Source organism: Lygodium microphyllum, chromosome 7 (genome assembly GCF_053477565.2).
Source record: "Lygodium microphyllum isolate KBCC chromosome 7, Lygodium_microphyllum_v1.1.10, whole genome shotgun sequence".
In the NCBI taxonomy this organism is placed as follows: Eukaryota; Viridiplantae; Streptophyta; class Polypodiopsida; order Schizaeales; family Lygodiaceae; genus Lygodium; species Lygodium microphyllum.
In genome coordinates this window covers 155,906,784-156,195,141 of record NC_141141.1, presented here as the reverse complement: position 1 = coordinate 156,195,141, position 288,358 = coordinate 155,906,784, and the positions used below count along the sequence as shown (strand labels likewise).

Here is a 288,358-nt window from a genome sequence, read left to right as displayed (position 1 = left end):
ATCACGGTGTATAGCACACGATCATGGCCACAAACCAGGAAATTGAGAAGTTTCAACGGCTTTCTGACAACAATTCCCCCTTTTTGCGGAAAGGGTACGCTCTATGATTGCAATGGGGCACGTTGGAGAAAACTGATCATAACTTCCTATGGGTAGCCCCAATTGAGGTGTGAGACGTGTCAAAACGAAGCTCATGAAGCGTACTTTCAGCCCATATAGGTGACACTTGACTGTCATTAATGCAGGGTAAAAACTATTCTGAAATAGTGTGCTGTCTGCAAGTTGTTTGCAGTGCAGACTAGGGCAAATTTAGCTACTACTCAATCAAAATTGCACCCTTGAAGTAGGGAAAGAACTGCACTGGTGAAATATTGATTAGGGTAAGAATTTTCCAAGACCATTCCATTCCCCGGGATCAAATGGATAACCTACATAATAAGCATCAAGAGCACAAGGATCATCCATACAAGCATGGGCCACTATACTACCACCGGGATCAAAAGGATAATTGTGATCCAATGATCCGTTGCATCATAGAAGTAATTCATGGTGTCATCTTCAAGCACTGATGGTGGCAAAGATCCTTATCGACCCATACAGTAGCATGCATTGACTTGTTCGTAAACTCATTGGGAACCACTAGACCAAGTCGGATTGGAGCAGATGAGGCTGCAATCACTACAACATTCACTGCATCAATCCCTAGGCATTTCATGTCCATGAGTTCCACATGCACGGCTACTACTGGGCATTCAAAGTTAAGGGCCTTGGGCTGATGGGGCACCTGCTCATGAGCCTGCAGCAGTGAGATGCTCTCATCATGGCATCGTTCTTGAGAAGTATCATGTGGCTCATAAGGGTGCGCATGTTGCTTATAGCAATGATCAAGTGGCTGATGATATCGGGCACTCCGTTGGCTGATAATGATGTTGCTCCCCATGTACATAGTCATATACATTTGCATGATGTTGTCAATGTACATAGTGCTGTCTAGATGGTTGTCCATGTATGTGACCACAATGTAGCTCATAAGAACATACATAGTCATCAAATGCATGCTGCTCAAAATATTCACAATCATCATATGCATGTTGACCATAAGTAGGCACATGGGCTTACCTTTGCACATCCAACCCATGCCAATGGTCATGGTACTCATAATGTTCGTGAGAATGCCCATACATGCCTTGCTGACCAAAATGTCCCTGGGTGGCATGTTGCCCATGCATTACATGTGGGCCAAATTGATTATTAGGGCATTGCTGCCCAAAATTTCCATGCTGCCCATGTAGTACATGTGAACCAAACTGAACATTGGGGACTTGCCGCCCAAAACTTCCATGTGCATGCTGCCCATTACCATGTGCATACTGCCCATGTGCACCCTGCATACTATGCAGCCCAAAATTTGCATTTTTCCCTTCCATATAGCTTCCACTACGAGGAAGCTGTTGTCCCAAGGATGGGCTGGAAGGGTTCGTCACGGGCCCAAAATTTGCATTTTTCCCTTGCATATAGCTTCCACTACAGGGGAGCTGTTGTCCCAAGGATGGGATGGAAAGGTTCATCATACGCGAGGGAAGGATGGGCTCATCATGTCACATAGAGGGCTCACCCAACTCATAGGTACTATAGGGAAAATCATGGGTGTTACAAAAACCTTGCTGGCCATGTCCCATCTCCAAGGGGGGAGGGCAGTTGGTCTCATAGGAAGGACCATGCTCCTTCGGCTAAGCTGAGGAGGGTGAGAGGGTGGAGATGAGGGTGCCCATGCGCTCTACAAGCAAGTCCATCTTAGCCATCATCTCGCTATGACACTGATCTTGGCGCTCCCTATGGTGGTGTTCCAGCTCTTGATGCTGCTCAGCATGATGGGTCTCATGTTGGCACAGTGTGTCATTAAGTATAGCAAAACGGCCCATCTGGGAGGCACCTTCTTCAAGCATGTCTTCACGATCCTCTTGGGCGGAGCTAGGAGCGTTCATAGATGCATAGGAATCTCTGACCTCACGTTGGAAGTCTCCCTTCGTAGCTCTTAATTCAACTACAAGTAAGGCATCATAATAATTAGACATCTTCAAAATCACTGTGCGTGACAGCCATGGCAAGTCCTCTTGCTACCACCATTTTTGCAACATTGATGCCATGTCTAGGCATCCACTGGCTAAAATTGTTTCCATCTGACTTTTGCATACCATGCCCTTCCATCCGCCTAAAATCATTGTGATGATCTGCATTAACACTGGGGCCTTGTACCCTTCTAAATACATCATCAAGTTCAGGACCAGGAACCCCAATCCCTTCCATTCTCCTCAGAGTATCATCTTCGGGCTGTGGCATACCAAGTCCGTCCATTCTCCTAAGAGTCTTGTCACTAGCAGGTTGTAGTATTCCATGACCATGTATCCTCCTAAGAGCATTGACATTTTTAGGGTGAAGCACATCAAGGCCTTCTCTTCTCCGCAAATTGTTGTCATCCTCAAGGTGAAGCATAGTAGCACCATCAATCATCCTTAAAGTGAGATCCCCTTTAAGGTGCAATATACCAGGGCCTTGGGGGTGCAGAATGCTAGCACCTTCAGGGTGCAATAAACCAGGGCCTTCCATTCTCTGTAAAATATGATTTCCCTACGGGCGTGGAAAAACTGGACCATCCATCCTTCTAGGCATGTTCTATCCATCAATATGCAACAATCCAAGTCTATCAATATGCCTCTCAACCCCGATGGGCCTGGGGATGCCCATGGGCCTATTTGCACCTGGCAGCCACCACTGCTCTCCATCATACATCCTTAGTTCTATGGGCTCATGTTGTATTAGCATGGATGATTTTCCCAGGATAGAGATGCAATCTACAACCCTGCAATGCCTAAAAAAATGGATACCCTTATACCTCAAGAAGTTTTTTGATCTGCAATCCTATGATGCCTAAACAAATAGATACCCTTACTAGAACAATGAAGACCCTTCAACAATTCATTTGATCACCATTAATCCCAGAACAGATCCCCTCATGGTATTCAAATGAAGAGACACGAATTCTGATGGGAACCTTCAATTTTATGTGTTTCGATGAACAAGGAGTGCTAGGGGGAGATAATGTCTTCTTTATTTGGATTGCTGCCCAAGCAAGTTCATTCTTGCATGAGACAATTCAAGGGAAAACATAGCCCACAACATTGCAGTTAGGGCTGCAAAAGAGGGCATGCATCTTAAGCCAAAGGTGCTAGTAACACCAGGCTCCTGGCACTGCAGTGATGGAGCTCCCCAACAAATTCCCTCAAGGTGTGATGTCTTGGAGCCAATAGATCAATGACATGCCTCTTGTACTCGATGAGCAACCTGTAGAAATTTCCCCTTAATCTTTCTTGGGAATCATCTTTCCCTGCTTGATGACCTATCAAGGAAAGGTACATTCAAGTTGGGAATGCAGTTGCAGTCCTTGTGGGTAGAGCTTTATGCTTACAAGTGTGTCGAGGGTTATGGTGCAAGAGGCAGTCAAATGTGATGATAACCTAGTTGTCCAAGTTGTCGGTTCTTCTCGCAGGTATGGACACCATGTCAAGAATGGGGTTGCACAAAAACACCTATTTCCTCAAGCTTCTATGGCATCATTTCATGCATCAAAGCACAATGGTCGAGAGTACTACTGGCTAACACAGAAGGATGTGCTGCGCTTCCTGCTGGGACACATCAATGTCTTCTCACCCCTGCCCATGATGAGCATCCAAGAACTGAACCTCATAAACAAGGAGGTCTTGATGGTGGGAGTGGAGGAGGAAGCAATTCTTGTGCTTGACAAAATCAATGTTGCCTATATGCGCACAGCTGCAGTTGCAGTGGTTGAGAAGATGGACAACAAGAGCGAAGCAGTGAAGTTGGTGGGAGAGATTTCTTTCGAAGCAAGTAAGTATTTTGAGTTTTTAACGAGCAGGCAAGTAGTTTAATTCATTTTAGTACTTGAGTTGTGATTTTTGTTGCATTTAGAGTAGGATAGGACCAATAAATCAAGGCAAATTAGTTTAGGGTTGTTGCTGTAAATAGGTCCATAACAAGGCAAAAACAAGGGAAAAAAGGGGTTGGAATCCATTGACAAGGCAAGAGCATGAATGGGGCAACACTCAACCACTAGATCGGGGGTTTAAGACCCAAGGGAAGGGGGGTGAAGGCTCATTTGCATTTGTTGCACACACACAGAGAGAGAGAGAGAGAGAGAGAGAGAGAGAGAGAGAGAGAGAGAGAGAGAGAGAGAGAGAGAGAGAGAGAGAGAGAGAGAGAGAGAGAGAGAGAGAGAGAGAGAGAGAGAGAGAGAGAGAGAGAGAGAGAGAGAGAGAGAGAGAGAGAGAGAGAGAGAGAGAGAGAAGCAATAGCAATGGCTTTAGCAACACTATCTGTTGGTGAGTTTCTAATGTACACCAAGGCAAAACACATTCTCTTAGTGAAACAATCTATGCCAAGCTTTGCAAGAAGCAGTCAGATGTGATGTGTTTCCTCCTCTGCGTTCGCTATTGGGAGTATCGGTAGTTGCCTGGTATTGTACGCATCACTCGAATTGCTACTGCTGGAAAAGTGACCAAGTTTTGCAAGATCGTGAGCCTTCCATTAGCTATTCAATCCATTCTTCCATGTGTCAAGGATTTAGCATCTGATTCATTGCAACATGTACAATCTACACTTGCTTCAATAATAATGGGTATGGATCCCATCTTGAAAAAGGAGGGCATACACCGGTGATGGTGGCTGAAGTGCCCTTATAAGGTCCACAATAATCCATTGATCACCAATAATCCATTGTAGTGATCAGGTGATGGGAGATAGTAGCAATCGACGAAGGCAGGGTGATAGGGCTGCAATCAATGGGGGTAGAGCCCCGTGGGCTTCTTGGCTACCAGTTGTTGAGAGACCGCAAGATATTTGTTGATCTTCTCAAGCAGAAAGAGTTACACATTGAGAAGTTGGAGGATGGCCGTTGTTAAGATAAAGTTGTGGATAAGGATAAAAGTTGGATAAGATAAGGACAAGTCAATATGTGGACAAAAGGATCTCATAAATATCCACTTTGTAAATATCTCAGATATTTAGAGATAAGGCTCAACTACCTCATTTAATGTACCTTGTATATATACAACCACTAGCAATGAAATGCTTAACTACAGTTCACTAATTTTTCTATGTTGTCTCTATCTCTATCTCTTATTGTGCACATTATCCTCTTATCTTCAAGTTCCTGGATTTCACTACATGGTATCAGAGCACCATGTCCTATCCTTCTAGCTTATCATATTCTCCTCAAATACACAAACTACTCGTCCTTCTTTACTCTCATTCTTCCAATGGCTCTTGTTAATGCCACCACCTCCTACAACCGACACATCAAGATCGACAAACTCAATGGCAGCAACTATCAAGTGTGGAAGCTAAGGATGGAACTTTACCTATCTCAAGCAAATCTATGGAATATTATCAATGGCAAGGAAAATTGCCCTGAACAAGAAGGCGCAAACAATGAAGATTGGATGCAAATAGATGCATTTGCAAGAATGGAAATACTTGTCCATTGTGGAGATCGCCAAGTACAACTAGTAAGAACAATACCCATTGCAAAAGGTATTTGGGAATTCTTCAACAATACATATGAACACACAGATATTGTTTACCAAATGACCATGTTTAGAAAACTACCTACTGCCACTATGCATGAAGATCAATATGCCACTAAGTTCTTAGAACAATGGCAATCTTTGCTAGATGACGGAAATATTACATACTCATTGTTGCTCAGTGTGGCTTATCAAGGGGTACAATGCCTCTAGTAAGGTATAACTGTGCTCTTTGACTTACTTTTCATGATAGTCAATTTTTATGCTTTTTTATAGTTAGTCGCATGCTTGTGGGTTCGAGTCTTGACTGTCCCAATCATCCACTAGGCTATGCCAGGTGTTATTGACTTTATATTTCATATGATGTTCATTTGAAGTTCAAGCACCTGTCCTGAGAATCAAGAAGTTGTCTCTTTTCACATTCTACATGATCATGAATGAGAAATCTTTCAGGGAAACACTAGAATATGGTCATTGCTGATGTTTGGTTCTATCTATTTGTGTTGGTCTCTTGAATATTAATGATGTCTACTTCAAGTTATTCAATAAAAAAATGGTCGTGATAACAATAAACTATCTAATAATTTTCAAGAGAGTGGTGTCAATTAGATGATTATAATATGTATTTCATGTATGTATATCATTCTTGAATATTAAATGCTTAATATGGTTGTAAATAGATTCATGAAGTCATTTGTAGCAATAGCATTGTTTTTAGGCATATTGATGTGTTCTGTGTTCCTATTGTAGTCTAGAGAGGCCATAACACAATACATTAGTCAAGTACTTAGTTTTGCCATCCTACATACTCAAAGGAACATTTTCAACATGAGTAATGGGCTGACATGTATCATCCTTTTCTCCACATAGCCCGAGAGGCTCTAGACTACACATCTCTCTAAACCACTCTCCATGAGATGTCATGTGGTTAGAGGCACTTGAATCTATATACCATACATGATTCTTTGATGAACCATTAGTAGTAGTCATAGTATTCATATAACTATTGCATAACAAATAACTATTTAGTTCTGTTATCATTATTTTTGCTATTGGATACATAATTACCTTTATGTTTTTTTTTCATTTCTAAAATCTGCCTTCTTTTTTAAGTAAATTTTTGAAATATGGCCTTTTTGACCACATTGCCAATATTCTCTACTATTATGAGAATTCTATTGCTTGTTAGAATCTACAACTTGCCCTCTTTGACTCCCCCTTCCTTAGGACTATCCTCCTCTATTTTGGTGTGTATCATAACCTTGATCATGACCACCACCTTGGCCTTTACCATGACCTTTACCTCTGCTAGTAGAGTAAAACACCTATTCAGACGTATTTTTGCTTTGAGAAGAAGAGGAATCTAAGCTAAGATTCTTCTCCTCAAGTATCACTAGGGAAAACAACTCTACAAATTTAGGGATATCATTCCTTGTATTCATCTCCAAGTCCATCTAAGCATGCACGCACATCATTATCATCATCAACTACCACATTGATAGATCTAAGAGCTTCTATAATACTCTTGATCTTCAAGCCATAATCATTAATGGATAGGTTCCCACTTTTCACTTGGTTTAGCTTTGACTTGAACTTCACCTTTTTGACCTTTGTGTTCATGTCAAACAACCTTGCCAAATTCTTCCATGCAATAGCAAGAATTTCAGATTCCTAGAAATTGCCCATTATGCTATCTGTGATACTAATAGACAACCAATACGTGACTTTACTATGTGTCTACTCCCAATCTTTCTTAGCCTTTACCTGTTCTACAGCAGTAGCATTTTGTGCAAGAACTTCAAGTGCTATTGCCATATCTCCTTCAATGTAATTCCAAACACCTTTTTCCTTCAAGAAATTTTTTGTCTTGAACTTCCATGCATGATAATTATTCTTATCAAGCTTCTTGCTAACAATCTTGTTAAAGTTATAACACATTTTGACAAAATAAAAACCATGTAAAAAGCTGCAATCTACAAGCAAGTTGCTATTAGGTGCACCAAACTTAAACACATAACCTTTTTCTACTGACTATAAATTAATAATTTCAACTTGCAATTTTTATGTAGATGCATTCTATGTCTACAACCCAGCAAACACATGAAACCATACAGATTCAAAATGTATAACCTATGCATACATAGACGATCGACATAGTTGAAATTGTAATACAACCAAAAACTGTTATCGGGACCACTTATAGGTCCAAAATGGAGGTTGAAATGACCTCATATGCCAAAAATCATAGCGGAAGCCCTTAAGGGTATATTTGTAGAACAAACACAGTTCTTCTTGCTCACCTAGTTTCACTGCAATTGTAAAAGAGCTATTTCCAAGAAACACATAAAATGAATAAGAAAATATGACTAAAGCTATGATCAAGGCAATCGTAGATGTAACTTAAATTTCATGGAAAGAAGGATATGTAACAAACAACAAGGCACACACCCCTTGCAATGGTGGTATAAGATACTCACCCCTTATAATGGTAGGAGATCTAAGAAAAGAATTCTCAAGTTGGAGATTTGATTAATGGTAAAAAGATTATGGGCATGTTCTTCCCACAACTTTATATATCCCCCTCTAGCACTAAGTCCTTGATGCTTTATTACAAGCCTACTCGACCTAAAGAAGCTTTGTTCTCAAATCTTGCAATGAAATTTACAAAGGATTTACAAAGAGCTTGTGAGGAAGTAGATTCTTGCAAATAAAGAAATCCATGGGTCGATGAAGAGCCCATATGAAACATAATGTTGAAGAAAGGGAAATAGCTATAACTATGAAACTATCCAAATAACAATAGGTAGAAAAATAGCCATAACTTAGTGTAGACATGTCAAAATCTATGAGATGATATGGCATAAGAAAATAGACACCAAGTAGAGATTGTCCATCCATAAAAGTCCATGTTTGACCAAGTTAAGCCAATTAATTTCACTACAAAAATTTAATACAACAAGCTTTCTTGTTCATGAATTCATTGTTCTTCATGCAAAAGCCACAAAAAAGAGTCAAGATAGGAGTATGGATGCCAAGTAGACTCTTTAAAAGGTAAAATCAACCATTTGATAAGACATTCTAGCCATGTTTGGTTTCTCAAAACTCTCTCTCTTATCAATGACTTTTTCCTCTCATTAATGGTAAGTGTAACATGCTGCTGAGATTTCCTTGGCGGTACATTCTTAGTAGCTCATCAAGAGATGTCCTAGGAAGCACCGTCTGGGACTTTTTGATAAAATCCTTGAAGTTTGCTACCAGGCTCACTTGAATCTACCCCGCAGTGGAAGTTCTAGCCGCTCCCACGAGGATCGACTTGAGTTTTTCTGGTCAAATCTATTACTAGTAGCTAATTAGTATTAACGGATTCTAAAGTGATGCCAATCAGGCTTTCTGGTTTCTAATGGTCCATCAAGTGTGATTTTTATTCCTTCTTAGGGAAGCTCTCAGCTTATCGAGACCACCCAACCATAGGTCTAGATCCGTCAGGGCATCCTCCCACTTCCCTTGAGAGAGTAGTTTTAGTTACCTAATTACCTACCACTTTAGGTTCATGTTGAGAGTGGAAAAAGACTGAATTTTTGACTGATTTTTGTTATTTTTGAGGTCTAAATGATTGATTTTTTATGGATTTAGAGTGATGTATGGTTGATAATGGAAGTGTTTGAGAGTGTTTTGGATGATATTGATTATGTTTTGGAAGTTCATGATGATTTTTAGTGGAGATATGAAGCTCTGTGATGTTTTGATAGGTTCTGTTGAGGTTCTGATTGGTTCTGTATACCTTCTCTATAGCTTTTGTTTTGTTCTAATTTTATTCTGTATGAAGCATGGATTGATGATTTATGAAGATTGAGATCTTTTGAAAGATTATTGAATAGTTTTTGATAGTTTGGAATGGTTTTAGTGTGAGTTATGAGGTTTTGAAAACCTTCTGTAACCCTTTGTAAACCTTCTATAGAGCATCTGTCTCTGCTCTGTAATTGTTCTGTAACTGCTCTGATATTGTACTGTACTATTCTGTAAATCTTCTGTAAGTGTTCTGTAGAAAGTATGTGTGACTTTGGGAAAGTTTTCTAACTTTTGGAAAGGATGAATCTAAGTTCAAAAGAGCTAAAACAAATGGAAGAAGTAGCTGTTGAAGACTGAAGAGAAGATTGAAGTGACAGTGACAGTAGTGAGCTATGAAGAGACACTGTAGTGGCTCCGGTGCCTCTTCACATCAGACATACCTCTTGGGAGGTGCATCCACGACCTGAGAAGGATTATTGAGAGTTATTATGATTGTATTGTAGTGAGGAGATGTGTAATCCCCTTTTCCTTGGTGTTCCTCTTGGGGCTCCAGTTCAACATATAAAAATAGCTTCTTTGAATTATCTCGTGATACAAATTCGTTCCACGCCCTTAATTCACGATAAAAAACAGAGTAAAACAATTCCTTCTTAATAGTTCCTTTCAGAAAAATGACCTTTTACAAATATTTTCTTAATCGAAGGTATTATTCTCTCCAAGATCCGTTCCCCAACTAGTATTGGAACTTCCAGTCACAGTCTGGAAATCGAAGGGTAGTTGGCAGTTCATAAAAGCCTAAGGAGTTTGTGACCAGAGCCCCCTAATGTCCTTACCCTCTCTTGTCAACTAGAGTTTCCTACGACAAGACCTTTCACATCATGATTGGTCTATACTCACTAATGCAAAACAAAATGTAAAGCCCCTTGGAGTAGGTTTTATTCATGATGTCCTTGGGGAGGTCTAGTGCTATTAAGAACACTACCTCAGTCAGCATTCTGTGCTCACTAGAATACTGCCTCAATTAGTGATATGTACTCAGTCATCCATCTTTTAGCTTGGTGATTTTAGAAAAGATTAACACCTAGCTTGCAATCACAAAGATCTTCATTTTGAATGCATTATACATAAACTTCTAATAGGTTTATTTCCAAGACAAATATTTTCTTTCCAAAAAATAATAACATCCAGACAATTTAGCATGTGGCAATACCTTCCAATAGTATCACTGGATTTCCCCCTTCCCCCTAGGGACTAGTTTGGATTGAATCCAAACAAGAATTTCATACTTGAGAATAAATCCCTTGGATTTTTGTGGGGGTCCTTGCCCGTGATAAAAGAAAATCTTGGTTAGTTTAATTACGAACAATATCCTTTAGTAATTTCATCTCAAGGTCTCTTATATATCAAGGATTAGCGTCTGTGTGATTACTCATAAGAGATTTCATTTTATCAACACAAAAATAAAAAATATTAAATCTTTTAGGGACATAATACCTTCCTTGTACTCACTTAGGTTCATCTTGTATAGACCCAAGTTACCCCTTGGAATTCACGGTTAAGAATTCCTCAAAGATGCATAGGAATCAAATAAAATCTTATTGTACGCATGCAGTTTTTGTTGCTTGTTCACAAGATAAAGGCCTACTAGTTGTTTTTATTTAAGAAAAATAGTATATGAGGATCCATGACAGGTGCTCAGTTGATGGTATTTGCAGCTTCGTTTGTAATCCCCATACTTGCCATTCTATATGTAGTAATTGTGTCCGCAGTGTTATTGGCAGCTCTTGCCTCCACGACCTTCGTAATTTTCTTCTTTGGGACCATGCTCTTTAATTGTGAGATCGCAAAAAGGGGAATTCAGTGAAGGAGCATGGGGGTAATTAGATTGACATAATTTTGATTGACTGAAGGGGGGGGGGAGGGAGGCGATCACCAAGAATTTAGAGAAATCGAGAAGAGTCTTGATTCCACAGGGGAATAGGATAGAAGGGATGGAAGAATTGAATTCGAGAGCTCGCAGATTATCCTCATCTTTGTGACAAGAAATTCCCGTGCTCACACTTTTCTTGCCCCACTCCCTCTTTCTCTATACTCATGAGAAGGGCCTCTTCTCTGTTGCTCCGATTGCCCTCAATGGCTCCCCATGCCTCATATTGATAGCTAAATTGGAGAAGAAGTGTTATGGCTAAGAAGAAGAGCTCTTTATGGAGGGGATCTTGGAAAAATAAGTAATTTAAAGTCTTCAAGATGCAATGTGATGCTGGCAATTTAATCTTTGAGGTCCAGAGAGGTTGCCAGAGATGGCATGACTGATTCACCTGGCTCTTGGATGATCTTGCTTCAACCCAAGCCTCTTGTCAAACTTAGAAGAGGGGGAGATTGCTACAGTTAATTACTGAATCTCTTGAGCTGAATTCATGTTGAGAGTGACTGAGAGGGAGAGAGTGAGAGGTGTGTTGAGCGAGGGACTGAGGGAAGGTGAAGCTCTTCGTCGTCTTCTTGCTTTTCTCATCGTCTCTACTAGCTCTTCGACTCGTTGGTGTGCTTGGTGGTGGATGCGAAGGAGCGACGGCATCGGATCGTGTTGATCGTGGTCGTGGAACTATCTTCGAGCCTTTGAAAGGTAAGTTAGGCGAGTTCACTACAACTCGAGCTAGTCTTGTGTTCTTGCTTCCTTGGGTTAGAGAGGAGAATGCTTGGTTAGTTAGAGCGGAGCGTGAGAGACAAGGTGAGAGATTGTTGCCAATGTGAGTTGCAGCTTCTGAAAGAATAGAAGTCCGTCCAAAGTCCCGACTATTGGTGCGTTTGCCTCAACATTAGTGGACAAAGAATTCCTATGGTGGACTATTGTCCCGCAAAAGCATTGATTGTCCTACTACTTGGGAGACTTTCCAAAAGAAAATTTTGTAGAATTTTCTTCCACCCCAATTCCACAAAAAAGCAATCAAATAGTGGGATCTTTTGCAATAGAGGGATTGTGAGCCTATTTTACAATATACCGAGCGTTTTTGGAATGCTTATTGCAACTTCGAATGCTCAAAGATGTACCTGAGGCAACCCATAAACGCAAGTTTATATTTGGCTTACTTGGACATTTTTATGTGGAGGTGAACATGTTCAAGGCAACGACTCTCGAAGATGCAATTCCCTTGGCCCATGATACTGAAGATAAAATTCGAGGACGAGAGAAGCGACCACAACAATTCCCAACTAATGGTAACTTTGGTTCAAAACAATTCAATTCAAATTTTCGAAGATTCAATCAAAATCGTTTCCTTCCAACTTCATTCCATAAATCTTGGACACGACCCCCTGCTTTATCATCAAACACAAATCCAAATCCTAAGCCATCTTTCTAGCCAAATCCCAACATTCCTAAACTTTCTGCTATTACCAATAATGTATCTAAGGCCAAACCCATAGTCTGTTACAAATGTCATCAACTTGGACATCTAGCGGCAAATTGTCAATCCAAAAAGCCAACTGTCCACATCAACTATTTGGAAGTGACTGAAGATGAAGACCATGAAGAAATGCCAGATTTCATGGAAGATGATGACGATATCGGTACTACTTCAGATACTTTACCAGGTATGCCAAATCCCCATTCTTTATTAACGATGAAATGTCTTGTGCATGATAGAGAAAAGACTATTTTACATGATGATGGGAGCACACATGACTTTATTTATGTAAAATTTGTTAAATAATTGAAATTACATACTTTTTCACTCATTATCGCATCAAGACCGCATTCTTAGGCACTAGATACAATGGAACACAAGAAGTGCATGACTTAGAAATAAAAATTGGTGATTATACTGAACGTAGAAATTTCTTAGTTGTGCCTTTGCAATCTAGTGACATTATCTTAGGAATGCCTTGGCGTCATCAGTATAATCCCGATATAGATTATTCCACGCATTCAATGAAGATTCATTCTAATGGGAAACAAACCACATTGCATGGTATGCATACTTTCGATAATTTTCCATTGCTTAGTTATACACAGGCTAAATGTACATTACGAAAAGGTAGCAAATCCTACTTAATATGGGTGAATGAAATTGAAGTTAAAGAAAATTAGATGCATCCTAAGCACACACAATTTCTTTCACAATTTCAAGATTGTTTTGCTGTTGACTTACCACCTAGCTTACCACCTATACGTCTCGAAGATCACAAAATAGACCTAATTCTTGGATCACAACCACCATGTAAAGCACCTTATAGACATAACCAAATTCAATAGAAAGAAATTCCAGTCTAAGTTGAAGAATTGTTAACTTGAGGACTCATTAGGCCCAGTAGTTCTCCATTTGGTGGACGTGTCCTATTAGTGAAGAAGAAAAACAATACCTATAGGATGTGCATTGATTACCGTGCCCTAAATAAGATCACTGTTAAGAATAGATATCCGATCCCTAGGATAGACGATCTTATGGACAAACTACAAGGGTCTGCAATATTTAGCAAGATAGATCTTAAATCTGGATACCATCAAGTACGATTGGATACATCTGATATTTTCAAAACTGCATTTAGAACACAATTTGGATACTATGAATTCCTTGTTATGCCTTTTGGTTTAACTAATGCACCGGCCACATTCAGTCGTATGATGAATCACATATTTTTGAAGCATCAGCATTGTGTCATTGTTTTCTTTGATGACATATTGGTTTTTATTAAGAATAAGAACGCGCATTATGAACATTTATCCTTGGTTTTCAAATTATTGAAAGAGAATCAATTATATGCTAATCCTGAAAAGAGTGATTTTTTCCAAACACAAATTGTATACCTAGGACATATTGTTTCATATGAAGGCATTAAAGTTGACCCTAAAAAGATAGAGGCAATTTTGAATTGACCGATACCTAAAAATGTGCATGAATTACGTTCTCTCTTAGGTCTTGCTAGTTTTTACAGAAAATTTGTGAGAAAATTTTCATTGCTTGCATTACCTTTGATAAAATTATTAAAGAAAGGTATTGTGTATCATTGGTCCGACAATCAACAAAAGTCCTTTGATTTACTAAAATATGCTTTAACTCATGCTCCTATATTGCAATTACCTGACTTTAATAGACCATTTTTCCTAGTAGTCATGGATGCTAGTGGATTTGGAATAGGAGCAGTCCTTATGCAAGATTCCCATTCGATAGCCTACTCTAGCTGCAAACTTAAACCCTTTGAATTTAAGTATTCTACCTATGATAAGGAATTGCTAGCTATAGTACAATCTTTACGTCAATGGAAACACTATTTAATGGGATCTGAATTCATGATCAAAACTGACCAACAAAGTATTAAACATCTCCTTAGTCAACCACAAATATCTGACCGACACATTAAATGGGCTGCTTTTATTCAAAGATTTGATCCACTTATACAATATCAACCCGAAAAAGAAGATGTTGTTGCCGATGCTTTAAGTAGAAGACCGACTATTCATAATATCTCTGTGATATCTTTTGATTCTCGTCTCGCTATGAAAGATATCTATGACCAAGACCCTAGTTTTCAAGCTGATTGGAATAAATTAATTGCAAATAAGAGGATTCCAATTGATTCATTGTCTTATGCTGATCGATTTATGTTCTATGAAAAAAGATTATGTGTAACTGTTCCATTTCGATCATTTGTCTTGCACGAAATTCATTGTCCCTCATATCAAGGCTATATCAAGGCCATAGAGGAATTATTTCTACTTTGCATACATTGATTGAAGATTTTTATTGGCCCTAAATGGAATCTGGATGGAATCTGATGTATCTAACTTTGTATCTGAATGTTTGATTTACCAAAGAGTTAAATGACACCATGGTAAACAATATGGTTTATTAATGCCTTTACCAATTCCAGAACGACCATGGGAACAAATTTCAATGGATTTTATCACTGGTTTCCCTAACACTAAAGCTAATCATGATATGATTTGGACTATTGTCGATAGGTTTAGCAAACAAGCATATTTTATTCCATACAAAAAAACGTTAACTGCATCTCAAGCTGCTCAATTGTTTTTGAAAACTGTTTTCACTAATCATGGTTTGCCAAAAGTTATTATTTCTGACCGTGACTCTAGATTCTGCAATAATTTTTGGATTACTTTGTTTGCTAATTTAGAAACAAAGATTGATTTTTCATCTGCATTTTATCCTGAAACAAATGGGTAAACAGAAGCTACTAACATGACAATTTTAGATCTTTTGCGTGCATACACAAGTTCAAAACCACAAACATGGGATACACATTTACATTTACTTCACTTTGCATACAATAACACACCACATACAGCTACACACAAAGCACCATTTGAAATTATTTATGGATATAGATTGCCTACACCTGTTACATCATTGTCAAACAAAGTTCAAGCTGCTAATGATATTGCTAGCATGCATGCTACTGTTTTTGATGAAGATAAAGATATGATTGCGAAAGCCCAGCAATCATATACAAAACAAGCTAATTAGAAAAGAAAAGGTATGAGTTTCAAAGTTGATGATTATGTTTGGTTATGCATTGAAAAGAGAAGATTACAAAGTGTTGACAAACACCCTATTGTAAAGTTAGCTCCTAGATTTTATGGACCTTTCAAGATCATTCACAAAATCAATGACAATGCATTTAAACTAGAATTACCACAACACTGGAAAATCCACAATACTTTTCATATCATTTTGTTACAACCTTTTAGAGGCCAATTACCTACACACCATGTCTATGAAAACCCTCCTTTGTTAGAAGAAGAAACTAAAATGCTTGAACCTAAAACTATTCTAGATACTGACTTTATGACCACTAGAACTGGCCGTAGATATTCTAGATATTTGGTTAAGTTTAAAAATCATCATGTTGAAGAGGCCCAATGGATGCATGCTCGAGACCTAAGTGCTTACCCCTCACTGTTGGCTCCACATTGAGCTAATAGCAATTGAGGACGATTGCTATCCCACCCCATGGGTATGACGCCAAGAGGCATATTCCACGGTGGATTCCGTGAGGTTTTGCGGTGAATTCTGTAAAATTATATTTCTTGCCGGGGCTCATACACAAGGTGGATTCCTTGTGTGAAAAGTCGATGGAGATGCTTGTCCTTTTCGGGCATTTCGTTAATTTAATGTGCAAGTGGATGATTCCTAGCGGGTGATTCCACAAAATACATATTTAAATTAATGGACATTTATGAGTTTAGAGTGCGTACTCATAATAAATTAAGGTTATGATTGAGTTCTAACCAATTTATTTATTTTGTAGCTGAAGACTGCTAGGTATTCACTTTTGTTGGTTTAATTTTATTATTTTTCTAACAATTGTGAATGCTTCAATTGATGTGTAGAGCAGGCAGTGGTGGCATTGGAAAGCACTGGGCGATAGCGTGTATTCAAGTTATTTAGAGGAAATTATCATTTTTGATGGGCACGCATATTAGATATGGCACCAATATTTATTTTGATGCGCTTATTTATTGAAGCACTTGACATTTATTTATTATTTTGTATGCGCATGGACACGATTTAAATATTTATTATTGGACATTGTATTTGGGCACAGCCCGACTCTTTGGGCACCCAATCGCTTTATTCTTTATTTGGACAAAAGCAAATACAAAAGCTAAAGCGTGCTAATTGTAAATTTGGGCTATTTTTGAGCTTGGAGATGAATAATGTATTAAATACATGCTTTGTGGAGTGCTCACACAAGGCATAGGGGGAGATTGTACCCAATTAGTCTTTTTACTTCATGTCGTGCAAGTCTTCTCTCTTGTTTTTCGTGCAAAAGTAGAGTTCTTTTGTTCTTGGGGACCTTCCGGCGCTTGCTACATATGCATACAGCATCCGATATGTGCACCATGTAATGTGTTTGAACTTTCTATTCCCCCCCCTAGTCTTGTAGTCTCTTTTGTTTAATCTTCCACAGAGAAGCTGGAAAGCCTAAAGCAATGAGCCAAATTAAGTTATGCTCTTTCTACTAAGGTGGATCGTATTCAATAATGTATTGATTATTTGCTTTACTGATCTTGTATCGTCTCCCCCTTTTGGATTAAATACCAACAACAGAAGTTTTCCCTATGTATGCCTCCTAACAATGGCATAACCTATGGTCCATTGATTTATTGAATCAGTGTTTGATCGTGCTATTGATGATCTAGTTTGCCATGAGACACAATTATTGTTTATTAGGTTATAAACCTTAATAAGAAAACGACGGTTCCTTATTAAAATTTTAATTATAAATTATTAGGGTAAAACAGTGCTTTATCGAAACCCGGACTACGATTCCCAGACTGGGTCTCTAAATGCAAATTCATTAATTAAAAATTAATAGTGATGTGGAGCGTTTTTTTGCCAGTGTGTGCTTTTTTGTGACGATTGGTTCATTTTTATTAAAAATTAAGGTGTCTCTTAAGCGCACGTAGCGCGTGTAAAGTGAACGACTGGTTGATTATTATTATTATTAATTGTGTGTTTAGCGCGAATGCACGTGGAAAAGGTGGGTGAATATAGTTCATTTTAGCAATTAATTGTGGTTAAGGGGGTAATGAAAATGAATAAAGCTCACAAAATAAATACCTGGTAGGGGTGTGTATGCAATAAACTGAAGGCGCACGGAGTAATCCCTCAAATGCAATGAATCCAGTTAAACAAAAACAAACACCACTGATGACTGAAAAAAATAAAGCACCTTAGTGTTTTTGTTGATTTTGATTTTATTTTTATTTTTATTTTGTATTTTATTTGTTTATTTTTTTTTAAATTTATATTTTAGGTGTGTTTGTTTTGTGTATATTGTTTGGTTTGGTTTTATCATTTTGTTATTTTTATTATTTTTAATTATTTTTTAATAATTAAATCACGATATATGACACATGAATATGTTATGAAGTGTGAGAGTGGGATTTTCAACCATCTAGCAAGTGTCCACAATGTATATTAATTCATCCATGATTTTCAACTGATTTTTAGGATTTAAAATGAATTTTTATAAAATAAAGTATTAAAATTAGGGTTTTTTGGCTTTAAATAATATTTTTACCTTTTATAAAATATTTTTAATTGAGAAATGAGTGAAAAAAGGGGCAAGGGGATTTGTGGAATTTTTTGGAATTTTTTTGAATTTATTTCTGTATTTTTACTAGTTTTTAATGAATTTTACTCATTTTTCATGTAGTTTTGAATGAATTTTCAGATTTTTAATTTTTTTGTAATTTTTTTGGTTTTAATTTTCACTTTAAAAATATTCCAAATAATTTCAATAATATTGGTAAAATTTCAAAAATTCCTCTACAATTTTTTCTGCTTTTAAATGAATTTTTGACATTTGTAATGTGTTTTATGTTTAATTTAATGTATTTTTATATATTTTGCGGATTGGAAAATAAAATGCGGTACCCGGACTGTGTGTGAACAGCGAAGGATGATTGCGTGTGAATGGCGGATTGCAATACTCTACTGCACGGACAAGTCAGAAGCGCATTCTCGCGTGTGAACGCCCGCTAGCACATCCGTACTCAGGGGAAAAACAACGAAAGAGAAAAGGCAGGAACGGGGGCTAACTGAGTAGATTAAGTGAATTAAGTTAGCATAGTCTGAGAAAGTCAATTGAGTTAATGTAGTTGAGTAAATCAATTAGGTTAGTTAGGTTAGTCTGGTTAATTAGGTCTGGTTAGTCTAGTTAGTTTGGGTAGTCAGGTTAAAGCTAGTTAACTAGGTTAAGTCTGGTTAGTCTAGGTAGTCTGGTTAGTCAGGTTAACTAGGTTAATCTGGTAGGGTTTGGTTAACTAGGTTAAGTAAGTCTAACTAGGTTAACTAGGTTAGAGTGGGGACTAACCAGGGTTAGTTGAGGGGGGGTTAGTTAGGACTAACCAGGGTTAGTTGAGGGGGGGTTAGTTAGGACTAACCAGGGCTAGTTGAGGGGGGGTTAGTTAGGACTAACCAGGGTTAGTTGATTAGGGAACTAATTAGTGTTAGGTTAATTATTAACTAGTGTGAGGTTAGTTGCTAACTAATGTGAGGTTAGAAACTAACTAATGTTAGGTTAGTGGGGACTAAGGTTAGGAACTAACCAGAAGCAGGTGGTGGTGGTGGAGGAGGAGGAAGAGGAGGAGGTGGTGGTGGAGGAGGAGGAGAAAGAGCTGGAGGAGTAGGAGGAGGTGGAGGTGGAGGTGGAGGAAGTGGTGGCAGAGGCAGGTGGTGGAGGTGATGCCGGCGGCGAACGGCGGATTGCGGGTGACAGGCAGCAATCCTTGGGCGACAGGCAGCGATGGGGCAGTTGGAGCACTGGAGTGGACGGCAGCGTTGATCAGAGTGGGGGTGGCGTCGTCAACAGGGTGGCAACGATCAGGGGCTGGGGGCATCCGAAGCGGCGACCTGGGGGGCTGGCGGGAGGGCGTCGAGCGGCAGCCTGGGGGAAGAGAAGAAGGAGGAGGAGGAGAAGAAGAAGAAGAAAGAAGAGGAAGGGGAAGAAGAGAGGGAGGAGGAGAAGAAGAAGCAGGAGGGGAGAAGAAGGGGAGGGAGAGGAGACGCGCATGAAACAACAGCAGGTAAGTTGGTTCTTTTTTTTTTCTTCTTCTTCTTCTTTCTTTCGTTTTTTTGTTTTCTTGTTGTTTTCTTTTTTGTTGTCTTTTTCTTTTTGTTTCTTTGTTCTTTTTTCATTTTAATGTTTTTTTTTCTCTTTTTTCTTCTCTTTTTCTTCCTGTGTTGTTGTTTTTTTTGTTTTTTTTCTTTGGTTTTTTAATCTTTGGTTTTTTTCTTTTTTCTTTCTTTTTCTTTTTTTTTCGCTTGTTTTATTAGGATTGTTATTATTATTTTATGTGTAAGTATGATTTATTATGTTTAAATTAAATTTTTGTTTAATTTCAATTTTAATTGTGTAGGAAGTGGTGGCAGAGGCAGGTGGTGGAGGTGATGCCGGCGGCGAACGGCGGATTGCGGGTGACAGGCAGCAATCCTTGGGCGACAGGCGGCGATGGGGCAGTTGGAGCACTGGAGTGGACGGCAGCGTCGATCAGAGTGGGGGCGGCGTCGTCAACAGGGTGGCAACGATCAGGGGCTGGGGGCATCCGAAGCGGCGACCTGGGGGGTTGGCGGGAGGGCGTCGAGCGGCAGCCTGGGGGAAGAGAAGAAGGAGGAGGAGGAGAAGAAGAAGAAGAAAGAAGAGGAAGGGGAAGAAGAGAGGGAGGAGGAGAAGAAGAAGCAGGAGGGGAGAAGAAGGGGAGGGAGAGGAGACGCGCATGAAACAACAGCAGGTAAGTTGGTTCTTTTTTTTTTCTTCTTCTTCTTCTTTCTTTCGTTTTTTTGTTTTCTTGTTGTTTTCTTTTTTGTTGTCTTTTTCTTTTTGTTTCTTTGTTTTTTTTTCATTTTAATGTTTTTTTTCTCTTTTTTCTTCTCTTTTTCTTCCTGTGTTGTCGTTTTTTTTGTTTTTTTTCTTTGGTTTTTTAATCTTTGGTTTTTTCCTTTTTTCTTTCTTTTTCTTTTTCTTTTTCGCTTGTTTTATTAGGATTGTTATTATTTTTTTATGTGTAAGTATGATTTATTATGTTTAAATTAATTTTTTGTTTAATTTCAATTTTAATTGTGTATATATGTGGTTGTTTGTTGTTTTTTTTCCTTTTTTTTTGTTTTAATACAAAGAAATTGAATAAGAATGTGCAAAAGAACGCACCCCTGTCCCATGCGTATGTGCGGGGCAGGAGTAAAAAAAAATTTGCAGTGACGGGATCAAACGGGGCAGGGACAACGATGTGCAAACCATAGACGCCACGAGGCGTCCCAAGGTGCGTAAAACCAAAAACAGGTGCGTTCACATGCGATACGAGAAACACGATCACATGGGAAAAAGGAAGAAAAATTAATAAAATCCAAACCGTTAGTTGGATCAAAAATCTGTAAAAAGGAAAAATGTGCCGAGAGACGAGAGGAAAATGATGGAAACATGCAACACCAGGTCCGGGGCAAAATCAGGGTATTCACATGGCAAAAACACAAAAAACAAACCCAAAAGCACATTCGTGTATTAATATCAGAAAATCCGTGCATCGAAATGAAGTGCGAAAAGAAGGAAAAGTGTGCAGAACAATGTGTCCAACAACCGTATCATAACAAAATACAGTTCCGATTGAGATAGGATGTGTTCACATGGGAAAACCCCAAAAAATGGGCCTGAAAATGGACTCGAAAATTAATACAGGAAAAACCGTGCGCCGGAATAGAGGATAGGAAAAGGGAAAAATGTCCGGAAGAAAGGAATTCACAGGGTTGGCCCATCAAAACTCAGTTGGAAAGGAACTAGGAGGGGTTCACGTGGAAAAAATACGAAAACACATCCGAAAACACTCGAAAAAATTAATAACTAAAAATCTGGCAGTCGGAAGAGGGGGGAGGAAAAAGGAAAAAGTGGGGTTCACATGGAAAAATGTGAACAATAAGCACAAAAAAGGCTCGAAAACACGCAAAAATTAATAACGGATAAACCGTGCATCGGAATGACATAGAGTAAAAAGGAAAAATATCAGGGGAAATGGGTAGGACATGTCTGGCACATCAGATCAGAGTTCCAAAGTAATAAAGATGCATTCACATGGAAAACCGTCCAATTTATGGGAATTGCTTCAAAAATTAATAACTTGAGAATTGTTTATCAAAACAGGGGTTGGTAAAAAGAAAAAATAGGCAGTTCAAAGGGACGAACAGGTTGTAAGGTTGGATTGGGATTCTGGTGAATGTAGGGTGCGTTCGTATGAAAAAGTCACAAAACAAAGGATAAAGAAAAACGATCAAAAAATAGCTCCAAGGACAGGGAAAAATAGAACGGAGGAGTGGGGAAGGGACCCCATCAGGGTAAAATGAAGTCACGGCATAGATGCATGATTAAAACAGGGTATATGCCTGGGGGTATGCAACATAGACGCGTAGGGACATGCCCCCACACTTAAAACCTTAGCAGGAAGGGTACACCGAACAAGAAGGAGCTAGTACCACACATTAGACCAACCAGGAACGTCCCTACACTTAAGACATAACCATCACTGAAAAACAGAAGGTGTAGGGTTAGAAAAACTTGGCCCATATTGCCGAGGAGTAATGTCGACGATCGAGGTTGCGTCTTGTGTCGAGGTAACAAGGTGTCATCACAGCACTTGTCCAACGGCCTTTGTGGTAGGGACCACACAACAACGTCACTTGGTTGGGCTAGGCCTGCCTACTCGTAGTCGATCGCACCCGTGTACTCCAACCAAGTTCGATCGCAGTCCTTATGTTTGACTGCCTTCTCCACTCTAAGTGTACTCTACTTGTGCGGTCTGGGGTCTACTTGTATTTGTTTAATTATATGTCCCCTAATGTCGTAATCTAGGGTATCGATTTCCCTTTCGCTCTCATCATTGAAAGAACAACAGTCCTCATATTCGTCGTTGGAGCTGTCTTTGTCCGGTCACTCCTGATTCTCCTGGTTCTGACAATTCCCTTCTTGTTGGTTGAGGAGTAAGGTCCAATTGTACTTCAAGTTCAAATCGTGTACCTTGGACCATCGCCATTTAGGCTTATCCAGGAGATCTTGGAGCAACTTAAGGTTTTCGTTGGAATTGCTAGCTAACTTGTTGGTTAAGTACCCTAGGATCTCTTGGAGCTCACATCTGTTGCTTGGGACTTAGAATGCAACATGAGTGGGTCGTCCACGTAGACTCCCGGTCATCATGTAGACTGGCACTAAAGGTGTGTCCTTGAACTTATCAGTTGCCTTGATGGCTTGTTCATATGCCTCAGTATCTGAGAACGATAGGTCGATGGTAGCAAGAACGTGCATCCAGTCTCGCTCGTCCTCAAGGCACGGGATATACTTGGTAAGAGCCCCATAGGATCCCCCAGTCTATCCGTCACCCTTCAGCATGGTGGAGATGGCATCGAGGTCAATTTGGTGTCCATCTCTACTCTCATAGCTTCTGCTCGATTGCCTAAGAAGATAAGACCGTTGCCCTAGTCCTCTACGACTCTCGTGTTGCACATCCAAGATCGGCCTAACAGGATGTCATAGTCCCACTCCCTTCATGACTATGAAGTCAACAGAGAATTGGATCCTTGTGATCTTTATTGGCCAATTTTTCAACACTCCGAATGGCTTCACCTTCGTTCCATTTATCAGTGTGATGTTAAACCTAGCAGTCTCGACCGGTGGATTACCCTTAGTTTGGAGTCCACATGGCTTAGTACACTCACTCCTGTCCCTATGTCCACAATCCCCTTTTTGGTGACATCTCCCAATGCTAGGATTGGTAGGACTGCATGCATTTTCGTGCCTTCCCAAAAGGTGTTGACATGTAGGGATTTAGGTATGGAGTGCAGCGTTAGGCTCGGTATTTGAGTTTCTGCATCATGTTCAAGCAAGTCTGTGGCAATTGGCTCATTTGGTTCTTCAACCCACTGCTTTAGCTCTGGCCATAGTGTTGGGTGCTACCTAAGCAAGTTGCCTAAGCTCAGAGTTACCAGGGTGGTCACCAATGTATTGAGGAGGTTGCTAGTTACTTGCCTATCTTCTAGGTCTGTTGTTCTTGGCCAATGGCCTTGATTATTTTGCTAGCTTGAAGCATTTAGACTTTATCCACGTGACCTAGCTTGTGGTTCCATTGCCTCCCTTGGTTGTGGGAGAGAGATTGGGGTGCCTATGCTTGAGAGATCATCGATCTCGTCCTCCAGTATGGGCTTAGCATCCTTTAGGTGCTTCTAGGCCTCTCCCACCCATTCTTTCACCTTCTTGATGGCTTTGAGTTGGCGCTTTGGATTGAGGTACTCCCCGACCTTAGCACTTTCCTTCTCAGCCGTCCCCATGGAGCCGACATTTCTTCCTTAGTGTCAATGACTTTCCTTCCAACCGGCAGTGTTGTGGCACTTTCGGTTTTGAGGGTGACCTTAGCATCCAGTCTTTTCTTCCTTCGTCTCTGGCTCTTCTTTCCAACTAAGGTTGCATCAAGTTGCTAGCAATGATATGTTGGGCTACTTCGTCTACGCACGGGTCATGACCTGTAATGGAATAGGTGTTGCCTCCCCATCGAGCGTCTTGACACCAAACAACCCCAATGGAACCGATGGCTCATTCGTCGAACTAGAGGATGGCCTTCATCTAGGTCAATCGACAAAGAGATTAGTGATTCCACACTCAACACATCTTAAATCAGCCTTATCTCTATTTGCTTGCTCCCTCTCAGGGCAACGCGAAGAAATATCCTGGGTGACCACAAGTCCAGCACACAATTGGCTCTATGGCTTGACCTCCTAGGCCTCTGCCTCTACCTCTTCCCAATGCCATCACTGGTACTGGTCGATAGTCCATGAGGATAGCATTGCCTTCCTCATCGTATGACACATATGGGTTTACATATGGCTCATCGTTGCTAGGCTCGTCCACATATAGTGGAGTGGGGTATCACTCGGTGGATGGGTCACGTAGGGTCCAGGTGGTCTAGGGATTCCTGTAGGATTGATTTCCATCCTAGGGATGGTAGGTTTAGCGTCATTTGGTGCTGGAAGAGCCAATGAGGCTCCCCTTCCAAAGAAGTTCAGTGGCCTGTTTGCAAGGTGGGGTTGACCATAAAGCTGTGGGTATGGGAGCCTCCAAGGTGATCAACAATGCATGGTGTCATTGCAGGTGAACCTACTACAATTAGCACAAGGTCATGACCTAGGGTCCTGACACTCAACTAGCAAGTGGTTTCCACCACAATGCACACATTGGAATCTCTCTCTTTTTGCTTGACATTCATAAGCCGCACTAACAGGTTATCGGAGTATCCCAGTTCAAAAAATCTCTTAATGAAGAGATTTTTCAAGCCATTGATATCGGCACACTCTGCAGCATCTAGACTTGTGTACTAGGTCTACGACCCTTGTCGCCTAAGCACAGTCCAAAGGCTTGGGAGCATTGAGTAGGATTAATGAGGCCATTGGCCTTGCAAACCTTCTCAAACTACTCCACAAAGCTATATGGGTTGTCATTTTCTTGGTATTTATCCAGCTGCTTTGCTACCACATGGATTTTCGATTGGCTCCTAGAGCCTTGGCTGACTCCCAACCCTGTCAGTAGTGATGTTGCCAATGCTGCGGCACTTTGTTCTACTGCCGTGTTATCTAACAGCCGCTTTGTCAGGAGCTCACTCAGCATGAGATCTCCTTGGTTGACTCCCAACCCTGTCATAGTGATGTTGCCAATGCTACGACACTTTGTTCTGCTGCCGTGTTATCCAACAACTGCTTTGTCAGGAGCTCACTCAGCATGAGATCTCCTTGGTTGACTCCCAACCCTGTCATAGTGATGTTGCCAATGCTACGGCACTTTGTTCTGCTGCCGTGTTTTTAACAACTGCTTTGTCAGGAGCTCACTCAACATGAGATCTCCTTCTAGCGCTCTCTCACTCTCTGACCAATTCCTACCCGCTAAGGCTAGCACTCTCTGGATCTCTTGCATTTCTAAGATCTGGCATAAGTTCCTAGTTTGTTGATCCTGGTTGTGTGTTACTAGGCCTTACAGATCTATGCGGGTCAGTTTTCTTTCCTCCTTTAGGTCTACCATGATGTCCTCGACTGGTCTACGATGGCGTTCTAGTTGGGTTTGAGTGTCATATTTGTACACTAACTATTGGATAACCTCAAGAAAGTCTCCTAGGTTAAGCTCCTCATCACTTCTACGGCTTGAGCTACCTTCTTCCATTTCTAAGACTTTCTATTCTACCAAATTTTTGATCAAGTTGATAAGTCTGGGTAGATCCACTTATGCGATATTGTTTGTCCTTGTTGCATACAGATTTTTGGCCATGTTCTTCGCTTGGTCCTATCTTTGGGGATTCGATATCCCTTCTATGTCTTTGGGTCTTCTCTTACTGATGGGTTCCTTCAAGTTCTTAAGTCTAGTTCTTAAGTCTAGGTGTGTTCCTTATTACTTACAATCAGTCCTCAACTTACCCTCACTCTGTGCGTGGGTGCGTATGTGTGCTCTTTTTTGTGCACTGTGCAAAATCAGTATTTTAGCTTTCCTTAATTGAGCTTCGAGTGATAGAAATCAGAATGGGTGAAAAAACAAAGTGAGTGTAGCTCTAGTGCTCTTGTCTATGGGTTGGCTTGATAGGGTTGTGTGTTTGGTTCCTAATTGTTCCCGCCAACTTCTAGGTTTTTTTGCTGCGCTATCTCGTTTGGCTCGGTCGGGTAGAGTTGGGGTCTTGCAATCAGCCCACAACACCAAACACCCTTTCAGAACGTTTGACCACAATCCCTAGGTTTGTAACTGTGTGTGAGGCCATCGATGGGTTCTTCCAGCATGGGTCATGCTTCTCATTAGCCGAGATTCATCAAATTTCTAGGCTTTCCTTCCCAGGCTACGTCCATATTACTAGTGTCCAATTTTCAAAATTGGACGTCTAATTTACCAGTGTTCGATTCTAGAGATCGGACAAGTTTGGGTTCGATTGTCACAATCGGACAGGTGTGTGTCCAATCGGACATCTGGAGTTGGTCTGATTCTGGCGGTCCAATTTTCGTGTGTCCAATTCTAGGAGTCCGATCCTAGGAATTGAACATCCGATGAGATAGTGTTTGATTTTAGAGCATCTGATTCTGAATGGTCCAATTGGGGTATGTCCGATCGGACAAGGTTGTTCGTCTGATTCTATGGTCCGATCGTCGTGATCGGACGAGTTGAGCGTCTGATCGGACAGGTAGTGTGTTTGATTGGAGTTGGCCTGATCAGTTGATCGGACAACGGTCCGATTTTGAGTGGTTCGATTATGGGTTTCCGATTTTCAAAATTGGGCAGGGTGTTCAATCAAACGAGGTGGGTTTTTTCGAGTGTCCGATTCTGGGAATCAGACATTGTGGGAGGCATTCGATTCCGTCGGCTGAAATGTGTATCGATCACTTATTTGCCAAAAATCTAGATATAGATGTTGCTAGTAGCTACCGGAACTTCCAGGAATCAAGGAGAAGTGTAGACCAAGGGCATTCCATACCTATATTTCACTGAAAGTCTCGAGATGCTCCGATCAATTTGATGTAGACCTGGACTTGCAAGCTCTCTCTCTCTCTCTCTATCTATCTCTCTCTCTCTCTCTCTCTCTCTCTCTCAAAGCCAGAACTGTAAATGATGTTTTCTCTGGTCACCCAGGACCTTAAGCCCTCACTGCCTTGCAACTTAGCCTTTCCAATCACTCAACCTTCGACTTTGAGACATCTGGGCACTCTCTTGTTTTCATTTTCCCTTGTAATTGCCATGTTCAGGACTATTTTACAGCAGTGAAATGCAAGCTTCTGTCTCTGATTTCCTCTAATTTCTCCTACCTATCCTACTCTAAATGCAACAAAAATCAAAATCAAGGTACTGAATGGATTTCTCCTACTCAACCAATCATAAAAAAAACCAAAACTTGTTGCATGGATTAAAACCCAAAACCTTCTATCTATCTCAAGCTCCAGTTCGAGGATGAAACCCTTACTTTGATGCTCGATTTGAAGTGCGCAAGTGCTCAAGTATGAATCCATGGTCCCAACAATAGAACCAAAATGTAGAGCCGAATCACCAAGTCCCATGGACCGCTTATTGTTCAAGTGTTTCAAGCGAGCACTAATGGCTACCTCTCACATAGCCGACACGCCATCCCTCTCTACGAGTGTAGTGAGCTTACTTTGATGCCTGATAGAGTTGCTTCCTCTTTTAAGCACTCTGATAGCTCCACGGTTCTTGATGAAAGCTCAAGCATCCTCAAACCTCCATCTCCAAGCTCCATCCTCCATAGCCGTGCACAAGATGTGTGAAGAGAAGAGAAGAAGAAGAGGAGAGATGGAGGAGGGATTCACCTCCAAGATCCCTCACCCTCACTCACTCACTCGCACTCCCTCACTCACTCACTCATAAGCGGGAAGAGAAGAGAAGAAGAAGAAAAGAGATAGAGTCCACTTTGCCACACACCAAAGAATGAGCTCTCATTCATCTTTTGAACTTTATATACAAAGCCATAAATCCCATTTGGGCAGTCATCCCCTTTTTACATGGCCAGCCATAGTCTAGGCCCCTTTTTCAATTGTTCTCCCATCTTCCTAGCTTCCTTCCTACCACCCATCTACATTTACAATTTGCACAGGTTAGAGCCCGGCGCTCTTAAAATAAATCACAGTGCGCCTTGCAGTCTTTTACAAAAGTATTGACTTGCAGTCTTTTACAAAAGTATTGACTTGCAGTCTTTTACAAAAGTATTCAATAAATCACAGTGCACCTTGCAGTCTTTTACAAAAGTATTGACTTGTGCTTTTTCTTGAGTGCCTCTCCTTGATTTAGGAATTTTTCACACTTCTTGTGTTTTCTGATTTTTCTTGATGTGCCTTTGTTCTCCATTCCACTTTTGCCTTGGCTTTGTCTTCTGCTTTAGATTTTCTGGATTTTTCACCTTGTTTGTTTGAGGGTTAACTGTGTGTGTGTGTGTGTGTGTGCACGCACGCACGCGCGTGTAACTCTCCCTCCCTTTCCCACTTCCTCTCTCTAGTAAACACTTAAAATTGTTGCAACTTAAGAAAATAATATACTATACTCTCTTTTTCTTTACAAACCATAAAGAAGTTAAACAATTGTATTGAAGAATGAGAAGCAACATAGAATAGGGTTTTGGAGCTTACCTCTTAGCTCAAGGATAACATCAGAAGAAGGATAAAAGAAAAAGGTATAGAAGAAGGAGCTAGTAGTTACCCCGTGACAAAAAAATGTATAGCAAAATGAATAGAGAAAGGTAAGTTTCATTTTAGTTTATCTTAGTAGGATTAGAATAAGGGACAATATATTTTATATCATTGTATAGGCCGGTATTATTTTTTAAGTGACATCAATATATAGAAGGCATGTCAAATAAGTTTGAGGAGTATTTGAACCTAGATAATGAGGTTTATACTGGCATGCATATCTAGGTTTATACTGAGGTGTCACTTTTTTTTTTCTTTGTATCAAAATTTTACATTGGTATTCCCCTCATCCTTTGTAGTGTGACAATATTTACAAAAAATAATACCAATGTAGAAAAAGCTCAAATCATGCAATGAATATAATTTTGAACTTAGTCGAGTCTTTTAAACCATACTATTAGTACTCAAAATAAGGAGATCCACAATATTCTTGAAAGAGAGGGAAAAATCTAATTGAAAGAAGCCTTAATATCAAACTAGAAGAAAACATAGCCAAGTCTCATATTGATGTAATGCTCATGGCCAAAGGAAAGCATGGCTAAAATAAAAGATATAAGAAACAAAGATTAACGTAGGAACAATAGCTCTTGAAGAGGCATGCTCTTGCATGTGTGCACAATAACATGCCAGGTATCATGGAAACTCACCTCCATGAATGGTAGACATGGATATTCGCCTCTTAAATTTTATGTTGGACCTAAAAATACATTCCTATTGTTTGTGACACATTACTATTTTAGGAAATGGTCAAATATTGTTTACACTTTGATCAAAAGGCTTTTTTATTAAAAAAATTTTAAATCAAAAGCCTGCCCTTATAGACTTGCCAAACCGCATGTTTATTCATTCTTACAAGCACTTTGTATTTGAGCTTCTAAGTTGGATTAGTAATAACTTTGCAAAGCAAAAATTTGAAATTTTATTTAGATTTAATTTATTGTTATATAAATTAAAAGTAGTGAATTTAGATATTTAGACTTGTTAGAATTGTCAAATTTTAGATTATTTAGAATAATTAAATATTTCAATAATCTAATAATTAATATTAATATTAGAAAAAATATTTAATATTTTAATAGTTAAATAATTATTTAAATAGCAAATGAAATTAATATTGAGATATAATTAAATACTTAAGTTTATAAATTTATTAAATAATAAATAATAAATAATAAATAATAAATAAATATGTTTAATAATGAAATAAAATTATTTAATTTATCAATTAAAATAAGTAAATATATAAAAAGTATATTTAAAATCAAATATCAATAGATATTAAAATTTGTATATTAATTTGATATATAGAGAAAATATATTTCAATAATTTTGAAGGTTGATCATTCTATTTATTCACTTCTCCAAAGTTGGTCATATTTCACCACAAGTTCTCAAGGGATAATATAGAGTTCGAATTGTTTGCACAACAAAGATAATATCAAAGTATCTTGGAGGATTTCTTGTAAGATGGATGCATAGAAGATCATGTTTTTGCAAAAGCAAGAAGTAATATTAGTCTTTGCATGAGGGCTTAGGATGCATGCACTAAAAGAAGCTACCATTTAGCATGCAACTCCTATGGTTCAATGTATGGTATCAAGGAACCAAAATGTTGTTCGAGTATTAAAGAAAGATAGCTTCTTAGATATTGGGAACACCAATGTAGCAAATGGCACAAGCAGAATATGAAGCTAGGCCATCTTCAAAAGGGGCCATAGTTAGAGGAGTGACACATTTGGATCTTTTAATAACGCTTGCTATGCTTTCATTATTTAGTCATATTTGAAGAAGAATTAGTGGTTATGGGTATCCAACTCTTCCCTTATCTTTGTTTTTCTTGTCACCATAGAGCATGTTTAATTGTGACATAAGTTTTTTTCGCATGGTTTCCTCATTTCTCTCTTTAAATTCTCCATTCCTTTTATTAATTTTGGATGTCTATAATGCTTGTTTTTTGTTGGCTTTGTCAATACTCTTTATGAATTTTCATTGATGTAAATCTTCTAAACTATTATCTTTCCAAATGTCCATTGATGTAACTCTTCTAAGCTATTAGCTTTCTATACTCCATTGTATCTTGTATGGTTGATCTTGAGTTCATTAAATTGATAGATTAACTTACCCCTTTGCAAAGCAAGGATTAGTCTATAATGTTATATCAAAGCATTTTAAAAAGATGAATTATCAGGAAAGCTGTTGTAAATACACAGTTGAAGTTTGTCATCTTGAATAAGATAAAGCATCACAAAATGGTGATGTGTTAATCTATCAAGGCACTTATTGTGAACCTTTTGAACTCATCCACTACTATTTCAAAGGCTTGATGGTCACAATTTTTTCACACTTTTAAGTCATAATACTTATCAATTGTATCTTAAAGCTTCCACATTGACATATGTCATCATACTTCACCATTGTTTACATGGTCTACAATTCATATGAATACACTTCCAACTACTATACTTGAGTGTGTTAAATTCTTTAATCTTTGGGATTATTATCCAATGCTTGCATTTATGACAACTTTGTGTTTTTATACGACCATCCTTGGACCTTCTCTCCTCTTGTTCAATATTCACATTTCCACCATGCAAACTAATGTCTAACAAAACCTTTCCTAGTGCATGTATGAAAAATAGTTTAGTGGCTTATCACACTAGTAGACCAAAGTAGAATTAAGCCTTTGGGCAGTCTCCCATACGTTAAGACAACCCTCGCAGGAAGAGATTATTGGCTGACATATCTGGTAGTAAAACCAAATTCCTACGGAACCTCATACCCGTTGCTGCTAGGAAGACCTTGCCTTTTTGAAGCAAGAGCAAGGATAGATTGGTTCAAAGGAACCCTAACCCTAGGTAGAGGACCCAACAAGGTGGTATTGAAGTTGTATGGATCGCACAAAGGCGATGGATCCACTTCCATCAAAGTCTTAATAAACTCTTCCAACAAAGTAACAGATGGTACATTAGGAGACGAAGAGGCCGGCAAATCTATCCTACTTGCAGAAAGCATAGATGAGGACGAAGTTCCAAAAGCCTCAAATTCGGGCTTGAAATGTTTTAAAAATTACTCGTTGAGTTATCACATAAGTGACCGCATGTAATATCAAATCTTGCATTAAATCAATTCTGCAATCCAACACGAGAAGATGTCTCAATGAACCCAGCCAACAAAAAAGCAAATACGCCTCATAAATAATATTACGACGACTTGATCATAATATTTTCCGCATTATATTTGATTTAGCATTCCCGATTCCATTTAATGCATCAAAGATCGCATTGATTTTGCAACGGCAAGACAAATCACAAAAGTCTTAATCGGTAGACAAAGAATGCACAAGAACAAGCATGATATTGAGTAAGTTAAGTATCAAAGAGTATGGCACGACTTTATAAACTAGATAAATCATGAGGTAACTTGGCCGAAAACTACCATATGAAGTCGTTTTGATGAAAAAAAGATGTTTTTGAAAAAATAGACAAAAAATCATGACTTTTTTATGCTTGGAGGGAGAGAAAGCATTTTAAAATCATCCCCATGCCACCATCCAACAGGTAGGCAATCAAAAAGCATTTTTTATCAAGCTTACTTAGCTCTTGACAAGTAGCCAAAAGAATGAGTGACTGCATGCTTCTCCCTCATGGCTATAAATACAACCGTTCTCCTTCACAAAGAAAGTAAGAAGGAAGACCTCCTGATGATGGAAAAATTTCTCTACATCTCTTTTCCATTCTAGCTTGAGCCTTGAAGAAGGAAAATACCCCTCTTCTACCTCATTTCCATTTTCTCTACCCCATGTTATGACATTCTTCCATACAACCATATCACCAAGCAAAACGCTGGCAAAATTTTTTTAGACAACCATCAACTCTCCCTGAGCTACCACGTTAATTTTGCGTGACATCCATAGCTCCATGAGGTCGCAAAAATTCAAGAAGCCCATTTGAAGCAAAAGAAGTAAGAAACACGGTCGATGGAGAAAATGACACGGTAGGAATTGGCGAAACCCCTATTACTACAAACCTGATAGAGGTAACATCTCGTCAGTTTGAAAAAAAATAATTTTTTATAAGCTTATCCCTATATTTGGCTTTAAAAGATTATAAATAAATTTTAAAGAAGATGCATATGAACTGTCGCTTAGGAAAATGACTTAAGTAATATAATAATAAAGTATTTAGTGAAAAGACTATTTCACTTGAAAAAGGATTATATGCCTATCATGAAAAAAAATATTGTAATTATGGTTTATTTCGTGATATTTATTGTTATTTTGTTAAAGATGAGTGTGATTATAATAACTAAAAAAATGTAGACGGTGTTAGGGAAGGGAATATTTTATGATTTTTCCTTGAAAGTGACTATCTCTATTTTATTTTGCTAATGATAAGTAGATGCATATGAGTCTTATGATAACTTATAGAAAATCATTTCGATAATATCATGAAATAATCAATGTATTAAATCAATAGAAAATTGTATAGGAAAATATATACTAGACGTGCATAAATTAGGTGCATATTACTATAATTCGATGTCTGAAAGATGAAAGAAAAATTATACTTATGATTTTTACATTGCTTAGAATAAAGTTTTCAAAAAAACAATTAGCATTGCATTTATAACATAGCTAAATGAAAATTGATCTTCCTAGATAATGTTGAAAGTTCGACAAATGGTTGGACATTGTCAATTAAACCATAGAATACGAGGAGAATAAAATAAAAATTATTTTCTTGCTGAAAACACACACAATGTTAATATTAATGGTTATATTAGCAAGAGCATCAATATCATGAGTCGACCCACATATGAATCAACGAGAAAACCTTACCTAAAATATCGAGGATGTTGAAGCAAAAGCAATTATGAAATACTCGACAACCCTGAAACTATTAGTATTAGGAAATTAAATAAATATCGAAATTCTGTAAGACTTATTGGACATTGATAAGAATTTTTCGATACAAATTTTAATGTCTAAACAGACTTGGAAAAGCATTTGAAATCCTGCCAAGTGTAGGTTAGTACAGGGCAGTGCATGAATTGCCTGCCATAGGTATAAATGCCCATATTATCTTTTAGGGAAAAAATACAAAGTTTTCATAAGGATAAAATAGACTTCATGTTTGCGAAATAACTTGCGGATCCGGAAAAAAGAGTTGCAAGTAGGAAGCGAAACCCTAAGAATAAGGTGGGACCTTAAAAGAGAAACCCTAGAATTGGGTGGGGCTACTTCCTATGCTAAAAACACTTGCTCCTGTTTTTTTTAAAAAAAATGTATTGAAGGTTGCACAAGAATGATTAATTGTGCTTGTAGCAGTAAGATCTGATTGTAAATATATAATCAGGATAATAAGAGGAAAGATCGTGCTATGCCTCCCCCACGGCTAGATGCGGAACCCTACTCCAAGGGGGATTGTTCTGTACCGCCACGAGGAGCTTTGGACCGGCCCCGATGGTGAGAGGTCGCTCAGTGAGGAATCCATTAGGCAGGAGGAGGCGAGACTGCCAGGGGGCTCTGGCCATAAATCTCTCGATCGCTCCTAGGAACTGCCTAACCCTCACACGAATCAAGATGGGATCCTAGAGTCCTCGGTACTAGTGAAGGGACAGAAAGCTTGGAGGGTTTGCTTTCTTCTATACAGACAGAAGGGATTTTCCGATGAATGGAGGTTTTATCTTCTACATAGGCAGAATGGGAAAAACATTGTAAATAACTTTTGCAAAATAATAAATAAATATGTTTTGCCAAAAGATTGTTTTTCTCTGTCTTTGTGTTGTGTCGTAAAATCACGCAAAGGAACCTATGATAATGGGTTAATTAACGAAGCTGCTTTTATGTGTCATAACTTAATGTGATAGGTAATTAGAAAACTAAAGAAAAACGTTTGTGGGAAGTGGGTGGACGAGATCCCTGACGGATCTGTCCTACGGATGGGTGGTCCCGGTAAGCTGGGAGCTTCTTTCAAGAGATTGAATGAAACATTAATGAGGAGAAATTAGGTAGAGCTGAGCATTGACTTACCTAGGGTCAGGTCTTAAAACCTTGATCAATAATTGTCTTAGGGGAAAGGTGTAGCGGCTGTGCCAGAACTCCGTTAAGGTTCCCTGAATCCTAACTAGTTACTGGAAAAAGCGTTGCACTCCATGAACCAAGGGTAACTACGATCACTCCAATCGGACAAGAAGCCCTTGTGGGACACCTCCAATGGAGCTAGCTGATGCATAAAGACCTCAGTTGTCAAATTAGGACCATGAGCTTGCAGGTTGATCCTCGTGGGGACGGCTGGTACCTTCCGTTACGGGGTGGACTCTGGGAAACCTAGACGATAGACCCTGTGCATTCTCGCGAGTGCCGAGTGAAGCCATCTAGGATAGTTCCCCGATGGACCACTAAAACGTGCTACTAGGGAATTGTTAGGTAGGCATGTGACAAGAAGGTTCTTGTCATATGGAATTTTTGGATGCATCTTTGGAAGATGAGTCTTTGAGCCAAGAAGTGACTCATCCGCAAACCAAACCTTAAACCACAATCATACCCTTTTAGCTTCCTAAGGAGCAAGCAAAGCCTCCATTGAAAGAGAAAGTTGGTTCCAGTAAATCATCAAAAGAGGAGACGAATCCCTTGAAGGAGTTGGATCTCTACCCAGAAGCAGTCCGTGGGATATTCATATGCAAAGTGGAAGGAGAAAAGCCATTAACATTCATGGATGCAGAAGGTACTGAACGTCATTTGAAGGAGAACTCAAACATGTTTGCATGGTCATACAAAGATCTGAAGAGGATTGATCCCACAGTATGCCAACATCACATCGACCTAGAGCTTGACAAACCTGTGAGGCAAAGACAAAGGCCCATAAATCCAAATTACTCTGCCCTAGTGAAAGTCGAATTATTGAAGCTCCTTGAAGTTGAGTTTATCTATCCAGTGGCTAATAGTGAATGGGTTCTACCCATTGTGGTGGTATCCAAGAAGAATGGAAAGTTGCAAATATGTGTGAACTTTCAAAAGGATGAATTCCAAGACAAAGAAGGATCATTTCCCTATCCCTTTCATAGACCATCTGTTAGACACAGTGGTAGGCCATGAGCTCTATTCTCTCTTGGATGGATTCAATGGATACAATCAAGTCTAGATCGTAGAAGAAGATCAATCCAAAACGACCTCCACAAGCGAATGGGAAACTTATGCTTATAGAGTGATGTCGTTTGGGCTCTGTAACGCCCCAGCTACATTCCAATGAATGATGATGGTTGCATTCCCAAACCATCTGTATGATTTCATTGAGGTGTATGATAACTTTTGATTTTGGTGTCCAAATTAGATTATTTTAGTCTTGAAACCTCATTATAATAAAGTCTCCAATCCTCCTAAGTACTTTTTTTTTTCATAAGATTGATCCTATAATTAAATTTTAGTAAATTTTCCAAATAATTCAGACACCTGTATATGCCATGTTTACACTTGTAAGTACTAAAATTGGTCTTAGTTGTACCAAATCTGGATAACCCTGAAATATACCTATAAGGTACCTATAAGACTTGTAATACCACTCCAAGAGTGGAGAAACACCTGTTAGTACCTATGTAGAACCTAAATTTTCAAAATTTTTTCAATATTCATCAATATTTGACTAAAAACCACTTGAATACATGTGTAATTCAGCATTGAATGACCTATAGCACATGTGAATGATTGAATTTCAATCCAAATCACTGCTCAAATGTCTTGTTACTTTTTTGTATACCTATACCCTATTAATGAATGGTGCAATAAGCTAGAATACCCTTTAATAAATGTGTAATTGCCCTGTTTTAATGCTAATGGAGCCCAAAGGTCTTCAAATATTTTCCACTCTATCCCAAGTGGTCTTCTGTGGTCCACCACCGATGGTAAGTGATAAAATGGTAGACAAGGTACCTAAAGGGGCTCTGAAACTCTAGAAGGTGTGTAAAGTTCCTCTTCCAGGCTAGGTTGTGCACCCTTATGAAGTCCTAAATAGCAAGGGAGAGTCATCTCTCTTTTTTCTTGCTATCTCATGACTAAAATAAAGTATTGGGCATTCAATGACATGCAGGAATTTGAAAGCTTAATTAAATTAAATAGGATGAGAAAGATTACCTGAATGACTAAACTCACCTTTTACAATTTCTTGGGTATTTTCAATATAAATGATCATAAGAGATCAAAATTCAGAGATTAGACAATCACATGGATGAAAATGATTCACTAAAATTTCAGATTGCAATGTACTAACATGCATGCCTCAATCATGAAGAATAACGATAATGAAAATCAAGCTGAGGGGTTGAATTATCATTCATATAATGATAGAAATTCAATCACAATGAGTGGGCATTAAATTTTAGCAGAAGTTGAATGAAAGTTTCAATCAAGCAAAGAGGATATACCCTATTCAATCTCTCCTTTAGCAGTACGCTATGCTTCAACAATTGGAATTGGAGAGATTAGAAAAGTGTTGATGAAATACCTTGTTCAATGCTTGATGTTGATGGAGCATGCTAAGATTGATCAAATGTCTTCATAATATTTGATGACAAATCCATGTAAGACTTCCATTGTTGTTGAATCCACTTGAAGTCTTCAAGTAGCTTTAAGAATACCAATCTTGAACCAATGTACCATAAATTAGTTGAGGCATGATAAAATTCCCATAAATTTGAATCATTGCCTTTGATTATAGTTGGGATTAATCCAAGCTTCAATAGAACACTTCAATCCTTGATTAGAAGCAAGAATCCATGAGATTTTAGATATCCATGTCTGTCCAAACATTCAAGGAGAAGAAAATGTTATGAATCATGGTATATTGCTTCAATGTTGGATAAATCTTCATGAAGTGGACTTGTCATTGCTTTTTGGAGTATAATACTTCATAATCCCCATGATTAGATCACAAATGGATCAAAGTTTTGAAGAATTTTATGGTTGTCTAGATTTTTCCAAATAAGAGAGAATCTTGCTTCCCCAATGCATGTTGAAGGTTTAGAGTAGTGTTCAAGAAGAATTGAATGAAAAACCTATGAAAAATTCAAGAATCAAGTAAGATTTCACTTGCTGTCCACAAACTCCATATCTAGGGATTGATAGAAGCTTCAAGAGAGAAAAATGGTTCAATGTTTGAAGAATGAGATAGGAGAATGCTGCTTGTAGCTTGGCGAAGTGAAAGCCCCATGAAATCTTGAAGAAATTTGCAAAGATTCATTGCTGGCATGAATACTCAAGCAAGGAGAAGAGAGAGAATCCATATTTTACCTTCAATCATTGGATGAAATGCCATGAGCTTATAGAAGAACCTTCAAATAATGCCTTGAACAATGCTTGAAGCATTAATGGTGAGATTGGAGCTGGAGTAGAAGGCTTGGATGCAGCTTGAGATTTGCATCGATAATCATGCTAATCTGTCTAACTCCACATGGCTTGTTGCTCTAAATGCTAGACAATATGGTGCTTGACTTGCTCATAGGAATGGAAGGAATGAAGTTGTACACTTAGAAGGAGATCAGGGCATGGAAAGAGATAAGACCAAGAAATTAGCCATGGAAGCTTGGGACAAGGTGAAAGAAGAGAAAGAAACCCTAAAATAACAAAAACTAACCTTGATTAGGCTTAACCTTCATTAACCTTGATTAGACCAAGAAACTCTCAAATAGGCCTCTTCTTGACCCCAAATTGCTAAAATAACCAAGAACCTGCCATTTCTTCTTCAGACCTTCTCTAAGAACTCTAGAACTAGTAAGTGCACAAAACCTTGATTAGTCATAGTTTGAATTGTACTTAGTCTTGTAACCAAATTGTGGACTCTAATTACCATGTATGGTGCCAATAACCAGATTTGAGCTAAAAAATGACATTGCCAATGGACCAAAAATCATGCTTTGATACCAATGTAAAAGAGCTAGTTCAAAGAAACACATAAAATGAATTTAAAAATATGACTAAAGCCATGATCAAGGAAACCATAGTTGTAACTTAAATTTCATAGAATGAAAGATATGTAACAAATAGCAAGGCACACATCCCTTATAATGATGGGAGGTTCAAGAGAGGAGTCCTCAAGTTGGAGATTTTACTAATGGTAAAAAGATTATGGCAATGTTATTCCCACAAATTTATATACCCCCCTCTAGCACTAAGTCCTTGATGCTTTATTACAACAATTAGAGATTGTAGCCCTACTATCCTTAGGAGCCTCCTGTAACTATAATCTAAGGCAAATCAAGCAAGGTGGAAGAGCTTGTTACTCGTTGCTTGCTTGCTTACTTTCATGCTCCTATACCTTCACCTCAACATTCAATCAAGCTCTGCATAGCTGTGGGATGGCTTTGATACCATGAAAATAGAAACGAGGGAAAAGAGGTAAAGAGACCAAGAGCACACACACAAAAGTAGTGGAGACTTGAGAGATAGGACTAAAAACTTCTTCTTCTTTTTTCTTCTTTCACAAAAAGAACCAAGTCTACAACATGATAAAATACTATATGAAAGTACTACAACGTATGTACTTGTGGTCACTAAGTGTGAACTTGCCAAGGAAAGAAGAGGTGGTACAATGAATGTGCCATAACTAAGGATGGACTATGTGGATGTAGTCCATTGTAGAATCATTGGTGTATCCTCATATCAGTCACCCACCTAACATGCTAGTGAATGATACCCTACCATGTCACCAAGGCATGTATTGGATGCCAACTCATGTTGTAGAGCTCGACATATCAACACCTTTTTCTAATGAAGATCCCAGTGATTTGTGCTAGACCATTATCCATCTCTCCATCATGTCTACTAAACCTTTATAAACTTTTGAGCATAAAACTGATCGATTTTGATGACACCAAGCTAGCTTGCATTATCTACACTATAAGAAGCATGAGTAATAAATTGTTGTAATATTCTTCTAAGTCAAAATATTACAAATGTTGTGCATGATATAGAATGAGCATTTTGTACACAATGTAGTTATGAGCCTTCTTTATATGATTCTTGGGTTTCTATTGTGGATTCAAATGTATGGTACTTTAATAGTGGTATCACTAAGCATATTACTTCTCTACATACTTTGTTCAATTCTCTTGAGCTTGCCTCTAAGGGTAGTACTATGAAATGCACCAATAATTCCTCTTATCATGTGAAAGGAGTTGGAAATATTGTGCTAACTAATGCTATTGGTAGTACTTTCATACTTATGGATGCTTTGTGCATACTAGAGATTTAAAAAAAATTGTTATTAATTTTTGTACTTACCAATATTGGCTTGATTGTGAAGTTTGTTAATGACAAATGTACATTCATGATATTTCTTATGGCAATATCATTATTGCATCTAGCTTACTATGTTGTGGGCTATATAAACTCAATAACTATGGGAAATGTAGATGTGTGTGTGTGTGCGCGCGCGTGTGCACGCACGCACATGTGCGCGTACATGTGTGTGTGCATGCGTGCATACGTGTGTGTTACATAGCATACGATGTTGTAGATTTGCAAGCAATTTCAAATGCTATAGTTTGCCATGCGTATTTTGGTTATCTGAATTTTGCTAGTTTGCTACATTTCTACAAATCTAATATGATGTCTTCATTGCCTATTTTTGAGGCACTTGAAAAACACATTTGTGAAGGCTACATATCAGGTGAAATGCAATGTGCTTCATTTCTAAAAGATGGTTTAGTGAGAGTTATTCACAAACTTCAACTTGTACACAATGATGTTTGTGGTCCAATGTAAACCACATCTTTTCTTAACTATTTGTATTTCGTGACTTTCATTGATAAGTACTGCAAGCATGCATGGATATATGATTTAAAAGTACATCTGAAGTGTTTTAATGCTTCAAGCGATTTGTTAGCATGGCTGAAATTTTGTTAGAATATACATTGGGCACCCTATGTTGTTGTGATGGGGGGGGGGGGGGATTATATATCTAAGAAATTTAATGCATATCTTGCTAAATCTAGGATAAAACATCAATGGACAATGCCATATACACCACAACAAAATTGTGTAATTGAGAGAAAAAATAGATCACTCATGGAGATGGCATAATGCATAATTATAAGTCAAGATTTGCCACAGTTTTTGGCTTGAAGCTATTTTATGTACAGCCTATGTACTTAACAAGTGTCCCAGTAAGGTTTTATAGTCTATCACTCTATATGAAGCTTGGCATGGTAAAAAAAACCATATGTGGCTCACTTGCATGTTTTGGGTTGCTTAGCTTATACTTTGGTTCCAATGCAACAATGCAAAAAGTTGGATGACAAGGTTGTAAAATGAATTTTTGGTGGGTATATTAATGAAAGCAAAGGTTATTATAAGTTATACCATCAAGAAACTAAGAGTATCTTGGTTGCTTGTGATGTTGTCTTTGTGGAAGATGTTGTTCATCCTTTACTTTCATGTCTAGAAGAGACAAAATAAACGCTCACAGGATATCTATGACACACTTTGTTACCTCTTTTGAATAATGCGTAGTCACATGCAATGCCAAATGAGGCTATTTTAAAGCCTATTCAGGTTTCTCATGATAATGCAAATCAGCCTATTTGTGATGCCAATGTGAATGATGCACCTCTTGATGAGAGAATAGAGATTGAGTGATCTAGGGAAAATAGAGTTGGATAGACTTCAGAACAAGTTATGTGTTGTGAGCATTCTAAAAATGTGTCCTTGAAAGCATCTTGAAGCTCATGTGCAGTTGGGAAGAAATTTGGATTACTCATGCAAATAGTTCATGACTCAACTGATGAAAAACTTTAATGAAGATAGACTACGTATTGAAAGAATGTGAAAATGCAATCTAATTATTCAAGGATGTGAAAAGGCATGTTTATTTCTTGAATGCATGGATTTACATGGATAGATTTGGTTATGAATTAGTCAAGATGGTCCATGAGGCTTAAATAAACTAGCAATATGGAAAAAAATAATTTATATTTGGATGCTTAATTAATGCAAAAGTATTGTCTTTTTGAGTGCTTTCTAGTATAGAAATACTATATGCACATATGCACATGTAAACCTTAAAATAGATTTATTAGGTGGGAGTTGAAAATTAATAGACCAAAAGCATGGAGTTCAAGCAAAGAAAGCAAGAAGCCTACAAAGATGCTTCTCAATGTATTTTGAGCACAAAAAGATAATCCAAATCCCTAAATACAAGCATGGGGGAGATTATGTGTCATGCAATCTCTCTTTTTTCTCTTCATGCAATTTATGAGTTCTCTAATTTTATTGTGATTTAGTCTATTGTATCACAAAGACTATAGGCATCAAGCCTACTTTTATCTATTCAATGAAGAGCACCCTATGACATTACAATATAAACCACGAACTAGCCAAGTAGAGGTTGCAAGTATGCTTGATGGCCACAAGAACTACAAAAAAACTCACATATTCACCAAGAAACCATAATCTCACAACACACAAGAGAGAAGGCACACAAAAGATACATCAATGAATTCATCCTCACTCTCTCTCTTCCATAGATGAAAGAAACAAGAAAGCACAAGAGAACAAGAGTTGTGCCAAAGTGGAAGAGAAGATAAAGGAAGTGAGAGGTTGCAACCAACTCAATAGTCCACCTCCTCAAATCCCATGACAAAAACCATCTCCTTTTCCTTTCTTGCATTATGAAATTGAATTTGCATACATTTGCCTAGGGTCTAAAGATCATTCTATTTTGGAATAGAACAAAAGTGTTTGGCACGTTCACTTTTCTTAGGACTATTTTTATATGCTAAGGCTAAATTGCTTCATATATGATTTTTGAGCAAAAGTTACAAGTATAAAGATGCCATTTTATAAGAGATGTTTCCAAGATGAGCACATTTTTGTGCCTTTATTTGCACAAAATTCCCAATCATCATAGAGCCACACAAAACCATGAACAATAATCAAAACCACCCACTAAGTGGTGAACTTTGGCAAACAAGTGGTTTTTAGCTAGAGAGAGGGAGAGATAAATTGGAGGCCATGGATGTACTCACACTAGCTAGATGCCCTCCAAATCCACCTTTTCCTACCACCAAATCTATCATCTTTGTGAACTACTAGGAAACGACAATCCTACTACATGCTACCTTCTTCTTTTCGTTGGGAAAAACAACATTGTATCAAGTTTTAAGATTTAATAAAGGCTTAACTAATTTTTATAACATAAAACTTTTTTTCTCAATGATTTGGCGCCACAATCTGTTCCAACATAATTTGACCGAAGTTACAAAAGTTCTTCAAGAGTGAAAACAACATGATCTAATTGTGTTGAACGAGGATGATCACATCAATTGCATCCTATGCGTCATCTTTGAAACACAACAAACCAAGAAGGACCATAAAATCAATTGTAAGTCTTTCCAATTTTCTAAATCTGATAGTAAAAAGGATAGAAAAACTATTTTATCTTGGTTGAGCTAGTTCAATGACAACTATAAGAAGCTTTTCTAGAAAAATAGAAAATCAAGCACGCTACCAACAATTTAATTGATAAGGCATCATTTTGGTGGAACATTCTTTGTCACAGTACAACCAACCAAAAACGTGGAATGAATTTCAAGAAAATGTCAAAGAATACTTTCTTCCACCTTAGTTTCATCTTTATGTAAAGAAAAATTAAGCTAATGTATCTTAGCAAGAATGTGAAAGCAAGCTATCTACATTGAAATATGTTGGCAACCTCTTCTTCTTTTATGCATGCTTGAGGAAGATCATGAGAGCACTCTACAATGTAAATATGAAGATACCCTTTAAGCTAGTATCTAAGTTAAGATAAATTCTCTCAAACATATTTTTTTTCAAGATGCTATTTCTTATGCCCATGATGCAAAATAAGAATGCCAAACCATCACTCAAATTCTTCTTGGTCAACAATTCAACAAATCCTAGCCCTACAACAATAACTGCAACTTGAAGAAAACTTTCAATTCTTATTGCACTGATTTGTTTCCACCCACTCAAGCTCCAAACTTTCAACCAAAAAGTGGAGTTGAGCAAAAACTTGGAGACAATTAAGTAAAACATCAAACTGTAAACCTTAATGCCTAAGGAAAAAAATTTAAGCCTACTTGCTATCATTGTGGACAACCTAGGTACCTTCAAGTGAATTACCATGTAAAGCTTCCATCCAATAACAATAATAACGCCATGGCTCAATTATATAACACTTGACTAGACTACAAATTCATTGCAACAACAACTACCGATTGATGAGAAATCAATTAAGCGCATCTCTTTACATGCTTTACTTAAGATGAAAGATTTTGAAATCATTATTTTGCATGATGATGGTACTTCCCATGACTTTATTTTCAAAACATGGTCAAGAGGCTAGATTTAGAGAGCAATTCTTCATTGTACAATGTAAAGTCTACATTTCAAGACATTACATATAATTGCAAATAGGAAATTAGAGGGTTAGAAATTTCTATCGGCATATACAAAAAAATATCCTAGTTGAACCTTTTCAATCATATGATATATTATCTTGGGTATGCCTTTTAGACATCAATACAATCTAGACCTTGAACTTGAATTGTTTCCACTCATTAGGCACACACAAGCTAAACGAGCCCTTAGAAAATAACAAAAAGCATACACGGTTTTTGTGACTGAAATTGAACCTCCTAAATCTTTTAAAATTAACCAATTCACAGAAAAAGTCTTTAGATTCATAAACATAGGTTGTTGATGACTATCCACCTAAATTACCACCATACTATGGACACACACACACACACCCCTAGGGTAACTCTACCTAAATCACCATCTTATTATAAAGACCTAAATCATACATACATACATACACACATACACACATACGCACATACATACATACAGGGTAACTCTATTGCACAAAGCTCCATATAAGCACAATCCTTTTGAATTAAAAAGAAATTCAAACACAAGTGATCAAACTACTTGATTAAGTTTTGACCTGTCCAAGTTCATCACCATTTATTACACTTATTCTCTTAGTTGAAAACAAAACTAAGACTTATAGGATGTGCATTGATTATTATAAGGCACTAAAAAAAGTGATTGTAAAAAATTGATACCATATTCCAATGTAACATATCCAAAAATCCATGAAAAAATATACTTAATACCACCTTATTTATCATCTATTTTTACAAAAAGTGATTAACTTAAGTTATTTAATGATTATTTGAATAAAAATTAAAATTTTACTAACTAATTATTTTTTCTAAATTAAAATATATTATTTTAAAATTTTTAGATTTATTTTAGAATTTTTCTAGACCTAAAAATAATTTTAAATTTATTTTATTAATTAAAAAGTATCAGAGAGAGAACCAAGGAGAGAGAAAGAGGAGAGAGAAGACTACAGAGGAGAGAGAAAGACTGTAGGAAGAGAGAGAATAAGAGTGACGAGGAGAGAGAAAGACTAGATTTAGAGAGAGAAAGACAAGAAAGAAGGGGAAGCCATAGAAGCTGTGAGTAAGAAGGGAGAGAAAGTCTGTAATTGTATTAATGTGTCAAAAAGATGTGAAAAATTACATCTTCTCTCCTTTTATACCAATGTTAGTGTGACATGGCATAATATCAACATTATTAACACTTATTTGCTATTCCCAGCTTCTTACAATCCATCCCTTCCCAAAAGTTTTTGTCCTAAAAAACAAACCTAGAAACAACTAGAGAGGAGATGGATAGAACATAGTACTACTCTGTTTTACAGCTTTACAAATGGGAAATGAATGAAGAATGACCATTACAAGAGCTGAATTTGAAGAACGGAAGTAAGGCCCAACTATATACATGATTTGAAGTACTTCAGAAGCGAATGGAGCCATAAAGTCTTCAACAAATAGTCCCAGAACAAAGTAGACAGCTTGCTGAATAAACCGTCCCTGCTGGACCAAATCTGCCATAACTTTTGATAGAAGTGTCAAAATGAGATGTACCATATATCAAAACGAAGCTCTTGAAGAGTACTTTAAGCCCATATAGATAGCTTAATTCTGAAAATTAGGTACGATAAAAACTGTTCTAAAACAACGTGCTATCCTGAACCAGTCTGCATCAATACTAGCTCCATAAGCAATAGGCTTCAGCCCCACCAATGTCTCCCTCAAGTATGGATACTACAATATAGAATCAGATCTCCAAGAAGCCTCTTCAGAAGGTAAAACTCTCCATTTGATCAAATATTCCACAATAGAACGTGATCGAAGCTTCTGTTTGCGCTGACCTATAACAGCCTCTGGGATGTACTAAACAAGACCATCTTCATCAATAGGTGGCAGCTCATCAACTATATCCACTGGATCACCATAATAGGGCTTGAGCTTACTAACATGGAAGACATTATGAATCTTTGTAGAAGAGGGAAGCTCTAGTTTGTATGCCAAATCTCCAATCCTCTTAAGGATCCTGTAAGGGCCATAAAACCTGTGGGCAAGCTTATTACTGGATCCATCTTTCAACGTAGAGTACTTGGATTTGGGCACTTTCAATGAAACCAACTCTCCTTCTTGGAACTCTAAAGGCCTCCTCTTCTCATCAGCATACATATTCATTTGATCTTGAGCCTTCCTTAGATTCACCTTGCATTGCTGAAGAAGGGTCTGCATTCTTTCCAACTCCTCCTTCCCATGAGGATTGATCTTTTCATTAAAGATGACTGTGGGTAAGGGCACCTTGTAACCATACAAAGCCTCAAAGGGTGAAACTCCTATGCTCGCATGAGTGGAATTGTTGTAAGCAAACTCAGCCAGGTGTAATCAAGAATCCCATGAGGTTTGGACATCATAGCAAAAATGGCGAAGATAAGTCTCCAACCATTTATTAACTCTCTTTGTCTGTCCATCAGTTTGAGGATGATAAGCCGTAGATGGAGCCAACTTAGTGCCCATAGATGTAAATACCGATTGCCAGAAGTTACTCATAAACTTTGAGTCCCTATCATGGACAATCACCTACGGTAATCCATATAATCTAAAAATATGCTCCATAAACTGGTTGGCCTCTTGAGAAGCAGTAAACTGAATTTTTGTTGGGATAAAATGAGCTGCTTTGGTGAGTCTGTCAACCACCACATAAATACTATTCCACCCCTTCTTAGTAGTAGGTAAGCCAGTGATAAAGTCCATAGTAATATGAGTCCATTTACCCGTAGGAATAGGCAATGGCTGTAACAAACCTCCTGGCTTATGGGTGCTATCCTTATTTTGCTGGCAAGGCATACGCTTCATAACGAAGTCCTTGACATCTTTCCACAGTCCTTTCCAATAAAAGCTCTTGCTGATCCTGTCATAAGTCTTGAAAACTCCCAACTGTCCAGCTAAAGGCGAAGAATGTAACTCCTCCATAATTTTCCGCTTGAAAGAAGAAGTAGAGGGAATAACAATCTTGCCCTTCCACCAAATAAGACCATTTTTAAGCTGGTAATGCGAGTTTTCTTCCATAAGACCTTGCTGTAATTTCTGAAAGATTTGGCTGAATTCCTCATCTAAAAGATAGGCCTCCTATAGTTCTTCAATCCAATCATTATGTAGTTCTGTCATGGCTGACACTTTGCAGGCCCACATACGAGAAAGAGAATCAGCCACTATGTTATCTTTGCCCCTTGTATGAGTGATGTCAAAGTCATAATTTTGTAATGTAGCTACCCATTGTTGTTGCTTTGGAGTGAGATTTGACTGAGTAAGGAAATACTTGAGTACCCGGTGATCACTATGTACTCTGAATCAGCTGCCATATAAGTAATGGTGCCATTTCTTGATTGCATGCAGGATAGCCAACATTTCCTGGTCATAAACATTCATGGCCATCTCCTTATCTGTAAGCTTACGGCTCTCAAATGCAATTACTCCATGCTCCTGAAGCAAAACAGCCCCAATGCCACGGCCACTAGCATCACACTGTATAAACTCTTTGGAGAAATCCGGGCATACTAGGATAGGAGCAGAAGTAAGTAGTTCCTTTAACTGGTTGAAGCTGTTATCTGCAAGAGCATCCCAAAAGAAAGCCTCTTTCTTCTACCTGTCAGTCAAAGGAGCTGCAATTGCCGCATAATGCTTTATAAATCGGCGATAGAATGAAGATAGACCAAGAAATCCTCTAAGAGAAGTAGTAGTAGTAGGCGTTGGCCAATCTCTTATGCATTGCACCTTCTTGGGATTAGCCTGTATTCCTTTTTCACTAACTATATGCCCCAAGTATTCCACTTCAGTCTGCATGAAAGAGCACTTCTTCTCCTTAGCAAAAAGCCTATGATGTCTCAACACATCAAAAACCTTCCTCATATGTGACAAATGATCCTGTAAAGTCTTGCTATAGATCAAGATGTCATCAAAGAACACCAATACAAACTGAAAGAGGAAAGGTTGCAAGATCTTATTCATCAGGCTTTGAAAGGTAGCTGGAGCGTTTGTAAGCCCAAATGGCATCACCAAGAAATGATAGAGCCCACGATCAGTCCTAAAAGCAGTCTTGACTTCATCACCCTCTCTCATGCGAATCTGATGATACCCTGATCTCAAATCAATCTTCGTGAAAAATCGAGCCCCCTTAAGCTCATCAAGCAAATCATCAATCCTGGGTATAGGATACATATTCTTCACTGTTATCTTATTGAGATCCCTGTAGTCGATGCACATTCTGAAAGATCCATCTTTCTTTTTGACTAACAGGACTAGAGATGCATAAGGTGAAGAACTTGGTTTAATGAATCCCATTTCAAGAAGCTCTTTGATTTGCTTGGCTACTTCCTCTCATTCACATTTTGATAATCTGTAAGGTGGCTTATTGATTGTCTTTGAGTTGGGCTCCAAATCAATGGGGTGATCCACCGCTCTCTTAGGAGGCAATGAAGTAGGTACTTCAAACAAATCTCTATACTCCTCAAGAAGAGCTGTCAAGGCTGGATGGTTTGCTGAATTATTGGGCTGATCCTGTGTTTCTTTGTTCAAATACAAAACAAATATCTGTGAGCGCTTCTTGTACTCTCTCTTGAGTTGTTGAATGGTGATAAGCTAAAAATTAGATCTACTAGGAATTCCCTGTAAATGGATGAGCTGTCCATTGGAGATAAACTCCATATATAACTGTGAGAAATCCATAGTGATCCTGCCTAATGTCATCAACCAATCACAACCAAGTACAATATCTATGGACCCCATTTCCAAAGTGATCAGGTTTACTTTGACTTCAAAATTTTTAGCCAACTGCAAAGAAACCTGTGGGCAAATCTGTGTGCTGATTTCTTCTTCACCATTAGCCACTTGTACTCTAATGGGCTGCTGTAAGTCTGTGGGAACACAATTTAACTTGTCCATAATGGACTTATTGACAAAACTGTGAGTACTGCCACTATCTATCAGGATGAACACTGGCTTTCCACATATACTTCCCTTCATACGAAGTGTATTAGGGCTCTTAGATCCCGTCCAAGCATCCATAGAGATAGAACAATTAGTGGCAGCAAGCAACTCATCACAAGATCCACCAGGATCAAATGGAACATCTCCACCTGGATCAAAAGGAAAAGAGTCGACTGGATCATAAAAGTACTCCTGTCCACCGTCATCCTCAAAATCTTCATTTTCAGCATTGATTGCCACTGCATTAGCTTCATCTATGTCATCTTCAAAGTCCTCAAAAATTAGCGTACTCTGAATCTTTGGCTTGACATTTTTGTATACACACTTTGAAGCATGATTAGGAGTATACTTTTCTCCACACTTAAAGCATAAGCCCTTATCCTTCCTTGTAAAGATCCATGGGAATAGATTTGGGATTTGTATTAGCTGAAGTGGACTTAGGCTTGTTGTCACCTTGCTTAAATTCAACCTTTGGACTATTTGCTGTCCTGAAATTACTTTGAGATTTAGAAGCATTGAATGGAGGATAAGTTGGTACCCGTAAGCTCCCACTAGGCATATGATTGCTGCCATAAATGTTACCAACTTGTCCCTGCTTTAAAACAGTCCTTGGTTGTCCATAACTTGGCTGAAATGAAGACTCTTTCCTATACTTTCTTCCATAGCGCTCCGCAAGCTCAATAGCCTTGAAAAGTGAAGTAGGATTTTGCGCAATAACATCAGCTGACAAAGATGGCTCTAAACCATACATAAACTTGTGAAGCTTGGCCTCATCACTGATGCTTTCCACATACATGGTCAAGTTGAGGAATTGGTTTGTATACTCTCTTACACTTAGGCCCCTTTGTTCCAAACCATACCATCTCCGTGCTAGCTTCTCTTTTTCAAGAGGCGAAACAAAGACTTCAGCCATAAGTGCCTTGAAAGCTTCCCAATTCTCAATAAGTACATTCTCTTTCTTGATATACCTTCACCAAGTATGGGCAAATCCTTCTAGATGCAAGGAAGCAAAGTGAATCTTCATATCATCAGTTTTAGGGTATATATCAAAGTAGGACTCCATCTTAGAGGTCCATTCCTCTAATTCTGATGGTAAAGATGACTGGCCATTAAATTTGGCTAAAACAATTTTGTCCTTGAATTCTCTTTCATGAAAGGGTTGCTGTCTCAAAATTGGCTGATCAGGATTTCCAAGTATAGAACCTCCAAATTGAGACTGAAATCTTCCAACAGGTGGCTGAGAATTACCATGTAATCTTCCTGTTGGTAAAGTATCCCTGGAATTTTGAGTATGCAGTCCAAAAGCTTGAGTATTGGCCCCATTCAAACTGCCCAAATAGTCATCATGCCTTTGTGAAGCTTCTCCTACTTCATACTGACTATTTGGAATGCCTCTTCTTCCAATGATCCCATTTCCATGACCATTTTGGTTGGATGGCTGAAGTGGGACTGAAAGGCCACTGTTTGAACAAGCCCTCTCATTGGCTTCTCTTGATCCCATTTGCAACTGCATTAATTGAGAAAATTATGCCATAAGTTGAGCATTAGATTCTACTAATTTATCAATGGAAGCCTTGGTTTGAGTAGTTGAATCCACCAACTTATCAATGGAAGACTTCGTTTGATCATTAGATAAAACCATCTGCTCCATTCTTGACAAAATGGCCTCATGTCGTTCCCTATGTCTTTGTTCATGGGCACACAAAGTATCATTGAGTAAACTGACTTCTCCTTGTTGTTGAAGCTCTTCAGGGTTCTCTTGAAGTGTGCTATCCATCATGGAATCTCTGATTTGCTGAGCATAATCCTCCTGGACCTTATTTTTGCCTTTATGTCCTGCCATATTAGTGCAGTCCTGCAGTACCCCCTGTCAGTAAAATGGCTATAACTTTGGCTAGAAAGCTCCGATTTCAGAACTTTTTTGTGCGAATCGAAGCTAACAATGCCCTCTTCGAGATGAGCTATAGCACGCTATAACAGGTTTAGGACAGAAAATTCTGTAGCTGGATTTCAGAGTCTGAACTGTCCAGTCTTGCACCTTGTCTAGACCTGTAAGTGCCCTGTTTTGACCCTGTAATGCAAGATAGTAAACCCAAATGGCTACCAAACCCTGCAAAGGGGTATATAGGACCTGTGGGTACCCTGTAGTACCTGCACCTGTGCTTCAACAATGAATGGTATACTTGTAACCACCTGTAAATACCCTGTAAGTGACCTGTAAATTCCCTGTTTTACCCTGTTTTGGTCCTGTAGGTACTTGAGTCCTTGGAAAGTCTTCAATCTTCAATCCTCCACTCGCTGTACCTGTGTGAGGGATAAAACGGCATGACAGGCTCCCTACACGGGCTCCGAATCACCGGGAGGTGGGCAAAGTTCCCCCCGGGTCGGTTGGTTGCACCCCTTCGGGATCTTCCATAGTGAGGGAGGGTCACCTCTCTTTTGTCCCACTATCTCCCCCGGCATCCACCTTTTTCCTCGGTGGGAATATCAACATGGTAGAAGCTAGTGTGCTAAGCAATCAGCATGATATGCAATTCAGAAATATTCATTCAGACTTTCATGAGATGCAATTGATTGAGATAAGAAAATTTTGGATAGGAGAAGGGTCTTACCGCTGTAATTCAGTGACTCACTGATTGCTAGTACTTACCCTTTTACAATATTTCAATTTGGGCAAAAGAAATTCAGCCAATCAATTGGATTAGAGTAAACAAAGGCATCAATCAATGTATTCAGTCAATAGGATTCAAGTGTTATGCTGAAATTTCAGATTGAAGCCTCTAATTCACTGATTGGAACTAATATGCATTAAGCAAGCATTGCATTCATGAATAGATGGATTCAAGCAAAGGTTGGCTGAGAATTTGATGAATAATGTTCAATTCTTTAATCTCTCAATCAAATGGATTAAGCTCAGTAATTGGATTAATGAGAGAGATTAAGAATTGAAGAGAAGTACCTTTGACATGGCTGAAGATGACTTGATCAATTCTCAAATGCTTGATAGAGCCCCCGATTGTTCAATGTTGGTAAAATAATCCATAAGGCTTGCTTATCCGATGCTTGAGAGCAATCTTGAAGCCTCAAATGCTTGAAATTGAAGCATTAAACCTGTTTTCCCCAAATTTTTGCTCCATAGAAGCTCTTGATCTTCAATCTTAAACCATTCCGTGCTTAATCCTTGCAATTTGTTGAAGAATCCTTGCTGAGATGATTCCACGGGCCAAAAGGATGAAGAATCTTCAAGAAATTGTTAAGAAATGAAAGCTTGGGCTGAAGCTTTCATGGCTGCCCATGGACTGTTCATGTAGGGTTTCAAGAGAGTGAAAAGCTGAGAAATATAGCTCTATTTTTGGAGTAAACACACCAGGACCTTGAAGGAATCACTGCCAAGGATGAATTAGAAGCACATAGCTGAAGATTAGCTGAGAAATGATGGAGAATAGGGCTGGAAAAATCAGTGCAAATTTCGGGCTGCTGTCCAGGCCACGTGGCAGCTTCTACAGGGCATGAAATGGTGCTCTACTTGTTACATTTGATGTCTAGAGTGCCATTATGCAGGCCATTGTTGATGGAGAGCAAGGATCAGTGAGAAAAGAAGAGATCTCAGCCAGCAAACTCCATGAAAGCTTGGGCAGAGCTTGAAGAAAGAGGAAAGGAAGACCTCTTTTGAAAAGTAACTGTAGTTTAGTCTCTAACTAAGCCCGGTTAACCATCCTTTACCCTAGTTACCTCTATTTTTGCATGAAATTTGATGACATCCAGCCATTTAAGCCTTTACCCGCCATATCTGACCTTGGATATCTCCAGATGTAGTCTTTTGCTAACTGTAGGTGTCCTGCAGCACTCCACTAGTCACTGTCTTGTACCATTTTTGTCTGAAATTGATTTTGAAATAGGAAAATGGGACTGAAAATGGAAGAAAATAATGGATCAAAGACTGAAGCTCTGATACCACTTGTCAGAGAGAGAACCAGGGAGAGAGAAAGAGGAGAAAGAAGACTGCAAAGGAGAGAGAAAGACTGCAGGAAGAGAGAGAATAAGAGTGACGAGGAGAGAGAAATACTAGATTTAGAGAGAGAAAGATAAGAAAGAAGGGGAAGCCATAGAAGCTGTGAGCAAGAAGGGAGAGAAAGTCTGTAATTATAGTAATGTGTCAAAAAGATGTGAAAAATTACATATTCTCTCATTTTATACCAATGTCAGTGTGACATGGCATAATATCAACATTATTAACACTTATTTGCTATTCCCAGCTTCTTACAAAAAGTCTAAAAATTATTTTCACTTTTTATGAGTTATATATAAATGATTAAGATATATATATATATATATATATATATATATATATATATATATATATATATATATATATTTTCATAATCATATTTTTCTAAAAACAATATCAATATTATCTTGGATTTTTTATTAAAAATTTTTGCATCGAAAACTACCTCTAATATTTTATGTATGGATATAGATATATACACATACACATATATACAAAGAGAAGATGAAAAAATAATTTAGTTATTTAATCAAAAAATTTAAAGATACCAACCTTAGGGAAAGAAGGTAATATGGAAGAGAAGGTGGCCGCCTGGCAACGCCCCCACTCGGTTATGTTCCCCCTCACCCCCACTCTCTTTCTTCCATTTTTCTAATAAAATAAGGAAAGAAAAAAACCCCATCCCCTTGAACTCATAATAAATAAAAGAATATGTAAAAGTTTTTGTAATACATATTTTTTTTTCTTATATAAAAGAAAAGAAATCCCTTTTGTAATAAAAGGCAATAGTTCCCTCTTGTTTAAACATTATAAGAAGACAAAAACCCATGCCTCCCCCTAAGAAACTATATAAAGGAGCATCCATATTCTCATTTTCAATGCACAATGATGATTCTTATGAGCGAGTGAGGAAGCGATAATCACGAGTTAAAGATGAGAAAGCTTTGCACAAAGGAGCTCGAGATTGTTCATGCATCGTTCTCCTACCCTGAAAACCCTCTTTGTCTTTTCCTTCTCATTTATGATGGCCCCTCATTGATGCATCAACATTGTTGGATCCTCAAGCGGCTATGATACCGAAATTTCGATTGTTAATGTGATTGAGGTATAATTATTTTATTATTTTTATTAGCAAATAACCAAAATAATATTCAAATTTCTAAGAAAATTATATCAAAATTAAAAAGTACTCTTACTTTGCATTGAGAAACTAGATTTTTATTAACTTTGATTGTAGAAACTTCTTAAATTTAACAAAATAATACTTATCATATTTTCTTGATATTTTAATATATCCAAAATAATAATAAAATTTTAGAAAAAAATGTGATAAATTCGTAATTAAAAAATAAAGTTAAATATTAAAATTAATTAAAATATGGTTTTAAGTTTTTAATTAAGAAAATCAAGTAAAAATTCTTAAAATTTATTTTGAATTCATTAAAAAATATTATTTAATATAAAAATAATTATTAATTTAGATTATTTTTCTCAAATTTTGAAAAAGTGAACTCCTAAAAAATACATGTTTTCTCGAAAAAGGTTGTTTTTGTTATATTAATTAATTGTTTGTATAAATTATGAGAAAATCTTAAATTGTTAAAAATCGTGTTTTCTTAGCAAATAAAAGTTAATTTAGATCTCCATATTTAAAATAAGATGCATTTTCATGCACAAAAATTAAAATACATTCATGAGAATGTATTCACATGTATTGAAAATACTTGGTTTATTTTCATAAACAAAAAATAGAAAACAAGGTGCATTGATATGCATATAAACTAGAATATGCTAAATAGAGTATGTTCACATGCAGTAAAATACTAATTTACTTTTGTAAGTGAAAAAACTAGAAATAAGGTGTGTTTATATGCATGAAAGTTAAGATACATACAAATGCATGAGATGAACTTTTTGATTGTGAAATCATGGAATTTTTTATTTTTTATTCGTTAAATTTTTATTGAAAAGATTGATTGGTAGAATTTTGTTAAAGCAATTGATTCTGAATACCTTTAAATATGATAAAATTATGCTAATTACGTCCATGGCTTGAGCAATCGAATAGGAATGAGGCATGTTGCCATCCCCAAGGCCACCTCAATTACTCTTCACCCAAAGTATTATACATTACCTATGTGGCTGACCACTGATAGGTATGTCTTGGTCCTCCATATAGGAAAGTTCACCTTTATGGCATGTGAGAACTAGCGGGTGTAAGAAGCTGGGAATAGCAAATAAGTGTTAATAATGTTGATATTATGCCATATCACACTGACATTGGTATAAAAGGAGATAAGATGTAAATTTTCATATCTTTTTGACACATTAATACAATTATAGACTTTCTCTCCCTTCTTGCTCACAGCTTCTATGGCTTCCCCTTCTTTCTTGTCTTTCTCTCTCTAAATCTAGTCTTTCTCTCTCCTCGTCACTCTTATTCTCTCTCTTCCTGCAATCTTTCTCTCTCCTCTGTAGTCTTCTCTCTCCTCTTTCTCTCTCCCTGGTTATCTCTCTGACAAGTGGTATCAGAGCTTGAGTCTTTGATCCATTATTTTCTTCCATTTTCAGTCCCATTTTCCTATTTCAAAACCAATTTCAGACAAAAATGGTACAAGACAGTGACTAGTGGAGTGCTGCAGGACACCTACACTTAGCAAGAGACAACATCTGGAGATATCCAAGGTCAGATATGGCAGGTAAAGGCTTAAATGGCTGGACGTCATCAAATTTCATGCAAAAATGGAGGTAACTAGGGTAAAGGATGGTTAACCGGGTTTAGTTAGAGACTAAACTACAGTTACTTTTCAAAAGAGAGCTTCTCTTCTCTCTCCTTCAAGCTTTTCGCTGAAGCTTTCATGGTGGCTGTCAAGAAAGTCTCAAATATCTCTCTCTGTCAAAGCATGGGGCAAAGAATCTATGTTGCATGAGCTTCAAGAGGAGTACCACAGTTGAGGTGTGTTGCAGATTTCAGCCAGACTACAGCCCGAAAATTGCGCTGGATTTCCTGCTCTCTCTTCCCTGCTTAGCTTGCTCCACATCCTCAGCCATTGACCACAACTCTTGAAGGCTTCATCAAGCACTTGTTGGCAATAATCTTCAGCCTTTGAAGCATTCTGATCAGTCATCCTCTTGCTCAAACCCTAATACATAGCAGGGCAGCCATAGCCACAGACATGGAAGCTCAAATTTCTTAAAATTTTGGACCTTCCCGACCTCCAAAGCTTCTCTAAAGCTAAGTACAAGCTGGATAGACTCCAAGATTGAAGACATTGAAGAGATTTCAGCCCGTGCATGACATTGGAGCTCAAATGGAAGGATTATTTTAGGGCTTTTCATCAAGGAGCTTGAATCTTTGAGGTTCAAGTGTTCAAGCAAGGCTGGAGCATTGATTCTTCAAGGATTTCATCATATTGAAGTTTGTATGGACTGATTTTATGGAGATTTCAAGCTTTATGATGGATTTATGATGGATTATGAAGAACTTTTGCATCAACGGGGTTGAAGCTGACATCCATCATATTCTTCAAGCTTAATGGAGGTATTTCCCTTTTACTAATCTCTGAAATCTCTCAATAATCCTATTGCTAATGGCTTTTCCACTTGTTGATGGAAGGTTATTGATCAATTAATCCGCTGGATTGATCAATAGATTAGAGATTAGTGTTAAATTTTCCTCAATTTTAGCCTATTTTATTGAATTCCATTTTGATTCAAACCATTACTCATCATAGGTATCATTTGATCAGCTTGATGCATAACCTTGATTTGTTTTGTTGAATTTCTCTCACCCAAGCTGAAATACTCACCAAAGCAGCTCATTTTATCCCAACAAAAATTCAGTTTACTGCTTCTCAAGTGGCCAACCAGTTTATGGAGCATATTTTTAGGCTACATGGATTACCGCAGGTGATTGTCCATGACAGGGACTCAAAGTTTATGAGTAACTTCTGGCAAGCGGTATTTACATCTATGGGCACTAAGTTGGCTCCATCTACGGCTTATCATCCCCAAACTGATGGACAGACAGAAAGAGTTAATAAGTGGTTGGAGACTTATCTTCGCCATTTTTGTTATGATGTCCAAACCTCATGGGATTCTTGGTTACACCTGGCTGAGTTTGCTTACAACAATTCCACTCATGCGAGCATAGGAGCTTCACCCTTTGAGGCTTTGTATGGTTAGAAGGTGCCCTTACCCACAGTTATCTTTAATGAAAAGATCAATCCTCATGGGAAGGAGGAGTTGGAAAGAATGTAGACCCTTCTTCAGCAATGCAAGGTGAATCTAAGGAAGGCTCAAGATCAAATGAAGATGTATGCTGATGAGAAGAGGAGGCCTTTAGAGTTCCAAGAAGGAGAGTTGGTTTTGTTGAAAGTGCCCAAATCCAAGTACTCTACGTTGAAAGATGGATCCAGTAATAAGCTTGCCCACAGGTTTTATGGCCCTTACAGGATCCTTAAGAGGATTGGAGATTTGGCATGCAAACTTTCCTCTTCTACAAAGATTCATAACGTCTTCCATGTTAGTCAGCTCAAGCCCTATTATGGTGATCCAGTGGATATAGTTGATGAGCTGCCACCTATTGATGAAGATGGTCTTGTTCAGTACATCCCAGAGGCTGTTATAGGTCAGCGCGAAAAGAAGCTTCGATCATGTTCTATTGTGGATTATTTGATCAAATGGAAAGGTTTACCATCTGAAGAGGCTTCTTAGAGACCTGATTCTATATTGGATGAGTATCCATAGTTGAGGGAGACATTGGTGGGGCTGAAGCCTATTGCTTATGGAGCTAGTATTGATGCAGACTGGTTCATGACAGCACGCTGTTTTAGAACAGTTTTTATCGTACCTAATTTTCAGAATTAAGCTATCTACATGGGCTTAAAGTACTCTTCAAGAGCTTCGTTTTGATATATGGTACATCTCATTTGGACACTTCTATCAAAAGTTATGGCAGATTTGGTCCAGCAGGGACTGTTTATTCAGCAAGCTACCTACTTTGTTCTGGGACTATTTGTTGAAGATTTTATGGCTCCATTTGCTTCTGAAGTACTTCAAATCATGTATATAGTTGGGCCTTACTTCCATTCTTTAAATTTAACTTTTGTAATGGTCATTTTTCATTCATTTCCCATTTGTAAAGCTGTAAAACAGAGTAGTACTCTGTTCTATCCATCTCCTCTCTAGTTGTTTCTAGGTTTGTTTTTGAGGACAAAAACTTTTGGGAAGGGATGGATTGTAAGAAGCTGGGAATAGCAAATAAGTGTTAATAATGTTGATATTATGCCATGTCACACTGACATTGGTATAAAAGGAGAGAAGATGTAATTTTTCATATCTTTTTGACACATTAATACAATTACAGACTTTCTCTCCCTTCTTGCTCACAGCTTCTATGGCTTCCCCTTCTTTCTTGTCTTTCTCTCTCTAAATCTAGTCTTTCTCTCTCCTCGTCACTCTTATTCTCTCTCTTCCTGCAGTCTTTCTCTCTCCTCTTTCTCTCTCCCTGGTTCTCTCTCTGACAGCGGGACTCTAGTTTGAGTTTGTAATCTATGTCCTGGACCCAAGATAGGGTTGGAAACCTATACTAGCTTGATGTGGTTTGGTGTTGGAAGGCTCGGGAAGAATAGGGAAAGGGTGGTAACTTGATTTTGGATTGATTCACTTCTCAAGTGATTATATATATGAGAATAAAAATCAAGAGTAATTGTTTCAAATTCATTGCTTAGTATTTGTAAATTAAGGGTGTGTCAAGGAACCAAGTGCAAACATTAATCAAGGAAGCTATTTTTATGTGTTATAACATCGTGGTAGCATGGCTTGTTTAGAACAATAAAATGCGTATTGATGAGAACTTGGTTGATGATTTCCCAACAAAATCTTCCTATGCTTGGGCCTATTGAGTTTCATGCGGGCAGGAAGATGAACCAAGCCTTATGGGTATATCATAGGATTATCCATGTCGTATACGACCCAATCGTGTTATATTTTCACATAGATTACATTTTTTCGGTTATCATGTTTAGGGATTTCTTGATCTACCGATTGAGTATCTAGCCCTAAATATCCATAGTGAGCCACGTAGATTTGAGACTATCTCTATTCAGCAGCAGTACCATGGTTGATTTGCATATGATATGACTTTTGAGTCAAACAAAGCATTGCATATAATTAAAGAAGTAATACATTTGGTTTTCTTTTATTTTCATTGAGTTACTTTATTTATAATTGTGTTAAATTAATCTACTTTGTCACATATAGATTCAAAGCAAACCTTTACACGACTTCTTGGTCTTTCATACAATGTATCAATCAACTATGCACTCATTGTATTATGATTTGCAAAAAGACTTCATGAAGATATTGGAAAAGCTGTATTATCCTCCTGGATACTATCAAGAAAGGTGATGGACTCAACATGGAGACTATTGTTTTATTAATGCCGAAATATTAGCCTATCTTGAAACAAATCTTAAAAGAGTTCAATGGATAGAAGAACTCGAGCTTATCAAGATATTTCAGTCTAAAGAGCCACATGTAAAAATTGTTACAATGGTGAATAATAAAAGCATCCATCAAGATTGATATATTTATGACCGAATTACAAATGTCTTACTTCCTCATAGAATGACTATATTGTTAAGGGATTTCTCAAACAACCAATCCATTATTGACTCTTTTCAATCTATGGAAAACCATATGTATACAAATAAATACATGTGACCAAATTTCATGTCTAAAAGTGTTTTTCAATGTATCAAAAAGCTACATGCTATATATATGGATGCAATAAAACTTGAGCTTTTGATGGTGTGAAAAATCTTGTCATGAATAATCTTGTCCAAGATTATCATATATATTTTAGGTATCTTGCCATCAATTTCCTTGAATCAATGAGGATTTTCCATTTCTGTTAAAGCAAGTTAAACTGTTGAGTTTAACAATGAAAGCATAAAGATAGAAACAAATGCCAAGATGTGGATCAAATAGACGGAATACTATTTTTTTTGTAGCCAAAGCAAGCATAGCCAATTAGGCTATGATCTCCTGATTACATCTCACTAGAGAGGCCCAACTATGATGAAAATAGTGGTCATGATAAGGCTAATACTGAGACATCCCAAAATAGGGAATAAATCAAGATAGCTATCCAAGGGAGATACATGTCTCTACCCTATCAAATCCATAGGATGGACGAGTTTTTCAGCCTAAGGCAACATGGCATAACAATGGAGGAGCATTACTCCCATTTTGTTTCCCTTCTAAAGTATGCCTCTACCCTATCAAATCCATAGGATGGACGAGTTTTTCAGCCTAAGGAAACATGGCATAACAATGGAGGAGCATTACTCCCATTTTGTTTCCCTTCTAAAGTATGCCCCCAAGATGACTATGACACAACAAGTAACACATTTTTGTTAAGGTTTGAACCCACTCCTAAATGAGTAATTAAAGGCCATGAAAACTTTTGACCTTGAAGATGTGTTGCTACAAGCTCAAACCTTGATGGAATCTCTCCTAAGAAAGGAACTTTTGAGCTACCCCTTTCTATGTGAACCATAGATTTCTCTATTTGAAGAGAGCCAGGGTCCATCTTTAGATGGGAAATCAGAAATTGGGTCACCTCAAACTTGTCAATAATGCCCTCAATTGCCAAATCAACAACAACAACAACTCTTATCCACCAAATCTCAATCCAAGAGCCCAACCTTGTTGCTTTAAATACAAACAGTTAGGCCATTTTAGGGCTCAATGTCCCATTCATACAAATAATGCCAACCCTCATTACAACCCTCTAGCAAGAGGAAACTTCAACAATTGGCAAGAACATAGAGCACGACAAGGGACAGGTGGCCATGTATGTTTTCTTGTTGAACAAGAAGAGGAAGAGGATCCTGCTCTCTATGAATAATTAAACAAAGGAATTATCCATGCGGCCATCAATAATCAAGAGGTCAAATGCCAATTAACCATCCTACAAGTGCCTACAGAGCACTAAGGTAAACCTTTCCAAATTCTTATTGATTGTGGTGCTCCCCTTCTATTTATGTCTCCCAAGTGCATTAAGAACTATAATTGGAGCCTGAACCTGCTAGAAAACAACTAGAAAACATGAAATAAGTGTACTCAAATCAAGTCATCAAAAGCATTGATTTAGACTTAGGAAATCAATATACTAAGACTTTAGGTTTCTATCCTTGGGAATTTGCGATTGTCTCTTAGGTATAAAGTAGCTAGGTCCTAATCAAGCAAGTATCCACTATGGGTACATGATAATTACTTTTAAAAAAATTAATGAAACTTTGGTTCAAGCTCAAGAAAAAGCGGAGAAGCCTAGACTACAGCTAGCAAAACCAAGTTGGTTAATAAAGGGTCCAAAGAAGGGGCTACCCATTTATTTAATCAAATTAAATAGGAAAAATGCACCTACAGATCCTATAGAACCTTCATGGCTTAGGGGGAATGTTGATATGTTTCCTGAATATTTAATTGAACTACTTATTAGTTGAGATGTAGATCACGAAATTAAATTAACCCTAGGGCCAAATCAATAGAAAAGAGGCCGTACAAAATGTCCATCCTCGAGGCCATCAAATTAAATAAGCAACTCACAACTTCTAGAACAATGATTTATCTGACAAACCAATTCACCATGGAGTGCTCATGTACTTTTCCAAAAGAAAAAGGATAGAACTTTAAGACTTTGCATCAATTATCGTGGGCTAAATCAAGTAATTATTAAAATAAATATATGATTCCATGGATTGATGAGTAACTTGATAGACTTCAAGGAGCAAAGATGTTCTCTAAAATTGACCTGAGGTCAAGCTACTATCAAATTCAAATTAAGGATGAGGATATTCCAAAAACTACTTTTAACATGAGATATGGCCATTATGAATTTATTATAATGTCATTTGGGTTGATTAATGCACTAGCTACTTTCAACAAATCAGTCTAGGACATTTTCAGACCATACGTCAATGAATTCATCCTAGCATTCTTTGATAGTGTTATGGTCTATATTCCAAAGAAGAGAAGGATCATCCTAACCACATGAGAATCATCCGTGATACCTTGAGAGAAAATGAGCTATATGCAAAGTGGAGCAAATGTACCTTCCTCAAAAAAAAGATTGAATAATTAAGATTCATTATTTTAGCCGAAGGAATCTCAATCGATCATCTTGCAAAAGTGAAGGGCATTCAAGAGTGGCCACCTCCCTTTACTGTTCAAGAAATCCAAGGATTCCTAGGATTCACAAGATGTTATCACATTTTCATCAAGGATTATGCCCTTATTGCCAGTCCCTTGATTAAACATCTTAAGAAGTAGATAAAGATAGTATGGACATCTATAGAGTAGAAGAGCTTTGATAAGCTGAAGGAATGCCTTACTACTACTCCAATATTAAAGCCTCGTGACTTCTTTCAAGGGTTTGAAGTTGTCATTAATGATAGCATTATTCACTGGGATGCGTGCTTTCCCAAAAAGACCAATCCATAGTCTATTCTTCTTGAAAGCTCAAACCCTATGAGAAGACTACACTACGCATGATCTAGAGCTTTGCTAGTCATCCATGCCCTTGAATTGTGGTTCCATTATCAACTTGATCAAAACCTAGATTTCCTAGAAGTAGAGAGGATTATCTACTTAGGAAATAAAACATCAAAGGAGACGGCCAAATTCAAGGATTACATCCTGTAAGATGGGTTACTCTATTATCAATAGAGACTTTATATACCAAAAGGCAAGGGATTGAAGAAGAAAATTCTGTGGGAAGCTCATGACACCCCAATAGTTGGATATCTAAGGTATGTCAAAATTTTGAATGCAATCAAGAAGAGCTATTATTGGCCTCTTGGAATGAAAGCAAATGTTCTTGGATAAGGGTCAAGGGGCTAAGAAAATCAAACTTTTTGGTGAACTACATTCATTGAGGACCTTCACCATGGAACAAATAATTATTAACCAAAATTGAAAGAAATATAAATTAAACAAGAGAAAGAGAAACAAAAAAAGTATGTACGATACAAGATTCGGTACAATCTTTCCCCATGTATAGGCAAGCACCTTTACCATGCATGTATTTATAATATTAGATCAAGCTTTTCTACCTAAAATATATTGAAAGCATCTTTTTTGTGTTTCTTATTTTTCCTCACTTTTTGCACAACAACTTGCTTTTGTGCAAATATATCAAAACACACTCTATTCTAATAGCTTTATAAAATTTGTATTTTATATTTTCTAATAAATACATAAAAAATAAATCTATTGTACATGTGTGCATGCAAAGTCCTTGCACTATTAGACACATACAAAATATAATGCTTCCGATAATATTTATTCTACATTATATAGAGCTCATAAATTTCACACACAAAATTTTGCACTCCAAAAATGATAATGTCACTTCATCTAATTTTTTGCACACCACAACACAACACACATTAGTATCCTTCCATGTATTTGCGAATCATAATGCAACTAGTATCACATGTGCATGTCCATGCGATAAGTCATAGATCATGCAAAAAATAAACAAAATTCATAGCAAATTTTGATAAAAATAGTGATAAATATAATTTCATAAATTTGATAAAATACCATGATAAACATAATTCCATAACACTTCTTAGGTCTCATGTGATAAGTCATAAATCCTGCAGCAAATAAAAAAAATCCACAATAAATTTTGATAAAATACTATGATAAACATAATTCCATAATAGTATCCTCTTGCGATTTCTCAGATAAAATGAGAATACATCATTGTGGATTTTATAGTTGACTTGTCTACTATTCTAGGAGGTTATAATGCTTACTCTAATGATATAGATGTGCTTACCAAGGTAGCTCATGCTATTCCAATAGAATCAACCCATAAGCTTTTGACATAACAAGAATCATCATTAAGAAGATATTTCGTCTTCATGGGCTCCCAAAAAAGTTCATTAGTGACTATGATACTTTGTTTACCTCCAAATTCTAAATCAATCTCTTTTAACCCATCAGAATTTAATTATATTTCAGTATAGTATATCACCAACAAATTGATGGAAAAACTTAAAGAGTAAATCAACACTTGGAGGGTATTTGGATAGGATGATCCCCTTTGAAGCGCTATATAGGCAATAGTTCTTATCTTCTCTTAACTTCTCCAATCCAACTATTCAAGTGGAATACTCTAAGAGAATGTTAGATGCCATGTAACAACGGGTCAAGGCAATCTGACAAGATGTAAAAGCAACACAAGATGGACAAAAGACCTATACTGATCCAAAGAGAATTGATCAAACCCTTAAGGAAGGTGTTATAGTTTTTCTAAGGGTTTAAGAAAAGCTCCTTATCACACTTGGAAAATTCAAAAGGATAAGTCCTAGATATATGGGCCTTACAAGATCATAAAATTCCTTGGAAGTCATGCATATAAACTCATCTTATCTCCTCATCTTGAGATCCACAATGTATTCCATATCAGCCTACTCAGCAACACAAGGAATCCTTGAGTGTCAAGAATCGCGTGGTGGGGGGACTTGCTCGAGATGATCGCCGAATATACACAGAATGCACAAGGAGAAGCTCACTCAAGATATAAGAAGAGAGATGGAGGCCAAAACGTTTTCTTGCTGATTTCTTCTTCTTCTTTCACACACTTTACAATGTACACAAAGTACATTGTAGATACAACATAAAGGAAAGTGGCCTCCTAAGTCAAACAATGCATAACCGACTACACTAGTCGATTGGCGCTATAACTATGCCAGCTGTAAATAGGTGTAACAACTTGAATATAATAAGTAATGAGTCAGCGGCCATGTGAGAGTCATAATGACCACCGACGTGCTAAGTGTAGACGTGTGGACCCATCTAACCAGGCGGTCCATCATCAATGTCCGCATGTGTTGAGCTTGTCATCTCAACACTCCCCCTCAAGCTCAACTGTATCTCTGCAACTCCAAGTAAGCTTCAAAACTTTTGAAGCTTCTTTGTACCCACTGCCTTCGTGAAGATGTCAGCTATCTGATCTTGTGTGCTAACATACACCAAGTCAATCTCACCTGCTAGTACCTTCTCTCTCACAAAGTGGTAGTGTACCTCAATATATTTTGTCCTGGTATGGAACACAGGGTTCCTAGCCAACTGTATACTGCTCATGTTGTCACAATAAATGACAACTGGACCTTCCACCTGCACATCCAAATCAGCCATTAACTTTTGTAGCCATACTACCTCACATGCTGCAACAGCAGCACCTCTATACTCAGCCTCTGTACTCGACAAGGCAACTGCAGATTGCTTTTTGCTGTTCCAAGCAACTGCTGCACTACCAAGAGAGAACATGTATCCAAGCAACTGCTCCACTATCAAGAGACTGCTCCAAGCAATTGTTGCACTACCAAGAGAGAACATGTATCCGCTGGTAGATCTTCTATCAGACATACTACCAACCCAATCTGCATCTGTGTATCCAAACACCTGTACATTTGTACCTGCCTCATAGAAAAGTCCATAATGTAATGTGGACTTCACATATCTCAATATGCGTCTGACTGCATCCAAATGTGGCTTTCTAGGTACTTGCATAAACTGACTCACAAGACCAACAACATAGCTCAAGTATGGCCTTGTAATGGTCATGTAGATCAAACTCCCCACTATCCTCCTGAACATAGTAGGATCTTCTATCTCATCCCCAACATCAGCACTCAACTTTACGTTCTGCTCCAATGGGACTGAAAGTGGTTTGCATGCTGTGATACCATACTTGGACAACATATCCAAGCCATACTGTCTTTGGGACAGCCATATACCATCATCACATCTGATCACCTCAATGCCAAGGAAGTACCTTAGCTCACCTAAATCCTTCATCTCAAACTTCTTCTTCAAAAAATCCTTGACTTCAGCAATCCCACTATCACTATCACCTGTAATAATCAAGTCATCCACATAGATGACTATGATGACCAAACCTGCATCTCCCTTTCTCACATAAAGTGAGTGATCAACATCAGAAATATAGAAGCCAATATTGACAAGATACTCTCTGATCTTGTCAGACCATGCTCTAGGTGCTTGCTTGAGTCCATAGAGCGCCTTCTTCAACCTGCACACATACGTGGGATGCTCTAAATCTTCATAACCTGCTGGCTAATCCATATACACTTCTTCTTGCAAATCACCATGCAAGAAGGCATTCTTCACATCCATTTGTTGCAACCTCCAACCTTTGGTTGCTGCCAAAGCAATCACACATCTGACAGTTGCCATCCTAGCAACTGGACTGAAGGTTTCATCATAATCTATGCCATATGTCTGGGCATAGCCTTTTGCAACCAGCCTGGCTTTGTACCTACTAATAGAACCATCTGCATTGTGCTTAATCTTATAAACCCACTTACATCCAATGGCTTTCTTGCCCTTCGGCAATGATACTAGATCCCAAGTCTTATTGGCCTCTAATGCAGCCATCTCCTCATCCATTGTTGCATCCCAATGAGCATGACCAACAGCCTCCTCAAAACTTGTGGGCTCAACATCCTCAACTACTTTCACCATATAAGCATAATGGTGAGCTGCATAACCTTCAAAACCAAATCTTTTAACAGGGTATCTCACCCTGCTAGACTTGCGTACCACTGGATCACTCAATGGAGTCTTTGCATTAACGCGTGCGCTCTGCACACCTGGAGTCCTCACTGAAGGAATGCCAAGCTCATCATCCAAGCTCTCTGAGCCACTGGAGTCTCCATCAAGAACTGCATCAATGCCTTCTGACACTTTATTCTTTCCTTTGTCTTTACCTGTAGTGCTACTAGATGCACCTAAAGATGTAGAGGTACTCCTTAGTCTGGGAGACTAAGGACTACCAGATGATGTCTCTGGTCCACTAAGAGTCCGTGATTCTTGCTTTTCAGCCTGCACATGAGTGTCATGATCATCATCATCATCCAATGCATCACCACTAGATGCATACCAACAGCTCATTTCATCAAAGATGACATCCCTGCTCACTCTGAACTTACATGTGACAGGGTTATAACAGTGATACCCTTTCTGCTCTAAAGAGTATCCAATAAAGACACACTTTTCAGCCTTTGGATCCAGTTTCTTCCGCAACTCATCTGGCACATGAACATACGTAATGCAGCCAAACACTTTCAAGTGTGAGACATCAGGCTTCTTACCTGTAAAACATTCTTCGGGGGTCATACCATGAACTGCAGCTGTGGGAGTTCTATTCATAATATAAACAGCAGTATGAACAGCCTCAGACAAAAAATGCTTAGGCATATTCTTTTCAGCCATCAGCGTGTGCAACTTCTGCAATATGCTTGTTTTTCCTTTCTGCAACCCCATTTTGCTGTGGGGTATATCTGCATGTGAACTGTCTCTTTATCCCATGAGACCTCAGAAAATCACTGAACTCATTTGAGAGGTACTCTCCCCCTCCATCTGACCTCAAGCACTTTACTTTCAAGCCTGTTTCTCTTTCAACTACAGCCTTGAAAGTTCTAAAGTACTCAAACGTTTCACTCTTTTCCTTCATAAAATATACCCACAGCTTTCTAGAACAATCATCAATGAATGTGACAAAGTATGAACTGCCTCCAAGGGATACATTTTGTGCAGGCCCCCAAATGTCTGTATGCACAACATCAAGGATATTTCTGCTTACATCTCTCTCATGTGAAAAGGGTTGTCTTGCATGCTTACCAAACTGACATGCTTCGCATACCTTATGAAATTGTACAACTCTAAATGTAGGCAAACCTGTAACCAACCCTTTGGACTGCATTAATTTCAGCCTTTGTACATTTGCATGTCCAATGCGTTTGTACCAAATTTCAATATCTGCAACAACATCTTTTCCTTTAGCATACATAGCAGCATTCATAGTAGGAATTCCAGCATCCAGAGTAAACATACGTCCAACTCTACTTCCCTTTGCAACTAACCTGCACTTGTCATTGAAGTCTTCTACAAAGCAGCCCTTTGCATTAAATCTCACTTGCAGCCCTTGCTCTACCATTTGACCGACTGACACCAAGTTCTTTGTAATAGATGGCACATGTAATACATCTGAAAGACTCTTTGTCTTACCATCATGCAAGGACAAGGAAACTTTTGCAATATGTGAAATTGGGTGGCATGAATCATCACCCGTCTGCACATAACCTGCATTTTGCAAATCCTGCATCTCTCCAAACCATTCTGCATTGCTAGTCATATGATTGGATTCACCTGAATCAACATACCAAACATCATCATGTGTTCCCTTTCCTGTAACAGCATTCAACATATGCTGCATAACAAACATACGTTCATTTTTGTCTTCATTCTGTCGTGAAGACGATGCATAGTTTCCTTGCTGCAACTTACCACTGCGGATATCATCTTTCTTAGCATAACATTGGGCTGCAATATGACCTGTTTTGCCACAGTAGTGACACACAATACTAGAATTGTTAGAGCCTCTGTTTTGCCATCCACCTCTTTCTCTAAAGCTCCCCCTGCCTCTAAAGTTACCATGACCTCCTAAAACCTGCATATCACCAAATTGTTGATTCAATCTGTTTTGCTGGTTGTCACTACCACGTCCTGTACCACGGTCTCTTGAAGAGAACCTGCCACGTCCCCTTCCTGAACTGGAGTAGAAAGCTTGGACCTGTTCACCACTTCTTTCAGATGTTTCACTCTGCATCTTGATCTCTTCAGTGATCATAAGGGAGACCAACTCATTGAAATCTCGAAATGGCTTTCTGACATATACGGAAGTTACAAAAGACTTCCAAGACTTTTCATTGTTAAGTCCACCCAAGGTAGATGACACCAAATCATCATCATCGGGCATTGCATCAATCGCTGCCAAGGCATCTGCAATGCTTCTTACCTTCAGTGCATACTCATTGATAGACATCTTCCCTTTCTTCAATGTATTCAACTCTTGCTTGAGTTGAATCTTTCGTGCCTTTGTATTTACAGAAAACATACTTTCAAGTATGGTCCAAGCTACATATGAATTCTCTGCATTTCTAATGTGTCCCAGTATATTATTGTCAATTACTGCAGACAACCAATACGTGACCTTTTTATCTTTTGCATTCCATTCATTCCGTGCCTTTGTCTCTTTTGCAGTTGGAGGATCACTCATCTTCGGCTCCTTTTCTTCACCTGAAACAAACTCGTAGAGGCCTTTTTCAATAAGGAAATTCGTGACACGGAACTTCCATGAAGAGTAGTTGTTCTTGTCGAGCTTCTCAATGATGGGGCTTCCACTGTTCTCTGCCATTATCACAAAATTAATACCAAAGAGCAAGCAAATCTTCTGCAAGCTTCGACCTGCAGTGAACAGCAATACACGAGACAACCTTTTTCACTGTCTGCTCAACAATACATGCAATCCGCAACCAGTTTGCAGATAAACCTTGTGTTTACTTGCTGGTAAACACATTTGAACTTACAGATCTGAAATCTGTAACCTGTGCACCCACTTTCGATAAATACATTCGAAGTCACAGTGTACCCTGAAAATGCTGTCTGTAACCTTGCAGCTCTAAAACGGGGCCTGAAACGGCCTCAAATGCCCAAAATAACAGTGGGAAAGCCCTTATGAACTGAATTTGCGAAATATACAGCGCTCTTCGCGCACAGTAAATCTCACTGCAATCTGAGAATTTTGCTCGACCCTGCTTCCGGTGCCTCCACAGGCACTATCCAAGAGAAAGAGTGGAAGAATGGGAGAGCTTCTTACCCGTGGCTTGCTTGCTTGAACCTTGCTTCTTCTCCTTTGCTTCAGCCTCTCTTAGTGGCGCGGCTCTGATACCATGTCAACAATCGCGTGGTGGGGGGACTTGCTCCAAATGATGCGCCGAACACACACAGAATGCACAAGGAGAAGCTCACTCAAGAGACAAGAATAGAGATGGAGGCCAAAACGTTTTCTTGCTGATTTCTTGTTCTTCTTTCACACACTTTACAATGTACACAAAGTATAGATAAGATACAACATAAAGGAAAGTGGCCTCCTAAGTCAAACAATGCATAACTGACTACACTAGTCGACTGGCGCTATAACTATGCCAGCTCTGTAAATAGGTGTAACAACCTGAATATAATAAGTAATGAGTTAGTGGCCATGTGAGAGTCATAATGACCACCGACGTGCTGTGTAGACGTGTGGACCCATCTAACCAGGCAGTCCATCATCAATGTCCGCATGTGTTGAGCTTGTCATCTCAATATTGAGGACCAACTCAATAGGATATTGGAAATTAGAGAGAAGCCCTTGAGAAATCATATTTAACAAAATATCTAATTCAATAGAAGGACTTCCTAAAGGAAGATACAACCTGGATTGAGAAATCTATCCTTCAAAAATAACACCCCGAGTTTCTCTTGAGACGAGAACATCTCAATTTCTCTAAGGGGAAGAGAAAGTAACATACATAAATTTTCACCAAAAAAATACTTAATACAATTCTATTCGCCATCCATTTTTTCCAAAAAGTGATTAAATTAGGTAAATTCATAGTTTTTTGGATAAAAATAATTTTTTCATGAATTAGCTAGGATTTTTAAAAAATATTTCTTGATTAAAATAAATTATATTAGATGTTTAAATATTTATTTTGAATTTTTTACAAACTTAAAATTAATTTATTAAATTATTTTATTACTTAAAAGTCTTTTTTAATGTTAGTTATTTTTAAATTTAAATAAATTATTAAGAAGTAAACTGATTTATGGATACTTTTTTGAATGTTTTTCGTAATCATATTTCTTTAAAATAATCCTAATATTATCTAATATTTTTATAAATATTTGTAAAATTTTTAATATTTTTTAAATGTTGAAAACCACCCTTGAACTTAAAAAAATAACATACATACAATATGCACACGTACACACACTCACTCACATAAAAGAGAAGAAGAAAAAGAAAAACTTTAATTAGTTAATTAATCAAAAGAACTAAGGTTATTAATCTTAGGGAAAGAATGTGATAGGGGAGAGAAGGGGGCTACCTAGTAGTGCCCCCTCTTCCCCCCCAGGGAGATCTTTTTTGGTCATCCCTAAAATTTCATTGTCTTCTAGATTTCCCAATTCCAAAGAATAAGTAAAAAGTTTGAAATAAACTAATTAAAATTTTTCTTTTGTTATAAAAACAAAAATAGTTCACTTTTACTTAAATCTTATAAAAAGATGAAAACCCCCTTTCCCCTAAAAGACTAGACAAAGAAGAGCCCCTCTTCTAATTTTCACACACAACAATGATGAGTCAACTTGTGAGTGAGCCACAAAGCGATAATCATGGGTAAAAGGTGAGGAATTAATTGTGTATTTTGAATGAGCTAGATACTATTGGTGTGCTATTCCCCCTACCCCAAAAACCTTCTTTTTCTTATCCTTCTCATCTGTGATGGCTCCTAGCCAAAGTATCGATGTTGAGGGATCCTCAAGCAACCATCATGCCAAAATTATGGCCATTAATGCAAGTCAGGTGTAAAGTATTTATTCTTTATTATTAATAAAATAATATCTAAATTCTTAAAAAATTATATTAAAATTAAAAGCACTCTTGTTTTGCATTTAGAAATTAAAATTTTATTAAATTTAGCCATAATATTTTTTTAAAAATAATAAATAATAATTATCATATTTTCTTGGTATTTTTATATATCTTAAAAATTTTAATAAAATAATTTTCAAAAATTTATTAAATTACATATTAGAATTAATAAAAAGATATTATTCTTGTAAAGTTTTAATACAAAAATGTCTTGAAATCATTGTAAATTCATAATTAAATCTGATTTGACATTAAAAATAATTATTAATTTATAGTTTAACTCTTAAAAAATATAATGTTTTCTTAGAAAATATTATTTTTTCTATATTATTTAATTCTTTATATAAATTAGGATAAAAAGTCAAAATGTTGAACATTGTGTTTTCTTTGCAAAAAAAAGTTGAGCTAGATATCGAGATTTAAAATAAGGTGTGTTTGCATGCATAGAAACTAAAAATATATCCATTGGAGTGTGTTCACATGCATTGAAAATACTTGTTTTATTTTCATGAATATAAGAATAGCTTGAAGCATATGAAATCGTGCTGAAGTAGAGCTCTTATGTTGATGAAGAATCAAGAAGTTGATGAAAAAAATGACCATGTAAATGGAACACACTATTGTAAGCTATCTAAAACAGGCTGTATACAAAATTGGCCATATCTTGAGCTAGAAATACCTGATTTCCATATGCTATATATAGAAATGTAGGGGACAACATGTAGTTGTAAGAAGTTGGAAATAGTTAAAATGTTGATAATATGCCATGTCACACTGACATTGGTATATAAGGAGATAAGTTGTAATTTTTCATATCTTTTTGACATATCAATACAATTACAATCTTTCTCTCCCTTCTTGCTCCAAGCTTCCATGGCTTCTTCATCTTTCCTGTCTTTCTCTCTCCAATTCTAGTCTTTCTCTCTCCTCGTCACTCTATTTCTCTCTCTTCCTGCAGTCTTTCTCTCTCCTCTGTAGTCTTTCTCTCTCCTCTTTCTCTCTCCCTAGTTCTCTCTCTGACAAGTGGTATCAGAGCCTTGGTTCTTGGTCCCAGTTAGTCCCTCATTTTCACCTAGTTACAACTTTCTAGTTACATGGAATTTTGAGCCACAGGTACACAAGTACGGGAGCAGTAGGGGAGTTTCCAAAGCATCTCTGGACCACAAGGACTGCATGCAGAAGCATTAATGGCAGCTTTCTTGGACTCCACACAAGCTATGTCAGGAGGTTTGATCAAATTTGAAGGCATGGAGACAAAATGGCAGCTCGTTTTCCAACTTTGAGGTGAAATTCTAGGGTTCTTTTTGGGAAAAATCTACACAGGAGTTAAGGGAAAGTTAAACCACTGTTACTTTTCAAAGAGAAGTCTTCTTCTACCTCCTTCAAGCTTTCTTGAGAGCTCCCATGGAGGACCTCTTGCTCCTACCTTTCTCCCAGGACTCCCATGACTCTTAAGGCATACACGACTTGATTCGTTATGCTTAGAGCTCCACCTTGAGCACCATTTAACATTGTCTCAGAACTTGGCGGTGAGAAGCATCGTTAGGTAGATTCAATGGTCTGATCATCTGTAGATAACAACTTCGTAAAATTGCTACGTGGTTCTGATACGTTTGTAAGGCAACCGAAGCTTTTATGCTTGCGCTGAAGGTTCAGAAAAAAAAATTGAAGCTAGAAGATACAGAAACTTCAAGAAACAGTGGGGAAAGGGGAAGCCGGGAAGGCAAGGGTGCAAAATATGGTGGGATGGGAGAAAGCCAGGAAAAGGCACGGCTATTGGCAAATCTTTGGATAGAGGGCCTTGCAAGACCGGCAACCGGCTGAATAGAAATCCACCAGCACGACATTGTCCCCTGTGTTCTTGAGCGCATCATAGAACTCTTGAGAAGAGTTTATGTCATGCGTGTTTGGCTGATCTCAGAGAACACTGAAAGCTTGGAAGCAGGAAAAGGCGCGGCTCAATGGCTTGATTGAATGCTGCTTTCAGGCAGGAAAAGCCATTCCAGAACCAGCACAACGAACAGAGAGGGAGAATTCCGAAAGGGAGAGACGCAGAAACAACACACTTCACCTCTCTTGATTGCCACCTCCCTGCCATCCTGAAGCATTCCTCCAAGTATGCCGGTGCTGTTGAAGGGGCTTCCAATTCCTTTTCTCAACTTGAGTATAGAAGTGATCCAACAGAGAACATTTGGCCTCTCGTACTTGACAATGTACAACCACCTTTGGGATCGAATTCCGAAGTGTTTCACACACCATGCCAATATACGCTGAGACATTGGAGCCGATCCTTCGAGGATGAGCCTCCGTATAGCGGTCAGTTGTTGAGGCAGATGGATTCCCACCTTTGTCCAACTCATGAGGAAGACGTCTAAAGAACTCCACAGTTAGATAGCTTGCCTCCATATCAACCAGTCGTAGAGCTGTTTTACGACCATCGTCACGAAACTTCTCAAGAGCCTCAATTGTTGCAGCTGAAAGCTCAGCTTGGAGGGTAGGAAACCTTTTGAGCTCATGAGTCTCCCTGAGAGACTTCCTTACAAGCTCTCATAAGACAAAATGGACTGCATCAACAGTTGCTTCAGCAGGACAGCAGGACCCCTGAAGTATGTGAGAGCACCCTCAATCAGTCTCCTATAACCTTGCTCTGGGGCTATCAAATGCGGCTGATAACCATCTGCTTCAGACACGATTTTGCGGACACTCTGCAATGATAAGTGCCTGTCAAATGGCAATTTCTTCAAAGCTGCAGGGAGCTGATTGTAGCAGCAGCAGCAGTCAAGCAGGTCTGGAAGATGAAGATGGCATTGCTGACGCTAGAATTTAACAGCCAATTGTGTACATCCCAAAACACCTCCACAGGTTTGCCATCAACGAATACAGTTGGTTGCCTCGGAATTTCCACCCCAGGTTCTTCTCATGAACAACCTCCTGCCTGTCCACCCTGATGCAGAGATAATGATATTTGACTGGCCAGTGGTTATGTTTGATGGAAACAAGTCAAATCTTCAGCACCTGAGAGCTATGTCTGCAAAAATTTTACATCTTACCATGTGTATTGATAGTTTACAAAGGAGGATCAGTGCTTCTATATCACGCGTGCTTCATTGGCTGGGCTGAGCATATGTTTGAGGTTGAAACGCCTGGAGGATTGGTCTTAGCTAACAGCTTCCCCAACTTGCCTTCTACTTCCCTTTTATCTTTGTGAACTTTTCAAGGCAAGTGTATGCTCTGTTTGCTTCTTAAGCACAGCCCTTAAGAGTCTTCTGTGTCTCTACCAATTCACACTCCAATGATCTAATCCTCTATAATGATGCATCTAAAAGAACATCTCTTGGAGATTTGGAGTGGAATGTTGCTGCTACAAGTGCATCCATTAAATACTTGATGGATACCAGACACAATACCCATGAAGAATAGCTGGGAAGCCCGGATGGCTTCTACCCTTGACCAGCAATTGCACTCACATGTGAAACATAACCAAGTGCTGCTGCAGACGCCTCTTGTTCATTTGAATCGTTATAAAGATCAGGCTTCATGATGTTTAGTGGAGCTACAACATAAATAGAGGACCTCAGAATTTTGGATGTGTGGAAGAGGTTTGAATGCCCAGCAGGGAACCTCTTAAATGCTATATTACAACAAACTGCTATGCTAACATAGAAAGCAAAGAGTTTTGCAGAATGAGCATCCACATTAACTGCCTCCAGGTGATCCATGGCTACTACTCATGATACCATCAATGGCACTTATGTTCATAATTTGAACAGTTCAGGCAACTCTGCATACTCCAGAACATACGAGCTGAATTATCTTGTTTAGATTGGGAAGTGTATGACGAGGTCCAACACTTTCTGCTCCCAAATAGTTCAGCACTTGTTCCAAAATTTTGTTCAACAAAAACACTGCATATGCTGATCTTTTCTTTTTAAGCACACCAGGCTCCTGAGGCTTGGAGGAATTACAGTTAGCCTTTAGACCTATCACTTGAACTGGACATGATTGCAGGCTGTACTTGTATGCAGCATCCTCTTACTTTTGTGCCATTCAAAAGTGAAGTGGTCTCAGCAGCCCCTTTGGTGGAGGAATAGATTCAGCGAAGCTTTGCATCACTCTGATCATCAAGTGTACAATGGGATGGATCTGATTGTCTCTTGGCTCACTGGAGATCCAAATTCATACATTGCATTAGCATCATCTATGAACCATTTCTTGAAGGCTCAGCAATGATCTATTTGAAGAATCTGGTGCCACTTGACTCCTCGTCATCAACCTATTGCCTATGGAAGACCGATGGAGCATTCTCAAGGGTATGATGCTTTGGGGATGCAATCTTGTAATGCCATATTCATGGAATGCTCTCTCCTACTCATTTGAGTGTATAGGTATTGGGTATTGACTCAAGTTGGATAAGAAGTACTCAAAACACTTGGAACAGGGCTAAAACAGGGTGCAGTCCAAACAGGGACAGATTTGAAAAAGTTGCTACAGAAATTAGTAGCATCATTCTAACGACAAAGGAACAATTGGAAGTGATACTAGTTATCATAAGCTTCGAGTGGAGCCATCAAACGTCTCATTTGGACACATATTTCTTGAACTAGAGCCTATTTGGTACCGGCAGTTCACTAGCAGTTTACTGTGGACAGTTCTGGAAATTCTTAAACAGAGAGGGGTATTGCTACTCCTAAATTCAAACCAGGATTTCTAATTGATACTAGACATCCTAACCTTCGAGTCAAGCTATCATACACCTTATTTGGATTTCTATTTTTCAAGGAACAGCATATCTCTTCAACTTGACTGCAATGGCAGTAGCTAAGAACAATAGCTCCAGCTCTAGTGAACAACGTTGGCTTCAAATACAGGCTAATATGGACAAACTTGGACAAGGTTGGCTTCAAACACAGGCTAAAATGGACAAACTTGTACAAGATCAGCTTCAAACAAAAGCTAATATTGACAAACTTGTAGTTTCGATTCAACAGTGTATTGCTCCTATGGGAAAAACAGCAGGAGCTGAATCAAATGTTCATGCTTATGGACAGCATTTATATGCTGATGGTACACACTATGATCCACATGCATCTTATGAATATGAACAGCAACAATATGCAAATGAATATGAGCAGTATGCAAGTACATCTGGACAGCATGTTAATGCTTATAAATATGATGTACCATATCATAGTGCAGAGTATTATCCCATTGAACCTTGGCAGCAGAATGGTTATTATGGTCAGCATGCTTATGCTTATGAGCATCCATCTCTTCAGCAAAATAGTTCTTATGGATGTAACAGAAATGGTTATGCTTATCAGTACACTTCTAGCTTTGATCAACAGCAAGCAAGTGATTATGACCAATACAGTGGGATCAATGATCAAAGGCAACATGCTTATGAATGTGAGCAGCAAACTGCAGTGGAAACAACTGCATATGCTCAACCTAACTGCCCCTCTGATGTGCAGCAGGACTATTATCACCATATGCAGTATGGACAGCATGAGCAATATGGTTATGAGTATGGACAGCCATCTGTTGTACATGATGAGCATGGACAGCCATCTGTTGTACATGATGAGCATGGACAGCCATCTGTTATGCATGAGCAGCAAGATGACTATGAGCAGCATGTCAAGAATATCATAGAGCTGACTAATGGTGATGAACAGGTGTGTAAATTGCTATCTAAAGCTAAACGTGTTAGACACCTTACTAGTGATACAATACGGGAATTGCATGCTGCGGGCTTATGCTATCGTTGTGCTAAGCCACTATCTTGTAACCACCAAGCCACATGTAGTGCAAGGTCTGCCAAAATAATCTTGCTATTCGAATATTATGATGTAAATGATGAAGAACATCTTGTTGAAGATGATGAAGAACATCTTGTTGAAGACCATTATGGTATGAGTCCACAACAAGAAGTTCAACAACAAGAAGTTCAGTTCAAGAAGGAAGATTATGGACAGCATGTGGACTTGGAAGATTATCATGCAATGGAGACTTTATTAGTGAGTACTATCATGATGATCGTGTTTCCAGCAGTATTTGATTTCGATCTTATGAAAGTTGATCCTATGCATGGCAAAGATACAACTTTTCCTTTTGATCCGGGAGGCTACAGGCTGATTTTGACCTCCTGTATAGATTAGTACTACTATTGAGTATTAGGTAATCTTTTCCTTTATCCCTTGTAATGCTGTACAGAGTAGTACTCTGTTCTATCCATTTCCTCTTTAGCTTGTTTCTAGGTTTGTTTTTGAGGACAAAAACCTTTTTGGGAAGGGATGGATTGTAAGAAGTTGGAAATAGTTAAAATGTTGATAATATGCCATGTCACACTGACATTGGTATATAAGGAGATAAGTTGTAATTTTTCATATCTTTTTGACATATCAATACAATTACAATCTTTCTCTCCCTTCTTGCTCCAAGCTTCCATGGCTTCTTCATCTTTCCTGTCTTTCTCTCTCCAATTCTAGTCTTTCTCTCTCCTCGTCACTCTATTTCTCTCTCTTCCTGCAGTCTTTCTCTCTCCTCTGTAGTCTTTCTCTCTCCTCTTTCTCTCTCCCTAGTTCTCTCTCTGACAGTAGTATCCAGCCATGCCTTCAAAATCAAATTTTGATGAAGATAAGGCAATTAACTTTCTGACAAGAAATTATTATAGCAAGCTGTTTACTGTTCTGTTCATGAACTATCCTCTTGTAAAAGCCATGGAAATTGCTCCAAGTATGATGCTTGTTGCCAAGAAGATTCTTCGATAGGCAAACCTTTCCATTTGATAAGGTATTCCACAAGAATTCGATTCCTTAGAACCTTTTCCCTCTTACCAATAATCTTTTCGGGCTCATAGATTATCAAACCATCATCATCCAAGGGGGGGAGTTCTTCAAGAACTTGGATTTGAGGACCAACATACTTTTTAAGCTGAGACACATGAAAAACATTATGAAATCTTGTGCTTGAAGGTAAATCAATATGATAAGCAAGATCCCCAACTCGTTTGAGAATGTGGTAAGGACCATAAAATCTATGAGCAAGTTTATTGTGCTCTCTTTTGAGAGAAGCATATCGTGACTTGGGAACCTTCAAGAATACCCAATCATCTTCCTCAAACTCCACATGTCTTATTTTCGCATTCGCATAGGCTTTCATGGTCTCTTGAGCTTTTCGAATGTTGTCCTTGCATTGCTTCATAAGAGCCTCCATCTTTTCTAACTCCTCACGAGCTTGTGGATTCACATCTTCATGGAATAAGGTGGAGGGTACTTGCACTTTGTAACCATACAGAGCTTCAAAAGGAGACATTCCAATACTCATATGATAAGTATTGTTATAGCAAAACTCCGCAAGGTGAAGCCAATGGTTCCAAGCATTTTGTGTGTCATGGAAAAAGTGCCGCAAGTATACCTCTAACCATTTGTTAACTCTTTCTGTTTGCCCATCGGTTTGCAGATGGTATGCTGTACTAGGAGTCAATAGAGTCCCCAATGAAGAGAATAAACTCCTCCAAAAGCTGCCCATAAGCTTAGTGTCTCAATCGGACATAATCTTCATTGGCATTCCATGAGGCTTGAAGATAGATTCCATAAATTGTTCAGCCACTTGCTTTGCTATAAATTGAGCTTTGGTAGGGATGAAATGGGCTGATTTAGTCAACCGGCCTACCACCACATAAATGCTATTCCACCCATGCTTTGTTGTAGGTAATCCCACAATAAAATCCATGGTAATATTAGTCCACTTACCATGAGGAATAGGAAGTGGCTGAAGCAAGCCGCCAGGTAGAAGAGAAGAGTCCTTGTTTTGTTGGCATGGAAGACATTGCATAAAAAAATCCTTAACATTCATCCAAATACCATTCCAATAGAAGCTCTTATTGATATTATCAAAGGTTTTGAATAGCCCATGGAGTCTCTCTAAAGGCGAAGAGTGCATCTCATGCAAAATACGCCGGTCTTTGAAAGAAGATTGTGGTGTCAAGTAGACTCTACCATGATACCATAGAAGACCGTTATGCCATTTGAAGTTGGAATACTCTTCTCCTTTGCCTTGCTGAAATTCCTTCATCATCTTTGATGCTTGCTCATCAAGCAAATACTCTTCTTGAATATCATTGATCCAATCCTTATGCACAATTGAAATTGTAGAGATGGAGCATGCCCACATTCTTAATAAAGCATCCGCTACAATGTTGTCTTTTCTTGCCATATAGGATATTTCAAAATCATAGCTTTGAAGAGTAGCTAGCCACCTCCGTTGTTTAGGAGACAAATTTTGTTGGGAAAGGAAATATTTCAGCACGTGCTGGTCACTTTTAACCTTGAAATGGTTGCCATATATATAATGATGCCACTTTTTAATAGCATGCAAAATTGGCAACATCTCTTGTTCATAAACATGTAGTTGACGCTCCTTATTATCAAGCTTACGACTCTTATATGCTATAACTCCATGGTCTTCATAGAGAACAGCCCCAACTTCTCTTCCACTAGCATCCGTGCATATAGTAAATTCCTTAGAGAAATCCGGGCAAACAAGAATAGGTGCTGAAATTAAGAGAGATTTCAGCTCGTTAAAACTCTTGTCGGCTATGAAGTCCCAAAAGAAAGACTCTTTCGTCAACCTATCAGTTAGAGGAGCCGCCACATGAGCATAATTTTTTATGAATCTTCTATAAAATGATGATAATCCAAGGAAACCCTACAAAGAGGTAGAAGAAGTCAGTGTAGGCCATTCTTTGACACACTTCACTTTGTTAAGATCCACTCTTATCCCTTTTTCTCCCACAATGTGACCTAGATATTCCACTCCTTCTTCCATGAAAGAATACTTTGACACTTTGGCAAAGAGTGTGTGTCTTCTTAATTCCTCCTTGGACTTGCTATAAATGAGAATGTCATAAAAAATTACTAGGACTGTTTTGTATAAGAGAGGCTGCAATATTTTGTTCATGAGAGCTTGAAAAGTGGTGGGGGCATTTGAGAGCCCAAATGGCATGACCAAGAAGTGGTATAACCCTCTTTTGGTCCTAAAGGTTGTTTTATACTCATCTCCTTCCTTCATTCAAATTTGGTGATAGCCCGAACAAAGATCAATCTTGGTGAAGACCTTTGCATCCTTAAGTTCATCCAAGAGATCGTCAATACATGGAATTGGGTATCTATTCTTCACCGTGGACTTGTTCAACTCTCTATAATCAATGCACATGCGGAAAGATCCATCCTTCTTCTTTACCAAGAGCATGGGAGAGGCAAATAGAGATTGACTTGGCTGAATTATTAGACCCATTTGCAGCAACTCTTTGACTTGTCGCTCCACCTCTTTCCTTTCAAACTTTGACAAGTGATAGGGAGGTTTGTTGATGGGCTTGGTATTAGGCAACAAGTTGATAGGATGGTCAATCTCTCGCTTTGGAGGCAAAGATGATGGTGGCTAAAATAAATCTTTGTACTCCTCTAACAGCTCTTCCAACCTTGGATCCTTTTTCTTTGAAGAAGAAGATGGCTGATTTGGTGGCTGGTCTTCATCTACTTTTGCAAGCAAAAGAGTGAAGATACATGATCATGCATTGATTTCTTTTTTAAATTTCTTCATGGATATGAGTTCCAACTGTTTTTGACCAATGCCCTTAAATTCTATATGCTGTCCATTCCATTTGAACTCCATTTGCATGTTCTCTAAGTCCAATGAAACTTTTCCAATGGACTTTAACCAATCGCAGCCAATGACAATATTAATAGGTCCCATTTCCAAAGTAATCAAGTCCACTTGTATGGTACATGAAGGAGATAGAGTAATAGGAGTTTGTAGGCACACTTCATTGCTTGACTCATAAGCTCCATTTGCAACTTGGATCTTCAATGGCACTTGCATTTGTTGAGGCAACAATTTCAGCCCATGTAAAGATTTGGTATTTATGAAGCTATGGGTGCTACCCGTGTCTATCAAGAGATGAACCACTTTGCCTTTGATCAGCCCTTCAAGTTGAAGGGTATTGTCTCCCTTACATCTGGTCCATGTATCATGGGAAATGGCACATAAAGAACCACTCGGATCAAAAGGAAAGCTGTCCACAATGTTATAAAACTCATCATTGGTTCCATCATCCTCATCATGCATGTCTTCAACCAAAGGGTTTGCATCCACTTGAAACACATTTGCCTCTTGATTCTCTCCACACTTAAAGCATAAACCTTTGGCCCGCATGTCCCAAATTTGATAATTAGAAAGGACCTTACTATAAGTGCTGTTTTGAGATCCCTTTTGTGTATTTTCAGCCCCTATAAAATTCTGTTTTGCTTTAGTCATATTTTTGAAAATTTGCCCCTGTTTTTGTGCATAATTTCCACCCTATTTTGAGGTATAAGCAGTAGGAAAGGTTGGTACTTTGTTGTTATAACTGTTGGGACCATTATATCCCTTGTTTTCTTGCCTAAAAGTGTCATTTGGCTGGTTGAAATAAGCTCCAAACTTAGAGGACTGATTTGATGAAGAATATCCTGCACCTTTAGGCTGAAAACACATTAAATCTTTCCTATATTTTTGTTCATACCTTTCAGCATATTGAATAGCATCCCTTGTTTTCGAAGAAAGGGCCGGATCTAAACCAAAGATATATTTCTTTAATTTTGCCATATCATCAATTCCATCAATGTACATAGAGAGGTTGAGGAACATATTGGAGTAGTCACGCATGGACATGCCTCTTTGTTGAAGATGATACCATCTTCATTGCAACTTTTTCTTTTCCATTGGAGAAACAAACACTCAAACATTGCCTTTTTAAAATCTTCCCATGAAGCAAAAGTATGACCAACTCTTTGCATGTATCTCCACCATGTATGAGTGTACCCTTCAAGATGGAGTGCCGCAAAGTAGATCTTAGCTTCATCATGGCGAGGGAAAAGAGTGAAGTACATCTCTAGTTTGTTTACCCATTCTTCTAACTCCGTTGAAGATGCATTATTCCCCTTGAAGTTGGAAATGGTGATTTTCTCTTTGTATTCCCTCTCATTATATGTTGAGTGAAAATTGTTTGAATGCTGTCCAAAAGATGGTTGTCTCCAAGATTCTCTATGCATTGAATCCCTTCCAAAGGAATTTGGCCTAGAAGCATTACCGCCTTGATTTTGTTGATTAAATCCAAATGAATGATTATGTCCACTAGTGGGCTGACCATAGATTGTGTTCTCTTTGTTAGTGATGTCTTGAAATGACCTTATTTCTTCAAATCTTCCATGGAACTCTTCATTCTCCATTTCTCTTAAGTCTTTATCCCCTACATAAGTTGCCTCATGTCTTGGTTTAAAATGTGGACGGGCATAATACTTTGATGGCTGACCATAGGTATTCTTCAATGTAGAAGGCTGACCATTGGTTTAAAATGTGGACGGGCATAATACTTTGATGGCTGACCATAGGTATTCTTCAATGTAGAAGGCTCTCCTCTCTCAAAAGTGGACATGATTCATTGATTAATCTCTCTCCCTTTGACATTAGATGGCTGGGCTGAAGTATTTTCACCATGAGTAGTGGGTCTATTTGGGGAAGAGGGTGTATTTTGAACCTTGATGGCTGATAATACCTCATCAAATCCATTTTTCATAGTCTTTGCTACTATATTTTCAAACCCATATTGCATGAACTTGACCAATTGTTGAATACTCTCATTCATTGCATTGGTTGTCTTTTCCATATTTCCCATTGACTTAGGAAGTTGTTCAAATCCATCATGCATTCCAATGCTCATCATATGTAACTCATTTGAAAGTGTAGGATCACCAAAAGGTTCATGGAATGCTTGGTTCTCATCATTTCCAAGTTGTACACTATGGGCATTACCAACACTTACACCATCATAATTTTGGTCTTGATTTCAGGCTTCATTAGTGTTATTTTGTTCATTGGAATACTCTCTAATGTCTTCTTGAATTGTCTCCATCACTTGGTCTTTCCTTTTGCCTTTGGCCATTGGAAATGGTTACAGTAATAATGGACTGTCAAATACAAAATCCCTTATATCACTCAAAGTATTGATTCAATCCCAATGCTTATGTCAGAGAGAGAACTAGGGAGAGAGAAAGAGGAGAGAGAAGACTGCAGAAGAGAGAGAAAGACTGCAGGAAGAGAGAGAAGAAGAGTGACGAGGAGAGAGAAAGACTAGATTTAGAGAGAGAAAGTCAGGAAAGAAGGGGAAGCCATAGAAGCTATGAGCAAGAAGGGAGAGAAAGACTGTAATTGTATTAATGTGTCAAAAAGATGTGTAAAATTACATATCCTCTCCTTTTATGCCAATGTAAGTGTGACATGGCATAATATCAATATTATTTACACTAATTCCTTATTCTCAGCTTCTTACAATCCATCCCCACTCAAAATGAAGTTTTTGTCCTCAAAAACAAATATCGGACTTATTGGTATAGCCAAGTAATGGGCTGCAGAGTACTACTCTGTACAACATTACAAGTGGTAAAAGAAAAGATTACCTAATATTCAATAGAAGTACTAATCTATACAGAGGGTCAAAATCAACCTGTAGCCACCTGGATCAAAAGGGAAAGTGGTATCGTTGCCATGCATTGGATCAACTTTCATAAGATCAAAGTCAAGTACAACTGGAAGCATGATCATCGTGATGGTATTCACTAACTTTTCCATAAGCCTCTCAGGCATCACCATGCTCTGTATAACTGAAGCATATGAGGCTGAAGTCACCATTGCATGATGATCATCCAAATCCACATGCTGTCCATATTCTGCTTTCTTGAACTGAGCTTCTTGTTGTGGACTCATACCAAAATGGTCTTCAACAAGATCTTCTCCATCCTTTGCATCATAATATTCAAATACCAAGAATATTTTGGCAGTCTTTGCCCTGCATGTGGCTTGGTGCTTACAAGATAGTGGCTTAACACATCGATAGCATAAGCCCGCAGCATGCAGTTCCTGTATCGTATCACTAGTAAGGTGTCTAACGCGTTTAGCCTTAGATAGCAATTTACACACCTGCTCATCACCATTGGTTAGCTCTATAATAGTTTTGACATGCTGCTCATAGACATCTTGCTGCTCATGTACAATAGATGGCTGTCCATGCTCATCATGTACAACAGATGGCTGTCCATACTCATGACCATAATGCTCATGCTGTCCATACTGCATATGGTGATAATAGCCCTGCTGCGCATCAGAGGGACAGTTTGGTTGAGCATATGCATTTGCTTCCACTGATGTTTGCTGCTCACATACATAAGCATGCTACCTTTGATCATTGATCCCACAGCATTGGTCATAATCACTTGCTTGCTGTTGATCAAAGCTAGAAGGGTACTGATAAGCATAACCATTTTTGTCACATCCATAAGAACTGGGCTGGTCAACCAAGAGAGCTTCACAAGTATAATCATAACTATTTTGCTGAAGAGGTGGATGCTTATAAGCATAAGCATGTTGACCATAATAGCCATTCTGATGCCAAGGCTCAATGGAATGATACTCATTAGCATATACATGTTGGCCATAAGCATAAGCATTTGATTCAAGTGTACCATCAGCATATACATGTTGGCCATAAGCAGAAGCATTTGATTTAAGTGTACCATCAGCATATACATGTTGGCCATAAGCAGAAGCATTTGATTCAGCTCTTGCTGTTTTTTCCATAACCGCATTCATAAGAGCAATACACTGATCAGTTAAAACTCCAAGTTTGTCAATTTTAGCCTGTGTTTGAAGCCAACCTTGTTCACTAGAGCTGGAGCTATTGATCTCAGCTACCATTGTAGTCAAGTTGAAGAGATATGTTGTTCCTGTCCTTGCCTTAAAATTCTGGTTTCATTCATCTGACATGCATACTCCCAAAATACAGAGTCCTCAAATCAGGACCAACATATATATTCAACTATACCCTGCCTTGAGATTCAACACATGCAGACCAAAAGAAAAGTCACCGAGTCCATACAATCCTTGCAATCCTGTTTGCTTGCCTTCTTCAGCCCTACCTTGAAAAATATAAGTCCAAATAAGGTGTATGATAGCTTGACTCGAAAATTAAGATGTCTAGTATCAAGTAGAAATCCTGGTTTGAATTTAGGAGTAGCAATACCCCTCTCTGTTTAAGAATTTCCAGAACTGTCCACAGTGAAGTGCTAGTGAACTGCCGGTACTAAATAGGCTCTAGCTTGAGAAATATGTGTCCAAATGAGACGTTTGATGGCTCCACTCGAAGCTTGTGATGTCTAGTATCAATTCCAGTTGTTTCTTTGTCGTTAAAATGATGCTACTAATTTTTGTAGCAACTTTCCCAAATCTGTCCCTGTTTGGACTGCACCCTGTTTAGCACTGTAATGACCCTATTTTGCCTCGTAATCATTACCTTTCATCTAGGGAAAGTTGTAAGGCACTTAAGATCAGTAAGAACACTGATTAGACATGCACAAACCCTGCAATTACATCCTTGATACATCCAAGAATTGCTCTACAAATAGCCCAACTGATCCTTACTACATACTCTCAACCACTTGATCAAGCAAAACCCATAAGCATTGAGAACTCCAATAGTTGCTTCAAAATGGAGCTAACCAAGAAACAAACTCCAATATGGCTTGAGTTGGTTTCAAGCTTCAAAGTACCCAATGAATTGAATCATACCAAGTAGATTCAAAGGTAAGAAGATACCCAATTACTCGAGCTTGCTTGATGAACTCCTCAAAGCCAATCTTGTAATAAAACGCTTGAACCAAAATAGTAGTATATCCCAGCATCATACTCTACTCAATAATGCTCCAATGGTTCTCCATGAACCATAGCTTATTGAAGAAGAACCAAATGCTTATCCCCTATGCTGAAACATTGCTGAATCTTCTTGAGTAGAAGTAAGATGAAGTTAGATGAAGGCACTAATGTTGACACACTCCTAGAGATTCCAAAATCACCAAAGAAACTTTGAACTTCAGAGAACCAAGTTGATCCTTAATGATCTAGAGAACAATCCTTTTCTGTTGCGCTAGTCCATCTTTGTCAAGTACCGCCTCCTCTTGCACAACCAATCTACCCCAGTATACCTTTTATTTGTCAGTGTATCTTGATGCTTGGGTAGCCAAACACAAGAACTTGACAATGAGGGCTTTAGAGAGGATGCAAGTGTTCTGGACACAGACTTCAAAATTATCAGAACCACATAGTAATTTTACGAAGTTGTTATTTGCAGATGATCAAACCATTGAATCTTCTCCCTCTGCATCTTTGGGAGCTCAGTTTGCAGATACTAACAAAGTTGGTCATCCATTGGGACTGGTAGAGTCTTCAAGATTATCATCATAGCCTTCTTCACACGCAGCAACCTTGGTGAACCAGTTTAGTAGTGCTATTGTGTATACAGGACATCACTATGTTGAGATTCCACATGATGTCATGATGTGGAGGAACAAGATGATGGCTCTGGTGTTGAGGCTGATGAAATAACTCTAGACAATGTGACTTATTCAATGTATATAGATTCCAAAGCCACAGTCTACTAAGAAGACTGTTCCAACACTTCAAAAATGTGTAACAGCTCCACGCAGCACTATGCGTAGTGCAACTATATCATCACCCAGAACGACATCAAAGAACACTTTGGTAGGCATACTAGGTCAATGAAAATCAGGAACAACAAGCCCTGCAAGCTCTGCAAGAGTTGCAGCGCATGATCCTTATGCACAGTGGCGCATAAGGTGGACACCTCTGTCTCTCTGTGAAGTGGAGCGTTTTACACTCTACCTGTTTTGTTCAAGCTTGTTGTCATCACAGTGTTGGATATTTGCTGAATCAGAAATTCAAAAGCTGGTGGACCTGTATGAGGACCTTATCAAGTGCTGCCTTGGAGATGCCATGAGTGAGGTCCGCTCCACAGCAAGAATGTGTTATCGTGTTTTTACCAAGTGCTGGCCTGAGTTGAAGAGAAGCTTCTTGTTCCCTACAGTCTCACTTGCATCATGGAAAGATCATCATTCTGTTGTCCCGACCGTGTCTTCTTTGCCACAAATTCCTCCTACTATCATATCTGAAGGACAATCTTTTTTACAGTCTTTAGCTCACATTCATGGTAGCATGCATTGCGACTAAGAAAACCCAGAAAGTAGCAGGGTCCATGATGAAATTATGTAATACACAAACACCGAGCCGATCTCCATGGGAAACATAGAGAAGTTGCTCGACCAGATCATGGAGCTCAAATTCACATCCAAAACCCTGCAGAGACAGGCCCGCAAGGCAAAAAAGACAAGAAAAGCGAGAAGCTCAAGGTGAAGAAGGCCATTGAGAAGGGCAACGTGGATGGTGCTCGCATTTATGCAGAGAATGCCATCCGCAAGCGCACATAGCAGCTCAACTACCTGTGCCTTGCATCGCGCCTTGATGCCGTGGTCTCGCGCCTCGATACACAGGCCAAGATGAACACCATCACCAAATCCATGGCATCCATTGTCAAATCGCTCGATACGGCCCTGGCGAGCCACAATCTGCAGAAAATGTCAGAAACCATGGACAATTTCGAGAAGCAGTTTGTCAATATGGAGGTGCAGGCCGAGTTTGTTGAGACCGCCATGGCTGGAAGCACATCCCTGTCCACCCCTGAGGATGAGGTCAATTCATTGATGCAGCAGGTTGCTGATGACTACGGTCTCGAGATTTCTGTTGGCCTTCCACAGCCGTCCACTAGTGCACCTGTTCCTGTGAAGGAGACTCCAGAGGAAGACGATCTGAGCAGGCGGTTAGCAGAGCTTAGCCGTCTTCACAAGGATGCTGGTGCTTCCTTATGACTTCAAACGCCTGTCATTTCTAGCCGTCTTCACAAGGATGCTGGTGCTTCCTTATGACTTCAACGGCCTGTCGTTTCCTTCCCTCTCTCTGCACACGGAGAGGATTTCCTTTGCTTAAAGAGAGGGAGCGGTAATAATGCAGGTTACAACGTCATCAAGTTCGAGAGCTCCATGGCTGCTCCCTTCAGCAAGATGAAGATCAGTTAGCAAGGAAGATAAAGCTGTGAATACTGCTATATGTGGTGCTTGATCTGAAGCTTAGCAAGCAGGGAACTGTCCCATGCTATCCATTATAGCAGAGAGATGAAGCTTGTGACAAGAAATGAAGTAGAGATCTTGGTTGCACCATGAAAGCTTGAAGAGAAGCTTGAAAGTTGAAGAAGAAGAGGACTCACTTTTGGAGAGTAACCCCATTTAAACCTCTGTCAAGTTCTCTAGTGACCTCCTTTACCCAAAACCCCTAAAATTTTACCTCAAAGTTGAAAAACGAGCTGCCATTTTGTCTCCATGCCTTCAAATTTGATCAAACCTCTTGGCATAGCTTGTGTGGAGTCTAAGAAAGCTGCCATGTCTAGTACTTCTTGACTGCTATGGTTCTTCAATGCTGTACCTGTGCACAGTAAGGTTTCCTGAAACTGACAAGAAACTAAATGTAAAGAAGGAGAGAGAAAGGAAGGATCTGAAAACTAAGCTCTGATACCACTTGTCAAAGAGAGAACTAGGGAGAGAGAAAGAGGAGAGAGAATACTGCAGAAGAGAGAGAAAGACTGCAGGAAGAGAGAGAAGAAGAGTGATGAGGAGAGAGAAAGACTAGATTTAGAGAGAGAAAGACAGGAAAGAAGGGGAAGCCATAGAAGCTGTGAGCAAGAAGGGAGAGAAAGACTATAATTGTATTAATGTGTCAAAAAGATGTGTAAATTTACATATCCTCTCCTTTTATACCAATGTCAGTGTGACATGGCATAATATCAATATTATTTACACTAATTCCTTATTCTCAGCTTCTTACAGCTTAATAGCTCCAAATAAATCTTATGATATAGGGATATACTAGATTTGAAGATATTTCAACTTGGGATGAAGGTCTTAGGTGGAATATTGACAAACAATGAATCCCTGTTATGCTGTCAAATTGTATTCGCTGTCACCAAAACTGAAATATCTTTGAGCTACAGATGTTAGATAGCTGAACTTATTGATTCAAATTGAATCTTATTATGCCCTCTATCCAACAAGCTATCAAGCTCCAATTATGGATCTATACAATTTTTTTTGTAATAAGATCTTTACTGTTGTCCTGGAATTTCCTGTAACCTGTCAACAACCTATAAATGCCCTATTTGGACTAGTAGGAGTTCCCTGTGTAAGAATGAACCCTGCTTTGAGCCTTGAAGAATCCAAATTCTTGATATAATCAAGAATTGATGAAGATACCATACACTCAAGTATTCAAGAGAGTGAAAATGCTCTCAATCTTAATGAAATGCCCAAATGTAGACCGATTCTTGATGGAATAGCTTGAACCAAACCTTCTTGGAGTTGTAGAGCACAAAAGCCCCATGAAATTGAACCTTGTAAGACCAAAATTTTTGAAGAATTGAGGGGCTGCCCCTGTTTGCCCAAATTCAAGAGAGTAAGAATGCTTCAAATCTCCTCAAAGAGCTCCAATATTGGTTCTATTTCAAGCATAGAAGCTTGCCTTCATCTCTAGGAATCCATAGATCTTGAAATCCCCATCAATACTTCAAGAAATTCTTGAAATCATACCTGCTCAGTCATCTTTTAGGGTGTCTCTCCTCCCTACCTCACAAGGATAGTATCCCAAAGCTTGCCATTATTTGAACCGAGAACAAGCATGTGGCTCCATGTTCCTCCTTCCCTTCGCATAGCTCGCAGCTCTATCTTGTTGCCTTCGCTTGCCGTTTTAATAGCACAATGGCACCTCCTTGCGTCCGTTTTGGCAAGCTATAGTCTCCTTCTCGTCCAATGTAAATTTTGCTTTGAAAGCAGTATAAAGGTTGCACAATGTTGGCTCAAATTGCTACAAAGCCCGAGGTGAAATGCAGATCTCTCAGGCATGGAGTGGAGCACAGGGTTTTGATGATTGGCCAATCACAGTATTTGCTGCTTTCTCTACACGGGGGGGGGGGGGGGGGGGGGGGCGCGGGGGGGACAAGGAATTCAAAAGAAGCACAGGAAGAAGGGGGAGATGAGGGCAGGTTTTTATGATACGCTTGAGATGTGCCTTTCGTGGTCTACGGTGGCCATTAGCCGGTTAGTGCCTCTCATTTTTCTACTTTTGAGTGGGACGAAAAATGCACAAGGAAGTCAAGAAGATGCAGCTGCACTACTGGTCGTAAAAGCATTGCTACTTGATCCGGAAGGGGCTTTAGTCTTATGGACAATTGCAGGAGGCTCAAATGGCATTGCTCCTTGCATGGAGAGGTGTTATATGCACAAATGGTAGAGTTAACGAGCTTCGTTTGCCCGGATTAAGTCTCATAGGGTTTTGTTGGAGGCAGTCGGGAATCTAAGCGAAGTGTGAAGACTGAGCTTACGGAAGAATCATTTCAACGGCTCTATACAGCCTGTTTATCAACCGCCTCAGTCTGTTAGGCCTGGTTATCAGCACAGTGGCATGGCATTGACATACTCCTCTACAACAAGCATCAAATGGAGTCCAAATATACCATATGGGTACTCTACATAAAGCTCATGACCTGTAGAAAAGCCAAGCCATTTGATGGATGGAAGTTCCTGGAAGGAGATATGAGTAGAGATTTCCATGGTAGCTTGTAGGGAAGCTTGAGAGAAAGAGGGAAGAGAAGAAGAAACCCTTTGTTAACAAAAAGTAAACCTGTTTACTCCTCCGTAATCCTTGTTTAACTCCAGTTAGTCCAATCTCCCTCCAAAAATGACCTATGAGTTGACCACGAGCTGCTATTTTTACCATAAAGCCTCCATGAACCTCCAAAATAGTGACGACTTGATGCAGATAGCCATGGCTAGTCACGGTTTGAACTGTAACTAGTCTTGTGACCAAACTTTGTCCTCCCAATTACACTGTACCAAGTTTGTGACTAGATCCACCATGAAAATGACCCTTCCCATGGATCAAATTCCATGCTTTGATACCAATGTAAAAGAGGCAATTCTCACAGCAAAAAAAAAAACTAGAAAATACAATAATATACCAAATATGCCAAAGAAACCATAGCCAAGGTGGCTAGGCATGAAAATGTATTGCCATGAATGGTTGAGAATCAAAGATGAATGCTGCAACAAGATACTCACCTCTTGCTATGGTGGACATAGGTACACACCCCTATGATAGGTGGGAGGAAGGATCCCTCAATCTTGTATTCTTGAAAATGGCAAAAAAGATCCTTCACATGTTACATCTCCACCTTTTATACCAAACCCTAATATATCCTAGACTAAGGTAATTTATGCTTTATTACAACCTCTCAATGGGAACTGGGTGAATGATTTCCTAACAAAATCTCCCTCTGGCTAAGTAGATATATGGTTAACAAGATGGCTTCCCTAAGTTCAGAATAAGGATAGATAAGCAAGATCCTTCTACGAGTCAGTCCTAGACCCGATAATCACCATTTTAGGGGGCCATTGTGAGACTATGCCTTATGGGTAGAGGTGTTGATGCTTAGCTTCCCTTGTTTCTCACTCTCATTGAACCAAGTGTAGTGTTTACCTACCTCATCTTGGGTGATTCACCAAATGTGTTCATTTCAAGTTCATTGTTAGATTGCTACTAGAGACCATAGTTGTATATTCAAGAATATGTAAGTCGATCCTTGTGAGATAAGGCAAGATGGTTCATACACAAGGTAGGCATAGGGAATGCCTAGTCACCTAAGTCCACACATTCAAAGTAGCACAGATGGTGGTAACTAGGATTTCCCCTTAGATGACCACCAAAAACTACCCTCCCTAAGTAAATTAAGGTTGGGGTACATTTCATCCAAGAGTAGATGATCTACTAGATAGACTTTGGGGGAGGGGGGGATTTTATGTAAGACAGATCTTCAATTGTGATATCATCAAATTCGCATGGATTTAGCTAATGTATTTAAGGCCACACTTAGAACACTATGAGATTATAATCATGCTTTTCAATCTTACAAATACAACAGCTATATTTGCAAGTATGATAAATACAATCTTCCTAGATTATCAAGGCATTGTGTTTGAATTACTGTATAAAAGTCACTTTATGTAGATGCCAACAAGAGTTTGTTCTTCCAAAATCAAATTGAGTACTTAGGATATATAGTTTCTAGTGAAGGAATTACTGAAGATCTAAAGAAATTTCAAACCCTAAAAGATTGGTAGATCCCTAAAAGTGTTCATGAAGTTAGATATTCTCTTGGTATAGTGTGTTTCTATAGAAAATGTGTTTAAAAATTTTCATTAATAGCCTTAATTTTAACCCTATTGCTACGTAAAAACATTATCTTTTAATGGGATCCTAGCCAACATACATCTTTTGATACTCTAACATAAATTTTGACCTATGCACCTATACTTCAATTTCCAAATTTTTCTCAACCTTCTTTCTAATAGGAATTGATGCTAGCAGTTTATGCATAGGTGCAATTCTTATGCAAAATGATCATCCTAATGCTTATGAAAGTTGAAAACTTAAACCCTGACAACAAAATTAAAGTATCTACAACTATATTGGCTATAGGCTCTAGATATATGGAAACATTATCTTATGAGATCCGAAGTTCTTATTAAAGCAGACCAACCAACAATCCATTAAACATCTATTGAACTAATCACGCATCTATGATCATCATATTAAATGGATATCTTTCATTCAAAATTTTCACCCAATGATCCAATATCAACCTACTACAAGCTAATGTATATGCAAATCCATTGAGTTATAGACCCTAATGAAAATGTTTCATCACATCATCTACTTTGTTTTGATAAAATTAAATGTGTGTGCTTAAAACATATTTTCATTGTTAAAATCAAAATTTTGATGCCATTATTCTTATATATGCATCTAATCATATTTTTTCTATTGTATGGCATAGATTTAAAAATATTCATATCATAGACTTCCAAAAGTAATATTTTCATATGTTGATGGTAGATTTCATAATCATTTTTTAGCAACATTATTTAAAAATCCAAGTTCTAAGATAGGCTTTACTTCACCATTCCACCCCAAAAGAAATGGTCAGACCAAAGTAACCAATAGTACTCTCCTTGACCTTCTTAGATTCTACATAATTAGTTGACCAAATAATAGGGATCAATACCTACCTATCCTACAATTTTCTTACAACAATATCCCACACTCAGCTGTTGGTAGAGCATTTTTTGAATTTTTATATGGCAAGAAATGACATGTTCCTACGATTGCCATAAAGCTACTGATGTTCTAGCTAGCAACACTTTAGCTAATGACTATATGACAGTTCTAAAAGAAGTGATTGATAAGATTAAGCAATCCAAATTGAGATATATAGCTCAAGTAGACAAGAAACAAAAGGCTATTACATTTAAAAGAAAACAATTCACTTTGACAATATATTAAAAAGAGGAGGTTGAAATCCATTGAAAGAAATCTTAAAATTAAATTAGCTCCTAGACACTATGGGTTATTTTGTATCATTTATATAAGATCAATGATAATGCATTCAAATTGGGCATTCATCCTCATTGGCAAATTCACAATTCATTTCACATTAGTTTACTAAAACCATTTAAGGAAACCCACCAATAACTCCAATTATAGATGACACAACATTATTATAACAAGACAAAAAAATACTAATATCCAAAGTTATAACCAAACCACCACTAGAATTGGTAATCAATATCATAAGTATCGAGTTAGATATTAAAATCATTTTGTAGAGGAATCCTAGTGGATAAGTCCTTGCACAACTTTGATCTATGATTACCTAATAACTACCTATCCTTCATAATCATATTAATGTCTAATGAGCACATATTCACGGCATTGAGGTAGTGTTCCGTAAAAATCTATGGCTACCTTAGTTTCATAGGGGCACGTATAGATTTGCCACGTTGAGGCAACACAAATATTTTGATCTAGTGCATATTTGCCACATGAGACAACACTAGCATGTGATTGGCCACCTATGTACTTAAGTTTATTTAATCAACTAAGGATAGTTACTTTTTAAACCCCATGCAATGTTATGATTGTTGCTATGAAAATAAGTTTTTTTTGTGGCTTTTCATTGTCTATTTATTATTGCATGATTCATGACTTGTTACATGAAGCATTATATGTAACACCAACATGTCTAGTAGATAGATGGTAGGGAACTAATGTATTTTGTGTTGTGATCAAATTATTAGACTGAGTCATACAAATTAATTATTTAGAATGGAGCACAATTTAATATGTAAGAATTATTTATTTATGGGTGCTTCATTATCGTAGAATTGTTGTATTTTTGGGTACTCTGTAGTAGCATTGAGATATTATATGCACTAAATGTAATCTTTGTGAAATTCCCATTAGGGAAAATGTGGACTTAAAAAGGGACCTTTAGCTTAACATTTAATCTCAATTATAAGAAATTCAAGGTGGCCCAATCGAAGAGGGGATGTTGTTCATTTCTTATCTAGTTTTGTGCAAGGTTGAGTGATTTTGTAATTTAAAAGAGTGCAATGCCCTTGTGCAATGGTGGGAGTTCCTTTTATGATTAATGATTGGGTTGATTTTATTTAGAATTTAGAAGATACCATCTATTTATTTTATGGTGCAACGTTAGGTTGGTTTTAATTACAAGTTAATTGTATTTGAGGGTGCACATGGAGAAGGAAAAAATAAAAGAACTTGGTGATATGTGGGATACTTACAAGGTTTGACAAGAAAATGATAATAAGGATATTATTCAGTTCCTGCGATGGCTAGAAATCCACGAAAGAAACAAATAGATAGGTGACTAAAAGCTAGTCAACCTCCTGTAATAATAATTAAAAAAAAAACTTGACTAATCATAATGACAAAAAAGTGATATAGACACACATTTATGAATCAATGTAGGCGAATTTTTATGTTTGATTTTTGATTGGTTTTATTGGATTTATTTTTATTTTTTATTTTTTCAAGAGAATTTTGTTATATTTTTATTTTTATTTTCAATTAAAAAGTAAAAAATTTTGATTTTTTTTTTTGGATTTTTAAAAATTTATGCAATATTTTAAGGAGTTATTTTTATTTTAAATTATTTTATGGTAATTTTTGAGGTTTTTATTTGATTTTTAAAGTATTTTCTAAAATTTTAATGTAAATTTCAAGTTTAAAAATTTGGAAAAAAACGAGATGATCATTGGTTTATTTTTTTGGATCTTTTTATGGACACGTTCTCACACTTATGACCTTACCAAATCAGGTAAAGAGGACTAATAGGGCCTATGCATAGATAGACAGCTAGACCGTGACATCCCGAAACTTAAGATATAATATACACAAGAGTAGGATTAGAAACACTTGGCCCATTTTGTCAATTGTTGCATAATGATCATTGGCGCGCATCGAGGTGTTGGAGTCAATTGCAGGAGGTACCACAGCTTGGCACATCATGCTCCAATCATGGTAAGGACCATGCAACAACACCCATGGAGATAATGTTGTCGATGAAGACCATTGATTTTCTATTAATGAAGAATATAACACTCAGCTTAACAATCATTCATGTTGAAATGATAGATCAACCATTTGCTCCATGGCTCATGTAACTCGATCAATCATTCATGTTGAAACGATAGATTAGTCATTTGCTTTATGGCTCAGGTAACTCGAAGAGGAGTTGAAAAACCCATAATATATACTTGGTTTAGAAATATACAAGATTGAGGGGCTTAGAGGAAGTATACTGGCATGCACAATTAATGGTGCATCACTCTATCTAGCCCTAGCTACCATAGGTGGGAGAAGGAAGGCCACGGAGTGTTGTAATGCATTGCATAGAACAAAGTGACATATCTTGTTGTGGTTGTAGAGGCCCATCCCATGTGTACAGAGGGAAACAAGAGCATACTTGATTGCCAATTGTGAGAAACATCTCTCAATCCTCACCTCTCAGTTTTGGTGGAAATAGAAGATTAGCCACTTGCCCTACCCCCTTGTCTCATGCTCTATTGATACATATAGGAGGACAACCCAATTCATGGCAACCATTAATGTAATCCTCACTATCACTTGTGCCAAGGATGTATGCGTTGTACATAATTGATGGTGCAATTGTGCATCTCACCTTGGGCTAGCATATGGTGCAAGAAGGAAGGCGAGGGAGTCTTATAGTGCTGTGTATAAAATAGATCGTGCTTTATGCATTGAGAGGTCCAATCTATGTGTACATCACTCCATTCACACAACTCACCTCTCATTTGAATTGAAGGGAAAAAGATTGGTCGCTCATCCCACCCTCTGTCTCACGCCCTGTGGATGAATATAGAGGGCAACCCATACTCACATCCCCATCCTATTAGGATGAAGTTCACATCATGCTCAATGATCGTCAATGAAGATTAGCTTCACCTTGTCTCAATGATCTAAGGGAGATAGCCAATAAATCAGGAACGTGGATTATATGAAGATCTTTTGTCTGCTGCAAGAGTCGTTGAAGTAATAGGGACACAATGCACCAAGGGATGTGGCTTCAAAACTATATCTTGGAAAGATCATTAGGAGAGGTAAGATATCTGGACTGCAATGTGTCACCACCTTTTCCATAGCCAACTTCTTGCCCAAGGGTGTTTGGCACCTTTGCTTGGAGCAAGACTTGTTATGACATGGAAGTTTTTTCTTTTCTCCCATATAACAAATTGTTTATTTATATCTTTTTTTTTTCCAAATCCCAAGGGCATTGTCACATTTTCTTGAAAAGTAGGTCCACATGGCAGGGATCCAAGTCCTTTTCTCCCATAACCTATATTTGTTATTGGTTGTTTTTTTTCCGAAGGCAAGAATATAAGTATTCAAGACTAGCCATGCCACATCTGTTGGATTGGAAGGAAGGGGAACATAACATGGGCATAAGCTAAAATAGAGGGTACAAAAGAAATCATCCACTTCATCAACAAAATCCACATGATTATGACAATTAGAAGTAGCATGAGAAGAATTAAGAAGCAACTTCAAAGGGAAATAGGAGCTATTTGCTATGATTATCAAAATCTGTAGGGGAAAAATATTTCTTTAGGTGATACCCATTGATAAGGTAGGGATCATCAGAGAGACATCTGTAGCTTGTATTTGCATAGAGCCATTATGGTTGATTGCAAGTACCTTGTAAAGGCCCATCAAACATTGTTGAAGCTTTCTAAGAAACTAACCAAAGCATGGATCATATACCAAGACAAGATTACCTTCTTTGAATTATTTCTATTTGGTGAAGATATCATGGTAAGCTTTGTGTCAAGCCTGTGTGGCTTCCATGCAATCTAGGGCCATCTGCCATATTTCATTTGGACATTCTAAGTACAAGAGATGGCATTGCAAGGACTCAATATCTTCCAATCATTCTGTATTAGCCACTCACAAAGAGAGAAATTTGAGGTCAATAGGAAATATGACTTTTGTACCATAGATCAATTGGAAAGGTGTTTGTCCTATTGTGGCCTTATGGGAGATTTTGTATGCCCAAAGTGCTTTTGTAAGTCAATCATCCCAATCATGGCGATGTAGAAAATTGTCCTTGTTAGAATCAAACATAGGATGTGATTGTGGTGACTTTGACTTAGCCACTAGCTCTGGGGTAGTAGGGTGTGGACTTGTGATGAAAGATCTTGTAGATCTTTGTTAGCTCTTCCATGATCTTGTTTAGAAAACACCTCTGTCACTTACAAGGTCCAAAGGACTACCAAAGCGAGTGATAATATTCTCGTATAGAAACAAAGCAATGATGTTGCTATCATCTCACTTGAGAGCTTTGCCTTCACACTACTTTGTCATATGATTAGCACATACCATAATGAATTTATCCTTCTTTCTTATGATTGGAGGTCTATTGGGCCCACAAAGTCAATTCTCCATTTCTCAAATGGCTTTAAGGGAAGGATAGGTTGTAATAGCATGACATTGGTTTTTGTGGGCTTTTCCATTCGTTGACATGAATCAAAATGCATACAATAATCATGAGCATTTTTATGGCGGGTTGGCCATTAGTATCCTACACCTTCCTAGCTGTCGCTTCTCTTGCAAAATGTCCACCACATGGATAATCATGGCGTGTCTTCAAGATGATTCCAATCTCATCTCCTGAAACACATCTCTGCAATATTTCGTCTTTACCTTTTTTGTACAGCGTGTTGCCTAACAAGGTGTAGGGGGCTTATTCCAATAGAGGCTTCTTCTTCTCTCTACTAGAGATATCGGGGGGTATTGTTGTGTGGTCAATAGGTTGGCAATATTTGCATACCATGGTATCATAATCCCCATTAGAAACATAGCTACATTAGGAAGGCCTAGATCATCTTTCTCCCCTTTGTCACTTTGAGGGATTTGCGATAGATGATCAACCAAGAAATGGGAACGACCAAATTTAGTGACCACTTAAAAATCAAACTCCTAGAATAGAAGGAGCCATCTCATCATTCTTCCTTTGGTATTTTCCTTGTTCATTAGGAAGGATAAAGCCTCATTACCTAGGTAAAATTTGAAATGTGTTGACAGAAGTTAATGCCGAAACTTCTCCAAGGTGAACACCATTGCCAAGCACTCAAGATCTATCATTGTATAGTTTCACTCTCTATCAGTGACTTTTCAACTTGGATAATAAATTGGTTGGTCTAGCTTTGAGAAGCCTTTTTGATAGAGAAATGTGCCTAGTCCTTCAGCCAATGCATCGGTATATACACATGGAATTCCTTTGTCCAATTAGGAGATTGTAGAATGGGTGCTCTGATCAGACACTGCTTCAAGGTATTAAAGGCTTCTTCACATTCATCTATCTAGTTAAACTAGACATCCTTCCTTAGGAGCTTGTGCAGGGGGGATGCCTTTATTGTGAAATGTGCTATGAACCTCTTGTAGTAGCCCACATAGCTAAGAAATCCTCTCAGCTACTTTAGATTAGTTTTCATGGTTAGGGATGCAATCTTCTCAATCTTGGCAAGGTCTATTGCTATTCCTTGTGTAGAGACAACATGGCCCGATAGAATTCTTAAAGAGAATCCAAAGATGTATTTGTTGAGATTAAGGCAGATCCCATACTCTCATCATTGATGAAAGAACTACTCCAAGTGTTCTCAATGCTTGTAGAGTGGACTTAAGACATAGAAATAATCTAAATATACTTCAATAAAATCATATAGGTGGTTTTGGAATGCGACCATCATGACTCGTTAAAAGGTCATAGGGGCATTACAAAGCCCAAATGGCATCACCTTGTAGGTATAGGTCCCCCATTTTGTAGTGAAGGTTATATTAGACTAGTCTTCTTTTGAAATCTGCACTTGATTGTATCCACTAAAACCATCTAACACGAAATAGGGTTCATGAGCTTCCACTGTATCCAACAATTGCTCGGTGAAGGGGATAGGGGAACAATCTTCAGCTTTCGAAAGTCCACACTGATATACAACTTTTCATTCTTCTTAGATATGACCATGATGGCCAAAACCCATTCACTATTGGCCACTGGGTAGATGAGTTCAACTTCTAAGAGCTTCAAAAACTCTGTTTGACTAAGGCAGAATAATTGGGATTCATACGTCTTTGACGTTGCCATATTGGCTTAGTATTAGGCTCTAGGTCAATGTGATATTGATATATAGTGGGATAAATCCCTTTTAAGTCTTTGTAAGACCAAGCAAAAACATCAAAATTATCCTTCAATAGGTTATGAAGGTCAACAACTCCTCTTCTCAAAGGTTGCCACCCACTTTTAGATGTCTTTTTGTGCCATTTGCATCAATAGATGTCAATTGGGTTTCACCTTCTACCTCTCTGATGAAGGCTCCATGGATTGCTTCTGGATATAAATCTGACTCCTTCAAGGGAGTAGCTTCTTGCTCCAATGATCAACTAGAGCCATCTTTCTTTGCTTTTTTGCTGCAACTTTGTAGATCCTTCTAGATGCAAAAACGGTATGAGGATTGTCTTTGATGTGAGTTGTGGGATACTCACTTCGTGACTTGAGGACTCATCTTTTGAGGATGCATCCAAAAATGTAACATGACGGGGATCTTCTAAGGTTCTCTAATGTTATGTGGATGGTGCTATTTATCTCTTCCACTTTGTTACATCCTTAGTATGCATTGTGGACCATTAATGAACCAGAAAGGGACCATAGACATTTCATCCAAGAGTAGGGTATCTTCATCCTTTGAAACCTCATTCATGTCTTCATGGAAATTCTCTTCGAATGGAAGGGATTCTTGCTCTTCCTTGCTTTCATCAACTTCATCTTCCACTTCAGGCTCTATCTTTGCTTCTGTAAAGGCTCTATATAAGAGAAGAATATGCTCTATGTTTCTGCTTTTGCTTTTGTCTTTGACTCTACTATGGTCATTTAATAGGGAGAGCATTACATTCATGCCTCTATCTCACAATCAAAGGTAATTTCAGAAGTCATTTTTAGTTTTGATAGGAGATATTCACCCATTGACAATTATATTACATCTTTTGGGAGATGGCTTTTAGTACCCACTATTAGGATTTTGTTTCTAGTTTCTTTGGGAAAATTTTCTTGACAACGCATTCTTCAGCTAATGTTCTATCCATTGGTTTGTTGGAAGAATCTGATGAGACTTCTATAGAGTTGGATCCATGGCCTTTCTGCGAACCATAGAGCTTCAACACCACTTTGTTGGGTCCCCTGTCTAGGGTTAGGGTTTTTATGTAAACTAATTAGTCCTTGCTCGTACCTCAAATAGCCATGGCCTTCTAAGTAATAGAGGGTAAGATGTTTCATAAGAGTTGGGCTTTACCACTAGGTATGTCATCCAATAATCTCTACTAGAAATTGTGATCTTGATGTAAGGAAGGATACATGAAGGCTCGATTCTACTCTAATAAGCTAGTTTGATGAGAAGTGAGTAGTTGTATGCCTTGTAGGCCTAGAACTTTCATTGTCACATCTATCATGATGTTCACCGAAGAGCCTCCATCTATCAATGCACTTTCAATGAAGCAACCTTCTATCCAAATGCTAGTCTTTGGAGTGCCAAGATCTAAGAAGGCATTGGCCACGTCTACTTCTTTCACAAGCTCTAAGGCTGTGTCTGATATAATAGTTATAGGGTTGGCAAACCTTAGGCTACATGTTTGCATGAGAATGCTTTTGAATCTCTTTCTGTAATTGGACAAAAGCATCAACAATTTTTGGAATGTCAAATTAGGGAAAAAGGTATCCAATTTCTTCACCAAATCATACTCTTTTATGGGATTCACGAGCTTCTCTAACTGGTTGGGGAATGGGACAATACCCACTTTCATTTTTCCCCTTTCTTCAAGCAAGGGGGCTGCATCACCACCTTCTCTATTATTGGAGGTACATCCATCTCTTTTTTCTCTTGGTCCTTTGGTTCTATATTCTAGACTATCTCGGTATCCTTTTGTGGAATTAGACTCTTCTGTACTATATTGTTCTGCATTGTACTACTCTGTGGCTCTATTGGGAGCTTGAACTTGATAACTTTTGTAGGTAGAACATTCTCTTTTGGAACATTTGGCTCTCTTTTCTTGGCACGTGTAACGAGAGCTACTTCCAATTGCACTAAGTTGGAGGTAGGCTTCTGATTCTTTTGTTGATTGTTTGTGGCGGGCTAGGGATTGGGTTAGTCTTTAGCAATATGGCCTTCTTCTTTGTATCGGCTATATAGAGGGGCTTGTAATCCATGGACCTTCTAGGGTTTGGGAAATTTGGGAAGATGCGACCCTTCTCTCTGCATGTGTAGCATTCCACTTTTGATCTCTGTCTGCCACCTAGATTATCTTTCTTAGTAATTTTGGGTAGGGAACCTCCTTGGACAAAAATTAGGACCAAACTCTTTGGGTTTTGGATTGATAACTTGGGTTTTCATCTTAGATTTTAGTAGATTGAACCTTGCTTACTCATCTTTCTTTCTTCTTTCATACATCTCCTTCAGAGAATAGATTTCTTACGTGTGTTTCTTTCTTAGGTAGTAAGAATAGAATGCTTCAGGGATAGTTGGCTTTTGGGTACATCGGCTCTGTGCATTAAAAATATGGAGCCCCAAGAGGAACACCAAGAAAATGGAGAAACTAATGCAAGAAAATCTATCTTGTCACAACAACAAGCATATTCTTTACGCTCTAGAAACCACATAAAGGAAAAGGAACACCATGAATAAAGGAACTTTGTACACAGTATCATATAATGAATCTCCCATGGATTTATCACAACAAAAATTCAATATATTCTTTATCTTATTCATAGAAACCATCAAAGAACCAAAGAAATACAAAGAAATTATCAATTTTGGATGAAATTCATTACAAAGTATTCATATTTCATCATCTTTATAGTTTTCATGGTCTTTCCCTCAATTTCTCACAAATAGATACCATGTTTTTTAAATACAAATTGACTATCTCTCATACAATATCTCTCACACATGATCTTTCTTAATAGTACATGAGAATAACAAAGAATCACACTCAATAACGCTCTGTTGGTTATGGATACACCTCCTAAGAGGTATGTCTGATATGAAGAGATACCAGAGACTATAGTGATCTCTCAAGGCTCACTACTATCTCTATCACTTCAGTCTTCACTTCAAGTTTTTAACAGCTACTTTCTTTGCTTCTTTGCACTCTTTTGACTAATATTATTCCATTTCCAAGAATAAAAAACTCCCCAATGCTAAACATCCATTAAAAAAACACTCATAGAAGTATACAAAAGACAGTAGAAGATCAATAGAGAAGCTCAATAGGAGGTACAAAAAAACATTCAGCTCAAACCAATCCAAACCATAAAAAATCATCCAAATCACTCTCAATTATTCTCTAAACCACTTATTCACAATCATAACCTCTCAAGCAAAAAGAAAACAAATTAGAACAAAAGCAAAATAGACTCCTCAAAATCAAATAGACACATTGTAGAACTAAATAGCACATCATAACTCAATCAAAAAACCATCATCAACTTCTCAAACCTACTCAACCCATTCTAACACATTCCAAAACACTTCTTACTATTTAAAAACCAATAAATTGATCACAAAATAAAAAAAAAATCACCTAAAATCCAACAAAAAAAAGTTAAAAGTACAATCATTTTAGCACTCAACAACACTGCAAGTGGTGGATGCCCATCCTTGTCACTTTATTCTTTATTCTTTTAGTGATTGTTGAATAAAGGAAGGCCATTCACAGATTGTGACTATTGGAGTTTCCACATACAATCTCTCTCTCTCTCTCTCTCTCTCTCTCTCTCTCTACCATAGCTCTTGCTTCTGTTTGTGTACTTCCACTCAGGTTGGAATTCGAGGAGGTTCACCGATCATTTGCTTCAACCCATAAAAAAGCTTCAGTTCAAGGTTCCATGGCATCCATTGTTTGTTCCTCCCAAGGTATGCATTGAGCCTTTGAGCTTGTTTCGGCTTGTCAACGAGTTTTTCACGTCTTAGATGAGCCTTCTTGAGTGCTTATTGAGGTAAAAAGCAAGCACTCTATTTATTTTAAGTGGATACAAAGTATGCTATAGAAGCCATGGAGAATTATAACAACTTGACAATACTTTTGCATTTTGGCCATAATTTTTGCATACGAATCGGATTTATGTGTTTTATGGCTAGAAGCAAAGAGTGCAATGAGAGCTAGATGTGAGCACTCATAGAGTCCATCCAGTGTAGTTTTTAGTTTTTTTTAATACTATAGAATAGAATAGCTTTTGGTATGGACAAGCTTTTGATTGGTTTATGCTTTACTAATGCTTATGCAAAATATTTGTAATGCCTAGATGATGCATTGATACTCCAAAAAGGCTTTTGGGCTAATTAGAGCTTGATTAGCTTAGTCATTGAAGTGTTTGTAATAGTTTGGATAGCAAGTATACAACAATGAGCTTCATGTTTTGAATGCCTATTGTGTCTACATGGTATTTCAGGTAATGCTACATGTCTACGGCTATATCTAGCATTGATATATGAGCCAAAATATGGTCATGACATGATTTGGCACTTGGATTTAAAATAATTTGATGTACTTGGCCTTTGATCAATTGGTTTGAGCTTCCATGCTTATTCACTTATTGGTATTGAAGATACACTAGATATTTATGATCTCGGATGTATTTGTGATATGCTTGGGCTTCTCAAATGCTTGGATATATGTCTTGAACTTTGTTTGATCACTTTGCATTTCGAATTTACTTCCAATGGAAGAAATCTATACTTACATGGAAGAGCTTGGTTCTTTAAGATAGTGGAACTCTTGGTTCATCTATATGCTCTCTTGTATGCTATTGAATGCAGTTACTCCTACTTATGGGTTGATTTGATTTTGTATGATTTGAATTGGCACATACCTCTTCAAGGGAGTGAGCCCAGAGTGAAAGCATTCAAGCAAAAGCAAGAGCTATGGTGGAAGGAGCAAGAGCAAGAGAGAGAGAGACACAAGATGTGGGAACTCCAATAGTCACAATGTGTGACTGGCCTTTTCTTTATTCAAATGTCACTAAAAGAATAAGTAATGAAGTGACAATAGTATGCACCCACCGTCTACAGTGTATAGGTGTGCATGTACTGTAAGTATAGTAATAGCTAGGCACAGACGCCTTTACCCCCAACACACTTAAAGACATATGTGCACCACCTATTAGTGAGGAGAGAATAAGAAAAAAGTGACAAAGTACAAATGTACATAAGTACAATAGGGTGATAAAAGACATCATCTCATCCTACATCCATCAACTTCTTAAGGAAGGCAAAACACTCTGCTAAGAGACTTTTCATGAGAATATTTGTAAGATTTTGATTAGTTGAGATGTTGACAAGGTCAACAAGCTTGTCTTCAATAACCTCTCTGATGAAGTCACAATGCACCTCAATGTGTTTCGTCTTCACATGGAAGACTAGATTCTTGGCTAACTGGATAGCACTCATCATAGAATCTAAATGCAGTGTATGGACCACATTAGTAATACCAAGGTCTACTGCCAAATGGCCTAACTAGAGAGCCTCTTTGCAAGCCTTAGCGGTTGCAATATACTTGGCCTCGGTAGTAGAGAGAGTCGTGCATTTTTGCATTCTAGACATCTAAGAAACAGTGCTTCCAATAAAGGTAAAGATATAGCTAGAGGTGGACTTCCTACTATTCATATGTCCTGCATAATTAGAGTTAGTGTACCCCATGACTCCTATATCTTGGCTACCATAATATATGCACATAGCTGTTGTTCCCTTTCAGGTACCTCATGATACCCTTGATGGCATCCCAATGTCGTTTGCTAGGCGTAGCCATATAGGGTGTCATAACTCCCACTACAAATGCTATGCTAGAACGAGTGGCTATCATGGCATACATCAAATTGCCCATGATGTATGCATAAGGGATCTTAGCTATCTTAGCCTTCTACTCATCAGATTGTGGACAATTGGCCTAGCTAACCTTCACATGAGAAGATATAGGAAAATTGGCCTAGCTAACCTTCACATGAGAAGATAGAGGACAATTGGCCTTGCTAACCTTCACATGAGAAGATAGAGGACAACCAATAGACTTTCCATCTTGTATATAAAATCGCATAAGGACTTTCTAGATATTCTTCTTTTGCCAGATAGATAAAGGTGTCCCTTAGAGAGATTGTACCACGTGATGCACATCCCAAGAATATGCGAGGCTTGTTCCATGTCCTTTATCATCTCAAAAGCTCTTCTTGAGCAAATTTTTCAAGGCATCTAGCTCTTCGTGAGCTCTCCTAGTAATAAGCATATTGTTCACATAGAATACCAAAATCATAAGACTACCATCATGAGACTTCTTCTGTATAAACATAGATCCATAGCACTATAGCTTTATCCCTATGAATACATAAAAGCATAAAACTTGTGGCATTGTTTCTTAAGTGCCTGCTTAAGGCTCCTTCTTCTGTATAAACATAGATCCATAGCACTATAGCTTTATCCCTATGAATACATAAAAGCATAAAACTTGTGGCATTGTTTCTTAAGTGCCTACTTAAGGCCATAAAGGCTCTTTCTCACTCTGCCTTTTTCTTCAAAGCCCTTAGGCTATGGTATATAGATCTCATCATGCAAGTTCCCATGTAAAAAAGCCATATTTACATCCATCCGATAAAGGTCTAGTTCTAGTTGAGCAACCAATGCTAGCACAAGTGTAGGATCTTCATTTTGACCACAAGATAAAAGACTTCATTGAAGTCAATACCATATTCCTACTTGAAATCCTTAGCTATGAATGTGGCCTTATAAGTGGGCTCAGGACAATGAGAGATACTTTTCAACTTGTATACCCCCTTGCATGGCAATGCCTTCTTGCCACTAGGCAAAGGGACCAAATCCTAGGTATGGTTAGTTTGTAAGGAGTCAAACTACAACTACATAGGCATGTCCCATGAGTGACTATCATATCTATGCATGGCCCATCATAAGAGAGAGGCTCACCTACACCTCTCACTATAATACAATCCATGGAAGGCATTAAGCACTCAATGCTCTAGTAGAGCATCTCAAAGTAGGTTGAACCTACACAATAGGTGGGGTTTGGGCCATTGGAGCATCAACACCTATAGGTTGTCTAGTTGGTTATATGGAAGTAGGAGACTCCTCCTAAAAGATCACCCTACTATGTACCTCAACTACCTGCTTAGGCTGCTTATGCATCTTTTTCTAATGAAAAACAAAAATATGGCTACAGATAACCTTGAAAGCTTGTAGATACCATAGAAAATAGCCCATCTCACCTACATTCCCATAACCAAGAAAGATGCATTTCACAGACTTAGGATCTAGCTTATTGTGCTTGTCCTTGGAAACATGGCAGAATGCCTTTTTCTAATCCATACCTCCTTTGCAACATGGCAATCAATAGCAATGCAAGGGGACCTATTAATCAAGTTCACGAAAGTAGTAATTGCCTTAGTCGTCCAAGAGTGTTGGGATAATCCTACTTGTCTAAGCGTACTGTGGACTCTCTCCTAAATTGTCATGTTCATGCATTTGGTAATACCATTCTAGGGAGGGGTATAGGGGGGTGGTCAACTGACGCTTAATACCTTGCTCATTGAAAAATTTCTCAAAAGCTTTTGAGACATACTCACCTCCATTATCTGACCTTAGGTATTTTATCCTATACCTGGATTGGTTCCCAACAAGAGCAAGCAAACACTTAAAGGTAGAAAAGACATCCGATAGGGAAAACCTAGACCTTATGTGAGTAATCATAAATGAATGTGACAAAGTACTTAAACTACCTAGCGACGACTAACATACATGGGACTACATGCATCCGAATGAACAAGAGCCAAAGGCTCACACATGCACTTCATGCTAGACTTCTTATGCATACTATGTGTCTACTTGCCATATAAACAATGATCATAAGACTCAAAACACTTATACTCTAGGGGTGAAAGATGTTGCATACTAGTAAGCATTTTCATTCCTTTCAAAGACATGTGCCCAAGTTGACAATGCCAAAGAGATATATGTGGAACTACAACCACATCCAAAACATGGTTAACAAACCTAGATACAAGTAAAGGATAGAGGCCACTAGACTTAGCACCATGTGTAATAACAAGATTGCCATGGAGAATCTTCCATGAGGAATCACCAAAAGGGACAACATAACTTACATCATCCAAGGTGCGAGTAGAGATAAGGCTCTTTGTGAGAGTCGGTACATGATGTACATCATGAAGAGTGAAAATATAGCTAAAAATTACCAAATCCAACAATTTCCAATGCTAGGTCATTACCTAAATGGACAAATCCAGTCATATTGTGATAGGAGTGTAACCACTATCGATGAAGGGTCACATGAAAGGAAGCCCATGAATCTATAAACCAACACTGAGTATATCCTAACAAAGTATCAGTTGGATGTGAAGCATCCAAAGAAGAAGTTTCCAATATAAGATCATCAAATATATCAGGCTACACCACATTAATCTTCTCAATCTTAACACTAGACTTGCAAGACACAATGCTGCGATCATCATTATTGTCCTGTACTTTACCCTTTCCCTTTTCCTTGTGCTTGTCATTGCACATTTTATGGCATTGTGGCTGAATATGACCTGTTTTCCTACAATAATGATAAGTAAGATTGGACTTACAGCCATGGGACTTACTGTTGCAAGACTATCCACATGTCCTAGGATGAGACCTATTAGAGTCTCTACCATGGCCATTTCCATCTTGCTGGCCTCTCATAGTCAACACATGGAATGTAGGGAAGCATCCACATTCTTTTTGTTTACCTCTTCTATCAAGATGATACTCTTGACATCCTACAATTTTAGCCCATCCTTAGCACAGAGAGCCAAAGTATCCCATGACTCAAGTAGAGTACCAAGTAGAAATAAAGGATACAAAGTATCCTTGAACTCAATCTCCTATGAAGCTAAATGACTGATGATGGAGTGAAACTCATTCAAGTGAGCAGACATAGAAGTCCCTTCCTTCATGAGAAGGTCCATCAACTATTTTAGTCAATACATTTGAGGTGTAGGACTCTGCTTATCATAAAGATTCTGAATTTGTGTCCAAATCTCATATGCAATTTGATTTCTAGTTATAAAATTGTAATGAACCTACTTAGAGAGTGATAAAATGATTGTGCACTTGCATAACTTATCCAGTTCATCTCAAACCTCTACTGCAATGTTTTAGGTTTGGTATCTCCATTTTGAGTAACCTGCTATATCTCAGTCTCCTAGTACCATAATTGGCCCCATCCAATTTCTTAATATTGAAGATACCAATGTCGTGAAAACCATTAGCCATAATAAGGCCAAGCAAGTACAAGAAGGGCAAGACTAGCTGCTATAATATCCTACAAATTAGCCCCAAAACCATTGCTAAATCAAGCAAGAGATAGGAGATATTGCCAAAGTAATGAGCAAAAGACTATCAAGTCCAAGTAACTGCCCTCAAATAGAATGCATAGAACTAAAATGATAGGTTAGTGTAATAAATTATGACAATATGCCAACAAAAAACTATGAGCAACCAAGAAGGAAGAAGTCAGGAATAATCAAGACTGAAGACTATCACAACTGCAGTGTGTAAGAAACCATACATGCAATAGGCATAGACATCATGCATAGGGTTAGTCTCAAAGGTAAATGAAGAGAACTGCCAGATGCATAGCCCACTGCGAAAATCTCAATGCATAACCCAGAAGCACATAAATGCCACTAACAACACCCTGGCAAACATAACTACTTGGTCTAAGCTAAGATATCAAATCAGCCCATGATAGGGTAACTGTATCCAATAAATATCAATAAATATCAAGAGAGCACATACATGTCATAATGAGTCCCAGTATCTCACATTAATAAGTTCAAGCTAAATTGCATAAAGCAAATGCTTTGTAGTATATCCAAGTGCTAATGTGGCTCAATACATGAAGTCGAGTAGCTCCCATTGAAGTAAAAGTCGAATGCTAAATGAGCAAGCAAAGTTCAAAACATCATGTAAATGGCGTCCGAGTATCTAAGATCCATAGAGCATACATTTGGAAGCATTGAACCCAAGTAGTCTGCAAGACTTTAATTGTAGCATTCAAGTAGTATCAAAGAACAGGAATGACAGCTGATGTCCAAGCATTCAAGCTCCAATCTCAACTTAGGAGCATGCCATAAACATATCCATAGGCATATATGACAACCAAAGTATCGGTACATCTAGTATGTGGTACCCGACTAGCTTCAAAGCATAATGAGCATAATCTTTATTAGACAACCACTCCACTATGAACAACAGAGATATGACAATCAAAACTGAGTGAATGTGAGCTCAATCAAAGCCCAAAAGCATTCTAAGACATGTGTCAAGCATTCCCAAGCATCAAGCAAACATTCGAGCATCAATACCAAGCCTCAAAAGCATCAAGTAACAAGAGGCATATGCTCTTCCCAAATAAATGACATTCAACCCTATTATTATAGCAATAAAACCTATGAGAAAATTGAACCAAATCTATGCTCAAATCATCCCAAAAGCAAGATAGCATCCTTGAAGCATCAAACATGCATTATGAAATTTATTGTTTGCTATTCAAACTAGAATAGTTTTATTCTATGTGAAATAGAGAATACAAAACTACATATAATCAACTCTATGAGTGTCCAAAAATTTGTAGATCTCGTCACGCTCTTCATTTCTAGCTATAGAACATCTAAATCTGATACCGAATACAAAAGTTATGGCCAAACTATGACAATGCTGTCAAGTTGCCATATTTATCTATGACTTCTATAGCATGCTCTATATCCACTCAAAATGGATAGAATGGTTGCTCCTTAGCTAAACAAGCACTCAACAAGGCTCAACTAAGTATTTAAATTTCACCTATCAAAAGATGCAAATATTGCACATATTGGTTCAAAAGAAGTAAGCTAGGCCATTGAAAATTAAGAGTGTGAAGTACAAATGCATGGATTAGGATGTTTGAAATGAGTTGGATGAGCTATGTAAATCCATCCTTATATTGTCATTGTTTAAACATTTTAACTTCAATGTCGCACCTCAGGATAATGCTTGGTAGTTATGGAAAAATGCATACAAACTTTATATCAAGCAAAGTCCTATATCATAGATGTGTTGGTTGAAACAACTTATGGACCTGTGCATGAAGGAAGGGACTAGTGTGTCCACATAGTTAAATGAATTTCATTCGATTTTCATCTAGTTAACTACACTGGGAATTTTGTTCAAGGATAACTTACCTTCCTTGTTCTTGCTTGTGTACTTACCGAGTCATGGGACACTTTCCGTACAACCATGCGTGCTAATATGCCTAAGGATGGCTTGAAACTTTAGGATGTTGAGGATAATTTACTCATAGAGAATATAAACAGAAAGAATATAGATGCCTCCTAAAACTCTCATGCATTGACTATTAGGGGTAGACATGATAGTAATAGTAACAATTACCATGGTAGAGACACAGAAATCTCAATCTCACAAGTAGTCTCATAGTAAGTCCCATGGTCATAAGTCCTCTTTGACATGTCATTGTTATGGGAAGTAGGGTCATATTCAGCTATAGTGTCATAAGACGCATGATGATAAGTGCAAAGAGAGAGGCAAAGGCAAAGTGCAAGAAAAGTTAGATGATCACAACATTATCCCTAGTAAGTCCTATGAAAAAATTGAAGAGATAAATATAGTACAACTGGAGGTAGAGATGATGAGTACATCTTAGCAACTTCCTCTCTTGATGATTTTTAGTTGATTGATACTTCGTCTATATATTCTCAATGTTGGATGCTTGATTATGGGGCTTCATTTTATGTTACCCTACATAGGGATTGGTTTGAATCCTATCACAGCATGATAGGTTTTATGTGACTAGGAAATAACTTGGCATTGGAGATTATTCATATCGGGGGTGTAAGGCTGAAGTTTCCCTCAAGTAGCTTCTTCACTCTACATAATGTAAGCCTTCTATTTGTTGCACAGTTGGATGATGCAGGCTATTATGTATCTTTTGGTGATTCCACATGGAAGATTACTCATGGGAAACTTGTCTTTGCTCGAGGTGCCAAGGTGGTAGTCTATTATTTATTTGTATCTAGGTCTCTTGACCATGTTTTGGCTGTGGGGCTAATATACCATATGTATCTTTATGGCATTGCCACCTTGGGCATATATCCTTAAAGAGAATGGAAATGCTTACTCATTTGTAATATCTTTTGCCTCTTGATGTTAAAAATGTATTGATTCTTGTGATCATTGTCTTTATGACAAACATGCTTGTGGTTCTCATAAGAAGTTTGGCATTAAATACATGGGTGAGACTCTGGCTCTTGTGTTTTTCTAATGTATGTGGTTTCATACTTTGTTAGTCATTGGGTGGTGCAAAGTACTTTGTTATGTTCATTGATGATTATTTGCATAAGGTCTGGGCATATCCTATTAAGAAGAAATCGGATGTCCTATTTACTTATTGGTATTGTTGTGCTCTTATTGAGAACTAGTTTGGGTATCGTTTGAAATATCTAAGGTTTGACAATCGGGGTGAGTACATTTCTAAAGTATTTGAGTATTTTTGTGATGAGAGGGGTATTAAGCATCAATTGACTGCCCATATACCCACCCTAGAATGGTATTGTAGAGAGTGCATGAACAAGACCATTCAGGAACCACAGTATGCCTAGTTGAGTAGGCTTACCGCAATATTTTTGGGCTGAGGCAATTACTATTGCCATGTATTTGATAAATAGATCCCCACACATTTCTGTTAATTGTCAAGTTGCAAAGGAGGTATGGCCTAAAAAACCTCCCTTATATGTACATCTTAGAGTCTTTGGATGTGAGACTTTTGCCATGTACCCAAGGACACACGTAATAAGCTAGATCCTAAGTTAGTGAACTGTATCTTTCTTGGTTATGGGGATGCAAGTGAGATGGGATATTTCCTATGAGATCCTTAGGCTTGCAAGGTTATCCACAACCATGATGTTATTTTCTGTGATAGGATAAGATACATAAGCAGCTTGAGGAGGTAGTTAAGGCACACAAGATCTTTTAGGAGGAGCCTCCTATTACCATACAACCAGCTAGACAGCCTATAGTTGATGTTTCAGTGGCCCACGATCATGATGTTGGACAAGATGTATTGGTCCCACAACCTATTGTCTACTAGACATAGATGTTAGCCTGATCAGTTTGCATTCTCCATTGACTATGTAATATGGTGACAGAGTCTAGTGAGTCTCTTACTTATGAGAAGGCTATACATTGATGTGATAGACCATGTAGTTTGAGTTTGATCCACTACCAAAAACTATAAATGGAATCTAGTTTCTTTACTTAGTAGGAAACATACATTGCTAATCAAGTGGATGTACAAGTTGAAGGGTAACCTTAGATACCCTAAGCTAGCATATAAGGCTAGATTGGTTGCTGAGGATTTTAAGTAGGAGCATGCTATTGACTTTAATGAAGTCTTTTCTCTTACTCTTATAGTCAAGATGACTACCCTATGATTGTTTTTGGCTTTGGTTGCATAGTTAGATCTCGATCTTTATTAGATGGATGTGAAAATGGTTTTTCTACATTGGGACTTGCATGAGGATATCTATATGTAGCAGCTTAAGGGATTTATGGAAAAGGTAGGGAATATATTAGTGTGCAAGTTAAGAAAGAGCCTTTATGGCCTTACGCAGGCACTTATGGAATGGTACCAAAGGTTCAATGCTTTCGTGCATTTCCAGAGATATACTTGTATTGATATGGATCCGTGTTTATACACACAAAGAAGGCTTGTCATGGCATTATTATTATCTTAGTACTTTATGTTGATGATATGTTGGTTGCAGGAAAACCTCATGATGAGTTGGATACTTTGAAGACTAAGCTCAAGAAGAAATTTGAGATGAAGGACATGCGGCAAGTCTCACATATTCTTGGTATGCACATCATACATGATTGCTTTAAGAGGATCCTTTACATGTCACATCAGGCATACATAAAGAAGATGCTTGAGCAATTATTGTTACTTCTACACTGCATTCAGATTCTATGAGTGCTATTTAGTTGTCTAAGAATCCAATTTTCCATGCAATGACAAAGCACATTGAGGTGCACTATCGCTTCATCAGCGAGGTGGTAGAGAACACATTTATTGAGGTTGTCAAGATCTTGATTGATGAGTATCCTATAGATTTGCTTACTAAAAGTCTCTCAATGAAACATTTTGCCTTCCTTGGGAAGATTATGGATGCAGGATGAGATGACATCTATTTCTCATCCTATTGTACTTTATGTACATTTATCCATTGTCACTTTTCTTGTTCTCTCCTCACTTGACACACATTTGCCTTTAAGTGGGAGGTTGTTGGGGATTTATGCACATGCCTACGGTGCCCTGTATTTATAACACACATTATGATTGCAAACCTGTACACTACAGGGTGGTGGGTGCCCATCATTGTTACTTTATTATTTATTATTTTAGTGATTTTTGAATAAGGAAAGGACAATCATACATTGTGATTATTGGAGTTCCCACATACAATGGCTCTCTCTCATTTTCTCTTGCTCCATCAACCATAGATCTTACTTTGCTCTTGTTTCCACTTGTATGCTTTCACTTGGGCTCTACCTTTTTGTATCAAGCCAATTCTCTCTCATGAAATTTTTGGTCATCGATTTTCTAATATTCTTATGTTTATCATCCTTCATTATTGCTTTGACAACTTTCTATTCAGAAGCATTTTGCTCTTATATCTTTCAATTTAGCCATGGTTTTCTTTTGCCATGAGCATTACATCACTATGAGATTTGGCTATTGTTTCTTGGTATTTCAATTTGATAGTGAGACTTATTTCAATTAGACTTTCCCTCTCTTTTAGGTGGTATCAAAGCCTAGCCGTAATCCAATCCAAAAGTCATTTTCAAGTCACAGTACATGCATAGGAAAGAGTATGGCTATTTTTAAGCCATTTAAAGAAGATCAAGGTGAAAAGGGTGGAGGTTTGAGGAATTTAGGAGGTTTTCACCATCTATAGTTCATTTTCAAAGACCCTTGGATGAAATGACAGCTAAAACCTCTTCTACTTTTTTGAACTAGGGTATCTACCTCCTTTTTTTCAAGTTCACCTCAAACTTCCACAACTTCTTGAGCTTCTCCCTCTCTTTACTTCAAGAGCTTATGTGATTGAAGAAATACCTTCTATTCATCATCCTCCTCATGTTGAGTACCATTGTTGAGCCTTTTGTGAGGAAGAATGAACCTTAAAATTTACTAGGAACATCCTCCATTCATGCCGCAAATCTTCGTCTAGAGTATGGGGAAAGTATTATTTAAATTTTTGGCAAAGTAGAGCTATCATTTGACACCTCTCTCCAACATTTTGGCATTCTTCTTCTCTTCAAATCCTAAAGGTAGCAGAGCAACCATGGATTCTTTACTAAAGCTCAAATTTCTTCAAGGAATTCTTCATTTCGTGACCCAACAATCACTATACTGTGACAAGTATTGTGAAGCTTGCATCAAGAAAGGTAAGAATAGACATTCTTCTTAGAAAAAAGACTCAATATCAACCATTAAAGCCTCAATGAAGCTTTAGAATTGTTATGGGGGATTCTATTTTAAGTTTCTAAGACTTGTATTACTCTTTTATACAAGCAACATTGAAAACTTATTCAAGATTTGCATGCATTGAAGGATTCTTGGCTTAAATTTGGAAAAAATACTAAAATTAGCCCTCTCTTGATTATTGCATCTATTGGATAAATGGAAACATTATTTGGAGAGGATTCATCTATGGATTGCTGATTATACAACATACATGATATTATTGACAAACATAAATTGGGTGTAAAGAATGAGTGTTATTTGTAGGTACATCAAGTGGATTTTCAATGGGAAAGGCTTTGGATAGAGTCTAAGTGAGGCAAGTACAAAACAATGGGCTATTATCATAATAGGAAAGTTTTTGTATTTGGTACTTTTGGATCATTAAACCACACTTAAAAATTGAACTAGCATGATATAATTGAAGATTTTGATAAATTCTTTCACATGAGCTATTATGTGCTCAACTTGGATCAGCTACTATGAAAGAGTTATGGTAGTTTCATGGTCAGATACTATTATAGACAACATTGTGGAAATCTAGACACATGACAGTTTGTTTCACTTTGGTTGACATAGCTTCACTTATCAGATCTTAGACATCAATGTATTTCCCTTTTCCTTATATTTTTACCTTTTTTCAAAGCTATAGAGCACCTAATTTGGGCAAGCAATTAACAAGATATATGCCATTCTTTGATAGACAATTCCTTTATACAATAATATATGACATGACCAATCTATGGAAGCCATATGAGAGCTCAAAGATTCTTTAAAAGGAATGCATATTTGGTACCATGGGGACCACTCTACAATTAGTGTTTCTCAAGATTACTTCCAACATTGCGAGTATTGAAGACTTCTTGCTCAAGATTATTGCATAGATTTGGAAATTGGAGCAATCTTTTATTTCAGCTTTGATTTGATTATTACTGAAAAGCTCATATTGCACACATACTATGGGTAGCAACATGTGTATTATTATAGGCAACAACATGAATACAGATAGCATGATGGCCACTATTCTTATGGTGGTTGTCAGCCATCTCATTGTTAGAATTATGGTAGTTGTTAGCCATCTCATGGACAATAGTAGCCGCATTATGGTCATAAATTCCTTGAGTAGCTTTTTTTTGGACATGCATATGATCATAAACTCTCGTGATTTCTATTTTTGGTATTTTTATTTTTTAAACCATAAGAAAACCAAAATCTATATTTTTATTTTTTGGACATGCATATGATCATAAACTCTTGTGATTTCTATTTTTGGTATTTTTATTTTTTAAACCATAAGAAAACCAAAATCTCTCATCTTAGTCAATTTCGGCATATTATCAATCCCGTTGGTGGCTGACAATTCTATAGCTCCACACTCCCCATCATTGCAAGGTTGTGCATGAGTAGCCTACTCCTCCACTTGCATTCTCCAAAGATGAAAATAAGTGATTTTCTCTCTCTCTCTACTTTTCCTCACTCTTTTTTTCAAAACGTTTATTTTTTCTCTCCCTCCATTTTTATTCTCTTTGTTAACCTCTATTAACTAAAAATTAATAAATTTCTCCCACTCTCTCTCCTTCTATCTCCCTCTCTCTCTTTTTATCTTCCTTCCCCTCTTTCACTACTTTAAAACTCCTCTCTCTCTCTCTCTCTCTCTCTCTCTCTCTCTCTCTCTCTCTCTCTCTCAATTTCTCCCCAAATCTCATTTCCCTTCTCTCTTTCTCTTCCTCTCTCTCTTCCTCTTTTCTTTTTAATTAACCAAAATTTAATCATTTACTCTTCCCATTCTCCATATCCTTTTCCCTCTCTCTTTCTTTCCCTCCATGCATATCCATCTCCTTTCCCTTCTCTTAGTTTCTCTCCCATAAGTTATCTTATGCATAAAGTAAGCTAATTCCATCTTGACCCTCCTCTCTCTCACAAACACAATGCACAAAGAAAACAAAGAAAGAATAAAAAATGGTTTACATCTCCCTCTCTCCTTTTCTTTACTTTCTCTCTCCATCTCCATTCCCTTTCCTCTCTCTCTTTCTTCTCCTCTCTCTCTTAAGCACAATGCATAAAGAAAAACAAAGAAATAAGAGAGGAAAAGACTTACCTAAAAGCCTAAAGAAGCACGCCTTTGTGGTCTTCTTCTTCTCCTCCTTCATTGCCTTCTCCTTTTCTTCTTCTCCTTTGTGATCGTCTCCTTTTTTGTGGATCTCTCTCTCTCTCTCTCTCTCTCTCTCTCTCTCTCTCTCTCTCTCTCTCTCTCTCTCTCTCTCTCTCTCTCTCTCTCTCTCATGCTCTCTCCCTCTTTCTTTCTTTCTCCATGCTCATTTACAATGATAAAAATGCAATGCTCTATGTTTGGTGCTTTTTTTTTTCACAGTGGGCCATTGCTATTTGTGTCAGTATTAACATCAAAATGCGCGACAATAATATCTAACGGCTATAGTGATGCTAATATCGATGCCCATAGCAATGCCGAAAAAAGCTACTATTTATTACTATGACCTCATTCCCTCGTAGTGTTTGACATGCTTCGATTTTTGGTTCAATGTCATAAACTAAAGTTGATAAACTCTTATTGCAAACATGGTTTTTAAACCTTAAAAGCTTGAAGTGACATAAAGCACCTTTAGGAATTAACTAATCCTTGGTGCACCTAGGAGTGATGCTCAATGAAATATTTATGGCTCTAACACACAAACACATATGTGTATGTGTATGCCCAATTTGATATTATCACACACACGCACACGCACACGCACACGCACACGCACATGGCCCACCCCATTTATAGACCTCTCCATGTATTTAGCATACCCCTACCCCTAACACACACATACAAAATTTCTCACGAGAGTTAAGCACTTTATGAGAGAGAAAGAGATAAGGAGAGAAATGGAGAGTTAAGCACATGCATATGGAAAAGGACCCTAACTACATGCTAGAAATGTATGAAAAAACACATTGAGCCATCGAATTAGCAAGTTATATACATGAGGCAAAGCCAAACAATATGGGTGAAGGGATACTTTCATAACACACAAAACTTGATGTCCCTACGAAGGGTAAAATATACTTTTTTTGGGACTTATAGTTACATGCCTATAAGTCTAGCATTAGGGTATGTAGAAGGGAGCTCATGCTCAACCGTCAAGACCCATGGACCACTTATTCATTTAAGCATTTCAAGCGAGCACCTATGGCTATCTCTCACCTAGCCGATGCGCCTTCAATCCCATTGGGGTGTAGTGAGCTTACCTCGATTCCCAAATGAGTTGCCTCCTCCCTCAAGTACACTAGTAGCTCCACGATTCTTAATGCAAGCTCAAGAATCCTCAAGCCTCCTCCTCCAAGCTCCATCCTCCATTGCCACGCGTGAAACAAGAGAAGAGAAGAGAAGAGAAGAATAAGAGAGGAGATGGTGGAGAGCTTCACCTCCTTGATCCCTCACCCACACACCCACACACTCACACACTCACTCCCTAACACTCTCACACTCCCTCTCTCAAGCACACACAAGCAAGCAAAGAGAAGAGAAGAAGAAGAGTCTCTTGTTGCTACACACCAAAAGAATGAGCTCTCATTCACTTTTGAACTTTATATACATGCCGTAAAATCCCATGGGCACCCATCCCCTTTTTTGCATGACTGGCAATTGTGGAAAGGCCCTCTTTCCCATTCCCTTCTACTTAGCCTATGCATGTCTACCCTTTTACAATTTGCACAGGAGGGAGCTTCGCGCTCTTTTACAAAATTTTTGGGAGGCCTTTCACTTTAACATATGCTTTTACTTTTAACTTGATTTTAGAGACCACCCTTGTGCTTTTTCTTGTTCTTTGTCTTGTTTCTCCCATTTTGTTCGCAGTCCACTTCTTTTGCTTCTGTCTTGAGCTGGGGTTAACATTACCCCCTCCTAGACGAGTGCGAGTCCCATGGCACTTGCAGGACTGTTGAGGGTATGGTGATTCAAAGGGTGGTTGCCTAAGTGGATGATGGGGCCTTTTTTTGATTGGCAGTGGTTGAGGAGCTCGGCAATGATTGCATTATTGGAGATTGAGGATATGTTGAGTGGATGGCGGGGCCTGCAATGTTGGTGGTTGTAGCAATTGGGAGTACCTGAAAAGAGAAGATGTCCTCTACCTAGGGGGAGTGTCTACCTCACCATGTAGTGCATAGTGCTTGTACTGGTGGAACATGGAGCTGGATCTGCAAGCCTGGGTACTGTCCCACACTTGAGAACCCCATGCATGCAGAAGTGAGGTGTGGTGGTTGTGGCTTAGGAAGATAGGTCCATCCCTAGGTATGTCCTGCCCTTGAGGCACCCTAAGTGTGTGTAGTGGGGGATCACCTCCTTCTCCTTTTCCAAGTTCTCAATTTCTCTCTCCAACCTCTCCTGCTCATCTATCTCTAGGAACACCCTGACTACCAAGTCTTTAACCTCTCAATGATGCTCCTCCTGTTCTTGCTTTCTTTTTGCTTCTCTTGCAGCAAGCTCCTCTATGCCCAGTTGGACTCTCTTCAGCTAAGCTTCCAGGTCCTCATGTTGCATTATTAAGAGTTTGTATTTGCGTTGTAGTGCAACCAGCTCTTGGTTCTCGTCTTCAAGCTGTTATCTCTAGGTTTTCTCCTTTTCTTCCTTGGTATAGAGCTTTGCCTTTAGCTCGCAAACTTCTTTTTGGTACATGGCCACCTATTGAGTTTTTTCCAATTGGAAGGCCACCACAGACTCTTTCTCAGCTTCCAACTCAGCCACCATCACTATTTCCTTTTTCTCCTTGGCTTTCTCTAGCTGAGAGAGTAGCTTCATGACATACTCATCGTAGTTAGCAGGTGGAATCATAGTTCTGGGGATGGGAGTTGTGGAAGTTCCCACCTTTTGCCACTTAGGGTCCTGCCTTGACTCAACATCTGCTACTATCGATTTTTTTTGCCCTATGGTCGGGGTTTCCATGCTCTTTTCATGAGCCAGTTCCTTGTTAACGAAATATTGCACCCATGCCATAAGATTAGTGGCATCAACTATGGCCGGGGTGCTCTAGGCAGGCGATGCTATTGTGGAGGTAGGTACCATGAGGGGTGGAATGGGGTGGACAAGGGCTTTGCCCTTGCCCTCTTGTGCTGTGGTTGGCGTGCCTTCAGGTACCTGAGTGCTTGAACTTGGGCCCTGAACTCGGGCCCTCCTCTCTCCTCGGGCTCAAGGTGTCCATCTCGCCTTGTTCACCTTGTTGGTCCATTGACCTGTGTTTGGACAACTCAATGTCTTCCTCTTTCTTCTTCCTCAACTCCTTCTATTCAACAACCTTTCTCCTGCTCTCTTCCTCGACTCTTTTTGAATATTTCTTGGCTTTCTACAAGTCCGCTTCCTCCTTTTTCTTCCTTTCTTCCTCATGCTTTCTTTGCGTCGTCTTTTTCTTAGGCTTCTATGATTTCCTTTTGCTAGACTAAGCTTCTTGATCTTCCTCCTCTTCACTAACTATCATCTCACTCGATTTTTCTTTGTCATGATGAGGAGGTGCCCTACTAGGTGTTTCATCCGCTCCCTCCTCTCCATCATGTGCCTCTTTTATTGCTTCCTAGGGATAAGAGTGGTTAAGATTCCTCCATACCCAATGAATGCGGCTTTGGATTAGGGTTTATTCCTCTCAGCTCCTTTTGATGCTAGGGACACCCACCACCGGTCTGCTTCCAAGGGCTAGTGCTCTAGCACATTGGTTAATAGTTTTCTACACTTAGCCATTCCAATCCACCTTATCCAGTGAATGAGACACTACGCTCTCCAGCACAGGCATGCTGATCCTGTGCATGAGTGAGTTGTACCTTTGGCTAGAGAAGAGGGAGTGGATCATCTTGGCCTGCAATCTAACTTCTGAGTCAGGGATGTCCTGGATGCTTATGCTATCGTTCATCAAGGCATTCTCCTTTTTCATCCTCAGCATGGCATAAACATCTCTTTTCTGCCTCTTTTTCACTTTTGGTTCCAATCCCAGTGCCTTCTCCACCAAGGCCTTACTGAGTGGGACCTGCACTTGCTTGGTTCCTTCCATGCTCCCCACCGTTACTATCCCACACTCCTTGTCAAGGTCATATGTCCTTAAGAATTCCACACATAGTGTGGTTAGGCTCTTGTTTGAACTTTTTGATGTACTTGGCAAGGCTGCACTAGTCTAAAATCCTCCTAACAACCTCGTCATTGACCACCACCTCTTCAATGTTGTGAATGCTTCTGGTTTTCAAGGGAAAGGCCGTACTTTGATCTTTGCTCTTTGCTCTTCCATGAAGGGAAGGCGATGGGCTCGGTCTTGCTATGATATCTTTAGCTTATGTCATGAGCCATGGTTTGTCATTAGTGCTTTCCAAAACAGTTACTTGCTAGAAGAAAAAACTTCATGCTTGTTGAATTGAAATGTTTTTAGTACATAAATAGACTTCCCTTTCAAGCTTTATTTCAACGTTTGTGACACTTTCCTCAATCGCTAGTTAATGTTCTCCTTCCTTTTCTTAGATGTGGATTGAGGATTTTAAGGTATGTTTTTCCTTTTCTTGTTTCCTTAGGTGTTTGATTTGATTTTGATTGCCCTTACCCCTTTACGCCCTTCTCCTCGGAAGTAAGAAGAATCCTTCCTAGGATTGAAGGTTAGAGGGTAGAGGGCATTCAATGCATAGGCATAGTGTTTTACTTTCGCATGAGCTAAGCACATAAGTTTGGATTATATTCCATATGAGCATATCAGTCCATGTCGAAATGTCGAATGCCTACTTGGATGATGTAAGGACATTGAGCAAGAAGTCATTGGAGTCTATGCGACTAGCAATGTGCAGTTCCTCCTCGGTGAGGATGCCATCTAAATAGGGGTCCCTGAATGTGTTCTTCCATGGGTCAGTCCAAAATGGTTGTCAATATCCTATAAGAGGTTGGAGCGACATAAGTTGGGTCATACTCCGATGTTTTGATTTTGCGTCGTTGCTCGACATTGGTCATGATCTGACATCCTTTGAGCTCCCATTGAATGCAAAGAGCATACCATTTCTTCAAGAAAGGGGACTAAGTACAACAGTACTAAGTCACCCTGTTCAAAGTTTCGTTGCTTGACATGCTTGTCAAACCAAGTTTTGTGTCTTGCCTTCTCACATATTAGTGCATGGGTGGCTAGAAGCTGAGTTTTCGATAAGTGTTCGAGCTCAACTAGGCATTCTGTCCATGCCTCCTTCCTATCCCATCTCTCTTGAAGGGCTATCCTCAGGCTAGGAACAAAGAGGTCTAAGGGTAGAATTACCTCCACTCCATAGGTCAACCTAAAGGGATTCTAACCTACAACCATTTTGTAGGTCGTGCGGTAGGCCTACAAGGCTGCCATCAACTTGTTATCCCAGTCACTGTGTGAAGCAGAGACTACCTTGGTCAAGACATTCATGAATATTTTATTTGTGGATTCAGCTTGGCCATTTACCTGAGAGTAATAAGGCAAACACTTTTGATGGATGATTAGGAAGGTGGATAGGAGATGAGCTATCACTTCATTGATGAAGTGTGTGCCTTGGTTACTAACAAGTTCTATGGGGCAACCGAATCGTGAGATTACTTACTCCCATAAGAACTTGGCAGTGGTCCTAGCATCGTTTCTTCTCGTAGTGCATGCTTCTGTCCATTTCGTTAGATAATCAATGCAACAATGATGTATTTAGCCTGTGAATACTGTGCTGCGAGACTAATGGGTCCCATGAAGTCAATCCCCCATTTCTCAAAGGGTTGTGCAATTATTGGGGTTAGCTCTATGTGATCCTTACGAATAGGAACCTTAATTCATTGGCACTCATCACAATGCTTTATGAATCGTGTTGCATCTCGAAAAAGAGTGGGCCACCACAACTAGGACCGCAGCACCTTGTGGGCTTGCCAATTTCTTCCTTGACGGTGTGGGCATGCTTTGGATTCATGGGATATAGTCGTTGCTTTGACCAGCATTGCGTCTGGTGCCATGGGTATATTGTGAGTCACTACACTTGGGTCTACCCCTTTGAGCTCTTCTAGGGACCAAGCAAGGATGTCTATATATTCTCGTAAGAGAGCAATGAGACTTGCTTCCTCTTCCTTAGTCAAGTCATTAGCTATAAAGATAGGTTAGGGTGTCTCCCCTTCCCTGGCTAAATTGACCTCCTTGCCCTTGGCTGGTCCTTCGATTGGTTCGCTTGCTTGCCCTTGTCATTTGGCTCCTAGTAAGATCATTACCCTATCTCCTTTTTTGAACTTCGTGAATCGCTTTGGTAGGTCTTGCAATTTTTACGCTCTTCTGTTTGCGTTTCCTTAGGCAACTTCTGTCATTTCTCCCTTAACCGTTGGTGCCTTAAGTGGACGAGGAGGTCCCCCTTGGTGCGTCTAGTCTTGGAAGGTCGAGGTATCATAGGATCACTATCTGAGTTGACTTCCGACTCAAAATCAAACTCTCCATCTTCGCTAGAAGAGGAATTCTCTCCTGGTAGTCACACTTGTAAGGTGAGTCCGTTCTCAATAGTGGCGCTTCACTTGGTTGGGCTAGGCCTACTTGCTCGTAGTGCTCCAACCATGTTCGATTGCAATCCATGCATATGACTCCTCTCTCTACTCTAAAGGCATTCTGCTTGCATAGTCTAGAGTCAACATATATTTTTCTGATTACACGTCCCTCATTGTCGTATTCTATAGTGTCTATTTCCCCTTTGCTCACATCACTAAAGGAACACCAGTCTTCATATTCATTGTCGGAGCTATCTTTGTCCGACTGCTCATTATTTCCCAAGTCCTGATACGTCTCTTCTTGTTGGTCAAGGATTAAAGCCCAATTGTACATCAAGTTTAAATCATGCACCTTGGACCATCGCCACTTAGGCTCATCCAAGAGATCTTGGAGTGGCTTGAGATTTGTTGCTAGATTGCTAGCCAACTTGTCGAATCAGATATCCTAATATCTCCAAGAGCTCCTATCTATTGTTCCAGGACTTGGAATGTGACAAGGTTGGGTTTTCCGTGTAAGCTTCTAGCCATCGTGTAGAGACTAGTACTGAGGGTGTGTCCTTGGGCTTACCAATTGTCTTGATGACTTTTTCATACTCCTCATTGTCCGAGAATGGTAGGTTGATGGTAGCAAGAACATGCATCCAGTCGTCTCGCTCATCCTCAAGACACGCAATATACTTGGTTAAGGCCCCATAGGATTTCCTAATCTGGTTATCACCCTTCAGCATGGTGGAGATGGCATCTAGGTCAATCGGCGTAGTCTTCTAGGTGTGCACGCAGGTCATGACATGCAATGGGATGGGTGTGGCCTCCCCATTGAGTGTCTCAACACCGAACAATCCCAATGGGACAGATGGCTTGTTTGCCGATGGCTTCCTTCTAGGGAATCGACAAAGAGGTGAGTGATTTCACACTCAGCACATCTTAGGTCAGCCTTGTCTCTATTTTCTTGCTCCCTCTCAGGGCAGTGCAAAGAAACATGTCTTGGGTGACCGCAAGTCTGTAAGTCCAACACACGATTTGGCTTTTGTGTCTCTCCCCCTAGGCCTCTGCCTCTCCCTCTACCTAATGCTATCACTAATACTAGTCGGTAGTCCATGAGGATTGCATTGCCTTCTTTGTCATACGATACGTAAGGGTATACATAAGGCTCGTCGCCATTCGGCTCCTCCACATAGTGGACTGGAGTGTCACTCAATGGATGAGTTACGTAGGGTCCAGGTGGTCTAGGCATACCCGTAGGGTTTATCTCCATCCTAGGGATGGTTAGCTTAGCATCATTAGGTGGTGGGAGGGCTAATGGGGTTCCCCTTCCAAAGAAATTTGGCAGCCTATTCGCAAGGTAGGGTTGACCATAAGGCTGCAAGTATAGGAGTCTTCGGGGTAGTTGACAATACATGGCATCATGACCGAACCTACCACAATTAGTGCAAGGTCGTGATCTAGGGTCTTGACACTCGGCTGGCAGGTGGTTTTCACCACAATACCCACATTGGACGTGTGGGCGCATTGGTTGTCTCATCATCTCTTGCAATTTGGTTGTTTCCATCTTTATCTCTGCTGGCTCTTGTCCTGAATCAGTGCCCTTTCCTTTACCCTGAGCATTGGGCCTAATCTCTCACTCGGTGTTGAAGCCCTCTCGGAATTCCTAGCACCGGACTCTTTTGATTCGAGCTCCTGGAGCTTCTCTCCTTGAGCTAGTCATCCACTCTAGTAGCTTTTTCAAAGACCCTTGCTAATGTGTCTTGCTACAGGCTCAAGTTGCCAGCCAAGGCTTTATAGAGCTCTTCACTTCGTATTCCATTAATGAATATTGTGGACACCACTCTTTTAGTTGGTCTCTCGCCCATAGGGATTCTCTTGAAGAGGCTTCTCACATGGGTCATGTAATCTCGGATGTCCTCTTTCTCTCTCTACTTGACATTCATAAGTCACACTAACAGATTATTGGAGTATCCAAGTTTGGAAAATCTCTTAATGAAGAGATTTTTCAAGCCATTGAAATTGGCTCACTCTGCAGCATAGATCAAAAGCTTGTGAACATTGAGTGAGATCAGTGAGGCCGTTGGTCTCACAGACATGCTCGAACTGCTCCATAAAGCTGTACGATGACCCCTGCCAACTACTTTGCTACCAGGGGAATTTTTGATTGGCTTTTAGAGCCTTGGCTGACTCCTAACCCTGCCAATAGCGATGTTGCTAACACTATAACACTCTACTCCACTGCTGTTTTATCTAGCAGTCGCTTCATCAGAAGCTCGCTCAGCATGAGGTCTCCTTCTAATGCTCTCTCGCTCTCTATTCGATTTCTATCTACTAGGGCTAGCACTCTTTGGATCTCTCGCATTTCCATGCTTTGGCGTAAGGTCTAGTCTGTTGATCCTGGTTGTACGCGACTATGCCTTGCAGAGCTTTGCATGCTAGCTTTCTCTCCCCCTCAAGATCTGTTGTGATGTCCTCCGCAAGTGTGCCGCGGTGTTCTAACTGGGTTTGAGTGTCATATTTACTTACTAATTGATGGATCGCCTTAGGAAAGTCCCCTAGGTCAAGTTCTTCATTCCTTCTACAGTCTGAGTTGCCCTCTTTCATGTCTAAGATTTTCTGTTCTGCCAAGTTGTCGATCAGGTTGATGAAGTCGAGTAGATCCATTTCCCTAATAGTGTCAGTCCTTGTTGCGTCTAACTTTTTAATTGTGTTCTTTGCTTGTCCTACACTTGGGGATTTGATCACCCATCTATGTCTTGGGATCTCCTCTTACTGGTGGGTTCCTTCAAGTTTTTATGTCTGAGTGAGTTCCTTGTTAATTACAAACAATCCTCAACTTGCCCTCACTCTGTGCGTGTGTGTGTGTGTGTGTGTGTGTACTCTTTTTTGTACACTATGCGCAATCAGGTTTTTAGCTCTTCTTAAGTGTATTTCAAGCGTTGGAAATCAGAGTGAGTGAGAAAACAAAGTGTCTAAGCAGCTCTTGCACTCTTGTTTATGGGTTCAACCTGATAGGCTTATATGTTTGATTTCTAGCCATCCTCACCAGTTTATAGGGTTTTCGGTACACCTCTCGCTCAAACAAGATTCCTTTGGGGGTCTACGACTCCGCTTGATGCTGCTAAACTGGCTCGTCTCTAGATAGTCGACTAGTGTTGCCTTTCCATATGTGTCTTGCTGATTCTTCTATTTCGTGTGCTAGGAAGGTATTTCAAGTGTCTATATGGCCTTCTGAGGTTCGTACATGCGGTATCTAGATGGGTCTAGTTCACAATTTAAAATTTTTGGGAAAAATAAAATTCAGCCCAATAGGTCCAAATTGCAGGGGCTGAGTATATAACTCAGACGGGCCCAATGGCTGAGGGCCGAGTGGAACTAGGCCGAGTTGAGATGGTCTAGTCGAGTGGCCGAGGGCCGAGTGAGTGTGGTGTCCGAGTCCGAGGGCCAAGTGGTCGAACAAGACTTGAGCACGAATTGGATGGGCTGAGTACCTAGTGTGTCCCAATATGTGATGCCAACTCGGACGGGGGCCGAATGGCCAAAGACAAGTGGTGGAGGCCTGATTTTGGGACTCTCGAACGGGGCCGAACGCACATGTTTCTTGCCGAAATGGTAAAAATTTCGATGCGTTGAGAGATTTAAGGCTTCATACTTGTCAAGCACTTCCAGATCCTATCTATGGCTTAAAGAGAAGGTTTTGGTATACCTGTAGTGGACAACAAGCTCGTCGGCGGCAAGATCAAAGTGAATCCACGCAATGGAGATCTCTCTCTCTCTCTCAATTAGGGTTTCGAATGAGCTCTCCCTTGGCCTCTTGGCTATTAAACCCTTCCCAGTAAAGGTCTTGCCACTCCTAATCCCTTACTTGTTGACCTCAATCCCCTTGAGCACTCTTTTTTCTCCATTTCTCTTGATTTGTGCCCTGTTTGGTCCTATTTTACAACAACAAAACCTATGCTTTCCCAATCCAGTTTCTTAATTCTAACCTACTCTAAATGCAACAAGAATCGAAAGCAAAGTACTGCAATGATTTCTCATACTCTCCTAATCATCAAAGTGAATATTAAAGACCCAAAAACTTCCTACCTATCTCAAGCTCCGGTTCAAGGATGAAACCCTTACTTCGATGCTCAATTTGAGGCACGCAAGCACTCAAGATTGAATCCGTTGGTCCCGACAATGGAACCAAAATATATAAGGGAGCTCACACTCAATCGCTAAGATCCATGGACCAGTTATTCGTTCAAGTGTTTCAAGCGAGCACCTATGACTATCTCTCATCTAGCCGACGCGTCTTCAATCCTACCGAGGTGTAGTGAGCTTACCTTGGTGTCCGAATGAGTTGCCTCCTCCCTCAAGCACACTAGTAGATCCACGATACTTTATGTAAGCTCAAGCATCCTCAAGCCTCCTCCTCCAAGCTCTATCTTCCATAGCCACGCGCAAGACAAGAGAAGAGAAGAGAATAGAAAAAGAAGAGAGGGGATGGTGGAGAGCTTCACTTCCTTGATCCCTCACCCTCACACACACTTCCTCACGCTCTCGCACTCCCTCTCTCAAGCACACACAAGCACACAAAGAGAAGAGAAGAAGAAGAGTCTCTTGTTGCCACACACCAAAAGAATGAACTCTCATTTACTTTTTGAACTTTATATACAGGCCCTAAAATCCCATGGACATCCATTCCCCTTTTTACATGACCGGCCATTGTGGCAAGGTCCTCTTTCCCATTCCCTTCTACTTGGCCTATTTCTTTAGCCTATCCCCATCTACCCTTTTACAACTTGCACAAGAGGGAGCTTGGTGCTCTTTTACAAAAGTTTAGGGGCACCTTTCAATTAAAAATGTTTTTCTTTTAACTTGATTTTAGAGGCCACCCTTGCACTTTTGCTTGTTCTCCGTCCTACTTCTTCCATTTCATCTGCATTCCACTTCTTTTGCTTTCGTCTCAAGCTGGGGTTAATAGAGTAAACACGCATGATGAATTTAGCTAGCATCATCTTCATGATGATCCATAGTATGTTATATAAAAACTTTGTTGCTTGATTGAAGCATGGAACCCAAGGTGTTCGTTTTAAAAACATGGTGCTTTACACCTTGTTTTACAGACTAATCAATAAGCGTACATGATAGAGCATTTGTGTACATAATAGACTAATCAATAAGCGTACATAATAAAAACTATTTCATAATCTTTTTATGAAGTGGAATATAATGATCAATTTGTGTCTTTATTTTAGATTTTCAATAATGTTCCTCATAAAGCAAACATGAATATCAAGCTATTAAGTTTCTTTCAAGATTTGACATTGGCTCTCTAGGGAAGCCTTTATGCAATGCTACCAATGATTGTTGTTGGGTAGACGTGTAATCCTTAAAGGATATCAAGTTGGAGGGAGGAAGAATGAAGGTGCGGAGGATCGCTAAATTTGCAACCTTGCATATGTTCTTAGAAATAGCATACTATACCCAATTGGAAGGTTGATACTAAGAAGATCTTGTTATTTTGAGTAATGCATCAACATATCTTGTGCTAACTAAAGAGCATGTGTGTGAGATATGTTAAAACTAAAGAGCATGTTTATTGATTTGTGTTGATCACACACACACACACACACACACACACACACACACACACACACACACACACACACACACACACACACACACACACACACACACACACACACACACACACACACACAGTGACATGCACGCATGCATGCATACATGCATGTGTGTGTGTTTTTTGCAGCAAATGTGCAAATAAATAAATGTATGTATACGAACTCTTGCAAGAACATGTAAAGTGGAAAAAGGAAATGATTCATCAGGCTTAGAAAATTCCATAGTTTTGAGTTTCCTTAGTTCATTGTGGAAGGAAGTCTTGTTGTCATGTGTTTTCTGCCATAGTATGTCTACTTAAATAAGCACTAACTCCCCACCACCACCACCGCCACCACCACCCTCCCCCCACAATACATGAAGTAATCAAATCACATGCAGATATGCAAACTGTATTTATGGAGCCTTAATTCTATGTGCTTCTATATTAGTGGAAAGTAGACAATATTAATTTGCACGGTATGCCTCAAGGGCTTCAACAATCATGGAATCGACACCAAGGTGATGCAGATAGGACCAAGTTTTATCTAATTATAGGGAGACTACAATGTGTTGAGAAAAGCAAGGAAGAAAAGAAAACTAATCTATTAAAAAAAATAAAGACTAAGACTATTAAAGGACAAGGATTAAAAAAGGGCTCATCAAAATGATTTTGGAGAGGATGATTAATATTGAGATATGTTGGAACAAGAGGGTGATGAATCTTATAAGGAGGCCGCACCCATCTTTGAGTAGAGGGAGGCGACCTTTTCTTGGTCGCTTGCTGAAAAAAGTTCAAAGCATTTACACGAATGTGTGATTGCTAGTGACTTACATGGATGGAAAGAGCTTGAATATTAAGCAAAATAAGGTTGCATGGATACATGAGAGGGAGAGGACATGTTACCTCACAAGTTAATACACTCAGACTGTGACTGGTAGGTCATCATCAAAGGGCTCCTTCAGTTCGTGCATGGAGGAGTCATGATTGTGGAGCTGGCTAATATCTTCTTAATACTATATTATTTTCGTTGTAGGCTCGGAAAGCCCCGAACCTCCAAAAGAATTCCCAAACCTACCCCCTTTTCCAAACCTCCCTTTTTTAATTAAAACCCCCTCCCCTCCCCTCTTTCTCACGTGAAATCTCTCATTTTCTCTTCCCCCTCCCTTTTTTCATTAAAGTTCTCTTCCCCCACCCCCCTTTTTTAAATTAAAACCCCCTCTCCCCTCCCTTTCTATATATATATATATATATATATATATATATATATATATATATATATATATATATAAGTTAGATTAAACTTTTCTTTTAATTAAACATTTTAAAGGCTTTTTTAAAATTTAAAGTTTTTCAAACATAGTTTTTCATACACTTTGAGAGAGAGAGAGAGAGAGAGAGAGAGAGAGAGAGAGAGAGGAAGAAGAAGAAGAAGAAGAAGAAGAAAAAGAAGGAGAGAGGAGGAGGGAAAGAGGAAAGAGAATAATCTTTTTTAATTAAAAATTTTATTCTCCCCCTCCCTCCTCTCTCTCATGTGTAGGGCCTAGGTTTTGTGTGTGTGTGTGTGTTATATTAAACTTTTTAATTTAAACTTTTCTTTTAATTAAGCATTTTTATAAAAAAATTTAACTTTAAAGTTTGTTAAACATAGTTTTTCACACACTTTGAGAGAGAGAGAGAGAGAGAGAGAATAATAATAATAAATATAAATATAAAATGAAGAAATAAAAGAGAGGAGGGGGAAAAGAGAAAACATGAAAGAGAATAGTCATTTTTAAATTATTATTTTTTAATTCTCCCCCTCCCTCCTCTCTCTCATGTGTAGGGCCTAGGTTCTCTCTCTCTCTCTCTCTCTCTCTCTCTCTCTCTCTCTGTGTGTTAGATTAAAACTTTTGATTAAATATTTTTAAAATCTATTTTTAATTTAAAGTTTTTTTGACACACTTTGAGAGGGAGATATAAAAAGAAGAAGAAGGAGAAGGATTGAAAAAAGAAGAAGAAGAAAGAGAAAAAGACATAGATAGTGGGAAAAGAGAAAAGAAAATAGTTTTTTAAATTAAATCTTTTTTATATAGTTTTCGACTTAGAAAGAGAGAGATAAAGAGGAAATATATAATTTGAAAGAGAGAAAATAAGGGGAGAGAAAGGGAAATAGAGAAAATAGAAAAATAGAGAGAGAAGAAAAAATATATTGATTATTATTTTTGTTTAGAGAGTCCCGTCGGATATCCTAAGGTCCTCATAGTCATCATGGTCGTCATAGTTGTCATTATTGTCATGGTTGTCATTGTCGTCCTTTCTACCCTCCCCTAATGGTAATTCATTAAAGAACCCTTCCTGGGGCTCCATGTCCATCAAATATGTAAAAGAGACAATTCTCACAGCAAAAAAAATAACTAGAAAATATAAGAATACACCAAATATACCAAAGAAACCATAGCCAAGGTGGCTAGGCATGAAAATGTATTGCCATGAATGACTGAGAATCAAATATGAATGCTGCAATAAGATACTCACCTCTTGCTATGGTGGACATAGGTATACGCCCCTATGATAGGTAGGAGGAAGGATCCCTCAATCTTGTATTCTTGAAATGGCAAAACGATACTTCACATGTTACATCCCCACCTTTTATACCAAATCCTAGTATATCCTAGACTAAGGTATTTTATGCTTTATTACAAGCCATCTCGGCCTAAAAGAGCTTTGTCCTCAAAGCTGAATTGGGAACAAATTATAAGGATGATTACAAGGATAGCTTGAAGCCTATCGAATCATGCTGAAGTAGAGCTCTTATCTTGATGAAGAATCAAGAAGTTGATGAAGAAATGACCATGTAAATGGAACACACTACTGTAAGCTGTCCAAAACAGGCTATATACAAAATTGGCCATATCTTGAGCTAGAAGTATCCGATTTCCATGTGCTATATATAGAAATGTAGATGACAACATGTAGTATCCAGTCATGCCTTCAAGATCAAATTTTGATAAAGATAAGGTGATTAATTTTCCGACATGAAATTATTACAGCTAGTTGTTCATTGTTCTGTTCATGAACTGTTCTCTTGTAAAAGCCATGGAAATTGCTCCAAGTATGATGCTTGTTGCCAAGAAGATTCTTCGATAGGCAAATCTTTCCATTTGATAAGGTATTCCACAAGAATTTCGTTCCTTAAAACCTTCTCCCTCTTACCAATAATCTTTTCAGGCTCATAGATGATCAAACCATCATCATCCAAGGGAGGGAGTTCTTCAAGAACTTGGATTTGAGGACCAACATACGTTTTAAGGTGAGACACATGAAAAACATTATGAATTCTTATGCTTGAAGGTAAATCTAGCTGATAAGCAAGATCCCCAACTCGTTTGACAATGTGGTAAGGACCATAAAATCTATGAGCAAGTTTATTGTGCCCTCCTTTGAGAGAAGCATATCATGACTTGGGAACCTTCAAGAATACCCAATCATCTTCCTCAAACTCCACATGTCTTGTTTTCTCATCCGCACAAGCTTTCATGGTCTCTTGAGCTTTCCGAATGTTGTCCTTGCATTGCTTCATAAGAGCCTCCATCTTTTCTAACTCCTCACGAGCTTGTGGATTCACATCTTTATGGAATAAGGCGGAGGGTACTTGCACTTTGTAACCATATAGAGCTTCAAAAGGAGACATTCCAATACTCATATGATAAATATTGTTATAGAAAAACACTGCAAGCTGAAGCCAATGGTCCCAAGCATTTTTTGTGTCATGGCAAAAGTGCCGCAAGTATACCTCTAGCCATTTGTTAACTCTTTCTATTTGCCCATCGATTTGCGGATGGTATGCTGTACTAGGAGTCAATAGAGTCCCCATTGAAGAGAATATACTCCTCCAAAAGCTACCCATAAACTTATTGTCTCGATCGGACATAATCTTCATTGGCATTCCATGAAGCTTGAAGATAGATTCCACAAATTGTTCAGCCACTTGCTTTGCTGTAAATTGAGCTTTGGTAGGGATGAAATGGGCTGATTTAGTCAATCGGTCTACCACCACATAAATGCTATTTCACCCATGCTTTGTTGTAGGTAATCCCACAATAAAATCCATGGTAATATTAGTCCACTTACCATGAGGAATAGGAAGTGGCTGAAGTAAGCCGCCGGGTAGAAGAGAAGAGTCCTTGTTTTTTTGGCATGGAAGACATTGCATAACAAAATCCTTAACATCCCTCCAAATACCCTTCCAATAGAAGCTCTTATAGATATTATCAAAGGTTTTGAACAGCCCATGGTATCCCGCTAAAGGCGAAGAGTGCATCTCATGCAAAATATGGTCTTTGAAAGAAGATTGTGGTGTCAAGTAGACTCTACCATGATACCATAGAAGACCGTTATGCCATTTGAAATTGGAATACTCTTCTCCTTTGCCTTGCTGAAATTCATTCATCATTTTTTATGCTTTCTCATCAAGCAAATACTCTTCTTGAATATCATTGATCCAATCCTTATGCACAATTGAAATTGTAGAGATGGAGCATGCCCACATTCTTGATAAAGCATCCACTACAATGTTGTCTTTTCCAACCATATAGCATATTTCAAAATCATAGCTTTGAAGAGTAGCTAGCCACCTCCGTTGTTTAGGAGACAAATTTTGTTGGGAAAGAAAATATTTCAGCACATGGTGGTCGCTTTTAACCTTGAAATGGTTGCCATATATATAATGATGCCACTTTTTAATAGCATGCAAAATTGCCAACATCTCTTGTTCATAGACATGTAGTTGACGCTCCTTATCATCAAGCTTGTGACTCTCATATGCTATAACTCCATTGTCTTGATGGAGAACAACCCTAACTCCTCTTCCACTAGCATCCGCGTATATAGTGAATTCCTTAGAGAAATCCGAGCAAACAAGAATAGGTGCTGAAATTAAGAGATATTTCAGCTCGTTGAAACTCTTGTCAGCTATAGAGTCCCAAAAGAAAGACTCTTTCTTCAGCCTATCGGTTAAAGGAGCCGCCACGTGAGCATAATTTTTTATGAATATTCTATAAAATGATGATAATCCAAGGAATCCCCGCAAAGATGTAGAAGAAATCGGTCTAGGTCATTCTTTGACACATTTCACTTTTTTAGGATCCACTCTTATCCCTTTTTCTCCCACAATGTGACTTAGATATTCCACTTCTTCTTCCATGAAAGAACCCTTTGACATTGTGGCAAAGAGTGTGTGTCTTCTTAATATGTCAAAGACCTCTGGTACATGCATCAAATGCTCCCCCTTAGACTTGCTATAAATGAGAATGTCATAAAAAAATACTAAGACTGTTTTGTATAAGAGAGGCTACAATATTTTGTTCATGAGAGCTTGAAAAGTGGCGGGGGCATTTGAGAGCCCAAATGGCATGACCAATAAGTGGTATAACCCTCTTTCGTTCCTAAAGGATATTTTATACTCATCTCCTTCCTTCATTCAAATTTGGTGATAGCCCGAATGAAGATCAATCTTGGTGAAGACCTTTACATCCTTAAGTTCATCTAGGAGATCGTCAATACGTGGAATCGGGTATCTATTCTTCACCATGGACTTATTCAACTCTCTATAATCAATCCACATGTGGAAAGATCCATCCTTCTTCTTTACCAAGAGCACAGGAGAGACAAATGGAGATTGACTTAGCTAAATTAGACCCATTTGCAGTAACTCTTTGACTTGTCACTCCACCTCTTCCCTTTCAAACTTTGACAAGTGATATGGAGGTTTGTTGATGGGCTTGGTATTAGGCAACAAGTCGATAGGATGGTCAATCTCTCACTTTGGAGGCAAAGATGATGGTGGTTGAAATAAATCTTTGTACTCCTCCAATAGCTCTTCCAACCTTGGATTCTTTTTCTTTGAAGAAGAAGATGGCTAATTTGGTGGCTGCTCTTCATCTACTTTCGCAAGCAAAAGAGTGAATATACATGATCGTGCATTGATTTCTTTTCTTAACTTCTTCATGGATATGAGTTCCAACTGTTTTTTACCAATGCCCTTCAATTCTATATGCTGTCCATTCCATTTGAACTCCATTTGCATGTTCTCCAAGTCCAATGAAAATTTTCAAATGGACTTTAACCAATCACAGCCATTGATAATATCAATAGGTCCCATTTTCAAAGTAATCAAATCCACTTGTATGGTACATGAAGGAGATAGAGTAATAGGAGTTTGTAGGTACACTTCATTGCTTGACTCATAAGCTCCATTCGCAACTTGGATCTTCAATGGCACTTGCATTTGTTGGGGTAACAATTTCAGCCTACGTAAAGATTTGGTATTTATGAAGCTATGAGTGCTACCCGTGTCTATCAAGAGATGAACCACTTTGCCATTGATCAGCCCTTCAAGCCGAAGGGTATTTTCTCCCTTACAACTGGTCCATGCATCATGAGAAATGGCACATAAAGAACCACCCGGATCAAAAGGAAAGCCATCCACAATGTCATAAAACTCATCATTGGTTCCATCATCCTCATCATGCATGTCTTCGACCATAGAGTTTGCATCCACTTGAAACACATTTGCCTCTTGATTCTCTTGCCCTTCAACTTCATCCGTTTCATCAATGATGACAAAATTGAGCTTGCTATTTTTAGATTTACATTTCAGCCTATGGTCTTGTATACACGTCTCTCCACACTTAAAGCATAAACCTTTGGCCTGCATATCCCGAATTTAATCATTAGAAAGAACCTTGCTATAAGTGTTGTTTTGAGATCTCTCTTGTGTATTTTCAGTCCTTGTACAATTTTGTTGTGCTTTAGCCATATTTTTGAAAATTTGCCGCTATTTTTGTGCATAATTTCCACCTTGTTTTGAGGTATAGACAGTAGAAAATATTAGTACTTTACTGTTATAACTGTTGGGACTGTTATATCCCCAATTTTCTTGCCTAAACGTGTCCTTTGGTTGGCTAAAATAAGCTCCAAACTTAGAGGACTCATTTGATGAAGAATACCCTGCACCTTTAGGTTGAAAACCCATTGAATCTTTCCTACTTTTCTATCCATACCTTTCAGCATATTGAATAGCATCATGAATGCTCTTGGGTTGCATTGCACCTACTTTCAAAGAAAGGGCCGGATCTAAACCAAAGATATATTTGTTTAATTTTACCATATCATCAATTCCATCAATGTACATAGAGAGGTTGAGGAAGATATTGGAGTAGTCACGCACGGACATGCCTCTTTGTTGAAGATTATACCATCCTCGTTGCAACTTTTCCTTTTCCATTGGAAAAACAAATACCTCAAACATTGCCTTTTTAAAATCTTCACATGAAGCAAAAGTATGACCAACTCTTTGCATGTATCTCCACCATGTATAAGTGTACCCTTCAAGATGGAGTGCCACAAAGTAGATCTTAGCTTCATCATGACAAGGAAAAAGAGTGAAGTACATCTCTAGTTTGTTTACCCATTCTTCTAACTCCGTTAGAGATGCATTATTCCCCTTGAAGTTGGAAATGGTGATTTTCTCTTTGTATTCCCTCTCATTATATGTGGGTTGAAAATTGTTAGAATGTTGTCCAAAAGATGGTTGTCTCCAAGATTCTCTATGCATTGAATCCCTTCCAAAGGAATTTAGCCTAGAAGCATTACCGCCTTGATTTTGTTGATTAGTCCAAATGAATGATGATGTCCAATAGTGGGCTGACCATAGATTGTGTTCTCTTTGTTAGTGATGTCTTGAAATGACTTTCTTTCTTCAAATCTTCCATGGAACTCTTCATTCTCCATTTCTCTTAAGTCTTCATCCCCTACATAAGTTGCCTCATGTCTTGGATTAAAATGTGGATGGCCATAATACTTTGATGGCTGACCAAAAGGTATTCTTCAATGTAGAAGGTTCTCCCTTCTCAAAAGTGGACATGATTGGTTGATCAATCCCTTTCCCTTTCACATTAGATGGCTGGGCTGAAGCATTTTCACCAAGAGAAGTGGGCCAATTTGGAGAAGAGGTTGTATTTTGAACCTTGATGGCTGATAATACCTCATCAAACCCATTTTTCATAGTCTTTGCTACTATATTTTCAAACCCATATTGCATAAACTTGACCAATTGTTGAATACTCTCATTCGTTGCATTGGTTGTCTTTTCCATATTCCCCATTGACTTAGAAAGTTGTTCAAATCCATCATGCATTCTAATGCTCATCATACGTAACTCATTTGAAAGTGTAGGATCACCAAAAGGTTCATGGAATGCTTGGTTCTCATCATTTCCAAGTTGTACACTATGGACATTACCAACACTTACACCATCATCATGTTGGTCTTGATTTCAGGCTTCATTGGTGTTATTTTATTCATTGGCATACTCTCTAATGTCTTCTTGAATTGTCTCCATCCCTTCGTCTTTCCTGTTATGCTTAGGTGAAATACTGACAAACAGTGAGTCCCTGTTATGCTGTCCAGATGCTGTCTAATTATATCCATTATCACTAAAACTGAAATATATTGAGCTACAGATGTCAGATTGCTAACCTTTTTGATTCAAATCGAAGCTTATTATGCCCTCTATCCAAGAAGCTATCAAACTCCAATTATGGATCTATACAGAATTTTCTGTAATAAGATCTTTACTGCTGTCCTAGAATTTCTCGCAACCTATCAACAACCTGTAAATGCCATGTTTGGACCAGTGGGAGTACCCTGTGTAAGAATAAACCCTGCAAACCCCTATAGGTACTTGGAGAAGGTAGTGGGGCATTGTAGGACTCAAGAATGACCTGTAAGTAGTGGGTACTTGTTGTATAAACCTGTGGAAAAATTGTGACCCTGTAGGTATCAAAAGAGTATGAAATGCCCTGTTCTTGTTTGTGCCAATAGAACTTCTAACACCTGTAATTCCTTGATGTAACAGAAATGTCTCTGCCAATAAAGTTTCTCCCATATCAGGTTGTGCACCCCATCAAGGTCATAATCGGGAAGGGAGGGTCACCTCTCTATTGTCTTCCCAACTTGCTTGGCATTCGCTTTTCCTCACGGGTATCGACATGGCAAGTACATTCTAGGCTAAGAAAACAATGATGCTATGCATAGATGAAAAAAGCCTTTGATTCTTTGATGAAATGCAAGTGGGAAATGGAAAAATTTGCTAAAATTGGAAGAGCTATGGATAGGGAAATACCCTTTGCAGTGACTCACTGCTTTTACAATATCCCACTTACCATTTTCATTGGCATTTTTTAGTCCTAAGCATCAATGTTAGCTCAACCAAGTCAAGTACAAGTTAGGCACAAAATATGAGTAATGAATCACTCTATACAATCATTTGGGGATCAATTTATGAATGGACAGAGCTGGAAATCAGTAAATTACATCAATCAGCCCTAGGTAAGGTACTATATGATCATGACATCAATGATTTACTCTTAATTTCTTCCCTTTCAGCAATTGGAAGGCTTGAACAAGTGGATTAATAGGAAAATTAAGAGTAGAGAACAAGAATTACCTCTTGATTGTTGTTGAAGAATGGTAGATGAACCTCAATCGGTCAATACTCCATAAAATCCATCATAAAATTGATCCAAATTGAAAGGTATAGGCCCAGCTTAAAGCAAAATTTTGTCCCATAATGATTGCTTCCATGTGACATAGGCATTACTTCCAATAGAGAGCTCCAATGATTCAAGAGAATCCAATGCTTGAAGAAATATCCATAATGCTTGTAGGAGAAGATGCTTTGAGCATTGAAGAATCCAAATTCTTGATAGAATCAAGAATTGATGAAGATACCATACACTCAAGCATTCAACAGAGTGAAAATGCTCTCAATCTTAATGAAATGCCCCAATGTAGACCGATTCTTGATGGAGTGGCTTCAATCAAATCTCCTTGGAGTTGTAGAGCACAAAAGCCCCATGAAATTGAAGAAGATAATCCAAGAATTGGATTCTTGAAGGTTGCTGCCTTGTTTTGACTCCATAGCCACCATATTTTGAAGCTTCACATCCAAGAAGGCTTCAGGCCCCTTGAGTGTTGAGGAAGTTCCAGAATACTTGTTAGAGTAAAAGCCCTTTGGTTCTTTGAAGAAATTTCAAGAAATTCAATGCTGTCCTGAAATCTGCCATAGCTAGGGTTTGAGAGCTCAAGAATGCTCAAGAGGATGGCTTCAATTGAGTATACTAGATTGGAGGCTCAGAGATTGATGATTATAGATTGTACAAACCATAGTTGATGCCATTTGCTGATGGAATCGTGGAGGAAGGGAGCAAGAAATTCAACGCAAATTGTGCTAATTCAGCCTGCTGTCCTTCTTGGATGATTGCCATGATCAAAAGGCATATAGCCACTCTATGAAGAGCTTACAAGATGGAGATTACAGTCCTATAGGTTACTTGCACTCTTGAAGGGCTTGAGAGAAGAGCAAAGCCAAGATCCACCATGAAAGCTTGAAGAAAGCTTGAGAGAAGGAAAAGAGAGAAGCTGGCTCCAAAAAGTAATCTCAATTTAACCATTGTAACCCCACTTAGACTTCAGTTAGGGTCAAAAGCCTTCAAAATGGACCTCAATTTGACCATGTCATGCTATTTCGGCCAAGAACCTCCATCTTCCTCAAGATCTTCTTCAATAAGCCTTCAAAATTAGTCCCGACTTGTTGCAAAGAACTCTGACTAGTCACGATTTGAACTGTACCAAACCCTGTGACCAAATCTTGGTGCTCTAGTTAACTAGTTCTTGTCACAATGACTAAATTCTCCAAGAAAATGACACTTCCCATGGATCAAAGTCTATGCTCTGATACCAATGTAAAAGAGAATTCTCACAGCAAACAAAATAACTGGAAAATACAAGAATATACCAAATATGCCAAAGAAACCATAGCCAAGGTGGCTAGGCATGAAAATGTATTGCCATGAATGGCTGAGAATCAAAGATGAATGCTGCAACAAAATACTCACCTCTTGCTATGGTGGACATAGGTACACATCCCTATGATATGTGGGAGGAAGGACCCCTCAATCTTGTATTCTTGAAATGGTAAAACAATACTTCACATGTTACATCTCCACCTTTTATACCAAACCCTAGCATATCCTAAACTAAAGTATTTTATGCTTTATTACAAAATACTTCACAGTGTCCGACCGCAGGCTTCTTTTGATAGGTTCCCCCTCTTCTAGATTGATGCCTTTTACCATTCTTCCATTCATCTTCTTTTTTATGACGATATCCCTATATCTTAAGGATCTTTGAGAGTCGCTGAGCACTTCTCCAAATGAAAGGTAAATGACGGGCTCAATCCTATTTGCCTTTGTGTACTGTATATACAAATTGTACAGCCCTCTTGGTATGGGTATCTTCCTAGCCCCCAGTGGTATTTTGTTGGGGATAAAGGCATCTCCGCCTAGCCGCTTGTGTATTACTACACTGACAGTACCCACCACTGCACATTGCACGTGGCTGGTGCCCGTCACAGTCACTTATTCTTTATTCTTTTAGTGACAGTTTGAATAAAAGGAGCCCGGCCACACATTGTGGTTGTTGGAGTTCCCACTTTGAGTTTCACTCTCTCTTGCTCTTGCTCTCCATCCGCCATAGCACTCACCACCAAGCTTCTTCCCTTTCAATTGGTATCAGAGAAAAGGCATTAGAGCTTGCTCGATATTCTCTTCAGCTCGGATTTGAAAAGCTTCAACCCGAGCTTCAATGGAAGCCATGGCATCTTCATTTGCAGGTATGTTTTGATCTCCCGTCTCCTCCCCGAGCTTTCGAACTTCCATTGGCACCTTCCAGGGCTGCATCGGACCCCCCTCAACATTTCCAAGTGCTTCAGATCATTGTTGAAGACCCCCCCCTCCCCCATCCCCCAGGAATAGCTAGCACAAGATGCATCACATTTTTAGGGGGCTGGGCTGATCTATTCCTAGCACTTTCCACTTCTTCCCCAACTTCCTGGCACTCTTGGCAACCTTCCCGCCGATCATTGTTGGACTCCCTGGCATTAGTTCTTGACTCTTGGTGATCAATTTGAGTGCTTCCCCCTTCAGCCATTGCTGTGTACACAGTCCCAGGACTATCAAAACAGGGCTGCACTTGACATTTACTGTTTGATGCTTCTTGGCATTGCCCGTTTGATGCCTATTGATGCCCGGATGTTATGGGATGCTATGTCTATGCTTTGGGACTGATTTGGAGTAGATTTGGGCACCGATTGAGCTTCATTTAATAGTAGATATGCTACTATAATACAATGGGCTGAAGCTCATTTACTTGGTGTATGCATTGGTTCTTGGATCCGGGGTGCTTAGTGGAGGATTGAATGATGATACAGATGTATTTGGAGATTGTCAAATGCTTCTTTTTGGTTCCGGAATACTTTGAGCTTGAAATAGGCTCCGCCTTGGTCATCATTCACTGGCATTTGGCTTCAGTTGGCATGCTTTGGACCTGTTTATGCCTATTGCCACTGCTTGACATTTAGGCTTCTTGCATTTATGCTTTGGTCAGATATGGATGCCACTTGGTTTGTCCATGCTTGACAGTCACTTGGAGCTTTGACTTCAAATGTATTTGAGCATTTTGGACTTACTGGGCATTACATTTGGTTTTCAGTTACATGCTCTTTGAATGCCTTCAAGCTTATGCTTTACGGGCCTGAGATAGCTTGGGATTTATGCTCCGGATGTACCCTATTGGGATTTGGCATGTCTGTTGATATATACTCCATGTATTAGAGCGTTGCTTGCTCTATTTGCATCTGACTTTACTTTCAGTGGGAGCCTCTTGGTGTATTTGGATGTACATAGAGTCTTACTTACGCTTGAGCTTGAGCTTGTGGGACAATTACATGCATTTGCTATCTTGAGAGCTTTATGTTTGCAGTTAGTCTGTAGTGGGCTGATTTGATATGCCTATTGGGGCAGGCACCTCTCTCTATCACAGGTTTGTCAGTTTTGTATGCATCTTGGATGGTTATGCATTGAGCTTCTTGCTCTATCAGTTGTGCTTATGCTTGGTCTCTTCTCTTACCCCGAGACCCATTACATGCATGACTTCTAGACTTATGAGATGTCTCTTGCCTGACAGGTTATTGATTTGACAGCTCTTGGTACCTTCTTGCCCCTTGACACTCGTTGTTGGATGTATCTTGCTACTTGGCAGTTGCAGTGACATATGTATCAGTGATTGCTTCACTTTGGGTCAGTTTTACATACTACTATCATTTATTCCAGCAAGCTGAAATCTGCGGATTTTGAGCACTCCTATGAGGGTAATGCTTACTATTTGATGTTTTCTTGGTCATATTTGGTGGATAGGTGCTTCTCTTGGTGATATCCACTCTTTCAACCAATTTTAGCAGTGGTTTTAGTGCATTTTCTGCTAATTACAGCAACCTGCAATTTTTCTTTTTTGCATTGATTTGGGACAATATGACTAGTCATCTGAAAGACACATCTCTCTTTAACATTGCCAAGTTGGATAGTACCAACTATGGATATTGGAAGTCCCAGATATGGCAGGTTTGGTGCAGAAGTTGTAGATTAAACCCTTGCATTTCAAGGGTATTAAATCCGAGGATATGGATGATGATGTTTGGATGGAAGTTGATGAGCTATGCAAGTCTACCATTATCTTGTCACTCTCAGAAGAGGTCCATCATAATGTTGTTGAAGATGAGAATCAAAGTGCACGGGATTTATGGGAGAAGATTTAGGAGCTTTATGCGTATCAGAGTCCTGCGTCATAAATGTATTGGCTAAGTAGTTAATGGACCTTCGCATGAAGGAGGGGCATCCCTATCATCTCATTTCAGTCAGTTTCATACTATCATGAAGAATCTGTTGTCATAGGGTATTGAGTTCAAAGATAACTTGCACCCGTTGTTTCTGCTTGGCACCTTGCCTGAATCATGGGATGTCTTCTGTACTGCCATATGCACGAACAAGCTTGATGGGCTGAAAATCAAATATGTTGAGAGTGCTTTATTGCGACTGAGGAAATCAACAGGAGAAACAATGATGCTTCCCGCTCTTCACATGTATTGACCGTTAGAGGTGGCAGATATGGCAGGCATGATAATGATCATAAGGGCAGGGACTCTCAGAAGTCCAAGTCCAAGTTACGTGGTCGCAATAAGTCCCGTGGACGGAAGTCTAATCTTACCTGTCATTATTGTGGGAAAGTAAGACATATTAGGCCGCAGTGCCATAAAATGCGCGATGATAAGCGCAAGGAAAAGGGAAAAGAGAAAGTGCAGGAAAAGTCTTCTGAGCGCAGCATTGGACTTGGAAAGTCCAGTGTGAAGATAGAAGAGGTTAATGTCATGCAAGCGACTGATTCAGATGACGATTACACACTTGCAGCTTCTTCATGCGATACCTTACAGGCTTCTGAGATACATTCTATGTATGTGCAATGCTGGCTCTTGGATTCGAGTGCATCATTTCATGTGACACCCTGTAGAGATTGGTTTCATACCTATCATACCATCTCTGGTTCTGTGCGTCTCGGTGATGATAGGTCTCTTGATATTGTGGGCATTGGAGATGTTAGGTTACAGTTTCCTTCTGGCAGTTCTTTTGTTTTGCATGATGTACGCCATATACTTGCGTTGACTCGCAGCCTTACGTCAGCTAAACAGCTTAATGATGCAGGGTATTTTGTATCTTTTGGAGACTCTGCATGGAAGATTACTCGTGGCAGGCTTGTGCTTGCAAGAGGTGCCAAGTTTGGTAGCCTTTATCCCTTACTTGTATCTGGAGCTACATTGGATCATGTTTTGTCGGTGGGTTCTATCCCCCATGTATTCCTCTGATATGCTCGTTTGGGGCATATGTCCCTTAAAGGAATAAAAATGCTTTGTGCTTTGCAGTATCTTCGGCCTTTTGACTCTTTGCATTTTGATTCTTGTGATCATTGTTTGTATGGCAAGCAGACTAGAAATACGCATAAAAAGTCTAGTAAGAAACGCATGGGTGAACCCTTGGCTCTTGTGCGCTAAGATGTATGTGGCTCCATGCCCTGTCAGTCACTTGGTGGGACAAAGTAATTTGTTACTTTCATAGATGATTACTCACGTAAGGTTTGGGCTTATCCCATAAAGAGAAAATCCAATGTCTTAGACACATTTCAACATTGGCTTGCATTAGCAGAGAGCCAGTCTGGGAAAAGGCTAAAATGCCTACGATCAGATAATGGGGGTGAGTATGTATCACGTGCTTTTGAGTAGTTTTGTGATGAGCAGGGTATTAAGCGTCAGTTGACCGCCCCTTACACCCCACCCCAGAATGGTATGGCTGAACGCATGAATAGGACCATTCAGGAAAGTGTCTATAACAGGTCGCCTAGCAGTGGCATTGATTTTCAAGTTGCAGAGGAGGAATAGGCAGGCAAGTCTCCTCCCTCTTATGGGCATTTGTGTGTCTTTGGATGTGAGGCATTCTGCCATGTGCCCAAGGACAAATGCAATAAGCTGGATCCTAAAAGTGTCAAATGCATTTTCATTGGCTATGGGGATGCAAGAGAGATGGGTTACCGTCTATGGGATCCGTAGGGGCAGAAAGTGATCGGTAGCCATGATGTCATGTTTCATGAGGATAAGATGCATGTGCAGCTTGAGAAAGTGGTTGAGATACGCAGAGTTATCTTTCAGGAGGAGCCACCTGCTTCCGTTTAGCCCACTCCACGGCCAGCTAGACAATGTGCAACATCACCTGATGCTCATGGTCCAGATGTTAGACATGCTGATGTTAGATAGAATGTTGGTTAGAAAGTAGAGCCTGGATTGAGGCATTCTACTAGAGATAGATGACCTCCTGATTGTTTTGCGTCCTCTATGGATTATGTACTAGTTACAGATGCAAGAGAGCCTCTCACTTATGATGAGGCTATGCACAAGGGTGATTGTCACTCTTAGAAAAGGGCTATGCAGTCTGAGCTTGACTCGTTGCATAAGAATCAGACTTGGGATTTGGTTTCCTTGTCTCAAGGTAAGAAGGCTTTGCCATGCAAGTGGGTGACAAGCTGAAAAGTACCCATGGACACCCCAAGCTGGTATACAAGGCTCGATTGGTTGCTAAGGGTTTTAAGCAGGAGCATGGTGTTGATTTTGATAAAGTCTTTTCTCCTGTGGTCAAGATGACCACTCTACGCTTAGTCTTGGCCTTGGTTGCATAGCTTAACCTGGACTTGTACCATATGGATTCCAAGACGGCTTTTTTACATGGGGACTTGCATGATGAGATTTACATGGAGCAGCCTAAGGGCTTTGCAGACCCTGGCAAGAAACACCTAGTGTGCAAGCTAAAGAAGAGTATATATGGCTTGAAGCAGGCACCTAGGGAATGGTACCATAAGTTTGATGCATTCATGCAGTCACAAGGCTACAGCGGCAGTGCTATGGATCCATGCTTGTACACGAAGAAAGCCCGTGACGGTTCTTTACTGATTTTGGTACTCTATGTGGATGACATGCTTTTAGTAGGGACAGCTCATGAGGAGCTAGATGCTCTTAAGTCTCGGCTCAAGAAGAGCTTTGAGATGAAATATCTGGGACATGCCTCTCATATACTTGGTATGCGCATTACGTGCGGCGATAGATCTCAGGGACTACTCTATCTGTCACAGAGGGAGTACATTCATAAAGTCCTTAAGCGCTTATGGGGTTTCCATTTTAGCAGGTTTCTCCCAGGACCTAGTATAGTAATTATCCCTTGCCAAAAGTATTCAACGCTAAATCCAACTAAACAGAGGCCTCTTTGGGGATATATTCCTCTCTTTTTCCCCCATATGTGTAAACCGCTAGACGACGTACTCTTTAGGCTAAGTCCTATCTCTTCTTCAAGGGCCTCTCTTAATTGGATTGATAAACTTATATTATCTACATCAATTAGCCCCATCACCTCGGGCAACGAACCAATGTCAACGCCCACTGAATCACAAGCGCACGAGGCCATAAGCACGCTTTCGTTGGGCAAGAAGTGCGATGATTGAACTGGCCTTAGGTGCTTCTTGCCATTCTAATAGTGTAACTTACAGCCTAGTGCAAGGAGATTGATAATGGCAAACCGCTCACTATCTGACAAATAGATTGTGTATAATGAACATTGAAAACCTAATCGGTCCATTAATGGCATAGATTATCTCCTCTATAGAAGCTAGAAATAAATAGGTTGGGCCAGTTGGAGACACCCACCAAATATTGGTTTATTGAAAGTCAACACAAAATGCAGCAGTAAATCTTATCGGGATAATTTTATTCTTTGAAGGCCCCTTTTGAGCGACTGCTGGGTATACACACATACCTTAGGAAAACCTCCTCGGTGAGAGGGGTATTTGGGGCCCCTCCCACAAATAGAGAAAAGGGCGAGACTAGCACATTCTCCAGCATTCAAGGACCAGTGGAAAGATTTGAGTCCTTATAAGCATGCCGGTCAAAATTTTCATAGAGGTTGGCCACCCCGCGCAATCGGAATAATTTGGTTGCCTTGGGTAAGTCTTTGGTTATAAGGCTCACAAAAAAAATATGTCTGACGATTGAGCGCGTTCCATGCGCCCATATTTCCCAAGGAGAGGGATTTGGTAATATTGCCTCGCTAGGCGCACTGTCATTTTGTGCCACTTTATATTGGACGGTTGCAAGGGTAAAAGAATATGGTCTAGCCATATCGAGCCAAAAGACAAAGAAAACCCCTTAAGGTTTGTCGATGAAGGCCACTTTTCCACCTCAAGTTCTATTTGCTTTATTGTTATTAAATCACCCCGATGGGCCTCAAGGGGTACTTCATGAAATCTATCAATGGGCATATTAGGCTACCTCTGCGTTTTTTTCCATTTCCAATGTATGGCTTTGACACAGGATGAAAGAAACCTACAGGCACTGTATCGTTTTCGTTCGTCTTTTTCTCCTTATTGTTTTGCTTTGAACGAGGAAGGAGGGCTTGCATCTTCATATATTTCTTCTTTGGGACCAAGTGGACCACGTGGCCACCATCAAAGTTGTACTGGCTATCTTCTTGTATCACTTCATTTTCTCTTTTTGAATGCTCACGCCAAATATATATAATGAAGCTTATTAGGAGGAAGAGAAAAACAAACGCGGTGACTCTAGTGGAGAATGACTCACTCGCGGAGAGTTCTAATGAGTTTTCCCTAAGGGCCCTTAATACATACAGCAGTCCTTGGGCATTCTTTGAAGCGGCTCAGGCCTTGTTCAAATGTCTATCGTCCCACTAGTGTTTAAACCATGATGGTAACCCAGCTAATGCGGATCCCAACCATAATAGTTGGACTTCCTTAAGAAATTGTCGAACGGGAGGGACCTCTTTTTCGCAATACCCTATAGGGCAGGCACCTATAATATTTAGATTATCCATGTCAATGGGGACAAGATAGTCCTTTTATGGCATGCTGTTAACCTCTTCAATTCCACTTTGCAAGAGTGCAAAAGGCGTCCCCCCAAGGGTACCATAGTAATAAGGTCCTACCCCACCGAGGGGCAACTTGGGCTCGTCATCTTGATTATTAGAAAATAACATATTCATTGAATAATCGTCTGGTAGGTCTATATGACTAGCCAAATAAAGAGGATTATCACTAATATGCATGGGTGGATCTCCCTTTACTTGCGTAGATTTTTCCCTCTCTAGAGGTCAACTCATTTTCTTCCTCGACTATCCAACTATATCAAGAGGATGCTTCATTTCAAAGGGTCCCTTTCTAGTGTTAGGAATATTTTGGAGCTCGCCTTTCTTATGAGAACATAGCAAAGGAATTGGGGAAGGGGGGGGGGGGGGGGGTGGGGGGCGGAGGTTCCTCATATCATCTTGAATTAAAGTCTATAGCAGGGACCCAACCACGAATTGTGAGATTTTCATAATAGATGCCCTTTGCCCCCTAGTAGTTGTGCGCCTTGGGCCAACACGACGCCAAACCATTCTTAATAAGGCGGTTGAACGCTTGAATGGGTATGTATGGAATATTAGATGTTACACATTACTGTTTATATAATAAATAGGCCGTCTTTAAAGGTAGGACAATTGCTAGTTATTCTACTATAAAGGTAGTTATCCAACGCTTAGTGTTCCATTTTTTTAAAGATTCAAGTCTAAGACGGTTAGAGTCTAAAGGCATATTATTAGAGGTGTTCTTCTCATTTGTATTATGAGGCATCATAAATCTCTCCCCCCATTCCCCTATAAGGAACATATTCATTGTTGGTATGCTAATTCTTGCATCTTGCTATAATAGCTAATAGGGTAGCTTCTCCTAACTAACAAAGAAAGGGGGCCTATTTGGTTTATTTAGACCCCCTCCCACCTGATAGTATTGGGGGGGGGGTACATGCGAAGCTATCCCTATTGGTGTACAATGATACCTCACGATTATACCAGAGTTGGTCTGCATGGGTCAAGCGTTAAAGAGGGATTTTATGAAATCACCTAGCCCTTTAGGGCTTGTTGGTATACCTAAATAACAATACTATAAAACTAACAGTGTGAAAAATGCTAAAGAAAAAAAGTACATATACTATGATGTAAAGGATGTCGTTATTGGGTAGCATAATAGAAAAGCGCCCCACGCCCACAACTATTCGCTTAAGGGTATGGCTTTGTATCTTGGCCCCCTCAGATCCCTCCCCGTTGACAATTCAGATGTACTCCATTCTGCAAACAAGTAGGGATGTGGATAGATTGGCAAGGCTAATGGGTATAACAATGCTCCATAAACCTTGCACAGCCATATCGTGAGTTCGTTCTCTTAGTGAGTCCATTCATCTTTTTTCTATTAAAAATCTAAAGAGAGAGGTAATAATGTATGTAAGAAGGAATAAAATAGATCGAGTGAAACCAAGAACTATATATTGGTATAAAGACCCAATAAAGGAGCCCAGATGGGACCACATGCTAGTCTTCTCAGGGGAGGACGCGTGACCAAGCTTCTCCCATACCTTTATGGCGATATCTAGCGCACTAAGTTGTTGCTCATTGGATGAGAGTTTTTTACTTTTCTTTAAAGAATCACAGACGGATTCCTGAAAATAACTGAGGCACTGCATTAAAACCTGATCAAATATGTATTTCATGACTCTGAAGGTGCCTATTAAGATGGCTATGTGGTTCATAAGATCCTCTGCTTATTAAAGAGATTAGTGAAAGAAATAAGAAAGAGCCAAATTAAGAAAGGGGCACAAACTAATTTGAAATACCGCGAGAGTGAAAAAGAGAGATTAACTATGACGGTTATGACGACTATTTTGTTAGAAATCAAGCTCCACCCATCAGTTTGTCTTGGTGTGTAACCAACATTTGTGACAGCTATGTACAGCTGTCTCCATGTGACTACATTAAATAAGTCGAGTTAGTAGTTAGTCAGTGACTTGACTAGAGTTAGTCAGTCTAGTTTACTTTACATTGTATTGTGTGGTTTAGTATTATTCTGCATAATGAAGAAAACACAATGAGAGCCTGAAGACTCATGGATATGGAGTTTTCCCTGTCTCTCTCTCTCATCTTTGAACATGGTATCAGAGCACCCATAAGACTAGGCTCTGTGGAGTAGAGCATTGCAAAAGATGACTTCAAGACTGACCTGAAGGGCTAGAAAAAGAAGAGGACTGACTGTCATTTTTACCATTTGGTTACACAAAGGTATGCATTGTTGAAGGAGACTAGCCATTGATCAAGAGGTTGTTGGTGACCCTGCTGGAGCATTTGAAAGGCCTTATTGAGCCTATGCAAGCCTTGTATAGGCTCATATTAGTCATCGTGTACAGCAGCAACCCCTGCTCATTCTGCATGAACTATGCCTGTAGGGCAGAATGGACTACAACGTGTGAAACATCAAATGGGGCACATGAACAAGACCCATAAAGCATGAATGCTCACTCTTGAAGGTACTTGAAGAGTAAAAGAAGCAAATGCTTGTGTGGGAGCTCTATTATGAGCTGGAGTAATCAGACATAGGCCTGTAATCAGTTCTGAACTGCTAAGAAAATGAATGGACAGCATGCATTCGGTCATTATTGACATACAGGAGCTTTGTGTTACACTCAGAAGGCATCATTAAAGCACAAGAATGTGTCAAAGCATGTATACATTGGATCTAATGTCTTGGAGCTGAGTTTTTTGCTCAGAATATTCAGATCTGAAAGCCATTGACAGGCTGGAAACTGTCATTAAATAGTGGACAACAAGCATCACTTTCCACTGAAGCATTACATGCTACCTTGGGCACCCGTCATCTACATGAGGTGACATATGTATGTTGAGTTCTTAGAGGATCAAAGAGAGCTTTGGATATTACTGAATGCTGAAATTTTGGAGCTGAAGCAAATGCAAGTTTATCTTCTTGGCTGAATATAGACTGTAAATGCAATGTATGACTTGGCTCATTGAAGGCAGGAAGCCTAGAGTTACTCGCATAGTCATATATTGACTCTGTCACACTGGAGCAAATGTATGACATGATTTGAAGACATTTTGGAGCTGCTTAAAGCTTGTTATGCTGATTTTTGGTTGACTGCAACCTGCAACCAAATTAGTTGACACTTGTACTTACTGGTTATGCACTGTTTTGTGCTTCTATGCCTATGTATGGCTTAACACATGTACTAGCAGCTATCTGGGAAGTTCTGGGACATGTATGCATGTTGTTTTTGGACTTGAAATTGTTGCTGGTTATACACAGTCTACAGTTTTCAGACTGCATCTTTGGTCCTTGGCAGTGAGGTTGCAGGAGTTTAAACTAAAGCAAATACATAGCATATGTATTGATTGTTTTACCTACGGGTTAGACCATTTGTTTTAGGACTTTTTTGGGTTATCAGTGGGCTGAAATACCCTAGTTTTTTTGCTGCAATTAGTTGCAAAAAACTGTCATAAACTGTTGTGGACTGAACTTGGTTAGTCATACTTATTGGTTTGCAGGTAGTTAAACACCTGACCGACAATCTATTGCATCATGGCTAATGCACATGGGACTGATAATATCACTCAGATAGTTGGAGAGAAGTTAGACAAGAACTTTGCATTATGGAAATTCAGAATGAAGAACTTTCTAGTTGGCAGGGGTTATTGGGATCTATGTACAGGAGATGAGGCTGCTCCTGAGTTGCCTGCAACGAATCCAACTAATGAACAGAAAAGAGCTCATAGGCTATGGAATGAGAGAGCATGCAAGGTGCTGCATTGGTTTTCTCCATGTATATCTGATGCTACGGTAATTCAAATCACTGGATGTGAGACTTCGAAGGATGCTTGGGACATACTGATGAAAAATTATGGAACCATGACACATGCACGAAAGATCCAGTTGAAACAACAGTTCAACAACATGTCTAGGAATGGTAGGAGCATCCAAGTATATACCACGGAGATTAAGACCATAGCTGATCAACTTGCTACCATTGGCTCAAGTGTATCAGAAGATGATATGATTGTTGTTGCCTTGAATGGATTAGGGAAAGAGTACAAAGCTTTTGACACATCCATTTCTGTTAGAGAAGAGTCCCCCTACCTGGGAAGAGCTAGTTGCTTTGTTGCTGCATGAGGAGGTCAAACTTGGTTTGAATACAGGTTCCAGTGTATCTCAGAGTAGAGACACTGTGTTATACTCTAGCCAGCGTGGCAGAGGATTTAGAGGTCGTGGTTCATTTCGAGGTCGTGGTGACACTCGTAATGCTTATGGACAGCATCAGCAGAGCAGGGTAATTGGCATGGTGCAAATATACAAGGCCAGCGTGGATCTGGCGGGTTTAGAGGCAGGGGGAGATCACCCCGAGGTAGAGGCGGTGGATCTAGTTCATGGCAGTCATCTGATCAGTCCAACAGGGACAAGGATTGCCATTATTGTGGCAGGTATGGGCACATTGCAAAGGATTGCTACAAGAAGCAGGGATATATGAAGGCAAAGGGCAGACAGCATGGGCACTATGCATCTTCCAGTGGTGCTCATGATGAGCAAGTTGATAGATTCTTTGCCATGCAGCATGTATCCAAAAATGCATCGAGACATAATAGAGATGATAGATGGTACATTGACTCTGGAGCGTCAAACCACATGACACCGCATGGAGAGTGGTTTGATGAGATGGTTGCAAGTACGCATGGTCATGTATGTACTGGGGATGACACCCAACATGACATAAAGTATAAAGGGATTGTTCCTCTCATGATGCCTGATGGCAAGAAGAAAGGCTTGCATGATGTATTACATGTACCGACCATAGCAAAGAATCTTTTGTTTATGGGTCAAATGGCAGAACAGAATCTGCAAGTGAAATTTAACAAAGATGGATATTTCATTGAGGAGTATGGAAATGGCTGCAAGTTAATTGCCAAGGGCAGAAGGGATGGCAGGATGTTTACATTGGATGTGACCATTCCGGGACTTAAGGCAGTCATGTTTGCTCATGATGAGAGTGCCATTCGGGATGTAGAGATTTGGCACAAGCAGATTGGACATGTCAATGTACAAAAGCTGAAATCCATGCAGCAGAAGGAATTAGTACTTGGATTACCTAAATTCAAGTATAATGACTTTGGTCATGTATGCCCTGCATGTCAGTTTGGGAAGCAGGCACGGTTTCCTTTCATGAGACATGTAAAAAAACAGCACTAGGCCTTTACAGTTGGTACACTCTGATGTCTGGGGTCCTTCACATAATGCTTTGTTTGGAGGTGCACGGTATTATGTCTCATTTATTGATGATTTCAGTAGGTACACTTGGCTTTATGTTTTGAAGCATAAAGATGATGCGTTTGATGCATTCAAAGACTTCAAGAAGCATGCAGAAAATGAGTTGGGCTGCTACATGTCCTGTTTGAAATCAGATGGAGGAGGTGAATATGTCTCTAATTACTTTGATATGTATCTTACTAAATATGGGATCACAAGACAGGGTCCTGATCCCATATTTAGTAAGATACATATCACAGCAAAACGGTGTTACAGAGAGGAAAAACAGGGTCCTGATGGAATCAGCTAGAGCTATGCTGAATGAGAAATGTCTGCCAAATGGTTATTGGGCTGAAGCAGTGATGACTGCTGTCTACGTACTAAATCGAACCCCTACAACAGGGATTCATGATGTCACTCCATATGAGAGGTTGTATGGTCATAAACCTGATATTTCGCACTTGAAGAGTGTGTTTTTGGGATATGCACAGGAACGGAAAGCTTATAAGTGTTATGTACCTTCTACGCATGAGACACTCATAAGCAGAGATGTGGTATTTGATGAGTTAGCATCCTGGTATGGGAATCCTATTGCAGTGCCTACTGATGGCTCACCCAGTATGAGTTGTGCTGAAAATACTCCTGCAAAGAGTACTTCCATGAGTGATCCAACAGGTGATGTATCATCTACAATGAGTCCTTGGACAGGACGATTGCGTAGTCACACTACTGCATCCACTGACACGGATATGTCAGTGAGGGGGAGAACAGATAAGGGAAAAGAAAAGGCTTTTGAAGATGTAACAGGTCCACTCACTGCAGCTTATGAGTCATCTAGCAGTGATAGCTTAGACAGTGAATTGGGGATTCCATCTGTTATGACGCCAAGTGCTAGGCAGAGTCGTTATGTGCCGCCTCATGAGAGGCAAGCTCATAGTGAGCCACAGCTCAGGAGATCAGAGAGGGTCAGATGACCTGTTGATAGATATACTTACACTGGATATTCAGCCCATCATTATGCTTATATGACGAAAGTAACAGGTTTTAGAGAACCAAGTAAGTTTGATGAGGCAATCGTAGATGAGGATTGGCGTGCTACTATGGATGAGGAATATTCAACTTTGGCTGAAAATGGCACATGGGATTTGGTACAGTTGCCTGAGGACAAAACACATATTGACTGCAAGTGGGTGTATAAGGTAAAATGTAAATCAGATGGATCATTGGAAAGATACAAGGCCAAGCTAGTTGCAAAAGGGTATGTGCAGTAGTACGGTCTTGATTATGAGGAGACTTTCAGCCATGTAGCAAAGATGGCTACAGTTAGAACTGTGATTGCTTTGGCAGCAGCTAGAGGCTGGAAACTATGGTAGATGAACGTAAAGAATGCCTTTCTGAATGGAGAGTTACATGAAGAAGTTTACATGGAATAGCCTGAAGGCTATGTGCATCTAGAATTTCCAGCACATGTATGCCGACTGAAAAAGGTATTATATGGACTGAAACAGGCACCCAGAGCATGGAATGCTCGCATCAGCAGTTATTTGCAGCAACATGGTTTCCGATTGAGTGATGCTGATCATAGTTTGTTTGTGAAGAAGACAAATCGTGGTTATGTATTTCTAGTTGTCTATGTTGATGACTTAATCATTACAAGAGATGAAAGCGAGATTGCTGAAGTAAAGATATGTTTACAGGCTGAGTTTAAGGTCAAGGACCTAGGAGAGCTGAAATATTTTTTGGGGATTGAGGTTGTCTCTACACCTTAAGGCATATGGCTGCTACAGAAGCAGTATGCTCAAGACATGTTACAGAAATATGGTATGGCTGATTGCAAGCCTATGGATACGCCTTTAGAGCAGAATGTCAAGCTGCAGATTGATGTTGGGACAGAGATTGAGAATGTTACCATGTACAGACAGATGGTAGGCAGCTTGATCTATCTCACGATCACTAGACCTGACTTGAGTTATGCTGTGGGATTGATCAGTCAGTTCATGCAGAAGCCTTGCAAACCACACTTGGATGCAGTCAGGAGAATTCTGAGATATGTAAAGAGTACCATAGATCATGGGCTATTTTATGCATATGGGAAACCCCTTGACTTGATGGGGTATACTGATGCTGATTGGACTGGTTGCACTTATGACAGGAGGTCAACCAGCGGCTATGCATTTGGATTGGGTAGTACCATCAGTTGGCAGAGTAAGAAACAGCCTACAGTTGCACTGTCCAGTACGGAAGCAGAGTATCGTGGTGTGGCCTTAGCGGCCTGTGAAGCTATGTGGTTACAGAAGTTGCTGAATGACTTGGAAATACACTTGGACAGCAAAGTAAGGCTGTACTGTGATAATTTAAGCAGTGTCACGTTAGCAAGTAATCATGTTTATCATGCAAGATCGAAACACATTGAGGTTCACTATCATTTCATCAAGGAAATGGTTTTAGCAGATCAGATTGACTTGGAACATGTGAAGACTGAAGACCAGGTAGCAAACATCTTTACCAAACCACTTGGTAAAGATAAGTTCATTCACTTTAGACAGCTACTTGGAGTGATACAGATGGTTTGAGTTTTTGGTTTGAGCTTGAGGGGGAGTATTAGAAATCAAGCTCCACCCGTCAGTTTGTCTTGGTGTGTAACCGACATCTGTGACAGCTACTGTGTACAGCTGTCTCCATGTGACTACATTAAATTAGTCGGGTTAGTAGTTAGTCAGTGACTTGACTAGAGTTAGTCAGTCTAGTCAGTCTAGTTTACTTTACATTGTATTGTGTGGTTTAGTATTATTTTGCATAATGAAGAAAACACAATGAGAGCCTGAAGGCTCATGGATATGGAGTTTTCCCTGTCTCCCTCATCTTTGAACATATTTCCCATTCTTGCCTCTTTACTGCCCAAATTGAGGTGGCTAAGTGATCTAACCCTTTCTCTCTAATTAGATATTGACTCCTAAGAAGCCGTTGCTTTGTTGCTTTAAGAGATTATCTAGTTGTTCAAACATCAAATCTCGTTGGTTTGCTTGGGTAAGGATTAGAAGTCTGTCGTTCTCTAGGGAAAGAGAAATACCTATCCTCTTTTGGTAGAGAGCCTCTATCAAGTAGGCAAGAAGAACTATTTCATGAGGGGCTAATATACGGGAGGAGAGCAACCCCCCATGATACTGACTCCCCTCAGACTTCTCAGTTAGTTCTTCTTCTATCCTCCTGTAGTATGGTAGTACACGGGAGGGTAGATAGATCCTTTCTCTCTTGTTTAACGACGACTGAAATAGAGCGAGCTTATGAAGAATGGGATGGCGTAAAACCCTTTGTAGTTAAGAATCTTTTTCAGACTCGTCTAAATCCATACAAAAATCCATCACTTGTTCTCGTGTGGCTCCTGCCCCAGTAAGACTAGATCCATTTAAACTGGCATAAAGGAGAATTTTTAGCAGTCTTTTAGGGATATCCTCTCCCATTTGGACATAATAAAGAACCAAAAGTGGCCCGTTTTGTAGACCTCCAATGTATTGGAAGTTAAACCTCTCCCTGTGAGACTCATATATATCCCCGTGTGACAGGCCACCATATCTAGCTCCTCAATAACTAGATGTTGCGGAAGGACTCTCTCTTATAGTAGCTCCTTGAGAACCTTCTTACACTCTCTTTAGATAAGAGATAGTGTCGAATCCGTCCACTTCATGGGGAATTAGCCTTGGATAACCCATTAATTGAGTGTAAGAGGTGACAAGTAGTCTCTTAATGGGGCATCGACAATTAAAATAGGCATTGCCCTACCTCCTAAATAGCCTAAATAGCGTCCACTATTGGAAATGCTACCCTATTTAGTAGATCGAAAAGGCTTTGAAATTGCATTTGAGATAGCTTTAATTGTTCAATAGATTGCTCTAAGACTAGAGCCAAAGGGTGGTTTACCCTCCTCCATGGTGGTTAAGAGAGACATCATAGATGGTAGTTGAATGCTCACGGTATGCCCCTTTTCTATGGACTTGTATACCTTCTTTACCTCCTCTATGGTAGAGGTATTCATGCTCCAACTCTCTAGGAGACCTTCGTACATGGCTTTTATTAAGGTTCTATTAGCACCAAAACAAAAATCAACTACTAATGATGTCAAAGTTATTAATATATTGTGACCCAAAAGTAACTTAGTGGTTACACTTTTTGAACTTCTTTACGATGACTTTGAGAGAGAGGATGCGTGCACATGCATGTGTGATTGGTAAAATTGAAAACCTTGAAAAATGCAATCATAAAGTGCAATTAAGAGCATAATTCAATTGAAATACATCCATATTATTGAGCAATTTGAGCAATGCAATCACTCATGATACCATAGATGAGGATGCAATGCAATACTCAAGCCCTTATGGACAAATTTCATGTTAACATATGAACAATGTCAACACCTCATTATCGAGAGAGCTTTTTAGTTGTAAATTACAAATAGAGTTAAGGGACAAACTGAAGATGAATTCCATAGCAATAAACGATAGTATTTATCCAACTTTCTTTATCTTTGTAGTAGTGATGCTAATATAGAAAAATTTTCCAACCACTCAACTATATCATGCATTTCCATTAAGATCTTTTGGATGATATCATCCCATGGCCAACCACTACATACAATTGATCTTTATATCATTTGTGTACTCTTTGAAGCAATCAAAGTTTTGTAAACTTTTTACGTTTGTCCTTCACGGTGGATTTTCATGCTATCATAAAGTATAAATGGAAAATGCGTACTTTTGGCCTCTAAAATATCAAAGTTTTGCAAGCTTTTCCCCTCTAAGAAAGGGATAAAGAGAGAATCCTTGATGACTAGTTGGTAGAGTTCTACGTTGTTGAGCAGTTGGGTCATGTATGTAATATCATAATAAGGACACAAAATGCATGGAGTTGCAATTCTTATTGTGTGAAGTTAGAGAGAGAGAGAGAAGCAGGAGAGAGAGAGAGAGAGAGGAGAGAGCGATGTCGGTCGATGGCGCCCTGTTGCCTGCGTGCCCCGTCGCGCCGTCTGACTGCCCGTCGCGCCCTGTCACCTGACTGCCCGTCGCGCCCCGTCGTCGTCTGACTGCCGCCGCGTCCTGTGGTCTGCGAGCCTGTCGCCTGAGCGGCCCGTTCTCTGCGCGCCCCCTCGTCCACGAGCCAGGGTGCCCCGTCGCCACGTCGCCCAGTCCTGTCCCTGCCCTCACCCTCGCCCGTCAGTCGTCTGTCCTGGGCGCGGGGACCCCTGTCGTCGCCCTTCAGTCACGTAGCCCCACGTCTCTTACGTCTCAGCCCTGCGCATCGCCCTGTTTCGTTCCGCCTTGTCTACTGCCTGTCCCGCTGAAACGTCTGCAGCCGCCCCGTCAACTTCGCCTGTGCTGCTGTTCGAGGCTCCGCCTGCGTGTGCTCCTCCTTTCGTGCAGAGGCGCCCAGCTCCTGTAAAACCCTAAACCTGACCATCGTCAGAGAGGCAGCGTCCGGGATAGCGTACCCCCTGCTCTGTACACTCTGAGAGAGAGAGAGAGGGAGAGAGAGAGAGCGGTCCTGATCTGCACTGTCGGTTAGTCCTTCTTCGAGATCAGCTCGTCATACACGATGGCTGGTTTGGATCTGGATTTCATAGACCAAACGGTGGCAGCACTTGGCCCGGACTCTGATGCTGAGGAACCGGAGAATATGGTTCCGTGCACTGAAGAATTGCCCCCGGGTCCTGACATCCAGCCTGCGGATAAACGTACCAAGCATACCTCGGAAGAGATAGGTGTTACTCCGGATCGTTCCTATGCGCAGGTTGCTTCGGATTCTGTGGACTCTCAGGAGGTGGACTGGGAGCATCTGTTGGAATTTGCCAACACTCTGCTTGGTGAATATGTTCAACATAATCAGGAAGCCTTCTCTGACTCTGCTCCAGACGATATTCTGGAAGCTACCGTCGACCCAAAAACTGTCCTACGCTCCTTTTCGGTATTTTATGATCGCGCGGTGATACTCTTCTTCACTGGTCGAATCCCGCTGCTTTCCCGTATTCGCCAATGGCTGCAGAGTCTGCTACAAGGGGAATGTGCTGAAGAGATTTTTGTTGGATCCCGAGGTTTTTTTGAGGTCCTCTTGAAAACAGAGACGCACCGTGCTGCTCTCCTGTCTAAACTGCCTTTGTTTTTTGATCGTCGGTTGGTTCATGTGGTTCCATGGCGCCCGATGGCAGATTTCCAGCGCCTCCTGCAACGTGAATGCCCTGTGTGGGTAGAAGTGGAAAATTGTCCGGCTGTTTATTGGCCGCTATTGAAGGATGCTATGGCCACTGTGGGCACGGTTCTGGTCCCTCCCAATCTCAGGGCTGTGAATCGCAACCGCTTGTGCATGTTATGGGATACTGCAAGGAAACGGCTTGCTTGGTTACGCCTCAATTGCTCTGGCATGCATCCATTACACTTTCGTTTGAAATGGGGCAATTTTGCAGGCCATTGCTTTTCCTGTGGACAGTTGGGGCACTTTATGGCTGAATGCCCCGAGCAACAACACGTTTCAGATGCGGGTCATGTTGCTCCGCCCATGGAAGATATGGTATGTGATGCTCCGTCGTTGGATACTATCCACCCGCCCCAAGTTCTGGCCAAAGGTAAACAACAGGTTTCGGGTCTAGATTCCTGTGCCACTGATTGGGTTGAAGTACGTGCCAAAAAAGGCAACAGGATTGGTGCTGGCATGGAGAGTACTGTGCCTACTACCTCACAAGATTCCATACGAACATATATGCGCAGGAAGGAAATGATGTCTTCCGAGCGCTCTGCTCCTGCTATGGTTTCCTCAGCTCCCCGTCATCAGCCCGCCAGGAAAATGTATTCGGATCGTCTAAAGGGTCCACCTGCACAGCTAGCTTTTGATACCAGAGGCAACGTCATTACTCCGTGGGACCGTCGTTACCCACGTTCCAACCCCAAGCAAGCAGATATGCCGTCTACTTCCAAATCTGGTTCTCAGATCTCTTTTGCGGTGTTGGCGGATTTCTTGGATGAGGGAGTCCTGGACATTCTCGCCGACAAAGTCAAATCGAGGCAAGCTGTGCCTCGTACCTGATTGTGTTTTGTATACACATGAAAATAGCCACGTGGAATGTGCGAGGAATTTGTTCTCGCCACAAGCAACATGCCATGTGGACTGCATTGTATGAGAATCAGTGGGATGTCCTGTGCGCTGTTGAGCACAAGAGTCACGGTGACGCCGGTAAAGTTGTGGATTGCCATGGCTTTCGTTTGTTCTATGCAGGAACACAGGCCATGCATTATTCGGGTGTGCTCATGATTGTACATGCCAAATATCAGCCTGTTCTTATTAAAAATGATGTTCATGGCCGCTTTTTGGTGGTTGAAATCTTATTCGAAGGGGAAATCCTATGGTTACTTGGCCTCTATGCTCCGAATGATTCGTTATCTCGCCGGGAGCTTTAGCAGACTTTGCAGACTTCCTTGTCACTTGGCAGATGGGGCTTCTTCATGGGGGATTTCAATGTGTGTTGATTCTTCCCAGTCTACATCGGAGCACTCGGTCATGGATGCGCCGGAAAGTCGTATGTGGCAAGAGTTGGCTCTTGCTGTTCTTAAGCAAGATCTTTGGTCCTGGCTACACCCGTCTTCTCCAGGCTTTAAATTCCATTCGGCCCAGTATGCCACAACATGGTCGCGGTTGGACCGTATATATATCATGCAGAATGATGATTTTCTGCCTGAGATGCTCGAAATAAAAGTATTGCAGCAATATGTCTTGTCGAACCATTTCCCTCTGCAGTTCGAGTTGCTTGCACAACCCATTGCCCCTTTCAAGCAATTTCTGGTGAGACTCCCTTTGCGTTTCAACTCGTCCTACTTAAAGCATACAATTTTTCAGGGCTAGATGCAGCAATTGCTTGACAGATTCTTCTTGGACTTTTCCTCTCTGGGCACTGCGTCATTTGAAAGATTGCTCTCTAATGTGCAGCGGGTTGCTCGGCAATATGGGATCTATCATGCCTCTCTTTGTCGACGCCGTCGACAGGCAGCGGAGGACTTGCTGCTTTTGGTTCGCTCCCTGCTGGTGGACACTCTGGATGATGCATTTCTGCTTGCACTGGCCATGCGGGTGGCTGATCTTATTAAAGAATTCCAGTTAAAATCACATCAGCAAGCCAAATTGCAACATCTGACAGAGACTTTGCAAGATAGTGCATGTCAGACCCATAAGTTCTTTCGAGCTCTCCATGCCTCTCCTGCTCGAGAGAATATGACCAGACTCGAGGATGCACAAGGCCACCTTATCCTGGATCCACAGACTATTGTGCATATGTGCAGGAATTATTTCCGTGACCTTCTCAGTTCCGCTTCTCCACCTTCAGCCCAAATTACTCAGGCCCGTTCGGTTTTTTATGACCTGGTCCGCAATCAACTTCCGCAGGACATGCAAGCTACTCTGGAGTCAGATATTGGTGAAGCAGAGGTTATGGATGTCTTGTTACACTTGCCCAAAGATAAAAGTCCGGGTTGGGATGGTCTCACCAATGAGTTCTTTGAAGCTTTCGCTACCCAACTGGCGAAACCATTGCAGGCTTTGTTTCAGCAGGTGTGGGAAACGGGAATCATGCCTCCCTCATGGAAACAAGGACTTATTAAACTGCTTCCAAAAGTTCCTTCGCCATCTAAGTTGACACAGTGGCGCCCCATTTCTTTGATGGGTTCAATGTACAAAATCTTTTCCAAAGTAATGGCGAATCGGCTCTATAAGCATCTCCCTGCCCTTGTGCACCCTCTCCAATATGGTTTCATTAAGGGCCGAAATATTCTACACAATGTTTTGAATGCCCAATTGGCCATTGATTATGCCCGGCATTCTAATCAGGAGGTGGTACTGATTCAACTGGACCTGGAAAAGGCTTTTGACTATCTGGACTGGTCTTTCGTTGCTGACCTTATGTCTGCTATGGGCTTTGGTGCTCGGATGTCTCGTCTGATCTACACCATTAGTGCTGCGGCGTCTTCGCGAGTCATGCTGAACGGAGGTGTTACTGAGCCATTTGTCCTTGCCCGTTCTGTCAGACAGGGGTGCCCTTTGAGCCCTTTATTCTTTGCCCTTGCGACACATCCAGTTCTTTCCATGTTATCACATATGGCCGCCTCTTCCCAGTTGACCGGACTGTCGCTTCCTACAGGACAACACTTCATTAGCCAATCCCTGGCGGATGATACTTTTATGGTTTTGCGTGCGGACAAGGATAACCTTCGAAAAGCATTGGATGTTTGGGGTCTCTTTGGTCAGGCGTCAGGCCTTCGTATCAATGCGCTCAAATCAGCCATTCTAAGCTGCACGGAGTCGGATTTGCAGTCCTTGGACTGGCAGGGTCTGGTTGTTCCTCGAGGTTCCATTGTCAGGTATCTTGGATACCCTTTGGGTGTTGATGTTCCCCCAAAGCAGCTTCTGCAGTGGCTTTCTCAAAAAATGGTGGCCAAGTTTATGTATTGGAAGTCTCAGGCCTGGCCTTTTCATGTTCGCCTCAAAGTAGCCCAGATAATTATGTTGCCAATGCTCACATATTTCTTGCCATTGTTGCCCTGGACTCCTACAACTCTAAATGCTCTCACTCAGTCTATTCGCTTCATGCTATGGAAGAAGGACTCATTGCATGCAGGTATTTCCTGGATCTCGTGGTCGCATGCGTGCACCCCCAAACGCATGGGTGGCGGAGCTATTTTAGATGCCCAAACTCACATGCAGGCACTTCGTTGGTCCCTTTTCCGTGCCATGTGCTCGGATGATCATCATCCGTGGGTCGCTATCGCCCGTTATTTCCTGGAGGGCCATGGGCTTCGGCATGGCAATACCCAACTCCGGAGTTCTTGGTGGCACGTTTTTAATGCTGATTCGCGGTTTTCCAGTTCTTCTTCATCGCTGCTTACTCATTTGGTGTGTTCCTGGAAACACGTCCTTCAAAAGGCTCAGTGGCACCCAACGGAGGATCGCTTGGCTACAAACTCTTTTCAATTGGAATTACTGGCAGTCTCGCGTTTACTTTCGTGGGAAGGTAAACATGAGCTTAGACCACAATTCAACCGGATGGCACGTTTGGGCTTGTCTTCAGTTGCGGATGCCACCCTTGCTAGTCGCAATGTGCTTATATCGTTTCGTACTGCTAGGAGGCTTTTCCGGATCCCTCGTGGATATAGGCCTTTATGGGAACAGCTTTTGACGGTGCTCCAGAGCAGACAACCCTTTCCTGCTCTTGCTTTGGATCATTCCTGGCAGGATTGGGACCTACAAGGCAGGCTGCATTTGAGCAAAGCTTCTGCTAACCAAGTGTATCATCTTCTGATCAAAGATAATCAATGGCTAGTTACTAAAGCGAATGCTTTATGGGGATTGCGTAAATCCCGGTCATGGTGGAGGGCAACTGTGATGGAGGGCTGGGTCAACAAGACACCCTTTAAATACAAAGTCTTTCTTTGGAGAGTGATGATTGGGGGTCTTCCGCTTGCTTCGGCTCTTTCCAAGCGACGAATCTCCAATGGCACCTGTTTCTTTTGCACCACTACTATGGAATCCGCCCACCACCGATTTATTTCTTGCCCCATCGCTAAGAAAGTCTGGTTATTTTTGTCGGCCGTTTGGCGAGGGGTGGTTGGTATCACACTGCGCCCCTTTGATTGGGTTTTGGGCCAGCCCAAATACCCTACTCCCGCACAGCCACATATGAAGCTCATGTATCACTTTCTTCGATACTGGGGCTGTTGGCATAACTGGACCATTCGGAATGCTTTTCTGTTTGACTCCGCCCCTAATGTTCAGCGGCATATTGTGAGGCTTAAGGGCCTCTTGTATTGGCAGTTAGCTCTTCTCCATCGTTCGGATTTGCTCTCTACGGAGGACTTCCGTCCTTGGCATATGGCAATTTCCTCCGCATCCTTGCCATGAAATTGTAACTTGTAGTACTTAGCACCTCTTCACATGATGGCTTGGATTGTCGTCATGTATCTTGTAATCAAGTAATCTTGTATTTTTTTCGTAATTAATACAATTACCTTTTACGAAAAAAAAAAGAGAGAGAGAGAAGCTTTAACATGGTAGAAAAAATCCCAAGATGCCTCAGAAGACTAACCTTGAAAATTTTGGAAATTCTTCAAATGACCATTCCACCCCCTTAAAGTTGACAAACGGTTAGTGAAAAAAATTTTAACTAGCAAAATGCAACTACAGTAAAAGCCAGCCCAAAAATAGGGATCAATTTTATGCATGGCTTTTACCAATTCGGTGTTCTTTTTTGGACCTCACACCTTCATGCATATCTTTTCCCAGTTCAACACTCATTTTTTCAGAACTTAAATGGAAAAGGCTCGTACAACTAATGCCTTGCTACTATGTGTTCTTCATGCTCCACAAAAGTTTTAAAAACTTTTCTTTGACAAAATTAAACTTGCCAAGTTTAACATGATGTGATCAACTTTTGTTAGTAATCTTTACATAGAAGTTAACCCACAATAAGGTTGGCCTCTTTACCCTATTGTTCACCGTAGCCAAATCCTTTTGATGTGACAGTTTATTCTGTCCGATTCACACAATGGTGGTAAGCAGGAAAGTTGACAGGGGATGCCTAAATTTCAGGTATAAACTATACTAGTACAAATTGTGCTTTTAAAATAGCCTATACCCATATTTGAGATCTTGCAAGCATACAACTTCAGAAAGACAGCTGAATAATTATATAGGAACAAACTCAAACCATTGTGGGAGAGCATTTTAGGACACTTCGAGTTTCAAACTCACAAACTGATTGAGGACAGATACTGTAACTCCATTCCACACAGCTGAAGTGGTTGGAAGTCGCACAAATTTCTCAACTATTGGCATATCAGCGGGTAAAACATAAGCAAAGACTGTGTATTTAGGGTACCATTCCTCATGATTAGCAAGACTGATGAAGAAATCAGGCCCACCATCAATCCATCCCACCATGCCCCTCTTAATATTTGGACATGTTTCTTTTGGAATATCTTTAAAAACCATACCCTGAGGTTTTAAGGAACCTTGTATCAAGGCATATGGAGGACCAGCTTCAGACTGTAAAAATCCGCAGGATGAAAAGGTTAAGATTCAAACAGCATCTATCATGCAGTACAACAAAGGAAAAAACAACACAAAGAGGGGTACTTATGGAATAACCCTGAACAGAACAGCCTACTAGCCACAATGTAGGCACCAGCATTCAGTCCATCAATGTTTTTAGAACATACTTTGCCCCGATAGCAAGTATGCCTTAAAAAATCAATGAATCTTCAATCAGCAATGAAAGATGATCAGCCTTTCTTGAGTCACCTAGCATTCTTTATCAATTTTACCAGAGCACTCAGAACGCTCAGGGCAAATAACATAAAACAAAACCGAACCTTGTTAACACGACGTCCAGCTACGTCCCAGATATGTGCACGACCTTCTGCACGATATAAATGACAGCCAGCACAATGTCGCAGCTTTGACAATTCTATCAGGTATGTGACAGATATTGGAGCACATTCTGGCAGCAGCTGCAAGCAAGCTATGTCAAGTTAACATTCAACATGTGTGGAAGTACCAAACAAGTAAAGAGTCCTAGAAAGCAATGTGAAGTTTCTGACGCTGACAAGTCTAAAGTGTGTCAGAAACTAAGAAAAAATACCGTCTCTTGCCCAGATGAATGCAAGATCTTAAAGAAAGCAGTGGATGAGCATGAAAAACATGACAACTGTCTTCTAGATCTTTAAATCAGCTCATTCGTGTTGCATAGTATGTCTATGCTTACTCCTAAGGAGATAGCAGGAAAATATGACAACTGTCATCTAGATCTTGAATTCAGCTGGTTAGTGTTGCAGCGTTTTTCATCAGAGTTTGAAATGTGAGCCCTTTCATTCAGCATGTTACATTTCCATGCCCTGGGCTTAGGTTAGCCTAACCAGGGTGCCAAGGTAAGACAACTTTTGGGTGGTCCCAAAAATTGAGAAGGTTGACACTTATAAATGGGCCCCTTGAGGTCAGTTGTAGCAGAGGATGACTCACTCAAAACTCCAAGCCCTGATATAGCTTGGCACATACAACAATAGGCTGTGGGCAGGTGGTATGCAACACCAATTGCTTGAAAGCTGAGGCACTGGCACACTGCTAGGTGCAAGCAATGTGCTAGAGAGGTTCCCTGATTGGGAGGTGAGTTAGATGACAATCATTCTATGTTCTAAGCTTTATAGCCGTTTGTCGACTGAAGAGGAGACCTATATCAGTATAACAGCTTGAGCATGCACTACACAAAATGTAAAGAGAGGTGAGGATACAAAAATCTCATTTACATGCTTGCAAAGCATCTCCCACAAGGTAACCATGAAAGTTTCAGCCCTGAAACATTTTTTAATGCTTGAAACATTTCAGTGCTAGGCATGTCCTATTGAAAGGCCAAGTGAAATGGCTACTTTTGTTAGACATCCTTCTTTGGGGGAAAACTTTTACTTTTTTTAGCATAAAGCGTGTAGTTATTTCAAACCAGGGGTGAAACACTTCAGTCATGATACATGTTTTGTTTTCACCAATTATGAAATGCACATTCAAATGAAGATTCACAAGTGGGACTGCAAATTGGGCAAAAGCCCTAAAATTTTTAGCCGGAATGTCAAAGAAATTGTGAAATTCCTTCGAATTGGTTGTCAATTTGAACTCCACAAGTGAAAATTGACAAAAACCCCAAATTTTGGGCGGCATGAGCTAAGATTCAGAAAGAGATGGCCAAAATTTATGGAAAATTGCAAAAATTTTGAAAAAACCCCAAATCTGAAAATTAGGGTTTCTGCATTTTTTTGGGTTTGCAGAAAATTGCAAGCAGAGCTGAGAATATGGCAAGCAAAGGTGAGAAAATGAGGGGCAGAGCTGAAAATAGGTGCAACTCCTCCAAAACAGTAGCTCTTCTGACTGCGTACGGAACTGTGCATAGGATTGCGCGTAGGGCTGCACACAAGTTGAAAACAGCAGCAGCTCGTTCTTATCTTCCTGGGGTAGAGAGCTGGCTGACAATAGCAAGACCTTAGGCGGGGTGGCACTAACTGATAGTGGTTTAATTGAATCCACGTGTAGAACCTTGCTCTAATACCAAATGTTGGAAAATGACGGCCAGCTATGGAGGAGAGAAAAAAAAGACAATGAGAGTGTGCTGAAGCAAAAGAGTAGAGTGTACTTGCTGAAAGAATGAGAATGAAAGGTACAAGATAGGTCTAAGATAGACCTAGCTCTAACTCAACTAGAGTTAACTGACTCTAATTCTAACTCTAGTGGTGACACAATTATAACTTTAGTTGTGTTCACACTAAGAACTAAAAAAGAACTAAAGACTAAAATATTGGGTACTACCCATAGAATTGGTAAATTCTAACAGTATTATCAAAGAAAAGACTTCAATAAGCTCTTGAACTTAAGAGACTCTTGATCCAAGTGAAACCCTGAAATTGATCCAAACCCAACTAGTAGTGCTCATAAGTACAAGCCAAGGACTTACCAAGAAAACCCACAAGTTGTAACAACAATCAGACAAAAAAAAATTTAGCTTCAAAGAAAAATCAGCCCAAAAATATAATTAGGAGTAATTTATGTACCTAAGAAGTGGAACCAACATAGCACCATCAAAGTCCCTAAGGACCTCTAGCCTGCCTCTTAGCCCGAGCGACCCTAATTTAAACTCACAAGATAGGTGGAACCAACCTTTTGTATATCAACTATTATCAAGATGTATTGGCTCAATGATTCAAGTTAATTTGATGCTCATAGACCTTGAAGGACTATTTGTATTATTTAAATGTTTCATTCATAGAAACATGGGATGGGGGATAGGGATGGGGACAAGGACGGGGATAGGGGATGGCCAAAACTAGGGAACAAGGACAAAGGGGCGAATGGCACATTTAAAAAATGAACTTTGATATAATATTAGATTTTATTATACTAAAATACATAAAGAAGCACATTTTAAGCTTTAACAATATTAGTTTTCATTGTATTTATTAGCATGTCGAATAATCAACACAAGATGATCAAATGACAAATGACGAACCATATGGACAAACTTTGAAGATCGATGTATTACAAAGAAGCATCTGTCCATTGACATGTCACATGGATATGTCACATGATCCATGTGACATGAAAACTCAAGAGTCCAAATTAAAAACAAATTTTACAAGACAAATGTCAAAAAGACTAAACAATAAAAGTAACTACTGACAATGGATCATGACATCTGACATCACATAGGTAGATGACTATGAGGCTATAACCAGCCATAAAGCAACACACAAAAGGAAACATCAGCAAAGATGAAGCCCAAATCTAGAGGGCATCATCATTATCAGTAGCAAAATGAGCATATGCAGCTCTCGAATTGCTAGCCTCACTATCATGGGTGCCAGGTACAGTCGCCATAAAACGACCATGCTCCTCCTCCTGCTCCACCTTCCACTGGGTAAATGGGTCAGCCCATGATGTAACACATTTGCAAAGCACCCTTGAGTTAGCACTAACAAAGACCAAGTCATTTGCCTTTTCCACTCCAAGACAATTCCTTTTCTTTGAAGAAATATGATTGTAGGTGCTCCATAATTGCTCCAAGCAAGAGGAGCTTACTGCTTGACTCAAAATGCAGATAGCCAACTTTTGTAACTTTGGCCATCTGATCCAAAGTTCTCCCACCACAAAGGTGCCCCAATCTTGCAATAGTCCAATTGAGCATCATCATAGTCATAAGAGCCTCGTCTTCTTCTATATATAGCAAGCTAATCTATGATTTTATGCCTAGTATCCACATTAGGCACCATGCGCTCTAGAATAAGCCTCCAATGTAGATTCACCTCAGCATCATTTTCTTGATCCTTGCCCTGAAACTCAAGGTCTAGAAAGGTAGTTGAATGCAAAGGTGAACTATAGGCATTCCACCTTCCAATACATACATTATGTATATGCTTATATTTATCTGCATCACGTACCAAATCTTTTAACTTCTCGGTCATCCTATACATTGCTTCATACACTTTACCAATACATGGCTGCATGCGATCAACAAGTGTACAATGGGATGGACCATTGCATCAATTCATTTTACATCCTCCCAAAAGTCATTCCTCTTTGACTTTTCCTTGCACAATATACCCATGGTAGTGGTTGCTAATGGAGAAGTATTGAACTCATCACTGACAAATAATTCTCACTGCACCCATGCACTGTGTGGCGTCTTGACATCAAAAAGTTATATGCGAAGCGTGTGTCAAAATACTTTAACAACATCTTTCTTGACCTTTTTGTGAACTCGTAGGGAAGGAATTGGTGATTCAAAATGAAAGTCACCATTTAATTTGCATTCTGTATTACTAGATGAACCCAATCTAACTCACCAATAAATATCCTTCAAAACTTGTTCAAACAATGTGTCATGCAATAAGAAAATCGATGTACTTGTACATCCCTTGAACAATGGTGTTGTTGCCCTACTTGTGGCTCACCATCAGCCACAAATCCAACCACGAGATGTGGCCCAACAATCTCAATGGCAAAGATCCACTTAGCTGCAAGCTAATCTATAAACTTCCCAGTCCCTGAAGCATCATGGGATGACATAAAATACATCTCCCCTTGTGAGTAAGCCACAATGCCAGGGATAGATCTCTTTCTTATGTCACTCCATCCGTAAGCAATGAGTGCGACACCATTCTTCTCCCAATCTCTCTTTACGTTTGTTGTAGCTTGCTCCACAATATGCTTCTTCTTCTCAAGCAAGGTAGTGTGTAAAGTCTCAAATGAGGGAGACATGTAGTTAGGCCCATACTCTCCAACATTCTTCAACATTGTCCTAAAGTTTCCTTACCAGTAAATAGTAAAAACTCAAAGTCATAAATGTAAATTTGTCAAAACCTAGTTGCATGAAAGGCAATGTGATCCTAATAGAAGAAATGAGCCACAGCTGCATCTATCTCTTCTTTTTTCATTGGGTCCCAACTTCCCTCAAGAGTAGTTTGGCGTCTAGTGGTTGAGGACGAAGGCACTTTTTTTTTTGCAAATAAAAAGTGGCTAATTATATTACTTTAAAAAAAACCTTTGAATACAAGGAAGTGATCATGCTCAACAGACTTGCTAGAGCTGATGCAAAGTCGCAAATAAATCAAATGTAAAAGCCTCTCAAGGCGGTCTAGGGGGGATGGGGGCAAGAAGCCATGGAGGGGGGATGTAACGCCATTTGGAACTGCTTGCCTACATCTTGAAAAACAGGTCCTGGCCGCCCCAAGTGCGCATGAAATGACAACGGAGCTCACCAACCCACTGGATGTGGGGGCGCTCACCAATCTGTGCCCCATCCGATCTTTGACTTGGGGGTTCCAAATCACCGACTGACAGTCTATCTCCTCCTAGTAGCTTGGGGGGACTTTGGATTAGGGCCTTACAGAGGCCCTACCACACACGAGGCAAGCTGCGAAGAAAAGGTGATCTGGGGGGGGGTAACCTAGGTTGACGTAAAGATCCATCTCAGGGACGGCCTCCCCTCACCGCCGAGCCTCAGTCTACACTCCTGAAGACCCTTCTGCAATAGGACCTTCTAGGTCTGCCCTCCTGGTGTGAGGCCACAGACAACTAGCTTGCCCAAGGGGGCCATACTCTGATACTCTGGGCCTATGATTCCGAGCCCTCCCTCTGATCGATGCCGTATGATGGTCACCCACGCCACCTTGGCCCTCGAATCCCTGGAGCTGTCTGACCCGGATCACAGGAAGTTCCACACTAGGCGGTCAAGCTTCATTGCACAGGATGAGGAGAAGCACCAACACGAGGTGATGTATCAAGCCGTCGCTAGGAGGACCTGGTTAACCACCAAGGCTCAGCCTGCTAGTGAGAGGCGAGCCATGCTCCAATAGGTCAGCTTCCTCCGAATAGAATCGAGGATTGGAAGAAATTGCTAGGCAGGAGTGATGTCGAGTTCCACTTGGAATCCTAGATAACGGACGGTTTGCCCTTTGCTCACCCATCTAAATCCCAAGTGGATGCTCCACTCTGTGCTAGAATCCGGGTCTGTGAGGGAACTAATCGGTTGATTTTTTGCTCCTGCTACTGCAGAATAGAACACCTCAAGAGCTACCTAAGGGGGGAAAGTTGCTGCAAATGGAGAGAGCAACTGGGGGGGGGGGGGGGGGGGGGGGGGGGTGGGTAAAGAAGGAAGGGGCTGCTGTTTTTGGCAGTGGGAAAGGTGTTGGATGCCATGGATGGTCGGGTTACGACGGGCACCACGCGGGGAGTGGTAAGTCTGCTGGACGGAGCCGGGATCACGGGGCAGAGGTAGCGCACCGGGTGGGGGGGTTCCCACGATGACGGGAGAAGCAGGAAGGGTGCACAATGGCCACAGGCAGACGAAGCGGGCGCGAGCAATTTGAGGCGGGCATGAGTAGTCGGAGCGGGGGGCAGCAATGCGACGTGACAGGCGTGGAGCTCACTACTTTTCCCAATGAGGAGTCATGCAGCAGTTCTGGTTATGCCTCAGCTTGAGGACAAAGGCGCTAATGATGTAAATGAATTGAATCCACGTGGTGTGGATGTCACGCTTGTTGCTACAAATGAAGGTCTAGATCCATCAATTGTTGCTACTGTTGCTGCCATCAACTGCCACTCGTGTAGGCCTTAATGCAAATAGAGCCTCTTGACCAGCCACGAGGCCTAGAAGCTCCCTTCTCTTCTTCAGCCTGACCTTGGGGAAAAACTGCACCTCCAATGTTGGCTCCTGCAACAAGTGAGCCCTTACTTTATTTGCGCGGCATGTCGATAAGAACACAACTTGCATGACCAAGTGTGCAAGGGCATGACCTATCTCTGCTTGATGTGCATTTGGCATTTACCTTGTCCCACCATGACCATGTATTGGAGCATCTACTTCTCCCTTCAGCATGACAAGTTGGTAGTGAAGAAGCCATATGGAGATGGGGTGCTGTGCTGAGTAAACTTGATTTTCAAGTACAGGCACACTGCACAGAGCAAAATGAGCAGGCAAGGGCAAGTGCGAGGCAGGCAGCCTACAGTTTAAAGACGATGGGGCCTAGGTAGCTTGTAGCAGATGAGATGGGTAGACTGTAGTTGGCGCAATGCAGGGCTAAGGGCAATAAACAGGTGATTGGGGCCTAGGCAATGAGCATGCAGTAGGGTGTGACAGCTGACATGTGACATAGCACGAGTGGTAGGCAAGAACTGATGTCCATGTAAGCGTGCGTCGATAGGTCATGGGGCATGGCAGGCAAATAGGCAATGAGCGAGCGAGATGGAGGGGAGTGTGCAAGAAGCAGAAGAACCGAGTGACAAAGCCAACAGAAAACGGGACGGCCTGACAATAAGTGGCTGTTCCCCACTACCCATTCTCAAAAACATTCCCCGTCCCCAAAACAGGAAGACGGTGTCGCCTTGTTGGGGACATAAACTTGGACATTCCAGGTCCCACAAGCATGTTCCGCCGCACCAAGGTATATCAGGATGGCGTTCCTGAGGGCCTAAGATGGCCATCCCCATTCCCTATTTCTCTGAAAACTATGGTTGAATGTTCATTAGTTTATTTAAGAATGGTCAATGGCTAGAATACCCTCTAATTATACTTGGTTTATCATTTTTGAGATGGAGAAAATTAAAGTTTAGTTAGGCAGTCAAATTGACCCAAAAGCCCAAAAGACTAAGCCTTTTTCACTCGATTAGTCCCATTGACTAGAAATCTATATGATGAGTGGTTTCAAAGAGTAAAACCATATGTTCATGATCAAAGAAAAAAAACCATAAACCAATGAATTTATACCTATCTTTGGTGACTCCAAAATTTTACAAGGTTAATATTTTTGAAAGTTACTCAAATAGAAATTTTATTTGCATCAAAGACACTTGAATTTTACAAGGGATAATTTGATCTTTAATAGCTATCTCAAATTCTTAACCATTTGAGAGATTGTTAGAGTAGAAGTTTTTGAAGCTTCTTTTTCTAGAAAATTGACATGTGGCATCTAAAATAAAACATGAAACCAATATTTCTCCTTGGATAGAGTGGTAAATAACCTAATTTAACACTAATTACAGTAAGCATTAGATTCGCATAAACTAAAAATGCACACTTTACTACTTTAATCTTGGACATTGGACACCCTGTTGGCCCCAAAATTAGCGCCCCTTGTGGTATTTCTTTATCTTATATTGCAAATGAAAGGAGTATGACAAAGATTCTCAGATCTCCTCTATTAATCCAAGTGCCTCTTGTTGCCAAAAAACTGACCAACAAGCCTCCTAACCAATTTGGCCCTTGGTTTGCTTGGAAATTGGCATTTACCCTACTTCTTGAAAGACAAATTCAGCACGAAATCTAATATTGGTTGGTTGGCCTCTTGAATCTCTTTCAAAATTCCTCAATTTCAACTACTGAAATTCAAATCCTAGGCCTTCAATTCTGAGCACGCATTTCAAGGCAGTTGTCAAAATCCTAATTTTTTATGTACATTAGGATTTACAGTAGAGACTAACTGAAATCTCTTCCTCTAATGGCTCAAACTTTTAAAAAATGCCAAAATAACTTGAGAAATGGCTAGGGGATGAGAGAGAATGCTGTAGAGAGAGAAAATTCAGAGCTTCAACACGAGAAACGCTGAAAATCTACTACTGCCTCCTTAAACAGCCATGGAAGTTGTCATCTACAACTTAGGACCACCAAAAAGATTATTGCCCCCTCTTGTATGCTATTACTTACACCAGAAGGACCTTAGGCTATTGTCACCCACTCCTAGAGGGCTCCAAATTGTTATCACTTGCTGTAGGACTAGTCCATGGTAGTTGCGAATCACATTAGTACCATCTCCTTGCTCTCTAATAGCCTCCTTCTCTCTCACAATGGTTGAAATAGACTTCCACCAGCCCCTAAAAACGTTTTTTCCACTTGCATGGCAAGGGTTTACCGAGTAACAGCCTTCTAATCCCATTTTACAAGATTATCCAACTTATTAAATTAATTTTCAAAACATTAATTTTGAAAATTAATTTAATAATTATTCTAGTGCTCAAAAAAATAATTTTGCTAGGCAATAATTAAATTAGCTAGCCCAATTTAGCTTCCAAGTATCCTTGAGCAGTTATTAGCCCTTAGACCGACATGAATTAATTAATTAATACCTATTCTCTAATGTCACCATTGACATTAATTAATTAATTAATGCCTAATCTCTAATGTCACTACCGACATTAGTAACCAAAAAATTGGTCTAGGCCTTAATTTGCTACCGGGTACCACCTAGTACCTGTCAGGCACAACTTTTTCTTTAGACATCCACTGCATCCTCGAGGTCCTTAGTCTATTACCATGAAATAACTGCCATGTGTATCACATGTGCTATATCTTAATTAAATGGTATCAACAAGATTAAAGCATCTCAAAATTTCACGTCCCCGTGACACCTCCCTCTTGAAAACCTTGCAATCATCCTTGATTGCACCACATTGTGCCAAAAAAACAATATGGCACTAGAATTTGCATAAGCCATCAGAGTCACAACATTAGCCATTGTTGTCCAACCATGCCACATGCCCTAAACCTTACTCTGAAAATTTCCAGCCAACATAAACATAAGATAATATTGAGAATTAGTCCAGAATTGTTGCTAGAAACTTATTGTGTGCATCCATAACTCATGTTTCTCAATTAATCTGACTTCAGCACCACGATAAAGCATACTCTCAGCATACACCATGTCTGAAACTATCAATGGCATTTATTAACATGCTGTTGTCCATGGAACCAGCTGTAAACCATTGAAAATTAAGTACCAACGGATCATAAATTGATCACTTTCTAATCTGAGAACTAGTCACAAATTGATTGCAAAAACTGATCAGTAACTAATGCAAAAATTGATGCAAGACTAATCCCAAAAGTGTTATAAACAATTCTCAAACTTATAAAAAATTGATCAGAATTTTTGTCTTAAAATTGAGGAAAAACTCATGCCCAACTTGTCATACACTAATACAAAAGTATAGTTTCAATGCCCGGGTGAAACTTATACTCATCTGTATACATCTCACAGTGACTATTACACTAAGTAGTGACCTCATGGCAAACATACTATCAGCACAGTACCTTGGATGCATGCTTAATACATCCAAGATCTACTACATATGAGAGCGATCCACAACTCAAGGAGTGGAAATGCTACCTCTTCCTTGAGCATCAAATAATACTCTGGATCCTTGCTTTGTTGAACCTGACTGAGCTTGTCTAATTGATAAGGCATCTAGGTAAAGCTAGAACAACTGAGAATGGTTTGCCAAGTCACCCTCTTCTATCCATTTTGCATCTATTGGTGAAACAATACTGAAGCTTCACCAAGAAGCATATGGAAACTTTACCTCTAACTTTACTTGTCTCCAAACCCACTAGGTTGTTGCCCTTTCTTCCCCTTGAGCATTGCAATGCTTTATACGTTTATATTGTTGCAATTCATATGTCACTAATATGAAACATTGCATCCAATTGCCTAGCCCCTCATGTGTACCCGACGTGCTAGGAGTACCAAATGCATTAAGAAACATTCTTGTTTGCATACTTTGAACCATTACAATGTGACTATGCATGGGAATTTGTATACTACCAACCATACCAAGATACATTTTCCCATACATTGCATGCATTACTAGTTGTATTTTTCTCATGACCAATACTATACGGAGTATTTGTATGACTAACATTAATAACATGAGTCCCAAACATAGTGGATTGCATATATGCATTGCCAAACTTGCCACTTTGTGCCCCAACATCATGCCAACATTGTTATACATGGGGTTATGCATATTACTAGCCATACCCTGATATATTAGGCCTTGCACACCATGCATTGGTTGTTGCATACCATAAGGAGTTGTGCTATACATCCCTATATGCAGTCCTTGACCCAGCATAGCATGAAAACTAGTACCACCACCAAAGTATCCTGGCTGCCCCATCATTGCATGAATGTCCTACTGTCCAAAAAACATTGGATTGACACTTCCAAGTTGGCTTGGCTATGCATCAATTGCCCTACTAGTATCATTTGCTTATGCTCACTATCCACGTTTGGAACATCATGCTGCTATATTGGCTCTTCCTTTGGTGTATCTTGAACCTCTTGAAGATGATTTCCTCTTCTTGCCTTTGCTGCCCTCGTTTAAGGGGTTCAAAAAGCATATGAATTGAGGATCATTTCCCAATTGCATTAACATTTCAGCTGCTATCCTCAGCTAATCTTTACACCGGTCATCAAATTCCTCTTTCTCTTGCTGGTCATCAGCTTCAAGAGACCTAGAAGGACCCACCAAGATCTTGTCCAATTCCCTCATTCTCAGCTTGCTGCCCATGCTCTATGCCTTGTCCAAGATCAGACATTGCATTTTCCACAACACTTTGTGAATTTTTCAAATTGAGAGACATCATCCTTGCTTGATCTCATCTCACTATTTGATGACATTGTTGCTGTAATGCTCAACCAAATACAATTTCAACACTGAGCAAAGCTTCTTACCTTCAATCAGGTGCCTTAGGCCCACCAATTCAAGGGAATTGATGGTATCCCGGCAATGGAACCATGAAACTGGCCTTCCTCCTCGGATAGGGTGGTAAATAATCCGATTTAGCACTCATTACAGCAATCATAGAATTCACATAAATTGAGAATGCACACTTTACCACTTTAATCTGGACATTGGACACCCTGTTGGTCCCAAAATTAGTGCCCCTTGCAGTATTTCTTTATCTTGTATTACAAATGGAAGCAGTATAACCTGAGATCCTCTAATCTCCTCTACTAATCCAAGTGCCTCTAGCTATCAAAATTGACCGGCAAGACTCCAAACCAATTTCCCCATTGGTTTGCTTGGGGATTGGCCTTCATCTGCTCCTTGAAAGACAAATTCAACCCCAAATCTGATATTGACTGGCTAGTCTCTTGAATTCCCTTGAAATTCCTCAATTTCAACTACTGGAATTCAAATTCTACGTGCTCAATTCTACGCACGTATCCCAAGGCAACTATCAAAACCTTAATTTCTGCTGTAAATTAAGGTTTACAGCAGATGTTGACTAAAATCTTTACCTCTGATGGCTCAAACTGCTGAAAAATGCTGAGATAACTTGAGAAATGGCTAGGGATGAGAGAGAATCCTATAGAGAGAGAAATTTCAAAGTTTAATAATAAGAAACGCTGAAAACCTATTGTTGCCCTACTTAAACAGTCATGGAAGCTGTCATCTATAGCTTAGGACTACCAAAAACACTATTGTCTCTCCTATATGTATCACTTGCACTAGAAGGACCTTGGACTGCTATCACCTACTCCTGGAGGGCTCCAAATTGCTGTCACTTGTTGTAGGATTGGTCCATGGTGGCTGCAAATCACATCAAAAGCATCTGCTTGCTCTCTAACAACCTCCTTCTCTCTCACAATGGCTAAAATAGACTTCCACTAGCCCTTACAAACATTCTTCCCACTTGAATGGGCAAGTTTTGCCTAGTGGCAACCTTCCAATCCCATTTTTCAACATTATCTAGCTTGTTAAATTAATTTTCAAAATTAATTTAATAATTATTCTAGTACTTGGAAAATTAATTTCATTGACCAATAATTAAATTAGCTAGGCCAATTTGTCTTGCGAGTATTCCTTAGTAGTTATTAGCCCTTAGACTAATATTAATTAATTAATTAATGCCTAGTCTCTAATATCACCACCGACATTAGTAGCCAATAAATTGGTCTAAGCCCAAATCTGACGCCAAGTACCACCTAGTACCCGTTATGCATAGCATATTACAACTTTTACCTTTGATACCTACTGCATCCTCGGGGTCCTTGGCTTATTACCATGAAATAACTACCATGTGCATCACAAATGCTAAACAACCTTGCACATTTGATTAATATTTTAATGAAATGTTATCGGCAAGATTAAAGCATCTCAAAATTTTACACCCCCATGACACAAACATGTGTCATTTTGAAAGAGACAAGTATCCCTACACTTGTCATTTTACTCAACACGTGTCATTTTTAGCAAACACTTGTCATTTGTAGTCTCTAGTTTCCACTTTTGAGCACCCATGTCCCTCAACTATATAATGGAGGTGTCTACCTTCATTTTCAACAAGCTTTGGTACTGAAATTTCAGCCACATGTTTTGTACTTGCTTATCTACCACTCATTTAAGAAGCTCTTTCTCCTCAGCAATGCAAGAGAAGGCAATTAGCTTACTATCTAGTGTATGCAGAAATTAGAGTTTCAAAACCCTAATTCTCAAATTTGCAACAAATCAGTTCCACTATACATGGTTTCGATACTTTGTGCCCGTGGTTTGTTCCCACTTTCCCTCTCACAATAGTTTCATCTCTTTTTCTCTCTCTTCATAATTCTCTCTCTCTCGCTGAGGTCAAAGCATTGTCATTCACATTCTTCCCAGTGCTTACGTTGGTATCAGGGCAAGGACTTCTACCTTGTAAGAACTTTTCTAGGGTGGCAAGATCTTTGGGATCAAGATCATCAAGGTTCACTATGTTAAGAGGTGAAGTGAAGAATCATGGCTAACAACTGGAAGGCTCTCAACACTCTATATCTTTATGCTTCTATAATTATGAGAAGATATAAAGATACAAGGAGTTGGAAGCCAATCCAAAAATTCAAGCTTTGATGGAGAGAAGGGCAAAAGCACGGGCTGAAGCCAAGGTCTTTGAAGATTTCCTTATGGAGAAAGCTCCTAAGACAGATGGTATTGCAGATGCGAAGGCCTACCTCAACATGAAAGCTATCGATGCTATTGATGCAACACCGTCTATAAAGGAAAACACATCACCTATCATTCGAGGATCAACCCAATCTATGACTTCAACATCTCATCATACACAAGCTGCCCCCTCTTGTCAAGAAAATAGGTATGCTCTAATACCATGTCAAGAAAATGATAAAGACCAAAGAGACAGTAGGGTTTGTGGGGAGAAAAACAGTGTGTATTGTAAATACTGAGAGAGAAGACAAACTCAAAAACATAAGAATATGGTGATGATGCACTAAATCATGCTATGAGATGAAAAGCTAATATAACGGAGCCAAAGCTTAGAAGATGATTGCATTGTCATGCCTAAATCACACAATAGCACCTGTGGAAATCTACACAATGAAGGGAGTGAAACACAAAACGCAAATGCCAAATGCCTCCTGATTGCCAAATGCAAATATGAATGTTGATGCTAGCAAATGGAGACTAACGTGTGTGTAGGAAATCCTGACATCAAGCAAAAGAATGATGACACCAGAATGTATAAAGCCCTCCAAACTGCAAAACGCAAATACTAGGGTGATGCCAAATGGAAAGAAGATAACGCCTACTAGTGGAGATGCTCCGAAGATGCAAAATGCAAAAAGAACCCGTCGCCAGATGTGGAAGCGATGACTGCGGGTAGAAGAAAGCTCCAAAACGCAAATCCTAATAATGTGGAATAGGACGTTTGAAGCAGAAGAGAAAGGGTGAAGGCAACCATAAGCCATGAACTGCAATATCCACCTAAAGGGGTATAAGGGCAATGAAAGAGACTGGTGAGAGAAGGGAAGTTGTAGTGGTTACCGAAGAGGGTGGTAGTGAATGAATGAAGTGACTGCCTATTTATAGGCATAAGCTATCTACACTGGCACACCACTGTGTGAGCACCCACTCAAAAAGTGGTCAAAATGTGGACACCGACCCTTTTTTGGGCTGTTAGTATGAAACCCTAAATAAAGTGTTTAAGCTGAAGATTTGGTTTCTCAACAATCTCTCTCAAGCCCAAAAAGGGATAAAGAAAGAGAAGTGAAGAGAGAAACGATGAAAAGGTAGAGGATCTCGAAGATCCAAGATTTCCACCTAAAAGGTAACCAGCAATAAGGAACGGTAGACGGAATGAACTATAGGACCTGACTCCACCTTGGGAGAGAAGCCATAAGCTCTGTAACTCCATGATAGAAGGAATTCGAAGGCCTCATCACCAAGTCGCAGCTAAACCTCCAAGGCCCCGATCTAGGTGGTCTTTGAAGATCCTGGGTATCAGTAGGAGAAATGACTACTCGAAGACAATCATCCCAAAAGAGTAAATGGTGGATAACAAACTTCATGATGAGTAGGTGCCCCTACCAAGGGTGGTGGGGGAGGGACCCCCTCTGAAGCCAAAGTAGTAGAAGCCCCCTCTAAATCCCCCTCTACAAGAGACAGGGAATCTAAAAACTCATGGATCACAGAGTTCGAATTAGCTTATGATAAAGGAAGTGTCGTCGGTCGTACCAAAGAAGGTATCTGGGGTATCGAAGATGTCCAAGAACTCCCAAAGGTGGCCTCTCGAACCTAAGTAGTCAAGGGTGGGGAAAGGTGAGGCTCGTGCTAAGCCGAGGGTGGGTAATAGTTATTGTCTCTCAATAGAGCAAACTACAAAGCCAAAGTAATGGAAGGTGTCAAACAATCACTGTCTCTCGAAGGAGCGAAATATCGAGGGAACACTATCCAGTAATTACAGTCTCTTGGTAGAGTAGATTGCAGAACCACAGGTTGTTGAGGTGGCATTCCTGAAACCCTAGAAGAAGTACCACCTCTGTAGCGCATTGCGGTGGTTGAGAAGGCCATGGTATGAGGCGATCCTCATGTGGCTCGAAAGGGCTTAATGCACATCGGATGTGTCTTATTGCCTTGAGCATACGCCTATACTCTAGTGGAGTAAGGAGCAAAGGTCCATATCTGCTATAGGAGTCACGTGATGGGTAGCTCCATTGTCCACAAGCCAAACAAGTGTTGAGGTGCTCAGCTGTGATGAGTGGGTCTCTGCAGGCACCTCATCAGGAGGCAACTCGCAAATGTGAACAAGAATCGCATCCGATTTATCTAAGGAGACGATGTGGGCCTCTACAGACCAATCAAATAGACCCTCTAGAGTTAAGTGGTTCGTCGGCTGTGATGACTAACCGGCGGCAGTGTGGGTGGGCCTTACCCACTGCCCCTGCTAGGGTTTACTCAACCAGGGTGCGGAGGTCTGATTTTTGGATTTTGGTTATGTGCCTCTTGCCTTAGATTGATATTCATTGTCATAATGACAAGCATTTTGACAATGTTGACAACACCTATTCTTCTTAGGTACATTCTACTATTCAGGTTTAAGAGAAGATTGAGTGGTTCCTTGGGATTCACTAGTCTTGTTTTAATTTTGATTTTGATTTTGGGTCAAGTTTGGTGCATGGTTGAGGATCCATACTCTAGTGAAAGATGATGGCTGCCACAATGGGTGCATTGCACATGCGGTCTCATGGATCGTCGCAAGGCATCCTGAATTCTTACCATCTCCAATTTTAAGTGCTACAACTTCATTCGAGATATCTATACTTTTCCCTACATCTTTGATATCTATGCGAGGTTGCTCACTATAGATTGTGGACCTCTCATTATGGATGGTAAGGCTAATAGCAGGTTGTATAGCCTTTGCATTTCTCTCTTTTAGCAAGTTGTCCACATGAATTGCCTCAATCCTAGCCAATGTGTCTCTTTGTAAACCTAAGTTGCTTGTCAGTGCCTTGTAGAGTTCTTCATCTTTTATCCCGTTAATAAATACAGTGGAGATCGTCTTCTAAGTGTGTCGCTTTGCTATTGGAATTCTTTTGTAGAGACTCCACACGTGAGTGATGTGTTGACCTTAAACTTGTTGCTCCCTCTGAGAAGATGCAACTAGAGTCTCCCTCTATCAAGGACGTGCTATGAAATTAATCGAACAACCATGCATAACACAACAACTGACACTCAAACTCATAAAATGTGGGCATCTGAGATTGTGAAATCACCTGCTGCACAAAATGGAAATATTTTCATGGCAGCTTGTTAAGGAACAACGTAACTTGGACTTGGGAGTCCCAATGGTTGAAAACTCAACGAGGAGACACCAATACTCAACCAACTTGACTTTCAAGCCATCCTTGTCTATGATTTTAAAGTTTTGGAGCTCATGATTCAAATTGATATGAGGGGTCCTATCTCAAGCCACATAGCAGACAATCAAGTGTACCCAATGCTCGGATGCTAAGTTGAAATGCTGAGGCTAACAATGAAACTAAGGCAATAATCCCTACATAAGCTTGACAATAGCGGAGGCTTTACAAGCCTTCCATGAGCGAACAACCTTGTATGGAACAAGTGAGTGATCAGGTTGAAATTCCAACCCCTGCACTAAATCCCATAGGTTCGGAGAGTTTAAGATATGTCTCATTAAATTGGACTAAGTTGTGTAATTTGACCCATTGAAACAAGTCTAATCATTAAAAGCATGCTTGGCGGACTGTGCCATGTGGCACCCATGCTCTGTTGAGAAATCTTTTAGTCTTCACCCGCAGTTTGTGTTTTTGTGTTTTTGCGTTTTATGTTTAGGGTTTGCAGCCCCAAAAAGGGGCACCATCCTAGACCGACTGTGCCTATTTATAGGCACTCTCATTCATTCCTTACGGTTGATTCATTTAGTTTGTCACCTCTTCTCTCCAGCCTCTCCACTATCCTCACATGAGGTGTCTGTAGAGATGGATAAGTGAGATAAGGTGGAGCATAAGTTGGTGGTAGTGGTAGTGGATAAGGAGGAGAGGATAAAAGTGGATAGGCAAAAATAAACTCTTGATGTCCAATGAGTGCCGATTGCTACAGAGGTACTGAAACGGGCATAGCTCTATATGATACCATAGGTGGAGGTGAAGGTGGAGGCATTGGGATATGATAGCCTTGTCCAAATGTCAGTTGGCCTATTGGGACACAACAAAATGACCGAATGGCCCACTAGGTAATGCCATTGAGGCAAACTGCGATACTAAACGATCCACACTTGACCATGTCCGGGATGCACTCCCAAAGGGATAACTCAAAAGTGTGTATGTGGGAGATCGAGCCTTCGTCATAGGTACACTGCCAAGAAACACATATGTAGAGATCCTAAAGGCTATGCCTAAATTTGTAGAAACTCCCGATGTGGTGTGTGGTGGATAATGGGGTGCACTTAATGGAAGCAAAAAGAAAGGTGCAGTGGAAAATGAGGGAGGGATGGGTAGGAGCCCAAATGGATTTATGATGGATGATGTTGTGGGAAACATGATAGGTCTAAGGTTTCTTTTGTTCATTAAATGCATTAGATAAAAATGCACCTACTCCAAATTGACCATGAGAAATAAAATCATTTGAAGAAAAAGGGAGAGAAGGAATACTTAGAAGTTTTTCTTTCAACTTCTTACCTAATTTTCAGTTCATACAGAAATACCTATCTTCCTCATTACTTAGAAACCAAAGGTTGTTTTGAAGAGTCTCTTCTTGGCAAGCATCCGTCGATCCAATAAAAAATATAGAATCAAAAATAATAGGATTCATACTTAACATTGGAGAAAAGATGTACTGTGGAAGTGATGTGTAATTTGAGCTAGGTTCCACTTGCAGATGGCCAATCCGTAGTAGAGATTCCGAAGGACTTGCAAGATCATTATATCTGTGCACTAAATCTAAAGGAGAAAACTCAAGCTTACCTTCAATCTCCTGTTCAGCCCTATGCATAAGGATGAGATCATACTCAATGGCACAAATCTGATATGGTCTGTCAAATTGGGCAGAAGCAAGCTGGGAGGACCACTCTTAATTGTTTCTGTCCATGTTTGGCTGTGGAGCTTGGACCGGTATTGTGAATGTATTCGAAGTCATTTGACCCTTCTGTTGTTCCTACTTTTCTGAATGAGTTTTCCGATCAAAGACCGAGGTTTCTCAGAGAGTACCTAGCTCTAATACCGTGTGAAAAAATGCTCTAAATGCAGAAAACACAACCAATCATACAACAAAGCACTGACTAATAAACATAGAGCATAGTTAGGGTTAGAGTAACCCAAAGACAGTGAACACAATAAATAATAAAGTGAATGAATACTGAATATATAATGCTCATGCAATAAACACACTATACAGTGAATATTGAACCTCGAACTCTTGTATCTCTAGAATCAAGGCAGAGGTAATGAGCTAGAGAGTGTGCCGTACTCTGAACGGATCCCAAATCGCAATAAGGCACCCTCCGTACATCGAACCCCAGCAAACGCAACCAGGGAAGATTAGATCCGATATAGATGACAGTGCAAGAGAGAGAAAAACTAAAAACGTAGGTATCTGAGGTGAGAGAAAATCGAGCAACATCTAGAGATGACAAACGCAGTAGTTTGGAGATGGGCAATAGTGTAGATAACCCTATGGAGGAGAGAGAAGATCAAACATAGGCAGTTAGTATAAGGCGACAACACCTGGATGATGGCAATAGCTCCAAAGACCCTTGATGTCTGTAAACGCAGACTAGATGATGACATCAACAACTGGGGATAGATACCTAGTAGCAAAGGCAAATCTAATAGTGATGGAGCAGCAAGCAATAGATGGATGTGGATGATGTAGACTAGAATTAAGTGCTAGATAGTAGTAGATGGTTGGGGGAAGCTCTAATCATAATGTCCTCCGCGAACGGGGTGTGGGTAGCATAGATATGACTCCTAAAACCTGCAAAAACGAGATTAAGGGAGAGTGGTAGACTGCATGCCTATTTATAGAAAGTTTGGGACACCCAAATTAAGGATTTGCATGTAGGGCACAGTAACTCTCTAGGATCACGTTTCTTTTTAAAATAAGATTGTTTATTCATTAATTAAACATCATTTGGGGCTGTTTAAGTCAAGTTAATGCATTTTTAGCTCAATATAAGGAACCGCATGACATTCTTCCATTACTTTAGGCCTAAAATCTTTAGTAACACATAACTTGTTCTCCATCGAAAGAAATCCATCTTTGATAATGTAAGAGTTTACTCTTTTACCAAGTTGTCAACTCTCCCAAATGATTTTAAGATCTCCATCAAAAGCATACATGTCTCTCATACTAGTAAAATCTATATGATGAATCATGGATACTACATGAATCTCTGTCTCAAACTGTCATAGTCCTTTTTTATGAGAAATTCTCTACCTAAAAGATGGTGTCTCCAATCTTTTAAAGCTTGAATGAAGGCCATTAACTCTTTTTTATAGCTAGTAGCATTCTTTTTTGCATTTTGCAACCTTTTGCTTGCATAAGCAACTGCATGCCCTTCCTAGTTTAAGACTGAACCAATGCACTCTCTTGAAGCATCACATTTCACAAACAATGGTTTTGACAAATTAGGTATAATCAAAATAGATCCTTTGCTGATATAGAACTTTAGAGCTTCAAAAGCTTCATTCTCTAGTTTAGTTCATTGGAATGCCACCGCTTTCTTAGTTAAATCATACAATGGTCCAAGAACTACTACAAACCATCTAATGAATCTCTTGTAATAAGAGCATAATCCCAAGAAACTTCGAACTTCACGAATACTAGTTAATTGTGGTCATTCTACAATAGCCTTGACTTTTTTTGGATCAATTTGAATCCCATCTTTGGATACAATAGGCCCAAGTAGTGAATCTCTTCTAGGAAAAATTCACCCTTTTTGACATTCACATAAAGTTTGTATTTGCTGAGTTCTTGAAACACTATTCTCAAGTGTTGCTTATACTCTTCTTCATCTTTTGAATGAACGAAAATATCATCAAAGAAAATACTTGTAAACTTTCGATGTGCTCTAAAGATTCTTTCTATCATTCTATTGAAGATTACAAGAGCATTGGTGAGACTAAATACTAGCACAAGAAACTCGTACAAACCAAAAGTTGCCTTGAATGTTGTTTTATGATATCTTGAGAAGCAATCCTTATCTGATGGTAGCCACTCTTCAAATCAATCCGGCTGAATACTTTGGATCCGTCCAATCTATCCAAGATATCATCAATTCTTGGAATGGAAAACCTATTCCAAAATGTAATTTTGTTGCCTGCCCTATACTCCACATACATGTGCCAAGATCCATGGATATAATGATATGTAGCTCCTATATCAAAATGAATGAAAACATGTTGATTACCAATCTTACCCCAAGAAATAAAAAGCTTCCTTTTCTCTAACGAAGTTTCATCCTGTTGCAAGGATTCCTTAGATACAACATTCGCTTAAGGTATCTTTTGGGGCTAGTTTTCCTTCTTTGCCTTATTAGAACTCACACTCAACCACATCTTCACTTAGAGGAGCATGATTGAGCAAAAGAAAATGAGAAAGAAGAGGCTTTATTGTTGCTTTGTGGATTTCTAGAAAGCCTTTGATACAATTCCACGAGATAGACTATTACAAAAGGTGCAGACATTGGGGATCCCATCAAACATGAATTGGGGTATCTATGCACTATATGATAGGGTGGTAGGCTGAGTGAGATGCCGAAGATGACTTTCAAACATGGTCTCTAGCACCATTGGAGTGAAGCATGGATGTAGCTAGAGACCGACTCACATGGAGGTACACAGCATTAGCCATGATGGAGAGACAGTGCTATTAGGCACACTTCCAGGAGCCTCACACAGGGAGATGGCTATTTGACACACTGGTCACACCATCCATAATATATGGTGTACCTATTAGGACCCCTAGCTTGGCTATATACCTATGGACACAGATTGAGAGATCACAGATCATTATGCTCTCACGGATAATCCATAGCAAACCATCAATACCACATGAGGTTATTAAAGCTGAGTTTGCTGCACCCCCCATTGTGATGGAGGCCCTTTTTCAAACCGTTAACTTCATACACAAAGAACGTGACATGCATCCAAATAGACTACCTAGGAGGGCCTTTGAGGCCACTAGGCAACTAGCTTAAGCACGACAGGAGACTTCATGGTATGCACAGGTCGAGCAATGGCTTACAGGATATGGGATCAACATGGACCATCTTCCCCCTTTCAATATGATCTTAATTCCCCCTTCATACACCTCTCCCACACAGAGAGGAAATTGGGTATGCAATAGGATCTCTACCAATTATACATACAAAACACATGGCTATCCACCTAGCAGCCCCTCCCTTCAAAGATGTCTTACTACAGAAACCACTTCATAGAGACTACCATGGCTGGCTTCATTGAGAGACCTCAATACCTAGATGTATACATGCCACATGAGAGACGGGTAGCCATTGGCCAACTTAGAGTATCCTCTCACTGGCTCGAGATCGAGATCAAGTGAGCAACCCATATCCCTAGAGTTGAGCAGACCTGGAAATTATGCCAAGAGGAGGTAGACAGCAGAAGCATTATATCTGCAGATGTAGAGCCTCTAGCACAATCTGAGCTAGATATACCACGCTATTAGGAGGAGACACCTTACTCACACTAGTTATGGAGTCCCCATACTAGCCCCACTTAGGCTAGTTCCTAGTTGAGATTTAGAGGCTCCACACATCAGTACTACAAGTTGGCACTACACAGAGAGAGGAGCGTCAATCACACGTTACTGATTTCTTCCACACAGTAACCACCCGCACAACACCTACACAGAGAGGGGTGACAGTCCAGAGAGTTGAGGAGATCAAAGCAATACACCACACACAAATATAGGGGTACCCGACACATACTACATCACAAAGAGATAAGGAAGATCTGCCAACAACATGAGTAGCAACTGACAAAGTTGAGGGCCTAGCCTAGATACTACCCTTATACTATTTCATCCAAGATGTACGATATACTCTACCCACTGATCCTGACTGGGTGGAACTAGATATACGAGTATCATTTAGCCATATAGCTAGACATGTACTATCTCGTCCACCCATTGTATCCCTATATGAGCACTATTTGGTCTTGTATTTCATAGCATATCACTTCCAACACGTCACATTTTGATGTCCAGTGTGACGATCAACATTGTACATGATTTTGCCTCAGGCCAATTTTGGCCTCAGAAGATATTAATCTCTCTCTCTCTCTCTCTCTCTCTCTCTCTCTCTCTCTCCAACATGGAGTTCCATCTACCATTGCCTGCTAGTCACACACGAGCTTTGTAGTAGCCAATAGAATTGTTAAAGCTCTACATCTACCAAAGGAGAGGTTTGGAACACCAAAAATATTAGGTGCTAATTTTCAAGGGATGAAATCTCAAGTTATTCCAATCTTTGGAAAACCACAAATTGAGATAAGTACTTGTCTAGATCACGAGAGTTTAGTCATGGGAGATTTTGGCCATTCTAATGTTGTATTAGGAATACTCTGGCATAGAAGAGCAAATCTAGTCATTGATTGGAATCAAAATAAATGCATCTTTTGTGGGAGTTGAAGGAAACTCTATTCTCATCTTATCCCATGTACAAATTTGTACAACAATGAGAAAGTCTACTCTCATTCTTGATTTTTTTAAAAAGAATGGAATAAAAAGTCTAGAGTTGAAGAGTCCATCTCAAATATGAACAAGAAGCGAATGAATTTCTTAAAGGAGTATAAAGATTTTTTGCACACACTTTATCTAACGAGCAACCACTAGAGAGGCCAGAAGATCATCACATTAACCTCATTTTTGTGAGCTTACCTCCAAATAGGCCACCTTATTGTGGGAGCCCAACATAATAAGAGGAAATTATGAAGCAGATGAACGAGCTCTTGGAAAAGGCTCTAATAAGATCTAGATCTTCACCTTTTTGCTCTCCAATCCTCTTAGTGTAGGAAAAAGATGAATCTTGGCTCATGTGTGTGGACTACATCGCCCTAAACAAAATTGCTATTCAGAATAAGTTTCCCACACCAAGAATTGATGATATCTTGGATAGATTACATGAATCCAAAATATTTAGCCACATTGACTTGAAGAGTGGCTACCATTAGATAAAGATTGCTCCTGAAGATACTTATAAAACAGCATTCGAGACAACTTTTGGTTTGTATGAGTTTCTTGTGTTATCATTTGATCTCACAAATGCTTCTACAACCTTTAATGGAATGATGGAAAGAATCTTTAGAGCACACCGTAACTTTATAGATACTCTCTTTAATGATAATTTGGTTCATTCAAAGATGAAGACGAGTATAAGAAATACTTGAAAATAACGTTTCAAGCAATGTGAAAATACAGACTTTATGCGAATGGCCAAGAGAGTGAAAGTTTTCTAGAAAAGATTCCCTACTTGGGCTATATTGTATCCAAAGATGGGATTTGAATGGAGCCAAAAAAGGTCAAGGTTATCGTAAAGTGGCCCAAATTGACTAGTGTACATGAAGTTTGAAGCTTCTTGGAATTATGTTCTTATTACAAGAGATTCATTAAATGGTTTGCTATGGTTGCCGGACCATTATATGATTTGACCAAGAAAGCAGTGGCCTTCCAATGTATCAAATTAGAGAAGGATGCTTTCAAATCTTTGAAATTCTCTATTAGCAAAAGACCTATTTTGATTGTGTCAAAACCTTTCTTTATGGAATGTAATGCTTCAGGAGATTGCATTGGTACAACCTTAAATCAAGAAGAGCATGCAATTGCTTAAGCAAGCAGAAGGTTGCACAAAAAAGAATGTTACTACCTATGAAAAAGAGTTGATGGTCATTACTTAAGCTTTCAAATATTGGAGGCACTATCTACTAGGTGGAGAATTTCTCTTCAAAACTAACCTTAACAGTATGAGACATTTTATCAACCAACCAAAGATTTTTTAAAAGCATATTCAATGGGTTAACTCTTTAACTCAATTCAACTTTCAGATATTACATATTCCTAGGAAGGATAGCTAATGCCTTGACAAGGTGGTCTTAGATTCATATAGTGTCAATGATTCATCATATAGATTTTACAGTATGAAGGACATGTATGTTTCTAATGAAGATTTTAAAATCATTTGGAAAAGTTTATAACTTGGTAAAAAGATAAACTCTTCTATCAAGAAGGATTTTTTTGAATGAAGAAAATGTTATCAAAGACGAATTACTTTATCCCAATCTAACCTTAGGAAAGCATTGCTATGGATTTTATATTTGGCATGTAAAATCAACAAATAGCAATGATAGCATATGGACTATAGTTGATAGGTTTAGAAAGCACACTCATTTCATTCCAATCAAGAAGACTACTAAGTCTCAAAACATGGCTAGAATATTTATTCAACAAATCTTCAAGTATCATGGATCCCATCGTGGATGATAGAGATCGACATACCACTAGTCTCTTTTGGTGATTCTCTTTGAAACGTTGGATACAATGCTTTCTTTTTCTTTTTCTTAAATAAATTTTTTTTTAAAGGTCAAAGTGAGATAGTCAATCTCACAATATTGGATATGCTAAAGTGCTATTGCCATGAAGCCAACCAATAGTGGGAAAAGTATTTACCTTTGGTAGACTATGCCTATAGCAATAGCAACATTGTTCATACTTCAAGCAACCTTCGAGATCATATAGGAAAAACTACTCTTGCTCCCTATTTTGAAAACCAAGGAGGAGATATTTCATGCCAATGAGTTCGTGAGTAATATGGATATAACTTTTGCCCGAGTCTAATGAGCAAGTTCTCAAAAAAAACAAAAGAAAGCATCAAATAAGCATAGAAAACAATTGGTTTTACATTGAGTATGGCAGAAATTTAACAAAGCTTATCTAAGAAACTCTAACAAACCTTCATCACAAGTCACTAAGATTGGCAATAAGAAATTATAGTCCATTTCAAATCAGCGAAAAGATTAATAATATTTGTTACAACTTCCAAAGTATCGGAGAATTCACAGTGCTTTTCATATTCATCTCTTGAAATCTTATCAATGGCCTCCACCATTGGAACCCATATTAGAGGATCCATCTAAAGTGCATGAACACAAAGAGGTACTTAAACCAAAACAAATAGTTTTCATATGGTCAGAAAACACATGAGAAACATTTCCAAAAATTTCTTTTTGACATTTTAAAATTACTCCTATTTAGATTCTAAATGGATGTTAGAAGAGTACTTTAAAGACCATCTCAAAAACTTGCAACTTATGAAGAAGCTATAGGACCACAAGTACTTCAAGCAATATCTTGAGGATAAAACAAATTTCAAGAGGGAGAGATGTAACCAACCTTTTGTATATCAACTATAATCAAGATGTATTGGCTCAATGATTCAAATTAGATAGATGCTCATAAATGTTGAAGGATACTAAATGGCTAGAGCATCCTATAATTATACTTGGTTTGTCAATCAACGAGATACCCAAGAGAAATTAAAAGTTTAGTCAGGCGGTCTGATTGACCAAAAAGCCTAGAAAACTACCTTTTTCTTTCAGATAGTCCCATTGTCTCAAAACTCACATAATGAGTGGTTTTAGAAAGTGAAACCAAATACTCATGATCAAAGAAACGAACCATAAACCCGCGAACCTATACAATTAAGCTCTTCAGAGTCTAACTTTGGCAACTTTGAAAATTTAAGAGGTCACTATTTTTTGAAGTTACTCAAATGGAAATTCTGTCCTTTCAACAATTTGAGCACCCAAGCCCCACACTTATATACTAGAGGTCTCTACCATCATCTCTAATAAGCTATAACGCTAAAAGTTCACCCACATGCCTTGTACTTGCTTATCTAGTACTCATTCAAAGGCTCTTTCTACTCAGCTTGAACGCATCAAAGCATAAGAGAAGGAAATTAGCTTGATATCTTGAGTATGTAAAAATTAGGGTTTAAAAATGCTAATTCTCAGAGTTATAGAAAATCGGCCCTATTGTATATGGTTCCAGCACTTTGTATCCATGGTTTATTTCAATAAAATTCTATTGTTACAAGAATAACAAGAACTTGACAAGGTCTAGGATTTTCGCCTCACAACTTACAAGTATTGTTAATGGTAAGAAACTTTAGCTTTGTTTCACGTATCACATGTGTGTCCAAATTCTTTGACTAATTTCCATGTTTGAGGTCACCAATAGTCTCGAGAGATGATCTCTATTGTTCTATTGATCCCAAAATGTCTTGCAGTATGTGATTGAAGGGATCTGATATGACAAAATCAAATCTAGAAAGGAAGATACTCCATCTTGCTTGTTGATTAAAGAGTAGAGAACTCATAAAGTACTTTAGATTTTTATGGTCTATAAAGACTCTGATTTTGTGGGGTGCCTCCTCTAGTAGACTCCCCATGTTTTAAAAGAGTCAATAATAGCCAAAAATTCCTTGTCATGAATTTCATAAGTTATTTCAGCTACTAAGAAATTTCTAGAATGAGAAGCAACTGAATATACTCAGCCATCATTGCAAGCTTGGGAAAGGATATCACCAATAGCAAAATCTAATGTATCAATCTCCAAGAGAAAAAGCTTAAATGGATGTACATATATCAATATGAGGGCCCTACTCAAAGCTTGCTTAAGTATTTGAAAAGTTTTTTCTACACCAGAGTTCCACGTGAATTTATCATTTCATGTTAATCATATGAGTTTTCTCATTCAAGAATAGTGTTCATCTTCTTCCCATCCATTGAGATTCCATTTTGAAAGACAAAATATCCAACAAATTCCCCTTCTAGTTGATAAAAGGAGCACTTTTTCAATTTAGCACACAAGCCTTTTTCACATAGCTTATCAAAAACTAACCGCACATGATGCTCATACTCCTTTTTATTCTTGAAAAATATTAAAATATCATCTAAATATACTACGACAAAGCCATCTAGATACTCACAGGAGATATCATTCATCAGATGTTGGAAGACCATTAAAGCATTTGTAAGACCAAACAACATGATAACATATTCAAAGCGGCCATACTTTATACGAAAAGTTTTCCATTCATCAACTTCGCTTATTCTGACAAGATTGTAAGCCCCATAAAGATCAGTCTTGGTGAATGTCTTTGTTTGTCCAAGTCACTCGAAGAGTTCTAGGATTAAGCGAAGTGGATAGCGATTCTTAATGTCTATCTTGTTGAGTTCTCTATAGTCGACACACATACTGAGAGAGTCATCCTTCTTGATAAATAATATTGAAGCTCTTGTTGAGCTAAAACACGCTTTTCAGCTTATTAGCATTCTTAAACAACCCTAAAACACACTAAATTAATGAAAAACCCTAAAAGAGGGAGCGGTTCGAGAGAGTTTCAATGGTCCCCAAAAAACCCTAATTCTTTGGGGCACCCTTCAACATCTATAAATAGACAGGCTGCCCACATTCAGCCTCATTCCCATCTGTAAGTTTCACACCCTTAAGTGGCCATCAGGCTCCTCTACGTGGCTGTCCAGCCTTCAAGATTGCTGCCACCTCTCCATCAACCCTTGTAGTGCCCTAGAGACTTCCTCCAAGCTGTCAGCCACTGTTTGGCGCCTTCCTCCATGCTGCATTTGGCATCTTCCAGCCATCGCTAGCATCTTTATCACCCTCAGCTACTTGCGTTTGGAGTCTCTTCCTCCAGGCGACAAGTGCCAGTGCTTCTTCTCATCCAAGCAACATCCACAGTTTGCGTTTACACTCATCTAGGGGCCACCTTACATTTCCTCAGTTTCTCCTACTTGCGTTTGGTGCTCTAGGCCCTTCTGGCATCATCGTTTTGCAGATTCCTCACTCCGACTAGTGGTCACAGACTTCGGATCCGTCTCCAATGGACGTCACTCTCCAACACACTACTCTGCCCTTGAGTATCTATACACTCTTATATTCGTTTGCAGTATTCATTCACTTCACAGTTATGTTCTTCTCTCCCTTCTTCTATCTATGTTTGAGTCTTGAGTTTTTGCGTTCAAGGTTTGAGTTTTGAGTTTTGCATTTAGGGTTTGAGTTTTTCTTTCTATGTCTGTGTCTATCCCTTTGTGTTTCTGTCGTGGTCGTACACTTGTGTTTTCTCAATGCAAACCCTAGCAGTTTTCTTCACATGGTATCAGAGCAAGTGCTCTTGTAACAAGTATCCTGCGGATATTGTGGAGAGCTAGTCTTTGTGTGAGACATACAATATGACTCGTAATTGAATCACAATGTCCCAAACACCTTCTTCTTCGATTCCTATGATGTCCTATCAAGCTTTTCCATCACTGGAGGCCCTAAGACGGCATTATGGACTCCGTGAGGAGGACGACACTCCACTTTCACCTTCACCTTCTTTTTCTACTCCTATTCCAGATTTCACTAACATGATAGAGGAGGACTTTGAGAAGTACTATCGCAACAAGTACGATGATGTTTACACCCCTCCTACCAATTTTACTACCACATATCGGACCGGTTGGTGAGACTGGCCACCTCTCCGATTATGGAGGATATACGGCATTCTGAACGTCTGGCGATCCATCTTCATCATCCCAACCAAGTCCACTGTCAAGTTTGTACAATCCTTTTGAGTTGCATGAATCAAAACCCTCACCTGTTTTTTCTTCTAAAGGTACAGGATCCAGATGGCTTTGTATATGTGAACTTCAATAGAGGGGGCTCTCGAAGCAGGCAGAATTCAGGTACATCTACAGCTTCTATTTCATTTGAGCATGTAATACACACTTCTCAATTCCCTCCCATCCCACCCTCTTCTATATCACACCTTGATCACCTCTTATCATCTTTCCAAAATCTCGGATTACACTCCACATCCGCTTCACACACATGAGGGGTTGGATCTTCCGACTACACTCCTAGCACCTTCTCCTTCTCTAACCCATTCTCTACCTCTTTGCACCATGGTACTTCGTTAGGGGAAATGCCACCCTTAGTGCCTCTCACTTTTTTACAAATAAGCACACCCATAGCACCTGGGACGGCTATGGTGAGTATCCCCCTTACTATCCCCAGATTCACCTCTCACATGACCACTCAGACACAGTAGTTTCCATCCTCAACTTATGGTGCATTTTCACACTCTCTTTGGGTTATACCTATGCAGGGATTCCCATCTTCTACTCCACGTGTTCCCATCCCACCTCCTTGGGTTACTCATATAGCTACTATGCCCATGCCTAGTTAGCCCATCCCTACCTATGGATCCAACTTGCATACTACCCACATGCTTGGTAGGCACTTTAGGGCCCATTCCCAAGTGCACTCCCCTCCCCCATCTTACCCCCATTACACTTTTTCACACTACCCATCTCCGAGCACTACCACTCCTGTTGCAATGGCCAAGAATGCCTTCACGGATAAGACTTGTTTTAACGGATCGAATTGTACCACTTAGTCAAATTTCATGCAACAAGTGCTTGAGTCTTAGGGTCTTTGAGACCTCGTCATTGGTCTGGAGCATATGTCGACTATACCTCACCCTGACTACATCCATCAATGGAGAGCTTGCAATGCCACAGCCAATGTTAAGTTGACATAGAGATTGCTTCCTAAGTTTCACTCTTAGTTACAACATTGCCCGCTCACGTCAAAGCGTTGCACTCACCTTCTAGACTGCTATTCAGCCCGAGATCATACTCCGCGCATAAATCTCGACTTTGACCTTCAAGAGTTCTCTATTAAGAAAGGGGATGATCTGAAAGTCAAGCCGGTTGAATATAGGCAGTTACTAGCCAAGTTCGCCACTACTGGCTCTCCAAAGTCAAACGATGATCAGGTTACGTTCTTCTTGAATAAGTTGCCCGAAAAATACTTCAATTTCATTCAGCACATCAACTAACAGCCTCAATTGCCAACCTTCTAGAAGTTTGAGTGCCAATTCTTGCGTTATGCGAGGCTGCATGATCAAGTCCACAAGAAATCCTCATCACAGTCTTATTCACAGCACAGGGGGTTGGTTGCCTCTGCTTTGGGAGGGAAAACCAACAGTGGCAAGAACTCACAAGATGCGAAGGCTATTGGGATAAAGGCCCGGTAACCTTTGTGTATAGTACACGCACATTGTACATGTGAACGCACCCTTTACGCGCCCTAAGTATAAATACATTTTATTCTTTGTATACCAACACATTGTTGGTACACTCTAATCGACTCGTACTTTTACTCTACTCACACTCTCTCCAGCCGTCACACTCTTACGCTCACTCCTACTCAACCTCCATCTCTCTTTGTTATGCCCCTCTTGGTCCAACAATTGGTATCAGAGCTTAAGGATCTGTGCATGCTTCCCAACTCGAACACGGCCTTCAACGGGCAAGCGACAAGCAGGCGACCTTCAGCAGGCAAGCAACACGCAAAGTTGACTAGTAGCAAATATGAAGACAGATCATCGCGTACCTAGACCAGCCAGGCGGCAGCTACTCGTGCGTGTACCAATCAGGCGGCAGCTACTCACACGTGTACCAACCAGGCAGCACTGGGCAATGGGCGTGGATCAAACGCCTATTACTTCGCACAGTCGAGACGTGAGGCGACTGACGTGTTTGGCAAGGAGACGCCGTGTCCCAATGAAGGGGGCCATCATGGAGAACTGCCGCAGCGCGTGAGACACGCGTGTGGAACGGATGCCAGTGGGCTATCAGTAACGCAACGGTCAACAACCTCTCATCGGTCTTCAAAAATCAAAAATTTCTTTTAATTTTTAAATTACTCTCTTCTTTTTTATGGGAGTTCACACGCCGGAAGCATAGATCTTAGATCTGTGAAGATTCAAGCCAGAAATTTGGGGCTTTTCCTAGATTTGACATCGTTCATGCCTGTCAATGACTTTTGAGTCAGAAATTGTAGACATTGCGAGCGGTGACCCAAGTTAACTTAGGGATTTTGCCAAAGTCAAAATTTTGCCCCTTTGAGCAAATTTTCCTGACATTGGATCCCAAAAACTTGGGGCTTTTCATGTATTGGTAAAGTTTTGCTCAGCTAGGTCAAATTGACTGACATTTATGCAATTTTAGACTTGAAATTTTGGGGATTTGCGCAAAATTTGATAAATTTCTGCATCTTTTGCCCATGTAGTGGCTGGTTCATGTACAGAAAGTAGAGATTCATTTCTGGTTGAGGAAAAACAGTAGCGTATTTTCCTGGTTCAGCTTGTGCTTCCCCAGATTAGTGCATTTACTCTTGTGTTCATGATAAAACGGCTGCAACTTCTTCCAGTTCACACATCAAGAGTTTGATGGAGATTAAATGGTTTGATGGTCATGGCTTTGACCTTTGGAAAGACCGTATGCATGGCATTTTGTTCCTAAAGGATTGTGAGGATGCTTTGCAGGAAGATAAACCCACACTAATGTCTGCTGCAGATTGGGCCAGAGTGAATAAAAAGGCTATGGCTTACACAAAGATGGGTGTCACTGATGACATTCTGACAGACATTAAGGGTTTAGACACAGGTTATGCAATATGGGAGAAGTTGAAAACTACTTATGAGGTCACCACACCTATTAATCACGTGCATTTAATACGCAAGTTGGTGAATATGCAACTAGATAAGTCAAAGCCTATAGCTAAGCACTTGAGTGCATTTACAAGGATTCTAAATCAACTCAAAGATGCAAATTTGGACTTTGATGATAAGTTGAGGGCGATCTTTTTTATCGTGACACTGCCGGACTCCTAGGAAACCTTGGTGGTTTCACTCAGCAATAACCTCAATCTCTCATATCATGGGGTAAGTTCTATCTTAAATGAAGAAATTAGACGTATGTCTAGTGGAGAAGGCAGTAACTCAGCTTACAATGTAAGAGGCAGGGCTGAAAAGAAAAATGCAAATGCAAGACACAGAAACAGGAAAAGAGTGACATTACTTGCTATCACTGTGGTTGGAAGGGCCACAAGAAACCTAATTGCAGGTACTACAAGAAGGAACAATAGAGAAAGAAGAATGCAAGAGTTAAAAAGAAAAAGGAAGAAAAGATAGATGCATCAGAGACAACCAAAGGCAAAGAAAAGGCCAATGTGCCCTCTAGTGTGGTAATTGAGGAGCTTTCAAATACAGAGGCTGGTGTATTATGTGCAATTGATTATGATGCCCTTGTATATCACATGCAAGATATGCAAATTACCAAGGTTGATGTGATTGATACACTCTTGTCGGTTGATGATGGTGTCACTCAAACTTGTATTGTAGACTCTGGTGCCTCTTTCCATGTAACTCCTTACTTGGAGTATTTTACTATGTTCAATGCAGGCAGTTATGGAAAGGTGTATCTTGGAAATAACCATGCTTGCAGCATTGATGGGATTGGCATAGTGCACTTGTCTTTAGACAATGGTCAAGAGCTTGTGCTAAAAGATGTCTGATATGTGCCTGGCATTAAAAAGAGTTTACTATCTGTTGGTCAACTTTACTTGCATGGCTACACCACACTGTTTAGTGGTGGTTTGTGGAAAGTGAAAAAGGAGTCCATGCTGATTGCAAAAGGAACCAAGAAGGGCACTTTGTATTGTTTGCACTGCAAAGCCTTAAATGGCAAGTTTCTTGCAGTTGCTGAAATTTGGAGCCACTTGGAGTTATGGCATAAGAGATTAGGCCATATGAGACAAAAAGGACTTGACGTCCTTACCTCTCTGAAGAGGGTTGATGGAAAAGGCTCTAAACTTGACTTTTGTAATGAGTGTCAGTTTGAAAAGTAAATAAAAAATTCATTTTACTCTGGTGTCTCTCCTAAGTCCAATGTCTTGGACTTAGTGCATTTTGATGTATGTAGTATGCCCGTGAGATCGTTGGGTGGTGCTGCATATTTTATCTCCTTTATTGATGATTATTCCAAGAAGATTTGGGTGTACTTGCTGAAAAAGAAAAGTGAAGTGTTTGCTGTTTTTAAAACTTTTCATGCATTTGTGACCACTCAAACAAGTAGAAAGCTGAAATGCTTGAGAACTGTTAATGGGGGTGAGTTCACATCAACTGAATTAAGTCCTTTTGTGACTTGCATGGTATTAAGAGGGAGCTTACAGCCCCTTACAACCCTTCTTCAAATGGGATGGCTGAAAGATGTAACAGGACTTTATGTGAAAGAGTGCAGTGCATGCTATCCACTGCTAATCTCCCTCGTGCATTTTGGGAAGAGACACTCAAAACCGTGTTTCACATTTGCAACCGCTCTCCAAATAGGTCCTTAAATAATAGCATCCTTGAGGAGGTTTGGTCTGGCAAATCGGCTTCATATGACCATTTACGCATATTTGGTTGTGATGCTTTTGTACATGTTAGAGATGAGCTGAGGAACAAACTTGACCCAAAATCCACCAAAGGCATTTTCATGGGCTATGGTGATGAGGGTGAATTTGGCTACAGATTGTGGTTACCTCAGTCCAAGAAAATTATTCGCAGCCATAATGTTGTGTTTAATGAGGCAAAATTGCTGAAAGGCACTTTAGCCTCTAACAAAGATCTGAAAAATGTGAAATTTCAAAGTTTGCAGCCACCTGTTACTTCAGAAAATGAGCCTCAAGGTACTGTACCACAAGCTGAAACTGATGATCAGCCCGTTATTTTTGAGCCAGATGATGATGGACAGCAAATAGAAGCACAAGGAGATCATGGACAGCAAGATAGGCTTGCTGATTATGAAAATGCAGGTGCTGGAAATGAAAATGAAGGTATTGTACAGCATGAACAGCATGCTGAAAATGGTTTACAACAGCCAATAAATGCTAAAAATAATACACCTCCAGATGTAGACCCAATTCCTGAAAATGTTGATCATTGGGTACGCAGGTCTACACGTGTAAGAAGGCAACCACATAGGTTTGACCCCTCCTTGCATTATGTCATTCTTACAGATGAGGGTGAGCCTTTTACATACAAAGAGGCCGAGTCATGTGAGTTCAGCAGTAAGTGGGAGCTAGCTATGCAGGAAGAGATTAAATCTCTATATGCAAATGATACTTGGGATCTTGTGTCATTGCCCAAAGGAAGGAAGCCACTTCCAAACAAATGGGTGTACAAAGTCAAGACAGTTGATGGGAAACCCAAGTGCAAGGCAAGGCTAGTTGCCAAAGGGTATGCACAAAAGGAAGGGATTTACTTCCAAGAGGTCTTCTCACCTATTGTGAAGATGACCACTTTACGTGTACTTTTTGCTCTTACTGTTGTTTTGGATTTAGAGCTGTACCAAATGGATATAAAACAACTTTCTTGCATGGTGACATTGATGAGGAAATCTAAATGAAACAACCTGAGGGCTTTGTAGTTCCTGGAAAAGAGCAAATGGTGTGTAAGCTAAAACGCAGCTTGTATGGGCTGAAGCAAGCACCATCGCAGAGGTACAAAAATTTTGACACTTTTATGCTATCTCATGAGTTTACACGCAGCCATGCAGATCATTGCTTGCACATGAAAAAGGATACAGATGGCAGCCCCATCATACTTGTTCTGTATGTGGATGATATGTTACTAGCTGGGAAAAGAAAGACTAGCTTGGATGCTCTCAAAAATCAGATGAAATCAGCTTTCTCCATGAAAGATTTGGGAAATGCAAAGCATATTTTGGGCATGAGGATTCGTAGAGATAGAATGCAGAAATTACTGTTTTTATCTCAAGAAAAGTACATTGGAAAGGTACTGGACAGATTTAACATGGCTAAAGCTAAGCCTTTTGGGGTACCCTTACCTCCTTATCTCAAGCTTAGCAAAGCAACAGTCCGAAAGATGATGTGGAAGCAAATGCTATGAAGGGAGTTCCTTATGCATCAGCTTGTGGCTCTCTTATGTATGCTATGGTTGCTACTTGTCCAAGCATTGCTCATGCAGTGGAGTTGTTAGCAAGTTTATGTCAAATCCTGGCAAAGCACATTGGGAGGCTGTCAAGTGTATTCTTCGATACCTTAAGTGTACACAAAGAAAAAGTATTTGCTTTAGTTTGCACGGTTATTGTGATGCAGACATAGCAGGTGACTTGGACACTCGTAGATCCACCAGCGGGTATGTCTTTACAGTTGCTAGTGGGGCTGTTTCTTGGTGTTCCAAGTTGCAGAACATTGTTGCATTGAGTACCACTGAAGCTGAATACATATCAGCTACTGAAGCTTCTAAGGAAACTATATGGTTGAGCAGACTTGCAAATGATCTCGGCATGTCTATGGGTACTGCAGTTTTGGAATGTGATAGCCAGAGTGTTGTGTATCTGGCTAAGAACGCCATGTATCATTCACGCACAAAGCATATAGATGTGTGATATCACTTCATCAGACAGATTCTGAAAGATGGTCAAATCACATTGACCAAGATTAAAACACAAGACAACCCTGCAGATGTTTTCACTAAAAGTCTAAGCAAAGCTCAGCACGAGCATTGCATTCGACTAGTGGGAGTTGGTTAGCTAGAGGTTCAATCGGACCTTTAAGTGGGAGGTTGTTGGGATAAAGGCCCGGTAACCTCCGTGTATAATACACACACATTGTACATTTAAACGTACCCTTTGCGTGCCCTAAGTATAAATACATTTTATTCTTTGTGTACCAACACATTGTTGGTACACTCTAATCGACTCGTACTTTCACTCTGCTCACACTCTCTCCAGTCGTCACACTCTCACGCTCACTCCTGCTCAACCTCCATCTTTCTCTATTGTGCCCCTCTTGGTCCAACAAAGGCAAGGCAATCAAAGGGTGACTCCTCTTCCTCAGATGGAACCAAAGAACCTAGATCTATCTGGCAACAACTCCCTAAGAAAAACCGGTTTTGCACATATGCAAGAGAGCAGGCCATGTGGACGAGGAGTGTTGCTCCAAGGCCCAAGGTCTTCCACCTAAAAAGCCTCAACAAACTGCTGTGATTGCACAGTCCAGTGGATCTACGCCCTCTACTCCTACTTCATCTGCTCCTTCAACACCCATTGTTACTGCTGGACATGTGGCCCGAGCACAGCCTCAACAGACAGTCTCTTTCACTACCGCTAAGGGACTAGCTGATTGGTTTGCAGGTTCTAATCACATTGTATTTCATGCATCCATCTCACCTTCCTCTCCACCTCGTCAGCCGTTCCCTTGGCAAAGCCCTGCTACTGGACGTACGCAATGGTAGACATCTTCTTAGACTAGTATGTCTCTAGGTCCTTTAGGATACCCTAGGTCAATCTAGCATTCATTTTTGGCACTCTTAGAGTCAGGCCCATAGGTTTCATTGTCCTTAGCTTTTCCATTCTTAAGTCTTCTGCTGCATTTACTCACACACATACACATTCATTACATTGTCTTTTCAGTTAGATTTTCTCTCTGTTATGTTTTCCTTTGGAGCATCTCACCACTGACCTCTGTGTTTGCAGATTCTCATCTCTTTTGTAGGGTTTTGTCTTTCAATGTAGGGCTAACTTGCAGATTGCTTTGGTCCTACCTAGGCTAGAGACGTGGGAATGCACATCGTTCCTTTCATAGTTTCAGCATCCTAGGAGTGCTTGCTCTTCTTCCCGCATGAAGGTTTCCCCTCCCGAGGCGGATCGTGCAGCATCTCTCTCGATGCTATCATGGCAGTGACTTCTATCTTGCTCTTCCAGCAGGGTGCTTCATCCACTTCATCTTCATCATCTTCTTCTCTTCCTTATGGTTCTTGGCACCACACGAAGACCGACATCAGGCTCCTCTTCCTTCTTCGGCATCCACATCCAGGTTGAGAGGGGGTTCCTATCCTTATTGGTATTCTACAGGCTTCAGCACTTTGCCTTCGACATCGGCTTCTCCCCCTTGTTGTACCTTCCCTTTTGCATTGCATGATTTCATCATCTTTATACTAGGGCACTTGGGCAAGTGAACAATTTTCCCACGAGGGACACTGTCCAAGTGGCACCTACTGCATTAGCATTTTTCAGCATGCAGCATACTTTGCATCTCCTTGTGCAAAGCACCACTTAAGCGGATCCTAAGTTGTTTCCACCAGCGGCTGTTGTCACCACACCGCCATACTCCTCTATCACATGGACACCTCATCACCTGTTTTTCCTCATCATCGACACTCTTGAATGGATGGGTAAGCTTGTACTATTTTGTGATATGGTGGGTGTACCCTTCCTACTCTCGTCTTTTGGGTCACTATTACTCAATCGGTCACATCCCATAACATTTCATTCACTTTTTAAAAAAACAAAAACAAAAAAATACAAGTTCAATGTGGTTCCATCTGTCTTTATAAGGCTTGGTATGCCACTAAACAGCCGACGTGCACCCTTTGTTCAATGCCCTGTCCTCTTTGGGATGACTACTTGGACTCCCATGGTAAGATAACCATTGCCTTTGTAGTCTTGGTAGGCCATTGGGCAGCCTTGGTAGGCCACTGGTGGGCAGCCGACATGCACCCTTTGTCTGATGCCCTAGTTGCTTTGGGACAGGATACCTTCGGGCAAGTAAAAATCAAAGTGGATGGCCTAACCTTTCTGCTCAGTTTTTTGGGTCTAAGAGGGGGTACTGAGCTAAAACACGCTTTTCAGCTGATTAGCATTCTTAAACAACCCCAAAACACACTTAATTAATGAAAAACCCTACAAGAGGGAGCGGTCAAAGAGGTTTCAGTGGTCTCCCAAAAATCCTAATTCTTTGAAGCACCCTTTAACATCTATAAATAGACAGGCTGCCCCCATTCAGCCTCATTCCCGTCTGTGCAGGTTTCACACCCTTAAGTGCAGATTTCAGCCATCGGTCTACCTCTACACGGCTGTCCAGCCTTCAGGACTGCTACCACCTCTCCATCAGCCCTTGCAGTGCCCTAACGCCTTCCTCCAGGTTGTCGCCCACTATTTGGCGTCTTCCTCCAGGCGTTTGGCATCTTCTAGCCATCACCAGCATCTTCATCACCCTCAACTGCTTGCATTTGGAGTCTCTTCCTCCAAGCGACAGGTGCCGGTGATCCTCCTCATCCAGGCAACATCCACAATTTGTGTTTACACTCATCTGGGGGCCACCTTCCATTTCCTTAGCTTCTCCTACTTGCATTTGGTGCTCCACACCGCCCTTTTGGCATCATTGTTTTGTAGATTCCTCACTCTGACTGGTGCTCACAGACTTGAGATCCGTCTCCGATGGATGTCACTCTCTAACACACTACTCTACCCTTGAGTATCTGTACACTCTTACATTCATTTGCAGTATTCATTCACTTCAGAGTTGTGTTTTTCTCTCCCTTCTTTTATTTGTGTTTGAGTTTTGAGTTTTTACGTTTAGGGTTTGAGTTTTGAGTTTTGCGTTTAGGACTTGAGTTTTATTTTCTATGTCTGTGTTTATCACTTTGTGTTTCTATCGTGGTCGTACACTCTGTGTTTCCTCAGTACAAAACCCTGTCAGTTTTCTTCACATCTCCTACTAATAACTTCCAATGTCATATGAAACCCTTGGCTAAATTCTCATCAATATATTTTGGTAGTTTTACCGATTCATCTTGAGATAGCTTATAGATTGGGGTGAAGGGTAGTTGAGCTTCCTCAAATAGCTTATAGATTGGAGTGAAGGGTGGTTGAGCTATCTGTCACAAATCAATGGCACAATCATAAGGTTGATCCTTGGAGAGCATATCTTCTTTCTCCCTTTCAAACACATCTTGATAATCACAATATCGGAGCAAAAGACCTTGCATCATAGTTGTCGAATATGAAAGGTACGGTACGGTATGATAAAATGCGATACTAAATGATACCTTATTATTTTATAAGGTACGGAGCGATATTAGTACAATAAAAAACCTTGATTATTTTAGACTAAAGATGATAGAATAGATATTTAATATCTAAATAACAATGCTATTAGAGTATATAAGATGAATGCTTCAGAGTAACATGCAAAAACCTCATGCCATATGCACAACATGTGCTACTATTACTTACAACTTACAAGTACATAGGTGGAAGTGGATACATCATATATGAATGATAATATAAATAAGTCAAGTGTAGGCTTGAGAGAGAGAAGGTTGAGAGAGGGAGAGACTACATACACACATAGAGATGAGAGGCTTGAGAGAGCTGGAGAGGCTTGAGAGAGCTAGAGGGTGTGAGAGACTTGTGTGTGTATGTGTGTGTGTGAGGAGGGGCGCTTGGAAAAGAGAGAGAGAGAAGAACAAAAGAAGGAAAAAAAAGGAGGGGAAAAGAAATAAAGTTGTAGGCTTGGGGGAGAGTGGCCAAAAAGGACATGTTTTTTTGTACTAAATCATATGAATACATATGGTATGGTATGGTACCATACGGTTCAGTCCGTACTACGTATGGAGACAACCTTGGCTTGTATGCCTTTCTTACTCACTAGTTCGGCTGGCAGAGAATATATTAGAAAACTAGGATTTTACTTCGCTACTCATAAATGCATTTCCCATAGCTTAAGTTGGTCTTACATCCTCTCTTTTAGCCAATTGTGCCAACCTTGGTCCAACTTTTAAAGTTCCCAAATTGATATCGGATTGTGTAGTTGAGCTAAGGTAGACAAATGATGACTAGTGTGCTTGGACCATAGCAACATGGAATGGGTGGAACAAGGCCTTGGAACACCGAAATGCCATTCCCTAATGGTCAAGGACGGAAAACACATTTCACCATGCTAGAATGTTCTATGTCAACCATTCCACAACATTGCACCCTTAGAACGTTCGAAGTCTCTATTCCATGTTGAAAACAGTTGTTCCAAATGTTCCATATCACCCATTCCACAACGTTCCACGCTTCGAATATACCAAGCCTCCCGCTCCATGTTGAAAATGGTTGTTCAAGCTTTTTTTTTTTTCAAATACATTTTTTTGTGGTGGTTTTCTTTTAGGAGGGGGAGGGGGTGTTTTTTGGTGGGTGGAGTATGATGTATGATATATCTCTATGATGTACTAGAGTCAGTATGATGTATCTTTTGGACAATTTATTGAGTACTCATTGCTCAATACATTAGTCTAGACTCCGTATTCAATTTGAGTTATAACTCATAAGCCTTGAGTCTTGACTCTCGACTTTATTTTTGTATCTACTATTGGCTTGCCACTTGGGCCTTCGCTCTTTGATGATGTTTTCATATGTTACTCGGCCTTCAAACATTTAGAAATTATGTCTTTGATTTAAACTTTAATCATTAGAGTTTTAACTTTCTTTGATTATGTGTACAACATACTCAAGTCTTATTTGCAGCATTGATTGGTCTTAATATATCTTGCATCATTCATACAATTTGATATTCAAAGTATGCTTTTAGAGTGTCCTTGAATACTTCTAAAGTTATTTAATGCACAATTATTTTAGAACTCCTAAATTTCATCTATTTTTTAATTTTCCATTCCCAAAATGGGACCTCCACGTTCCAATCTTGTTCCCCATTCCTGTTAACATTTTCCATTCTCGGTTCCATGTGGCTATGTCTTGGGTAACATATGATATTGAATGCTATATTTCGTATCTAACATCATGTAAAACAATCTATGACTTCTCTAGGAACTGGGCTAGATTTCTCCATGATTGTGATACCCTACCATCTAGCAAACTTCTCATCCATAAAGCATGCAGAGGCTTCAAAGTCCAAAAGTGCTTTATAAACTCTTGTTGTTAACATAAGACTTGAAGTAGCCTCAACAAACAAAGGGCAGCGTTCTAAGAGTTCTTGATCTTCATCTAGCCACAGGGGCCCGATTGTGGTTGGGTATCTATGTTTCCCGAAAATGAGACCACAATAGAGCTTCGTACTTGTAACCTCTTGTTAAGACAACCTTGAGCAATATACCCAGGCCCACCACAACATAAACATAATCCTTGAGAGCATCATTGTTACTTTTTTTAACCTGACAATGGCGGCTTAAATTGGGCCGAATCAATCTAAATAGGCTTGATAGTATTCATCGGAGCGGAGCGAAAAAAGCTCTCCTGCCCGTCACGTCGTTGTGCCCCCGCCCGCCTGTTCGTCGTGCCCCGCCCCGCCCTGTTCCGTCTGTTCGTCGTGCCCCGCCGGTACAACGCCATCGTCAGCGACTCCCTCCCTCGCCATCGACAGGCACTCTCCTCGTCATCACCTGTGCCCATCCATCTTGCCTTCGCCAGGGCCCTTCGCCAGCTCCCTGCACGCCGCTTGCCCTCGTGCTGCCTGCGTCCGCCCTGCGCTTGCCCTGCCCCCTCCGCCTACGCCTACCTGCCCCCTCCCCCCCGCCTATCTTTTCTCCTCCCCCCCAACCCCCCAACCCCCCGCGTGCTATCCTGCCGGGAGGCCTGGCCCTCTATCAGGCTGCCACACCACCGGCACAGCAGTGCGATAGGTAGATTCTCCTAGAAGGGACATGCAATGGAAACCTATGGTCAGACGCCAGTGCACTCACCGAGTATCCCCCAGTCAAACACCTTGCACATAGTACTCTCTAAGGAGCAGCTCTTAGCCGTCCGATCTAAAGAGCTGGAGCTAATGGAAACAACCATTTATGGTCAGGTAGTAGGACATTCTCCAGCCAGGGCCCAGCTTCGGGACTCTATTCACTCCACGTTGCACATCGGCACAACGCAGATCATGGAGGCGGTTCTATTGGGCCAAGGGATCTTCATGGTTCGCCTCAGCTCGGCCGACGTAGCTCGCGAGCTACTTGCTAGTTCACCATATGCATCCAATCGCTACCCATCTTGCGCGAAGGCAGAGCTCCTGGAACGATCAAGCTCTATAATCAGTTTCACCTGGTCAGTCTTCTTTTCCCCGGCCTGGCGATTAAGTATCGCCAATTGGTGGAAGACTTTGAGTGGCTCTTCGGCACTGTCCTTCCCGCGTCCTTCGTGGATGCACTGACAGCTGCAAGGGTCCCAAAGGTACGGGTGGCAGTGAAAGAAGTCAAGAATAACCCAGAGTTCCTAGAGATTGAGACAACCGGGCACTCCTTTAGGCAGCAGGTCATTGTGACTAGGCAACCAAGGCAGTGCCTGCGCTGCCACGACTTTGGGCATCGGGCAGCAGTTTGTGCGCGTTTCGAAGCCAAGGCGGCTCCGCCCTCAGATCCACAGGTCGACGCCGACGGTTTCACACGGGTCTAGAGACGACAGAGAGGGAGATGGCAAGGGGGGGCACAGCCAGCTCCTCACACCTAGCCTTGTCAGCAGGGTGTTGGCGGGCAAGCGGCCCCCTCTCGGTAGAGCACTCCACAACCCCCCCATGTCCGCCCCACCCAACAGGACCGCAACCCCCCACATTCTCCACATGCGCCACAGACTGCCTCGCCTGAGTTTCCACAGGCCCCTCACCCACCCCCCCCCCCCCCCCACATCCCATGCCCCCCCTCACCCCACTAACCTTGACCCATAGCCCCTCCTTGCCAGGGCCACCACCCCCCCCCCCCCCCCCACACCCGCCATGCATCTCCAGCCATCCCACCATATCTCAATCCTCTTCACCCCCATCACCCCCCCTACCGAGCACCCCCCCTAATCTGCACCCAAGTCAGGTGAGCCCCCCTAGACCCACCCCCCCCCTCCTCCCACAGGAGATGATGAGCCACACACACCTACCTCCTCTGCACACCAGCAGTCTCCCCCCGCCCACACTGCCACCAACTCATCCATCCCTGCCACCCGCCACACTTTCCCGAGATGGGCACAGCTGCTGCTACAAGAGTTCTAGGGGGGCTGCGTGGAGAGTTTCCACTACCTCTAGAGGTGGGGATCTTTGTGGTTCGTAAGTCAAGGAGGGGCAAGGTCCACCTACTAGTACCACCAGATGGACCAAACTACGCCTTTTTTCTTCAGTCATCTTACTCAGAGGAGTGGACAACTACACAGATTGAGGAGGAGTTGAAGAGTCAGGTGGTGGATCACATCTACCAGTGGATGGGAGATGAAGGATTAGCACTATTTGCGGAACAGTACACTTCGGATCAGACACGGCCAGTGGCCACGCCTATTGATCCTACTGTCCACTTGTCGAAGGATACCCTAGGACAGCCCTTTGATGCACACACCTATCGTTCTATTGTAGGAAAAATTCTTTGGTTAATTCACACTAGGCCAGATTTAGCTTACTCAGTTAGCATACTCAGTCAGCATTTCACAGCACCTAGGATGTCACATTGGATTACATGTCTTCGTGTGTTGCGTTATTTACGGTGTACTTTTCTTTATGGCTTGACATATGGTTCTGGTTTATGTTTGTAGGGGTACACTGATTCTGATTGGGCAAGAGATCCTGACACCCGTCATTCCCATGGCGGCTACCTCTTTACCTTGGGCACGGCTCCCATTTCTTGGTCCAGCCGTAAGCAAGAGACGGTGGCGGCTTCCACGGCCAAGGCTGAGTACCGGGCTCTCTTCGATGGCACCACCGAGGCCATCTATCTAAGGAGTTTATTGGCGGTGCTTCATTTTCCATGTGACTCTCCCACAGTTGTCTACTGCGACAACCAGAGTGCCATTGCCCTTGCGGGCAATCCGATCATCACACCACGGACACGGCATGTGGAAGTCCACTTCCACTTTTCCAAAGAGCAGGTTGAGCTAGGCACTATTCGCCTAGAGTTTGTGCCTTCATCAGATAATTTTGCAAATATCCTGACCAAAGCGGTCAACCGGCCGGTTCTTCAGCACCTGCTACCCAGGATCGGCTTGGGTACGCCCTCCCCTACTTCTTCAGCTTGACGGGGAGAGGGTGCTTTCCTCTTGCTTTCCCTTCCAGTTTGAGAGGGGGCGGCTCCTACTCTTGATCGTGACAATGATGATGCTTACAGTTTTTTAGACATTACATTCACTTATTCTTTTGTATTGTATCATGGGCATTTGTAACTTCATCCGCACTATCAGGATAACCTGATTGTAAAAGGGCACTTGGACAAGTGAACACTTCCCCTGCGAGGGCACTGTCCCAGTGGCACCGTTGCATAGCATATTGCATGAGCATGGCATCTTGCATCTCCCTTTGCATTACCCTATGCATTGGCGTTCTATTCATTTTAACATGCATCTGTGTGCATTTATCCCTTTTCAATCTTTTGGAGTGGTCGACTCTAGGATCCACCATATTCGTAGCATAACACATGGCAGTTCTCCTAAAGGCAGTTTCCCTACCCTTGCTTGCTTACTTGCTTTGCTTGTCTTGCTAAGCCCACCGTTTTTTTTGCCTCTCGCATATTCAACACATGATTGGCACATACACTCACTTTTATTATCCTTAGGCACTTATCCTCGTCAGTGCAAGGGATTGGCTTGCTAGTTTTGTGAATAACTTGGGTTTAAAACTCTCTTTATCTTTTCCTATCTGTCACTTAATCGGCTGCTGCCCCTATATTACTTATGTATTTTCAAAACACTTTTCAAAAAAAACAAAAAAACAAAAAAAAAAACAAAACAAAGAAGTCCATTGTTGATTCCATCCGCCTTTGTAAGCCTTGGTAGGCCCTTGGGCAGCCGACAAGCACCCTTGGTCCAATGCCCTGACCTCTCTGGGTTGATCACTTGGGCTCCCTTGGTAAGATATCCATCGCCTCTGTAGTCTTGGTAGGCCACTGGGCAGCCGACGTGCACCTTTTGTCCGATGCCCTAGCTGCTTTGGGATGGGACACCTTGGGGTAAATCAAAATTTATGCTGGCCTACTTTTCTCGCCCTATTTTGGACCTGAGGAAGGGTGTTGTGCTAAGAAATGCACTTAGTCACTTAAACAGCCCCAAAACATGCTTATTGTAGGCTTATTTTAGCCAAAACCCTAAAACGGGGAGCGGATCGAGAAAGTTAAGTGGGAGAGGATCTAGACCCTAATTTTCTATAAATTGGCAACAAGCCCTCCACTCTTTCACAATCTCTTTTTTGCAGGTTTCAGGAGTTACCAGCTTGTTGCTCATACCCCGATCACGGAGGACATCTCAGCCCTTGCTGTCCATCATTGTTCCCTACAGTCTGGCGCCTGTTTCCAGCCCTCCACACGCTGATTGCTGTTGTTTCTGCTTGGCGACTAAGTATTGTTCATCTGCACTGCTGTCGTACAGCCTGCCATGCCGGCAAACTGTTGCGTTTGCAGGCTCCAGCTGCTGCCCTGACAGTTTTCTCTCTCCTGTCTGCAGTCATTTTCAGTCTTTCTCTCTCCTGCAGGCTCTGTTTTTAGTCTTTCTCTCTCCTTCCAACTCCGTTTTTTGTCTTTCTTTCTCTCTCCTCACTACTGTCTGTATCAGATCCAACTTCTCACTGCTGCGTTTATTGGTGTTTGACATCCGGAGGCTACCTTGCTGCGATTTAGGATCCGTTCGGAGTACGATACACTCTCCAGCTCATTACCCCTACCTTGATCCTTCAGATACAAGAGTTTGAGGTACAGTATTCATTCACTGCATAGTGTGTTTGTTGCATGAGCATCGTATTATAAGTAGTCATATCATTTCATTTATTCACTGTGTTCATTGTCTCTGAGTTACCCTAACCCTATGTTCTTTATCAGTCTGTGCTTTGTCGTACGGTTTCTCTTTATGCTTCTGTGTTAGGGTATTTTTCTTTACAAGAAGTAGGTGGGATGGGTGGGTTTTGAAATGAAGATGCATTAAGTTGATTTTGATTAATGGATGGAAATTGAAATGAAGATGATGATGTGGAATGCAATGAAAAAGAAACATCAAACTTCTTCTAACTTTGAGAAGCAAAATTAAAAGAACGAAATGAAGAAGAATAGTTACCAATCTTTTTCTTATAATCACCTCTTCTTGTATAAACATACATGAGTGAATCTTCAATGGGAGATTTACCGTCAAAATCAATACAATGTACAACACACTCTCCAACTCATACTCTCTGCTCTGATCCTCCATAGACACAAGAGTTCAAGATTATGTATTGACTCTGCATGGTGTGTTCACTACATTGAGCATTGTATCTATTCATTCATTCATTCATCTTCCATGTTCATTGTCTCTAAGTTACTTAACCCTACTAAGTTCTTTTATCAATATGTGTTTTGTCATACTATTGTGTTTATATTCTATGTCCAAGTATTTCATTACAACGAGAATATACATGGGCGTCAATTTTTTGCCCTCAATCACCCACAATTGGGTAGAGGATCTAGAGAAGTGGTAGTGTTGTTTAGGAAGGACCTCCATAATCAAGTACACATAGCACATAGAGACATTGAAGCTCAATAATTAGTATCCAGGTACGTAGAGATGGACTCAAAGAACTATACATAGCAATTTATTATTTTCTACCAGAGCTAGTTCTATGTATGCATCATTAGGACATACAGCAAAGGAGTCCCCCTATATGCCACAGTATGAGGTTATTTTGCAGTTTGCTAGCACGGGTGACATAGTACTAGTTGGGGATTTCAATGCACACATAAGGAATGCCCAAACAGTGTTGTATGTCACCATATACCGAGAGACTGCCCCAAACGATTCAAACATGTAGAGGGTATCATGCAACACTCCAAAGATAACAGAGTATGGTAGACATGTCATCCCACTAGAAAGTGCATATAGGATGAACATATTTAACACGTCACAATGGCCAAGCTCAGGAGGACTCACGTGCTAGAACACCAAGGAGGGATCGAGCACAATAGACTATTTGATAAGGTCACACTTATATCATGGACTTTATCCTCTTTAGTGGACCTATTGGTTTAGCAGCAGATCATGCATGCTTGGGTTCCATAGTAACAAGTGGCTACCCTAGGGACTCACTTGCTACTCAAGTTTCTAGGCACCCTACATACCGATTTCTACAAGAGACTGCTCACATATAAAGAGGTGCACTACATGACAGATTGTTTCCTATGGATCCACAATACCCGTTACATGAGATCACGACAATATTCATTGGATGAGATCCCGACAAGATTGGAAAAAGTTCTATATGCATCAGCGACACATGCTTTCTCTCATACTATGGCTTCTTCCACTCCTCCACAAAGCACAATCCCACAGAATCAATGGTATGATGAAGAATGTCATAAGTAACAAAGATGGCTACAATGTGAGATAGCTAGTGGGACTATTACACATAGGCAAGCTTGGTTGATCTTTCAATGCCTAATGTGAGGAAAGAAATGAGCATACTCAGCCAAATCTGAGGAAGATCTACCAATTTTTTTAAGGACAGGACAGCAAGAAGGCATGGAAGATGTTTCAAGAGAGACAACTGAGTACCCCGATCACAACACCACAAAGTTTGGTATAGCTATGCAAAGAATCTATATGAGGTACAAGGCCAACCCCCCCCCCAAAATGTCTCCCCCGTAAGGGCCCCGTCCATCTTGCATTTTATACTTTACTATAGGGATGGTCATAGAAGCGATTCATAGCTTGCAACATGGGAAGGCACAATCATGATGGCCTAGTTGGGGAACATTTTGTACATGCATGTGAGATTCTTGCTTCCTTATTGATGCACATTTTTAATCAAAACCATGTGTGACGGCTTTCCGACTAGTTGGATGGAATACACCATTGTACCACTCTTTTTTAAAAGTGGGGATCCAAAGGTAACATAGAAATTAGGATGATCGTGATTGGTCACTACTTGGCCAAGATATATGGCTACATTCTAGAGCATGAGCTCAGCACATGGGCAGAGAGACATGGGTATAGAGCATGGGGACAAACAGGTTTCAAGAAAGGGTTCACTACCCTCAATCATATATTGACCTTGAGAGAAATTATAGAGAAGGGGAGGGTATGAGAAGAGGACTTACTGTTGTTTTGTAGATTTCCACAAGGCATTTGACACAATGCTTGTGCCAAGCTCATGTGCAAGGTATTGACACGCCAGTAGATCTACAATGGGGGATTGATGCCTTGTACAAGTTAGTGACGGGAGAGTACATGCTCCAAGTGAGCTTTCACCTACTCTATTCAGTGTTCATGTTAAACTCTCAAATTATGTGGATAGGTTAGGGGCCAAGTGCAGGCTTGGTTGGCATAATGATACCCATCTTGTTGTATGTCAATGATGTGGTACTGATCGCAGGACTCTCCTCAAGGCTTGCAAAGGCAGATAGATGCATAGCAAGCATCTTGCATGGATAGAGGATTGACAATGAATCTTGAGAAGACCAAGGTTACAATATTCAATACCACACAAGCATGGGTGACACAAGCAGGACATCAGTTTACCCTTGGAGGGGATATGGTTGAGTACACTGGATTCTATGTATATCTCAGGCTCACATCCACTGGACCTACATTTTCATTGTGAAATGCTGCTGCTTCCAAGTTGGACAGAGGTTATCTATCACTTAGAGCACTCAAGGGACAATGTGCAAGTGTTCAATTCCAAGAATCCAGACTAAATTATGGTTGTTTGATCCATTGGTTACCTTAACCTTGGTGTATGGATCCCCAATATGGGGTCCAGGATTTTGCAAAAAGACATGCAAGAATATTGAGAGGCCACTAGCGATGGTGATCGCTTGCATCATACAGAGCAAACCATCACTACCCCATGAGATTGTTAGAGCAAAGATAGGAACAGAATATGTGGTTACAGAGTTCAATTAGTGACTTGGTTACAAAAGATATAGGGGCTCCCTAGGTATAGATATGCATGGTTGGCATTGACTTCCTCCAAACAATTAGCAAAGAGTGGAGAAACACATTGCTGGTATGCAGAGATGCAGTCATGGATCAGGACACATGAATTACATATGGATGCACTCCCACCACCATAGTATAGTTTGGATTGCCCATACGTAATTCTCACTCATATAGAGCAAAGATAGGAACAGAATATGTGGTTACAGAGTTCAATTAGTGACTTGGTTACAAAAGATATAGGGGCTCCCTAGGTATAGATATGCATGGTTGGCATTTACTTCCTCCAAACAATTAGCAAAGAGTGGAGAAACACATTGCTGGTATGCAGAGATGCAGTCATGGTTCAGGACACATGAATTACATATGGATGCACTCCCACCACCATAGTATAGTTTGGATTGCCCATAAGTAATTCTCACTCATATAGAACAGAATCGAGTTATTCGGTCACATATTGTCTAGATTGAGATACACCCCCAGAACCTCTCAATACACAGTACCAGCGCCATTTCTTGCATGTGTTAGCAAAGGGATTCATTGTTAGGCCAGCATACATGGATGTACACCACTCCCATGGGGCTGCATTGAACAGATACAAACATTATCACACCAGCTGAGGATTGAAACGGGACTGTGAGGAGTAGGAGAGAGATATAGGCAAAGCCAGTGAGCTAGTGGGTCCTTACAGATTTCTTCAGCACTAGCTCCACAGCTAACTTGCTTAAACACTACCACTACAGCAACATTGACACACCATCCACAAGTTGGAGGGGTCACAGCAGATCAAGCAGTCACACTTTGCCAAGCACAGTTCCCACCACCCCATGACCATGCTTGGCATCCTTATCTTCAACAAATCCAAGGCATCATCACTCATCATCAAAGACAAGTACCTTCTCTTAGTGGACTCCCTGTCTTGGATCACCCCATGAGAGATCTTCTCACCAATCATTTTTTTGGTACATGATATTAGCCTACACTAGCAGCCCTTAGAAATATGAACATCAGTATAGTTAGTTGTTTTAATTTCATTTTCATTGCTATAACTTATCTTCGAGTTGAGTTAACATGGTCAGATGTGCTCACTTCTTTTGTCTCATGAGCCCAGGGGACTTTTGGTGGTTCCCCACCGGCATTGGCCACCACCTACTACATGAAACTTCAGATACTAGACATTATCTTCATTATAGAGGGTATTTCGTGTGCTGTTGCTAGCCTGGAGACCTCCCTAGCAGATACAGGCAAGAGCCTTTAGATTCACACTGCAAGGTGCAGCAGGTACCTGGAATATTACAGGGTAGTGCATTCGAGAGACCTGGTATCAATTTGTCTTTATCAACAATCACAAGCCAGTGAGGCTACTACTTTGGTAGTGGTAGAGCTCTCTTTCACAAGCTTAAGACAACCTTCACTGTCAAGAGTTCTTTTGACATTTGGGAACAGTACAGCCCATTCTATACTCAGCAGGACTGTGAGCCCAAATATTGACACACTCCCTCTCTGAACAAGAACTCCTTGGCTTCTCTCTACCATTGCTTGCATATAGAGACATACCTCTGAAAAAGAAGTTTTGAGAAAATACAAGTCCAAGGTCTGTATATAAATGGAAACTATAATTTCTTGGTTTAAGAAACTTGAGCCTTGCATGGTGTTTCTTTTACATTGCATGAGTAGAATGATCATGACAATAATTATCATTCATTAAATGCACTGTTTAGTAGTTTTGACTGCCATGGTAATCAACTTACTCAAATCTACTTTCATAAGAACATCCTTTGTACTCAATTTTATATTTGTTTCTTTGAGCTTAAATTCCATTTATTTGAATCACATCAATGGCATGCCATTTTGCGCATGAGAATACATGAGCATAACAAAAAAAACCACCAAGTAGTCTCTTTCTACTAAATCCACAAAGTACTTGAAGTACAGAGTGCAATGTTGACAAACTGCAAACTATTTTAGCACACAGAGACCCACCTTAAGATGAATAGGCCCATGCTCTGTTGCCAACGCCAGGATACCCTTCAATATTAAACAAGAGGAGGTAAAATGAGATGAATCAGAAATAATAACAATAATATCAAAAGTGCAAGAGCATCTTAATACCCCACCTTCAGATTTCATGCGTTAACATTCAGAAGGTAGGCTTATGTCAGTAAGCAATGTTCTTTTTATGCATCATGTTTCAAATTTTCCCTTCTCTGTATCACCTTGAATTGTGGCCAATATTGTTTGAAATTTGAATAATGCAACCATAAGAGTGCAAACAAGTTCCTCAACATGAGAAACTACTGGTAAGGCCAATTGTTTTCAGGGAAAAAGGTAACAGAAATCTTCAATTGAGCCTTCTGCCCCCATCATTGATAAGAAGTGTGCATATTGAACTGCGAAATTGTAAAAGAAGTAAAGATACTGAAAATCACCATGTCCTTCCCATAAACAAGACCTGAGGTCCACATAACATTTGGGCTTGAATCTCGGACTTCTGGACGCAGTGGATCATCTTGCATCTTCAACCAGCACTGTTGCGGAGACAAAAATATTAACTGCCATACATGACTGACTGATTGCAAAAAACATGCATAACCAACTACCTAACATATCTTCAACTATCTCATCACAGTAAAAAATTCCACTCAAATTTTCATGTTTCATTCTTTTTTTGCAAAGAGCAATTACATTAATCACATGAGAAATACAAGAGTCACGCCAGAGAAGAAGTGTGTGTGGTTGTGGTCTACGTTTTCTATCTCCCCTACTGTCTTTCACTTCCTTTGTAGTGGGTGCATTCAAATAAGCCCATTGAAGAGCAGCATATGTTACTATTCTTCCCAAATCCATCAAGGAAGTCACTTTGTGCACATTACACGTGTAATTGTCTGTGATTGTAATCTAAGCACTTTCTTTCTCAAGCTCTCCTCTTGTTTCTTTTCTAGCAATGGAAGCTCTTAAGACTATTTTAGTGTCCGTGGCATGTTCTCTCTGAGTCCCAAACATATATTTCTTTATTGCCACAAATCTGGGGTTGTTTCAGCTGTTTACATTTTGCAATAACTTCTAGGCTAAGATGGTGCTCTAGAAGCTATGGAAGAGTTTGGAGCCACATGACGGGGGCTGGAAGACAAAAGCAAAATAGATGACTGAGACTCTGGGAGAAGAGGAAGAGGAGGTGCTGAGACTGGTATGCAATGTGACTCACTGAGGCAGCAAGCTACCACAGACCCACAGATGAGATCTCATGCTGTCAGGTTAAGACAAGCGGTAGGAGGTACAGAGTCCAAATGTGGAGAAGGCTGTATGCTGTTTTAGGATACAGGCAAGATCAGTGGCAAGCTGTCAAAGCCAGATCTGCTGAAGAAAATAGCCATGTTAACCCGAAACAAGTCTCATAGCTGATGAAACATGAGACCAATTTCATGCCTATTTCATGCCTAGAATGTACAAGGCACAGGCTGAGACAACTCACATTTTCACTCCAGAAAATGAAATTTCAATTGAGAAAACAAAGTCACCAAGACCTTCTGTTACATCCTTGGACATCTAGATGGGCGCTAGTAGCATTGGTTACAATGGTCATTAAGGTGGCCTAGTGCAACTAGTCCAAGAGTGGTAATCACACAACACACATGCACAATAGGGCCTTGAGGACTTCAGCCTTGCTTATTCAATATTTTTATGGCTGAAAACATGAAGATTTTGGTTGAGACTTACATGCGTGACTACCCACAATATCAACTTAATAAAGTTGAATGACATGAACAAGGGGAATGTTACATCCTTTACAAATTCCCAATAAGGAGTGGAGTAGCATCTCCATGGATTTCATAGTAAGATAACCCCATTGAATTGAGGTCATGATGCAGTCTGAGTCATGGTCAATAGATTGACAAAAATGGCTTGATTCATTCTTACAAAGACAACCGTTAAAAGCCACGAATTGGCTAGTCTCTTTGTTGGGCACTTGTATAAACTTGATGGCTTGCCTTGCCCAAAGAAATCTTGTCATGAGGACATGTATTTCTTAAGCTTTACTTAGCATTTAGCTTAGGTATTAATTAAATGTACACATGTGATGTGCAAGTCTATTAAGTCATAATGACAAGCCAAGGACCCTAAGTTATCCTAGTTGGGTATGAATGGGTGCCTAGTATCAATTTCGGCCTAGGGTATTTAATTGGTCAATAAATGTCAATGGTGACATTAGGAACTAGGCATTAATTAATTGATTAATGCCAATTCAAGGACCAATAAATGCATGGGACCATTTGGGAGTCAAAACGTCCTGGCCAATTTAATTGTGGATGGGCACTTTTAATTTTTTGGGCAAGGACAAAGAATCAAATTAATTTTTGAAATTATTGATTCTTAAAATTAATTTAAACGGCTGAAAATCCATTTGGAAGGCTACCAAATGGCAAACTTTCCCATGCAACTAGAAGGAAGGCTATTGGAGGCTGGCTGAGGGTCATTCTAGTCATTTTGGAGGTGGAGGAGGCAAAGAGAGACAAGGGAAATAAAATGATACATCAACGTCTGCAAAAAGGCCAAAATCACCTATGAGACGTTACCATCATCTATATGATGATACAACTGTCTAAAAACAATAAGTGAAAGTGTAAAAAACAATAAAAGAATACTAAAATCTATAAGTAGAGGAAACTCTAGTCAACAAATAATAGAGTTCTAGCTAATACAATCTCATGGGGATGTAGAGGACTTGGCTCAGGCCCGGGCAATAATCTCCTATATGTGTTTGAGGAAGTGTCGTTGATGCCTATTTCGAGGTCTCGGGCATCTAGATTGGCCAAGTTGGATGGCTCAATCAATCAATACCCCCCCGTGTATGTGTAGATAACTAAGACTATGGCTGTGCTGAAACCTCTTGGATCTCTCTCATGAAGAAAACTGTAAGCTCCCTCTGGGTGGGACCTCGGTGTTCTGGAGCTACTGTATTCCTAAGGAGTGGTCCAAACCCATCTCTGAATAGACAATGGAAGTGGCCTCAGATCTCGTAGTATGCTATGCATTGGCAAATATAATGTTCTTCTATCTCTAGCTCTAGCTAACATATCTAGCATATGCACTCTTCTCTCCCATGTGAGAGCTAGCAGGGAGCAGTCCAAGACCAAGTGATTGCAGGTAGAAGACTTCTGGCTGCAGGTGACTGCCATCCTGGCCTACCCAACAGCTGGTGACAACAATTTCAGCCTTCGTTGCTGCAGGCAACAGCATTTGGGGCAAATTCAGGCTTTTGGCAGCAGCAATTACAGTCCATTTCTCACAACACAAATCTGAAATTTCTCTCTCCTCAACTTTGTCTCTCCTCTACAAACAACCTCAGTAGATCTCAGCCATTGAAGGAAGATTTACTGCTGTAAACCCTAATTTACAGCAGAATTTAGGGTTTACCAGCCACCTTGGGTCCCATGCCAAAAAATCAAAGGCCTAGCACTTGAAACCATCAGCTGAAATTTGAGGATTTTCAGAGATTTCAAGAGGCTAGTCCATCCCAATTGAATTTGAGGTTAGATATGACGAGCCAAGGATCAATTGACCAGCTAAGGTTCAATTCGAGACCAATGATTTAAAGGCTTGCTACTAGAGGCATTGGATGACAAAGGAGATTGGAGCAATCTCAATGTACTTCTTCTAATTGCAACACAAGATAAAGAAATACTACAAGGGGTGCCACTTTTGGGCCCAATCGGAATTCTAATATCTAAGATTAATCACTAACATTTGTATATTTCAAATTATATGAATTGATCGTTTGCTACAATCAGTGAATTATCAGGTCATTCACCACCCTTTTGGAGAAGGGAAGCTGGTTTCATGATTCCATAACTAGAATACCATCAACTCCCTTGATTTGGTGGGCTTGTGGTACCTAATTGAAAAGTGTTGCACATGTGCTGAATTTATGATCAGCTAAGTGCCAGATGAAGCATGTCTACATACAATAAGATGGATCAAGCAATGATGATGCCTCTCAGTTAGAAAATTCACAAAATAAAGGGGGAAATGCAATGGCTGATATTGAGCAAGGTCCTTCGATGAAGAATATGATGATCAGTCCAAGGATTAGTTGAGGCAACAATTGATATCTTTGACCGATTGGCAAAGGAACCTCGGTTTACTTGATTCTTGAATTCATCAAAGGACAGCAAAGGCAAGAAGAGGAAGTCATCTTCTAGAGCTTCGGGCAAGATGTACTAAAGGAAGAGCCTATGCAACCTCATGATGTTCCAAAAGTAGCCAGTGTGCAAAAGCAATTGGTACTGCCAATAGGGCAGTCAATGCAGCCAACTCAAAAGTGCCAATCCAATGGGTTATGGACAACAAGGCATGCATGCTGATATGGATCACCCAAGGTACTTTGGAGGTGGATCAATTTTCCAAGCAATGGCTGGTATTGCTTCAGCTACGTCCCATGCATGGACCAAATATACATGGTACATAGCCACCTATACAAGGTATGCATGGCCCAATGTATCAAGGCATGGCAAGCGGAATACAAAACCCAAATATATAGCAATGTTGGCATGATGCCTATGGCACAAAGTGGTATGTTTGGTAATGCATCTATGCATCCTAGCAAGGTTTCGGACTCATGGGACAATTGTTGCTCATGTAAATGCACCATTTAATGTTGGTCAAAATGTTGTCACAACAAGTGCACCCGTTTTGCAGCCACCTGCCTATGATAACTTGGCACTAAAAGGCAAAGCAAAAGAGTATGATGAGGGTAGTAAAGCAATGACCTTTGACATTTTCAGTAGGACACAAGATAGATTGAAAGTGTTGACTTTCATTCAGCAGTTCAATATAGCCTACTCAAGGAAACTTCATTGAGTTGTCAAAATTTCTGAAAAGCAACCACTTTTTTTAAGAGGAATGAATTGTAGTGGTGGTCCACTCTTTTGATGCAAAATAGAGCTTCGTCAACGTGGTTCATTTTAAGCAATTGTTTGCTCCTACTTGGTTGACAAGCACCTTTGAAGTTAATGTAATGACCGCATGGCTTAACTTGAATGCATCACAATGCACCAACTTGAAACAATATTGTAGAAAGTTTTCACAGGAGTTGCTTCCTATCACTTATTCTCATATTTTCCCCCTTCCTAAGCAAATTGAAAAGTATTGTTGCAGGCTGCCCAAAGAGATTCGTAATTTTTGCATGAAGACGGTCGTGACCAACATGACAAGTCACAACTCATAGAAACATGATGCATTGTTGATGCTTTGCTACATGGGAAGTCTTCATACTTCAAGAGTGATGAGAATAAGTCATCGAAGCAAACTTTCAAGGCTGATAAAAAGGGCAAAGCTATAAATGGGCCTAAAAAGAGGCAAAAACAATAAGGATATGGAAGAGTGTTGCCCAGTGTAAAGAATTGACAGCTACAAATAAATGCTTCATTTGTGAGTAGGAGAGGCATATGGCAAGGAGCTGTCCTAATAGACAATAAGCTAAAGAGGCTAAAAGCAAAGAGGATACAAAGGATAAAAGACCCAAAACATTAGTTGTTTAGTCCCCAATGTGCTTAGTAATCAGCCCAATGTAGATGCTACTAAGCTTTACAAGGCATGAGTAAAAGTCAAGAGATTAATATTGTTACGTTCCATACCACCCTTAATGAGATATACATACCTGTCAAGTATGAACAATCACGGTTCCATGAGCAAAAGTGATTTTATGCATGGTATCAAATCTTGCATCCAATTGCAAATTGATACTTTGATACCAATGAAACATCCCCCTAGGATCCAACCTAGGACACGAGACACAACACAAGCCATATTCACAATGAAAGGGACTCGACATCAGACTCAACTCCCAGTCATAGAGCCAAACAGGCTCACTCCCGAGCTTGGGAGCTAGCAGCACTCTAGGTCACAACCACATCCCAAGGATCAGTGTTCCATATCACCAGCCCATGCCATCCCGGTGTATGGATACGTTGACCAATGGGCCAAGAGTATAGGAAGTAGTGATCGCACAATGTCATGGAGACGTAAAATTTTAGGATACTTTAATCTTGCCGATAACATTTTATTAAGTTATTAATCAAATATGCAAGGTTATTTAGCACATGTAATACACATAGCAGTTATTTCATGGTAACAAGCCAAGGACCCCAAGGATGCAATGGGTATCAAAACAAAAAGTTGTAGTTATGCCTCACATATACTAGGTAGTATCCAGTGTCAGATTTTAGCCTAGACCAATTTATTGGCCACTAATGTCAGTGGTGACATTAAAGACTGGACATTAATTAATTAATTAATGCCAGTCTAAGGACTAATAACTGCTTAGGGATACTTGGAAGAGAAATTGGCCTAGCCAATTTAATTATTGGCTCGTGGAATTAATTTTTTGAGCACTAGAATAATTATTAAATTAATTTTTAAAATTAATATTCTAAAAATTAATTTAATAAGCTAAATAATGCTAAAAATTTGGATTAGAAGGCTCACACTTGGCAAAACTTGCCCATGCAAGTAGAAATCATGATGAAACTCTGAAATTTCTCTCTCAACAGCATTCTCTCTCATCCCCCAGCCATCTCTCAAGTTATCTTAGCATTTTGCAGCAGCCATCAAAGGCAGAAATTTCAATCAATCTATGTTGTAAACCCTAGTTTACAGCAAAAATTAGGATTTGACAACCGCCTCGGGATGCGTACTCACAATAGAGCACCTAGGACTTGAATTCTAGTAGCTGAAATTACGGAATTTCAAGGAGATTCAAGAGGCCAACCAGCCAATATCAGATTTGGGCCTAAATTTTTCTTTCAAGGAGCAAGGGGTTGTAAATGTAGACGGGCGTGAGTGAAAGCACAATGCAAAAAGGAAGGAAATAGGAAAAGAGGAACCAGGCTAAAATAGTCGGGCATGTAAAAAAGGGATGGATGCCTAAAGGGGATTAGCGTTAGGGCTTTATATAAAAGACAAAAAGTGAGTGACAAAGCTCATTCTTGTGTGAGGCCAAAACTAGCTCTCCTCTTCTCTTCTTCTTCTTCTTATTGCTTACTTGAGCTTGTGCTTGAGAGCGGGAGTGTGAGGGAGTGAGGGAGTGAGTGTGTGAGGGTGAGGAACCATGGTGGAGAAGCTCTCTATCTTCACCTCTCGTCTTCTTCTTCTTTTCTCTTCTCTTCTCTTGCACACAGCAATGGAGCATGGAGCTTGGAGCTTGAGGATCGAGCTTGCACCTTGGATCGTGGAGCTACCGGAGTACTTGAAGAGGAGGCAACTCGATCAAGCATGGATGTAAGCTCACTACACTTTTAGGTGTGAGAGCATGTACGGCTATGTGAGAGGTAGCCATTACACTTGGCTTGAAATGCTTGAAACAATAAGTGATCCATGGGTCTTGGCGGTCGAGTAAGAAGCTCCCACGTTTTGTTTCGTTACCTTAACCAACTGATTCAAGCTTTGAGTGCTTGCGCGCTCCGAATCTAGTATTAAAGTAAGGTTTGCCCCAAACCAGTGCTTGAGGTAGGTAGGAAGCGAGGGAGTTGAAGAGATATTCAATCTCCTTTACAAGTAAGTTTTTCTAGTTTTTTGGATTTAGGGAAGTAGATTGGAATAGTATAAGTTGTTACTTGTGATTTGAATGCATTTAGGTAAGGAAAAGATCAGAAAAAACAAAGAAATACACAACAGGGTGTCTATTGTAATAGCAAGCCCAAAACAGGGAAAAAACAAAAAAAAAAAGAGCTTCACGGCATTAATACAGCAAAGAGAGAGAAGGGGAAAGTAATAGGGCAAGAGAGAAAGGGTTTAAGAAGCCAAGAGGGCAAAGAGAGAGCTCATTTGTCATTTCTAAGTCGAGGGAGAGAGCTTGACAGAGAGAGAGAGCTACACGGCTAAAGACCATTTCGTGCTTGGCAATCTTCACCATCGCGCCTTCGAGCCCCGTAGGTAAGCTCTAAGTGTGCCTTTGTATTGGTTAATTGCTTCCAAGATCATAGTTGAGAGATTGATCTAGGCGCATATGAGATTCGGTAAGATTTTCGTCATTCTGCAACTTTCACCACTGCGTTCAAACTGTCCGACAGCCTTGAAGTCGTCTAATTTTCAAAATCGGACGCAATCAGATCGTCCAATCGAACAAAACTTTAAAGAATCGAGCAGTCCAGAATCGAATAGCCAGAATCAGACAGCCCAAAATCAGACAGCCCAAAATCGGACAGTCCAAAATCAAATAGGCCAAATTCAAACAACCGATTCTGGGAATCAGACGAAAAAACTTGTAAATCAGACGGAAATAGAACATCGAATTTTGACAAACTTTGACCTCACTGGACCCTGTAGACACCAAGCCCTAGCACACTGGAACACCTCAGTGGATCCCCAAGTGAGTAAATGGAGCAATAGAGCCAATCAACTTGAGAGCTAAGATCCAACGGTCGAGAAAACCACCACAGCACTGACCTTCAGTCTCGTGTCCTGATAGAGACCCGGACTAATCGACCAAACCTACTACCTCTCACACCACACATCTAGGACACTATAGAGACTAGAACAAGCCAGCTAGAGTGGTTGCTAAACACACGAAAGAATCAGAAAAGTATATGCTACACTATATTTTTTTCATTGGATTCGCACACTGCATCAATTAAACATTTGACGTGCAAAGAAAAGCTGAAAGCCTGATTTCGCACAGCGCACTTTGAGGAGCACACAACTAGCATCTGAGTGCTCGTAACATTGAGGATAGTTTTTAATAACAAGAAATTCACCTAGGATAAGATAAGCTGAACGAACCCACTAGTAGGAGGAGACCCCAGACATTGAATAGGGGACAAGTATCCCAATCACCAAACACTAAGAGACTTAAATTGTCAAGCCGTTTAGGGAGCAACAACAACAGGCAACATTAGGGGTGCAGCTTTACCCGACTTGATTAATCTGATCAACGCCCTAGTTGCTCAAGAAGTCAGCAATATGTCAGAAACTAGCACCAACTCGGAAAATGACGAGCTTGACTTGGGAGAATTCCCAGTCGACACCCAGCAACTAATGACCCCATATGACTTGCAAACCAAAATGAAGCATCATGGTAGACCAGTCGAGGATATCTTAGCCGATCTAGAGGAGGAGAGAAGGTTGGCAAGGAAAGTGTTGCAAAGCATGGCTACCTACAACCAAGAGCAACAAGCTCAAAAGTTGAGACAAGACATAGAAATGCGCGAGGTTCAGCGTGTCTTAGCTCTCACCAATAGAGCAGGACAAGACCAAATGCTAAGAGAGAGAGAGCCTTAGAGGCTGATCTTACGCTAAGCAAGCTTCTCACAACTCTTAGACAATACAACTACGGAGCAGAGCAGAGCAGAGCAGCTCTAGTGACTACGTTGCTAACAGGAGTAGGAATCACCCCGAACTCTAGAAGCCAGATCAAGATACTTGTGGTTGCTAAGCAACTCGCTAAGTATCAGCCTCTAATAATGATCCATACAGTTTTATGGAGCAATTTGAGCACGTATGTGAGGCAAATGACTTTAATAGTCTCAGGAGTCTCTTCATCAAGAGATTCTCTAAGGTGGGATACTCTGACAACCTCATTGTTAGATTGATGAACGTTAGTCAAAAGGACAAGGAGGATATCCAAGACTATGTCACCCACGTGTGAAGTCTCTTTAAGAGAATTCCAGCCATAGAGCAACCTAGCGAACGAGCGGTCTTCATTGTGTTCATAAGTGGAATCTAAAGCAAAGAGCTTTACAAGGCCTTGGTGAGCAACTCAACCCTGCAAAGGGATGTGCTAGCTAGGGTCTTCGAAGAAGCCATACGAGTGGATGACCTACTCAAGGAGAGGAGCTCAAGACCCACAACCTAAGACAACACTGTCTCTAAAACTTCAGAAAGAGCTACAACCATTGGTGAAAAATCCAACCAGAGCATCCAAGACAAGGGAAAGAATGTCAATCAGAGCCAAGAGTTGGCAGACGTGAAGCTAGAGTTGACTAAACTTCAACAGATGATGAGAAGGCCCGCACAACCTCATGTGCAATGCGTACATTGTGGAGGAAACCACCTTCTGGCTGAGTGTACGGGTCCTAGATCCAAACCCTATGCCAATTGCAGTAGGTTTGGTCATGATGCAATGCATTGTCGATTGCGGAGGCAGTTGCCATACCCAAAGCCATACAATCAGCCTTACTACCTAGAAAATAGACCACCACATTACGGAAAGGGAGCTCCACTAGCTCTCCTACTACCCAATGATTCAAAGCCAGCTGTCCCTAGGATGGACATCAACCCCACAAGGATACCTAGACAACCTGGACCCATCATGACCCACCTACCGGAGCGATGCTCCAATACATTATGTAGAGAAGCTGAACGAAGAAGAAGCATATGTAAACCCTTACATCTCGTATAAGAAAGAGGAAGAAGCATACGTAAATCCTTACATCTCGTATAAGAAAGAGGGTAATCCCATCTTGATGGATTTCAGACCACTGCCGGTGATGGTGTTGGGCAGGGAAAGGGGTAGAGGTCTAAGAGGACAAAACCAATAACCCATCGCACGTTGAACTTTCATTTACCCAGGACACATCTCAACGATGCCCCAAAAGGGAGCAAGCCAATCGAGAGAAGGCTGACCTGAGATGCCCTAAGTGTGGGATCACACACTTGTACACTAAGTGCCCTAGGCGAAAACCATCCACTAGCTCAACTATCGTGCCATTTGTACCATTGGGACTATTCGGAGTTGAAACACTTGATGGCGAAGCCACACCAATTCCGTTGAATGTCATGAGATAATACCTGAGGCAGAATGGGCTCTCGATGAAGGAGTTGGAGGAGGGTTTAGAGAGCTAGAACAATCAGCTCAACGACCTACTACAACTCAACAGAACCACCAAGAGAAGAAGGGTCAGATTTTGAACAAGGCCAAGACAAAGAAGAACAACTGCGAGTGTCAAGCCCAGCACAGCAGGTGCAAGCACACATAGAAGAGTAGGGTGAGAAAGCTGCCCTTAAAAGGGTTGCGGAAAGAAAGCGCAGGCAGAGAGAGCAAATAGAGCTAGCATGAAGGAGATTCCAAGCAAGGCCGCAGCAAGTTCTTGAGGTCCAGGTCCCACAAAGAGAGGAATGCCACCCTGTAAACTAGGCTCAGGAACTACTTGTTTGGGAGCAATGGAAAAATCAAGGCCGACCATTCGAGTTCTCCTTCCACTGTCGTCTTTCTTTAAACAGAGTTCTATCTCTAAGGGTGGTGGAGCAAGTGATCAAACTCACACAACGACTGGGAAACAAGTGGACAGAGAAGAGAAGAAGACACACCACAAGGTGGCAAGGAGAGCATGCAGATTATTAGCAAGACAAGGTTTGGGAGATTCCAAAGACCATCAACGGATACGAAGCCCAAACACAATGGCAGCGACACGCCTGGGACACCAATCTTGATGCGTGGATGGCCTTCTGCGGCACCATACCAAATGAGTGCAATGACCCTACCTACATGCCATACTCACGGAGAATAGGAGTAGATTACAACCCGGGAATGCATGGCAGGTACGACTTCCCAAGGATCTACAATGTGAATGTAGAAAGCTCAAAAGAGTACCTAACCTGCAATGAGCGGGACATCCGCCCATCCATCACGCACTTCCTCGACCAGTTCTCATCCTACCCCAACCCTACCTTTATTACCACATGTAATTATCTTAGGGTTCTTAGGATTTTGCTCAAACAAAACCCCACAGCGGAAGAGGCCTGAGACTTCCGCCACTCTTTTTTTATCTAAATACAAGTATTGATAGCCACACGATGGCCGTCTAATAATAAGGGCCGCACTCTTGCCTTCTTTTTGTATGGCCATTCTAAAAGACATGAATGATAGCCGCTTCACCAGGTGTGTGCAGCCACCCCTTCCTATCAATGACACCTCTAAATATACGCGTTAACATAAAAGGCTACTTGCAGAGTAGATCCTTCCTTACCAAGTCTCTTAGGCCCCCTCCAAATATAAGTACTAAAAAGCATCAAGATGATGTCTAGCATGCTCGGTCCCAAAGTATCTTTTAAAAAAAAAGGAAAAAAAAAAGAGAAAACAAAGAAAAAACCTACACAAAGCAAAAGGAAAGAAACAACGAGCTTTCCCATGTATATCAGAGTGCCACAAACACTGCACCCAGGGGTTCTCAAGTTAGATGCGTCCCGTGGCCTCAGTTGAACAACTCCACACCTAACCCCCTTGCCCTTCCTATCCCCCCACTTCACACTTAGGACACATCAAGGGCAGGACACACCTAGGGAGTTTGTGCTCACCTATGGTTGGACCTCTCTCCCTAAGTCACACCCACAGTACCTCCCCTGTACACAAACTGGGTCCTCAAGTGTGGGACAATACCACAAGCTTATTGACCCAACTCCCAGTTTCACTAGCACGGACACCATGCACTGTACAATGAGGTAGACACACCCGCAAGTAGTGCACTTCCTTTTCTTTTTCAGGTACACACAACAATTGCAATCAACCACCGACATCGGAGGCTCCTACTACCCAATTAAATCTATTCTTGGCCTCCGCAATCTCTCGTCCAATTTTGTGGTGCTTCTCCTCCCCGTCCAATCTCCATAAAGCCCCATCACCGACCCACATGGCAACCCTTCAACCACCCGAGCCCCCATCAACAAGTGCAGCAAGTGCCATGGGGCTAGCACTCAGCTAGGAGGGGAGTAATATTAACCCTAGTGCAAAGAAAGCAAAAAGAAAATTTAAAAGACACAGGGCAAAGTAAAAAAATGAGGCCCAGCTGAGGAAATAGAAGGAAAAAAAGGCCAAAAGCATAAGGACAACCTTAAAAGTTCAAGGCAATTGCAAAAGAGAAAATGTGCATTTTAAATATAAAAGCAGCACACTAAATCCTTGTAAAAGAGCGCCAAGTTCCCTCCTATTCAATTTGTGAATGTAGATTGGCATGGGTGAAGGCACAATGCAAATAGGAAGGAAATAGGAAAAGAGAACCTAGGCTAAAATGGTCAAGCGTATAAAAAAAAGGATGGGTGTCCAAAGGGGATTAGGGCTAGGGTTTTGTATAAAAGACAAAAAGTGAGTGAAAAAGCTCATTCTTGTGTGGCCAAAACTAGCTCTCCTCTTCTCTTGTTCTTCTTGTTCTTGCTTGCTTAAGCTTGTGCTTGAGAGAGGGAGTGTGAGAGGGAGTGAGTATGTGAGGATGAGGGACCGTGATGGAGAAGCTCTCAATCTTCTACTCTCTTCTTCTTCTCTTCTCTTGCGCAAGGCAATGGAGCATGGAGCTTGGAGCTAGAGGATCGAGCTTGCACCGTGAATCGTGGAGCCACCGCAGTGCTTGAGGGAGGAGGCAACTCGATCGAGCATGGAGGTAAGCTTTATACTCACAGGCGTGAGAGCACGTACAGCTATGTGTGAAATAGCCATTGCACTTGGCTTGAAACACTTAAAACAATAAGCAGTCGGTGGGTCTTGGTGGTTGAGCGAGAAGCTCCCACATCATTGCACCACTTGAGGATTGTGATGTCTTACTGGGGATGCCATGATGTCATCACGTACATGGAGTGATTGGTACCCATAGCAAAGTTGTCAATTTGCAACATGAGAGCCTATGGAAGAGATTGGCATGGCATATAAGGGCATGCAGAGCCTATCATACCCATCATTGAGAAGCTTCACTTAGATATACAAAGTTATTTGGATAGCAATTATTTCTGCATTGCATCACTCAAGAGTTGTGATGTCTTATTGGAAATGCCATGGTCTCATCAAGTACATGTATTGATTTATATCCGTATAAAAAGTTGTCAATTTGCAACAGAAGAACAAAGCACATGTGCTAGATGCAAAATTAAGGGTCCCAATTCTATTTGCTTCAACCATTTCTAAAGTAATGAGAAATCATCTTTCAGCATACTTGGCTTCTATTAAGGATATAGATGATAGTGAAACTAATGGAAACATATCTAGGTTGGATAAAGTTCGAATATCATTTTTGAAAATATATGTTTAATGCTTCTCACAATCACTTCCACAATGATTACTACTCGAGAGATCAAAGGATCATGCCATAGATTTGATCCCTGGAAATACCCCTCCTAATAAGCCACCATACAGAGTATGCAGGCCAACAAAAAGTATAAGTGCAAGGAAAAACATGAGAATGACAATACTTTTGAGCTTAACCAACTTGATCAATTATCACCATGAAAATCAAAGAGAGAGAGAGAGAGAGAGAGAGAGAGAGAGAGAGAGAGAGAATCGACACATGTTGAGAGAGGAACTAGCCCCTCCCCATTTATAGGAATTCATTAAAACAAACAACGGGCACCAAGTGCCTAAATCATATACAAATGGGCTGATATGCTGCTGCAATTCTGAAAATTAGGGTTATGAAATCCTAACTTCTCTATACTCCAAGCAAAAAGCTAATTTTCTTCTTTAGAACTTGGACTAGATCAAGCTAGATAGAAAGTGCTTCTCGGATGAATGATAAATGGGAGAATACAAAATATGTGGCTGAAAGTTCAACATGAGAGCTTCTTTGAAACGCAGAGGGAGACCTCCAATATATAGGTGTGGGGCTTGGGTACTCAAAAGTGAAAAGTAGAGATTATAAATGATAAGTTTTTGCTAAAAATGATAATTATAGAGACGCTTGTCTCTTCAAAATGACACATGTCCTATTCTAGATGCCACGTGTCACTTTTCTAGAGAAAAAAACTTCTAAATATTCTACTCTAAAAATCTCTCAAATGGTTAAGAATTTAAGATAGCCATTGAAGACAAAATTATTCCTTGCATTCTAGATCCTTTGACGCGTTGATCATAAGCATCTGGTTTCACTTTCTAAAACAGCTCATTAAATGGGCTTCTAATCAATGTAACCACCCGAGTGAAAAAGTTTTAGTCATTTAGGCTTTCTGGTCAACCATCAATCTGACCACTTGACTACACTTGTAATTTCTCTTGGGCATCTTCTTAATGATGACCCAAGTATAATTCTAGAGTGTTCTACTATTGGCCATCCTTAAATAGAAAAATGAACATTTTACCATATTTTGAAACACTCAAATAATATAGCTCGATCGCATCAAGCTTCTCCTACATAGCATGGTGCCAAACATCCTATACAAGAGCCTCATTAACTGTAGTAACCTCATGATCGTGAAGAATCCATGACATAAGAGCGTAGTTCACACAAAGTGAACTCTCATTGGGTCTATATCCTAGCTAGTCTACGTGGGCTTGAACGAGCCTCAAGAAAATGAGTAACACTTGCATCCTCCAATAAGCCGTCAATACTACCGAGGAATGGTGATAGGCTCATCTTGCTACAAGGGAGACTAGAGGCCTCCGGTACCTGTAAAGCACCTGTCTAGAAAAGTGACTCCCTCTCACTAGGTAAAGGTAGATTCCCTTCATCAAAAGAAAAAGACTCCTACTCAGATGGCTCAAGTCAAGAAGACACGTGAGAGGATAGGGAAGGAGTAGAAACACTCAATGAAGAAGGAATTGAAGGAGTTGTCAAGCGTGGAAGTGTTATCAGATATGTCAATTCATGTGTGAATCTGTGCATGCAAAGGCTAGGCACATTATTTAGGATATTTTAGGCATTATTTATGGTCTTCATTTTGGTCATATTTAGCATTTATTGCTGGCTGACCAGCATTAAATGCTGGCTGACCTGATCATATTGAGAATATATTTTTGTCCTATATAATCAGGCTCCTCCTCCTCACTCAGTCACTCATCTTCCATCACACGTATGGAGACTCCGTGGAGAGAGAAGCCAGTGCTGGTGCCCACACAACCAGTGACTCACTGTTGTATAGAACTGTCTCGTGTTGGATATATGGATTCCATTTCCTGAGCATAAATCTGAGTTCTCATATGTATTGTGTTCTTCAGTGTTCTTTCTTTCCCTTTCTCTTTTGTCTTGTGTTTCAATAGTTTATAGCAGATGTTTACACTTCCATTGCTGCTCCACTTCTAACATGGTATCAAATTTCAAGTTCTATCCTCCTGCTATGTTTTCTTTGCTGATTTCAGGACTGTTTTGACCATTGCTAATCAAGCGACTACTGCTCCAACCAGGCAACCTATTTTTCCTCTATTTTTGCTAACATCATCATCCGCACAGCCTACGTCAGCCCCTTTCCTGCCTGCATGTCAGTTCCAATCTGCATTTTGGTGTTTTGGCATCTCCTCTCGGTTGGATGACTGCACTATCAAGCCATTTTGCTGTTTTTGGCAATTTCTGGCTGATTTTGACTTTTTGCAGCAGATTTCTTCTTGTTTTGGTCAAATTTTGATGACTACTACATATGCACTCTCATTTTCTGCAATATGTGCTCGTGGTTTGGCTGTGTTTCCTCTCCAAATACCTTATTTTCTCTATTTCTCTTCTAAATCCTCTCTAGATGGCTCCTCTGTGCACGTCCGTTGATGATAAGTTACTTGGCCCTAATTATCTTACATGGAATGCTGTGATGAAGGTTTGGTTTATACAAAAGCAGTTATGGTACATGGTTTCCAGAGCTATTGAACGTCCTTAGCGGCCTTCTCCTATTCCACCTAATTTTGATGAAGACAACTATGAGAAAGCGGTGCTTACATGGGATTTGGACGATGCTTGAGCTTACTCGGCCTTACTTCGATGTATTTCCAAAGAAGTCCTACCGACGGTTACCTCCTACAGGACATCGTCTGAAGTATGCACAAAGTTGCAGTTGATGTATACGGCCCCTTCCACCGTGAGGGAGTTACTCTTTATGGATAGCTCCAACAAATTCCGTTCGAGGTCAAAGATACTATCCAATCTTTTCTACTTCATGTGACCCAAATCCAGAACCAAGAGAAAATGGGGATGGAGGGGGAGGAATCAAAGACGAAAAAGGGGTGCCAATAGGTAGCTAAGAAAGAAGGGTTAGAGCTAAAGGGGGAGGAGGGGGAGAGAGAGAGAGAGATCAGTTGATGATTGACAAAGAACCACTTGCACAAGGAGCACCATAATGGGATCATCTGAGGCTGAATCCTCATAAAATATCACATCCGTACTCACAACAATCTTGTGTTGATGGGTCGTAGAGCTTGCAGCCCTTCATGGTCGTACTATAACCCACGAAGATAAGCTTCTTTGACTTCAGGTGAATTCTATTCTCCTTTTGTCTTGTCCACATGGACATAAGCATCACACCCATGTGAAAGTGGAACACAAAAGACTTCTTCCCAAAGAAAGCCACATATGGAATCATGTCTTGCAATGTGGAAGTTGAAGACCTATTGTGAATATGCACCATTGTAGCATCCACCTCACCCCAAAGAAAGTGAGATAGCCTCCGATACTCCAACATCAATTGGGCCATCTCAAGCATAATCTAATTTGCACGCTCCACCATGCCATTCTCTAATGGTGAGTTCTAATGGGAATACTCCACCCAAATACCGTGATTCCTACAAAACTTAGAAAAAGCATTAGAGCAAAACTCGCCGCCGTGGTCAACTCGTACACCTCAAACCTTGAAAAACGTTTGCGTTTCAACAAACACTTTCCACCCGCAGAAGTTGGGGTATGCCTCACTCTTGTACTCCAAGAAGTACCGCCACACATATCTACTGAAATCATCAATAGTCAGCATCAATTACTTAGCCTTCACAAGGGAGGCCATGCCCATAGGTCCACACAAGTCGGTATGGACCAACTCTAATAGTGTAATAGCCCTCCAAGAGCCAACCGGTGAATAAGGTTGTCTATGTTGCTTGCCCCATAAGCAGCTAGGACACAAGGTGTGAATAGGAGGAAAATCTAGGAGGCCCTCAATTAACTTCTTCCAAGAAGCCTTTTGTATGGCATCAAAGTTTAGATGCTCATAATGGGCATGCCAAAGGAGCTCAAGCTCATGAGAAGTCCGCACAACAATGGCAATAAACTTATAAAGCCTATCCCCCTGAATACTCATCCAAAGAATAGAATCTGTAAAAGAGTCCTCAAGAGTCACAACATCCAAGGTCAAGACCACACAAGTACCTATCTGTGTCAAACCATGGACAGAAAGAAGGTTGAAGCCCAAATTTGAAGCATAAAGGACTTTGGCTAATGACAACTAATGATCGGGCAAAGAGGAAATGGTCCCCACTCCACACATGGCATGGAAACTTAATTTCACATGTGCACAACTCAGCTATTCGGAGAGAAATAAGTGAAAAAGCCATGACCACATGACATATTTCCCCCTTGAAACTTTGCAATCGCCCTCAATTGCATGGCAGTGATACAAAGGCATCTGTTATCACTGGAAAGACATGGTTATGCTATAGTCAAACAACATTTGCAGCTATTGTTTCACCATGCTCATTCCCACTTCATGTTTGAAATTCCAGCTACAAAAACCAAGTTACAATCCACGTACATGACTTATAACCACCCTCAAAACCCAAGATAGTGCATCAGCATGCCATTCTAACCATACTAAGGAAAAGTAAAGCAAAACCGAGATAAACAATGCCTCAAACCAAAATGTATCCATATATCACTTGTATCATATACATGTCACGCAACTCATGCAAATGTACATCAACTACACATCACATGTAACTCATGAAAATGTACATCTTGCATCCCATGCAAATGTACATCACATACCATGCAAATGTACACCACATCCAAATTTTCATGCCATATATTTTGTGCAAATTTTAGAGCCTATATGAAAACCATACATATTTGCATACCAAACCATAATGACTAACACAAATAGTGATCTAGGCAAAAATATAGTCAACATTCGCATCCATACACCTAGAAATTTTATCTCTAATTTTGCTTTCCCTAAAATTCATACTAGGTTATATGCCTCTTATCCTTAGGATCCTCAAAGCTTTCAAATTGCTACCATTAGGACAATCTCTTGTTTTATGGCCTTCCATCGAAAGCATTTATTTGCAGCAAATGGTTCTTTTGTTCAGCATCACTTTTTAAAATTTGAATGGTGCATTCCTCTTCTTTTTAGCATAAAAACAGTCTCATCATGCTTCTAAGCCTTTGTTGCCTTTTCCTCTAAATTGCTATTATTATTCTTAAAGCTAGAAGACTTCCCCAGCAACAATGCATCTGCTGTACATGTGGTCTCAATTAACTAGACATGTTTCTTATATTTGTATTTATGCAAAAATCTCTAACTTCTCAAAGGCACAGACCAATAAGCAATAACTCACAACAATACTTCCCAAAACTTCTTATTGTACTATCCCTAGTTAGCACATTGGGAAGCATCCAATTTGTGCCAAGGGGTCATAACAGCCACCTCAACAATGCTTGTCAACCAAGCTCAAGTAAATACTTGCTTAAACCACCCAAGTGGATGGTGATGTAACCTACATCAAAAGAGAAGTCCACCATTGCAAAGCATTTCCCTTAAGGAAAGTGGCAAACTTTTGTACCTTCGATGATCCGATGAAATTGCCCCTCAAATAGACTGCATTGAGTTGCTAAATAGAAGTCAAAGCTTTCAGCTTATCCTAAGTGCCACTAAAAGTATCAAATTTTACAGCTTTATCCCCAATGGTAAAGTCTTTTTCTTTGCTCTTTGGTACTATATTATCATAAACAGATAGTCACAAAAATGGTGCATTTGCTACAGTTCCACCTTGACCAGCATTAAACATGGCATTTTGAGGCCCCAATTCCATGGATACCAAAGATATTGAGAACCCTAGAAACATTGCCAAACATCCCATTTTGCATACCAAGTATTGTTAGATTAGGCTTCAACAACACACGCACTCACAATGAACAAGAGAACAATGAGTGCTAGAATGTGACATCCACTATGTGTGAATGATATGAAAGTACAATCCCTAAGGTACTAAGTACCACACCCACTGACAGGTATCCACATGGGAAAAAAACCCTTCTCCAACCAGAAGATAAAAACTGCCCCTAGATAAGGGAGCCTTCACACCATAACTTGGGAGGAACACCATAAGTGTAACAAACCCCCTCGAGTGAATGACGTGAACATATACAGGGAATAGGCACATCAATGCCCAAATGGTATCAAGCCTAGAGCCTTGTGAAAGGCTTCAAACTTCTCTTTAGAGGGAGCTTTTGCAAACACATCTACCAAGTTGTCCTGTGTAGGGACATAAATGAAGTCAATCTCCCTTGCATGGAGCCTCACTCTGACATAATGATAATGCACCTCAATGTGCTTAGTGCAAGCATGAAAGACTGAATTTTTTGCAATTGCCATGGCACTCTGTCTATCAATATAGATAGGAGTGGGTGACTACTATCCCACACTAAGATCTACCAAAATGCATTTGAGCCATACACATTCCAATGTAGCTATAAATGCTCCCCTAAGTTCAGCTTCACAACTAGATGTGGCCACTGTAGACTGCTTCTTACACAACCAAAAAATACATGAGTCACCAAGCATAAAATAATTACTACTAGTGGACACCCTCGTGCAAAAACAACTAGCCCAATCATTGTTTGTGAATGCATGCTGGCAAAGAAAAGTGCCTTTAGGATAAAAAAGGCCCAATATCCGACTACCCTTGAGATAACAAAAGAATGTCATCCACACAAAGAATGACAATCAAGAGGTTATCCCCATCTTTGGGGACATAAAGTGTGCTTTCAATGTGTAAATTACTGAAGCCAAGAGCAATCAAGTATGATGTATCTTTTCATACCATGCCCTAGGTGTTATGTACCTAGGCATCCAAATGGACGCTGTAGCATTGGTCACAATGGTCATGAAGTGACTTAGTGTGAATACACTAAGGATACTTCAAGGTTAGGGCAATTGAGTCTTATAAATAGAACTCAAGGCCCTTTGTGCACATTCATTGTGTGATCATAATTCTTGGACTCTTGGCCCATTGGCAACGCATCCGTACACCAAGATGGTGTGGGCTGGTGGTATGGGACACTAATCCTTGGGATGTGGTCATGGCCATGAGTGCTGCTAGCTCCTAGGCTGGGGGGGTGAGCCCATTTGGCTCTATGGTTGCGAGGTGAATCCACTGTCCAATCCCTTTTGTGTTGAGTTTGGCTTGCATCCTGTCTCGTGTGCAAGTTGGATCCCAAGAGGACGTCCCATTGGTATCAGAGTATCAATCTACAATTGGACGCGAGATCAGATGACATACACAAAACCACTTTTGTTCACGGCACTGTGATGGTTCGTGCCTAACAGGTACACCTTTATCTCGTTAATAGTGGCATCAGACACTATCGGCGAGAGAGGTGTGCACAGAGGGGGAGTGTTGCGGGTGGGGGGTATGAGAGCAAGGTATGTTTTTTGTTTTGTACACATGCTCCGGTTTTGTGTTGAAGCAATGCTTACGAGCAAGGTTTTTTTGTGGTTTTGACTATCAAAGTCTAGGGAGTTACCACTCCAGAGCTATGGTAGACCGATGTCGGAAATTGAAGCCTAGTGCCTTGAATAAGCATCAGAATTTTTTCATTCACAATAATTTTTGTCGATTTAACATTTAACGTTACTATTTATTTTTATGTTAATGTAATGTTAAACATTGTTGTTGCATTAACATTTAATGTTGGCATTCTTTCTAATCTTAGCTTTAACATTAAAGCTTACCTTGGCATTAATTGGGAATCTTAGGAATTGAGGAGAGGAAAAGACAAGGGAATCTATTTACGGTCTTGTTCTTTGTCTCTATCTCAAGTCTTAATTGCACAACTTTTTGTGCGCGCTCTCAAATTTCTTAATCTCTCTCAATATATTATCTTAACCATCATGTCTTCTCGTGGAGTATCTCCCTTTGATGCGTCCATTCCCATTGAACCTTAACACATGGAGGAAGCCCGTCCGGCTTCTCCTAAACCTAAACACATGCACGAGCAACATCCCACCTCTTCTTCTTTCAAGTCCGAAGGGGGCCTCTTCTTCTTTCAAGTCTGAAGGGGATTTGTCTATCGTGGCGATTCTCCAAGTTCAAGTAAAGGAAATGCAACAATAATTAGCCGTACTCCACACTCCCCATTTTCAGTTTGTGCCCGCATCCATGCGGGCGTTGCCTCTTCAATTCCAACTCGATCCCTTTAAAAGGAAGAAGAAGGAATGTAATGAGACAAACATCGATTCATGGCTAGCCAAATGGATGGCATGTTTTGATTTGTAGCACTTGGATGACTAGCACATTGGGCAGATACAAATCGTGTTACGTGGGAAGACATATGTCACAGGGTCGTGAAATTTTTGGATGCTTTGCATATGCTAGAGACATTTCATTAATTTAATAATCAAATGTGCAATGTTAAGATGCACATGTGATGTGCAAGTAAGTATTTCACAGTAACAAGCCGGAGACCCCAAGGAAACAATGGGAATCAAAGGCAAAAGTTATAGCAAGTTATATCCCATTGAACCTTAGCACATGGAGAATGAGGTGAATGTTGGTGTCAATTTGGCCATAGGATAATTAATTAGCCTATAAGTGTCAACGGTGACACTAGGGGTTAGGCATTGATTAATTAATTAATGCCTATCTATGGGTCGCTGAAGGCTTGGGACCACTTGGGGTCGCAAATGGCCTAACCAATTAATTTATGGATGGGCACATCTAAGTTTGGGCAAGGTCAAAAAGGGCTGAATTAATTTTTCAGAGTTAATTAATTCTGAACAATTAACTAAATTGCTAGAAAATGAAAAAAAAAAAGGTAGCCACTAGGCAAAAATTCCCATGCAACAGGGGACAAGGTTGTTTAGGGCTGTTGGAGCTCATTTAGTGCATGCAAGTTGAGAGAGAGAGAGAGAGAGAGAGAGAACAAGCTGTTGGTCAATTTTTTCTATTGTGAAGGACCATCTAGGGTTGGCGACTGCAGCAAACGCCCTATTGGAAGCAAGCGATAGCATTTATGGCATCTCCAACAGTTGGTGACAACATTTACTATCCTCTAGCAATAGACAACAGCTTTTTGAGCTGATCTAACAAGGCAACAACCATTTTGAAGAGTTTTCCACAAAGAAATTAAGAAATTTCTCTCTCTACAATATTCTCTTACCTTTTCCAACCTATGCTCTAATAATCTCAACCATTTGGAGCAGATCTCAGCTATGACAACAAATGAATTTTTGCTATAAACCCTAATTTACAGCTAAAATTAGAGTTTAGCAAACACTTTGGGACCCGTGCCAACAATTAGAGGCATTGAAGATTGAAATCATCTACTGGAATTTGAGGGATTGTCAAAGATTTCAGATGCCAACCCATCCTAATTGATTTGGGGTAGCATTTGGCTAGCCAAGGGTCAAATTAAGACTAGTACTAGGTGAAAATCAAGGGGCAAACTGATTAGAAGGGTTGCTGATCATTTATGACAGCAAGGGACATTTGGGGCCAATGGGGTGTCCAATATACAAGATTGCAAGGTAAAGTTTGTATTTCCAGCTTTGTAAATTTGTTTAACCATCAAATCCATTGACTTGGTGGACCTTATTGAGCTAAAATTGCATTAGCTTGACTTAAACAACCCAAAACGCGCTTAATTAATGAAGAAACCTTATTATTTAAAAAAGAAATGTGATCCTAGAGAGTTACTATGTCCGAAATGCAAAACCCTAAGTTGGGTTCCCCAAACTTTCTATAAATAGGCATCCAACCCACCACTCTCCCTCAATCTCGTTTTTGCAAGTTTCAAGAGCCATATCTCTGCTGCCCACACCCCGTTCACGGAGGACATTGCGGTCAAACCTTCCCCTTGCTGTATGCTATTATATGGCGCCTAATTCCAACCTTCCTCTCCATCTATGAGTTGTCACCTACAACCCAAAGTTATCACCTACATCGATGAGCCATTGCCTACTGTCTGAAGCTTGTGTTTGCTACTAACATCATCAACTGGAGCTACCACCATCCGTCAGACATTGTCGCCATCATCTTGTTCATTGAGTTTGCTACGTTTCTCTCTCCTCCAACTATCACCTACACTTCCTACACAGTCATCTATTGTTTCCAATTGTCGCCCAATTTTCTCTCTCCTTAGGTACCTGCATTTTTTATCTTTCTCTCTCCTCACCACTTGTTTGCATCAGATCTAGCCTCTCTAGCTGCATTTACTCTTGTTCGACACACAAAGGGTGTCTTGCTACGTTTCAGGATCCGTTTCGAAGTATGACACACTCTCCAGCTCATAACCTCTACCTTGATCCCAAAGATACGAGAGTTGGAGATTCAGTAATCATTGCATTATGTGTTTGTTACATGAGCACTACAAATTTAGTAGTCATTCACTCAATTATTCATTGTGTTCACTATCTTTGAGTTACCCTAACCTTAACTGTTATCAATCTGTGCTTTGTCATATGATTGGTTTTGTGTTTTCTATGTTTAAAGCATTTCTTCACATGGTATCAAAGCTAGGTACTCTCTAAGAAACCTTGGCCTTTGATTGGAAAGCTCATCCGCAGAAGTAGAAACAATAGAAGAGTCAGTTAACTTTGGATGCATTCACACCACCACTCCAGTCTCCACAACCATATATGGACAAAAACAATCAGAAGTGGGCCTCCCAGCTTGCTACTGCCTGGGCGGAGAACCATCAAACTACCATGGAGTCCATAGACCATATCAAATTTCCACCTGAGTATGATCTCATCCTTATGCATAGGGCTCATCAAGAGATTGAAGGTAAGCCTGAGTCATCTCCTTTGGATTTGGTGCACAAAACTAATGATCTTGCAAGACCTTCGGAATCTCCACTACAGACTGGCCATCCACAAGTAGAACCAGGCTTGAGTTACACTCCACTTCCACAATATTTCTTTTCTCCAATACTAGGTAAAAACCCTATTATGTCAGATTCTATGCCAATTGATTTTGTATTTTCTATTGGATCGCGTCAACAAGGGACTCTTCAAAATAGCCTTTGGTTTCTGAGTAATGAGAAAGACACATATTTCTTTAAAAACTCAAAACTAGGTAAGAAGCTAAAAGAAGAACTTGTAAGCATTCTGTCGCTTCCTTTTCTTTCAAATGATTTTATTTCTCATGGTGAATCTGCATTCTTGAGTAAGTGCCTCTTCATCTAATGTATTTAATGGACAAAAGAAATCAACCATGTTTCCCACAACGACAACAATTACTAATCCATTTGGGCTTCCATCCATACCTCCCTCATCTTCTGCTACATCTTCCTTTCCACTTCCATAAGTGCATCACATTTACTACCACTCTCACCACGCCAAGGGGTTCTGCATACTTAAGCACAATCTTTAGGACCTCTACATACACATTTCTGGGTCGTGTGTCTGTGACAGAGGCTTGACCTCCCATACACATACTTTCGGGTTATCTTTATGTTGTGTCCTAGCCGACATTTGGGCAAGGCTATCGTGTCCCAATGCCTCCACCCCCACCTACGGTACCATATGGACCTATGGTAGTTTCAATACATTCACATCAATCAGCACTCATTGGACATCAGCAACCTATTTCTGCCTATCCACCATCATCCCCTCCTCCTCCTTATCCACCCCTACCACCATCATCTTATCCTCCACCTTACCCCAGCTATCCATCTTCACAAACACCTCATGGTTCTAGCTTCTCATCTGCCAAGCATGCTTTTAATGACAAGACTCATTTTCAACGGGTTAAACTATACCACTTGATCAAACTTGATGAGGCATGTCTTAGATTCTCAGAACCTATTATTGGAATTGGAAGGACGCAGCTAAGAGAGTTTGAGATCGAGCAGGAGCGTATAAGTGTGACGGCTAGAGAGTGTAAGAAAGTCCGAGACGATAAGAGTGTACCAACAATGTGTTGGTACACAAAGAATAAAATGTATTTATACTTAGGGCACGTAAAGGGTCCGTTCACATGTACAGTGTGCGTGTACTATATACACGGAGGTCACCGGGCCTTTATATATCCCAACAACCTCCCACTTAAAGGTCCGATAGGAACCTCTAGCTAACCAACTCCCACTAGTCGAATGCAATGCTCGTGCTGAGCTTTGCTTAGACTTTGAGTAAGAACATCTACATGGTTATCTTGTGTTTGAACTTTGGTCAATGTGATTTGACCATCTTCTAGAATTTGTCTAATGAAGTGATATTGCACATCTATATGCTTTGTGCGTGAATGATACATGGCATTATTAGCCAGATACACAGCACTCTGGCTATCACATCCCAAAACTGCAGTACCCATAGACATGCCGAGATCATTTGCAAGTCTGGTCAACCATATAGCTGCCTTAGAAGCTTCAGTAGCAGATATGTATTCAGCTTCAGTGATACTCAGTGCAACAATGTTTTGCAACCTGGAACACCAAGAAACAGCCCCACCAGCAACTGTAAAGGCATACCCACTGGTGGACCTACGAGTGTCTTAGTTACCTGCCATGTCTACATCACAATAACCCTGCAAACTAAGTGCACCCTACCCATAGCAAATACTTTTTCTTTGTGTACCCTTAAGGGATCAAAGAATACACTTGACAGCCTCCCAATGTGCTTTGCCAGGATTTGACACAAACTTGCTAACAACTCCCACTGCATGAGCAATGTCTGGACGAGTAGCAACCATAGCATACATAAGAGAGCCACAAGCTGATGCATAAGGAACTCCCTTCATAGCATTTTCTTCCACATCAGCTTTCGGGCTGTTGGCCTTACTAAGCTTGAGATAAGGAGGTAAGGGTACCCCAAAAGGATTAGCTTCAGCCATGTTAAATCTGTCCAGTACCTTTCCAATGTACTTGTCTTGAGATAAAAATAGCAATTTCTGCATTCTATCTCTGCGAATCCTCATGCCCAAAATATGCTCTGCATTCCCCAAATCTTTCATGGAGAAAGCTGATTTCAGCTGATTTTTGAGAGCATCCAAGCTAGTCTTTCTTTTCCCAGCTAGTAACATATCATCCATGTAAAGTATTATGGGGCTGCCATCTGTATCTTTTGTCATGTACAAGCAATGATCTGCATGGCTGCGTGTAAACTCACGAGATAGCATAAAAGTATCAAACTTTTTGTACCACTGCCGTGGTGCTTGCGTCAGCCCATACAGGCTGCATTTTAGCTTACACACCATCTGCTGTTTTCCAAGAACTACAAAGCCCTCAGGTTGTTTCATATAGATTTCCTCATCAATGTCACCATGCAAGAAAGCTGTTTTTACATCCATTTGATACAGCTCTAAATCCAAAATAGCAGTAAGAGCAAAAAGCACACGTAAAGTGGCCATCTTCACAACAGGTGAGAAGACCTCTTGGAAGTCAATCCCTTCCTTTTGTGCATAGCCTTTGGCAACTAGCCTTGCCTTGTACTTGGGTTTCCCATCAACTGTCTTGACTTTGTACACCCATTTGTTTGGAAGTGGCTTCCTTCCCTTTGGTAATGACACAAGATCCCAAGTATCATTTGCATATAGAGATTTAATCTCTTCCTGCATAGCTAGCTCCCACTTACTACTGAACTCACATGACTTGGCATCTTTGTATGTAAGAGGCTCACCCTCATCTGTAAGCATCACATAATGCAAGGAGGGGTCAAACCTATGTGGTTGTCTTCTTACGCGTGTAAACCTGCGTACCCAATGATCAACATTTTCAGGAATTGGGTCTACATCAAGAGGTATATTATTTTCAGCATCCATTTGCTGCTGTAAACCATTTTCAGCATGCTGTTCATGCTATACAGCACCTTCATTTTCATTTCCAGCACCTGCATTTTCATAATCAGAAAGCCTATCTTGCTGTCCATGACCTCCTTGTGCTTCTATTTGCTATCCATCATCATCTGGCTCAAAAGTAACCGGCTGATCAACAGTTTCAGCCTGTGGTACAGCACCTTGAGGCTCATTTTCTGAAGTTATGGGTGGCTACAAACTCTGAAATTTCACCTTTTTCAAATCTTCATTAGAGGCTAAAGAGCCTTTCAGCAATTTTGCCTCATTAAACACAACATTACGGATGCGAATAATTTTCTTAGACTAAGGTAACCACACTCTGTAGCCAAATTCACCCTCATCACCATAGCCCATGAAAATGGCTTTGGTGGATTTCGAGTCAAGTTTGTTCCTCAGCTTATCCCTAACATGTACAAAAGCATCACAGCCAAATATACGTAAATGGTCATATGAGGCCGATTTGCCGGACCAAACCTCCTCAGGGATGCCATTATTTAAGGACCTATTTGGAGAGCGGTTGCAAATGTGAACCGCGGTTTTGAGTGCCTCTCTCCAAAATGCATGAGAGAGATTGGCAGTGGACAGCATGCACCGCACTCTTTCACATAAAGTCCTGTTATATCTTTCAGCCACCCCATTTGAAGAAGGACTGTAAGGGGTCGTAAGCTCCCTCTTAATACCATGTAAGTCACAAAATCATGAATTCAGTTGATGTGAACTCACCCCCATTATTAGCTCTCAAGCATTTCAGCTATCTATCTATCTGAGTGGTCACAAATGCATGAAAAGTTTTAAAAACAGCAAACACTTCACTTTTCTTTTTCAGCAAGTACACCCAAATCTTCTTGGAACAATCATCAATAAAGGAGACAAAATATGCAACACCACCCAATGATTTCACGGGCATACTACATACAGCATACTACATACATCAGAATGCACTAAGTCCAAGACATTGGACTTACGAGAGACACCAAAGTAAAAGGAATTGTTTATTTGCTTTCCAAACTGACACTCATTACAAAAATCAAGTTTAGAGCCTTTTCCATTAACCCTTTTTAGAGAGATAAGAACATCAAGTCCTTTTTGGCTCATATGGTCTAATCTCTTATGCCATAACTCCAAGTGGCTGCAAATTTCAGCAACTGCAAGAAACTTGCCATTCAAGGCTTTACAATGCAAACAATACAATGTGCCCTTCTTGGTTCCTTTTGCAATCAGCATGGAACCCTTTTTTACTTTCCACAAACCACCACCAAACAGTGTGGTGTAGCCATGCAAGTCAAGCTGACCAACAGATAGTAAACTCTTTTTAATGCTAGGCACATATCTAACATCTTTCAACACAAGCTCTTAACCATTGTCTAAAGACAAGTGTACGGTGCCAATCCCATCAACGCTGCAAACATGGTTGTTTCCAAGGTACACCTTTCCATAACTACCTGCATTGAACATAGCAAAACACTCCAACCAAGGAGTTACATGGAAAGAGGCACCAGAGTCTACAATCCAAGTCTAAGTGACACCATCATCAACTGACAAGAGTGCATCAATCACATCAGCCTTGGTAATTTGCATATCCTACATGTGACATACAAGGGCATCATAATCAACTGCACATAATACATCAGCCTCTGTATCTGAAAGCTCCTCTATGACCACACTAGAGGCCACATTGGCCTTTTCTTTGCCTTTGGATGTCTCCAATGCATGTGTCTTTTCTTCCTTCTTCTTTTTATCTCCTGCATTCTTATTTCTCTCTTGTTCCTTCTTGTAGTACCTGCAATCAAGTTTCTTGTGGCCCTTCCAACCACAATGATAGCAAGTAATGTCACTCTTATTCTTTCCTTTGCTCTTGCTCATGTTTCTCTACCCTGCATATGCATTTTTCTTTTCAGCCCTGCCTCTTACATTATAAGCTGAGTTGCTGTCTTCTCCACTAGACATACGTCTAATTTCTTCATTCAAGATAGAACCCCTCACCCCATCATATGAGAGATTGGGGTTATTGCTGAGTGAAACCACCAAGGTTTCCCACGAGTCCGGCAGTGTCATGATCAAAAAGATTGCCCTCAACTTATCATCAAAGTCCAAGTTTGCATCTTTGAGCTGATTTAGAATCCCTGTAAATGCACTCAAGTGCTGAGCTGCAGGCTTTAACTCATACAGTCGCATATTCACCAACTTGCGCATTAAATGCACCTGATTAACAGGTGTGGTGATCTCATAAGTAGTCTTCAGCTTCTCCCATATTGCATAACCTGTGTCTTAACCCTTAATGCCTGTTAGAATGTCATCAGCGACACCCATCTTTATGTAAGCCACAGCCTTTTTATTCACTCTAGCCCAATCTGCATCAGACATTAGTGCAGGTTTATCTTCATGCAAAGCATCCTCACAATCCTTCAGGAACAAAATGCCCTGCATACGGTCTTTCCAAAGGTCAAAGCCATGACCATCAAACCGTTTGATCTCCATCAAACTCTTGATGTGTGAACTGGAAGAAGTGCAGCCATTTTATCACGAATACAAGAGTAAATGCACTAATCTACGGAAGCACAAGCTGAACCAGTAAAATACCCTGTTGTTTTTCCTCAACCAGAAATAAATCTCTGCTGTTTATACATTAACCAGCCACTGCACAGGTAAAAGATGCAGAAATTTACCAAAAATCTGCGCAAATCCCCAAAATTTCAAGTCCAAAATTGCATGAATTCCGTGCTACAGTCGCCTGTTGACTGCTACTACGCGCCTGCTGCCGCAAGCCCAGCAGCCGTCGCCTCAATCTTGGAAAGCGTGCAGAGTCTTGGCTCTAATACCAGTTGTTGAAACTGGAAGGACACAGCTGAGAGAGTTTGAGATCGAGCAGGAGCCTATGAGTGTGACGGCTGGAGAGAGTGTGAGCAGAGTGAAAGTCCAAGACGATAAGAGTGTACCAACAATGTGTTGGTACACATAATAAAATGTATTTGTACTTAGGGCACGTAAAGGGTGCGTTCACATGTACAGTGTGCGTGTACTATATACAGGGAGGTCACCGGGCCTTTATATATCCCAACACCTATAGGATTTAGTGTAGGGGTTGAAACCCTTACCTGATCCCACACTTGTTCCATACAAGGTCATCCGCTCGTGGAAGAATCATAACACCTCCACTACTGTCAAGCTTATCCAAGGCTTATTGCTTGAGTTTCACTCTTAGCTTTAGCATTTCGGCTTAGCATCCAAGCATTGGGCGTACTTGACTAACCCCTATGTAGCTAAAGATAGAACCCATCACATCAATTTGGATCATGAGCTCCAAAATTTTAAAATCACCAACAAGGATGACTTGAAAGTCAAGTTGACTGAGTATCGGTCTCTTCTTGTTGGGTTCTCAACCACTAGAGCTCCTAAGTCCTCTAACGATCGGGTTACCCTATTCCTTAACAAGCTACCAAGAAAATATTTCCTTTTTGTACAACAGGTGATTTCACAGCCTTAGATATCCACATTTTATGAGTTTGAGTGTCAATTGTTGTATTACGCATAATTGTTCAATCAATTGCATAACACATCCTCGATAGAGGGGACTCTCATTGCATCTTCTTAGAAGGGGCAACAAGGCAAGCGAAAATAAAATTCAAATCAAAATCAAAATCAAATCAAGGCTAGTGAATCCCAAGAAACCACACAATCAACTCTTAAACCTGGATTACAAAATGTACCTAAGAAGAATAGGTATTGTCAATATTGTCAAAAGGCTGGCTATTATGACAACAAGAGTTGATGGCACACAGCTGAAATCCAAGCATCAAACCCCCGCACCCTAGTCGAGGAACCCCCAACAAGGGAAGCAAGGTGGTGAAAGGTCTTCAACATTGAGCTTTGGAGAAAAAGAGCTAAAGCAATTTCCAACTAGAATACATTGCATATAAGGCTTATACAAATGCATAAAATTCTATGCTTAGAGGAGGACATGAGCCAACCTTAGGAGAGAGCTAAAACAATTTCCAACTACGATATAAAGTCATGACGTAATAGTATAGTGCGTATCGTATTTATGACTGCTAATAACAAAGCAAGGGTAGTGGCAAGGCCAAACCCACACTGCCATCAATCAGTCATCATAGTCGGTGAACTACTCAACTCCACAGGGTTTGTCTGACTGGTCTGTAGAGGCCCACATCATCTCCTTAGAGATATCAGATGCGAGTATCGTTTACATCTCTGAGTTGCCTCCTAATGAGATGATTTCAAATGCCCACTTATTACAACCGAGCACATCACCACCTATTTGGCTTGTGGACAATGGAGCTACCCATCACATGACTCCTATAGAGAAAATTTTCATTTCCCAAGCCCCTGCAACCAGGAGAGTCTAACATAGGAAACAACTCCTCCGTCAAGATTCAGGCCCAAGGTTGCATCAATTTTGCAACTAACCAAGGTCCGGATCTAGCCTCGCTGGATAATGTCTATCATGTTCCCCAGCTTGGGCTAAACTTGTTGTCTGTTCAACAACTTTGCCAGTTGAGGCAAGCAATCTTCTTCACAACGACCATAGTCAAGGACTTGGACTCTCAAACTGTTTTAGTGATTGCTCACGGCAAGGCACAGCCTAATGGCCTTTACCACATGACCCGTTTTCTTACCAAACCGATTGCCGATGATTTGGAGTTCCGTTGCTTCCAGGACTTGGCCACCACACGAAAGCCCATGACTCTAAGCATCTTTGGCATTTTTGCTTAGAACATCTTGGCTACAACTCTCTTTATGAGCTACCACGTCAAGGGATGGTTGAGGGCCTTCCATACCTCAAACTATCTCGAGAAGTCTACAAAGCATGTCAACTAAATAAGCAACATCGTATACCCTTCCCTAAATAGTCTACCACCTGTGTTGAGGAACCCCTTGGGGTCATTCATGTGGATCTTTGTGGTCCCACATCCACTGCCGCCTTGAATTGTGCACTACATCTCTTTTCGATAGTGGTTGATTTCTCTAGGTACATATGGGTGTACTTCCTCAAACACAAGTCAGATGTCTTTACTTATTTTAGTGCTTAGGTGTTGTTGGTTGTCATATGGGTACTACAAGGAGTGATTCTCGTAGCAAGTTTACTCCCACAAGTTCTCTAAGTTTCTTTAGGAGCAGGGCATTGCACGCTAGCTCACCTCCACCAACTCCCCTACACAGAATCAAGTCATAGAGTGTAGGAACCAGATAATCATGAATATGGCACACTCTATGCTATTCATAGTAGAGCTCCCTCAACACCTTTGGGTTGAGGCTATTAACACTTTGGTGTACATCCTTAACCAATGTCCGGCTGCCACAGTCCCTAAAAAACCTCCGTACGAGGCATTTTTTGACTCATGGCTTGTTGTTTCTCACTTCAGAGCCTTTAGTAGTCGTGCTTATAAGCACTCCGGATGACAAGATAAAAAAGCTCACTCCTTGAGCAGATCTCTTGATCTCTGTGGCCTATTCTTCCAAAGCGAAAGCCTATCCTTTGTTCAATCCTCGGACGAACAAGGTGATTGTTAGGAGGGATGTCATCTTTGATGAGAGGGACATAGTGCAATCTACTGCACCATTTTCTGCATCCTCACCTCCGCTCACATCATATGAGATTATGCCTTCTGAGCTGAGTCTAGCCCCCAGTCTTAACCTTCCTGTAAACACTTCAACTCCCACACCCCCTCCACGAGACATGCTACCTCATTGGTATCAACAGACCATGTGGGATTTAGGGATCCTTCCACCAAATTCCACTCTAGAGCACCTAGAAGGTCTGCTCAACTCGCCCCTCAAGCTTCATATGCATCGTTGTTTACAACTAATTACATTGCACATTCCAAGCTGGACAATTGGCAAGAGTCTCTCTAGGACCCTCTATGGCGTAAGGCCATGAAGCAGGAACTGGATAGTACTAATCGAAATGGGACTTAGACCTTGGTGGATCATCCTCGTCATCGGGACAAAGTGGATTTTTAGGACCAAGCTAAAGGCTGTCGATACTTTAGACAAATACAAGGCTCGCGTCTTGTAGTGCAAGGTTTCAAGCACAAGCACAGCATTAACTATGAAGAAACCTTCGCATCTACAACTGGATTGACATCATTTCATCTATTGGTTGCACTCGCTACTCACCCTGGTTGGCCAATCTATCAGATAGACATCAAAAGTACATTTCTAAACAGTAATTTAGAGAAGAAAGTCTATGTGAAGCAACCTCCCAACTTTTCTTCCGCTAACCGGAATCATGAGGTATTTCACTTGCGGAAAGCTCTTTATGGGCTGAAGCAAGCACCGAGGTCTTAATACCGCAAGATAGACGAGTTCTTATGAACTCATGGATACCATTCTACCCCCTATGATCCAAATCTATATGTGTGCACCACTAGCACAAGGGTTAACTATATCATGTTGTACATTGATAATATACTTCTCACTAGCTCAGATTCTACAACCATAGTAGAAATCAAGACAAAAGTTTGTGCTATATTCAAGATGACCGACTTAGGTTTGTTGTCTTATTTCTTGGAGATGGAGATTGTTTGGTCCAAGGGAAGTATCTTTCTATCACAGCAAAAGTGCGCCCTACATCCGATGCAACAGTATTGCACTGATCAAACACGGCCAATGGTTGCGCCTCTTGATCCCATTATCCATCTGCATAAGGATACCCCGAGTCAAACTTTTGATGCTCACACCTATCGTTCTATTTTAGGAAAACTACTTTGGTTGATTCATACTAGGCCAAACCTTATATACTCAATTAGTTTACTTGGTCAGTATTTTAATGTACCTAGAACATCTCATTGAATTGTTCATCTTCGTGTGTTAAGATATTTAAGGTATATCTATAATTATGAACTAACTTATAGTCACGGTCTATGCTTACACAAGTGCACTGATTCTAACTGGCCAAGAGATCCTAATGCCAAATGTTCCCATGGCAGCTGTCTCTACACCTTGGACATGGCACCCATCTCTTGGGCTAGCCATAAGCACGAGACGATGGCAGCTTCCACAACTAAGGCAGAGTATTGGGCTCTTTTCGATGGTACTACAGAGGCCATCTATCTAAGGAACTTTCTAGCCACACTTCAGTTTCCTTATGAGACTCCTATAGTTGTCTACTACAATAACCAGAATGTCGTTGCCCTTGCACGCAATCCAATCATCACCCCTCAAACACAGCACATGACAGTTCATTTTCATTTCACCAAAGAGCAGGTTGAGCTAGGCATTGTTTGCCTAGCCTTTGTACCTTCCAATGAAAATTGTGCAGATATTTTTACCAGCATGGTCAACAGGCTAGTTCTCCAGTATCTTCTACCTTAGATCGGCTTGGGTACATCCTCCTCTACTTCTTCAGATTGACGGGGAGAGGGTGTTTTCCCTCCTACTTGTCCTTCAAGTTTAAGAGGGGGCAATTTCCTTCCCTTGACAGTGACAATGATGATGCTTATAGTTTTTTTTTACTCTCAAACATTCATTTACTTTGTATTGTACATTATGGACATTTGTAACTTCATCCACACTGTCAAGATGACATCATCGTAAAAGGGCACTTCGACAAGCGAACAATTTCCTTGCAAGGATATTGTTCAAGTGGCACCATTGCATTGCATTCTACATAAGCATAAAAACTTGCATCTTCCTTTGCATTATCCCATGCATTGGCATTCTGTTCATGTAAACATGCATCTATGCGCATTTATCCCTTTTTGGTCACCCTTAGAAGTAGTTGGCTCTAGATCCACCATACTCATGGCACTGCATGTGGCAGTCTCCAACGGCAGTTTTTCCCTATGCTTGCATACTAACTTGGTAAGCCCTCGAGCAACCGAAAAAAAGATCCATTGTTGATTCCATCCACCTTTGCAAGACTTGGTAAGCCCTTGGGCAGCCAACGAGTACCCTTGATCCAATGCCCTAGCCACTCTAGAGTGATCACTTGGGCTCCCTTGGTAAGATAATCATCGCCTTTATAGTCTTGATAGGTCACTAGGCAACCGACGCACACCCTTTGCCTGATGCCCTGGCTGCTTTGAGTGGCACGCCTTGGGATAACAAAAAAATAAATACACAAGGCTAATTTATCATGGCTCAAATTTAGGCATGAGAGAGAGTGTTGGGCTAAAATTGCATTAGCCTTATTTAAATAGCCCCAAATATACTTAATTAATGAAGAAGCCTCATCATTTTTTTTAAAAAACATGGTCCTAGAGAGTTAATGTGTCCCACATACAAAACCCTAATTTGGATGGCCCGAACTTCTATAAATAGGCATGCAATCCACTATTAATCTTGTTTTTACAGGTTTTAGGAGCCATATCTCTGTTGTCCACACCCCTTCGCGGAGAACCTTGCGGTCAAAACTTCCCCTTGTTGTATGCTATCATCTAGTGTCTTATTCCAACCTTCATCTCCATCTGTGAGCTGTCACCTACAGCCAAAAGCTATCGCCTGCATCTAGAAGCTTACGCCTAGTACCTTGGAGCTATCGCCTACTATCTAAAGCTTGCATTTGTTGCTAACATCATCAGCTAGAGCTATCGCCGTCATCTTGTTCCTTGCATTTGCTAAGTTTTTCTCTCCTTCCGCTATCCCCTACACTTTATGCACAATCATCTACTGTTTCCAGGTGTCTCCTGGTTTTTCTCCTCAAGTGTCTGTATTTTTTCTCTCTCTCTCCTCACTGCCTGTCTGTATCAAATCCAATCTCTTTGGCTATATTTACTATTATTCGACACACAAAGGCTGCCTTGCTACATTTCAGGATCCATTACGAAGTACAACACTCTCCACCTCATAACCTCTACCTTGATTCCCAAAGATACGAGAGTTCAAGGTTCAATATTCACTACATAGTGTCTTCAATGCATGAGCTGAAACTAGCCTTCCTCCTCGAATAGGATGGTAAATAACCTGATTAAGCACTATTTATAGCAATTAACAAATTCACAAAACTGAAATGCATACTAAACCATTCAACCTTGGACATTGGACATCTTGTTGGTCCCAAAACCGGCACCCCTTTTAGTATTTATTTAACTTAATTTAAGAAGAAGTTGATGTACAATGGGATTCTCCCAATCCCTTTTGGTATTCCAACTCCCCTTACTGTCCAAAATGACTAGCAAGTCTTCAATCTGATTTTCCTTTTGATTCGGGCAATCTATTGGTCTTCAACTGCTTTGATGGAGATGGAAAATACCCCAAATTCAATGATTTGCTGGTCTCTCCACTTGAATAGACTAAAAACAGCTTCAGCCCTGTTGAATCCAAGTCTTGGAGCTTCCATTTTTTTTCACGCTTCCCGAGGCTTCTGCTAAACCCTATTTCTACTGCAAATTAGGGTTTACAACAAAGGAATCTAAAATTCCTCAGCCTTTGGTGATCTCAATGTTGTAATCTTCGAAGAAAGGCTGTAGAAAGGCTGGGAGATGAGAGAGAATGCTGAAGAGAGAGAAAATTCAGACTTTCTTAGCGAAAAACTGAAGAAAAACTGTCATTTACTACTATTGCCCTATCTCAACAGCTTGTAGATGCAAAGAATTTTTCAGTCTTGCATGGGCATTTTTGACAAGTGACAGTCTTCTCAAATGGTTTTTCAATATTATCCATAATTAAATATTAATTTTCAATCTTTAAATACTGAAAACTAATCTAATAATTATTTCGATGCCCTGAAAAATAATCTGACTGGCCAATAATTAAATTAGCTAGGTAACTTCCATTCCCGAGTGTCTCTGTGCCATCTTTGACTATCGGATTGGGGTTAGGTACCATTAAATGTTACTTCCCTAGTGTCACCAACTGACACTTATGGCCAAATGAATGACCTAGGCCAACAACTGACACCAGATACCACTGAGTACTTGTGCGGCATAACTTATAGCAACTTTTACCTTTGACATCTCATGATTTTCTCAGGTCCTAGGCTCATAAATTTACTCTAACCCTAATTACACCTCACATGTGCAACATTTACTTAGCCATGTGATTAAAAATTAATCCACATATTAAGTGAGGTTTCAAAAATACATATCCTCATAACATGAACACTGTATATTTAGTAGTCATTCACTTCTTTATTCATTGTGTTCACTGTCTCTAAGTTACCCTAACCCTAACTATGTTCTATGTTATCAATTTGTGCTTTGTCGCATGATTAGTTTTGTGTTTTCTACATTTAGAGCATTTCTTCACAAACCTGAGACACCTGATTGTAAACCAGAAGCTTTGTGCTACTGCTGAATTTGTTTTCCACTAAGTAATTACAACAAGATGTTATCATACAGTGAGATGGAATCAAGCAATGATGATGCCTCACAATATAAACATTCACATGGGGAAGAAGGGAATGCAATGCTTGATCTCAGACAAGGCTCATAACATGGACAGCAAGATGAAAATGTTGTTGTTAGTCAAGATGCAAGGCCTTCAAGGCAAAATGATGCTGATGACCAGCAAAGAAAAGAGAAATTTGATGACCAACTTAAATATCGAATGAGGACAGAAGCAAATCTCTTTGCTAAATTGGCAAAGAATCCTAAATTCACTCAATTTTTGAATACTCCAATGAAGGATAGCAAGAGTAACAAGAGAAAAACAACTTCTATAGCTTCGGGACAGCAAGATACACCGAAGAAAATGTCAAAGCCTTCTCATGAAGCTCCAAATGATGCTAATAAAGAAAAGTTGTGGATGCCAACGAGGCAAGGTATGCAAATGCAAGGCCATTATGGAAGTGCCAATCCAATGGATTTTGGACAGCCAAGCACGCATGCAATGATGGAGCAGCTAAGATACTTTAGTGATGGTACTATTTTCCATGGTATGGTAGGTCAAGGATTGCATATCGCAATGTATGGCACAACTCCTTTTGGTATGCAGCAACCTATATATGGTGTGTAATGCCCAATGTATTCAAAAATGACTCATAATAAGTATAACCCTATGTGTGGCAGCATTGGTTTGATGCTTGGGTCACAAAGTGGCATGTTAATAATGCATCTATACCCGCAAATGCTTATGGGACTCAAGAAATCAATGTTGGTCATATGCAAATGCTTCTTTTGGTGTTGGCCATAATGCAAATACTACAAATGCGCCCTTTTTGAAGCAGCCACTGTATGACAACTTGACCCCCAAAGGGGTAGCAAAAGACTATGATGAGGGTGGAAAAGAGGTGAAGTTTGAATCCTTCAATAGTGCATAAGATAGGCTGAAAGCCTAACTTTTATTCACCAATTTGATGCAATCTATTTGGAAGAAAACTTCACCGAATCCTCTAAGATTTAAAACATAGCCACTTACTTGAAGAGAAATGCATTATAGTGGTAGTCCACACTCTTAATACAAGGTAGAGTGCTATCAACATGGATACAATTCAAGCAAATGTTTGCATTGAATTGGTTGACTAGTACATTTGAGGTGGAATCATGACAGCTTAGAATAAGCTAGATACAAAAGAATGCAAGAACTTGGAACAATACAATAAGAAGTTTTGGGATGCTTTGCTATCAGTAACTTCTTATCGTTCAGTTCCTCTTTATGAGCAAGTAAAAAAGTATATATATGGTTTGCCTAAGGGAATCAAGGATTTCCACATTAAATCCACTGTGTTTAGCATGTCTCAGCTCAGAGAGACTACTACTATAGCTGATACATTGCTACGTGGGAAAGATTCGCGCTTCCAACAAAGTGGAAAGAAGCTGAATAAGAAGTTGTCAAAGGTTGAGAAAAGGAGAATATCTAAAAATCAGCCGAAAAAGAAATTAAGACAACAAGAAAAGAGTTGGAAATTAGCTGCACAATGTAGGGAATTAAGGGTTGCAAGTAAATGCTTTGTTTCTAAATAGAAGGATCATATAGCTAAGGACTCAATAGGCAACAAGCTAGAAAATCAGAAAATTAAAAAGATCCTAAGTGTAAGAAGCCCAAAACATCAATTGAACTAATGCCTCATGTTGTTAGCGATCAACCCAATGATGATCCTATTGAGTTATGCAAAGCGTAGGCCAAAATCAAAGATCGGCGTGCTTTGATTTTGTTTGATAATGGAACATGAGCCAACTTTCTCTCTATAGACATGGCAACCCGTCTAGGTATTAGAGAGGATGAGATGGGATCCATGGATGAAATTGGTATGGTATGCAAGGACCATGTGAAGCCTGTCACACCACTCATTGGAAAGCCTCGTTTGCACACTCAGGGATATACGGACAACGAAGAGTTTTGTATTGCTACACTTGAGGGTTGTGATACCTTGCTTGGTATGCTTTGATACCATCGTATGCATGCAGTGATCGATTCAAATGCTAAAGTGATCACTATTTAGCATAAGGGCAAGACCCATACTTTGAATGTAAAGTTGAACGGGAAATCTGTTCTTATTGTATCGCCTACTACCATTTCCAAAGTAATGAAAAATTACCTTTCAATATACTTGGTTTTTACTAAGCATAAGATTAATAATGAAAATGTTAAAAACATATCAAAGTTAAAGAAGGAACACATTTCATTTCTAAAAATGTATGTTGATTGCTTATCTCAATTACTTTCGAGACAACTACTGCTTAAAAGGCCAGAAGATTGTGGCAAGGTTAAGTGCAGCCCAATAAGAGGAGATTATGAGTCAAGTGAATGAGTTGTTAGAGGGTTGTTTCGGCCCAGCTTTTCACCGCTTTGTTCTCTAGTACTTTTGATGCAAAAAAAGGATGGTTCATGGTGTATATGCATTGACTATCATGCTTTGAATAAAATCATGATAAAGAATCAGTTTTTGATCCCTTAGTTTGATGATGTTATGGATAGATTGCAAAAGGCTGCTATATTCAGCCGTGTAGATTTAAAAAATAAGTATCATCAGAGAGGCATTAGACAGAAGGATGTGCCTAAGACAACATTTAGGACATCTTTTGGGTTGTATGAGTTTCTTGTCATGCCTTTTGGACTCACAAATGCTTATGCTACTTTTAATCGAATGATGGATCGTAGGGAATATACGGCTACCTTCTTTGATGACATAATTCTCTACTCAAAGAATGAGACAAAACATAGAAAGCACTTGGACATTGCGTTCAATGAGTTACATAAGCATAGACTAGTTATCAACGACAAAACAAGGGAAATCTTTTTGTATGAGATTTACTTTTAAAGGCACATTGAATCAGCTAATGGTATTCATATGGACCCTAGAAAAAGGGAAGTCTTTCATGGGGACATGAAATTTTTGGATACTTTGCTTATGCTAGAGACATTTGAAAATTTTAATAATCAAATGTGCAATGTTGAGATATACATGTGATATGCAAGCAAGAATTATATGGTAATGGAAATGCAATCCATGAGGGGTTGACCAACATATTTAGTGAATGTTGCATCTCTACTAACAAAAATCTTATTGGTGAGGATTGATATAAGTGGTACCCTTTACTTTCTACACTGTAACCAATAAAAATGCATTTGACAACCTTGTCTTGCAACTTATGTCTTCGTAGCTATGGCACCAAAGTAAATGTCAAACAACCAAAGGTACAAATATGTGATGCCACTGGTTTTTGGCCATTCCAAGCCTCAAAAGATATACATTCAGCCAATGCTTTAATAGGGCTATAGTTCAACACATACATTGCACACATAATAGCATCAAGCCAAAACTTTGGGAGCAGCTTATTGTGTGAAAGAATATAATATGCCATTTTCATCAAAGTGCAATTTTTTCTTTCAGCCACACCGTTTTGTTAATATGTGTATATGTGATATAGTTTTCTTTATAAATAATGAGTTGCAACTTACACATTTATACCATGCAAACCCTTTCATGATAATAAATGATGTCTATCATATATCCAAAGTGTTTGAAGACTCAAAAAAGCACCAAAAACAATTGTTTTTCATTTAAATAATCTTATTTCAATAAGTCGTTTCACTCTGGTCATTTTGCATTTTAGTATCAATGAAATGCATTTCACGGTTACCATGGGTATGTAAGATATAGTACACTAATGTGTAATGCCCCTTTCAACCAAAAAAACATCAAACTCTCATGACATGTACTTCCCCTCTCGATCAGTATGTAGTGTAATCACAGCTTGCATCCACTGCCATTTTCAACCGAGGGCTGGGAGGTTTTAAAGCATGCAAACACTTCGGATTTGTGCCTCAAAGTATATGACCAACAATGAGGAGTCATGTCACCAATGAAGGTAACAAAGTACAAGTATCCTTTGATGGATTTGACACACATGGGTAACATCACTATGCACAAGCTATAATTTCTAATCAACACACATAGATAGATCCATCTTTTGGAAACAAAGCACAATGCATCTTGCCAAGTACACAACTTTCACATACATTGTGAGTAGATGCTTTTAATGGAGAAAGATAAAGCACCATATTTTTGTTTTTTAGGTGAAGCAAACTACCATAATTAAGATGACCAAATTGAGTATACCATAACTCAATAACATCCACAGTGGTGGCATCAACCTATAATGCATCCTCTAATGCTCTCCTCTTATATAAATTAAGCTAATAGAGTCCATTGTATAAGCAATGAAAGTATCCCCATCACTACAGTCATAAACACTACATCAATCCATGTGAAATTTAACCACAAAACTAGCACATCCAATGGCTAAAACTGAAATCAATTTTTTCCTTATACCTGACATATACAAGACCTTTTCAAGCATGATAGTTTTTCCATCTATTGCAATAATGAAAATGTGACCAATGCCTTGAATTGCATACAAAGCATTATTTTGCATATGCAATGGATCTCCCCTTTTGTACATTTGCATATGATACAAACAAATCACGAAAGGACGTTATGTGCTTGGAAGCTCTACTATCAAAATACCATGTGCTACAATTTTCAGCCATTGAAAGACCATGTTCATGTGAAAAAGGATCATACGAACAACGCACAACAAAAGGATAAGACTAACCAATGTCCAAGGTTGCTAAATATGTGGTTGCAGCCATTGTATTTGCTGAATTTTCAGCAACACTCATGCCCGATTGTTTCTCTTTTCACTTGCCATCCTCTTTCTACGTTCTTCAATAACATGCCCCTTTTCTTTGCAATAATTGCATCTCTTTTTCTTTGCACCGTAACAAAGTACCCACTATTGCAATCAACCATGCCTTGAATTGAGGATCAAAATCTTCTTCTTCTTACTAATTTCCAGCATCATGAGGCATTGAAGGTCACAACTCCGTACAGCAAGGTCATAGAGAAGCATCTAACTAACTTAGTGTACCACAAAATTGGTTACATGCAAATGATAAGTGAGCAGGTAGAGCTGTGGTCTTCAGACCCAAACAAGTTTATGCCTGATGAGAATGACATGATATGCAATCGCTGTGTTTCAAGGATATTATTATTGGAGGAATTGGTAGCAACATATGACAGTGTGGGGATACAGTCCCTTGTACAATCAGTTGAGAAGCATGTCTGTGAAGCAGCAAAGCAAAGGTGTAATGGGAAAGAAAATTGGTGGAAGATACGAGAAGCTACTGTCTTAGTTGTGGGCATAATATCTGAGTCACTTATTGAGGCACAATCACAGCAGAGAAATACTGGATTCACTTTTAGCACAGAAAGGTTTCTCAACAATATTTCTTTGAAGGGGCATCGTCACATTATTGTCAAACAAGACAAAGTATGCGTGCTTGTTGATAAGTCTATCTACAAACATATTTGTTACGAGTGTCATGATGCACCTAAGAGCTTTCACCTTGGCATATGCCAAACTTTGGACTCGATCGATCACTACTTCTTGTGGCTCCACGTGAAGACCATGGAGATTATCAACATCAGTTCCCATAGCGCCAAATCAATAGAGCAAATGGCACATGTAGACAAGAATGTCATATAAGGCCTTGCAGTTTCTCAATAATAGATTTTGTGGAGGGACTTCAAAGGCCGTAACACTATTTGGGTCATCATGGATAAATTAACAAATATAGCTCAATTCAAATCGAGATGACCAGCAGATGCAAGTACTAAAGACGGGACCTTGACATTCTTCTGCATTTTCCACTATTAACCTTTAGATGGCTTGCCAAGAGCTAGAAATGGGGGAAATGACCATGAGGTACATACTATCAAACAAAGATAGTGAAATAGTGACATCCAATGCATCTCCTATTCTCTCAATGGTAGACATGTCAATCATCTCTTGGCTCATATTGGATATAACCTTATGCTATAGACCTTACTTTTAGTGATTCTCTCCTCCCCCGCTCCATGTAAGGTTACTGACACCTTAAATCCCCAACCCAAGATAGTGGGAGAGGAAAATAGCTGCAAATAGGAAGAATGGTAGAGATCATGTACAAGAGGGTAGGTCAGTGATATAAGCGCACCACTAGCTGGGTAATTTTCCACTTTCTAATGGTATCTCGCACTCTGTCACAGCTTCAAACTCCTATGTTATACCTTGATGAAGCCCTACCACATGTAGACACCCATACTCAGCCTCTTGCTAATGTTCCCAGTTGGTACCTTACACTTGCAGGAATATCTATAGAGAGGGTCTGCTCCAAGTGATGGGTCACGATGACTCGGACTAACTGTGGGAGCCGCCTTTAGAAATCTGCCAAGTAGTCCAACCTGCTGTGTCAGGCCTTTCTGCCAACCAGCTCCGTGCTTGCCCAATTGCCATGTGGGACCTCCTTACTCATACCAACAATGTGCCATCACACATGCTGCCCAACATCGCACACACCTTGAATTGAGTGCTGGTTGCTCGTACCATGTGCCTTGCCTCATGCACCACAAGTCACATCATCTGACTGCTTCATCATTGACCCATGTGTGCCTTTGGCAGTTAGCCCACCAGCTGCCAGCTGCCTTCCCTTTGATCACACGTGGCCTCACTTGGCTCTCCTTAGCCCTGAATATACACCTGCTGGACCTGGCTGTATGTACTATGGCCACACCATCTTTACTAGTACGGGCATGCCATGCCAAATGCTTGGTGCTCTCATATGCCATCCTCCCAGCTTCCCATCGGAGCCTGTCACTTGGCCAGCCACACTATTTCCCTGTGCGTAACTGCTCTCTCTCTCTCTCTCTCTCTCTCTCTCTCTCTCTCTCTCTCTCTCAGTTGTTACAATTTGATATGTTTGCTCAAATATGGCAGGTGTGCTTTTGTGAATATGTACCATCTTCTTTCTTTCAATGGCAAGTATTTCCTGCACTTGAGGGATCTCAAGTTGATAGTGGACTTGCCGGCAACCTACAAGCCATGGGTGAACAACACAAACAGACAATCTGCCATGTATGGGGAAGACATGAAGAGGCTTTCCGAATAGGAGATCAAGAATTACCCGTGGTGGTTGGAAATGCCTCCACCTAATGAGTTGCCAAGTGAGGTGAAAAATTATGAAGAGATCGAAAAACTTGGAGGTGGTGCTTCTATGTAGGCAAAGGGTTAGAATGTGCGTGTGTGTTGGATTTTTGGCTTTTTTCTTTTTCTTTTTCTTTTTTCGTGTGCTTGCATGCATGCATGTGTCCATGCATAATGTATATATGTGTGTGTTCATTCTTTCGTATGCATCTACGTGTGCGCAAACAAATCTGACCATTTAGTTCTGATAACCCACCTCACCAAAGTTGCCCCTGCATCTCTGCCGATCCCCACAAAAAACCCAAGAATTGCAAAGACAGGGACCATCATCCGGGCACATTGCTTTGCAAGCATTGCAGCATCCTTCAGATGAGTTGAACCGATGGCTGATCCCAGACTTTGCTACTGCCCCCCACAACTCCAGGCGTTCTTTGCCCCTACAGCACTCGTGGATGTGCTGAGGTTCCACTGAGGAAATGCCCAACTTTAAATGTGAATCCGTGGTCCCTGTAAATAGAGGAGAGAGCGTGATATATATTGCACAACAGGTGGCTAGAGTGATAGCAGCAAGTATAAGGAGAGGCCTCCATCCAGCATCCTGATCTTGATGTCGTCGCGGGACAGAGGGAATGATAGGAGAGCGTGGAGATCCTCCTTGTGCAACATGGGCTCTGAATTGCATGTTGGGGGTTGCAATTCTTTACAGGTTAGCAAAATGTGATCACTGATCCAGACGTCCAGCTGCTAAGCTCTTGACAGCAGATTCTGCAAAAACCTTAGGAACCTGTGAGAAGTCGGCCCACGTTTGCTTCTTAATCATAAAGATGGAAACGATACGTTGACAAAGGAGCAAAACTTTGGAAAGGCAGAGGTTGCACACCTTCAAGAATGAAATGATCTATGAGCTCCTTCTCTGTCTCTCCTCCATTCTTCTTTCTTCTTAGTCTTAGTCTTAGTTAAATTATTGTCCTTCTAGGTACTTCTGCTGTTGCTTTTCCTCCTAGAATGCGAACGGAGCGAAAATACTAGGATCGAGATTGATTCAAGAATGAGGAATGCGGAAGTCCAGCGCGTCTATTTATAGAAACCCTTGGCCTGTTGACTCTCTAATCAATCAATCATTTCAGACCACGGGCAACACTTTACAGTCAAAACACCCATCACCTAAACCAAAACGGGATTTTACAGTAACTGCATCCACACGCGGCTATCCAGATGCAAATAACTGCATCCACACGCGGCTATCCAGATGCAAATAAAGCCCCCAATAGATCACACGAGATCTGCTGTACTCAACAAGTGAGAGCAAGACAAGACCAAGGGTGGTGCCACTCCTCGCGGAAGCTAGACTTTGTGGGAGTCGTCCGAGCAAAGTGAACACGGTGTGGCATGTCATTTTACCTCCTTACTCAAAATATGTCTACTTTTACTTTGAATTATGACCATAAACAGGCCGTGATAGTTAGGAACCAAGGAAGAAGACAATGCCAAGGAAAAAATGATGTTGAGGAGGAAGATGTTTAGGGTTTTTTTGTTTTTCATAGACATTTGGTTTCTTCCCTACTTTGTCATGCTAATGTTGTGTTGGTTGCCTTGGTTTACCTAGTGAGAAAATGCAAGTAGCAATAGTGAAGCAACTAAGGAAGAAGAGGATGTTGAGGATGAAAAGGATGTCAAGGAAGAAGAGGTTTTGAGATTTGTTACTTTCCATTGATAGATGTTTCCTAGCTACTTAAAGCTAATGCTATGTGGGTTTCTTTGGTTTACTTTGTGACAAAAAGATAGGTAGCAATAGTGAGGAGTTTGAGGAAGAAAAGAATGCCAAGGATGAGGATAGGGAAGCTAAGAGCAAAGAGAGGAGGGAAAGGATGCGGAAGCCAACAAGGGAAGTGAGGAGGGAGAGGAGAATGAAGATGGGTTAGGAAAGGCCAACAAGAAGTGTTGGCTAGCCTTGCAAGCGATGGACCACTGGCTTACATTCTATAGCAAATATCCAATTGTAATTAAGATGTTCCCTTTCCTAAAAAGGAGTTTATGTGGCATCTCCCATTTGAATTGTCAATCCATTGGATGTGCCTAGAGTCCTCATGCTTATGTTCCATGTGGGGTCTAGAAATATGGAGGTTTAGGAGGCAAGGTTGCAACCATGATTAACTTGAGCTTAGTGGAGGCAATTGTAGGTTCTTTAATGTTTTTTATTTTCTTATTTCTATGGTTTAACTTAATTGAGGCTAGTTGAATATTCCAAGATGAACCAAGCTAGCTCCATTAAGTTCCCAAGCACTCGATTCAACATACCAACCAAGATTGGAGCTTGTCAGTGCATTGTTAGCCAAGGAGACAAGTACACAAACTATGAATTTGTTTATGTCATGTATGTCAAACACCACTCAATCAAAATGCCTTACAAAATGCGACTCTATTTGCTTTCATTGGTACTTAGTAGTCAAACTTAAAGTGTTGCAAGACTAAGAAGATGCTCATCACCCCATCTTATGGGGAATCAATCTCATGAAGCATGTCTTGGTTTTCCCAATCGTACTACTTAGTAAAATTTGTCACCATTGATTTCTCTTGTGCTAATGTCTTGTTAGCCTCTTCTTCTTTGGTGCTAATTTTACCCTCTACTTCTCACATGCTGTTGCATTCTTGTGATACACAACGGTGCCTCTTTGTCATGTACAATAATGGTTTCAAGCAATTGCCCAATTTCCCAAGTCAAAAGCTAAGACCTATTTTCGATGACCCTCTCTCTTTCGTGCAACCCATGAGTTTTTTATAAGGTGTGCATGGGTAACTACAATCCTTTCCATATAGTCCCTAGTTTTTGGAAACTCCATGGTTTACTTTTTGGCAAGCCTTAGTTTACATATAGGCAAACCTTAACTTATTTTGATACAACCCCTTGTGTATATAGTTAGATAGTTCTTACATTTCTTCTTCTTTAAAACCTTTAGGCTGTGCAATTTTAGGATCCCCTCTCATATCTTCTACCACATAGATTCATGTAGCAATCAAGAAAGACATATTTAGATGACAGCTTGGCTTCCTCACTTGCAATGCCTTTCATGAGGTTTGAGTTTGCATGTATTAAGAGTTCACAATAGCCAAACTTGGAGGATTTTGTCTTTTATTATGACATGCACTAAACTCCTCATGGAGGGCTCAAAGGATAGGTAAGTGTTGGTACCTTTGCCTTGGAGAGGTGGAATGCTAATTGGACATAGTTCATGTTTGGACATGGCACATTTAGTTAGTTGTACTTATGCTCTACTCTCTTTTGCAAGTACCTTGGTGGCTTGTTTTGTCATGCTCTCTTTTCTTATGCAAGTGTCTTTGTGTCCAAATTTGTCTTGTTATCTTTGTTATGTAAGTGCCCTTCTATTTGCACTATTGTATTGCACCTCTTTTATGCATGTGTAAGTAGCATTTGCAAATAAGTTGTTATCTAAATTGATTATAGTATGTCTTTTTTATATGACCTCACTTGTCTTATGTGATGCCTAGTCTACTATGGTGTGAAAATACACATAAAAATGGGGAATTTTATTTGGTGAAAGTATTGTTCATGTTGAAGGTTTAAGATTGCATTGGCCCTAATTTAGCATGTACTTGGTTATTATTCATGTGCATGTAGAGGTCTTTTATCTCATATTGGCTAGAGTTCTAGAGCCATGTATATTCAAGCAATCACTGAATGATTTTTTTGATGGCTATAATTATTCAAGATCATTATGAAGGTTGCACTGAATGGAAAAAGCCAACACCATTTATCCATCAAAATGAGGCAGACTAAATTGAAATAACCTTTTACACATTTGAGCCCTACTACCAATTTTCATCTCAATTATCAATGAAATCTTCGTGATGATTGCCTTTTTGTCATAAAGCTTGCAGAGTTTTTTTTTTTTTAATGCAAGGAAAAAAATTCCATTGATGGAGAATAGTTACAGCATATAAAGGATATGCATCAAGGCATTAGGCCAATGCTACTAGCTTTTTACAAAATAAACGAAAGACCCAATGGGTGTTCCTAATACGCTTCAGATAGACTATGATCCAATCTTTCAGGGCGGGCATGTCTTTAGCAGGAGTAGTCCTCTTTCTTGATTCGAGGATGGCTCTATTCCTCAAACACCAAATGTGCTTGAGTGTGATTGCTCTTACAGTGAGGTCTTGTCAAGTGGCCCAAACTCCCCAAAAAGGGTAAGCTTCATAGTGACAACATCCTTTACATTGGCCTCTCTCAGCCATTTCCTAATGGCTCTCCATACTAGTATGACAGTAGGACAGTCCCAAAAGAGGTGGGTGGTACTCTCTTCCTCTTTTTTACACCAGATGCAGTAAGGGGGGATCTTAAGAAATTTGTTAAGCCTTGCTCGGATAGGCAACTTATTGAGTACCAATCTCCACAGGAGGGTGTTTAGTTGGTTGGATTTGGTAGCTTTCCAGGTTCTTCTTAGCCATCTCCTCCAAGTGGACATTCAGGTGTGAGGAAACTATTTTTTCCAAACAACCCAAGTTTTCATGATTACCTAGGCAGATGAGCCATGAATTTGTTTAGACTTCTTGGCAAGCCAAGCTCTTGTGCCTGCCTCAATGACCAGTGATTTGAGGAGATGGGTGCGTTGTGGATTGCTTAGTGGTAGCAGATAAGTCAACTTGAGGCGTGACTTTAGTCTCATTAGCCACTAAAGTTCAGTTTCACTTAGCCTAAATTGGTGCCTAATGGTAGGCAGGTCCTTCCACGTGGCGGAGGATGAGTCCCAAACATCTACCCATGACTTTAGTCCTTTAAGGGCCATCTTCCTTGCTAGTCTGGGCTGCTTGTGATAGGGTGTGAAGGGAGGATCATAGGGGAACGGGGAGAGCCAAATGCTAAGCAACAACGAACCATCCTCTTTCTTTTGGGGATCGGGGAGGAGCTTCATTTCACCCAGGAGAGAGTCCCATAGTTGTACCAGGTCCTATGCTATTCTGGACTAGGGGATTTTGATCTTCAAATTCCAACCTAGCATATCATGCCAGGATACTTCACGCCATTCTTTGCCATCAATTTTAGATATTCTAATCCATTCCTTGAGAAGACTTGCCCATGGTTGATAAGTATCAATTCTTTTGAGTGTCAAGAGTACCAGTTGTTGTGCTTTAGGATAAAAGGAATCCAGCCCATAACCCCCCTCTGATCTATATGCAGCAAGAATGGCCCACATTATATGCACATAGCCCTTGGCTGAGTCTTTCTTCCATAGTAAATCTCTCACCATTCGATCTAACTATTCCCAAGAAGTTCGATGAAAAGGAATCATGGAGGCCATAAAAACCGTAAGTGAGGACAAAACCACCTTGGCTACCACTAGCTTCCCAGTTAATGACAACTGAAATTTTTGCCATTACTTATTCTGGATTTTCCCCCTGAACCATTGAAAGCATTGTTTGGAAGAAAAACCTACACCTATTGGACACCCAAGATACCTTATGATTTCCCCACATTTGACTAACCTGAAGCCATATTGTAACAGCCATGGATGGGCCTCGTTATAGGTTAAGGGAAGCAGCTCGCTCCGTCTTGACAGTGTTGATTTTGGAAGCTGATAGACTTGCAAATTCCTGGTAAAGTCCCATCAGGTTATCTAATGAAGTCTTCTCTGCCTAAACTATACTGGCATTATCGTACGCAAAAAATTGGGTTGCCATGTGGGATCCATCCGGGAGGGGTAGTCCTTTAATAGTGTCTGTTGCCACTTGTTTGTCCACATGCCTCAAGAGAGGGTCAGTGATAATCGCAAAAAGGAGAGGTGCCAATGGACAGCCCTGCCTAGTTGATCTGCGCAGAGGAAATGGCTAGGAAAGCTTTCCATTCACCATTACACATGACATGGCATTGTTGAAGAGTGAACCCACCATGCCCAGATAGATGGGGCCAAACCCAAATGCTTGCATTGTAGACATAATGAACTTCCAATTGATTTTGTCATATGCTTTATCGAGGTCCATGTTGACCAGTACAAAGTTAGTATCCAACCCCAAAGCATGGTCAATGGAGAAAATAAGGTTGAGAACCGCATCCTGAATTTTCCTCCTATAAACAAAGCTATATAGCCTAGGATGTATGACTTTCCCTAACAAGAACTTAATTTTGCCCGATAGCAGCTTGGCTAAAATTTTGTAGGTGAAGGGGACATGGTTAGAGGCCAGTAGGATGGTTTGGACCTGTCCAGAGTTTTACGCACAAACTTTACGATCCAACATTACATTCTGCTGGAATCATGCATGTTTTCCTAACCCAGTTGAGGAGATGGACTAGTTGTTCAGAACAGGATTCACAGAGAGCTTGGAAAAACTCGAGTGGGAGTTCGTCAAGCCTTGGAGTCTTCCCTTGCTTCATGCGATTGAGTGTGAATTTGATCTCCTCCTTAGTAAATGGTCTTTCAAGGTGGAGAGCATCTTCAGGCCGGATAGGGTTCACCACAGTCCTGAGGAATATGTGCACCCTCATTTGGTAGTTCTCTAGTTCATCGGGCTCATTACCTACAATGCTAGAGAGATGCTCTTTGAATATCTGCAAAATTGACCAGTCATCAGTGTGCTTGGTTCCATTAATATCAACAATTTCTGTGATGAGTTCTTTCTTCCGTTTAAGCTTGAGTGCACCAAAGAAAAGTGAGGATGGTGCATCACCTAGCAATTCCCATGTCCCCTTGAGCTGCACCTTTGCAGCAGCTACTCTTGCTTCCTCGGATTCTCTCAGTGTCTGTTCCACAACGAGGAGGGTAGACTACATATAGCAGTCCTTAGGGTTGAGTTGCAACACTCTTAAAAGTGCTTCTCTTACCTCAGTTGTGTGCTGGTCCATTTTCCTTCTTTGGTCAGCTTTCTATTTGCCAAAACTTTTAGCTGCCTTAGTGACAGATTGCAGGCATCTAGTCCACCTATAGTTAGGTGTGATGCTTTCATCAATAGCATGGGCCCAAACACACTTCATTCGGTGAAGAAATGCCTTGTCCTTAAGAAATGAAGTATTCAGTTTAAAGGGAGGAGGAACATTGGGGGTTTTGTGACTGAGAGCACCATCTTAAAAGTGATTAGGATCGGCAAGTGATCAGAAGCTATCTCTTGGGTTAGGATTCTTACCTTTGTACTACTGTTGAGCCACCATGCATCAAGATTATCTTAGACTCTGTCAAGTCTGCTGGCTCTCCAGGTAGGGCCCACGTGTTTGTTATGCCAAGTGAAGGGCATCAGGTTCTCTTGCTGGAAGAGTAGATTAAGATCTCTCATATCATGATTGTGTTGCAAGGCTTCCCATGCTATTCTCTCTCCCACCAACATGGATCTAGAACCACAGGATCAATCTATTGGTGATAGTGTCATAATCCAGTCCCCTGCAAGCAGAGTTGGGTGGATTCCAGCTTCCCCTTCATCCATTCCCACATACACTGCCTTTTAGTTGATATATTGGGGGCATATATAGACACTAAAATGATCTCTTCACCACTAATGGAAGCCCTAACCGCAACAGCAGTACCATCCCCCTTTTTCCATGCAAGCTGAGGTCGGAGTTCATCTCTGACAGCTAAAATGGTCCCACCTTTGCCTTGGCCAAAGTGTCAGCGTAGACGGTGAATCCTGGGATAGAGATCTTGTCCACATCTTCCTCACTTAATTTGATCTCTTGTAGAGCCACAACCAAAGGCTTGTGAGATTTAATAAGCTTTGTGCATCGTTTCCATCTCGACTCGCTAGCCAGACCCCTTACATTCCAAGAGAGTAGGGTCGCCTTAGCTGATTGCTTATTCACAATGAAGCTATTCGTGGAAGTCAATTTCAATGTCATCAGAGCCCTCAATAGATGCATAGACATTACTGTCAACCAGAGGTTTGCGAGTGATTTTCTTGAGAGACAATCCGGTCTGCTTCTTCTTGACTTTGGCTGTGGTTCATCCGTTCTTTGGCGGGGCATTTTCCTTTTGTATCTGCGTGGAGTTGGTAGGATGTTGCTCGCAATCCCTATCCATGGCATTCGCCGTGTTTTGTATACTCTGGGTGGGTTTAGCAGGAGGCTGCCAGTTGCCCCTTCTTGTTGCTTCTTCTCCATCTCCAATTCCTTTACCTTAAGATGGTTCAGCTTGGGTTTTGTCTTCTTGATCTTGCATTTGAGAGCCATTATTAGATGAAGTAGTGTTTTGCTGCTGCATTTTTTTGTGGCAATTTCGAGCAAAATGCCCGTTCTCACTGCACTTATAATAGGCATCCGAAAAAAAGAGAATTTGAGCTCGACCAACACCTCAAAGCCCAATGGATCCATGATCTTGAGGTAGTCAGGAGGCTCATTTCTCCAGTCCCATAGCACACAAGCCCGCCGTTCAGCTTTGAGTTTGCCAGAAAGGGTAGCAAGAGAGGGCACATAGAGGAATTTGTTCAGGCCTTGGGCAATTTTCTCAACCTCTTCGTCAAGCCAGATTGGGAGGTCAGTAAAGGAGACCCATATCGGGCATTCATGCATGAGAACCCCTTCGGGAGAAAATGAAGCACTCCACGGGATCATATGCACTAGGTTGCCTCTGTGCCCCACATCAAAGCCAAGGACACAGTCACGTTCAGCTCTAGTTCCCACCAAGACCAGGTAGAAGCAAGCCTAATGAATCTGTATTGCTGAAGGGTGGCCTTTCCACCGTAGGTATTGTCGAACCAGTATGAGAACTCGTCCTCACTAGGAGGTCGTCCCATGAAATAGAGAAAAAGACCAGCAAAGAGCATGTCAACATACCTTTGTTTAACTCTGTCAAAGGTGAAGGAAATCGAGGCTTTGTGTACTTTCTTGTTAGTCTGAGCGATAGCAGCTTTGCGTGCTTCATTGTACTTGATCTGCTCATGTCGCAATTGTTTCTCGACTTCCACCATGTCGATGCTTGCATGTTTGAGGGCCTCTCTGTAATCCATGTGCAGGGCCTGCTCTGTGCTCAGAACTTCATCCACATTCTCTGTTCTCTACCTTTAGCTTGAGGTGATACCTCTTGCATTCATGCAGGTAGGGGACAAATACCACGTGCCAATGTGACCCACAAAATGGGGCAAAGGAGCTCTCAGTTCTCTCCCTCCCATCTCTAGCTCTCAGCTCTTAAGATTTCCCAAAGCTTGCAGAGTTGGAGAGAAAAACCACATGAGCTTCACCTTCTTTTTGTTTGTAATGTAGTGAATATATTAATCAAAAGGTAATAAGATCTTTACAATTGGCCTCATTCCTTCCATTAACTTACCCCCTTTTTTTGTTTTTCTTGAAATCAGTGCAATACTCAATTGTGAAGAACTTTGCCCAATTCATACTAAATTTTTGAGACCTTCTTTCAAGTTGGTAAAAGGACATTGCCTTGCAACGTGTCCCATTTGCAAGATTTTGAGGGGATTGGGAAAGTAAATTGTAGGTGAAAGCTATATGGATGTCAAACATGAGGGAATTGGGAAAGTGAATTGGAGGTGAAAGTTATATGGATATCAAACATCAAGATCAACATCCAACCTACATCACCTCCAAGAAAACACAAACCTCTAGTATTGTATTCTAGCAAAAATAAGCTCACCTTGTGAACATGAAGGACAGAACTCAAAGTGCTTCTACAAATTTAATATGCGGAACAAGATTAGTAAGGTTGACAATAGAAAGCTTAAGGTACCTATTTATAGAGAGCTTTTTAGAAATCTCAAATTTACCATACTAGCCAATTCATACTCTCAAATTACATGTCTTTTATTTTACATGCGAAATAAGATTATATTAGTGTAAAATACAAAATACTTTATTCATGCTTTTGATCGTGCAAGGTTTTGACAAGGATGATGATTGGAAAGAGCAAACATATGAGGTTTGTTAAAGCATGGCAAAGGTACAAAGTCAATGCAACAAAAATTTAACCAATCTAACATTATCAATAATTGATGAGTTCAAAAAAAAGAGAGAAATCATAATATCTACAACATCCCAAGCTTCCCCTTAATAGACACTTATAAGAATAATATGGCAAAACCCTTCATCAAAATTGGTTTGTCCTAACTTCTTTGTGGAAAATTAGAGAGGTTATTGTCCTTGAGTTGGAAATCCCTTTTTTTCTTGTGATTCATGGCATATCAACATCACATGAACATTGTATCATCTTTCAACTTTGCATAAAGGAAATTTATATTCCCTATGTGGCTAGTCTCTCCCTTCTTTTACACTTTAAATCTCTCAAGTATACTTTTATTTCATAAGTTGTGTACCACATGCACACACATGGACACATAAACCCATGTACACCATTGTGAGTATTCGCATGCATGTATATTTTAGAGAGAATGAACAAGAAATCCTTAATTGATGAATCCATGAATTTGGGGGCTTACACATGCTAATGCCTTTCTTGGTGGCAATTGATGGCAATTGTCTATTTTCTTAGGACTTTGTAAAGTGTCGAAAGTTTTTTGCATTATATTGCAAAATCAATTTGATAAATTTGAAAATTCCATTATCACATGATATATGTGTGAGAATTTGTACATGTATTGTACCATGAACATGGTGTGAGTTTCCCCTTTTGGGAATATATGATCGACATGCCATTACATGTAGAGAAATTGATCGTATGTGCTAGATGGAAGTAGTTACCTTTGAGTAGTAGACTAATCAAGAATTTCGATTTGAATCTTGGACCTTAGCACCTTGTTGCTCATGGTGTCCTATGATCGGTATCGAAAATGGATGAGAAAGTAGTAGTGCATGCACACACGCACACGCACACGCGCACGCACACACACACGCATGCACGCACGCACGCACGCAAACACACACACACACACACACACACACACACACACACACACACACACACACACACACACACACACACACACACACACACACGCATGCACGCACGCACGCACGCAAACACACACACACACACACACACACACACACACACACACACACACACACACACACACACACACACACACACACACACACACACACACACACACACACACACACACACACACACACACACACACACACACACACACACACACACACACACACACACACACACACACACACACACACACACACACACACACACACACACACACACACACACACACACACACACACACACACACACACACACACACACACACACACACACACACACACACACACACACACACACACACACACACACATGCGCGTGCGCGGAGTAACATACCCAAAATTTTTCCAAAAAAAAACTTAATTCAACCTTATTTAATGTCTATTTTTTTAAGTTGCAATAAAATATACTTAATTCAATCTTATTCACCTTCCATTTTTTTTATAATACTAAAGGTTACCTACAAAATAATCTCGAAGGCTTTTGCTTTGATGTTGAAGTTCTTGCTTGGAAGGATTTTACATCAGGCCCAATAAAGATTTGTATATGGATGCAAGATACAAGATGCATTAACCTCTTGCTCACCATGAGTATGCAATTGAGAAAGGCGGTGATTTCATGCTGCTAAATATGGACCTAGATAAGGCCCATGGTAGGCTTAGGTGGGATTTTCTATCGGTAATGATGGAGAAGCTTGAATTGTGCATCAACTTTTTCTTAATGATTGGCACACTCTTTTCCAATGCCATGGCTAAGGTAAGGGTTAATGACTGCATGTCTCATTTGGTTGATCTACAAAGGCTAGTTCGGCAAGGATGTCCTCTAGCACTCTTTCTTTTTGCCATTGCAATAGATCCTCTGTTTAAAGGAATTAGACCACAAGGTAAAAAGGGTAACATCAAAGGGATTGCCATTTCCTAGTGGCAAACAGATGTGCACCCCGCTTTTTATTGATGACAACTCAAACATGGTCAAGGTGGAATAGGATAATGTTGTCAAACTCCTTTATTTCTATAAGCAATATTCCCAAATTTCACGAGCTATTATGAGTAAACCTAAAAATAGAGATTATCTACCTTGGGGTGGGAGACCAACCCAACTAGATACAAGACTAGGATGCAAAGTGGTCAAAATGAGACATGTACTAAGGTACCTTAGGGCATTAATAGGACTAGTTGTAATAGGAGCCAAAAGATGGATTGGTTGCTCTCTAAAATGGAACAAAAAGAGGCGAAATTCACCAAGTTTCCATTATCATTTGTTGGCATGAGATAGTGAGAAGTCTGATAAATGCATGGAGACTTAATAAATATTTTGAAGTGGAAGAAAGAAGTCCCTAGGACAGGGGATGGAGCACTCTTGTAGTGTATCTTGTATTTTCCTCAAGCCTATTAAGACATGAAACCCACCCCCCCCCCTCTGAGATCAACTTTGATTTCAGGATGGCTAGTATGCTTATATAAAAGGGCATGGTGAGATGGAAGGATGTGTGGAGTGAGGAAAGGTCTAAAGTCCTTTCAAGAGAAGAGACCCACAAAAATCACCAATTAGAGGAGGAAGATGAAAGGTGGATGGATTAAGTTCTACAAAGGAAGCTTTAGACATGGCCCCCCTACTAGGATAGGGCCAAGAAAGGTGTGAAGTTCTTTGCATCTTGTAAGCTTACAAGGATTTTTAGGAAGAGAAATAGACATTCCCATGAAAGTCTAGGACAAATGGAAGGGCTCATTTCGACATACATATGGTAGGACATGGAAAAGGAGACTCATCAAATAGTGGAGATCCACTCCTAGCAGGCAAATTAATTTAATGCTCTGGAAAGTAGTGGCTATGAAGCTACCCACAAAAAATAGCATTGGGAGGATGCTCGTGACTAGTACAAACTTCCCCTTATGTGGCATGCAAAAGGAATTGGTTAAGCACTTATTTTGGTCATGTAGGGATACCATGGCATATTGGAAGAAGCTAAGGATGGTTTAAAACCATAGGCCTTACTGATTTGGTGAAAGATCGTAACAATGCTATTTGGGAAACAAGGAGAGCTGGATAAAGAAACACTCAAACTATGGAGTGTTGTGAGGGCCTTGGTGATTAAACACATGTGGAATAACAAAAATAGAATCTTGATGAAAAAGGAAAAGAGAAGAGCTATTATGGAAATCTTCCAATTGATTAGGCAAGATAGCTTAGCCATATTTAGAGTTTTGAAGAAGAAAGTGCATGCCTTTAAATTGCTTTGAAGATGCTAGATAGATCCCTAAGTAGTCTAAAGCATAGAGCTTGCAATTGCAAATATTTTCAAAATTTGCCTATATCAATATATTTAACAAATCACATTATAAACACCAAGTTGATGTTACAAATAGTTCACCTTTAGGTTTTGGCAATTGGAAAAATTCACCATAATCGCTCAAGCCAAAGAAGGGACCCCATCAAAAGCAAGCAAATTTTAAGACTTTCCTTTACTCATGACAATTTCTTAAAACATTATCAGTCCTTGACATTTGTGTATTTCATGGGAGAAAGTTTTCAAAATCTTAATTCTAATGAGACATTATTTACAACCACATGAGTGTGAGATAACAATGAGCATGCAATTGACATTTACACTAATGTCTAATTGTGTGTTCATGAGTTACAACTTCTAGCTACATATGTTCATAAGCCATTAACAAGATGAATTGTTTAACATGTTTTCCCCAACTTTGCCAACATTTACAATGTTTCTCTCAAATTTCCTAATCATTACTAATGTTGCTATGACTTCCTCAAACAACCACATGTCTATCATGGAACTAATTTTGTTTTACATATATTATCAACATAGTATTACCGCACAACATGAAGAAAGTATGCTTGCTTGAAAGCATTTTATCAATCATTAGATATGGACATTAGAGAGTACACATCCATATACATTGGTTGGACATGTATACCCACTAGCAATTAACTCGAAATCCATGGAGCATAGTCAAAGTCCATAAGATTGGGTGAATTGACTAAAATTTTCCAATTGTGAGTCTCTTTTTTTAATTACATTATTTTCATCATACTACATGAATATTCAAAGAACGAATAAAAAAGATATCAGAAGAGTACTTGGCAAACAAATAGATAAACAATAAGATTGCCATATAGATAGAGGCACTTGACAATTAATAGTTTTAAATGAGAAACTTGTTAAGCCACTTCAAAGAAAGAGCTTCTTCATTTTCCTATATAGCTTCCAACAAAATAGGGTTGCCACATATATTATAATGCATGCTTAAGTGGTACATATTCAACATAAGGTTTGTATGAGTTTTTGCTTATCAAAGCCTCATTTCTTCTAATGTGGGGGAGTTATTATTAAACATGTAGAAAAGTGTAAAATGAGGGAAGGTGTATAAGTTCAAAGAAAACTTGGTCTACTTGACTTGGTCGAGACTCTAAGGGGTAGTGCATGGAAATATAAGAGGTTAAAATGTAGAGCTAACATTTAAAGGGTTTGACTATTAAAGAACATGCAAACTTGTACAAAGTTACACTTCCAAATCCCTTGTCCTTAGACAATCTTAGATTCTTAAATCTAAGGCAACCTTCAAACTTAGGCCGTAGTAGCCCCCCTTCATTATAATCCCAAATATATGATATTCTAATGTATTATACTAAATTTACAACATAGGATATGGTGGTTTTCACTTATCATTACAAACAAAAAAAAATTAAACATAAGCATTTCTTCATGAGTTTCATTTTGACTTTTGCACATGTTACAACACCCCACTTAATTCTTTAATGACAATTTATTTGAGAGGAACCTTATTGGAAACTTTAAAATCAACAACTTTCAACACATGAGAGCCCATTGCCTCCTAACCTTCTTGAAAGGAGTAATTACTATGACCCCAATTAGGGCAATATGGCCCCAATTAGAACAAGTACTTTGATCATGGGTTTTTCACCACCTAGTTTTTCAATGCTAGTCATGCAACTTGTGTGAACCCCATAAAGACAGGTCTAACTATATCAAATATCAATGCAACATAACTCTTTTACCATGTATATCTACGCCACCATGTGATCTATGTGACCAAATGTGTTCAAAGAGTAGAAAATTGACGTAATGTCCCATTGCTTTAGCAACTAAGTTCTAGTGTATTTGTCATGGTGGCACACCACAAAAGAATCCATGAAAGTGTATTATAGTTTAAAATATGTTACCTTCTAGAATTCAATTTGTTGTTTGATATGCTTTACACAAATTTTTAATAAAAAGACAAACTAGAAGGGGAGAAAAAGGGGGGAAAGGGGGGAAAGGAGAGGGAGAGGGAAAGATATGTTAATGTCGAATGAGAACAAAAACATCTTATAAGACATAACTATATACAATGATAATTGTCACTAGACATCAGTGTGATGTGTGAAATGATGATTAGTGTTATATAGTGCAAATTAAAGGAATATAAAGTGGTGAACAACACAATGCATGTACGTGATACAAAGAGAAGTTGGGGTGGGATACAAATGCCTACTTGGAGTAGTGATGTGTGAAGCCTTTGAATCTCAAGTAGGAATTGACCCAACCATCACTAGTGTAGAGACTCTATGATTAGTTTGAGGGGGTGTCACCTTTGAATAATATGGGATATCTAGCTCGAGATGTATTATAGACCTTACATCTACAAGTGTTGCTCCTCACTCTCCACCTCCTCCTATCATAATCTAAAGATCCTCTTGGCTCTAGGGATGTGTGTTACTCTCCTTGTCACAATCTCAAGCTAATGAGAGGAGACCCTAAACTAGCTAATGGCTACTCACATCTCATGCAACATATATGTATGAGTATCCATGTGTTTCAATGAAACCATCTACCATACTCCTCAAAGAGTGGTCCTTGTAGTATGACATCTTTAAAGGAAGGGGTTGCTAAGGTGAGATTCACGTATCTTATATGTGCAATCAATAGAGATCATGTCACATGACCAAGTTTCTCTCAATGTGCAAGTGGTGTATGGAAGGGATTCATGGTCATATTGGAAGGGGGGAGGTGATTCATGTCAATCCCATGTCTTCTGAGCCATTGCTTGACTTGTGCATACCATGAACTCTCGTGTCTTGCATGTGCTAGTTGCTTGGATGCTTCCAAAACTCTCCTAGGTAGTCTATTTGGGTGCATCCCACATACTTTGTGTACGAAGCTAACGGTCTAGAGAAGAGAGCCTCGTCATCTCATGAGGATTGTAGTAAACTCTCCTCTAATGATCTCATGTGGTGTTGATGGTTTGTTGTGGAAAATCTATGAGAGCACAATGATCTATGTTCTCTCAATTTGTATCCACACATATCTAGCCAAGCCAAGGTTCCAAATAGGTGCAGTAGACATCATGACTAGTGCGAACAATGTGTGAAATAGCCACCTCCATGTGCAAGGCTTGTGGAATTTCCCCTAATGGCACTCTCTCTCCCACATGGCTAATGCTACATATCCTCATGTGAGTCAATCTCTAGAACTTGTGCCATGGTGAATCTCCTAGTGAATGCAGTAAATATGACCCTAAGTAGAAATATGAGACCATTACTATCTAGCTCCTAGAGTCAAGATTAATCTCATTTGTATTGGGGCTAATGGGTGGAAGATTAGGATATTGGTTTTTCAAATATTATCAATCCAAGCAGTGTTCAAAAGTCATATAATGCATGGAGATCTTGATTTAGACCCTCAAATGACCCAAAGCAAAGCAATGTCATCAACATAAAGCATGATAAAGGCCAATGTACCTACTATGTCCAACCCATTCCCTCATCCTAATGTGATGTGATCCTCTATCCATATTTCATGCAAATGGTGTTGGAGATCACATTTGAAAGTCCTCCTTGACATCTAACTCAACCTATCACCCTCTCATACAATGCATAATTGCCCCAAATCATGTTTGATGGGATTCCAAGTGTTTGCATCCTCTATAATAGTCTATTTGGTGGGACTTTATTGAAGGCTTTACAAAATGTAACATGCCTATCAAATGGACTCTCAATAGCACGATTTTGCTATTCCATCTAGGGATGTATCTACATGATTCCTTTGGGAACTCCCAAGGGATATTCAAATTTTATAGTCTAGGATCTCTTAAGTCTACCCTTACAAGGAAGCTCCACCTCATTCCCACAAGGATCGACTTGAAAAGGGGTCCTAAAAGACTTCTAAGGTCTCCTTTAAAAAGTGCTAGTGTTGGTTGTGGGTATCTACTTATCATATTGATGAATGCTAGACCCCCCACTCTAATACAACCACTAGAGGCTACTACACCACCTTGGGCCTATCCACTCCCTCCCTATATGTTGATCAGCACACCTTGATAAATGGCCATACAAGCAACCTTCTTACAAAGCATTAAGGTTATTTTTCTTTTCTCATCCCCCACACTTCAACACACACACACACACACACACACACACACACACACACACACACACACACACACACATAGGTAGAGGGGAGGTAGAGGAGCCAATAAAGAGAAGATTGACAACAAAAAGCTTGTTCGTTGATTATAGATATGAAGGGCATCTACATACTCATCCCCGCCACCTTCATCAATCATCCTCCTTGCCACTTACATTTACTATCTCTCCCTTTGAATCCACAACTTACCATGTTTAGTCCCTATTTAGACTCTCTATCCACCCTACCCTTGCTACATTTTTTGTCCAAACTCTATTTTTTCTCACAATCCATCGAAGGATACATAAAACCTTCATTCTAGAATCTAAGGCATCATATCATTTCTCACTTAACTTTCTACCAAGCTTACTCCCCAAGAACTACTCCCTTTTATGAGCAAAGAGCTCATCTTACCTCCCCAAACTCCATACATTTTTTTGCCTTGTTCTTTTTGCCTCACCAAGTCTTGATTCAAGGACATACAAGCTTTAGAAGACTAAGGAAGACCCACGATGATTGGGCCAAGGGATACTCTAGGAAAAGTTTGTGTGTTAGCGATGGTCCCAAAGGGAAGGATCATAGGAGCTGGATAAGAAGTAGCACGTGTAAATGAGGTCCTGGTCCACTATGCAATGATGAGCAATTTCACTTTGCATTAGGTGCCCACCTTGTGTTAGAAAGTACATTTTTGATATAATAATAGTAGAGATATTAGTTTGAAAATTAAGATAATATAGAGTGCAACTACTTGAGTTCAATGATTCTCATGGATATACCTCAAGACTTAGGTAGATGTGTAATAAAGTAGTTGCCTATGAGGGGAAGTTTGAAAGAGGTGACCCCTCACATGATGGGGCTAGTCTAGACACTATATGATATCTTAAGTTAGTTAAATTATTCGTACTTGCAATGATAGAGTGATCAATTGGTAGCTAAAAGAAACTTGTTGTTAAAATTTATGCTTGATAAAACATTAGGCTAATCACTTGGCTTCTCTTAAGGAAGTTATGGTCAATGGAACATTAGCTTAGATATTTAGCCTTTCTTGAGAAGAAAGTTGATAGATTGAGTGGTAGTAATCCATTAATTAGAATGTAAAAGGGAGAGCTAGGTTTGAGAAGGTTGAATAACCTTGACATTGCTTTAATAGTCCGTATTCAACAAAGCCTTATCATTGGAAAGGTTTGGTTAGTAAAGTAGGCATCTTTAACTAAGATCATTGTTCCTTCAAACTAGTAAGGGATTGTCCTTATTATGAAGTGTTAAAATAAAGATGGTTTAAGATAGCTTAGTTTAAGATGAAATTAGAAGCCTCTACACTTCCTTCTAAGATCCTTTACTAGGAAGATTTTTCTCGCAACTTTTGAACAAGTCATAGTAATGAATCCTTATAACCCTAGAAAGGGATTAGGGCTAGAGGAGACCTAAGACCTCAATAAGTTATTGAATTTAATGTAATAATGATTGAAGTTCCAAAAGAAGGGAAATAGGCTCAACTAAAGATGTTAAAATTAAACCAAGTCTGCTTTCTATTTCAAGGAGATGGGCTAGGGGCTAAGCTAAGTTCATGACAACTAGATGATAACAAGTAGGACCTCATACTTGAGGGAATGAGACCTTAAATAGATTCCTATGCATAAGTTGTATTTCAACATTGGTGTATTAGAAATGACTACTTGAGTGATTGTGTATTCTAAGGTTATATCAACATACGTTGAACTTTTGGAGATGTTGAGAGGGGATCCGAGATAGAATATATGGAGTGCAAGAGAATTGAGAAGAGAAGAACACAAGAGAGTTATGTGGGTACAAATGAATGCTTCCCTTATTCTTCGTTATCTTCACTTACATATGGCTATATAGTGTGTACATATACAAGGGGTGCTTAATTGGTCATTGGCTTTTACACCAACAAATGTGTGTTATACCTCCCCCAAAGTTACTAAAGCTCCTCACTACGGAGCTATTGGTTTGCTCTAAATGGTAGGACTAGTATTGGATGTGAAATGTGTCTCTATAGGTACTAGGAGTTAGCTAGGAGGTGACAAGGAAATAGGGGGCTCTAGTCGTAATTCCTTGGGTTCACCAAGACTGGGTCCAACCTCCTATGAGCTTGAGATAGATCTCTCAAAAGGCCTCAATGCTAGTTGAGGGTAGATTGGTGGTTTTGCCTTAAGGCATAATCCTATTTATGGATCAGAATTAATGTAATAAGATAATGCCCGTACAACTTTTAAAATAAAGGTCATGTTTTTAGACAAGATTGGTCTCTATTGCCTTCATGTTCATGCTAATTATTAATTGAACAAAGCTTGTTTTAATGTGTTAATTAAGAAAGCTATTTATATATCTTAGACTTATGTGGTAGATAATTAGAAAACTATGCAAATCCTGTCTCGAATAGGAAGTGGCTGGGTAAATCCTTGACGAGTTGGATGGTCTCAATTGGCTAAGAGGTTTCCCACAAGAAGCATTAGACTAGGAACTTCTAAGAAGAGCTGAATGTTGACTATCTTAGAGCATGATCTAGATCCTGACTTAATGTCAAATTAGAGGACTAGAGTGAGAATTTACTCTATGGATAGAGGGATCAACACATCTAGCACCCCCTCATTCTCATGCACTTTGAATCAAGTGCAGCACAAGTTCACTTGTCTTACAGAAGCAACTGGAATAACCAACACTAGAAACTTGTTAGGAGACCTTAGAATCAATAAAGAATCCTCATTTCAAGTCAATCCTCATGGGGATGAGGTAGAGTTTCCCATGCGAGGGTAGACTCAAGTGACCCTAGGGCACAAATCTTCCCGTGCATCAAACCCTTGTCCAATAAGCCTTGGAATGAGTATAGCTCTCCCCCTTAGGGATTTCTCAAGTTTCAAACAAAAGCAATGCAAATAGCCTATCTCCAACTGGGAAATCATTTGTTTTTGAAGCAACAAGCATATCTTAGAACAATTTGATCAAAATGAAAACAATCCATTCAAATGTTTCAAAAGGAACATCATGTTTTACAACATAGTCATAATAAAGAACGCAATTGTCTAAGAGATAAGTACTTGAAATTTTGACACATAAATTTTGATGCATAACAATGTAATCTCTTTGCTATGTAAACTAAATGCACAAGTAGGAGTGTAGTAGTGACACTCAATATCAAAGTATAAATTGCTTCCAATGGGTGAAATTTTAGCCTCTTTGGGACCAATGAGTTGCAATTCATACATATAAGATAATGATCATGAGAGAGGCTTTGTGCTTCCTCACATAGAGTATGCCTTTAGTTCCCATTCAATTGAATCATTGCAACAATCATAAGCCAACAAATATGTATAGAACTTTTCATATGAAGCTTGAAATACCTATTTTAGAGTATCAATTTTCAATTGTCATGCTATGGAAACGTGTTTTTATGGGTGATAAAGAAGAGGAATGTTGCAGGAAAGGTATTGTCAAAATTTAAGAGTTAATTGAACTAGTTGGATTAGAACAATGAATTATCTACAATAATGTAGATTTATTCCTTCCTAATAGACTTGAGAGGTAGAATTCATGGTGGTTGCCAAGTTACAAGTTAACCCAAGTGACACTAGGAACACTCTAGTGGAAGCATCAACCAAATTTGAGATTTAAAAAGTGATTGTGATTGTGATTTTAATTCTAAGGATGATAGTGATAATTGAACTTTTGATTCAAAGCAAGATTCTAAGGGTTCACATGATGAGAATAGGGAGAATGAAAATAAATAGACAAAAAGTAGGAAGTCTAAGTAAGTCAAAAGTTACAGTTTCAAAGAAGGAGGAGACCAATGAGTTGGATAAGTAGATAATGGAGAAGTTAAGGGATAGAGAGCATCAATTCTAATAAAGAGGGGTCAATTTTGCAACTTTATAATAAAATAGGTCACGAGATAGCTAATTGCTAGTATAACTCAAATCTTAGGGGTGTGTTGCACTTATTATACAACCACCTATAAGAATGCAATAACTAGCAATGGTGATTATTGAAATTCCACATAGAAAGGGCTTTGAGGACTCAAGAGGTCTCCAAATAGACCAACTTTGTGGGCCAATAAGAAGTTTGTTGCTTTTACAAAGTCTAAGGACATTTAGTTGAACCACAATGAAACTTTAGGTTAGGTACATAGGTGAGAGAGGAGTGCTAATAGCAGTGAACCACAATGAAGGATGGCCCATTGGAGCACCTCATGTACAAATACCCCTAGAGTTAGTCATTGTTGTCATCATGGATATGTCTAAGGAGCAAGTAGATATGTTAAGCTCTAAGGATCTGAATGGGATGCCCATGGGATGGTAGGTGTGCAAGAGTCTCTTAAAGACATATTGTTGTAGGATATTCCATTTAACTTGGGGGGGGGGGGGGGTCTCAAGAAACGCATTACAAATATGATTGTTTTAATTATATGGTTGTGGAAGATTTTCCTAATGAAGCAAGACCATTGGTAGTAATTAGAGATAAAGGAAAAGTAGGAATAGATTGGCAAACATGGGATAAGTTTAGAAAGGAGGTGTTGAAACATGTTCAACATCTTCAAAAGCAAGAAAAAGCAATTGTACCTAGAGAATTCTAGTAATAATTGTATGGTTGTAGAAGATTTCCGTAATGAAGCAGGACCGTTAGTAGTATCAAGAGCTCAAGTAAATGTAGGAATGGATCAAGAAACACACGATAAGTTTAGAAAGGAGGAGTTGAAATATGTTCAACATCTTCAAAAGTAAGGAAAAGTAGTTGTACCTAGAGAATTCTATGAATATGCCCCACAACATGTAGTTTAGGGTGCACAATTAATGGATGATTTTAATGGGTTTGAAGAGATGTTTTAGGAATTGGTAAGCTCTTCAATATAATTAGCATTGGAATAAGTCTTGGATTTGATTTTTGTTATTAAGGATGATTTAAGTAACAAGCTTAAGGAGCAATAGAAGGGTTTGTTCAAAGAAAATTTGTAATTGGAGTAGAGTGAAGTTACCTACCAAGCAATTATACCCACTGAGTATTTAGTGGTGGATTATGAAGTCCCCACTATACAAGTGGATTATGTGGGTAAGAAATTTAATGAAATGGAGAATCATTGATTAAAATGTTGGTCGAAAAGTTTTGCTTATCTAAGATTAGAGTTGTAACCTACATGTTTCAAGTGGCATATCAATGTAGATTATAACATCTAGGAATACTTAAAAACAACTTAATTAGAGTAGGGAATTAAGGTCTAGGGTTAATATTATCATCTTTAGATACCACATGTTACTTAGCAAACCATAGTTTAAGTTGGCTAAAATGAAACAAGATTGGGGAGCTCATTTTTTCATCATTCCTCACGGTAAGAAGGAAATCAATTTGTGCACTATGGGTAAAATCTTGCTAAAGCCTAGTTATAGACTTGTAATTGCATGAGCAATTCATGTAGCTCTTGAAGTGGAGGATGATGAAGAAGAGTTATTTTTGCAAGCTAATCGAATGGTGCTACCAAAATTGGATAGTTATATAAATAGAATTGTCAGATAAAAACTAATTCTTATAGTAGGTAAAGTTCTAGAGAGTCTTATACCTAATAATCTTTGAGCACAGTCAATAGGTGGCTAGCTCAAAGAGTTTCTTGAACAATTGATAGATAATTCTATCAAATTAATGTTTGAATAATTAGCAAAGATTGTTGTGAAGCAAGACACCAAAGAAAAGTTTGAGTATATTCACCTAAGTGAGGAAATATGAAGTACAAGAAGTAGATTTGCAGATTGTTGATATTACAAAGCTAATCAAAATCAATATTTTTGTCGATGGAGATTTGAGAGAACAGTAAATTGAATTATGTAGGGAGCTTAAAATACAATTACATGATAATACACTAATATGAGGGGCTTTAACTTGTAGATCTACCAACATATGATAAATTTGAAGAAGGATACAAGGCCTATTGTTCAATGGCAGTGTAGGCTGAATTCCACTAAGCATGTCAAAGAAGAGCTTAGCAAGTTGTTAACAATGGGTTTTACCAAACTTCTAAATGAAGTCACCTAGCTATCCCCAATAATTGTGGTGCCAAAAAAGAATAGTACAAGAAGAGTTTTTCTTGACTATAGAAAAAGAATAGTATAAGAAGAGTTTGTGTTGATTATGGAACATTGATTGTAACAACTACTTTTAATCCTTTTCCCTCACCATTCATCAATTATTTGTTGGATGATGTCATTAGACATAAAATATATAGTCAATTTCATTTATGGATTTTCTACCTATTATCAGATTATAATAACACTACATGATATGTATGAAGAAAAACTTATTGTTGATTGTAATTATTATTATGAATTTTGGATGTAAGAAAGGCTTACAAAATTTCATGGAGTAGCCTACCAATTTTTTTATCCTTGTTTGATAACCTTTATGCGGGTCGTTTTAGACAAATTTTGTATATTTGGATCAAGGAAAATCACATAAATAAATTTCAATTATTTCTAGGATTATGGGATGTTTAGAATGTGCTTAAATCCCTTTAAATTAGTATTTGTAGTGAAACACAAAGTTCTTCTTGGGCACATTATCTTTGATGAAGGTATAGCAATTGATCCCATCAAGGTTGAGGTACTTAATATGTTGCAACTCCTAATGATAGTTAAGGAAGTCATGAGGTTAGTGGGGAAAATGGCACTTCATGTATATTAAGGTATTTGGTTAATATATGTGCTCCTTTAGCTACTCTAATTAAGAAAGGTGTATATTTTGTATGGAGATGTATAAAAGAGAGACTTTGAAGTTTTAAAGGAGATGCTCATGTTGGCCCCAGTTTTACAACCTCCTCAATGGCATTACCATTTTATGTGCTTGTTAATGCATCAAATGTAGCAATGGAGGTGCTTTTTCAATGCAAGATGAAGTACAACACTAGTGTAGACCAATTTATTATGTTAGTAGAAGATGAAGCCTTGCAAAAAATTGGATAGGCGATGGTGTTTGCATTGCAAAATTTTTTGTATTATTGTAATGAACCAGTTCTCACAGCAAATCAAATAATTGTAAATTCATGAAATATACCATTCTTACAAAGAAATACAAGAAATACACCATGTTTGTAAAGTAGCCATAGCCAAGGTAGCTAAGCTTGAAATAATATTGCCATGGAAGGCTGAGAATCAAAGATGTAAGCTATAACATGAATATTCACCTCATGTCAAGGTGGGACATGGAATGCACCCCATATCTTGGTGGCTAAGAGCATGCACCCTCTTAGTTGGTGGGAGGAAGGAGCCTCAAAACATGTATTGTTTGAAAATGGCAAAAAGATCCCTAACAAGTTACATCTCCACCTTTTATACTTAACCCTAGCCTACTCTAGACTAAGGTGACTTATGCTTTATTACAAGCCATCCCGGCCTAAAAGAGCTTTGTCCTCAAAGCTGAAGTGGAAACAAATTACAAGAATGATTACAAAGATAGCTTGAAGCATTTGGAATTCATGTTGAAATAAAGCTCCATGTTGATGAAGATCATAAAAGTTGATGAAGATGGACCGCATAAATGGAACAGGCTTGAGATATAGAAATGTAGAGGACAACATGTAGTATCCAACTATGCCTTCAAAATCAAAGTTTGAAGCCAATAAGACAATTTACTTTGTCACAAAAATTTAATACATCAAGCTATTTACTCCTTTGTTTATGAATTGTCCTCTTGCTGAAGCCATGGAAATTGTTCCAAATATGATGTTTGTTGCCATGAAGACTCTTCGATAGGCAAACCCTTCCATTTGATAAGGTATTCAACAAGAATACGGTTCCTTAGAACCTTCTCCCGCTTGCTAGTAATCTTCTCGGGCTCATAGATGATTAAACCATCATCATTCAAGGGAGGTAGTTCTTCAAGAATTTGAATTTGAGGTCCCATATACTTTTTAAGTTGAGACACATTAAATACATTATGGATTCTTGTGTTAGAAGGTAAGTCTAGTTGATAAGCAAGATCCTCAACTTGCTTGATAATACGATAAGGACCATAAAACCTATGAGCAAGTTTGTTGTGTCCTCCTTTAAGAGAAGCATAACGTGACTTGGAAACCTTCAAAAATACCCATTCATCTTCCTCAAACTCCACATGTCTTCTTTTCTCATCCGCATAAACCTTCATTGTCTCTTGAGCTTTATGAATGTTGTCCTTGCATTTCTTCATAAGGGCCTCCATCTTTTCCAACTCCTCACGAGCTTGTGGATTTACATCTTCATGAAACAATGCGGAGGGTATTTATACTTTGTAGCCATATAAAGCTTCAAAAGGAAACATTCCAATGCTCATATGGTAAGTATTGTTGTAACAAAACTCCATAAGATGGAGCCATTGGTCCCATGCATTTTGTGTCTCATGGCAAAAGTGCCTCAAATAAACCTCTAGCCACTTGTTAACTCTTTCAGTTTGCCCATCCATTTGCGGGTGATATGCAGTACCAGGAGTCAAAAGAGTCCTCATTGAAGAGAACAGACTTTTCCAAAAGCTGCCCATAAACTTAGTGTTGCGATCGGACACAATCTTCATTGGCAAACCATGAAGCTTGAAAATACATTCCATGAATTGTTGAGCCAGTTGCTTTGCTATAAATTGGGCCTTTGTAGGGATAAAATGGGCTGATATTCCACCCATGCTTAGTTGTAGGCAATCCCACAATGAAATCCATAGAGATATCAGTCCACTTGCCTTGAGGAATAGGAAGTGGCTAAAGTAAGCTACCAGGTAGAAGAGATGAGTCTTTATTTTGTTGACACAGAAGACATTGCATTACATAATACTTTACATCCCACCAAATGCCCTTCTAATAGAAGCTCTTATGGATGTTGTCAAATGTTTTGAACAGCCCATGATGACCCTTTAAAGGTGAAGAATGCATCTCATGCAAAATACGGTCTTTGAAAGAGGATTGTGGTG

At 40.0% G+C, this 288,358-nt stretch overlaps 1 protein-coding gene and 1 pseudogene across 2 annotated transcripts; one reads left to right on the top strand and one right to left on the bottom strand.

Annotated features, from left to right (window-relative positions):
* Positions 1-88,230: 88,230 nt before the first annotated feature.
* On the top strand, positions 88,231-88,874 carry LOC148034118 (ESCRT-related protein CHMP1B-like; annotated as a pseudogene).
* A 76,695-nt stretch (positions 88,875-165,569) lies between these two features.
* On the bottom strand, positions 165,570-263,409 carry LOC148034117 (peptidyl-prolyl cis-trans isomerase). Of its 2 annotated transcripts, XM_087682134.1 has the most exons (6): positions 262,983-263,400; positions 262,359-262,867; positions 217,501-217,599; positions 217,055-217,099; positions 166,277-166,414; positions 165,570-165,950 (listed from the first exon to the last, which is right to left on the bottom strand). In XM_087682134.1, exons 2-6 carry the CDS (start codon positions 262,782-262,784, stop codon positions 165,630-165,632), a joined length of 1,029 nt encoding a protein of 342 aa, XP_087538260.1. In that variant the 5' UTR covers positions 262,785-262,867; positions 262,983-263,400; the 3' UTR covers positions 165,570-165,629. The 2 variants fall into 2 exon arrangements, with proteins under 2 accessions (XP_087538260.1, XP_087538261.1); XM_087682135.1 differs by lacking the exon at positions 166,277-166,414 and having other exon boundaries at positions 262,983-263,409.
* Positions 263,410-288,358: the final 24,949 nt, after the last annotated feature.

Coding starts and splice junctions, on each gene's coding strand:
- LOC148034117 (XM_087682134.1), bottom strand. CDS start 262,784: ATGCAATTCAGAGCCCATGTTGCACAAGGAGGATCTCCACGCTCTCCT. Junction 217,600..262,358: donor GCAGGGGCAACTTTGGTGAG/GTGGGTTATCAG, acceptor TCTCCGCAACAG/TGCTGGTTGAAGATGCAAGA. Junction 165,951..166,276: donor CTGGACGTCGTGTTAACAAG/GTTCGGTTTTGT, acceptor GGATTTTTACAG/TCTGAAGCTGGTCCTCCATA.